Source organism: Clarias gariepinus, chromosome 28, assembly GCF_024256425.1.
Source record: "Clarias gariepinus isolate MV-2021 ecotype Netherlands chromosome 28, CGAR_prim_01v2, whole genome shotgun sequence".
Lineage (NCBI taxonomy): Eukaryota > Metazoa > Chordata > Actinopteri > Siluriformes > Clariidae > Clarias > Clarias gariepinus.
Genome location: NC_071127.1, coordinates 8,141,446 through 8,429,803, shown reverse-complemented (window position 1 = coordinate 8,429,803; position 288,358 = coordinate 8,141,446). Strand labels below are relative to the sequence as shown.

At 38.8% G+C, this 288,358-nt stretch overlaps 9 protein-coding genes across 13 annotated transcripts; 5 read left to right on the top strand and 4 right to left on the bottom strand.

Moving 5' to 3' along the window:
* Positions 1-49,694: 49,694 nt before the first annotated feature.
* LOC128515528 (uncharacterized) lies at positions 49,695-57,141 on the bottom strand. Of its 3 annotated transcripts, none has more exons than XM_053489592.1 (2): positions 56,694-57,141; positions 49,695-51,755 (listed from the first exon to the last, which is right to left on the bottom strand). In XM_053489592.1, exon 2 carries the CDS (start codon positions 51,415-51,417, stop codon positions 50,062-50,064), a length of 1,356 nt encoding a protein of 451 aa, XP_053345567.1. In that variant the 5' UTR covers positions 51,418-51,755; positions 56,694-57,141; the 3' UTR covers positions 49,695-50,061. The 3 variants fall into 3 exon arrangements, with proteins under 3 accessions (XP_053345567.1, XP_053345569.1, XP_053345568.1); XM_053489594.1 differs by lacking the exon at positions 56,694-57,141 and adding an exon at positions 54,123-54,168; XM_053489593.1 differs by lacking the exon at positions 56,694-57,141 and adding an exon at positions 53,181-53,276.
* A 2,707-nt stretch (positions 57,142-59,848) lies between these two features.
* Positions 59,849-66,279, bottom strand: sdhaf3 (succinate dehydrogenase complex assembly factor 3). Its single transcript, XM_053490111.1, has 2 exons — positions 65,957-66,279; positions 59,849-60,482 (listed from the first exon to the last, which is right to left on the bottom strand). The coding sequence occupies exons 1-2, from the start codon at positions 66,131-66,133 to the stop codon at positions 60,288-60,290; spliced, it is 372 nt and encodes a 123-aa protein (XP_053346086.1). The 5' UTR covers positions 66,134-66,279; the 3' UTR covers positions 59,849-60,287.
* Positions 66,280-67,858: 1,579 nt separating this feature from the next.
* col28a1a (collagen, type XXVIII, alpha 1a) lies at positions 67,859-87,870 on the bottom strand. The gene is given in 32 exon segments (XM_053490036.1): positions 67,859-68,597; positions 69,473-69,671; positions 71,445-71,515; positions 71,719-72,273; positions 72,498-72,534; positions 73,468-73,503; positions 73,635-73,715; positions 74,240-74,377; positions 74,464-74,532; positions 74,615-74,683; positions 74,867-74,935; positions 75,027-75,095; positions 75,211-75,279; positions 75,551-75,622; positions 75,778-75,846; positions 76,017-76,088; positions 77,036-77,104; positions 77,218-77,286; positions 77,425-77,493; positions 78,205-78,273; positions 78,982-79,050; positions 81,797-81,865; positions 81,946-82,014; positions 82,097-82,150; positions 84,199-84,243; positions 84,338-84,382; positions 85,609-85,635; positions 85,728-85,772; positions 86,082-86,135; positions 86,378-86,437; positions 87,003-87,571; positions 87,756-87,870. Coding segments are annotated over 32 exon segments (3,345 nt in total). The 3' UTR covers positions 67,859-68,424.
* A 7,404-nt stretch (positions 87,871-95,274) lies between these two features.
* On the bottom strand, positions 95,275-97,416 carry rpa3 (replication protein A3). The gene is made up of 4 exons (XM_053490141.1): positions 97,178-97,416; positions 96,410-96,484; positions 96,071-96,182; positions 95,275-95,516 (listed from the first exon to the last, which is right to left on the bottom strand). Exons 1-4 carry the CDS (start codon positions 97,274-97,276, stop codon positions 95,434-95,436), a joined length of 369 nt encoding a protein of 122 aa, XP_053346116.1. The 5' UTR covers positions 97,277-97,416; the 3' UTR covers positions 95,275-95,433.
* A 1,474-nt stretch (positions 97,417-98,890) lies between these two features.
* umad1 (UBAP1-MVB12-associated (UMA) domain containing 1) lies at positions 98,891-112,280 on the top strand. 2 transcript variants are annotated; one of them, XM_053490396.1, is made up of 5 exons: positions 98,891-99,058; positions 99,198-99,283; positions 99,885-99,945; positions 104,281-104,369; positions 111,474-112,280. In XM_053490396.1, the coding sequence occupies exons 2-5, from the start codon at positions 99,266-99,268 to the stop codon at positions 111,750-111,752; spliced, it is 447 nt and encodes a 148-aa protein (XP_053346371.1). In that variant the 5' UTR covers positions 98,891-99,058; positions 99,198-99,265; the 3' UTR covers positions 111,753-112,280. The 2 variants fall into 2 exon arrangements, with proteins under 2 accessions (XP_053346371.1, XP_053346370.1); XM_053490395.1 differs by lacking the exon at positions 99,885-99,945 and having other exon boundaries at positions 111,474-112,279.
* A 2,040-nt stretch (positions 112,281-114,320) lies between these two features.
* Positions 114,321-157,974, top strand: glcci1a (glucocorticoid induced 1a). Its single transcript, XM_053489977.1, has 9 exons — positions 114,321-114,705; positions 114,917-115,418; positions 133,609-133,748; positions 142,182-142,277; positions 149,621-149,764; positions 150,716-150,865; positions 151,268-151,463; positions 151,575-151,695; positions 152,878-157,974. Exons 2-9 carry the CDS (start codon positions 114,926-114,928, stop codon positions 153,185-153,187), a joined length of 1,650 nt encoding a protein of 549 aa, XP_053345952.1. The 5' UTR covers positions 114,321-114,705; positions 114,917-114,925; the 3' UTR covers positions 153,188-157,974.
* Positions 157,975-164,874: 6,900 nt separating this feature from the next.
* rims3 (regulating synaptic membrane exocytosis 3) lies at positions 164,875-230,216 on the top strand. Its single transcript, XM_053489733.1, has 7 exons — positions 164,875-165,000; positions 179,737-180,016; positions 225,912-226,053; positions 226,493-226,605; positions 227,432-227,533; positions 227,744-227,883; positions 229,864-230,216. The coding sequence occupies exons 2-7, from the start codon at positions 179,776-179,778 to the stop codon at positions 230,074-230,076; spliced, it is 951 nt and encodes a 316-aa protein (XP_053345708.1). The 5' UTR covers positions 164,875-165,000; positions 179,737-179,775; the 3' UTR covers positions 230,077-230,216.
* A 10,661-nt stretch (positions 230,217-240,877) lies between these two features.
* On the top strand, positions 240,878-268,205 carry ptp4a3a (protein tyrosine phosphatase 4A3a). 2 transcript variants are annotated; one of them, XM_053490339.1, is made up of 6 exons: positions 240,878-240,981; positions 257,146-257,630; positions 259,474-259,566; positions 261,621-261,751; positions 265,356-265,430; positions 266,681-268,205. In XM_053490339.1, the coding sequence occupies exons 2-6, from the start codon at positions 257,526-257,528 to the stop codon at positions 266,796-266,798; spliced, it is 522 nt and encodes a 173-aa protein (XP_053346314.1). In that variant the 5' UTR covers positions 240,878-240,981; positions 257,146-257,525; the 3' UTR covers positions 266,799-268,205. The 2 variants fall into 2 exon arrangements, with proteins under 2 accessions (XP_053346314.1, XP_053346315.1); XM_053490340.1 differs by lacking the exon at positions 240,878-240,981 and adding an exon at positions 249,113-249,429.
* Positions 268,206-277,108: 8,903 nt separating this feature from the next.
* Positions 277,109-281,004, top strand: LOC128515609 (C-type lectin domain family 4 member C-like). Its single transcript, XM_053489694.1, has 10 exons — positions 277,109-277,309; positions 277,418-277,486; positions 277,604-277,696; positions 277,887-277,976; positions 278,616-278,675; positions 278,761-278,823; positions 278,902-278,973; positions 279,895-280,055; positions 280,154-280,266; positions 280,375-281,004. The coding sequence occupies exons 1-10, from the start codon at positions 277,249-277,251 to the stop codon at positions 280,535-280,537; spliced, it is 945 nt and encodes a 314-aa protein (XP_053345669.1). The 5' UTR covers positions 277,109-277,248; the 3' UTR covers positions 280,538-281,004.
* Positions 281,005-288,358: the final 7,354 nt, after the last annotated feature.

Sequence of the window (288,358 nt, the reverse complement as noted above, 5' to 3'; positions counted from 1 at the left end):
CCTACATGTGCGGCACTAGATTAGTTCAGTCATAGAAACGCTTTAACAAACACTTACACGGCTCTATTGGGCCATATGATTCTTGTGCTTCTCACCAAATGGTCATGCGTTCAATAAATTGTTGTAATATTTGGAGTGAATTCTCCTGACTTACGCACAGTGTTACTGGGATTAGCTCCAAATCCAAATATAATACTGTTTCTCCATTGCTTTGCAGAGAATAAATAGAACAAAATCAACCCAACCCTGGTTTTCATCAAATTGCTTACATTTCTCATACAATTTGGTTGCCCAAGAAGATTACTGCATATCTGCAACCTCTATCCTAATGGTGAAGTACACCTTGCGATGATGAGATATCTACTGTGGTTGTGTAGATTTTGTCTGGTTGGGTATTCTCAATTGAGAAACCAGCACCAGTCCTTGAGTGATTGTGACCTTCCGTAGAATAAAGCATTGTAGTAACAGTGATCATCAGCCGAGAGATCATTATTAACACATTAAATTTAGGACCCAGCAGTATCGCACTTTCAGCAATCATAATTATCCACAGAAAACATGATCATTAATTGTGTGCTTTCTCCAAGGATTGCATTATTCATTTTGTTGATTTATTGATGTGCTCGCTTCACTAGATTTATACCTGGTCTTGTTTATAAGAGAAGGTTGGTGGGTTATGTACTGTACAGTGCTAGTACATTGCAATTGATCTCTGGTGTATCCTCCTTCTATCAGTGGTCGTTAAGATGCTTTAACAACTTGATTGGAGTCCACCTGTGGCTAATTAAACTCATTGGGCATAAGTAGCAAAGGCGCACACCTATCCAGACATATACCTCTCATTGTAGATGGTGTAAGTCAGAGTGAAAACAAAGCGATGAGATTGGTGGAATTATCTGAAGCCCTTATGAAACATGACCGTGTCAAGACACATTTCTCAGAAGGACACACAAGAAAATTTCCACTGAGTCAGTAGCATGGTAGCTTCCATTATTCTCAAATAGAAGGGATTTTGAACAACCAACAGTCTACCCAGACCTGGCAGCCCAGTCCAGTCCAACTGAGTAATCGGAGATGAAGGCCCGTGGTCAGACAGGTCCCGAGATCCCGAGTTTCCTTGTGGAGATGGGAAAGACCTAGGGAAGGACATTCATCACTGCAGCACTCCACTAATCACGTCTCTCTATGGTAGAGCCGCCAGACAGAAGCCATTCCTCACTAAGGGCATTCCTTACTAAAATTTCAACAAGAAAATTAGATAAAGCGCACTGCCAAGAAAACCCGAATCTATTTCCCGGGAGTCCTGGAGTAGTCCAGCGCGAGCCTGGACCTGAACCCAATAGAGAGCATCTCTGGAGAGACATGAATGATTTTGCCAAGAAGAATGGAAGAAACGTCCAAAAGAGAGTTGTGCCAAGCTTGTAGCATCATTCAAAAGCACACTTGAGGCTGTCATTCTGCCCAGTACTACTGTAAATGATGGGTCTGAATACTTATAAATGGAATAGTTCAGTTTTTTTGTTTTACAAAGTTAACAAAACACTGTGTGTAGAAGGATAAAGCCATTGAATCCACTAAATTTTAACAGTACAACATAATTGGCATCAGAGGCCAAGAGTCCATGAAAAAGAAGTCTGTGTTAAATAAATAATGGAAATAAAGCAAAAAACTGCTATGGTGAAGACGGAGAAAATTTTTTTTACAAAAACCAGGCTAGAAATCTGTTGAAGTAAAGGAGCATTAGTGACCAAACCTGATGGAAGTAAAAAAATAATCCTTAAGAGAAAGTACAAGTTAAGTAGGAAAAGAAGGAAACATACTGTTCTGAGATACCCTAAGTGCACCATTAAAACATTACTTTAAATCACTACAATCTCAGTCCCGCAAAAGCACATTCTGTCTTCTGATTTGTTTCTAAAATCTCTGCACTTTTTTTGGATTCTTTCAACTCTTTTTATTAACATATTTACAGTTATAGCTTTTTTTTTTTTTTAAAGATAAATGAAAGACAATGTAGCTATCGTTCCAATATATTATGTCTCCTTGTAGATAACAAGGATGTAACAAGGTGCAGTGTTTCAGGACACTAGACCTACATTATACATTTCTTTTAAAGAAAAAACTATTGAGGAAACAGAAAGTGGTCTTATATCTTGTGAAATATGGGTGCATTAGTGGTTAAAAGTAGTGGAGGGAAATGTTCTAGTGAAGAGAAAGTGCAGGTTTGGCAGAAAAGGGAAAATAAAATATTTAGGCATAATGGTAACTGTAACTGTGTTGAAGTAGACGAACTGGGTCTCTAACTGAAAAAAAAAAACATGGTGAACATTATTTTACAAACTGGTAGGACAGCAGTTGGGATTAATGTTTCGTTTAAGGTTTTTTTTTTTATATTTTGATAAATTTTAAAATTTAGGTTGTGTTGTCCACATTTTAGTTAATATTATAAATGATCTATATACATTAAAGGTCTTGTTTGTACATTTTTCACGCAAAACTGGCGGAACAGAATTAAATGAAACTTTGCCAGTCCTTCGATATTTGCCTGACGTCAAATCTGCAAATGAAACTAAAATTTTAAGTAAAAGGGACGTTACGAGCAGTCAGATTATAAATTATTTAATTAAATTAAGAATTTAAAAAAGATTTTGCATTAATTAATATTTTTACTTTTGCTGAAATAACAGCGCTCAAGTGGTATAAGTGAAGTTTAACACGCTGGAATCGTTTTAAGACCTTTTTCGATTGCTCATCTGTGATTCACTCTCCGATTACCGAACAGGGAGTGTATTTGGCTGATCTTAATGAAAGATGTACAACTTAGTGTAAACAAGGTGGAAGATACTTGACCTTACTCAAGACATGTACGTGTGCTTCAACCTGAATTTTCATTACATTAAAGCTGATCCGATATTTTTAGCTTTAACCTTTTAACTATTTTTACAAAGTCTTTTTCCCTCAATGACGCGAGTTAGTGGTGTATAAATGTACTGTATATAGTTCTGACAAATATAAATTAAAATGATCCGTGACTGACCCGACCTATGGCAGAAATAAAAGATGAAACTTTTTGTTTTTGTGAACAAAAGTAATTAGTATTATGAAAACCCTTTGAAATCTTGTGAATGATTTATTAGCTTTAATTATGAATGCCTTCCAGCTTCACAATATGAATAATCCAGCACTAAAAAAAAAAATACTGAATAGAAAGATCAGAAATGAACATTTTAACAAGTAGACATTAACCCAGACGTTCCCAGCAATTACCAACACAAAGACAAAAATTCTTTCAAAACTCACTCAGGTCCATGTTTTGCGAGTTTTACAGGCCAATCGGCAACATTTAATTCCCGCGATGGTTACAGAACATGCCTGAAATGCACTCGGACAAAAAGCTAGAATTTCGCCCTCGAATAATCCAGGCTTGTTAAATTGAATAGGGTTAAAGATTTATTCATCCATATGATGCATTGGATCTTTTTCTGGGCCGTCTATGACAAATGCTTTTTGTTGAAGTGACATTACATAACAAATGAGCAAGACTCTAATTCGAGCTCAGAGATGCGCGTTTGAGGGCTAGGACCCTGGATCAAGTGTGCAGTAGTTTGGGTAAGTGACGGCTCAGAGCGGTGAGTTGAACTTCCTCTTCAGTAGCACTGAACCATCACTGCATCTCCTCCCTCTTTACTCCCAGTTGAGACCTCAGATACATTTATTCAAAGTCTAAAGTAAATGTTCATGGCTCACACCCACATCCAGTACCACTTGTGGCTTGTGCCGAAAGGATGTTTAGCAATCATGCACAGAAAATTTGATCTATTTAATGTTGTTTGCAAGAGAGGAAATGCAAGCACACTTTCATTATCTCCAATCCTCTTCTTCTTCTTGTTTTGGTCTGAAACCAGGTCAATCTTGTTCATTAGGCAGCACTTGCTTTAAGACCTTGGGGTAGTCAAATTGCTTCCATCTGATAGCATCTTCCATGTTCCCTGGTTTAATTCTGTTAGTCCCTGGTTTAAAACCTTCAGTTACTCTCTGAGTGGAGCTTCACATGTCCTATCCTTGTCCTATCCTTGTCCATGAAGGTTTCCTCTGGGGTTCTTTAGTTTCCTCCTGACAATACTAGGTAGATTTGCTACCCTTATTTTTCACAAATAAAAATGTGTGTGTGTGTGTGTGTGTGTGTGCGTGTGTGTGTGTGTGATTGGTTACTGAGATGAGTTAACGAATGAATGAATGAATGAATGAATGAATGAATAAATCAATCAATCAATCAATATAAATGAATGAATGTTGTTACTCCTACATTTATCAGCGTAGTTTTTTTCACTAACATTGTGCTGACTATATATGCATACTGATGTTCAAGGACGCAATAATCGTAAACAAATGTTCAAACCAAAAGTCTATTCATAATACCATGGATGGAATCAGATAATAATAAAAAAACTTCAAAAAAAAGTTCAATCTTAAACTGACTAACTGCGTCATTCAACTTTGCAGTGAGTAATGACACGCAGAGAATTTAAAAGTATTTCATGAACAGTATGATGATGAGACTCTTAGCCACTGTGAAACATTCAAATGATGAAAACGTTTTAAAGAAGGTCAGGCTGAGGTGGCACGATTCCCTAGGTCTTTCCAGCATTCACTGAGTGGAACTACTGTACTGATCCTTGACAATCGACAGATACTGTAACTTGTCTTTAGCTTGCAGAAGAGACGCATCTGTCTGTTACAACCATTCACTATCAACACCACTTGCACATTACAGGAACTCGGCTGGGAGTTACATTGCCACATCCTGACCTCGCTCCAAGCCATTTCCACATGTTTGGGACATTAAAAGAGTTCCTGGGAGGCCGGGGTTTTAGACATGAAGCAACTGTCTAAGTTCCACATGAGCCCACATTAGAAAACTTTCTACCTTAATGGTATTCAAGCACTAGTGAAACACTGGGATGAGTGCATTAGTGTAGCAGGGGGTTATATACTGTAGAGACATAATGGTCCCAATCAAATGTCCTAGTTTGACTTGGACAAAGAATGACATTTGAGAAATATTTCAATTGTGTGTATAATCAGACACCATTGCTATCAGTAACCTACTGTAACATCAGTGTAGTCCTGCTTTGCCTTGAATGATCCACATTCGCATTGTCTATATAATAATGTAGGTTTTTAAAATTTATAATGTATAATTTACTTTATTGTAAAAGAAAAGTTTGCTATATATTACTCTATAGTGTTATTAACTGCTAAGGTTTACAAGTAGTTTTATTAAGCTTTAGGTTTCACAGTTACTAGCATCATTTTTAGGTTGCGTACTGTAAATTAAAGAACTTGGAGGATTCACACATAACACAAGCACATAGAAATAAAACTTTACATAGAGTCAGGATTAAACCATTACGGCTTTACATAGAGTCAAGATTAAACCATTACGGCTTTACATAGAGTCAAGATTAAACCATTACGGCTTTACATAGAGTCAAGATTAAACCATTACGGCTTTACATAGAGTCAAGATTAAACCAGTAAGGCTTTACATAAAGTCAAGATTAAACCAGTAAGGCTTTACATAGAGTCAGGATTAAACCAGTAAGGCTTTACAAGGAGTCAAGATTAAACCAGTAAGGCTTTACATGGAGTCAAGATTAAACCAGTAAGGCTTTACATGGAGTCAAGATTAAACCAGTAAGGCTTTACATAGAGTCAGGATTAAACCAGTAAGGCTTTACATAGAGTCAAGATTAAACCAGTAAGGCTTTACATAGAGTCAAGATTAAACCAGTAAGGCTTTATATAGAGTCAAGATTAAACCAGTAAGGCTTTACATGGAGTCAAGATTAAACCAGTAAGGCTTTATATAGAGTCAGGATTAAACCAGTAAGGCTTTACATAGAGTCAGGATTAAACCAGTAAGGCTTTACATAGAGTCAGGATTAAACCAGTAAGGCTTTCCATAGAGTCAGGATTAAACCAGTAAGGCTTTCCATAGAGTCAAGATTAAACCAGTAAGGCTTTACATGGAGTCAAGATTAAACCAGTAAGGCTTTACATAGAGTCAGGATTAAACCAGTAAGGCTTTACATAGAGTCAAGATTAAACCAGTAAGGCTTTATATAGAGTCAGGATTAAACCAGTAAGGCTTTACATAGAGTCAAGATTAAACCAGTAAGGCTTTACATAGAGTCAAGATTAAACCAGTAAGGCTTTATATAGAGTCAAGATTAAACCAGTAAGGCTTTACATGGAGTCAAGATTAAACCAGTAAGGCTTTATATAGAGTCAGGATTAAACCAGTAAGGCTTTACATAGAGTCAGGATTAAACCAGTAAGGCTTTACATAGAGTCAGGATTAAACCAGTAAGGCTTTACATGGAGTCAGGATTAAACCAGTAAGGCTTTACATAGAGTCAGGATTAAACCAGTAAGGCTTTACATAGAGTCAGGATTAAACCAGTAAGGCTTTACATGGAGTCAGGATTAAACCAGTAAGGCTTTCCATGGAGTCAAGATTAAACCAGTAAGGCTTTATATAGAGTCAGGATTAAACCAGTAAGGCTTTATATAGAGTCAGGATTAAACCAGTAAGGCTTTCCATAGAGTTAGGATTAATCCAGTAAGGCTTTCCATAGAGTCAGGATTAAACCAGTAAGGCTTTCCATAGAGTCAGGATTAAACCAGTAAGGCTTTATATAGAGTCAGGATTAAACCAGTAAGGCTTTCCATAGAGTCAGGATTAAACCAGTAAGGCTTTCCATAGAGTCAGGATTAAACCAGTAAGGCTTTATATAGAGTCAGGATTAAACCAGTAAGGCTTTCCATAGAGTCAGGATTAAACCAGTAAGGCTTTCCATAGAGTCAGGATTAAACCAGTAAGGCTTTCCATAGAGTCAGGATTAAACCAGAGACCCTGGGGCTGTGAATACTATATAAAAAAACTATATTAGGTTAAAATGAATCTTTAAATGATGACGCTGGTGATATAACATCTCGCTCGATACGTACACGTACACACACACTCTTTGAGTCTTAAGAAAAGCCCATGATGCCATGATAATGACACCAAGCGTCAGTTCGAAGTGAAAGGCCCTTGGATATGATTTAGCTCTGCTCATTGATCACTCTTCATGTTTACTTTTAATTCTGCGCATTTCATTTAAGTATCAAAATAAAATAAATAAATAAATAAACAAACTAAAAATGCACTCTCTCCTTTTTTTCTTCCTTTCTTCTTGTTGTTATTGATTGCGTGGTGTGTACGGTTTTCTTTTGTAGTTGCGCAATCTTTTCTTTTCTTTAGCTCACAATTCAAGTTTAAACGTTTAATCAATCACCGTTCTACCTGATGATGGAAGCGCCTTTGTGCTACCTCGAAATCATTTCTTTTATTTCATTTCTAAGCCTAGAGCAGCAATATCAAAGCAATTAAACGACTTGTTTGTCTGCGAACCACCAAACAGAGAGTTTTGATTCCGGGTGTCCTTTAGTAGCCTCCAATTCCCTTAAACACTACCTCCACTGGCTTTAATTAGCATTATTCATTTTAGCAACATTGTCAGTGAAGGCTAACACTGACTAATTTAATGAGAACTCTGGCAAAGTCAGCCTCGTGCTGTCAGATAGAGATAATTTGCCAAGGCGTCGGCATGATTGATAACGTTTTACTGGCATGAAACTGTGCCGTGTCGTTCTTTAATGAATTAAGAACGCTATAAGGGGGGGGGGGGGTGCAAATACAGACGCCTTAAAGCAGATGCTATATAGATATTAGTGCCTCACCTACTTATTAATCAGATCAGCGATAACGGTGTCAAGGGAAAACTTTGTAAGATGAAGCTGGCGTGAAGAAACTTTCGGAGCCGCCGTGACTCAGCAGGATGAGCCCCACCCCCTGGCTAACATTGTGAATTGCTGTATATCAGACCAGCGAGCCTAGAGACATCTGGAGCGTTATCATATATGAGTGTTGGATTATCAGTAAGCAAACCAATATAGTAATGAGCACCAGGATTGTTAAACTGTTGAACTGGAGCCAGGTGGGGTTTTTACAGGGTGCTGATTGGTCAGAACGAGTTTATTAAATTTTTCACAACACCAGCTCTGACCTTAGTTCAAACTATTCACTGATACGGTGCAAAAGTATTGACCCACCCACCATTTTTTCATATTAAATTTAATTAAATGATGTCAATTTAATTAACCTCTTGAGTCTCGAGCTTTAATTTTGTATGCATCTTTTATTATTCCTATATATTTGGGATTAAACGGACCTGATAAGTATAAAATCTAAGCAGTGAAACTGAGTTTGACACCATCTTGTGTTTCTACTGATTGTAGATGTTGTGTATGTACTGCACTTTTGCCACCATTAAATGATGCTATGTTTAAAGAGTCTACTAATGAGGACAGCAGGTCTAAGTTAGACAAAAACAAGGATAAGGCGCAGCAAACTTTATCGTATCACCGCGACAGGCTGCAACAAACCCTAAAGATACAATTCAAATGATGGGTTGTTTATAGAACAACTTCAGCAGCGACCTCATTTCCCCTCTCGTCTGTTCCAACCACTCAGCATTCAGCATCACCAGTATACTAATCACCGGCCTGATCATCTGTCATCACCTGTTTCTCACTAGCTCTAAAACTAAAAACGTTCCTCCGAAGCTGCTCAGGTACAGCAACTGGACCAAAATAAGAGACAAAGACGTCCTTCAGGAAGCCTGGAGAACTATTCCTCAAGACTACATTAAAAGTATGGAGGAAATGAGGTCTGACTCAAGACTTTTGCACTGTACTATTATGTATATTAGTGCATTTGTTCAATAGTAGCAGTGTGTGTGATGGTGAGGATTTGACACTGAAGCAGGTCAGAATCTCTAGTTGCATGTAACTCATTGTGAAAGTGGCTGGAACACTCCCTCAAGACACTGATGCTACAACAGGACTGTCGCTGCTAGGAGAGGCGTAACGAAGTATTAAGAAAGAAATGACACATGTGACTAATTTTTGTCCAAAGAGCTTAACTGCTCTCAGGAAATCTGGCTTCATGTTATGGAGTCGTGACAGACGGCTCTTCTCTATTCTAGTTCTTTAACACATATTTACTGTATATCATTTAAGTGCATGCCTATTAATTTGTTTATTATTATTATTATTATTATTATTATTATTGGGAGCCTGAAAGTTACATTTTGAATAGAATTTAAAAACTCATAAGAAATCATACAAATCATCAAGGGAGGCTGCTCTGTGAGTCTCTCTTTTAATGATTGACAAATGACATCTGTCATTAACATCAAAAAATGACAGAACCTTCATTTAGAGGATTTGTTTCGATACAGACTGTGAGCAAACACAAGAATTCGTAAATATTTTCTATGAAATTCTCCATCTGGGTGAACTGAACAGATTCCTAATGCCCAAATCGCAATCTATAAAGGAAGCCTTAATTGGTTTTGCCACCAAGGTTTTGCACTCGGAGAGAAAAGTAATTTTGCAGTCTAAAAGTGCTGCTCGTCCCTGTTTGTTCCAGTGCACATCAGTAAGCGTGACATCTGGAAAGACAGTCACGGAGCCGGACTTAATAATAATGCACCTCTTTAATGCAAACCTGATGATTCATAGGGACTGATCCGATATGATGTCACTGTCGCTCTCCCAAATGGGGACGTGTGATTAAATGAAATCCCTTGCTGCAGGAACATTTTTGCCGTCCTGCACAGAGAACACCATCAATCACTCGGAGCACTGAGACGGTATGAATGAGTTACTTCAGGTGGGAGTGGTGCGTGTTTCGTCTCATGCGTGGAGTCTATTTCCATGAGGGGAGGGACCGTGCGTTCCCCATCACTCCTTGTTACGACTGATTGACTCATAACGTTTACTTAAAGGAAGGGGGAAGTGAAGGGTAAATGTTCAATTATACACTACATGAACAGAGAAATGCTCTGGCTATATATGCGGCTGGATTTTCACAGTCTTAGATGGACATTATTTATTTTAGTACATGTTTGAATTGAGATGTACAGTCATGTGTAAAAGTGTTTTAATGTAAAAACATAATAAAACCATCTGATCATAGCGGGTCTTAGTATTAAACAAACCAAAAACAACCTCAGAAGAACAACTACAACATATATCTTTTTTTTTTTAAACCAGTGCATTTATTTATTTGACAAAAATGAAGCCAAAAAGGTAAAAAAAAATAAAATGGACCGCTATACTGCGTTCACTAATCATCAGAACTTGATTGATTAATCATAAGCAGGCGTGAAGACCTCTATAAAAGCAGAAGGTTGAGCAGTTTGCTGGTCTGGAGCACTCAGGTGTGTGTCAGCACAATGCCAAGAGGGAAAGACATACAATGGACATGGAGAAGCGACTGTTGTTGTTGCACATCAATCTGGAAAGGGTTAAACACTCTTTTCATATATATTAATACTCTATTCACAAATGGAAAACATTCAAGACAGTTGCCAATCTTTCCAGAAGTGGACGTACCAGCACATTCACCACCCAGTGGCAGACAGTTCAATGCTCAGAGAGATACCCAAAACACAGAGCTACATCTCAGACCCTACAGGCCTCACTGAGCATGTTAAATGTTAGTCCATGCCAGCACAATTAGAAGAAGACTGAACAAGTACGGTTTGTTTGGAAGGGAATGCCAGGAGAAACATCTTCTATCCAAGAACAAACAAACATGGAAGCACAACCAAGGTTTGCAAAACTGTATATAAACAAATGAGATAACTTCTGGAACTATGTCCTTTGGACAGATGAGACCGAAGTGAAGTTGTTTGGCCTTAGTGCCCAGTGCCATATTAGGCAAAAAACAAACACAGTATTTCAACAGAAACACTCTTATACCTACTGCCATGTGGTGTCAGGGGTCGCTCAGTGGTTAAAGCATTGGACTACGAGTTGGAAGGTCCTGGGTTCAAATTTCATGACCACCAATTTGTCCCTGTTGGGCCCTTGAGCATGGCCCTTAACGCTCAGTTTTATAATGAGATAAAAATGTAAGTCGCTCTGGATAAGAGTATCTGCCAAATGCCCTTATCCAGCAGTGGTGGAGGGGGGGATGATTTGGTCTTGTTTGGCAGCCACAGCACCTGGACTCCTTTCAGTCATTAAGTCAACCATGAACTCCTCTGTATACCGGAGTGTTTTAGCAAATCTCCATATGAGGGTTAAGAAATTTGGGTCAATTAATCTGAACTTTTAAGTTATTGTTGTTAAAGATAGGTCTACCACCTATTGAATCATTCTTAGTATTGCTCAAGTTTTTTTTTTTTTTTTTTTTGCTTCATTATTGTTAAATACTGTAAATAATGGCATGATGAAAACGTTATATGTTCTTGCTCATCTAAAGTTGTATTTGCCTTTCACACATGACTGTTTATCATGAAACCAGGAGAGATATATTAAATATGGAGAGTTTTTTCTTCCTATGTACCCATGCACAAATATGTTGCACAGTGGAAAAAGTGAATATATTGTTTAGTTTATTGTAGCTTCTTAGAATTTAAAGCATTTAAAAAAAAAAAATGTTCTAAGTGCAATATTGTGCAAGGTTATGACATGACAGGAATCTCTTATTCTCTACATTGAAAGGTTAAATTAGAGCTCCAAATGGTTTTCGGTTTTCAGACATCGACCACTCGGACGGCCTTGGCCTCTGAGAATAAAGCATAAGCTTAACAATCACTAGAGACATGTCAATGCAACAATCGACTAAACATACAGTAGGTTCAAATTTTTTAAAAACATCTTCACAAATATACTGTATTTTTTGTTTTAATGCCCCTAAATGGCTTTTTTTTCAATAATTGGTTCAAATTAAGTCAAAATACTACTTTACTTAAAATATATCAAATTATTTAAAGCCTTACATGATTTTTGAGTTATTGAGGTTTGAATTTAACCCACTCCATCTCAAGTACCCAAACAGGCTTATAAGAACATATAAGAGTAATAAAAATCATAACAGTATCCCGCCTCGTGCCCTACAGTAAGTCTCCTGGGATAGGCTCCAGGACCCCCATGACCCTGTATACAGGATAAAGCCGTATGGACGATGAGTGAGTGAGTGACTAAGTGATTTCCATTGCTATAACTAAATTTATCAAATGAAAAACTCATGCTTATTTTTATGTGCCACAGGAAACCACAGACACAGGAAATCAGTTTATGCAATCTGAAAGCCAAATGGAACAAAATGTGCAAAACGGCCATGGCGAAAACAATCAGTACAAATATCAATTATACATCCACATTAAAGTGTTAATCACATTACATTAGTCTACATTCTTTTCCAATCAATTCTCATAGTTGAAGCGAACAACCAGTTACATAAGTGTCTTAATGGTGCTACTTATGTTTCCTATGAGGATATGATTAAAGTAACATTTTTCAAACATTTTTATTATTAACGTACCAGAAAGACAATATGTCCCATTTCCATAGTGATTATACAGGAAACACATTCACGACCAACACTTGTTATTCAACAACGAGCGTCCATATCAAACTAGAACTTTTTTTCGTGAATGAAGGTGTAAACCTGATTGACATTTACAGAAGATTTCAAGCACAGTACGGTGATGAGTCTCTTAGCCGCAGTAAAATATTCGAATGGCGGAAACGTTTTAAGTCCTGTACAGTTCTGACCACACTCCAAGCCATTTCCAAATGTTTGGACTATTAAAGGAGTTCCTGGGAGGCCAGCGTCTCAGACGTGGAGCACTGGGATAAGTGCATTAGTGTATCAGGGGATTATATTGAGAAATAAAGGGAGTTTTTACTCTCACTCTCAATAGTGTTCTGCACAATCCAAAGTCCCTGTTTGACTAAAATATGATTGTTAGACCATAGCAGCCAAACTAAATTAGTTTGTGATATTCTGCAGAATTTTAAACACTGTAGATGAAATACACACATATACAGGTCTTAAATGTATTAAGGAAAAGCCTAAGATGGAAAACCGTGTGTAATTTCGGGTGAGTGGTCTTGATAAGGTATGGACTGCAGGTGATGCTGCTGAGATTTCCATTGAACATGATGGAGTGCCACTCGGCATTGACCCTCCATGATCCCTTTTTCTGGCTTTGACTTTGATTTAAATTCACACTTAAATACAAAGATTTAATACAAACCACACTGCTCACCTTTGATCAGTATTCTTTTGTTTATGCCGTGTATTCATTCTGCTTCCTGCTATAGATGACTAACGCGCGTTTAAAAATATTATCCTGTAGTTTTTCCTCCATATTTGGTATTAAAATGATATACAGTAATAGTTTTCATTATCAATATACAGTATGCTCTGACAATCTGCAATGCTGTAAAATGATCGGTTTTTCCCACAACATACTGTATAACTTACAAAGTTTATTCATTTATTCATGCGCTCATAAGACAGCATGTTAGTCCAAGTAGCTGAATGTAAAATAGCCCTTATTGCGCTTAAATAAAGAGTTATGGAATGCATAAAAACCTGGAGTCCTGAGACAACAGCACACAATGGCAGCAAGGCAGATGAAGCTGCCTACATAACATATAATTGCAGGGTAATTTTCTATTCAAACAATGGAGCAGTGACAAATCACTAGTTATAAAGTGACTAATATGGGGCTGAGTGGATCGTGTCATACCTAAGCTTTTAAAGAATGCTAATCTTCCTGGAAGATGGAGACAGAAAAAAACACAGACCTGTATAAAGAATATTTCCATTAAAGGCAGTTTTCCGTGCGACTGCGCATAACGCCGAACAAGTTAATCGCCAGTTGAGCTGAAATCAAAGTGGGGTGTTAATCTGGATGTCTCTCAATATGTAGGTAATTGATGGCTTTCTCATAAATCTTAAATTCAGTCAACACTATGTTCATACTGTATATGCACTCAGATTATTTATAGTAGAAAAATGCTAATATATTTTAAAGGGCAAGTCTTAAAGAACACCCAATACAAAATCTTTAAAAAACAAAGCATTCAGTGGTATACTAAAATAAAAAAAATGTATATATTATGTTATTTTGTACTAAATTAATTCATGTGACTCTCATTCTCTGTATTGCCCACTGTATATGGTACAGGGTCGCGGGAGGTCTGGAACCTATCCCATGGGACCCGGGGCACAAGCCCGGGGCACAAATATCCGGTCCTCCGAAGCGTAAAATGAACGCCAAGAAAAAGCTGCATGCAACATTTTTTTGATGCTGTATAAACGCGCAGCCACTCTCATTGACTCCTATGTGTAGAAAGCACTCGCCACATGATCCGCGCTCACCGGACGCTAGGAACGCAAAAAAAACGCTCAAATTTAAGGCCCGTGTGAACAAGGCCTTACTCATTGCCTAAACTGTTTTATCCTGTATTCACTGTGGTGGGGGGCTTAAAGCCTATCTTAGAAGACTTGGGGCACAGGTTGGGGTATACCCTGGACAGGGTGTCAATCCATCACAGGACACACACACGCACACATACAGTACTCACACACTAATTCACACACTATGGGCAACTTGGGATCGCCAATCACCCTAATCTGCAGGTCTTTAGACTGTGGGAGGAACCCCAGTGGGAGGAACCCCAGTGGGAGGAACCCCAGTGGAAACCCACCAAGCACGGGGAGAACATGCAAATTCCATGCACACGGAGACGGGAATCGAACCCGGAGCCTGTTTTGTAAGCACTGGCAAATTAATATAAAATTCAATCTAGTAAAAAAAAAAAAGGTTAATTATACGGGGCACTGACTTTAAGCCAAATATTTAAATACATTTATATGAAGAACTTAAAGCTATTTAGTAATTCTAACAATTTGGTTAGCACGGTCGCCTTACACTTGCATGGGTGGGGGTTCAAATATCACCTCTAATCTGAGTGCATGGAGTTCACATGTTGTACAGGTTGGACCCCGTATGGTGCCCTGAATTTCCTGGGATGCACAAACCTGTACAGGATAAGCAATATATATAAAGAATGTATGAATGATGTGATGATGTGATCAGTTCAGATTTGGTAAACTACTGATTTTTTTTTCAGTGTGAAGTATAATATAGCATAATTCAATTCAATTCAATCTTATTTGTATAGCGCTTTTAACAATTGACATCGTCGAAAAGCAGCTTTACACAATCAAAAGAATTGTTTAAGTTTGTATGAGATGTGAATCAAAATGATATACTGACTGTCCCTGATGAGCAAGCCGAGGACGACGACGACAGTGGCAAGGAAAAACTCCCTGAGATGGTAAGAGGAAGAAACCTTGAGAGGAACCAGACTCAACAGGGAACCCATCCTCATGTGGGTGAAATGGATAGCAGTGATTGATCTCATACAGTGTGAGACTGGAAGTTCAGTATAACAGGAGATGTGTTTAAGTTAAAATGGAGTCCAGTTCATTCTTGGTGGTTCAGGAAGACTGTAGGAAACTCCAGTCTTGAACTATCGAGCGACTGAAGTCACAAGTCCTCAGAGAACAGCTGTCTGCATCAGCCGAGGACAGGACCATCTTTATGGAAAAGTGGAACCGTTTGTAGTCACCACACGCATCCCAGGGAGACCACACGGGGCATCCATGTGGTGAGATCTCCAACCAGAAGCAGGACACCAGGACGAGTCAGACAGGTCCAGAGGGCAGAGGGGGTCTGGATCACTGATAGCTCAGGAGTGACATGTATAGCTCGACAGAGAGACAGGGAGAGGTAACGAGAGAGAGGAGGAGAGAGAGAAGAGCAGAGAGCAGAAGAGAAGGAGAGATGGCAGTTAGGTATGGTCACAGTCAAACAATGTATAATGTGAATGTATATTTAGTGTAGAGTGCATAAATAAAAGGAAGAGTCAGAAGAAAACATAATCTAGGATACTGTACATTATTATTTGGTATGATTATATATATATATATATATATATATATAGTATAAATATTCCAAATATTCTAAATAAATATGTAATATAGTGACTATTGTTGACTCTCTTTAACATCAAAGCAGTAAAAGGTTTACTTTCAAGGACACACCCATTATACTGAGTCAAGGCTTTATATGAATAGGTAAAGTGTCCACTTTCAATTTTGTTCAGTATTTATTATGTAACTCTTTTAATAATAGATATTGCTCCAAAATTACTTCCTACACTCTTACGAACAGACATAAAATAAAAAGAGTCGCACACCACACATACAGAATTCATGTAGGAGAAAAAATTCCTCATGCTCTCAGAACCGCTCTGACACAATCTGAGTTCTGGAATATATTCCCGTGCCATCAGGGAAAAGAAACCCTATAGATGTGATACGCTGCTCATTCAGTACATTCAGTTCGTCAGCTGACTTCATTTTATTGCCACATAACGTTGTTGAGTCTAGACCTGAGCGACTGATCAACCCCAGATCATAAGTCTCCAGAGGCTTGTACAGTGGACACTATGCATGATGGGAACATCACTTCATGTGCTTCTCTTCTCACCCTGACACACCCATCACTCTGGCATAGGGTCAGTCTGGACTCATCAGATCACATGACCTTTTTTCATTCCTAATAATTATGCTACCTACCAAAAATAAGTGTTATTTTCCAGATTGTTTATACTGACAAGTTTGTATACTAGATCCAATGCTGAGTTTTCTTGACCCTGTGTGTGTAGAAATGCCTTTTTTCACTATTAAACATAACAATTTCTACTGTTTTTTAAATCATGCATCCTTACTAAGCATTTAGGTAATATCTATTCATAATAAATATATTTATTTATTTATTATTATTATTATTATTATTTATTTATTTTATATATTTTTAATAACACATTTCTTCCACAAAGTTGAAGGTTAAGCACTATCCTTACAGGTTTTAATAATGTTTTGACACTCCTTAACCTAATTCCAGTACTTTCGAATCTCCTTAATTGGTTTTGACCTTCTTGATGCAGGCCAAATAATTTGGCCCATCTGAAATGGTGCCTTTTTTTGACTAGGGAGTGTATAAATACATTCTGCTTTAAATACTGATTTTTTAAATTTTTTATTTAAGCATAATTTATAAGAATTTTAGACTTAAATAAAGAAAACATACAGTAGAAACACCTCACAAAGCCCTGTCTGTTTTTGTTTTTCACCTTTTGCCACACTGCAGATTAAGGCAAGGGAAATTGGCTAATGCTGAAAAATCCCTCTGAGCCAATTTCACCCCATGCCTTTATTTCCTAAAATAACTTTCTAGGTTATTTATAGAGACAGCATGCTACCCGAAGCTGGAAGCATAATTTTGCTTGCAGACAGACCCCATTACTAAGATAAATTGATTTTTTTTTCGCTTCTTCTGAGAAAATTCTCAAAAGACCACATTGTTTTTGTATCCTGCCCTTCATTAGTGTGTGCATACTAAATAAGCGCTTTTTAACTCTTAATTCAACAGTGCACATGGCAGGTTATTGGTCTGTTTGCTTTAGATAATATTCACTTTGTCATATTGTATGATATAGCTAATATTTACATATCAGCTATATAAATTAAATTAAAAAATATTATTTAAATAAAAAAAGTCTCCAAAAAAATGTTAAATAAAAAAATGTTTTTAAAAAAAGGCTTTAAAAATTATTTTTAACTGTGTCCTAAGGTACATCGAGTGGCACAATTTTTTTTTGTTTTTAATTTCTGAGTCATTTTGTCCACTCGAGGCAATAACAATTTGCCCACTCGCTCTCCACATAAATGGCCTAGAAAGAGCTCAACAATCTCTCGAAACAGAGAATGAAATCAACAAAATTCGCAAGCAAGAAGTATATAATTTTGGAGCGCAAAAAAAAAAAAAAAACCTCAAAAATTTAAAACTAATTGATTTTGTGACCAAATTTTGATTTTGAAAACAATTCTGTATTAGCATGAAAGTTTGTCAGCTGATCACATTGTGTACAGATAATGAGAATGAAAACACATAAAAAAAAATAAATGAATAAAGCAATGCTGTATTCCTTTTGTAAATAAATAAGAATTTGATTAAATAAACACTTGCGCAATCAACAGATCATTGAGCAGGATTGTGGGGAATGTGAGAAAGCATTACCGAATCATGTAAGGAGAAAGTGAATTTGTCTTCTGAGCTACAGTAAACCAAGACACTGATGTGTGTTTGAGTTTGATGTTAAATTGCCATCCCTGACTCACTTCATACTGCACAGCACCGCTTACGTTCTCATTATTAATATGTCTGCTTTAAACATCTTGAGTGGCTTAATAGTCCCAAGAGAACCGCACTTTCTCATTCTTTGACACTAAACATCTGTGAAATTATTAGTTCATGACAAGACCTTATTGCCAGTAGTAAAATATTTACCTTCAAACCACTGTTTGTTCAAATCATGTGCGATCATTACCATTTCTTAAACAGTCAGCGTGATGGCGCCAGTGTTTTTATGGGCCGAACCCAAATGAGCGTTTCGAGAGATAACTGTGTGATAACCTGTGTGTGGGTGTGTTTTAACCTAAAGCCTCTAATTACATTTTATTAAAAAACAAACAAGTATAATACAAAGTCATTATTACTAGATAGGACAAAGCAATAAGTTAAAGTAGTAATTATACAGGATAAACTACCTTTATGGCTTCTCTTCCTACAGTACATTATAAACCTACTATGTGTTTTTGTGCTTGCCGGGTTTCCAATTATTATTATTATTATTATTATTATTATTATTTTTAGTAGATAGTGAAGGTGGTTAAAGAATGCTGAGTTGTACTTCCAGGTTTTCTTCTGTAATTGTAGGAAATATAATTTTGCATAGAGATCATATTCCAACAAGCAATAAAAAAGAACATTGAGATCTTTAGTTAAAAATCTTCCCTTACACACACATTTCATCATGATCCAGAAATAGAAGAAGGCAGGTGGTAGAGTATAACGCACTTAACTACATCCACATGGTACATGGTATTTAAATATCAAGTATGCTTTTCTAACAGGGTCTACAGAGGACTGCGGAATTTTTATATATTATATATAATCCTACAGAGTATAATATTCTGTATATATAGTATATACTGTATGTGGGAGGAAACCAGACAACCTGAAGGAAACCTACTAAGCACGAGGAGGACATGCAACTCCATGCACACAGACCTAATACAGGAATCGAACCCAGGACCTGGAGGTGCAAGGTGATCGTGGTAACCACTGTATATATCTACTAACTTTGTTATAAAAATGTGTAATAATCAGTACAGTCAGCTTTTATTTATAATGATTATTTCCAAAAGGCTAGTAAAATCATTTCTTTTACTATATTCTTACTAAATGTGGAAAAAGGATTGAGCAACCTCTCATTTCTTCATATTAAATTAAAATCAATTCAATTCAATGATGCAGTTTAAATTAAAGAAATACATTAGGAACAAAAGTTTCACACTGCCCAAAGATGCAATTTAAAATGTATTGTCTCTGTAACGATCTCGGCAGCGACCTCATTTCCCCTCTCGTCTGTTCCAAACACTCAGCATTCAGCATCAGCAGTAAAATAAGAGGCTCAATAAGCCTGGAGAACTATTCCTCATGACTGCATTACAAATATGCAGGGTCTGTCTCTGTGGAAGCAAACCATGAATAAATGATGGGTGGCTTGAAAGCTATACCTAAGGTTACACCTTTCTTAAATTCTGTCCCTGCTGCATTTTTGTTTTCCTGTTTTCCTTCCTCTACTGTTTTTTTTTTCTTTTGCTATATACTTATTCGTCTCTTTCATTACAGCGTGTAACTATGCCATCACTATAGGTCAGAAGGCCAGCACAGCTATCAAGGACAGTTACAACACAAACTGAGACTAAGTATTAATAAATATTTCAATTATATTGATTACTGTACTATTGATTAATGCAAAAAAAAAATTTGCCAGATTCCATGCGCAAATCAGTATAATTTATTTTGGATTTTGGTAAATCAATTATTTAATCTATAAAATCGAATTCTCAGGGTGTGTCGTTGTAATTTAATACAGTGGGATTTGGAAATCAATAAGGCATATAATGTCTACAATGGCAAAAAAAACAAAAACTTTACACTATTGTTGCCAAACACACTCACAAAGCCTGAAGTTCATGCTCTGTAGCGTTTTTGTTTGTGCAATCCACTTCAGCAGCCACTTCATCATAAGCACCGAATGGAATGCATTTAAGCATCATTTATGGTAATTATGAAGTTTATAATCATGTTTCAGTGTCAAAGCTCTTCTGGAGCTATAAATGTAATCACATCATGACCCATAACCTGAACGGTGGAAATGCAGAGCTACTCGTTGTAACCTGAGTTTGTCAGTAAACATTCAGTGCGAGCTCAAAGCTATGTTTAAAACAGCAGGACTAAAAAATGGACACTGAAATAGTTTCGACATAATGATTAATACACGAGTATGTAGTTTTTATTATTTAAATTATACTATTATCTATTGAAACTGCCAAAAAAAAAAAAACATTCCTATTTAAATTCAAATAAGCAAATATTTATAATATTTACAGCATTGGGACCAAACAGTTGTGTGGCCATAAAACCACTTATAAGAGCTCAACTGGGGAAAAAACGACTAGGAAATAAAGATTGGGCCCTATTCCATAGCAATGGGTGCATCAGGGTAAAAAGGAGAGCACTGTACTGTACAAGCCTCTGGAGGCAGTGTTATGATCTGGAGTTGCTTCAGTAGCTCAGGTCGAGACTCGGCAACGTTATATGGCAATAAAATGAAGTCAGCTGACGACCTGAATGTACTGAATCACCAGGTTATCACATCTATGGAGTTTTTTTTTTTTTGTGGACAATATATTATAATTACTTTACCATATGTACGGTATGTTTGTGTATACCAGAGTGATTTCTACACTTACAGGAATTTCAGTCATTAATTGTGACCGTCATGCACAGGACTTCCTTTTCCACCTCTTGTGAGATCACTTTCCTGACAATCATTTCTCTCATCACAAAATTTTTTTTTATGCAAACCCACACACATCTGGGAGCTTTCTTTTACCTGCACTTTATCTTCTTGATAGACAAAAATTCAGCTGGGGCTACCGAGGCTAATTAAACATTCAGATTAGAGGCAGAACGATTGAAGTCTCCGCGGAGCTTCGGATGTAATGCCTCCTCCGCTGGCGGACACCTGATGCTCACGGAAAATCCTCGGAATGGAATGACAAGTGCAGCGTTTCAGCTGTCAGCTCGAGATCTGACGCTGTATCGGAACCAAACCTGTGTTTTCCCAAACCTAGAGCTATTTTGGTTCATATACACAAAGACAGGTGTGTAAGTGGATGTAAGTGATGCTTAATTGCAGTCAGAAGCTGACAGTAATAACAGTACAGGCTGTATACATACTTTTAGCTACACATCAGAGCATTGCCTTTTTAATGGTAACTTGATAGTAAATGGCTTTCTGGTAATATGTGACGCATCTCTGTACACCCTTCTGTAGCACAGGATTATCGCATAACAGAGGTTATTACGACGTTATTGCTTATTTCTCTCCATGTAATTGGTATACCTGATGTTTTCATACTATACCATCCTGCGTTTTTTTTTTTTTTTTTTTACTTCTGGCTTCTCTTTTACCCTGGTGATGTATAATAATCTTATATGAAGTTCCATTACCTTCAACATTTGATTGTGGAAATTTCAATATGCACAAAAAATAACAATCAATTATAGCATTGTTCGTCACGGCATCAGGTAAAAATGTGCCAGAGAATCAGTATTTTTGTACTACTTATATCAAAAAGTTATTTTTTGTAACATTTATATATACTTCATGCACTTAAAGTATATTAAATAACTTAAAATGTAGCCAAATATTTTGATAATAACTGTGATCATAATTATAATAATAAAGTGACCATAAATAAATTCAGAAAAAGAAATACCAAATTAAATATTTAATGTGAATTAAATTGTAAAAAATGTGAACGCAAACAAAATGAGAAAATAAAAGGCAGTGGAGACGTGCAGATGCTTGTGGCTATAAATTAATAAATATATATACAGCTCATGACGGAGCTGAGACTTTAAGCAGGCAATTTGAAAAGGCATAATTCCTCATCTGTTTTGCATACCCCAGTCATACAAAAAAACTTAATTTCCAATCCTGAGAATGCATCTGCTCTATAAAGAATGCCATTTTAGCTCTGATGTATGGAATAGGAGGGGGGAAAAGAATCCTTTAGAAACTAGAAATGATGCATCTGTTATAGAAATCACAGGTTTTGCATACAAGGACGAATATAACAAAGAGAAAAATGCTAATTTATTTTCCTAATCTCTGAACTTTCAAGCAAGTTTAAAGCCTTACCATGGCGTTTTTTCCAGATATTTGGATGGCGAGCCAGTTTACCGTACAATGATGTTGAATATTACTCGGTTTAGATGTTTCGTGTGCGTGCCCGGGATTTCATTTTCTCTTCCTTTGTGTTTCACTGCTGATGGTGGACAAAAAAACATAAAAATGACATTTTAAAATGTAACTTTGTTAATGCGGGCGCTGCATAAGTAGGCCTATGCTACTTCTGGTGAGTGTATTGATCGGGCGTTCGATCAATATCATTTCACGTAGCTAACCTTTGAAATGAAGGGGAATCCGTACGGCTATTTATCTTTGTCGCATTACTATTCAGGACATCGATAGGTTAAGATAGCACCAATCACATGCTTGATTGTAACCTCTGTTGGACTGCAGTTTGTTTCTTAATTAAATGGCATCGCTTTGATGTATGCCGGCTATAAATAATGATTTCTTTTTAGCTTTTAAAGTAACAGAGGACGAGAGTAATGGATTGGACAGAAAAGGCTTTTAACACGTCTTCTCCTTGGTCCTAAGCTGAGTTCTAATTTGGACCTGGTTGTATTTGAAAGGTTTTATTTAACAGGGCTGCCATTATGAAGACATGTTTAAAGCTGTCTCATTCTGCTCATGCTAACTAAACTCTTTTTTTTTCCCACTCTCCCTCAGCCTAGTCTTATACACGCTCGAGTCCGAGGCTAGTCACAAAACAATTAGCAACAAATTCCTTTTAATCCAGTTTCGCATTTGAGCTCCCACATAATCTAATTCTCGCTTGCTTTGTGAGTGTTTTTCCTTCCTCCCCTTGCCTAAGCTTGTACATAAACACTGCTAGTGTCTTAGAGAGGGAGTGGGCGCGAATCGCAAAAAAAAAGGAACAGGTGCATTATTTCGATAAGGGATTTCTCTCCTCCTCGTCACGTCACGCTCGACGCGGGTTCGTCCTCTCTCACGCCTGGAACAAACAAAGAAGACGTTTCCTACAAGCCCAACAACCAGGCTTGATAATGTAAATACCATTTGTCACGTCATTGAAGCCACTTAGAAAGCTCGCTGTGCATAACTAACGACATCAGTAAATCCACAAGCATTTTAAAACTGTGCAAATTTATTTGCCTCCACTGAATAAACACCCCAACGATTGGACAGGTCATGCAGATCTGTGGTGCTTCTTCGAGAGGAGTACAGAGTCAGCAGCTTCATTAGCATCGAATACCAATTTGGTTTCAGACATAATAACAGCATTATGAAAGATTATTCACTTCTAGTGCAGACGCAACCTCGGGAAGCTTTTTCCGTCTTGACGTTGTTTACCGTTTTCCACAATCCATCCAAAGCTTTTAAACTGTTAAATCTTTCTGCTCATGATTAAAGATGAATCTTGCTCCTGGTTCAAGAGCGTCTGCGTAGATCTCAGTTTTATCACACTAACATTACCAAGCTATTAAACTGAACAATAATGCAAATGAGCACACGTGTGTCTAGGGCATGCAAATGTCCAATATTTGCATATTTATGGCCACTTCTTAGTATTTTTTTCCTCTCATATGTTCCATAGTTCTCGTAAAGGTTCTCGTTAATGAATATTTTCGTTAGTTATTGAACAACATGGTTTAAAAGTTAAGGAGGTAATCCAATCTTAAAGGGGGGGGTTTGCATCTCTCCAGGTATGCATGCGATGTAAAATACAGATTTGAAGACGCAGGGTTTGTTTAAAGTACAGCTTCATAACAGTTATTATGCTCTAAGCAGTCAGGCATCACATTTTATACAGAGCTGTAACAGGTGTGGAGCCTAAATGGTTCTAAACAACATCTGATGCTTTTTAATTGCAGTCTTTCAGTGGTAATGTAGCTGAAGAGTGCTTAATTGCAGTGCAAGCTAATGAGGCTCATAGAAGAAAATTAGAAAATATAGATCGATCGCAGACTTGGTTTGGTGATAAGACGAGGTTTTCTTGATTGCGAAGACAAAAGGACTGAAAAAACACCCAAGACAATAGAATGTCAAATGTTCAAACTTCAGGCCACAGCACGAGACTTAAAATTACTTGCTGTTTTTCATTTTATTTATTTATTTATTTTATTTTATTCATTTAATTTTTTTTCTATACAAATATATTTTTTTTATTTATCTTTTAAGATGTGCAAAAAAATCTATAAACAATATTGACATGCTCAAATAATGGCCACTAGCTTTCAGCTTTACCTTTAATAAGCTTATCGGATCGATTTAAAATAATTTTTTAATTATTAAAATAACAAAAGAATTTACTCATTACCTTTTCGTCATCGAGAGCACCTACCAAAAAAAAAAAAACCCAGATAAATTTGTATAATTTAATTTAAAAAATGTTATTTCATTTTTAAATACTTAAAAAAAAATTGTTTCATTTTAGATTTTAAATGTATTTAATTATAATTTTTTTTAATATATATAATGTTTGATTACCTTATTATTACTCATTCTCTTTGTGTAATGCTTTATAATGAACAAATAATGTAATATATATAATAATAATGAAAATAATGAAAAAATAAATCCACAGATTGTTCAGGTCAAACAGGGACTTTTGATGGCGCTATGTTATTCTGCATCATTCTTTTAGTTGAAATTCAGTGTTCTTTAAAAACTACAGTATAATTACTTTTTTAAGAGCAAACCAAGGCATATCAAAAGGATTTGTTGCTCAGCCTCTTTTTTTTTAGCTTAAAATGAGCTCTGTAATGCACCAAATGTTCAAGATCACAATCAGAAAATGAAGGATTTGTGCAGAAGTGTGAAGAAAAGCTTAAACCCACATAGAGAACAGTTAATAACACATTTTACTCACTCATCTTCTTTACCACTTTATCGTGTATTCAGGGTCATGGGCACCAGGAGCCTATCCCAGGAGGCTTAGGGCACGAGGCGGGGTACACCCTTAACCGGCCTACCTGCATATCTTTGGACTGTGGGAGGAAACCGGAGTACCCGGAGGAACCCTATTAAGCAGACGGGAATCGAACCCGGACCCTGGAGGTCTAAGGTTAACGTGCTAACCACTACACTACCGTGCCGCCGCTAACACATTTTAATACAAATAAAAAACATTTGTTTTTAAAAATGGCGAGTTAGTGAAATTTAAGGCAAATGTGAAGATTTCCTGTAAAACACAGACACTAAAAGCCAATTTACTCTCAATTCTACCGTCTGCTTTTATCCCAAGTTAGATTCATCCAGCCGCACAAACTATTAATAAAAAAAATATGATGGATAAATTCCCTTTCATTACAGACGCTATTGTATTTTATGAGCGCTTTCCCGGTCAAATTACAATGCAGTACATTAAGCTGGTGCTATTGGTGAATGTGGCTAATTGTGTCCAGGCTGCTTACATGGATCGCTTTTTAAATATATCATATAGACGTAAGAGTTACATTTAGTATACTAAGATTAGATTTTTAAAACATCTGTATTGATTAAAACCAATTATGGACAGAAGATCTCAACTGTGATGATGTCAGAAATACTGTATAAAAATTCCAAAAACAGCTGCTGTTCTGTACATCTATACATCCTTTTTACCCTTTAAACACTGACCTGGTTTTTCAGATCAAATGTATTTGCAATGGTGTCAGTGACACTTTTCCATCACACATGGTTATGATGCTTGGTGTCCGGTTCTGATATTGATGGCTGATGGACAAGAGCATGAGTATTTTTTCAGTTTGCTGTTGATTCAGAAGGACTTTAAGAGCATCTAGAGTCTGTCATCTAATGGCAGCACTAATGATTCAACAAAATCATTGTTCACCTCGTACTTACAAACACTGCTCTAAAACTAATTGCCTTTTTTAAGTAATTATGTTGATTTTCTCACTTTTCTGGCCCACTGGGCCATGACTCACAATGTCCATGCTCAGTCTAGGAACATTTGCAGTGGAAGAGTAAAAGCAGACAGGATACTGTAGATAATGACGGGGTTGCCAGTGTCTTAGATTTTACTTTAAATTAAACTGGTTTAAGAATATGAAAATATTCAGAACTTAGGGCTGGGTGATTAATCGAAAAGTAATCGAAATCGACAATTAGAACCTATAATCGATAAAAAAAAAATTTCCCAGGTCAATTATTTCGATTACTTTCCCTTTAAAAACATCAACGCGTGTGGAGTCACGTGACCCCGCTCCGTTACGTTATTTTGCCAACATGTCGAGCATGGAGAGCTTAAACACTAAGACAACTGAGCAACAAGAGCAGCTTGTACCAAAGAAAAATGCAGTCTCCGTTATTTGGACACATTTTGGCTTCAGTAAGGACGACATCAATCAAAATAAAGTAAGATGTAGACACTGTAGAAAAAGTAGTTTCGACGTCCAAAGGTAACACTACCAGTTTGTTTCAACACTTAAAGCACAATCACGTTTTATTATAAAATAAATAAAATAATCGTTCATTAATCGTAATCGAGTTAAAATGTTCAATTAATCGAGATTTTGATTTTAGGCCAAATCGCCCAGCCCTATCAGAACTGACTGTCACTCATCCTCTATACTACTTATCTAGTGCAGGTTTAAAGGAGGTTTGGAGCCTATCCCAGGGGATACAATGCATACATACATACATTGCAGGGCACAAGCACTCATACTGCTCACACTCTACAGGCAATTCGGAAATACCAATTAGCTTAAGCTGCATGTCTTTGGACTATGGAGAGGAAACCGGCGCACCAGGGAAAACATGCAAACTCCACGAACACTGACATGTAGGTAGGACTCGAACCCTGGATCCTGGAGAATGCATAGCCACAGTGCTAACCACTATGCCGCTCCATTCAGAATTTGGGATAATCTCAGGTTTTTGAAAGTCTATGGTTAATATTGCCTTGAGGGCAAAACAAATTGGCAAATCAATGCCCAACATTAGTATGGTTTCTTGCATTATACAAAGGAGAAGGAAAAAGTATATACTGTATGTAAAGTAAATCTTTGACTTTGACTACCAAACAAACTCATTGTTTTGTTTTTAAAGCTACCATTTTTTCATCTCCATGTTCTCCATATGGTTTGTAACTGGTGAACATAATATAAAAATGTGTTCAACTTCTCAAAAGCATTCAAATATAAAAACATACTATCCTCAAATCAAGTTAAACTGGAATGTCTTTATTCTTCTCTTAAGTTTAATACCTATCCCAGTGTCACACAATGCTGGAGTTCCTTATGATGACTTCAGGATGTCTTACAATGCACTGATTTCTGTCTTGCTTTGGCCTCATTCCATTATTGGTGACCAGGTCTTACATTCTGTTCTGATGGGATACCTTCCAAGCCTCCATCTCCATAAGCCTTGAATTCTTTCTGATTAAGAAAGCCATCATTATCATCCCCTGAGCATCAGGCATTAGTTATTAGCTTATCCCAGCAGCTTGGAATTGCCATGAATGAATGATGAATTCATCTGGTGTGTGTTGCCACCAGGGACTTAGTTTTATGTGTTTCTGGCATGGAAGGCAAACTGCTTTTTCTAGCCCATGCACATTAGTCACCAAGTGGCAGAAATAACCCAGAGTCCCATGAGACTATTTAGGAACGTTAATTCTAGTTTTGCTCCATGCCTGACATTTACACTTCATCTAAGCAGAAACAAAGTACCAAAATAAGAATAAATTGACTTAGCTCAGGACTCTACATGCAAATAACACAAATCAATTTTGTTACTTGTTTGTCAAGGATTTACAGATACCTACGAGTACAGTTTTCTTTATATTTACTATAATGATGATGATGATGATGGCACCGTGGCTTTATTTTTTTTTTTTATTTAGCTCAGTGTTTGGGGGTGCTGACTTCTGGTCTGGTTTTACAGTACATTATAAATAGTGATTTGCATGTTAGCTTGAAAACCCATAGCATGCAGTATAGGGTGATTTCCAAATTGAAGTGTAAAGTGTGGGTGTGTTTTGCTTGTGTCCTGCAATGGGTTGACATCCCATCGTGGTGTAACCTTCCTTGTGCCCTAAGTTGTCCAGAATATGGTCCAGAATACCACTGAGTATTAACCTTAGGAGACACTGATGATGGTTATAAGGCATAAATATTTAAGGTATTATTAATTATAATGATTTTGTAGTCTTTCTCTCCTTACAAACCAGTCTGCTAAAGACAAGCCTCTGAGATCATGAATTCTTTTTAAAATTCTGACGTTTCTTATGAACATTAACCAAAGCTCTTGACCTGTATCTGCATGATTTTATGCAATGCACTGCTTCCAGATAATTGACTGTTGCGTATTGTACAGGTGTTCCTCACGTATCTCCAGAAAAACATGATAGTCATGTTTTAAATGTGGGCCAAACAATGTATTTTTTTTATCTAATCAATTAGAGACTCCTTTTTTTTTTAGCCAAAAATTGTCCCAATAATTTTTTCTACCCAAACGGCCAATATACAGGATTGGTGCTAATTTCTTTTAATGCAATACCTAAAATACAGAAAATGTATGTGCCAAAGAAGCTACTTCTGAAGTTTATGCACCTTGAAAGTGACCAATCTTGCTTCCCTAAAAACTTCAAGTTGCTAACTTTAGCCATTTTAAAGAGATGATTTTATATGTGCTTCAAAAACAGCCATCTTTCAGTGTTATACTGTCTCGTTTCAAACAATAATCATTTAAAATAAGAATTATTTATGTCTTCATGAGTATCAATACTAAAATTGGTGTAAGCTTCTAGAAGCATATGACCTGTAAAAATCTTTGCTTAAATTAAAACATCCTGTACAAAATTAAGGTGTTTTCCCCTGAAAAAATCTGTAGTGTCCGTAACCATGTCCAATTCATGTAGCAATATCTTAACAATTTTGCATTTTAGAATAATAAAATTTTTTTAGGTTTATTCAGGTTTATCTTTTTATGTGAAATCTAAATTGGCCAAGTTTCATCTGAATGACAATTGAGATCACTGAAAGATTCAGAAAAGTTACAGACATTACAGACATAAAAGGACATGAAATTGTATTTGGGTTTCTTTTTATCTGAAAAAAAAATGTGTATGCAAATTAACAAAAAATATAAAGCATGGATTAGGAGATATAAAGAAGATATAAGAAGTAGCATTAAGTATTATGTAATAATGGTGTCATATGATCCTATCTGAAAATTCCCTTTTTCACCCAGGTTAGACACTTTTAACACCAATGCGATGTTTTGGCTGAAAATTATCCCAAGATCAGAAAAGTGACCCAACTCATCAGTTCTTCCCAGAATTCCAAATGTACAAACAGCATGAGGTTCTCTAGAGTACGAGATAGTCTAAAACTTCATGCTGTATACACCCAAGAAATCTTAACACAATTACCGATTCCAGCAAAGTGATTGAATTAGCTTTTGCCAACACAATCATGGTATATGGCCATTTTCAAGATGTGTTGACATTAAGAGATCCATTTAACTTGGTTCTTCATTGGGGAAATATCATTAAGTCTCAGTTACAAGCTGGCACTTTGCCAAAACATATTTTTCCCCCCGAAATTATAGAAGTAAACTGCATTAAATGTTGCACTGACCCAGTCGTCCTTATGACTCACTGACCACAGCTCTTTACGTCGTTCTCAAAACTTTTAGGTACTTCACACAAAGCATGGCTGGAATACTTGATGTGGCTGAGACAAAAACGGAATATGTAATTGCATTTAATGTTAATGCTATGCTGAAGTAAAGAGCTACCTTTGCATTTAGCAGAGGACTCTCTCGCTTCTCCTCTGAAATTTGACATCTTTCCCTTCAATAAACATGATGGCCTTGTCAAACTTCTTGCACTTATGTGTCAGGTTCATACCAAAGAGAACAAAGAGAGCAAGGATGTAAGTGCTGAAAAATTAGAAGAAAAAAAAAGCTTTAAATAGTCTATTTTCTGAAGTTACTTTTATCTTTCTTTATCTTTCCTTTCTCAGATGACTTGATGTGTGAAAAAATAAATATTAAAGTTGCAAATATTCTATATAATAAAACTGGTATTTAAGAGTTCCGATCAATGTTCTGATCAATCAAAACATTTCTTTTATTTATACAGTATGTAAAGTTAAAGAACAGGGTCATAAGAGCCATTACAGATGTTCTACATGTGTTATAAATGTACTTTTAGAGAACTTTAGATTCCCTTGTATCTTTTGCGCACTTTTACGGCCACAAGCTTTAGAATCTTCAAGGTAGCTAATCTGATACAGTGCTTCCATACTTCCACAGCTTCTCGCATTCAAACAAACTTTGGAATGCACTGACAGAATTCTTTAGAACAATTTCATATATTTTTGTCTTTCCAGTAATTGAGAAGTAAATAAGACTTTCTTTTGTGTTTGATGGCAGTGCTTGATCTTGTTTATCGAATTTAAATGTGCCAGACTCTCAAGAATGTGCAGCATCATGGGACAGATCTTTTGTTTTTATTTCAGTAGGACATCAAATTTTCTCCAAATGTAGTCACTGCCAAGTTGTGCAAACTACTTTGAAGCTAAATGTTTTCTTTCTCCATCAGCCCATTGCAATTTATCAAGACACTGTACTCAAAGTTGCCTTCTGTATGATTGGCTGCTCATTATGATGAAAAGTGGAAACCCATCCATCCAGCACTCTGGTATAATTGTGCTAGACTTCTGGCCACACGTGGATTTACTCTGGGATAAGGTCCACTTTAACCCTTGTTAATTACACTAAGTGTCGGTCGCCAGCTCTGCCAGTCGTGGACGTATATGTCTTGGTGAAGGGAAAAAACTGGTTAAATAAGCAAACAAATCATAATAGTGTTTGTGGTATAAAAGCAATATTACACTTATGGATGTGCTGTTGTGCTGAATATCAGTGTTGTTGAAATCATGGCTTCCTTTTTGTAAGATAATGACAGAAAATTGGTTTTGGATTTACTGAAGCATTAACACAGGAATGAAAGAACAAAGACATGCAAGAAACTTGAATAACCAAGATATATAATTTATACTGTATATACAGCCAGAATACCACTAGAAAAAGACTGTATCATACACATACACATACATACTGTAGATGAGTGAAAATAGTAATAAAAAGCATGCTGAGATGAGAAGTGAGACAAAATTGAAACAGGTGCAAAGAACAATAAGGCGTGTCCAGGGAGAAGCAGGATATAAAAACTAAGTGTGCAGATTTAAAAAAGCGCACCAGCTACAGTACTTGTTTGCGACATATGCTTGCCATCACCGCCATTGCTGGGAGGGTTTCCTCAAGGAATGTTGATTATTTTCAGAGCATTTCTTCAACGTGCTGTGCGTCGGTCACACGATGAACAGCTGGGAATCTGACTGGATAATTACAGCTCCTGTCTTTTAGAAAAACAACGAGCTTTAATTTGCATTGTTCTCGTTTTCTATCCTAACTGTAGGAAAGTCCATTCGTCATGTCCTTAATGACTGGGTTTGCCAGCAGAGCACACAAACTCTGTCATAGACACACACACACAGACACACACACACACACAGACACACACACACACTTCACTGGAATGGGTGGTTAAACTCAATTCACTATCAACCTGTAAAAATGAGAAAGATGACTTTGTTTGGATGAAGTGAGGAAGAGCTTAAACATGAATCATTTGTGTAATAACACTCTGGTACTGTGAGACGTCTGACTTATACTGGCAGGAATAGATGGATAGCGACAAAGCCATTTTAAGTTGCGCTCCTTCCCCCTTACTAAACCTCCTCAAACTTCATTTTGGTAAAAGAATCCTTATTTGCTCAAATAATGACCTTTCAACCAATTGTTCACAACATTTCACGTTACACACAAGACTCTACTGCCATTCCCTTCATTTAAAACTTCAATTTACTGAAAGAATCCCTATTTGCTTAAAAGAGAATTTCCAACCCACATTTAACAAAACAAGAATACTCTCTCTCTCTCTCTCTCTCTCTTTCAATTTCTATGTGCATATGTGCCTGTAAGAAACTGGAGCCAGAGGAAGAAAGATATAATGCCATGGGTTTTAAGCAAAGGTCATATCATGGGCAGAGGAAATCATAATCAGAGGTGAAATTCAAGGTTCCGTTTAAGTGGAGCAAATGAGAATAAACAGCATCTCTGCAGCTATTTAAAAATTTAAAGCTAATATGCAAAGGTGCTCATCAAGAATCAGCTGCGCCTTAGAGACAGGAGGAAATTCACTGGTTTAAATATAGCCGGTTCATCCTGGCACCAATGGAAGAGCTTGGAGTCCATTTGGCTAACTTTGTGTTTGTGTAATTACTTACTTCCACCGTTAAAAAAAAATAATAATAATACAATTTTAAGAGTTATTACTTTTTTTTCTTCAAAATTCTGACTTTACTTTCTGCTTTATTTTATTAGAATTTTTACTACTTTGAGTTCTGAGATTAAAGTCCAAATTTTCAGAAAAAAGAAAGAATTCTAGAAAAAAAATGTCAGAACTTAATTTGTTTTTAATAGCAAAATTGTTTTTTGATTGTTTTTTTTATTGCTAAAAATTGTTTGTTAGTCAGTGTTATAGGTTAGTTACTGTTAGTTAGAAAATATTTTTTATTTGTTTTAGACAATTAGTTAGATTTTAAAAAAAAAATCTAAAAATAATTTTTTTTCCTGTCTACATCCAGCCTTGTGGAACAAACGCCTGAACCTTGAAGCTATGTCCACATGTTTGGGCCATTAAAGGAGTTCCTGGGAGGCCAGTGTTTCCAACATGAGGCAGGCAGTCCGATCATGGCTCTGAGGACATTTTCTACCTCAATGGTGTCCGGGCACTATTTAAATACTGGGATAAGGGCATTAGTGTAGCAGTGGATTATTTTGAGAAATCAAAGGAGTTTTTACTCTCATAGCTGTGTTCTACAGTAGTATGACTTAAACACCTGTTTTTATATAGTGCAAAGAAACTCCTCAAATGTTAGTGGATCACACATAATTGCCATTAATAGCCTCATATCAGTGTAGGAATGTTCTAGAGGTGAAGAGAGTATCAGATAGGGTGATGAGTCTGAAGCTGGAAATTGAAGGGATAATGTTCAATGTTGTTAGTGGTTATGCCCCACAGGTAGGATGTGAGTTAAAAGAGAAGGAGAAATTCTGAAGTGAGTTAGATGAAGTGATGCAGAGCATCCCCAGAGGGGAGAGAGTGGTGATTGGTGCAGACTTCATCTGCATGTTGGGGAAGGGAACAGAGGTGATGAAAATGTGATGGGCAGGTTTGGTCTTCAGCACAGGAATGTAGAAGGACAGATGGTGGTGGACTTTGCAAAGAGGATGGAAATGGCAGTGGTAAATACTTTCTTCCAGAAGAGGCAGGAACATAGGGTGACATATAAGAGTGGAGGCAGAAGCACTCGACGAAGCAGGTCGACTACATCTTGTGTCGACGTTGTAACCTGAAAGAGATCAGTGACTGCAAAGTGTTGGTAGGGGAGAGTGTAGCCAGACAACACAGAATGGTGGTGTGCAAAATAGCCCTGGTGGTGAGGAAGGCGAAGAGGACAAAGGCAGAGCAGAGGACAAAGTGGTGGAAGCTGAAAAAGGAAGAATGTTGTGAAGTCTTTAGGGAGGAGTTGAGACAGGCTATGGGTGGTCAGGAGGTGCTTTCAGTTGACTGGACAACTACAGCCAATGTGATCAGGGAGACAGGTAGGAGGGTACTTGGTGTATCATCAGGTAAGGGGAAAGTGGACAAGGAGACTTGGTGGTGGAATGAGGAAGTCCAGGAGTGTATACAGGGAAAGAGGCTAGCTAAGAAGAAGTGGGACACTGAGAGGACTGAAGAGAGTAGACAGGTGTACAGGGAGATGCAGAGTAAGGTGAAGGTAGAGGTGGCAAAGGCCAAACAAAGAGCATATGAGGACTTGTATGCTAGGCTAGACAGTAAGGAGGGAGAGGGGGATCTGTGCAGGTTGGCAAGGCAGAGAGATAGAGATGGGAAGGATGTGCAGCAGGTTAGAGTGATTAAAGATAGAGATGGAAATGTACTGACAGATGCCAGGAGGGTGATGGGAGGATGGAAGGAGTTCTTTAAGGAGTTGATGAATGAGGAAAACGAAAGAGAACAAAGAGTAGAAGAGGTGACTGTTGGGGAACAGGAAGTAGCAAATATTGGTAGAAGTGAGGTGAGAAGGGGGTTGAAGAGGATGAAGAGTGGAAAGGCTGTTGGTCCTGATGACATACCTGTGGAGGTATGGAAGTGCTTAGGAGAGGTGGCAGTAGAGTTTTTGACAAGTTTGTTTAACAAGATCTTGGAGAGTGAGAGGATTCCAGAGGAATGGAGGAGAAGTGTATTGGTGCCAATTTTTAAGAACAAGGGAGATGTGCAAAGCTGTGGCAATTATAGAGGTATAAAGCTAATGAGCCAGACAATGAAGCTTTGGGAAAGAGTAGTGGAAGCTAGGTTAAGGGCAGAGGTGAGCATTTGTGAGCAGCAATATGGTTTTATGCCTAGAAAGAGTACATCAGATGCAGTATTTGCTTTGAGGATGCTGGCGGAGAAGTACAGAGAAGGTAACAGGGAGTTGCATTGTGTCTTTTTAGATTTAGAGAAAGCGTATGACAGGGTGCCAAGAGAGGAGCTGTGGTATTGTATGAGGAAGTCTGGAGTGGCAGAGAAGTATGTTAGAGTGGTGCAGGACATGTATGAGAGCTGTAAGACAGTGGTAAGATGTGCTGTAGGTGTGACAGAAGAGTTTAAGGTGGAGGTGGGTCTGCATCAAGGATCAGCTCTAAGCCCCTTTTTGTTTGCTCTGGTGATGGACAGGATGACAGATGAGGTAAGACAGGAGTCCCCATGGACTATGATGTTTGCAGATGACATTGTGCTCTGTAGCGAGAGCAGGGAACAGGTGGAGGAAAATTTGGAGAGGTGGAGGTATGCTCTGGAAAGCAGAGGAATGAAGGTTAGCCGCAGCAAGACGGAATACATGTGTGTAAATGAGAGTGACCCAGGAGGATCGGTGAGGCTACAGGGAGCAGAGGTAAAGAAGGTGCAGGATTTTAAGTACTTGGGGCCAACGGTCCAGAGCAACGGGGAGTGTGGAAAGGAGGTGAAGAGGCGGGTACAGGCAGGTTGGAATGGGTGGAGAAAAGTGTCAGGTGTGTTGTGCGATAAAAGAGTATCAGCGAGAATGAAAGGAAAGGTGTACAGGACAGTGGTGAGACCAGCGATGCTCTACGGCTTAGAGACAGTGGCGCTGAAGAAAAGACAGGAGGCAGAGTTGGAGGTAGCAGAGCTAAAGATGTTGAGGTTCTCTTTGGGAGTGACAAGGATGGATAGGATTAAGAATGAGTTTATCAGAGGGACAACCCACGTTAGATGTTTTGGAGATAAAGTCAGAGAGGCCAGATTGAGGTGGTTTGGGCATGTTCAGAGGAGAGATTGTGAATATATTGGTAGAAGGATGCTGAGGTTGGAACTGCCAGGCAGGAGGTCTAGAGGAAGACCAAAGAGGAGATTTATGGATGCAGTGAGAGAGGACATGAAGTTAGTTGGTGTGAGAAAAGAGGATGCAGAGGATAGGGTTAGATGGAGGCAGATGATTCGCTGTGGCGACCCCTGAAAGGGAACAGCCGAAAGACAAAGAAGAAGATCAGTGTAGATTTTAACTGATATCTTGTAACATTTGCAGGATTTGTAAGCCATTTGAACATCTCGACTACAGTACATCCTGCTTTTTCAACACTGAAGAAATCCGATTTGATCATTGAAATGCTGGTGATTCCACACACTCCTTCAATCATCGTTCTGAAGAGCAGTGGCCTTCATCTTACCCGCTCACTGTGTCACTCTTGACCTTCCTTAATGGCTACGTAGTGTAAGAAGTGCACTTCATATCACAATAAAGATATGCAGCTCACTGGGACTGACTTGAGCCCTGTTTCAAAATAGTGCCAAAAATAAATAAATAAAATGAAGGAATAATTTAGGAAAGGGCTGATAACAGGGAACACACTACACTACATAAGAGAACACACTACCTAAATATTTAATGTGTTATTTTGATGGAAAGCTGTGATTTTGTATGTCCTTCAGTGATTCAGATAAACTAGAATGAACTGTAATAGCTACTTGGTCATACCATGAAAAGGATAATCCAAGAAGGACGCAGCATACAACCTTGTAGAACAAAATTATAATTTTTCTAAGTAACCACATATTGACATAGTTGCTTTGCCATTGCATATCCTTCCGCAATTGGTGGAGCTAGTAATCAACAATAGCTTTAAATTCTGTGCGGTACTATGCAGCCCAAAGGGTGAGGAGAATAAACCATGGAGTTGGTGGACAGTTCTGCGAAGCATACAGTATGAGTTAGCTTATATTTCCTTTTATTCTACATTAGAATATCAGCCAAGTTCCAGGGTTCTAGGATGAACCTTAAATAATGTACAGTAAGCTAATATTGGAAAGCTAGTGTGCTAAACAGGTTGTGCAATCCGTTGTTCCGCACAAAGTATGGATCAAGAGTGGATCAAGAGTCAGGGATTTGGGATTTAGCCTCGTTTTAGAAGCTAATTGGCTTTGTAGCTCAAAGTTGAAGGAGCTTCCATGACTGGTTTTAAATGTGGGTTTTGGCAGGCAGCTGCTCTCCCCTCCATACTGCTGACCATACCGACCTACTTTCACCAATGCTGCGACCGACAGTTAGTGTAACTAACCAGGGTTAGAACATCTGGGACATGGCTGGCATTTTTAATAAGTCACTTTCATGCATATTTGCACCCCCCCCCCCCCCCCCAGTAAATTTTTCTTTATTTACACATTTACATGGTCACTGGCGGCTGTGTATGACTGTGTATGTGGCGAATAAAATTTTTATTTGATTCAGTATGTCCCAGTGCTGTTATGCTTTATATCATCACTCATGGAATGTCTCTCGTACAAAGATTATTTGGTCATAATCTAAATTTAATGATAAACAGATTTTAAAAAATTATATAACAAAATAAAATGTTTAATTGTAAATATAGTGACATTTTCTGTTGGAGTGAATTGGCTTTGTATTGGCCTGTGCCATTTAATAATTTTTTTAAATAATTTTTATAATAATTATTTATTGATAATATCTTTTCTAAAACAGCACATTCTAAGTGTTTTATCCTTTACATAAATTTTATGTCTTGTACACCAATATGAAAAATTTGTAATAAATGGCTCCTTTATAATAGATGCAGTACATTATATAGTTTAATGTGAATCACTGAATAGTAAGCAGAGAGCACATTTAATTGCTGGTCTGCATCATGTTTTACTGATCAGCTGCTTATAAACCATTCATAAACGATGTCTGGAGTGTTAAAAGGTGGAAAACCATAGAGTATGGGGTCACCACGACTGGGACTCCCAACTACTAAAATGATGATGATTATTCTTAGTAATTCGGTATAATTTAATTCATCCCTCACACCTGAGGCTCAAACGTATGATTAGCAATGATCGGTAAAAATGAACCCTGTCATAGGGGAACAGCGTTTTGCATAAGAGAATTTCATATTATTCATTTTCTCATTCGTCTCATAAGGCTGTGGGTCTTTTTTTTAAAGAAAGGAGGAGCTGATTATACAAGGAAATATTTGTCATGGCTTTAGGAATGATTACTGTGCTAAAGTGAGAGCCAGGTTAATCCCTTTAGATCTCCTAATGGGAGTGGAGCAGGAATGTTCCACTAATGCTAATATAATCTCATTATATTATGTTATATTTTTATCTTATAATTATATCTGAGATTTAACATCTATGTAAATGCATTTATCGCAAAATTTCTTTAGAATAATGACTGTAAACAGTTATTAAGCCTTTTTATTATTTGGCACATTTCATGCATTTATTTAAAAAAGTATTTGACATTTAAACATCTGACTAAAACTAACAGTTAATAATAGTATAATTATCTCATAATAATAAGAAAACACTATGTGGACAAACTTCGTAGGGGGACACCTAATTAATCATTAATATTGATTCATTCTTGCTTCCCTGTTATAATTAACTCCATTCTTCTGGGAAGACCTTCCAATAGATTCTGAAGTGTATCTGTAGGGATTGGGGATCATTCAGCCACAAGACCATTAGTGAGGTCAGACGCTGATGTCGGGTGAGGAGGCCTGCTGTTTAGTGGAGGTGATGTCAGGGACACTTGATTTCTTCTTGGTACACCTCATGGATCTCGCTTTATCAGGCTGAGAAGTTTCGGTTCAGGGTGGTAGTTCCATGGAAAGGAAATAGCAACGCTACATACAGTAGCTTTGTAGCAACAGTTTTGGTACTTGATGATACATACTGTTTTAATATTGCAGTGTATTTTAGTTTTATTTACAGTACACCTGAGATTAAAGATGGTGTGCAATTAGAGGTGCTACACAGGCCTGGGATTTTAAATAGTTTTCTTACTGTTAGCTATATGGTATAATTTTTATTACATTTTATAATCTATGTAATCAAATAATTTCCTAAACTTTTTCAGAAAAAAGTGTGTGTGCACAACTTAAACACAACATACTGTTAATCGGGTTACACATAAAAGTTTAAAAGGAGAAAATTGTTCACCAGCATGGTATTGGTGCTAAAAAGTGTCTCACCTACTGTAGGTGAAAAAGTGAATTTTCAGATTGGATCACATGACACCATTTTTCATAATACTTACCGCTTCTAATCTCCCGATCCACGCTTAATTTTTTTGTTAATATTCACATATACATTTACAGTTAATATACAGTTAATATACACATTTACATTTTTTTCAGATAAAAAGAAACACCTTTGCTATGAATGAAATACAATTTCATGCCCTTTTATGGTTTAGTTATTTTATGGTCCGTTATTTTTTTTAATTATTTAAATCAACGGTCTTAACTGTCATTCAGATGAAACTCGGCCAAATTAGATTTCACATGAAAAGACAAAAAGGGTATTATTTAAAAAATACAAAACTGTTAGGATATTGAAATATGAATTTTACATGGTTACGGACACTACAGAATTTTTTTTTTTTAAACTTTTACCAAAAAACTATTTAAGCAACAATTTTACAGGTCATTTGGTCATATGACAAATTATATTGTCGATACTCATAAAGAAATATGAATAAGTTGCAATGTTACAGATTATTGTGTGAAGTGAGACAGTAAAACGGTAAAAAATTGCCATTTCAGGGCCACGTATAAAATCATCTCTCCAAAACAGCTAAACTTGAAATTTTTCGGGAAGCAAGATTGGTCACTTCCATGTTGCATGAACTTCCGCACACTTCCTGTATTATATGTATAAAATAAACAAAGAAATAAAAATCAGCACCAATAATTAATTATGGCTTATGTCTGTTTCATATTAAAGTTTTCATCTTACCTTAGAATGTTCAAACTAAAATAGTTTTATTTTGAATACTATATAATTCCAGCATTATGAATATGGTTCATTGTTTTGTAATTGAACAATGAACCATATTCAATAAAAATGAACCATATGCAATAACAATGAACCATATTGAACCATAACAATGAACCATATTGAACACCCACCCCACCCCCAACCCCCAAATATATACTTTATAATTGCATTAACATAAAATATGCACACTCAGTCCTGGTTGGGGAAAAACAACTTGATGACCATGTCTTAGGATTAAGATGGGGCCACAGCATTAGTAATCTCATTCCTACACCTTTCCAAGTCATATGCATGCATTACAGTCTGCATTAATAAGTCATAGCCACATTATATTTAGTGAGCAGGGATGTCATAAGCAGGACCTCACAGACATAGCCTGAAATCAGTGCCTGTGCGTCTGTGCTTAAAATGACTCTCAAGAGAAATGTAAATCTTCTGTTAATGATTTTTCAACAAAATGTTTGAAGTCGATTCTGTCATCACACAGGAAATGACACGACCTTCTACTTCAATAATGAAGCCTTTTGTTTCGATCGTACCATACAGATCACATTGCAATCAGTTGACTATATATAATAATAATAATAATTAATTCATTTGTTACCAGCTCTGAATGCATAAAGTGAAATTTAACTCTTAAAAATTCCAAGCAGATGAAAAGATCTTTGTGTTTGCTCTGTACAGCAGCACTAAAAGCACTCAGGCTCAGTTTTCAGAGACTTTGAGGGATTGATTGATGTTTCCCTGTTGTGTAGTTCTGTCAAGTTGTGCCAAAAAATGAATTAACAAAACAAAGCTGATTGTAAAAATTCTCAGTGCAATTAAAGTCATCCAGCTAAACATTCTCAGCTGACCCCAGAGGGAATTCATCTCCTCTCAATGTCGAATGCCGGTCATAACGCACCAGCACAAAACCACCGCACGCCGCTGTGTTCATATCAAACAACTTGAACACATGTTTATCCACTTCAGTACACAGACTTTTTCATTTCTACCATTTCTATAAGTAATTGCACAGTGACAAAGTATTTATATTTCTGCCTTTGTACTGTACACTATCACAGTGGATGAAAGTGTTTGAAATCGAAAGTGTATACGTAATTCCAGCGGTTTACCATAAAATAATGTATTATACCCATTACAGACTTTCTTTTCCATAGCTGCAACTTTTCCCACAATCTTAAATGTGATTGAACTAATTAACATAATCATATCGATTAAAATGCCTGGATTTAAATCCTTTATACCCAGCGACCGCCTGAAGTCTGGAACCCGTGGACATCACCTCATACTGAATTTCCTTCCTTGGATGCCTTGCCAGGTTTTTACTGACGCAGGCGAATGACTCAGTCCTTTAAGAATATTTCATTTCTTTGCCTTGGCTGTACTATGTTGGGACATAATCAGTCTGTACTGCAGGCGATCAGTTTTGTGATCATTCGACTGAGAGAGAAGTAGAACTCTTATGCATCCTTCATCCTCCTACTCTTATTAACAGTCACATCATCAATAAACACCAGTTTTCCCAGTTCCCCTGGCAGCCATACACGCTTATGCTATAACACTACTTTCACCAGGTTTGATGAGCCCTTCATGTCCTTCTCCATATCCTTCTGTTCCATGCATTCTTATACAAGAATTTATTTATTTATTGACTTATTTATGTAGCAAAGGCCATTTCTGTTCTTGACCATTCCCAGTGGCTTTCTACACCCACTGTGTTGTGTTTTACAATAATACACCTTTCTCTACAAGAGTGTTCTTGACTTGATGGATAGATGTTGTGTAGACGTCTTGGTGTGTGGACGGCTTTCAAGGTACCTTTTTTTTTTTTAAGATTGTTCCAAATTGCTGATGTGGCCCCTTCTGAAGTTTCTGCAATCTCTCTGATGTGTCTGTTGTTGTTGTTGTTGTTGTATTGTTTTTTCCCTCCCAGTTAACTGATGGCCTTCTTCACTTGCATTAGCACCTCTTGGACCAGAAATTCACAAAAAACAGCTAGTGAAAGCAAATGCACCACTTAGAATTAAGACTCTCATCTCGGTAAATTTATTATAACGTAATGAGGAAACAAACTGCTTATCAGTCCAATTACTATGTTAAAATAGAGAGATTTGGTTTTAATGCCTGTAATTCCTAAACAGTTAATGCAATGTTTTTGTTAAACCCCTTGAATTAATACCACTTATAATCACTATTATTCAAATAAAGCAGTGGTGAAGAAAAAAGGCGAAAAATACAAAAATTGTTACTTGACAAATGCCTATGGATCTGACCGTATACTATAAGGGGACGCTCTTTTGATTGTGCAGAATAACAGTACACAGCATGAGAATGAAAACTTAAAAGCCTAATTTTTTTATAACATTCCCTGCTGCACTTATCCCAGTGTTTCACTAGTGCTTAGTGAGCACGCCATGATCAGACTGCTTGCTTCATGTCTGAAACGCTGGCCTCCCAGGATCTCCTTTAATGGCCCAAACATGCGGAAATGGCTTGGACCGAGGACCAGGCTATACAGGGGATGTGGCATCGATTTGCAAGAATCAGTCGTTCCACTCACTGATTTCACAGGAACAACTGCAGTGGATTCTGAGCCACGTCATTCACGGACGTACAGGCTTCTGCGCCATTTAAATGTTTTACTGCAGCTAAGAGTCTCATCACTGCACTGTGCTGAACATTCTGTAAATGTCAATCGGTTTTGTTTGTTTGCATGATCACTCACGATAAAATTTCATCACAAATTGACTTGAACACCCCTTGTACTTGAATGAAAATGATAAATTAGTATAATTTAGGCCTACAATAACTTAATAATAAATTGGTAAGATTTCAGTCCTAGGTGATTATTTAGCTATGATGGAAACCCAACCACACAAACAAATATATGATTTATTCGTTTGCTCAAAATGAGACCTGCAGTACTTTTTCATGCTTTCATTTTATTTATTTTTTTTTTTTTTGTGTGTGTGTGGTTGTGTGTGTGTGTGTCTGGTGCACCAGGCTTGAAAAGCTGGAGCCTTTCAGCATTTTGTAATTTTGCCGTAGCGACCTTGTGCTTTTTAAGCAGCACATTTTTCATTCCTTTAGGTATTTCAGCTCAGGGATGGCACATTCACACCATAAACGCCATCAGACTGGCATTAAAAGATGAAGAAAGATGTTTTTGTGCAGACTACCCCAGTCCCCAAGTGGAATGCTGATAAACAGCGTTTAATAAAAAACTCACTCACTGCTGTTCATCTTGGAGCAAACGGTCAACGGGGGCTTGATGAGCACAAATATTAACACTGTTTACCAACGGCGCGGTATGTGCAATATTGAACATGTTCAACATTATCAGTGATGTAGGTGGCAGGATTTGTATTTCAGTGTTCTTTTTCAGTTTTTTTTCTGCTAAAGTCATCAGTCAGCACAATCCGCCAAATCCAACATTACGAACAACTGTAATCACCAACTATACAGCAGTAAACTGGTGACCAAACGTTCCCCCAAGTCCACTGGGACCAAAAACCAGCCTAACCTGTCTGATCCCTCAGAAAAGCCAATGCATCACAAACCGCCAAAAAAGAGACAATGCTCGGCCATGATAGAAAGGCACCCAGTGCATCACAACTTGGAAAAGAGCCCAAGACTACTGAATCAGCCTCTAAACTCTCCAGATCCTAATCCGATCAAGCATCCATGGGATGTGCCGGACAAACAAGTTGGGTCCATAAAGGCCCCACCCTGCAACCCACAGCTCCCAAAGGATCCATGACCAGCATCCTGGGGCCAGACACTACAGCACACCCCAGAAATCCTGCAGAGTAAGACTCCAAGGGGCCTGAGCTGAGCCCGGGCATTGGCTATGGGTTCGATTCCCACTCAATGCCCTGGTTACAGAAACACTCTAGTTATAATGCTAATCCACCACAGAACACATTCTGCAATTAGCCTGGGGGCAGTGATGGCTCATTTTATTAAGTCTCTGAGGTACTGATCAGAAGATTGGGGGGTTCAAGCCCCAGCTCTGCCAGGTTGCAGCTGTTGGGGCCTTAACCCTATCTGTTCCAGGGGTGCTGTATAATGGTAGACCCTGTGCTCTGACCCTGGCCCACTAACAAAAAGCTGGGATATGCAAAAAATTGGGATATGCAAAGCCATCCCAAAACCTACAGTAAGTGGAATTAATCTAATGTAATGGCTAATCTGTGTGCGTCACATTATTTTTCTGTTCATTAGCACGTCTCGAAGCGACAGTACCAATCTTGTCGCTTTCCCATGAGTTTTGGAAAATCTAATGCCATCATCCTATGAGTGGCTTTTGCATAAGTGTCATAGCAGTAATTACAATCTTCAATATATTTTATTATTTATTTTTAATATTATATCTCATATACAGTAATATATTATATGGCGGCACAGTGAGTGAGTTACACCCCAGGCTTTCATTACTGAAGAAATATGGCAACATCATGACTAAGAGCTCTGTAAAAGTTTAAAAAGCAACTCTCACCCTGACAAGGTAATAAACTTCCAAATAAATACTAAAAAACATGATAAATGCTAATTGTTTTAATATGAATATTTAATGTTGACATGCCTAATTAGTCCATTTTTCTATTTCCAAACAACATTAACACACACACACACACACACCGGTATGAAATTTCAACCAGAGCAATTTACGAACATCAATATTCAATAAACTGGAACCTTCATAAACATGCCTACACTTTCAAAGTCGTGATATTTTCATTAAAAACTTATTAGAGCTTTAATTATAAATAGTGATTTGTGCGGATTCTCACGACCTTGAGGGAATAACAACGACAGAACAGCGTGCACGCACAGTCAGGATTGTCAACAACACCAAAGAGATGTTTGCCTGATTTTTTTTTACTTTTAAGGTTGTTGCATAGAATTACAATAATTATAAAATGCTTTTAATAAATGCACCGCTTTTAGCTTCATGGAGCTAACTAAAAAATTATGGCACAGTTCCTGAAATATTTGGAACGAAACACACATACTCAATGTTTTATTTGTTTTTTTCCCTCATATTCATGTGCTTATGTAGATCACCCATAATGTGCAAAGTGCTTTTCAGACGCAAGTCATTTGCATATAGTGACACCCACAAAACTCATAAAAATTTAAGTGCGCTGAAAGCTGAGAACGCAAAATGAGCAGAATGTGAAACGCAGAAGTGGAAATTATACCGACTTACATTTATGACAATAAATATTTAATAATACATATGTTATAGTTAGAGGGGTTTTATTGTCATTCCGGCCACATACATGTATCCAGTAGATTAAAATGGCTTTCTCTGAGGTCTTTGTGTTATGCTCCAGCAATCAGACTTTTCCGAAATTGCACAATTTGCATAAACACTAAATTTCTTTTTCAAAAAAAAAATCATATAAATGGCTTTCAAATAAACCGGTTTCTATCCATCTTTAAAAATTATCATTTAAAAAAATTAAAAAAAATATATGAATCTCTCCTCGTATTCAGATCAAATCACATCATGTATTATAAGAATTTTTTAGTAAAACAAAAAATTACCTTAATATGAAATGTATTTTGATAGTTATAAGTTGATAATTGTTGTATCACCTGAAGCTCACAGCGGAGCTGACTTACGTTTATATTTTCGGACCACTATAAAGCTCCAAAAATAAAAGGCAAAGTTCATAGAAAGCTAAAACTGGCTAAAAATATTGGTTTTTAAATTGTGCAGTAATGTGCTGAAATGTACACACAATCATTTACCAACACCACTTACACATTACAGAAACTCGTCTGGGAGGTATTGCCACATCCACTGTACAGTCCTAACCTCGTTCTAAGCCATTTCTACAGGTTCGGACTATTAAAGGAGTTCCTGGGAGGCCAGCGTTTTAGACGTTAGCAGATAGTCTGATCATGGCTCTGGTGTGCAAAAAAACTAGTGAAACACTGGGATAAGTGCATTAGTGTAGCAGGGGATGATATAGAGAAAGTTTTTAACTCTACTAATTGTGTTCTGCACAATCAAACGTCCCGGTTTGACTTGAAACCCCTGGTACAGTATATAAAGCTCAGTGTGTGTAATGGTTATTTTAGACCATCGATTTCGCTTGTTCTCTTGAAGGGTGTAATTAATTATAGAGCTAGCTCAGATTTAAGCATGAAAAGGCCAAACAAGTTTGCTATTGACAAAACTCTTTAAGATTTCAACACTAAAGAGCTAGATGGTCGAATAAAAATAAGACAAGAGAAAAGATGTTAAACAACACAAACACTTAAAATACCATTAACCACAGTTATCCACGCTGGAATTAAATAAGTTTTAAACCGAAACTCACAATTATCTTTGCATACCCAAGCTGTTCTGTGACTGGTGGTTCAAGAACACTTATGAAGAATAATAATCAATTTATTTGATTAAGTACCGGAATATTTCAAGCTAAAATCTGCTTGCTTCTGCAACTAGATTAAGACTTGGTCGTACATTAATCTCTCCACAAGATAATGATGCCAGCGATGCTTTCAAATCAACACAGAAAATGATTGCGGATCACAAAATCGATATTTTAATGACCATCTCAGTGTCCACATGTGGTCTGAATTGAAGGATGATTCATGTGCATGAGGGCTACAGAAGGATTAAGAGTTAGTGGTCATCTTCAGCATGAGGTTCGGTGGTGATTCGATTAAAATGAAATAAAAGTTTCAAATGTGACACATTTTTATGAGGGGTGCCAATAATTATGGAGTTGTGCACTCGCTCTGAATGATTCCTATTTGGAATGTAAAATGACTTTACGTTTCCTTTCATCCAGAGGGTTACGGTCAGTGTGTGTTGGTGTGATGCTAAGCTTGCTGCGTACTTGTGTTCCTGTGCTGAAGCTTCTGACAGGTGTGCATCATGCTGGAGAGCAGTCGTAGCTAAATTTGTCCTCCAGTGGATCTGCCTTTGTCAGTGAATCTACATCCTGCTGGGGTCAACAGTTCTCTGTCGAGTGCGTGGATGCTGGGAAATGAGCCCGGGATGTCAGGGCTACTTATTAACACGTCAGTCAAAGGAGCAACTTCATTCTTCATGCCGCCTCCTCATATTAGACTCCAGATGAGACAGGCCCGGATCGATCCACGGCTCTTCTCTGTAGGGGTGAGGCCCCCGTGATCATTGGGGTCACCGGTGACGGGGTGATGAGGAAAGCAAATCTCCAAGGAGATTGATGTCACCATGGACAATGGAAAATCAAAAGCATGGAGCTAACTACAGAATACAGGGCATCCTTTCAAAGACTGGAAGAGAGAACATGCTATAAAGTAATCTTCACACACAATGATTGCTGAGTGCTTTTCTTTTTACTCCTGAATAGAGATTTTTTTTTTTTTGTCATCATTTTTAATAATAATTTAATAATGAATAATAACTTTCTTTTAAAAGATTATTACTAAGATCCCAAAAGTTCTGCTTTGAGGAAGAGAAACGGTAGACCGTAATTGTTAAATTAATTTCCTATAGCTTCATCCGGCCCATAATCATCTAAATGAATTTTAAATGGTGCAATATGAGCAGCTGGAATGGAGAAACCACATTAAAGCAGCAGCTCCACTGAGATTCGGCTAAATAATTCACTTTAATTTCTTAAATGCATGGGCGTTCCACCAGATATTCATACCCATCCCGGGTCATTAAAGTGCTTGGCACTTACAGTTCCCTCCAAAAGTATTGGAACAGCAAGGCAGACTGTTTTATTATTGCTATACAGTGGAGAGATTTAGGTCTGAGCTCAAAACATGAATAGAAAATTATAAAACAATTTGAGTGTTTTTGTCCTTCCTATATTCATTATCACCTCTCTGAAGAGTTGTTCCATTATTTATGAACCAATCAGCTGCCTTGAAAGATAGGAAAGAAGGATACAGTAGTGACTCACAATGAATGCATGTGCATAACCATAAATCTGAGGAAACTGAAGGACTGACATAAAAAAAGTACAGGTCAGAACACAGAAAATACAAACTCCTTGCAAAAGTATTTATACCCCTCGAACTTTTTTCACATTTTGTCACGTTATAACCACAAGCATAAATGTATTTAATTGGGATTTTATGTTATAGACCAACACAAACTGGTTCATAATAATAAAGCAGAAGGAAAATGATAAATGGCTCTTAAAATTGTTTACAAATAAATATCTGAAAAGTGTGGCATGCATTTGTATTCAGCCCCCTGAGTCCCCCTGAGTGTATTGCAGTTACAGCTGCAAGTCTTTTGGGGTTGGTCAGGGGGCAAGCTCAGTCAGATTGGATGGAAAGCATCTGTGAACAACAAATTTTCAAGTCTTACCACAGATTCTCAATAGGATTTAGGTCTGGATTTTGAGTGGGTCATTCTTCTTCTTTGCCTTCCCACTGTTCCCTTTCAGATTTCGCCACAGCGAATCATCCACCTCCATCTAACCCTGTCCTCCGCATCCTCTTCTTTCACACAAACTAACTTCATGTCCTCTCCCATAACATCTACAAATCTTTTCCTTTATCTTCATGCAGACCTCCTGCCTGGCATTTCCAACCTCAGCATCCTTCTACCAGGTCATTCTAGCACATGAATATGCTTTGATCTAAACTATTCCACTGTAAATCTGGCTTAATGTTCCTCAGTCTCAAGTCTTCTGCAACAGGTTTTCTTCTAAGATCGCCCTCTAATTGGCTTCATCCATATTCCCATCAACTCTGACCAGCTTCCCTGTCCTTGCTAAAGAAAAGCATCCCTGCAACATGATGCTACCACCATTATGTTTCACAATGGGGATGGTGTGTTCAGGGTGATTTGCAGTGTTAGTTGCATTTAGGCAACTCATCTCATCAATGTTGGTCTCATCTGATCTGATCTGATCTGATCTGATCTGATCTAATCTGTTTGCTGTGTCGCTCATATGGCTTGTCGCAAACTGGACTTTGCTGTGGGTCTCTGCAGCTCCTCCAGAGTTACCATGAGCCTCTTGCCTGTTACTTCAATTAATTCTTTCCTTGCTTGCCCTGTCAGTTAGGCGGAAGTCTTGAAAGGCTTGCAGTTGTGCCATACTCTTTCCATTTTTCGATGATGGATTGAACAGTTCTCTCTAGAAGATGTTCAAAGATTAAAATATTTTTTAAAACCCAACCCTGCTTTAAACTTCTCCACAACTTTATCCCTGACCTCTCTGGTGTGTTCCTTCGGCTTCATGATGCTGCTTGTTCACTAATGTTCTCTAACAAACCTCTGAGGGCTTCAAAGAACAGCTGTATTTATGCGGAGAATAAATTACACACAAGTGGACTCTGGTTACTAATTGGCTGACCTTGAAGGCAATTGATTCAACTGGATCGGAGTAATATTGGGCTGAATACAAATGCACACCACACTTTTTAGATATTTATTTGTAATCTGTTCCTTTCACTTCACAATTTTGCCCCATGTGGTGTTAGTCTACCACATAAAATCCCAATAAAATACATTTGCGTTTGTGGTTGTAATGTGACAAACTGTGGAAAAGTTCAAGGGGTAGGAATACTTCTGCAAGGCACTGTAAAGTCTCTTTAGGTGGAGACCCAAAGATTTGAGGATTAACTTACTATATCAACCATATTCATGTCTTGTGAATGGCAACTGTGCATTATGTGAAGCCATGCATTCTGTAAAAAAACATACAGGCAAACAGATATGCTCTGAAAGGATCAGAGTTCCACCCTTTAGACTTGCTGAATAAGAGCTGGAATAGGTGATTCACACACTTGATGGCCCTCAAACATCCTTGCTACACAAAATTGACACCAAAATACAATTCGTGCTCTCTGAACAATGGCGAGTGAGTCATCTCTTCAAGTCCACAATCCGTCGTTGTAAGGATTTCTTGAATTTTGGTAGACCTCCTTTTGTCTACTCAGTGCTCAGCCTGTATTCTGCTTGTCCCGCCTGGTACCAGGGAACCCCTCAATGATACACACAAGTCAGTGCTCAGTGAGACGTTCAAAGTTTATTGTGGGAGACAGGAGTATATATACGCACACACACAAAGAACCAAAGAAAAGGTGGATGCAGAAGTGTTTACATCCAGTCTAGAATGCTTTTAACAGATAAGGTAAGGAAGAACATAAATTTAGGAGTAGCTCTCAATTTACGAGCGTTTAACAGTTTTACGACCTTTAACATAAACTTCCATAGGATGTGTTTTTTGAAAGCACAGCTTATGTCGTGAGAACAGGACGAAAATCACTCTGTTCTCATGCACACAGAATACAATGAAACATACTAAAAATCAAATATTCCCTACAATTCCCCCCTTTTATTCATAAGAAATATCGTTGAATAAAACTCAGAGCTTTCAAGAAGTCGCTGGCGGATAATAGGTCATCGGACGCGGCGCAGGAACATAACCTGAAACATACTTGTACAAAAGATTTTGCACACAGCGAAAAATACATGGACCTAAAAGACATAACAACAATAAAATAAACAAAACCGGTACGACAAGGGAGAGATAAGGAGCCCATTGACCAAACAAAGTATACCAAACTCCCCAACCTACTTGACCCTTTTCATCATCCTTTAACTGAGAAGCAACCTCGCGCATCTTTTCCAAAGCAGTAGAAATTTTTCCATGTTCATCATCATTAGCTGGAATGTATGTACAACAACTATCACCTATCATAGCACAAACACCCCCCTTCTCTGCGAGGATTAAATCAAGGGCCATTCTATTCTGTACCGTGGTCAGTCGAAGAGCAGTTAATTCCCCTTTAATACCTTCTACAGCAATATTAGTGGCATTAACAAAAGTAGCTAACCTGTAATGTGTTACCTCAATCTGATTCCATAATTGAGTCACACCATATTGAGGAAAAAAAGCATGCCAAAATTTAACTGCCTTAATCTGTAACTGATGATCAGGGGGAGGGAATGGATCACTATCTCGTTTAAGGCGAGCATGATGTTGGGTTCCACGTGGGTTTCGTGTGACCAGTGTAAAAGAGCCTCTAAATTGAGAAGGGGCACAAATTCCAGCCCAGTTAGCAGGGAGGAAAATGTAAACAGCCTTATCACAAACCCAATACCAATCTGAATAGTGATTAATGGTCCCACGGGGGCCAGGGTGGATTACTGAGCAATTACCTTCAGGACAAGAACGATCTGGAGAATAGGGAAAATATGCTTCACTACACATATCTAGATGCATGTTTCCAAGAAATACAGAGCCATTTCCTATAAAGCAATAAGGATATTTAAAATTGGGCAAAGTGAAGACCTGGAAAGCAGTGACGAGAGCTCTTTTCCTCGTGCTGAAGCGGAGGAGGCTAATATCTAAAGCAGTAAGTGAATAGTCACAAGGGTTTGAGAAATTATGATCGTAGTGCATCAGTCTGCACCACCAGTCAGACCCTGTTTGATTCAAAAATAAGCTATGTGTCAGGTTAGAGTTAATATACTGAGTACCATTTCGACAGTAGGAACTAATACAAACTCGTGCAGCTACTAAGAGAGCTGATTCATTACCAGGTAGGGGTCTCAGTGACGTCTGTCCTACAGCGGAAGGGAAATGTTGGCACACATAACAAGACTCATTGGTATATTGCTTAGCGGTCCAATTAGCGAATCTCCAAAAAACATTATCATGTGGATGAGGTTGCACTATGTACAACAATTCCTTGTTCAAGATTAGGAGGACAAAAAGAAACTTCATCCTAAGGCAGGAGAGGTTTCCACTCCTAGTGCTGTTCTACAAACTCTACAGGATGGAGTGTGACCAAAAGAATACACAGAAATATAACAAGTTGAGTGCAAACTCATAAATAACTACTAGTGGTGAACTATTGCCTTTCTTGACGATACAGTGCTCAGAGTGCGGGCACGCCCAATCTGCACTCGTCCCACCTTACGAGGCGCTAAGACACCACCAGAAATGCTACACTAATAGCAGAAGTAAAGTCATTCAGTGGCAACCCCAGGCGATCCCTCTGTGTCACGTCACTCTCTCTATGTCACATCACGGGTTGGACATCACTGCAGCACGTCTTTAGTCTAGGAAACAAAAATCACAGAGACAGAAAGATAATAATACACACATTTATTCATCCTTTGGTCTCACGCCGACAGGACATCTCTTCAGCCTAGTAGCATGGATCCACTGTGGAAAAAGATCAGTTAAGACAGCAGTACGAGTAATTGCGATTATTTCTGCTGGTCCATCATATTTACAATCTCCCAGTTTTCTGGGGGTCAAAGATTTTACCAGAACAATATCTCCCACATTAAAAGGATGTGTGGGTTTTGTTGAGGGTATTGGAGTCACATTAGCAATTTGTTCATAATGTTTAGTTAGAGTATCTATCAGAGCAGCAGAATATTCAGCAATATGTACATCAAGATCAGTTGTTCCTATCGCGGGTTTACCTTTCCTCCATGGCACGGGAAAGGGTCTGCCAAATATAATTTCATGTGGGGACATGTGCACGTCTTTTCTTGGTGTCATTCTCATTTCAGCTAGAACAGCAGGTAACAGATCAACCCAGTTTTTACTTCCCATGGTTTGCATTGCTTTAGTCAATTTTTCTTTCAGTGTCCTATTTGTTCTTTCTACTATACCTGATGAGTGTGGATGATAAGGAATGTGAAAATACCAGGACAGTGAAAGATATTTACACAAATTCTGTGTTACCTGAGATGTAAAAGGTGTTCCTTTATCTGAGTCAATAGCATGAGGCACGCCATAACGAGGTATTATTTCTTTCGCTAAAACTCGGGTCACCACCTTTGCATTCTCATGAGCACACGGGAAAGCTTCCACCCACCTAGAAAACTTGTCTACCAAAACCAGAAGATATTTGAATGTGCCACATGCAGGCATATGCGTAAAATCAATTTGCCACTCTGCAAACGGGGCAGTAGGTAATAGAAGACTTTCGTGTTTACCTAAACCCTTTGTCACATTATTCTGAGCACACACCAAACATCTAGATATTAATGAATCAACTGTTCCAAGCATGTTGGCTATGCAAAAGAGTTTTTTCATATCTTCCTTAACCCCCCTTCGCGCGCGATGTGTAACACCGTGGAACTCGCGCACGAGGAACGGAAGACAATGAGATGGCAGGCACAAACGACCATCAGCACAATACCATAAACCATCAGAAGCAACATAGGCACCTTGAGCTTGCCAAAAAGAGGAATCATTCGGCGTGGCTGAAGCTTGCAAAGACCATAAATCTACATCAGGAATCAAAGAGCTAGCAAGAAAGGATGTATTGATCAAATCAGAACCAGAGTCAGGAAAGAAAATCTGTTTTTGAGCTGCTTTTTTAGCAATACAATCAGCTAGAGAATTACCTCGCACTTCCATAGAGTCCCCAGAAGAATGACCCTTAGTTTTTACAATAGCGAGAGTACTAGGTAGATGACATGCGTCTATCAAATCCTGAACTAGAGAAGAATGAGAAATTGGCTTACCCTCAGCAGAACGAAAACCCCTGGATTGCCAGATGCGGCCAAAGTCATGAGCGATACCAAAAGCGTAACGAGAATCAGTGTATATAGTGACATCTTTTCCCTCAGAAAGAACACACGCACGAGTTAGAGCAAAAAGTTCAGCTGCCTGAGCAGATGAGAAAGGGAGAGAGTAAGCTTCAATGGTTATATCTGGCAATGCACACACAGCATAACCACAAAGAAATTTCCCATCATACGGTTTTGAACAAGAACCATCTACAAACAGAGTGTCACCAGTTGCTAATGGAGTAGAAGACAGATCAGGGCGTATACTAGTGGAGTGAATGATCTCTGAACAGCAGTCATGATCTGTATCTACTAACGTGTCGTCCTGTGCATTGATCAAGCGTGCCAGAGCATATCCAAGGGTGTCAAAAGAAGAGGTGGATTTTATCTCTAAGTTACTTGTAGAACAAAGGATAATCTCATACCCAGACCTTCTCTGAGCCGTCATATGTTGTGTTTGAAGGTTCTGTAGCACTTGTTTAACTTGATGTGGAGAATACAAAATTAAAGGATGAGAGAGAACAATCTTCTCAGCATCTTGTACCATCACCGCACAGGCGGCCACAGCCCTGAGACAGGCAGGCAAACCTTGTGCCACAGCATCTAAAGTTTTAGATAAGAAAGCACATCAGGCACAACAGGTGCTACAGGGATAATTATGTCATTTATTTTCCTTAGATCTTGTGTAAATCTCCACGTACCATCAGGTTTCAAGACTGGGTTAACAGGTGTGTTATAAGAACTTACACATGGTTTAACAACACCCTGCTTGAGCAGTGAGCCTAAAATCTCATCTATTCCTGAAGCCTTGGCCTCGGAGAGTGGATATTGTTTGATGTACACAGGTTGCAAGTGTTTTAATTTAGCTTTATAAGGCACACAGTGAACTAACCCCACCTCATCCTTATGTTCAGCCCACAGACTGCTTGGCACACATTCAAGGGCAGCAGGAAGAGAGCTGTTCTGTGAAGAAAGGAAACAATTATTTACACGCATATTTGTAAGGTGGGAGAAAGAAACTGAATCAGGCACTTCAACAGTGAGTTTCGCTCCAGAAAAAGTCAGGGACATGTGTAGCCTACTCATTAAATCACGACCTAACAGATTAAAAGGACAATCAGGCATGCAAACAAAACGATGAAAAAGATGAATTCCCTTATCTAAAGGACATGTTACAGTTAATTGGGGAGTAAAATAATTCCGTTGAGAAACCCCTTCAATTCCCACAGAGCTGATACTTTTATTCGAGAGCGGCCCCTCGTAATCACGACCCAAAGATGACATTGTGGCTCCCGTATCAACCAAAAAAGAGAATACGGAACCATCTATACATAATTCTATAAAGGGCAACTCATTAACCTGAGGTGACTCGAAAGTACAAAGTAACATTGCGGGGCTGGAACTCTGCGGGCATCCCTATGCATCATATGCTCCTACCTGCATCCCTGAGAAGGGATTGGGTCTATATTGCTGTTGTTGTTGTTGTACTCGCTGTGGTGGCTGCTGGGAAGGATTAGGAGAAAACACCACATTAGCATCATTCAATTGATTATACACATTTTGTCCACTACGTCCCTCATCTCGGGCCTTCGTGTGACATTCACGAGCCCAGTGACCTTCTTTATAACAATAATAACAATAACCAGATCTACGGGGTACACTCTGACCCTGCAGACCTCCTCTACCTCTTCCACGGCCTCTTCGGCCTCCTCTACCTCCCTTTTTTCCACCTCTGTATCCTTCACTTTCCACAAACAAACATGCCACTTGTTTATTTTCTAAAATACCATCTCCTTCTAGTGTTCTCACACGCTCACCTAATTTTTTAATAGTCATTGTAGAACGATCTGACAATTGAAACTTTAAAATTTTCACGATTTCTGGTCGACAATTATTCAAGAAGGTTGTAAGGAAAAGTGGGTTAGGATTTTCTTCAGGGAGGGGCATACCACCCAAAAGGGTCCAGGTCTCTCGAAACCGCTCCAGAAACCTGGATGTAGTCTCACTCTTTTCTTGTCTACAATTAGTTACCTGTGACAGATCTTGACTAGCTTGTTGACGTGCAAGAAGATAAGTAGTTAGCTCATCTTTTAAAAGTTTCATAGCCTCATTAGAATTACCCCAATGAAAGTCATATTCCTTCTTTTTCCGTCTTCCCCCACCCTCTACATCTTCCTGTTTCACCACTACAGTCCATGTGTCTTTTTCAGGGTCTAAGCATTTTACTGTTTTTATCAAATCAGCCTCATCGTACCCATCTCCCAAAACCGATTGCAAAATAAAGCGGTAATCCGCACCCACGAGCTGACAGTGCCTAGAAGCCTTTATCAGCATATCAACAAAATGCAAAGGTTTGTTGGGAGAAGGGAGCATCTTAATAATGTCCTTCAGCGTGCTTACGGATGGTGGAAGGATTTTTGGACCCTTTGGTCCCATAGAGAAAACAAACGCAGTATTTTCTTGTCGAGGTTTGGGGCGAGACCTCTCATCCGGACCTTCATCGTCCGAATTATCATCATCCTCACCATCAGTATCCTCGGGATCATCCGATAGAGGGCTGTCAGAAGTTCGTCCTGACACCTTCTTGGGAGTCTTTCCCTTTCCTGAGGCACACACTTCCGACGAAGGTGAGCACGGTTTTGTGGGTACAGGGGAGACAGGCACAGATGGGCAGCTCACAAAAGGATTAGTGGGATTCAAATTAGGATAGATTTTCTCAACAATTAGTTGGTTAGATGCTGACGTTACTATGTCAACAGGATATGGAGGAGGAATCGGAAAGGTTGAGTGAACAGGCGGCTTGAATTTAGTTTCAGATGTAACCTTTGGAATCTTTTTCTTCTGTATTTTAGTTACTTTTATGTCTAAATATTTATCCCAAATAGCTTTCATTTCTACCCATTTTTGATAACATGAACCCATATAAGGATAATCCCAACCTGGATCACCGATACCCTCATATATCTGAGAGTAAGCAGAGGCTAGATATTCAGGCTTAAAAGTACCTCCTCGTGGATAGGTTAAAAATTGAGATTGTGGTTCAGTCCACCCTGATAAATTATCAAGCCAAGGTGTGGTAAAGTAAGTAAGTCCACACCTATTCATCCAGTCACGCGGAACCTCTTCTGGGTCCGGCTTTGGATAAGTAGTTGTGTTCTTATTACCCATTTTATAAATGTGAATAAACCCGCGACAGAAAAAACCAATATCTTCAACAAACAACACACAATACTTCAACAAAGACAACAACAAAGAGCTCAACAAAGACAATAACAAAGAGCGGGCAACAGAATACAGCTTCCACACTATGCTTCAGTTCAAGGAACCTTTCAGAAGCGAGCGCGCGCTAAACAGGCGTAAAAGCCCCAAGACAATCCTCCCCCGTACTGTATATGGTCCAGATACCAAAAACCAGTGAGCGTGCTTGCTCTATGCTTATAGAGAAAAAAATTTAAAAGCAGCACTCACCTGATTAGAGGTATCCCGGACAGAGCCCCCAAATTGTAAGGATTTCTTGAATTTTGGTAGACCTCCTTTTGTCTACTCAGTGCTCAGCCTGTATTCTGCTTGTCCCGCCTGGTACCAGGGAACCCCTCAATGATACACACAAGTCAGTGCTCAGTGAGACGTTCAAAGTTTATTGTGGGAGACAGGAGTATATATACGCACACACACAAAGAACCAAAGAAAAGGTGGATGCAGAAGTGTTTACATCCAGTCTAGAATGCTTTTAACAGATAAGGTAAGGAAGAACATAAATTTAGGAGTAGCTCTCAATTTACGAGCGTTTAACAGTTTTACGACCTTTAACATAAACTTCCATAGGATGTGTTTTTTGAAAGCACAGCTTATGTCGTGAGAACAGGACGAAAATCACTCTGTTCTCATGCACACAGAATACAATGAAACATACTAAAAATCAAATATTCCCTACAGTCGTCTTATTCCAAATGTCGCTCCGAGTCCCTGCTATTGACACTTGAATAGAAGTCAAGTACCAGGCGAATACAGACAAGGCAAGAAGGATGAGAGTCAGTGCTTTAAAAAAAATTTAAACAGAGCACACCATGGTGATATTTAGTTCTTGCTTTAATTTATCTCAGCTGAGTTCTGCGAGATCGCTCAGAAGCACAAAGCATACTTGATATAAATGTTCTGCTAATATTTGAGATTGTTTTAAACGCTCCCTGAGCTCCAACTGTTCTCTAATTTATTAAAGACACACCAGTTAATATAATAAAAAAAAAACATATTTAACGTACACTAGCTTGCGCATGAAGATTTGATTCAAAGGAACTGGATTTACCTGTAATCATTTCGGTGTCATATTAAATTAGTCAAATCGGGTGTTTAAAGTCAGCCTGGTTTTCTTTAATAAGTCGATGTGTTGCTTTGTAATATATTGTGACAGTGTGAGGAATTGATTTGTCAATTGCATACACTTGAAAGCTAAGATTTCTCTTTTCATTATTATAATTTCCTCTCCTATTGTTAGTTTATTACTTTTCTGGTTCATGTCCATCATTTTTAATTTGAGGGTCTAATGTGCTCTCAGAAACTTTGACCAAGGCACACCTGTTGGTTGTTTGTACAACTTGGAATGGTGTGTACACTTCCGGAAAGTGCGGTTTCACGAAAAACTGTCTCTAGAACAGGGGTGCACAAAGGCAGTCCTGGAGAACTGGTGTCATTACCCTTTTCCCCGTTTTTAGAGCCGTTGCCCAATTTCGAACCAGTTCTTTGTTTTCAGATGGCCAAAGCACTGGAAACAAACGGTTCCATGGCGGCAGCAACCCTTTGCTGGGCTAGAACATCAGGGTTTGGGGGCTGGATTATCACGAGCCACAAAATATTTGTGACTATGATCTTTTAAAATGGATGCTGAATGCTCTGAACCAGCACTAGCACTAGACATGAACTATAAACTTTGATAAAAAAGTGGTACTGTAAGAGACCTTGACCAAGGCATAGCTGTTGGTTGTTGGTGCAAGTTGGGTTGGTGTGAATGCTTCCAGAAACTGCTGATTTATTTATTTATTTATTTTTTACAAATAACAGCATCTAAAGCAGCAATGCTCAAATGCAGTCATGGAACTGGTGTCCTTTACACCTATTTAGTTTCCGGAGCTAATTTGAAACCGGTTTCATGGCAGGACCAACACTTTGCCAGGTTAGAGCAAAGAACCGCTTATATCAGGGGTTGGGAGGCAGTTTTCATGTCCAACTAACTGTTTGTGCTCAAATGCTTTATAGTAATGATAAAGCCAGGAGAACTACTCACAAACTAATGGAAATGGGAAAAAATTGCAAGTTCTTATAAGGTTCGCTATTGAACCGGCTCTAAACCAGCACTAGCACCAGCCATGAACTACCACCTGGTTCACTTTGGTAGGAAAGGGGTACTTGAGCTTGTAATTTACCACCACTTCAACACACCCACAAGATTATCTTGTTTTTGAGCAGAAAAATCACTAACCTGTGCTGGACACTGGCTCTCCAGAACTGGATTTAAACAGCCAAGACACTAGAATGCAAACAAAAAAAAAAAAACTTCTGACAACACCTTATCCAGTTTGACTCAAAAAACATTACATTTTACAAAGCTGCAACGGTCACTTCATATTTATGGAACTTATTTTGCTGCCAATAAAGAGACATCATTTTGTAATTATTCATAGAAATGACAATGAATCCATTCTTGATTTAAGATGAAGCTCTGTGGGTAAAATGTTACCTTCTAAGATCATCTTAAGGGCTAAGATCAAAGGCCTGAGTACCAGGAAGGTCATAATAACTCAAATAATCACTCTTTGCAACCGTGGTAAAAAGAAAAGCATCTCAGAACACCAAAATATTGCAAACTTTAAGGTGGATCAGCTAAAAGAGAATACAGTATGACCACATCTGGCTCAGTCTTATCAACCAAGACGAGAAATCTGAAGCTGATGTGATCAAGACCACTCTCTGCCCTCTGGACTTGTCTGGCTTATCCTGATCTGGTTGGAGATCTTGTTCCCCTTAGCCCTTGGGATGAACCTCATGTGGTCTGCTTGGGATGCGTGTGGTGACAAGGGATGGTTCTACTTTACCATGAAGATGCTCCTGGCTTCGGCTGTTGCAGACAGCTGTTCTCTGAGGACTCGTGACTGCAGTCGCTCGATAATTCAGGACTGGAATTTCCTACAGTCTACCTGAGCATTCAATAACAAACTGGACTCTATATTAACTTAAACACATTATCTGTTATATTGAACTTCCAGCCTCCTACACAGTATGACTGCAGATCAATCCCTGCTATCCGTTCTATCAAATGAGGTTCCTCTCAAGGTTTCTTCCTATTGCCATCTCCCTTAGCTTCCTCATCAGGGACAATCTGATCATTTTAATTCATAAAAATTTTCTAGCATTTCATACCCATTTCCAAAATTTCATTTGATTCTGAATTTAATATAATTAAAGCTACTGTTTAGGTGGTTTTAACGTTGAAATCTTTGCAATTAATTAAGTTTTTACTGTAAAACGTTTAACATGTTTACTCCATGAACTGAACAGGAAAAGCACTGAACCTGTAATCTCCCTATTACATCACTTTACAAAATAGACATACTGATCCAAAGACAAGCTTCTGGCACATTGATTTCTTTATGTAATGTTAGGAGTTTATCTAAAGCACACTGAACTCTTAAGTTCTGTCAGATGCATCAACACAATCGCTTGCTGGCTAACAAGATTTTCTCCTTCAGGAACTTATACAATTGAGTTAAAAGAAGGAGGCAGTATTGATTTGAGCTTTAGATTTGCATGCTTAGAGCACGGTAAGTGCCTCCTGAGAATAGCTTGAACTGTCTGTGATTTTTTTTCCCCCTGCAAGATAATTATACTCATAAAGGAACGATTGCTTGGTTGTGGTTCGCTCTCGATGTGGGAAAAAATAAAAAATAAAATGAACCTGATCTACAAACATGCAGGGCATTCAGAGCAATCACGATAATGTAATAATTAAACATTATTTAATATCCACAGATCAGAATATGAGTCAGTTCTTTCTTTATTCGCAGCCTCTCATTTTGGTGAGCCTTCATCCTGGATGTGGAACTGCTGGTTAGGTTTGGTAGACTCCAGCATCAGCTCGTAGAGCTGCCCGACCTGTTCATCCTGAAAGTCTCTGAGCTGCTTCTCGGACAGGTCAGCACCGAACACCATCTTTTCGCCTCCGGCCACCTCGAGCACCTGCGTCTGTAGGGTGTCCCTGTAGTTCTAGAGCCAGAATAAGATGTGTAGGTCAAATCAAAGGAAGGTAAACAAGGTATGGGGAAGGTATAACATAATGGGGGGGAACATTTCACAGTGCTTTTAAATTCTCAAATTTGATTGGCCAGAAGGTGTCATTGACAGGGACTATGGTAGATGATCCACATAAACAAATATGGTAAAAGAAGGTGTGGTACAATCTTCTTTGAAAAAAAGTTTATTATTTACAAATTTTTTGGAAGTAGTCCCCAGTGTCAGCGCTTTGAGTGTGGACACATTTCTGTCTCTACAGGAGCCAGATTACTGACTAGCGGTGGCAATTCCGAGGTTCAGTCGAGCAAAAAAACGCTTAATACAGACATGACTAGCGGCTCTGACTTTCTTGCACTCGACCAAAAAACTACGTCATGTTCTCTGATTATTTTTTCACATCATTTAGCTTTGCGCTCTGTCACTCTGTATTATGAGTATAAGTGTAAGGCATGCAAACTGCTTGACTCAGACACAGAAGAACAGAGTAGTATTGATTCAATATATAGAAGATCCTGGTATTATTTATTTATTTATTTATTTGCTTGTTCGTTTTAACTTTAAGAACGTTCCTGACCTCCGTGAACCCAGAGCAGAAGGATATCTAGCATGTCTGGAAAAAGTCAAAGCTGTAATGGAGGTCAGATATCAGGTGTGACCCGTCTCCTTTGTACTGCGGACTGAAATTGCTCTCGCGCTGCAGCAATACCGCCTCGTATGATCAGCCATTTCTTTTCACACCGAAGAAAGTTCTTCTCGGCACGCACTGCAGACCGGAAAGACACGCACAGAAAATCAAAGTTTATGATGATGATTCCTCTGGTCCGAGTGTAGAAAAATGCGATTGTGGATTCTTCACCATGGACGAAGGTAGCGTACGATGAGCTCATTCATAAAAAGGAAAACCTTGGAGTCATTCATTCACTCATTCATGAAATGTCGTGGAGATCTGGACACAATTCAATTTCAGGAGCAAGGAGCCATTTGTCTGAGAGGCTTCCTTCCCTGCATAATGTAATTAGACTGAATGTTTGCCAAGCAGCTATATTTTAAAAATCACAAGGATTGTTCAATGGCTGGCTTTTTAGCGGTGTTGACGCACTGAACTCCAAGGTCTAGTGCTGGTAGTGATGTCATCAGTCTGGAGTAAACTGGCTTTCCCAAGGGCAAAGCACTTAAACAGATCTGTAAAAAAAAAAACTCCTATTGAAATAACTGGTGGTACCACCAGCCTGCATAATGGTTATCGATCGGCATTCATTGTGTGTTTATATTTTTCTTTGGACGCCACCACACTGACTGCTTCACCCATGAAAATATGGGGCCGTGTGAAACTTGAGTGGCTTTGAGGGTTCATGATTGATCTTAAATCCGAGAACCGTCACATGATAAGCTCTTTATATTCTTGATTCTGATTGGTCGGAAGGTGTTGATGGATAACTGTTACTCTAAGAGTGAAGGCAATGTATTGATGCGTATTGAGTTACAAATTTTCGCAGATGCGAAGCAACGGTTCTACTTCTGGTTCAATCTCAGATTTAGCTCACGTGTATTGTACAACTATAGACACTGCAGTGTACCACATGCACACCAATATTTACAATTATATATAATATTATTAGTTTGTAAAAGAATACATAAAAAAGTCTGGTATATTGTATGTGTGTGCATGTGGGGAAGAAATGAGTCAGCCTCAATAAAGGTTTCCATGAATCAGTCCCGGAGCACGATGATAGAAAATGCCTGTCCTGTAAAGCTATCCTGATGGTGAATAATTTAAATAAAACAGAGTTCACAGTCCAATACAGGGGAAAACAGCTCTGAGACAAAGTTATGTCTGTGATTCCCCTCCCGATTTAAAGGCGCAGAGGCAACACTTCACTGTGGGACTCATTTCATTTGGTCTGATTATGGTTTTAGTGTGGGGAAAGGCAACAGATTTAGTCACATATACATTACTGCACAGTGAAATTCCTTCCTCGCATATCCCAGCGTAACTGGGGTCAGAGCGCAGCTTCAGCCATGATTTAGCGGCCCTGGAGCAGATTTTTTTAAGAGCCTTGCTCAAGGGCCCAACAGTGGCAACCTGGTGGAGCTGAGGACCGAACTGCCAATCTTCCGATCAGTAACTCAGTAACTTAGCCCTCTGCGCCACCACTGCCCTATTACTGTACATTCGTGTCAAAGGCATAAAAACACTTACTTTGTCAGGCTTAAGAACGAATCAGATTTACGAGCGTGATCCCCGGAAGGGAACTCGTTCATAAGTCAGGGACTACCTGCATTCTATCACTTCCAAAGTAACAGCTAATTTACTGGTAGTTGTATGGCAGGCAGTCAATACAAGTCTATTGATAAAATTCAACCCTAACAATGTAAGCTAGCAGGAAGGAGGCGGGGCTTCCAGAAACCATGGTGCATCACGTGAAAAGGAGTATTGTGTACGCTTAACTGTAGTACTGCATAACACATGGCGTAAATCTCGATAAAGTCGTGATAAATCTTCATTAAGGGGCGAAGGAGTTCAGCATCCTGCCTCGTTTAACTCACTTGATTGTCAACTAATTACTGAAGTCTAAATGGTTTTTGCAAAGGAACAGAAACACAAAGCTGTGGCAGTTTCTTTCATGACCCGGGTCGATCCATGACTCGAATGATTTAAGCCATCGATCAGCTTTCAAATTAAAATTCACTGTTTTCTCTATCATGCATGAAGATGTACAGCTATACGGCCAATTAAATAAAAGTTCATCACTGGCTAAAACTTTCCTCATATTATATTAAATCCATCTCCTGGTGTTTATTGATTATAAATAGGACTTATTTTAAGCCCCAGCCCTACACCTGAGTCTGTTTCTTTCAGTTATCTGAAGCAGTAACTATCTCCCTTTTCCACTTCTTCATTTTCCTTACTCTTCTTTCTCACTCCACTTCTACTATTCTCTCTTTCTCTTTCTCTCTGTCTCTCTCTCTCTCTCTCCCCTTCTTGTTCCCTTTCTCTTTTTATCCCTCTCGAGAGAAAGCTTGTCTAGTGCAATGTGGCCGATTTATTAGGCGGGAAGAACTCCACTGGGCCTTTGGGAGTAATTGGATTAGAGTGAACACTCAGTGCTACTAATCGCATTTGGAGACTCGCTCAGCGTCTGTTTCTGGCTCCACCACCGCCCTTTCCGGCCCTCTTTTTTTTAAACGATCCCCCACCTCTCTTTCAGTGGAGTGCTCTGAAAGGTGAGATGGAGTGCCGAATTGCCCACCTCTTTATGAACGGGGAGGAATGGTCACTCTGGCAATTATCTACAATTACACGTGACACACATTCTGGTCCACTGACCTCGTCTCAGCGCTATGGACTGCATGCCAATGTGTTGGTTTTAAAGTGTACAATTAATGGCTTTAGCTACAGAACTATAGTTTATAGATTATGAGTCACATTGGAGTAGGCCTGTAATGTAGATTAACAACAAAAAAAAAATCTAAGGGCAGTTTTAGGGGCATTAGCTGGTCTACTGACTTCCTGTTTTTCTCAGTAGAGGGAAATACGGTGAGGTTCTTGTCTGTACAAATAATCACTGCAGTCGTTCCTGTGAAGATTGATTGAGTGGAACGCCTGATCCTTGAAAATTAACGGATAATTTGACGCATCTGTCTGTTTGCCCCATGAAAGGAGTTCCTGGGAGGCCAGGGTTTCAGACATGAAGCAGGAAGTCTGATCATGGCTCCGACGTACTGAGAAAACTTTCTACCTTGATGGTATCCGAGCACTAGTGAAACACTGAAATAAGTGCATTAGTGTAGCAGGGGATTATATAGAGAAATGAAGGGAGTTTTTATTCTCATGACCGTGTTCTGTTGTTATTGTAGTTAAAAGTCCCAGTTTGACTTGTGTCGTAAATGTTGAAATGAGAAATTTCCGATATGGAACCTACTTGTAGGAATATAAGGTAAGGTAATTATGTTATAGAGGATGTTCCACACTGTGTCTGAAACTCAAGCTCCCACGAGAAGGAATAGTTTGTTCCGGTGACTAATGTCTCAGACAAACTGACACAAGCAACTAATTGTGTGCCATGTATCGTGAGGGAGTTTCAGGAATGAAATGGCTAAATGAATGGAAATTAGACTATGACTTAAAACACTGCGTGGCCAAAACATGTTGCAAACAAGTTTGAGGAATCTCAAAGTATTGTCTAGCATTATGCAAAGTAATCATTAAAATGATTGGAATTGGGTTAAAAAGTGCCCTAATCATACACTTTCTGTCTCTAAAAAAAAAAAAAAAGAATTAAGACTTATATTCCCCATGAAAAGTCATAAAACTGTCATAAAAGATTTTACATCACACTCTTATCCTTTATTTTCTTCTTAGCATGCAGTAAACTCTTTAATTCTTTAAAAAGAATTGAAAAATGTATGAACACGTGTACATATTTAATTAAATTTTGCATGAATAAATGTAAAATTTGTATGTAAACTTTACAATGCTTATACATTTGACTTCAAATTCGTCTATAACATCTAAAATATTTCATCTATACAGGGTCACAAGGGGGGTCTCTGGAGCCTATATGTGGCTATATAGCAGACGTGGGTATACAGGCGGTGTACACCCTGAATAGGCACACACCACAGCCAATTCGGTAACGCAGTTTAGCCTAATCTGCATGTATTTAGAGACCAGTGGGAGGAAACCAGAGTACCCGGAGGAAACCCACCAAGCACGGAGAGAACATGCGAACTCCATGGACACAGACCCCAAGGTGGGAATCGAACCCCCTGGTTCCTGGAGGTGCAAGGCGTCAGTGACTGATATTACGACTTTGTGTATTGGTACAGTATAGTTCTTAATGTATTATTTGGAAAATTTGTTTACAAACTGTATGACCCGGTATGAGAAGTCTGAGAAATGAAGAACAAAATGACATACAGTATGTTCGAACCTGGACCTAGGTGGGGGATGGGGACAGGGTTAACGACTAAGCCATCGTGCCACTCTAGACATATTTTAATTATTATTATTTAATCACCGGCATTGATCATCCTAATCAGCTCATAATAACCATGTCTTCAGGACAATTTGGTGATTTTTCTCTGCTTTTATACATCTGTACAAGTGTGTGTGTGTGTGTGTGTGTGTGCGAGAGCAGTAAAACTGGTGTTATAGGTCACTGTCTGTATGAAGTTTGTGAGGTATGTGAGTTGACTAATTATCATTAATCACTCCTAGATATGACAATCTATAGGTCGTGTGTCTCGTGCGTTGCGTCTGTCTCGAGCGTTGCGTGCGTCGCGCGCGTCACTCACAGGAGATGCACCGTCACCCTGATCAGGAAAACTCTTAAGTGCTGAATGATTAGAAACAAACACGTAGAACACCGAGACGCCCACATGTCAGCACGTTGTGTGGTGCATGGCGCCACCTTCTGGCTGTACTGATAATGATGTGCCTTTACCTCCCATTCCTTCATGAAGTGCTGGACCTGTTCCGGAGAGGCAGATCTGTGTCGCCTGAACTCCTCCTTCACGTACTGATCCCCGAGCGCCCTCAGATCCAGGGGCATGAACCTGTGCAGGATCAGGATCCTCTTATACAGGGCCCGGACCATGGACACGTGACCTGGACTGGACATCGCAAAGGGACAGAATAATGTCCTCTATTAATGACAGTTATATGAAGCTCTCATTCATTTAAACACCCTGTAAAGGGAAGTAATGAGGTGTTGGGAGTTGAGTCCACAGCGTCCTCGCAAACCCGGAAGTACCGCTCGGTTCTACGTTGGTGTTTTCTCACAGCGCGGTTTCACGTTGTTTACTGCCCCCTGCTGGCCCATACACGAACTTCCACCTGCTATCTCATTAAAGAATCTGAAGAAAAAATGTTTAGTTTTTAGTGAAAAAGAACTAATAATAAATAAATAATAGCAGGTATAATGTGATAGTTAGGAACTATGATTATAAGTAGAGACAGCACCATACTATTTTTCCTTCTAATATTTATATTGATACAGAAATCTTATTAGTCAGCTGATATTAGTACCAATTCAGCATAAATTATAAGCATAAATTTTTTTAAGGAAATAAAGCACTAAAAGAAAAAAAAACTGTAGACAAAACAGCAGCTTTCACCTAAAATAGAAATATTTACAATGTGTAATGAAAGATAGGCGGTGCTATGGCAGTGGTTAGCACTGCCACTAGGATCTCCAGGGTGCGGGTTCGATTCCTGGCCAGATTCGATTCCCGTGTGTCCATGGAGTGCATGGAGTTTGCATGTTCTCCCCGTGCTTGGTGGGTTTAAACGGTCTTACAGATAATGGCTTATTATTGCTTATGCTTATTATGCTTATTGGCATAGATTATGCTTACTAACCCTTACGCCCCCTGTCGCTGATATTAGTATCTAGCCATCTTTTATTATTTTTAATGTTTAACTGAAGTACTAAAAAAATAACACTGTAGATAAAACTGCAGCTTTAATAATAGTTTGCAGATTTAAATAGTTTGAATAAATATATCTATTTTGCCAATAAAAAAATTACAATTACAATTACAATTTATTACAATTACAATTGTAATATAAATTACAGTTTTGCCAAACCATGTCCCATGGAATTCTTTGATTTCTCCCTTTGATATATGATTTCCCATTATTATTTTTTTCTGGTATTAGCATTGGGTATCTAATCAGTTTTAATCCATGGCATACTGACAGTCCTAAAATACTAATTAGTGTAATTAAAATATCAGCAAAAATGCAACACACAATCATTGCTCATAACCTATTTACTGTAAGTAATATCATGTGTAATAATAATATTTTATATTAGTAAAAGTATTATGAAACTGTAACTTTCCGCAGCAAACTTTGTATTGTCTAATCAACCTGTATAAATAGCACAGCTTTGATTAGTTTTTATTTAACCCTGATAGTCTTTCTGACTGCAAGAAATAAAAATAATAAGAAAAAAATAAAACAAGTTTAAGCTATATTAATAGGATTAACTATATACAGTAGTACATGCATTAATGTTTATACCTGGATAATACTGTGCTGTTTGCATGTGTTCACTTTGTGTAGTCGTGTGTTGTAGTTGAGTTCTACTCATATGTAGTCTTGTGTTATTTTATATTGTTCTATACAGCACCATGTTCCTGGGAGAACGCTGTTTCATTTGGTTAAAACAACAATAAAAGTCATCTCACATGACATGATGTAGTTACAGGGGATATGAGGGAGGAAAGGACCAGAACGGGCACTACACTGGGGAGCTCGAAATAAAAGGAAATAAAAAACATAACCTTATTAAATCTTTGAATTGTATTAATTTTTATTTCAGCTGAAAATAATGGTACATTTTACCCGGTGAGACTACGACTGCATCGCTTAAATAAAACACATAAGAAATTATGAGTTATGATTTGCACTTTTGTGTTAGAGCACTGTAAGGTAGCAATGTTAAAATTGAATAATTTAATTATTAAATGTCATATTGATGTTAGAGAGTCTGATTTTCTTCAACCAGATGTACATTTTGAGAGAAAAAAAAAAAAAAAAACGTCTGGTGAGAGAACCCGCACACTATAAATGAATAAAATGTATGATGCTTTTGATAAATAAAAGTAAAGTTATAGTTAAAAGGGAATAAAACTCCACTTAGCGTCGAGCCACAATACACTACCACACTGTTGGTTATTTTCCAATAACAGCACAACCCCTTGTTGTGTTTGATTCCATATGAATAAACATATTTAACACTTTTAATACACACAAACACACACTGTACTGTATTTTTCACATTACCTAAAATAAATGTATGAACAATTTGTTCGGTTGTATTTACACATCTTTCCCTGACAGTTGAACCACATTCTAAGCTTTTTCCAGTTAGTCTTTTAAAAGCGATGAAGATTCTGAGCTGGATCACGTCTTCACACAAGCATCCACGCAGCTCTGGTGCGTATCGAAGCGGTTGCTGTTGCCTTGGCAACCTCCGTACCAGAACTGTGCGCAGGCGTTGGCCAAGGAATCGTAGTACCACTTTATGTCGTAGCTTCGGCACGGCCCAGGGTTGAGACGCTCTGTACAGTCTGGAGCTAAAAACAGACACACAGACAGATTTCAGGCTTCAGCATCAAATGATGATTCTTGTGATATAATTGTGCTTCTCAGGGTTTTCTCTTATCACACTATGGCACATCGTTCGGTTTAGATGATCATGTCATTGTAACATAAAGACGTATAAAAACGTATAATTTTTCCTGTTATTCCAGCTGTGAAAATATGAAAAAAATATACAAATATGCTGTGAAAATATAAATAAAAATATTCAGTTTAGCTTTTTTAATTAATATCTATTGGTGCAGGTGTTTGTTTACATTGAGACAGTAGCGCATTAGTATATTATTTTAAAGTAGATTATTAAATCTAGCACATAACTGTTTATAACTTTGCTTTTACTTAACATTTTGATTTCACTTATGGTGCAGTTTAAACTTCAGACAGATATCGAAGTACTGCAAAAGTTTCATTCAATTCTGTGTAGACAGTTTTGTGTGATGCTGTGACAAAATCTGGCTAGATGGACAGACATACAGACATACAGACTGAAATTTTGTATGAAATTGGGACTGGTTTCGGTTCCTCCAATGTATGAGATGTAAAGATATCATCAAAAGAGCGAGTTCTGACCAACGTACAGACAAAACCTTTGTTTTGTTTATATAGATTATATAAGTACTCAGTGTTGAAGTCTTGATTCTGATTGGTCAGAAGTTTTTATCTCTTTTTTTCACTTAAACACTGCAAAAATGGTTTAGTAATGGTTTCAATCTCACGCATCGATGGGGTTCCACATAATATTAAAGATAAAAATTAAGAACAATAGTTCAAATATTCAACTGGATATTAGTTTGCAAATTGGCTTTTATTATTTCTCTTTTTGTTCCTCCTGTGTACTTATGTACAGTACCTGCTCCAGACTGGAATGGAAGTTGGATCCTTGAAGTAGAGCTGATCTCAGGGTCAAACAGGACATTTGTGGGAGGCAGGGTTCTTGTCGCAATCCCAGCAGGAGTGACAGTCCATGGCTCTTCAGGCATTGGTGTCTTCCTGTCATCAATTTCAACTGTTTCTGGAGAGGGAGTGATAAACCTCATAGAATCTTCAGGCTGGAGAGGCAGAGGGAATATATTAAGAAAATCATTAAAGGGGTCATACAGGCCTACATGCACTTTTTTAAGCTGTTTGGACTGAACCGTGTGTTAGGAGAGTGCGTACACAACCACTCTACGATGATAAAGAGCCGCCCAGTGGTTTTCTTTTCGTTTATTACAGTAACATCCCCCTTCCGAAATCAGGCCAATCACAAATGCCTGTCGATGTGACGCCACACCACAAGAGGCCGCTCCTACACAAGTTGATTGACACTGGTGTTTTAGCAAAGACCCGCCCCGAGTGAGAAGAAGCTGTCGGCCATTGTTTTTTGCCGCTGGAGCAAAATGGCGCCTAAGCGAGTGTTGTGTACAGTTGTTGGGTGTAATAGCGAACACAGCAGTCATCATTCACTACCTAGGGTTAGTGACCTAGGGTACCTACCTAGGGTTAGGTATATGAGCCACTGAGGACGCAGTGGCTGAATTTAGTTTTTAAAGCTAACGTCCCCGCCGATTTACCTAAATGCGTTCATGTTTGCGATAATCATTTTTCACCAGACTGCTTTATAAACGCGGGTCAATATAAAGCTGGTTTTACTAGGAAGCCGCTCCTAAAAATCGGATATGTACTAACGCTTCGTGTTCCTGCTTCATCTTCGCCAGGCTCGGTGAGTGTGATTCCTTTTACTATGACTCTTTGCAGATCGCCTTTTCTAATAATCACGATGAATGCGGAGTGTAAGTTAACTTATACTCTCATAGAACATGGTTATGGCTTCTTCTCTATGTACATCCGTCTCTATATAATCCCTAATGGCCCGTTTATAATAAACAATGCATTAAGGTGATTGTCTAGTTGCAAACTGTGTGGGTAGTTGGAGAACTATATTATGCTTACCTTTGTTACGTTAGATGGTTTATAACGATGTCTGTCAAAGATTAAGAAGTCATGTAAACACACCAGTAAACACATCGCGTCCGTATCTCTCTCAGTAAGCTTCTCCGCTTTTGTTGTTGTTGCTCGCGGCAGCGCAACAGCCCGTTAATTCATGCCCATGCAGTGGTGAGAAAGACAAACGGGTCGATGCATGTCCATTCTTTTAATTTCTGCGTTGTCAGGCGATATTACAAACTTCCGCGTAGGTTCCGTACTTAAATCAAACCAAAAACGACTGAAGAAAACAGGCTCAGGCTCCATATTCCAGCGTTTTCCAGTTTGGACTGCATTACCCACAAAGCACTGCGTTGTGGCAATGCTTTGTGGGTAATGCAGTCCAAAGCATTGCCCGCACTGGACTACATTTCCGTCGCTATACCCTACGTGTCACGCCCCACAGAACGGGGGGGGCGGGCTCAGCAGAGGTCATGAGCATTTAAATTAGCATGTACTGAAACAGGTTGCTGAGAACAGAGCTAGTTTTTACCAGGTAAAATTAGTGTTTTTTTTACACAATCCTTTTGAATTTTTAATTAACGTATAACACAAACTTTTCATTAGGACCCTAAAGATCATATTGACATTTAATGAAAAATGGGATGTGTAGGACCTTTAACAAGTGTGCAAACCTTTATTTGGAACATCTGACATTTTTTATCTTCATATTTCGCATCAAATGAGCCAGACTTGAATTTTTTAACATAGTCATGAGAAATAGTACATGGTTTTATTTGACTCTCATTTTCAGCCCAGTCCATGTTTCTTATTAACATCTGAAATACGCTATTAGATCATCCCTGGACTTGATGAAAATTACTGTGACTCAGTGAATTATAAACAATCCCTCTCACCTGGTCATCGGTTGGGAGCACCGAGCCTTCATCCAGCTCACAGATCCGACTTAGTATATCCATCTCCAAGTCTGTGAAAAGTAGGAATTTTATATATAGTGTGTGTTGTCCTATAACGATTTCCTCCACTTGTTGCTGTATCAATCCTAATAAATAGCTAAATTGTTACAAATAGTAGTTCTTTACTGAACAGTAGGTTGTGATTTCTAATCCCAAGCATGCTTAAGAAAAACAAATGATCTAAAACAAAACTATTAAAGGAAGCACTACATACTGGGCAAGTCCATGAAATCCCGTATAAGGTAGACGTGCTCCTCGTCTGGCTCCGAAGCGATGGAGTTGATCTCTCTCTGAAACTGGCTGTAACCTGAATGACTACGATTCACTACACCAATTACAAACATCTCTATGCCAGCAGCATGTGCTTCTTCCGCGGCGTCCTCCAGCCGCACCGCGTCTCGTCTGTCCGCTTGTCCATCCGTCAGCAGCACAGCCACCTTCCTCACACCCAGCCGTGAGGCCTGGAACAACCGTGTTGCACTGCGGATGGCACTTCCTGTAAAAGTTCCCTCCCCCAGGTAGGTCATCTTACGTACAGCCGCTTTGATGCTGGTGCTGTCGATCAGCTGCTGGAGGCTGACCACCACCACCTCGACATGACTGTACAACACAATCCCAACCCGCGTGGCATCATGGCTCACAGCCACACGGTCTATCAGAGCGTTCACAAAGTCCTTACTGAGGTCAAAGTTCTCGGGGCCGACGCTCTCAGAGCTGTCGATTATGAAGACAAGCTCCAGGGGACTCTCGCTGCACCTTAGACCACAACCTGGAGGAACACGCAAAATATAGAGCACATCTTACTTATATCAGGACACACAACAGACTACAAACCCTTACTTTTCCTTGTCATTATCTTCAGTGGAACAAAGAGTAGTCCTTAAGTTAATTTACTGCAGAAGAGCACCAAACACTAATGCTCTTATTGTTTCAAAAATTTGAAGATTAGATAGTATTAGATATTATTATGATCAAATAGACGTGTTGTATTACCACAGAGTCCCCTGATTATTTTGATCACTTCTTCTCTCTGTCAAGAAAATGAAAGATGTTGGTCTGTGCATTAATTTGCAGCCAAATTGAATATATTCACACACACATATATATGTATACACAGTGGAACCTCAGATCATGAGTAACGCGGTTTGTGAGTTAAGATTTTTAATAAATTTTGACTTGGAATACGAACAAGTCTTGGTTTACAAGTACAGAGTTTTATGTATCACGTATGCGCTTCTTGTTTTGACGCCGAGCGTCAAGTGATCACAACTGAGCCAACGTTTTTTCTCTCTCTTGCGCTGCGGAATTGTGGGTGATCGTCTCTCCTGCAGGGTCTTAGTGCTCGTTTCTTACTGATATAATCAACATCCGTGCATGCGTGTACTGTTTACTATAACACTGTGACCATGTGTGTGTGTGTGTGTGTGTGTGTGTGTGTGTGTGTGTAAACCATATTTTATTTTGTGTTTGTATACATGTGTGTACCGCGCGCGTGTACTCTTTCTTATAACACATGTAATGTCTGTCTGTCTGTGTGTGTGTGTGTGTGTGTGTGTGTGTGTGTGTGTGTGTGTGTGTGAAACTTAAATAACAGAGGGGAAAGTGTTACTGTGCAAGACGAGAAGAAGGGGGGGTCTAAATCCTCCTCTCCTCTTAATTTAGCTTTACACACACACACACACACATACACAGCGCCTCGAGTATAAATGGAAACACTTATCTGTCCGGATTAATTTTTAAAGGTAAAGTGCAGGTTAATTTGTTTATTTTTACTTTATATTTTGTATTAATTATTTTTATGTATTTATTTCTTTGGGCTGCGGAATGAATAATTTTAGTTTCCATTGTTTCTTATGGGGAACTTCACTTTGATTTATGAGTGTTTTAAAACACAAGCCCACTTCCGGAATGAATTATGCTCGTAATCTAAGGTTCCACTGTATATAGAACAAATGGCACTTACTGAGAGGCCAGGATCTCCTTTCTCACCAGGATTTCCCTACAATAAAAAAAATTTTTTTTTAAAGTTTCAAGGCTTATATCTCCGTCTCGCTCTGGCATGTTATTAGCAAATAATTGATGTCTATATTAAAATACATTACAGTATATAGCAATTTTGATGATGCCTACCGCTGCTCCCGTTTGCCCTGGTGCTCCGAAATCTCCACCATCTCCTTTTCTTCCACGCTCACCAGGCAGACCCCTGTCCCCCTGAAACCAAAGCATTTAATAACTATTTGGCTACCAGAACATACTGTATATAGTCTTGTTCTTCTTTTTTTTTCAGACTCAACTTGTGCTGTGACTTACTGTATACCAGGTTATACAGCTTGCAAACAAATACTGTATAATTTCCCAATAGTTAAGACATTAAGACTTACTTACATAGCCCTTTAAGCTCTGAGCATTTTAGCCATTTTTGTATATTCTGTGTATTTAATAAACATATTGTATATAGCACTCATGACTTCTACCATGCTATTCTATCTGACATATCCCAAAAAACCCCAATTCACAGTTTGATGTCTGAAGCTTCCCCATTAACTCACACCGTCAAGGCTTCCATATAAGCACTTTATATATATATATATAACCATCATTGCAACCACCTATGCTGTGTTGTCAGCACAGATATAACTGGGTGGCTTTTCTGTTTCCCCACAGTGTATATACAGTATAAATCATATTCCATTCACCATTAAACTGCCTTGTTACTCTATTACAGTTTCCAGCACCTTCTCTCCTGGAAGACCTTCTCCCATGAGTCCTCTGGGGCCTAGTCGTCCCTGGAAGCCTGGCTCTCCTTTTGGGCCCTGAATGCCCTCGCCAGGTGGACCTGGAGGACCAGGAGGGCCTGGTTGACCAATCGCACCCTAGAAGTAATCCCAAGATAAAGCATGAACAGACAAATCTTTTTTGCTTTCCTGATTTCAGTCCAGTTTCAATCTTAAAAGCTTGCCTTTGGTCCTGGAAGTCCTTCCCCAAATGGCCCAGCTGACCCAGGAACCCCAGGTGTCCCTCTGTCCCCCTAGTAACCAAAAGCGTCCAGCATAACATAGACAAACAACATGAGTGATGAATTTTTATAATAAATTTTACTTGAGCATTACTTTAGGTCCTGGTAATCCTTGTCCTTCTGGTCCCATGTCTCCTGATACCCCAGGCAAACCAGGCAGTCCCTAATTTAAGCAAAAAAAAAAAAAATAAAAAAATAAATAAGTAAATATTGTTGTGCCCATGATGAAATGGATTTTCAGGGTTCCTGAAGAATTCATGCCTCAGAGACTGACAGATTTTTTTTTTTTTTATTAGAATGATCTTTTTTTATAATGCAGTTAATGTTTATGTGTGCATAAACACACCTGAGGCCCAGGGTAACCTTCTCCAGGTGACCCTTGTGGTCCCACCAGCCCAGGTGGTCCTCTGTCGCCCTAAAAAATAATGCAAAAACATTGACGTCTTAAAGTTAAACCTGATAAGACTAAATTGTTCCAATGTGGTTTGTGTTAAACAAATTATCACCTTTGGCCCTACAAGACCAACTCCTGGATCTCCGGCTATGCCCTGAGGACCCACAGGCCCAGGTTCACCCTGATAAGAAATGTAACACACTAAATATCCATTTCCCTCATTTATAAAACATTAAACAAAACTTATAAAGGGTCATTATAATGTAACTTATTACATATTACATGTATTTCTTTACCTTCGGCCCAGAGTATCCAAACCCCGCAGGCCCTGGCATCCCCAACTGCCCAGGACTACCAGGTTCTCCCTAAAATAATAAACCAATTTTCACCCACAGCTGTCAATCACACCACCATCTCTGTCTTAAATTTGTATCCTATTATTTAAGTCATGAATCACACCCTTGTGTAGGATGTTTAAGCCAAATAATGATTGATGGAGTCCTGTGATGTGAATCAATATGAAACAGAGTTATTGTTATCACCATGGATTGTTTTTCAATAACACCACATCCAACAAGTGTGGTACAGTGGCAATTTACCAGTTTGGTATTTATTAAAGAATGACTGAATATTTACCTTTGCTCCAGATGGTCCTGCAGGTCCTAGAGGTCCTGGAAGACCACGGTTACCTCGATCACCTTGATCGCCCTTTAGTAACATCACACTTCATATTTCATCTTTCATATTTCATACCACAGGCCATACTTTATATGCACGAGCTCCAGTGATAGTACGTATACAGTGATACACTATCATTAACTTTACTGTAAAACTGGTTGCCAAAGCATCTGTTAAAGATGTACCTTTTCTCCTGGAATCCCCTTTCCTGGGGCACCTCCAAGACCTTGCAGACCTGGAAAACCCATCTCACCCTACATTCCACATAAACCATGAGCAACAAAATGAAAACCTTACAAATTGAATTCTTAACAAAGTATTTAGTCTGCAGTTGGAATAAAACTTAACAAAAAGCTTCAAATGTTTCACTTTTATCCAAAAATAAACTGGTCTCTTGTTTAACAATTGATTAACCCTTCTTTACCTTAGGTCCTATAGCACCATCTTCTCCTGGGATGCCAGGAATCCCTGGTGCACCATCAGATCCTGGCTCCCCCTGGAATAAGCATAATATTTACAGGCATCTACAAGGTAGCAGGTCTGTTGGATCACAATGAAGATCTTATAGTAAACCAAATTGTGGTAGCTGCCGATTTAGCTCAAGTGATGGCTTGTTAACAATAATGAAAACAACATTTAAAATACAACAATACCACCTGGACTTAACTTGTTAAGAATATCAATGTGATAATTACTGCAGTAGATAACACGGTTCAGCTGCAACAAGTCATTTAACCCTATGTTTTGAGTAACTTCTCATTTCTTAAACAACCATGTCAGAAAGCCAAAACAGCCATATAAGTGAGGCTAATCAACAAGATCCTAAAGTATGGACTGTAAAGGAATGGAAAGAGATTATGTGGTCTAAGGAGTCCAGATTGACCCTGTTCCAGAGTGATGAGTGCATCAGGGTAGGACGAGAAGCAGATAAAGTGATGCACTTCATCACCATCACCACCATCATGTCTAGAGCCTGTACACGCCTCCGGAGGCAGTTTTATGACCTGGGGTTGCTTCAGTTGGTCAAGGCTAGCCTCAGCAACACTGCGTGCCAAAAATAAAGTCAGCTGGCGACCTGAATGTACTGAATGACCAGAGTGGTTCAGGGAGCCTTAGGCAGATAGATTGGCCACCACAGAGTCCAGCCCTTAACGCTATTGAGGATCTTTGGGTTGTGGTGAAAAAGACTTTACTGAGTGGTCTGACTCTACAGTACCAAGATCTTGGAAAGAATTTAACAGAGTCTCTGAACGGAAATAAATGTTCGTTAATAATTTCCAGCTGATATGTTAATATAAGTCTAGTCTTTGTTTGTATTGTATGTTGTCTTCTTGTGTTCTGTCCTCCTTAGAGATTATTCAACAGAAACATTTAATGTACTTTCGTATTAATCTCATTATTATTTTTTCTCATCAACGTCAAAGAGAGGAGAATGAACTTTACCTTTGGTCCAGGTTCTCCGAAGCCTCTTTCTCCTTGACGTCCGTGTTCACCTGGGAAACCCTGATCCCCCTGTAAAGTAATAAACGTTTAAATTATATCCATTAACCATTGGACCAGAATGATACATTTACACATACATACAGTATATAGTCATATTTTGAAGTCATATTTGCAGCACTCACCTTTGGGCCTGCAGTGCCCACACCAGGAGCTCCTCTAGGGCCCGGTGGTCCAACTGGTCCTTGGTTACCCTGTGTTTAAAAGAAAAAGATAATGCTACAAAGAGTTGTAATACTTTATCACTATTGCTACTCATTCGAGCTAAAGAGATATTCGTGCAGCTTAGAGAAGGGGCTGGGTTAAAAAAAATTAAAGAGGGTATAAATTGCCTTTTCTCCCTGAATCCCAGCTCCAGGAAGTCCAGTCAGGCCTGGTGGTCCTGCAGCTCCAGTATTCCCCTACAGGATAACAAGAAGAATATTTACAGTTTAACAGTACAGTAGGTGAGAGAATATGTTTTGCATGATAAGCTATGATAAAGTTTAAAGCCAGATCATAAACACACTGCAAAAAAAAAAGAAAGAAAAAAAAAGGCAATAATTAGCCTAGATTAAGAATGTAATACAGTTGATAAATTAAAACCACCTAAAATTATGTTGGTCCCTCTTATATAGGGAAGTGGTACATGTCAAAATTACACTACATGAATGCTAGGACCCACGGTTTCCCAGGAGAACATTGCTTAGAGCATCACACTGCCTTCTTCACATGGTTGATAGATATGGGCTGTGGCCACACAACAAGCTGTGATGCATTGAATGTTAAGGCAGCTTTTTTTTTTTTACCTGCTTCCACCCCTTTAAGAGGTTGCATCGTAAAAAGTTAATCAATGTTATTCACGTCTTAGTGGTTTTAATGTTATGGCTGATCTTTGTATAATTAACAAATTATGAATTTGTAGGTCAAATGCATCAGGTTTATAAAAGAAAAAAACATTTATATCAACTTAATTTCAGAGTTCAGTTGTTTGCATGTTTATACTGTACATCATTTTTAATAACAAGAAAAGATAAAGAAAAAAAAGGACCAAAAACTTGTGTAAAATTATATGTGGAAATTAAGATGTGTATAATTATATAAAAATATATAATTAAAATATAAAACCTCGCCTTTTCTCCCTTGATTCCTAACCCTGGTGAGCCGATTGCACCTTTTCGTCCCGCCAAACCTCTGTCCCCCTGAAACCAGAGTCAGACAGATGTGTTTAATATTCCTGTACAGCTCACTGATTAGCAATGAAGATTTAGCAGCATTACATAGTAAGATTTAACAACCTTTTTTTAATACAACAGTTAACACTTTATTCGGACTGTGTAATCTGACTGGGCGAGAGGCATTCCAGACATTCCACAAGTGGTGATATAGAGCATAACAGCACTGGGGCGTTTAACTATATGTATCACTCCATGGCACTGCTGTTCTAACAACCGTTAATAACGCTAACTGTCTGTCACCAGCATGGGTATGGTATGTACCCGTATTGGTATGACCAGTATGGTAACCAGTCATGAAAGCACTTTGCACATTATGTCATCTTAAACAATATTTTGTCTCCTAAGTAACTGCTTAAAAGTCGTTTCAAATTGCATCTGAACCGTCCATGCTGTTCAATTTACTGTATGTTGTACTGAATATCAGCACATGATATTCACGCAGTCAAACACATCATATTAATGCATCTCATGTGATATTGTTTAAGTATAAAATATATATGAAAATAAAATCCAAAACGTGATTTCTGGTCAACATTTTGCTCTACATGTGGACTAATTAGAGTACTAATAAATGACTATTACAAGGAATTAAGGTATTTTAAAAGTAAGATATTTGAACCCGAACAAAACATGAGTGTTAAAAGAGATGTGTTAATGTGAAAGTTTACCTACCTGAGGCCCTGGTAAACCCTCTCCTGGAGAACCCGGGTTGCCTCGCAGTCCTGGTGGGCCTGGTGATCCCTTCATAATACAATGAATAATACAATTAATAACACAATGTGATAAAAAGATTTATCTGATTTTTTTAAAGCTAATTGTAAAGAAATTAATTACAGCCTGCTCAGTCAGAATGTCAAATTTCACAACATGTAAAAATTTTACTGCATAAAAGAAACTGAATGGACATGATGTGGATGTAGGGAGATGGTGATGGGTTACAGGGTGAGTAAGGAATAAAATACATGGAGCCTTGTAGTAACAGGAAAATAGAGGTTGTGTGATGCGGCTGGACACAAAGCTAAGCTGGTTTATCCCTTTCCTACAACAGACATTTGCCAATTATGGTAATTTGATTTATTGAAGAGTGGCATGGTTAATGTTCTATTGAGTTATACGAGGTGGTATCAAAAAGTTTTGAGACTAGTTTTTTTCACATGCCATCAGATGGCAGCACAGTCAAACAAAGGCACAAGGAGCACCGGCATTCATAAGTCAGTGTGCCAAAAGACATCGGCCTGTATACTGTACATCTGACCACCTCTGCTTTTTCCTCATGGACAGCAAATTAAAACGTGAAATTATGCATGAAACTGGCTAAACTTGCTACCGAGATGTTTAACTTGATGTTTGTTGAGTCTGGGTTCTCTCAAGGTTTTTTCTTATTGCCAGGGAGTTTTTCCTTGCCACCGTCGCACTCGGTTTGCTCATCAGGGACAATCTCACAATCTCATTACTACCTAAACACATTTTTTTTCTTACTCATACACATTGACATGATTCAGCAAGTGTACAGCGATGCTCCGATGAATCATTCGAGATGTTTTGAGTGGCATGCATGCTTCAAGAGCAGCAGAAGAACATCACTCAAAGAAATGTCAAAACCATTTGCCAACTTGCGCCTAATGATTGTCGGAGAACAATCCACAACACTGCTGCCATGGTTGATGTATCATATGGAACAGCACAGGTGATCCTCATGTGTGATCTGAACATGTGTTGTGTTGCTGCAAAGTTCGTCCCCAGGCTGCTGACCCAGGAGCAGAAGAACATTCCATCAAAGTCTGCCAAGAACTCTGCAATGTAATAAATGACTCCTCCTTCATGTCGAGGATCATTACCGGTGACAAAACTTGGTTGAGACGGAGTAACAGTCTTCACAGTGGAAGAGCCCATCATCTCTACGACTGAAAAAGGTGAGGCAGATCTTCAGCTTGACCAAGTGCGTGCTCATCTTGCTCACCTTTTTCAACATTTGTGGGTTTGGTAATTGAGAATTCTTCCCCAGGAGGCAGATCGTCAAAAAAAATCTCTCTTTCTTTTTCTCTCTTTCTCTTTCTCCTTCTCTCTCTCCCTTCTAGAAGTTCTGCTTCCAAGACCTTTATATAAAACATATTCTGGGTTATTTAACACACTTTTGTTGACTACATTATTCCATATTTTCTGTCATAATTTCAATATCCTCAGTATTAATATACAACGTTTAAAATTTCCTTCGGGATCAATAAAATATATATCTAGTTATCTATCTATCTATTCATCCATCCATCCATCCATCCAGTTTCACAGATTTATCTCTGAAAGTCATGGCACTGTACTTCAATGGACTCCTTCCATTCATCCATTTGTGAATAATGTCCACAGTTATGGATTATCAATTTGAGGTTGCATTTAGGAGAACATACTGTAAATCACTCAAGACCTTTACTAAAATTTAACAAGAATCAGCATGCTGATTTCTGTTGCTCTAGGATATTTGCCATTCTACTGTAAGTGTAGCATGTCTGTACAACATAAGATCACTATTTATTTTTTCTTTTTTATGAGTCTTGCACATGACGAGAACAAAATATATTTTTTATGAAATTGGTCCAGAACTTTTTATGACTAAACGGACATGCACCTGGTTGAGTTTCATTAGCCTGTTTCTATATAACCCATGTTTTAGAAGGGTCGGTTGGTTTTGCTTCATTCTGTTATCTTCTGTTTAGTTCACTGGTGCTGGTGGTTAGCATTAGCGTTAGCCATAGGTCCTAGCCATAGTGCTAGTACTCATTAGCCACAGTACCTAATACTGTATATTCGTGTTAGTATTTTTAGTTTGTTTTATTTATGGAGTTTTATATCCATTTTTATAAACCAAGGTCTGCACTTGCATCCTGCCTCAAATCCTCCATGTGGCCTTCACCACTACCATAGTGGAATGAACCCTGCTTAACTAGCTAACAATTAAAAGTCAGCAAATCATTTTTTTTTTAATTCATACATGCAGGAAATTTGTATTGGTTCTAAATTTGAGCATTTTTGAATGTGATTATAACCTTTTTAAAAGTAGGAATGTTAACACTGATGTTTTTTTAGTGTGTGTTTGTGGATCCTTTGGTTGCTGTGGGTTACAGGGTGGAGTCTCCGTGGATCAGAGTTCTTGTTTATTTCTGCACACGGGTGCTCAATCAGATTGGGATCTGAAGAGTGTGTACGCTGGGTCAGCACCCTTGTGGTCTTTTCCTTCTATGATCCGTACATGGAGGTCTTAAGTGCACTGGGTGTTCTGTGTTTTACATGTGACCAATAATTGGATATATATTATTTATATCATTGATAATCAGTGTTATTCAGTTCACCTGGTGGTGGTGTAAATGTTATGCCTCATTTGATTGTATATATTCCATACAAATGTGTAGTATTATTATATACCTAAGGAATACAATATATTCCATTAAATACAGTATACAAGGTAATAAGTGTAAACACTGATTGTGTAACTTACTGGAGGTCCTGGATCTCCTATCGCAACAGGTCCAGTAGGGCCTGGCCTGCCCTGGTTCCCCTTGTCTCCCTATAAAAAAAAGTGTGGTGTTTCTTCATCATCATTCCACTATATTTAACATTAAAGTGTAGTTTGAATGGTTTGCTAACCTTTGGACCAGGATGTCCAATCCCTGGGTCTCCTGGAGGACCAGATGCTCCTGTAGGTCCTCGCTCACCCTAGTGGAAAAATAGTCATGCTATGTTGTTTTAGATTCAAAAAAGAAAATAATTCAAGCCTATTAGAGGTACAATTACTGACTTTAGGCCCAGCAGAACCAGCTGGACCGTGATCTCCAGGACCACCAACAGGACCCTGAAAAACACATACACAAAAATATGAAGAAAAATTACTGTAATTCTCTAAAACACACTCCTAAACTTTGTGGAAAGCCTTCCCAGGAGCTGTTATACAGTAGCTGCAAAGTGGGCCCCATCATAATATTAAACCCTATGGATTAAGAACGGGGTGTTACTCAAGTTCATATGCATGTGGAGGCAGACGAGCAAATACTTTTGACAATATAGTATATAAACACATAGTTTAAAAATACAACCGTACACACACACACTCATTTATTTCTTGCCACAATTCTTCCAGTAAAATTATTTTCAACAATTCTATTTCAAAACAATATATATATTTTTATTTTATATAAATTTATAGTTGTATATTTATTCCTTGAAAAAAAATTATTTATTCATTTATTTATATACGTATTTATTTGTATTAATGTCATGAGAATATTTAATACATTGGCCAAATATGTAAGTGTGTGTTATAGATTTTTTAAAAATGTTTCAATTAATTTTACAGACTAAGAATTAAATAAAAACACTATATACTCATTTTTTATTTTATTTTATTCAATGGTTTGTCCAAGCAAAATGTGTGTTCTAGACACAAGAGCACATAGAGGAATGAGTGCTGCGTGTATGTGTGTTAATCCCACTGTATAAACTTTGTCTCCTGACTAGGACAAGAACAACAGTGCTATGTTACTGTTGGGATCAGGTCTAATCCCGGGATCACATTCCATAAGTGCAGAAACAGGAAGGCTAATTGTGGTTTAGAGCTTGTGTATGTGTGTGTTTAAGAGAGAGAGAGAGAGAGAGATCTACGGATCGATTTATACTTTCTTTTACTTGTCTTGTACTGATACCTGTCAAAACATCAGATTCTTGTGCGAATGAAAAAAAAAAAAGTAGGAAACTGACTTCAGGCTTTTCTTCTTATTAAGTAGTCAAAATAAATCTCATGACTCACCTGAAGGGTTTATGACCTCAGGGTCATAAATCTTGAGTTATGTATTATCAGATACAGTCCCACTATAAATGCTATAAGGTAATAGTAGGTACTATTTGCTTCCAATCATGAACTTAACAATTTCCTGCAAATGTGACCCTGAAGGGTCCAGGTGCTCCGGTTTCCTCCCACAGTCCGCAGACATGCAGGTTAGGCTAACTGGCATTCCAAAATTGCCCGTAGTGTGTGAATGAGGAATAAATACAATGGTCACCATTGGCCTCCATGGTCCCTAGTTGGCCTCCAGAGGTTCCTAGATGGATGGATGGATGCCACACTGACCTATGAGTCACTTAAGCATAAAAAAAGCATCTAACTTAAGACATGAACCAGTAAGAAAGAAGTGCAGATGATGACAGATGATCAGGCTGGTGATGCTGAATGCTGAGTGGTTGGAACAGACGAGAGGGAAAATGAGGTCGCTGCTGAGGGTGTTACATAAAACAAATTTTTAAATTGTACCTTCAGGCACTTTCCCGCCTGTCGCAGTAAAACATTTGTTCCCGTTATTGTAAATTAATCTACATCATGGAATTTACTTAAATATAAAGAAATGGCAGTGAGCTCAAGAGCTTTGCACAGTACTGTATATACAAGGGTTGGACAATAAAACTAAAACACTGGGTTTTATACCACAATAATTCATTAGTATGGTGTAGGGCCTCCTTTTCGGTCAATACAGCATCAATTCATCTTGCAAAATAGTGGAAAGGTCACTATGTGATGCTCGCTCCGAAAGACACCCCAAAGTGGCCTAATAATAATTAGATCTGGTGACTGTGCAGGCCATGGGAGATGTTCAACTTTACTTTCATGTTCATCAAACCACTCGGTAACCAGTGAGTCACTATTATCCTGATACACGGCACTTCAGGATACAATGTTTGAACCATTGGGTGCACATGGTGCTCCAGCATGGTTGGGTAGTCCTTGGCATGATCGCGCCCATCTAGCACAAGTATTGGGCCTAGGGAATGTCATGATATTGCAGCCCAAACCATCACTGATCCACCCCCATGCTTCACTCTGGGCATTTGATCTGAAAGGTTAATGATCACCTGCTCTCCTGGAGGTCCACGAGGTCCTGGTGGTCCATCTGTACCCTGTAGACAGGAGAAAAAAAAACTGAATATCACAGTTCAGCATCTTACATCATGGGGTAAATGAGAGAGTCAGAGAATTATCTGCAAACCCTACTTGGTTTCCTTTTAGTCCCGTTGCACCACACTCTCCTCTCTCACCCTGGAGTAAAGGGAAAGATAGAGACAGAAGGACAATCATAGGTGTTGACCTCTTCTCTCTATATTTTTTCTCAAGAAGAATAAATACAGTATGTTCTCCTTCATAGAAGGCTATGGACTGGTCCTGAAATGCTAGTGTCATGTCTAGTGTTGGCAGAAAAAAAAAACAATGTTTTGATATGATTGTTTTTTTTTCTGTACCCATACTGGAAAAGGGATTAAAAAAAAAGTTATCTATATATAAAGACTATTCATTTACCAGCCACCTTCAAAGCTGACAGGAAGGTAACACTAACAGAATGCACAATTGGCTTAAAATTTAAGAAAAACCAACAGGGAAAAACTACATAAGGTTTCACTCCAAAAGCAATCTGAGGTTACACAGGGCACATGCTTGTGATAAATTTCTGGAACAGCGTGCAGATGAAGCATTTGGCATTGGCGGCTTGAATTCATGCCTTGTGTCAACACTTCAGGCTGGTGATTGAGGTGTAATGGTGTGCGGAATGGTTTCTTGGCTCACACTGAGCCCCTTAATACCAGATGAGCATCATTTGAATTCCAAAGCCTTTCTGAGTACTGTTGCCGATCATATTATGTATGTTTGCAAGGAGTGTTCAAGTCAAAAAGGGGACTTGATGATGACTTATGGAATGATGAGACTCTTAGCCGCAGTAAAACATTTGAATAGTGCGAAACGTTTTTTAAAGAAAGCGTCCTTAATATACAGTACGTCCCTGAATGACGATCCGGGCCAAAGTGGCTCGGGGTCCACTGCAGTCGTTCCCATTTCTCTCGAAAGCAACTTGCCAAAGAGACACATTTGTCTTTGGGAACTGTACACACAATCATTCTCTAACACCACTTGCACATTACAGGAATTCATCTGGGAGGTATTGCTACATCCCCCATACGGTCCTGACTCTAACCCTGTTTGGGCCATTGAAGGAGTTCCTGGGAGGCCAGCGTTTTTAACATGAAGCAGGCAGTCCGATCATACCTCCGGCATTCTGAAAAAAAACTTTCCACCTCCTAACTTTCCAAGCCCTAGTGAAACACTGGGATAAGTGCATTATTGTAGCAGGGGATTATATAGAGAAATAAAGGGAGTTTTACTTTAACAAGCAAACAATCCCTTTAAAATGTGTTAGATTGTGTGTCTCTGAAAGTAAACATGGAAAATAACTCAAGCCACATTCCATTCAAAAGATGATTAAAATGGCCAACCTTTCCTCCTCTCACTCCTGGTCTTCCCTGTAACAAGAATAACACACAGCGTCATGATTACGCAAAAAAAACAAAAAAAAAAACACGGATAATCATGAATAATGGTGGTAGTGTGGCACCTCACGGCCTTCTAGTCCTGGTCGTCCGTTCAAGCCGGGTTCCCCCTGTAATGGTAACAGATATAAAGGAAAATGATTCGCATAATTTTTTAAAAACAAACAAACAAACAAATAAATAAAACTGAGTCTGGTGCTTTAGGTAGCTAAGGTGGTTTAGCCTCTGGGTTACTGAGTTGTTGGTTGGGGGTCCAATGGTTGACTGGGTTGCTCTTGGGAAAGGCTTTAACCCTAAGCCCATATAATCCCCAGTCCCAATACGGGTGGGTTGTGGCCATTTTGGGACTAAAACCCTGTGCCAATAATTTGTGGATTGAATGATCCAAGATGAGAAAAAAAGTCTAAGATGGAACTTACTCTGAATCCTTTGAGTCCCTGAAGGCCAGGTTGTCCTGGAATCCCAGGTAGACCCTGATCGAGGAAATAAAATATTAGTACACAATCTGGTAAAACACTTTTAGGTATGTTTTGATTTGCATCCAGAACTAGAGTCAGAGCTGCTTTATAAAATAAATCCTTAATAAAAGAATGGAATCTTCCAAAATATATCAGGATAAAACAAGCAACAGCTTTTGTGGAATAAATAAGTAACCAGATAAGATTGACTGAGATTCACACGGCTAGAGGTGAGGATAAAGGGTGTGTTTTTTCACCGGTTTTCCTGGAGGACCCCTCTCTCCTTTATCACACAGACAGGAATTGGGCTGCGGACACTGAAGAAGACACAATCAAATCATCAGACGACATGATCCAGGAGAGCATCCTATCCATTCTATAGGATTGGACTCACCTCTGCGTTGACGACTTTGCTCTGTAAAAAAGAACAAGAAAGATTGTATTGTGGAGAAATAAAAATGCTTAACTCAGCATGACAAGAAACATCATTACACCGAACAAATATTGGAGCATGATGGCTTAGTGGTTAGCACTGTCGCCTTGCACCTCCAGGGTCGGGGGTTCGATTCCCCCCTCTGTGTGCATGGAGTTTGCATGTTCTCCCTTGTGCTTGGTGGGTTTCCTCCGGGTATTTCGGTTTCATCCCACAGTCCAAAGACATGCAGATTAAGCTAATTAGCGATCCCATAGTGCGTGTGTCTAGAGTGTACCCCGCCTAGTGTCCTGAGTCCCCCTGCGACACTGTACTGACACGGGTGATGATAAAGCAATATAGACGATGAGTGAGTGAGTGTAACGGATGGGATGAACCTCTTTCAATAATAAAATTATTTTCCTGCAGTTTTACCGGCTGTGTTCTTGGTTTAAACAAACCAGATTCACTTGTTCACTAACCAACTCTCTGAAGAGTCTCTCGTCCAGCTGAGCATCATCAAGGCTGAAAAGATGTTGCTGTGATGGACCGCTGGCGATGGACCTCAGCCTGGTATCATCCTGCCTGTCTTGTGCCAGGCCAATAACGAACACTCGTATGTTGTTGTTCTTGGCATCTGTAGCAGCAGCGGTGGCACTCGGGCTGCGAGGGTGATCCACTCCATCTGTCATCAACAAGGCGATACGCACGCTGCTGTCCGCCGTCTCCCGAGTAAAGAGCTGCGTGGCGTTCGAGATGGCGTAGGCCAAATATGTGCCGTGACCGATGTGTGGCATAGATGATATCTGGCTTTGGAAGACGTCAACATCTTGCCAGTTACGGAAGTTGTGTTCCACCGAGACGGTGCTGCTGTACTGCAAGGCGGCCAGACGCAGACGTACACGCCAGCCGGGAACGTGTAGCGGAGAGAGCCTGGTGCTGAAACGCTGAACAAAATCACGCTGCTTCTCAAACTTAAGACCCTTAGCGTTCTCTGAGCTGTCTACCAGGAAGGCCACCTCCACTGGACAAACCAGAGCTTGAGGAGAAAGAGAAATTGAGTCACAGAAACTCATTAAGTCTATTTAATCTCATAGTTTTTAACTATAAATTGTCATCATTGCCTGTCCAACATCATGAAGTTCAAATGGACTAATGTACTATTCATAAAAAAATAATGAATTAGTTAATTAATTAATTTAATAAGTAATTAAAAACCTTACCTTTTGCTTCATTTTGAACTACTAGATTGTCTACTTTCTGTCTGCTTCTTCGTCAACCCTGACCTCCCCTGGACAAGATCAGCAGCAGGACACACAGCACCACACCGCACCGCATCCTGCACACACACACACACACACACACTTACAACGTTTACAAGGTGGTATCAAAAAGTTTCACGACTAGTTCTGTAATACACCAACAGATGGCAGTACAGAGCTGCACACAAAGTCACAGGGAGCACCGACCTTCATAAGTCAGTGTGCCAAAAGACATCGTCCTGTGTACATCGTCCTGTGTACATCGTCCTGTGTACATCGTCCTGTGTACATCGTCCTGTGTACATCGTCCTGTGTACGCCATGCGACTGGTGCTATTCTGAACAAAAATCTGCTATTTCATCATGGACAACAAAGAGCAAACGTGAAATTCTGTGTAAAACTGAGCAACCGGTGAGCCTGAGCTGAGCCTCATTACCGGTGATGAAACGGGTACGACCCTGAGGTCGTGGAGGGGCCCATCATTTCGACGTCCGGAAAGGGCGACCAAGTCCATGCTCATCATCTTTATTAACAATGTGCATCAAGAAGGCATCCTCCGGGGCCAGAGCGCCAATAGGCAATTCTACTGCCGGGTTTTAGGGGGTCTGAGGGAGGATCTGTTGCACACGAATCTCAAAACTTTCTGATAATCCCTGGTAGTCACATATTCATGCATTTATTTATTTATTTATTTATTTATCTTTATTACCTGCCTTTTCCTACCAAGCAAGATACACCTTTTGTTTTCTTTTAATTTCCAAATAAAAATTATTCCAATTTAAATTAGTTGCCAGTTTTGTTTTATTTAAATTATCTAAAATAACAAGATTCTAAATTCTTTGAAATACAGTCATTCTAGACCAGTTATTCATAATCATAACCATAAATGTCACGACAGATCAGTTACGTCCAGTTGAATTCTTCAGTAGTTAAGTGATAATCAGATATTAACACACCAGATGTAAAAGTTACATTAACAGTAATTATATTTACAAATATTAACTAAATAAATAAACACACTCTGTTATTATAGGACTTACTGTATAAAACTTCCTACCTGTAGTGTCCAGGATGTTTTCCTCGCAATATAAAGATCCAGTGGTGTGTGTGTGTGTGTGTGTGTGAGTGTGTGTGCAGACAGAGAGAGACAGTGCGTCTCTCACAGTGTGTGTCGTGTTAATTCTCTCTCTATGAGTGTACAGTGTCGACTGTCCTCTGCTGGTCTAGTTCATATCGCATTCACTACTGCACAAAACAACAACCAAAAACAATTGTCCGACAGTTTTAGAGGGAAGAATTGTTTCCTTTAAACGTTCACATTTTTACACTGGTGAGATTTTTCAATGAGCCTTTTTATGATCTATATGGATCACATGGAACAGCAGCAAATGACTGGTTGGAATAAAGAATGAATGAAACATGGTGCGAGTGATGATCATTTTGTAAATGTATAATTATTATTATTATTATTATTATTATTATTTATATTATGTGGAGTCCCAATGACGTATTAGAATGAAAGCTTTTATATAAACTTTGCACCTGTGTCAGTGCAGCTGTTATGGAAAATAAATCAACACCTTCACACACACTGAAATATGATTTCAAATAATAATATCATATCAAATAGTTTTTATCAGTGTTTACCATCAAAGGGTATTGTTTTTTTACACAGTGGTTGCCCAGATTTTCTTTTTATTCCATCAAGAACATCTGGAAGGAAAAAAATACTTTTTAAGAAGTTTTAAGCACATCCATGACACTTTATAGAAAATCACCCGGCGGTGATAAAAGATCTGAATCCTCATAAGCACTGATCTCTTCTCATCTGACAACAACAAAATTGCCGAGTTACCATGGTGGCATCTGTGGTGCAAACTAAACAACACAGGTGTGTGTTAAAACACGGTGCGGGCCGGGCTCCTGACGTTCGCCTGGTGATGGACAGCAGTGTGTTTCTGGCAGGAGCTATAAGACGTGGCCTGGAGCCAAACAGCTGCCATGCTGCAGGTCCGGACATGGTGAAGGTATCGACTGCCATGGGATCATTATCAAATTTGTCAGCGTAAATGACATACTCTTGGTGATTTATATGTTCTTTATAATATAAAGAGCATATAATTATATGATTATATAAAGAATGAATTAATATTTCTGTTACTGCTTGGTTTAGTGTGTAAATAATAATGATATTATTATTATTGTTTTTGTTGTTGTTATGTTTTATTACTCTTTGTTTAATAATAATAATAATAATAATAACAACCCTATTATTATTATTATTATTATTATTAGTATTACTAATAATAATAATAATAATAATAATGGTAATAATAATAATAGTAATAATAATAATAATAATAATAATAATAATAATAGCAACTATTATTAGTAGTAGTATTATTAGTTTTAGTACTATTAGTTTTAGTATTATTATTATTAACAACAACAACAACAATAATCATCATAATCATATCATTATTGCTGTTTTTGTTGTTATTGTTAATTTAAAATAAAAGCACAATTTTTGTTACATAATGTAGCATGTTTCATTGATAAAAAATTTTTAAGGAAGTAAAATGCAGGAAATTAATCACATAAGAGAAAATATTATTATTTGTGATCATAAAAATGGGAGTTTACAAATGAAAACAATCAATATGTATATAAAAGAAAACAATGTAAATCGAAAAGGGAAGAAAAAGAATAAATATAAAAAATTAAATTAAATTAAATTAAAATAATTTTGAAATAATTTTCTATCCTATTATATATTTATATATAAATATATATAAATATATATATATATATATATATATATATAAATAAAAAAAAAAATAAATAAATATATATATATATATATATATATATATATATATATATATATTTCTTGACCTGTGTGGATAAGAAAAACGATGTGTGTTTTCTATTTTTTTTTTTTTGTTGTTGTTGTTGTTTTTTTCCCATGATGATCAATATTAAACGTAAAGTGTATTCATGGAGCAGATCATTACGGACACGGCTATATGAGTAATCACTTAAACATTTATTCCTCTCACTCATAAATACTATTTTTGACAAAGGTTATAAATATTATTCACTACATTTACTGTATTTCTACTTTTTGTTTATGTCCATCTAAATACGAAATGTTTTGGTTAATAGAACAACTTTTCCTCATTTAAAGAAGCGAGACAATAATTTTTAAAGTATTTCCAGTATTTAACTTACATCAATTTCAAACATCTCTTCTTTTTTATTTTGAGGGAGGTTTGATTCGTGCCATGTGGGAGCTCCTCTCCATTTCTCTCTCTCTCTGGCACGTTTAACAAATGAGCAGATTTATGGGGTTTATGAGTTAAGCGAAGCCCCGAGCCCCTGCAGCTCCTCTGTGTAAAACAGCTCCGGGAAATACAACTGCTGAAGCTGCTTTTCACCTTCACTACGCTGAACTGCTGAACTTCTAAAGATTGTGAGTTCAGCTTGCCGGAGGTGAATGCAGTGAATGCACCTAGGGCCATGTATCTGTGGAATTTATAGAGAATCGGAATCTTTATCTGTCACAAAGAGAGAGAGAGAGAGAATAATTAGCTGGAAGAGATGATAAAGAGGGAAAAGATGACAGATGGAGCAGGAGACGGCGGTGTTTGGGTCCTGACCCCGGCCCGTGGTGGAATGAGGCTTGTTCATTCTTCTCTTCAGGCCTGTAAAAAGAGGCATTACGTAAAATATATATATATATTATAAAGGACTTGAATTGGAAATCGTGTTTGTATTTCTGCTAAGTATGAGAGAGCAACAGCTTCCTAAATACTTTTAATTTACACATTTAAGACACAGATGTTAATTATAAACAAAACAATAGGTTTGCATAAGTTTTCACCCCCCCTGTACTTGCTAGAACTGTGTGCATATGAGTTTGCATGTTCTCCCCGGGCTTGGTGGGTTTCCTCCGGGTACTCCGGTTTCCTCCCACAGTCCAAAGACTTGCAGATTAGGATAATTGGCGTTCCAAAACTGGCATGTGGTGTGTAACTGAGCGTGTGAATGTTTACCCAAGTCATAAAATGGACTATACAGAGGTCTCTGAATGGATGAAAGCTATAAGATTCATGAGATATAATCCCAATTAAACCTTTATCTTTGAATGTTACCCTGTTACAGTTAGCAAAGTGTTGCATTTAAAAAAAAGCTTTTTTATACAGACTTTTTACATTTTTATTTTTTACATAATTTAGATCAAATTATCAGGAGCCCACCTACAGCTCAGGCCCAGGACATAAAACATGGCAGACGTCTTGCACACATCAGTAGAATAAATCCTCTAGCGATGATTCTTGAGAGTTTATCCCTCGAGCGAGGTAAGGTTTACAAGTTTCGGTCCTTAAGTGACATTTTAACGAGGTGACATTTTTACTGTTCCTAAGTGTGATATACAGTGGGGCAAAAAAGTATTTAGTCAGCCACCAATTGTGCAAGTTATCCCCCTTAAAAAGATGAGAGAAACCTATAATTTTAAGAATTTATTTGCAAATTATGGTGGAAAATAATCATTTAGTCAATAACAAAATTTCCTCCCAATACTTTATTATATACCCCTTCTTGGCAATGACAGGTTAACCGTTTTCTGTAAATCTTCACAAGGTTTTCACACACTGTTGCTGGTATTTTGGCCCATTCCTCCATGCAGATCTCCTCTAGAGCAGTGATGTTTTGGGGCTGTCGCTGGGCAACACGGACTTTCAACTCCCTCCAAAGATTTTCTATGGGGTTGAGAACTGGAGACTGGCTAGGCCACTCCAGGACCTTAAAATGCTTCTTATGAAGCCACTCCTCCGTTGCTCAGGCTGTGAGTTTGGGATCATTGTCATTCTGAAAGACCCTGCCACGCTTCAGCTTCAATGCCATTGCTGAAAATCTCACGATTCATGGCTCCATTGGTTCTTTCCTTTACACGGATCAGTCGTCCTGGTCCCTTTGCAGAAAAACAGAGCATGATGTTTTCACCCCCATGCTTCACAGTAGGTATGATGTTCTTTGGATGCAACTTAGCATTCTTTCTCCTCCAAACATGACAAGTTGAGTTTTTACCAAAAAGTTATTTTTCGGTTTCATCTAATTATATGACATTCTCCCAATTCTCTTCTGGATCATCCAAATGCTCTCTAGCAAACTTCACACGGGCCTCAACATGTACTGGCACTGTAGGATTTGAGTCCCTGGCGGCGCAGTGCATTACTGATGGTAGCCTTTGTTACTTTGGTCCCAGCTCTCTGCAGGTCATTCACTTTGGGATTTTTGGGGTGTGATCTTGCGTGGAGCTCCAGATCGAGGGAGATTATCAGTGTCCTTGTATTTCTTCCATTTTCTAATAATTGCTCCCACAGTTGATTTCTTCACACCAAGCTGCTTACCTATTGCAGATTCAGTCTTCAGTCCAGCCTGGTGCAGGTCTACAATTTTGTTTCTGGTGTCCTTTGACAGCTCTTTGGTCTTGGCCATAGTGGAGTTTGGAGTGTGACTGTTTGAGGTTGTGGACAGGTGTCTTTTATACTGATAACAGATGCCATTAATACAGGTAACGAGTGGAGGACAGAGGAGCCTCTTAAAGAAGAAGTTCCAGGTCTGTGAGAAACAGAAATCTTGCTTGTTTGTAGGTGACAGAGGAATTCACCAATTAATTCATTAAAAATCCTACAATGTGATTTTCTGGATTTTTTTTTTCTTATTTTTTCTCTCATAGTTGAGGTATACCTATAATGAAGATTACAGGCCTCTCTCATCTTTTTAAGTGGGAGAACCTGCACAATTGGTGGCTGATTAAATACTTTTTTGCCCCACTGTATGTGCTTTAGAGGTGAAGTGTGATGTTGGTTACAGAAGCATCACTCAGTCATACACTCATGTAATCTGGGTCATGTGACATTCTTTAAATGATTTTTGTATATTGCTGTGTCTTACTTTTTTTTTTTTCCCCCCTTAATTCTGATTGGTCAGAAGGTGTTGATTAATTTTCTGAAACATCAGGTCTGATAATAGGTTCCTGCTCCAGGGGAATTTATATTAATGCATTAGTTCTAATGTTCTAATATGTTATGGTTTCTATGGTAACAAATAACATGTATAGTGGATGCGCAAAATTGCTATAAATGCTATGCTATTAAACAGCATTCTTTCATTCTTTTTTTTTTAAACAATATATAATGTACAGAGGTTGATTTTTCCAGTAAGGGGATGGAAGGAGTCTCCAGTATCAATGCTTTGTAACAATCCAAAGTAAAGTTGTGCTTTATGTTTTATGACACATGAAAGTCTTTAGGACAGAGGAGTTTAAGTTCTCCTATTTTTTTAAGTGATATAACACGCTGATCATTTTGTCTTGTTGGTCTCCAAAGTGAGAGAAAACCACGGCATTACTAATAAAAAAAAACAAAAATAAAATTACTATAAATAGACTATAAATAGATAAAACTATAGTGTTTTGTGCCGTAATACATATAATTTGTAATTTCTGGAACAATTGCAAGGTACAGTAAGATTATATCGCTATATTTTCTGTAAAGATTTTTTTTCTTATCTTATTCCATATTTATTCCCTATTGATCTTTTTTTTTTTAAGGTCACGGGCGGTCATTTAAGCCTTTCACTGCATATCGTACTGTGTACTGTATGTGACAAATACATTTGAATTTAAATTTATTTGAAGAGGAATCAAACTGAACATTGTTAGCACTGTTGCCTTGCACCTCTAGGGTCTGGGTTCAATTCCCGCCCCTTAATTGGTGGGTTTCCTCCCACAGTACAAAGTCCTGCAGATTAAGCTAATACAAATAGCCCGTAATCTGATTGATTTTCACCCTGTCCAGGATGTGCCCCGCCTCATGCTTCAAGTCTCCTAGGATAGGCTCCAGCCCTCCCTGAATACAGGATAAAGCCGGATAGGAGAGGCTGGAGGAGGCTGTAACGGTCACTTTACTTTGTATCAGGACTGCATCACATCATCCATCACATAAAACTTCCTGTTTATTTAAGGACTTAATTTAGTCCCTAATTTTGCAAAAAAAAAATAATTTAATAAAAGTAAAACAATAAAATTCCTGAGATACTTGTAAAATATGTTTTTGTTTTGTGTGTGTCGCCATCTACAGGCAGAATTATAGTAGTGTGCTAATGTGTTTTAATACATTTTAAGTATTTTTTATTCAGGGCAATCATTCTGGACTTGATGTACATAAGTAGTCGTGCATTTATCGATAATATTAGGTCAAGCACTGAAGTCATAATCATCACAATCAGCTCGATAAAAAGTGAGTAAGGAATAAAAAAACAATAATTAAAAAAATAGCATAGTTTTGAATCATTGCATACTGTCTATTAATAATTACTTTAAATCTTTCATTAAATTCAGTAAATCTTTACAACAATCTGTATAAATCACTCTACACAAATTACTTCTAAAATCAACAAACCGGAAACTGGCTCCTCGAAAAGACTTTTTATTTCTTTAAGTAACAAAAATCGCCAGCTTTTGGCGATCAGCTGCTTTGGATTATTTACAAGGGAACGATAAGTGGGGACACGATAAACGAGGGGGGAAACACAAAACACAGAAACACACAATGCAGGGTGTTGATCTGCTTTATCGGCTTGACGACACCTCGAACGGGTAATACTGAGGGAAATCGTGAAGGACTTTTAGGGCCTCGTTATACAGCTCCAAATCTGTAAAAAAGGAAGGAAAAAAAAAAAAACAATCACAAGTCTGCATTTCTAGATCTCACAATACAGAATCAAATCGGACTTAAAAATGAGTACATTAATTGCAAAGTTTCCATGATGATACAAATATTAGAGATGGCAATCGCCAGAAACGAACTGCTACAATATCACAATGCCTAGATGAAGATTCGCTTTGCATTGCAATTTTGAATGTTTTATATATATATATCCTAAATTGATATTAGTTTTTTTTGCTTCATTTAATTTTAAATTCAATGGTAAACTCCTGTATTTGAGGTTTTTATGTTTAAACGCTTTGCTTGTATACTAATAATGTATAATAATAATTAATGTATAATGAGGAATGAGCTACATTTAATTACTCTTTCAACATGTTTTTTTTTTTTTTTTAAGGTTTAAAACATTTTTGTGTATTTTGTATCAAGTGATTTCTTTCCGCTGCCACATTTTCGCCCGACTTTACAGCTCCATGAACGAGCGGATGTACAGCTTCTCTGGAGTCGATAAAGATCTACTGCAGTAGGAAACGCGCTCACCAAATGAAATTCCTTTCTCCTCCCGGAAGACGTTGTACGCCGCAGCCATGATGGTCCCTTTATTCGAGACCATTCCGATGACTTCCACTATTCCGCTCAGCTCTTCTTCCAGCTATGAGAAGAGGTCAGGACAGGACAGTCATGTTAAATGATTACTATTAGTCTATAAAAAGCCTGTGAACTATTTAAAATATAGTCTGTACATGTATGCTGCAAAAAAGAGTCAAGTTCCTTCACAGGCATGTTTTTCTCCCCCCCTAAAAGTCAATTGCCTTGAAGCCTGCAGAAATATCTAAAATAGCTTAGCTCTTCATCTAGGGATCTATTTGTCACACGTACTGGATTGTTAAGTTCCACGGATGCGCTCTTTCCCTCTCCGTCTGTCATTGTGAATGATTTGCCACTTGGATGGACCTGTAAAGGGAGAAACAAGTACTTTTTACACTGACCTCGAAAGCTCTTTACATCATTACAGTGGTACCTGGACAAATGAACGCCCACCTTGATTAAAAAAAGTAAATAAATAAAAAATTAGCCGAGGCATGAGAAGCATTTTCGGCGCACGAGCGACCGAGCCAGTGGAATGCTTTTTGCATTTTCTGCAATATCTTGTGCAAGATTTAGTTACGTCATAGCCCCATGGGTCCCATGAATGTTATGAAGGACAGTAGCTAGAAGAAAAGAGAGACTCTTAAGGAATTTCCCCCACTGTGGGACAAATAAAGATGCACCTTGTCTCAACTTCAGTTTGTTTTGTATGCCAAGTTCCATTTTATAGTGAAAAAGAAAAGCAAGCTAGTGTTTAAAAACAAGCTCATAATATGTATTTTAAGGCAGAATAAAGATCTATAAAAAAAACTTAAGTTAAACAAAATAAATTCACTTTGATATTAGAAAGATGAGACTTCAGCAGCTTATAATATGAACAATGTAAACAATAACTACATAACTAGTCCTGTGTGTTTTTTAAAGCATCTTCTTTGAGTTATTAACATGTTTCGATATTAATTATGCTTTATTCTTGTTTTGCCTGGTTAAACACGTGATACATTAACAACATAAATAATATTCAGTCTGTGCGCGCGCGCGGCTCGTGACTTGCTTTACCTTCTGCACGCGCCCAGTGAAACACACGGGTTTGCTGACGTACTGAGAGAGCATCGACACGTTTATCCTGGTTTTCGGAGACTCGAACACACCCGACATTTTTTTTAAATAAGTTTTTTACAGTTTTAAACTTGTGTATGCTGTGAAACTTGTTCTCCGGTGCAGGAGTGAAGAAAGGAATCGCGCGAAAAATGTGTGCTGTGACGTATTTCCCTTTTCACTGCAGCGTCTGCTTCCGTTTTTGTCCGTCCTGTTTTAACTTCCGTAACAAACGAGAGACACGTTTCTGGTTCCACTATGCTGCATTCCATTCCGAAATGGGTTACTTCACAGAGTGCTCCCTACCCCCTGTGTCGTTTGCAGGGAATGTCAGTTAAGGGGAACTTCCCTTGACAAAACTCCACCTGTTCGGAACATCCTGCGTCACCAGCGCTGACGTCACTTTCCCCGTGCGTTACCATGGTAACATAAGCACCTCGGATACCTGCCGCTGCTGCTGCTGCTGTGGAAATTTCAAACGTGTATAACTTGTAAAAAATATTGATTATTATTAATAATTGATTAAAGATGTAAAGAGATTTATTTATTTATTACAGATTACTAGCCTATTTAACACTAATTATTTCTTGATTAAATAAAAATTTTAATTATTGTGTCCTTTAATTATGATGTCATCCTCGATAATAATGATAAACCTAAAACTATTTGTGAAGGGAAATCTTAATGCTTTAGCATACAAAGACATCTTGGACAATGCTATGTTTCCAACTTTGTGGCAACAGTTAACACGGGAAAGGCCCTTTTCTATTTCAAAATGACTGTGTCACAGTGCACAAAGCAAGGACTGTAAAGACAAAGGGGGGAAACTCCATGCTGAAGTACATGTATTTGGAGACAATGTCATTATAGGTTTAGCCAAATGCTTTTGTTCATATCGTGTAGTGATAGATGGATAGAGATTAAAATATTGGGACAACATGCAAACTACACACACAGACATGAGGCAGGAATCAAACCCGACGCTATAGGTGCAAGGCTGGCCTGTGTACTCCGATCCAATAGACGCTCTAGTGTAAATTTAATTTCTAAAACGGTTAGTGAGTGGGTTAGTGCGGGACCCATATAAAGGGTTTAGGACATACAGTGCATAACTGTTATGGTGGCACAGGGGGGGGGGGGGGGGGGGGGGAAGGGGGCTGTGCTATGTAGGATGATTTTATTTAGAAAGCAGCAACTCCCCCCGAAAATACTTTAGATGGGTTTTCACAGACTGGGTCACATATGGAATCCGACTCTCATCATTTCACATAAAGAAACTGAATCAAAGAACTGACCCATTCATAAAAGTCATATAACTTATACACTACCCTAAAAGTCTGATTTCTTTTATTAAATATCCATTATGATATTGAATGAAGTCACATAAAGCAGTGAATAAGTATTTGAGAAATACAGACATTATTTTAATTGATAATGTTTTTATAAAAACATTATTTTTATTTATATACATTGCTTAAACTGTGTGGACATTTACATAAAAAGCTTCCTAAATAGACTGAAAAGAAATCTAATATATTATTAAATTATATAAAACAAAAAGTGTGTATGTAAACCTATAACATATTACTAGCTAACTGCCCCGGAACCATTATCGGGTCCCTTTCAGTTTCTACACGGAAGTCAGGACAAACCACCCCTTGCGCATGCGCAGTGTCATTCAGTCGGACGTCTGTAAACAAAAACTTCAGTTGAGAGCGACAACTCAGTCCGCGCGCTGGTTAATATTAACGAATTATGAACAAACTGCGATTATAATTAAATTAGCTTGACACGGCAACTTATATGTTACTTCTGTTGGTAGGCTTTAACTGGACACTGACGGTAAGTTGACTCAAAGTAGGTTTATAAAAAACTAATAAACGGTTACAGATGACGTCATCGTTTTAAAAAATATATACAGTTTTACAGTTTTATACAGTCATATTTTGTCTAACTTGTTTTTTTTTTCATTATCATACAGCAAAATGTTGAGTTTCTTTGGACTTCGAAAGGACTCCAAAAAGTCTCCACAGTCAGAGAGAGAGACTGATGGGTTTGTCATTGTTGGTGAGTAAAAAAACAAATGAACAAACAAACAGAGAGCAGCAAAAGAACATGTGATTGTCTGAGTGTATGTACTGTGGAGCTGTATGCATCACTAATGGCAATAGAATGACGTCACTGAAATGTAGTGCCTTAAAATCATTAGTACAGGATCTTTGTGTATGAACCCTTGTTCTTTAACTCAAGAATAATCAGCCAAGGTAATTAGGAAAATGTCTCGTTCCTGTGGGTCCAAACCCATTCGGGTATCCGTGGAAACGAGAGAGCAGACAAGTTTGCAAAAAAAAAAAAAGAGGCAACCAAAAAGAAGGATGTTGAGATCAAAATCAAAATTGTCAGACGGAAAAGATAAAACAACCGTGACGACAGAAGTGGGATAATAAACCAAAAGCGAGAAATTTGCTTTCAATACAGAACAACGTAAATGCTATGAGGAAGAGGAAAAAATCTGATTAATAAATCAACACATCGATTAAGCCATTAATTAGTAGACTAAAAATTCGACATAGTAACTTTAACAGCCACTCTCTTTATACTAGGTGAACACCCTATGTGAGAAATGTCATGAAAGTGAGACCGTTGAGCATGTTCTGCTCTTGTGCAGGAAATACAGGCTAGATATGGTGGCACAGCTCCAAGAACTTGGGAGTGTACACACAAGGAAGGTAAGTAGGAGGAAAGAAGGATTTAATGTTGCTTTTTGAGGAAGACTGGACTGAAAAGTTGGCTCTAAAGGACAGGAAAGCTGAGGGAGAGAAAGAGAGAGATCTATGGCGGTGATGCAACCCACTGATGCTGAGTGGTACCGAAAGGGAAACGTGTCAAAAAGAAAGTGTGTATAAAAATATCGAATGAAAAGTCAAGACAAGATCAGGGAAGGACGTGTTGGACGTTTTAAAAAAGGCTGTTAAGAAGCATTTAAGATGAGGGAGAATGAGGCCTGCTGTTGGCGGTAATGTAACCTTATTTACTGGATTCCAACCGCCGATAAACAACAAAGAAGATGGAGGAAAAACAAACAACAAACAAAACAACACCACTTTCAATAATGCCTAATTACCAAATGGCGTCAGAGTTTAAACAAGTGCAGAACAAGACAGAATTGACGTTCATCAGAACAATCTTTTTTCGAATTGATGACAATTCTGTCAGAAAAATTTAAAACAAAATCAGAGTTTGGGTCTGAGGAATCGTTAACAGGACAGAAATAAATAAAAGCTTTATCAGGATGTAAATCTAGTTCTTCTTCTTTGTTGTTTAACAGCAGTTTGAATCCATTACCGCCAGCTCTATAAAGCCGTAACTAAAAGTTTTGAGTATGACACAAATATTAATTTTAGTGTTTTTAGACCTTTTTTTTCAGGTTTACTGAAGTATAATCACAAGTATTTAATAAGTCTGAAAGGCTTTTAATAACAGTTACATTACGTTTATGCAAAAAGTCAATATTTGCAGTGTTGACCCTTCTTTTAAAAGACCTCTTCAGTTTGCCCTGGGGTTCTGTCAATCAACTTCTGGACCACATCCTGACTGATGGCAGTTTATACTCGCATGATCACTGCTTGGTGTTTGTCAGAATTTGTGGGTTTTTGTTTGTTTACCCACCTCTTGAGGATTACCCTGAAGAAAAAACCCTGATGGAAGCACTCCAAGTCATTTGGAAACGAAGGTGGTCAGGAATTAAAACAAATATGACGATGAGGATCATTTTGTCAACAGTAACAATAACAGATAATGGATTTTACTGTGATTAAATTTAACTAAGTTATAAGCTTCTCTACCCCAAGACATCCGCAATATTGTAAAGTTGGAAAGCAACATGGGATTACATTGTGGTCACATTTTGTTGTAGAAACCTTTGCATGAAATACAAGATGTTACACTTGTGTTGTTTCTGCGCTTGCACCCGAACAGCCTGTTTTCATGCAATATGTGACCGACCCAAATTTCCTTCCTCCCTTCCCTCCCCGCGCTTCTGAAATCTTATGTCTTATGAAATACCGTATTGACATTATCACACACACTGTTTGAGAATAAAGAAAACGGATATGGTCACTTTTCTTCTCTAAAACACAAAGCTCTGAATCACGTCTTCAAAAGAAAGGAGTCAGATTTCACCCGATTGTGACGAGTCTGGATAAAGTCTCGGATTCGGACGCGGATCGGGTTGTAGTCTTGGTGATGGCACAGGCTCCTGGGCGACGGTTTCGCCTCCGCCGAGGCGACATACTGACGTGGTGCACAAACAGGTAAAGGGGTGTTCCTAGACTACGGCGCGCCCCGGAGACTAATGTGTTCCCGCAGGACGCCCTCGTGGTGGTGTTTCAGGCGTGTGCGGGAACCGGCTAAACAGATAGCGCTCTGTGTGAGGCAGCACGTATTATCAGAGGAGAACAGAACAAGAGTGTTTTTTTTTTTTCCCAGAACAGATGGATTCTAATCTAAACTAATGGATTTCTATAAAAATTTAAAAAGTATATACAGTATCTAATAACAGAATAGAATAGTAGATAATAGTTTAAAAAAAATACCCTAGTATAGTTGTAGTATTTATATTTTAAAATTGTCCCAGTGCTACCGTCAGCTCTTTACAGCCGGACGTTTCTCATGACATGGGTTCTGCCGCATCGTCCTCCTCTGTGATGATCAAGCTGACAGGCAAGTGATCCACACCAGAACTTTGGGGGGGCGTGTCTTCAGCTGTGCTACAGTACTTACAACCGTATCTGACCTTTCTGTGCATTTCTTCATTTTTAACCACATTCATTTGTGACGTGAATCATTCCTTAGTTACAGGATTATCAGGCGGCGCGTTCTTGTCACATGACTCAATCATGGGTTTCTTTTCATTTATGGTTAAAACCGTAGCTTTAACAAGTTGTGAGGGGCGTTTAAGTCAAACCGGGACTTGTGATGAAATTCATGGTGAATTAAAGCGTGAACGGTGCAAAAGTTTTAAAGAAGGTCGTACAAGGTGGCTTGGATCCGCCATTGCAGTCGTTCCCGTGAACATTCAGCCAGTGGAACACGCCTGATTCTTGTACACACAAACATTGACCAACACCACTTGCACATTACAGGAACTCGGCTGGGCGTTATCGCCACGTCCCCCGTACAGTCCCGACCTCGCTCCAAGCCATTTCCACATGTTCGGACCATTAAAAAAGTTCCTGGGAGGCCGGCGTTTTTAAAACTGAAGCAGGCAGTCCGATCGTGGCTTCGGTGTACTGAGAAAACCTTCTACCTTGATGGTGTCCAAGCACCAGTGAAACACTTTGGACTGTGTTCTGTTATTCTGTGAAACCAAAAGTCCCGGTTTGACTTGAACGCCCCCTCGTACGTATGCAGCATGTCGGATATCATATATGACCTCAAAAGTAAATTTTCCTCGTTAACCTGATCGAGGAAAAAATTTGGAGAAAACTTTATATATATATATATATATATATATATATATATAAATTCGTAAATTCGTGTTTAGTAAAGTGTGTATTTGCTTGTGTGTGTGTGTGTGCATTGTTTGCAGCTGACATTTTCACGAGCAGATGCTCTCTTGACCACAGTGTGCAAGCTAAAGTCACAAACAGCTGTGCTTTTTCTTCTGAGGTTTGATCTGCTTTAGCTCTGTGCTGTCAGACTTCCCGCATCAGATAAACAAATGTAAATATCAGTGTTTATTTTATACAATGAAGTTAGAAAAAAAAGACCTTTATGGTAGTGAAACACAACATAAAACATGACAATTTTAAATAATTCCATGAAGAAACTCTCAAAAACAATTCTTGGTGTATTTAGTGTCATTTGCAGTCTTTAGTTTCATTGTTATGCACGTGACACATTTTAAAAAGCTATCTTGCATCTAGTTAAAAATCCTCAGCTTCAACTTTAAGCAGTGTTAAGTGCTTGTTTCATGCCCATGGGAGACACGTGGGCGTGTGTTTCTTTCCTTTTTTGGGGGGGTTTCCATTTATTTTCTGCAGCTAATGACACCAGGGTCTCGTGAGATTAGCCGCTTGTGACGAGATCAAACTCGGGATAATTTGCGTCTGGTTTCTGAGTCAGTGCGTGTTGAGCCTCTGGAGGTCGGGGTCTGTCTGGGAAAAAATCAGAAGCCCCAAGTCTGTAAAAGTAAAGACTCTCTGTTTATAGCCTCATGTGTTGTTTTTGAAAGGCCCAGAGCTGATTTATCGGGTGCGTTATTTATTGTATTGCGTTATTATTTGAAGTGTTTGTATGTGTACATATCTTTGTGTGTAATTTTTCAACCAGTTCTTCTTGCTGACGGATACGATTTCCAACTTTTGTTAAAGGTCCCGTAATTTCCAATTTCTTTATCAAGTTTACAAAGATCTTAGAGCCCCACCAGTGTGTGTGTGTGTTTCTTCCTCCATCTGCTCAGATAATGCAATTTTTTTATACCTCAGAACTCCTCCTCCGAATGCGCTGGTTCATTGTGAGTGTGAATGAGCCAACACTGAGCCACGCCCCTTCAGAGAGCCCGCAGAGCTGAGCAACAAGATAGTGGGGCGGAGGTTCTTATATGATGGCAGATTAGGGGGGATAAACTAATTGACTTGGTTATACCAAAAGTGGGCAAATATTCTTTTTATTTATTTATTTACGTTTAGTCCCTGACTTACGAACGAGATCCGTTCCAAGAGCACGTCCGTAAGTCGGATTTGTTCTTAAAACCGACAAAGTCAGCCTCTCAGTTCCTAGGGTCACATGACCCTAGCATGCATGTAAAGCATTGGTCTATGATGTCATAGCTTTTCATGTCCAGGAATCTTCATGTCTTGGAGAGTGAAATTAGACACAGAAGGAATAACATCACTTCTCTTGGCTGATTAGCTTCCCTTCGCTGCATTTGAGCCTGTGAGCCCACATATGCAGAAGCGGGCGGATAGCGCTCTCCTCCTTTACTCTGACACAGCATAAGCACCTACTTGATTTGTGTGGGTTTTACATAAAGGACTTTCTCACCGTCTTTTGTTCTCCAGGAGAGACGGCGGAGGAACAAAGGGAAAGACGCCAATCCAGGAGCACAACAACACAATTAGCCACCAATGTCATTGTACAGCCATCTAAGGTGAGCTGTTTGCATTTGTTTAGGTTTGTTCATGAATTATATCCTGATACTAATGTATTTTATTCTACACAAGGGTAAAAACATTAGCTATTAGTCTTAGTACTAGGTTATAAAACAGAAAGTAAAAATTGAGATATTGCAGTTTTCTCAAAAATGTAAAAAAAAAAAAAACTGAGCATTTGATTTGTTGGCGTGAAGGGTTTAAGCTTCATAGACAAACCGGTAAAAGCCCTACGTCTTTCATTCTTCAGCTAACACCTGCTGAAACATGATCTGGCATTGTTTGCGTACTTATGTGCGTGCTTTATGTACACATGGAGGATTTAAAGTCCACTAGCTGGCACATTAGCATTTATATTTAGAGCACTGTGCAAAAGCTGTGTTTTTTGTGCCAGAAACATTCCTATGGATTTTTTATTATTATTATTATTTTTTAGAACTTTGTTATTGAGTCAGTACAAAATAATTTTTAAACTAGACTAAACCTAATTTAAAAGTTACAGTAAAATATTTGTATGCCAGAAAACAAAGCAAATTATCCAAGTGTATACTTTTTAAACAAAAAAGCAAAGGTAAAATAGATGCATGCAAAAAAGATGCGACAGTCCTTAGAAAACTGTGTCTGGTTATGCAGGATGCTTAGTAAAACTTAATAGCTAAGTTCCTTATAAAACTGCACAAACTGTACCCGAGTCTAAAGTCCTCAAAGCGATGTCACAAAAATACTGACTTCTTTTCATTACTTACTGTTTACCGGCTTTAAAGTTGTTTTTTGTTTGTCCTTTTTTTTTAAAGACATCCCTGCTCTTTTTTTAGCATTTATTTGTTGAATGTGCCTAAGACTTTTGCACAGTACTGTATGTTTAGAGATTTTGTGTACAGATACAGTACATTGAACAGTTTTATGTTAAAATAACATTAAAAACTAAAAACATTTTTTTTTCTACACATAAAGAAAGCAAGTATAATCCAAGGTTAGAAAGTAAGTTAGTATTTTTGTTTAGGGTTTTGTATGCTTGCTACATATTTAAAAGCACCAATAATGATACTAAATATTGTAATTTGTTATTATGAACCTACCGAACATACACTAAATGGACAAATGTATTTTGGCCAAACCTACACTAACATTGTATCGATTACATATACAAGTCATCCCCGACTTACAAACAAGTTCCGTTCCAGGAGCATGTTCGTAAGTCAGATTTGTTTTCAAGTCAGACAGAGCGAGTCTTGTATGCCTTTGACACAAATACAATGTAAGGCATACCAATCCACTTGAGTTAATCTCTGTCTTCTTTCCCCCCAAACAATGTAACTGCGCCTAAGGAGGACTTAATCACAATTGTTGTCCCTGCACTTTTAAATTGTGAGGGGAATCCCGGACAACATTTTTTTTTTCTCTGAGCTGTTTTCCACTGTGTTGGACTGTAAACTCTGTTTTGCTGAGGAAAATAGGATTATTCACCATCAGGACAGCTTCACAGAGCAGCCATCTGTATCTGGTGCACTGCAGTGTCTATTTTTTGTACTTCTGTGATTTGTTCGCATCTAAGAATGCTCGTAGAGCCTTGGTTTGTTCATATGTGTGGAAATTCGTAACTTGAATGTTTGCAAGTCGTGGACTACGTGTCCTTCAATATGGAGTTCTAGGTCTCCACATTGGTTTTGGTTTTCCAATCTTCTTGGAAGGCTGTCTACAAGATTTTGGAGTTTCTGTGGGAAAACACCTGAGTTCAATAATTAACAAGTTTGTCCACATAGTGTATTAAACTTTGAGCACCCAATCAAATCCAACCACAGTGGAAACACCAGGAGTCAAAAGCGAGCGAGTGTTATAGAGGAAATAAAATGACTAATTGCTATTTAGATTTGTTGGTTTCACAGTCTAGAGCTTAGAAGCACTTTGTCTACAGCGAAAATGTAGGAATTTTATTATTTTTTTTTTTTGGAAACACCCTGTTTCTATGACGGAGTATTAGGGCCAATATGTGATATACGGGAAGGCGCACAGAATTTCCGAGTTTAAAACTTAGAAGTTTCAAGTTGTAAGTCGTAATTTCCAAGATGAAAACTCAAAAATCTGTGTAGAATTTTTTTTTATCAGGGAAGGAACCCGTATATGCAAGTGTTTAGAAGAAAATACCATACTGACTTGGATGACGACTGCCCTTGTTTATCATGAACAACAATGGACAGATTATTAAGGTCATCACTGGTTACATCAACATGCAATACAAAGGGATTTGTGGTATGTACATGTTATTAAATTAAATTAATCAATCCTCATGGTGTGGACCTGGCAACGTCTACAATACAAAAGGGTATAATTCTCTTTGGCATATGGAATCTTATGACATATCGTTTCAATCGTTTTGTTGAATGCATGGAAGCTTGTACAACAAATAATGACCCCAAGGTTATGACTGATTGCTGTTGGCCTTAATACTCCATCGTAGATAACCTTGCATCTGTCCATGGCACTGTAGTTCCTGATAAACTAAGGCAATCACCTCATCAAAGTCAGTATGGTGTTTTCTTCCAAACAGGCTTAGCTTACAGGAATAAAATAACAATTATTTCCTTGTTGCTAAATCCAAGGTAAAAGTTTGATTAGATCTTCCATTTCAGGCATAATGCAAAACAAGTGATGTCTGCCCAACCTTGTAAAGTGTATATGCGGTTTCCTTCCTTGATAGAAAAAACCCTGCACAGATTTTTGAGTTTTAAAAATGAAATTCTATTTGTTTTTATCTTGAAACTTTCGAGTTTTTATTTTAAATCTTTCGAGTTTTCATCTCAAAACTTTCGACTTACAACTTAAAACTTCTGAGTTTTCAACTCGGAAATTCCCTGCCCCTCTCCCTCCAACTCTTTTTTTTTTTAAATTATTTTTCTTTTATCTCATATTGGCCCTAATACTCTGTCGTATTGTTTCTCTGTGAACCGCAATGCAAAAATTTATTACCCCTAGATTAATTACTTGAGCCCAGTGAAGTTTCTCACTCGCCCCGACTCGGATTACGCTGTCGAAAAGCTGTTAAACTTATTTTACGACATCCCGAACTGAGCTTATATGCAATGATCCACTGTTATAAACCAATAAACTTGGTTTATTCATCAAGATGTTGTGAGTGTAACAAGTGAGTCTTACATCTCAAAGTTCTCATTTTCAGCTGAGCTGCAGCAGAAATAACTACAACAGGTTATGTTTGTTTTTTGTCCTGTGCGAGTTGAACAATTGATTTTGACAATCGTTTTCAAATAATGTTTTAACCGTATACAACCTGCCTTCGAGTGCCACACATGTCTCTTAAACCGATTATTTAAATAGCGACGATCTTGAGAGCTGGTTGTGACGTCTCCCAGCTCAGGTCTGTACACGCACTGGAAAATGAAAGAGAGAAAGGAAAAAGGCAAGGCTGGTTCTGTTGCGTGGGTAGCAGGTCCCCGGTTACAGACCCGAAATCAGTGGGAGGCACATGGCACCGTTTTCTCTCCGCGCCGTTCCCAAGGCCATATGGCTGATGCAAAATAGCCAGTCACATGCTTTGTGATTTTTTCTTTTTCTTTTTCTTTTTTTTTTTACTATATACTGCAGCAGGGTTTTGTCTGTATTGTGCAAATTATAAGGTTTTAATGGTAGCCAAGATGCTGCAGAGCAGATGTGTGTGTGTGTGTGTGTGTGTGTGTGTGTGTGTAAGGGGCAAGCTGAGGCTGAGGAGTGTGTGGTTGCTTGGCAGCATGCACTAACCAGAACAGATTGTTTATGCCACAGAAAGGTTTAAAAAAAAAAAAAGGTAGTAGTAAGATAATCTCACCCAGTCATTCCGAGAGCTGATAAATCCTTTCAGGTGAATTCAGGTTTATTTCAATTCTATAAAACTTTAATTTTATTGCTATTGATAATATTGATATTATTTAATATTACTCTTACTTAAAAAAACTTTAGACTTTTTTGCATTTGTTGAATTCTACATTTATTAAGTTGTTTTTATCTGTCTGATTTATTTGAAAGCATTTTTGCTACATATTAATGTTTATGCGATATACTGTATATGTAGATCGTAATAGTTTATTATATAATCTTTAATCTTCTCACTCCTTCATGTATGCTGCTTATAGCGTATCTGTTAGTATATTATAACAATTAAATGTTATACAAATTAACAATATTTTGGGGGGATTATGCAGTTTTAAGAAATGAATCATTGACAAAACGGTGTGATGTACATAACATAAAATACACCATTTTTTCCCTCTCATACCTCAGCTGTGCAACAATGAAATGTTAATATTATTATTTTATTGTTTAAAATATATTATTAAAGGGCAGGTCATCTTCTCATCGGTTTATAAGTGGAACACCTGCGAAGCACGTTAGTTCCCGTTTCCACTCGGCAGCAATAAACAGTCGTTCCTTCACCAATTTCTCTTTTAGTTCTCTTGTGTTTAATAAACTCGTTACTAGGAAAGCGCAAAGTTCTAAGGGCTTTCACACGGTGCACAACTTAATAAGTCTTACACAGCACTGACACTGGAGACGCCTTCACACAAACGTCTTAAAACCTCTCCATGTCAATGAGTTTCCACTTTCTCAAACAGCAACACATTTTAAAAATCCTGCTATTCATCATCGATTAAATAGAGCTTCCATTATTCTTTCATATACAGTACCGTGCAAAAGTCTTGACACCCCCTCAATACCCCCCCCCCCCCAAGTCTTCTTATTAAATGTTATGAAATATGTAGATTAACTTAAAGAAATGGGAACAATTGTTTTACAGCAAAGCCCCTGAGGATAGAATTTAAAACTTGTTTGTTTTTTTTTACTTGATTTATGTCTCAACCTCAGCAGCGACCTCATTTCCCCTCTCGTCAGTTCCAACCACTCAGCATTCAGCATAACCGGTATACTAGTCACCGGCCTGATCATCTGTCATCATCTGCACCTGTTTCTCACTGGTTCATGCCTTACATTAGATGTTTGTTTAAGCTTGAACGATTCATAGGTCACTGTATAGTTTAACAAACAAAAAGTACTTCAGGAAGCCTGGAGAAACTCTGCCTTAACACTACATTAACAATACAATAACGTCTGACTCTTTGCAAGCAAAAACATGAAGAAATAAGAAGAGTCAAGACTTTTGCACAGTGTACTGAATATGTCTGGAGAGCGAGTGTGTATCTAAGAAAGGTTGGGCCCTTTCGTCTACCAAATCCACCCCACCCTAACCCACATACACAAAACAGAATAATAACAAATTGATCGTTTGAAATAGTTTTCTATGCAAACTTTTTAATTGTACGGTAAGTTTGTAAGTATTTGTATTTATTATGCGACCTGTGGATGTTGGACACTAAGCACTACAGTATGTAGAGGTCACAGGTCTTGGCAAGATGGCCAAGATGGCTTTAGACTTAAATGTACAGGTTATGTCAGCGTTACATGACGATAACTAAAGCGTAGTCGCTACTAATCCATGGGAAACCATCATCGGTCTTTTTGATGACTACTATGATGGTCTACTATGAGTGAGCAAAGCCTGTATAGTATAAGTGTTGCTACAATTCTTAGATAAACGAGATCATTCCTCCTCATCACTTTCACCAGTAACCTTGAAAAGGGGTGATTCTGATGTAACTTATGTTTTTACGAAGTAGCAATCAGGAGTCACCACAGCTAATTTTCACCTTTGTGGATTTTTGACACAGGATTTTAAACTACCCGCCCTTCCTGAACACAACCTATTTTTATTTGGCGTTAACTGGGATTAATGGTGCCCCGCGGCTGGGTGTGGGACGTTGGAAGGGGCGCCAAGATGGCCCGCCCAACCGGCCGGCGCAAAGCCTACCACTAAGCCACCAATGCCGTTGGGTTTTTGATGAAGTACACTTGAGTGTTTTATTTTTTATCACACTTGAGAGAAGTTATCTGAATTTATTTGGGAGTGTCTATAAATAAGTAAGAGGCTCATCCAAACACAAACAAGCATTCCAGATTATACAGGAGTTTTCCCAAACGTGCAGTAATTTATATTTTAAACGCATTTACTATATTAGCTTACTAAAAATATGTGATAGGAACAAACCCTAATAGCTAACATTTTAACTGCGAAAAATTAATGGATGTGCATGTGGATGCTGATCAGTCATTTCAGTAACATTAATCAATGTTATTTTCTCTCGTTAATTCTGCAAAAGAAAAAAAAATGAAATGAAAACGATGAGCACAGTACCTTCTGTTATGTGTTACGGCCATGTTGACGATCCGTCTCGATCAGCCTCCAAGAACTCATCTACTTCCACTTAAGTTAATAAAACACTGGAATGATGAAGGGATGGGGACGTGGATGAGGGAATGTTTAATAAAGTACTGGAACAGAGCCAGTATAACTGGCCACCTGCCCTGGAAAATGTAACAAAAGTGAACAGATCTCCCAGATACAATGTTTTTTTGGGCAGTTTTTAATAGTTTTTTTTTTTGTTGATTTATGTTGGACCAGTGAGTAACATAATGATAGAATTGAGTGACATATGGTACAATAATGTAACATAATGATAGGGATATTATAAACTATTTAATAGTTAAATCAAAGGCGGCTAGGTGGCTTACTGGTTAGCGCTGTCACCTTGCACCGCCAGCATCTGAGTTCGATTCCCGCCTTGGGTCTATGTACATGGAGTGTGCATATTCTCCCTGTGCTTGATGGTTTCCTCCAGGTTGCTCCAGTTTCCTCCCACAGTCAAAAGACATGCAGATTAAGAGCTAATTGGTGTTCCCAAACTTTTGTTTTAATGTTAAATACATTAAATGGGGTCAAATATAAATATAAATTAATGGCACACCATTGTTTATTTGAAGGGAAGTGGAATAAAACATGTTAAGTCATGGTAACAGTAACCAGTTCCTTACCGGGGAAAAAAATACTGTCTCTATATGCTTGTGTCTTAAAGTAAATATTTCCCCGCCGTAGAGTATGAGCAGCCCTGCTTCAGTTTCTAAACCATCTTTCATGAGCATTAAACCGAAATATATTAAATAAACTTGTTACCCTGGAAGTCACTTTCCCAGCTGTAACATTTCCCTGTTTGTTTTCTTAGCTCTACAATCCAGCGCCGCTCCAGACTATGCAAGCCGTCGCATCTCCTCCGATGTCCCCTACCTCGGTACCCTCTGCAGAACCGGAGGTCACAGACGCCGTCCAAGGTCACGCGGAGCTTCTCGGAGACATCCCCTTCACCTTAGCGCCTCACGTCCTCGCCATGCAGGCCGGCATGTCCCGGCTTCCCGACATCAACCTGCCCCGAGACATCAATGAGAACCTGGCCAGCTTCTGCTACGACTTCTCTCTGGAGAACTCGGTGCTGTGCGACATGTGACCTAGAAAAAACCCTCAGATTTTTAAAGAGTCAGGGTTTACATGTCAGGAACACGAGACGGCCAAGCGGTTACTGGTATTACAGAGGTTTCTCAGGACAGAGCGGTATTTTAGTGAATTAAACGAAGTGAGATCACAATCAATACTTGCCTGTTTTTCTGTCATTTAAAGCAACACCGTCACTGTTTTTTCATACACATCATACTGTAGCATGCGTTCGATCCGCTCTCTTGTCTTCACCTCTTTTTCATTTTTCGTCTCACAGACGTTTGCATGTTTTCATCTTATTTAATGCTCTTTTTCACAGATATCTTAATCCTGTGAAATTTATTGTAACAGTTGAAGATGTACAGTATATGGCAAATCCATATTAAGGCATGACATCATGTTTAATGTTAAATTCTGAATTTAAAATGCCATGACATCATGTGGTGTGACTCTAAATTGTAGAGACCCACTGGAGCAGGTTGTGTTAGAATTTTTACAAAAGGCTTGTTTTTTTTTATTATTATTGATCACCTTTTTTGAGGCTTTATACACACACACACACACACATATATATATATATATATATATATATATATATATATATATATATATATATACATTTCTGAACATAATTTCATTGAAACACCTGCTGCTATTTCTATGCTGCACTTCTAGAAAGATCTAGAACATGACAAAGATAATTGTGTAATTGATTACTGGTTTTGGTTTCGTTGGTGTTTTATTATTATTATTATTATTATTATTATTATTTATCTGCACCTTTGCCTTTTTGGTTTAAAAAAGAAAGAAAGATGGACATAAATCCCTGACAAATCCTCCAAACCATTTGCTTCTTTGTTTAGCGACGATGCATAAAGTAATAGCTGTTAGAATCCGAGTCTTGATTGTTGTTTCACCTTTTTAAAAAGAAAAGTTTTTTTTCTCCTAAATGATGAATTTTTCATCTAGCCGAATGTAGTACCTATAGTTTGCTTTTTAAGCTAAAGGTACAAGGCTAATGTAGGTAGCACACCAAATTGGCGTTCATTTTAATGTCCCTAAAGTTTTGTGTTACAATAAAGTAATGTAATGGAAATCAATTCCAGCTTCTTCTTTTTTTGGTGTGTGTTTAAATCTTTAAGTTTCCTCTGAAATACTGAACAAATCAACGATTTAGACATCATACCAAAATTGTAGCTTAACATTACTTGTTGTCTGTATTAGCCTCCGCAAAACAAAAGAAGCAAACATCAGACATTTGAAATATGTGTCATCGATTACATTCAGGTTTAGAGAAAAAAAATTTTTTTGTTTGTTTTTCAATTAAAATGGAAAACGTTGCAAGTTAAAAATGTATTGTGTGCATGTTTCTCTCGGTTTTTTAACCTTTTTTTCTTTTTTAATTTTCAGAGAGTGCCAATGATTCTGTATTTAACACTCTTTGAATAAAGACGTTTTGGTGTTTTGTATGTTGTGGAACCGTCTTACCGGTTGGTCTTCATTGTTTGATTTGTGTGTGTGTGTGTGAGTGGGTGTGTGTGTGTTTCTCCACCTCATTTCTCACTGATACTGATAAAGATGTTCACACGAGCCAAATTTTCTCTGCAGTCAACTGATAAAACTGATAATAATGTTGCGCCACCTAAACATCTTTAAAACAAATATGTGTTCACTGGTCTCTCTTTACACTATGAACACGTCGGGCAATGAAAGACGTTTATAGTACGGTACAGTAAGGTAAAAGATGGCAAATGGTGTAATGTATAGTGTGGTAAAAATAAATACTACAAAGTTTTACTCAATAGTCCAAATCAGTACCAGAAACTGAGACAAACTAACTTTTTGCTCATACAGAAATTTTGAAGAATTTTTTTAATTTGTTATTTCCAAGAAAATTCCGAAAAGCTGTGTGTGTGTGTGTGTTTAGTTGACTTTGTTTAAAACTGTTCACTAGACTGATCTTGAGGATTGATTTTTCCAAATTGAGGTTTGAAAAAGTTGAATTGCACACACGCGAATAAACAAAGTAAAAGTCACTAATCTGTAAATATTTACATCAACAGTTATTCTAGGGAATCAAACTACAGGGATCACAAACGCTTGTGCATTTTTGTACATGTACGCAATGCCATTATTTTTGCACTGCTATGGAACCAAAATGCTTTTCTAACAGTCATCAGGATGACTAATAAATGATGAATATTTTTAAACAAGCGCAATGACATTAATATAATACTATGTTTTAATTAATTAATTGTTTAATTTGATTGATTGATTGATTTTAAATGCCAGTGATCCATCTGAAAAGCAAAAGAGCTGCCTCTTACATTCTTAGATTTGACTCACTGACTGAAAAGTGCAGGAAACCCAAGATGTAACTCTACTGCAATCTCTCACACACACACACACACACACGCACAAAACCTCTACGATTGCTAAATTAAAGTTAAGGAAATGATGTGTAGCTGTGACCTTCATTTGATAATTAAATGCCCCGCCCACTCGCGCTCTCTATATAGCAACGCCCATTCGCTCCTTATATGGCGGCGCCCCGCCCACCGGCTCTCAAGCTCTGTTTGTAGTTGCCGCTATAGTTTCTGTCACTTGCAGCAACTTAAATGCTGGAAGCAAGTCGACCCTGAGAGATTTTTTATTTTATTTTATTTTGTACCTTTAATTTTTGTTTGTTTGTTTCATGTATCTCGCACCAAGAACTTTAGGATCAGTATAATTTTATTACTTTTTTTTTTTTTTGCAACTTTTTTTTTTCATTGGAGCTGGCAGTGAAGAATGAAGAATAAGAAAGAGGAAACTGAGTGAAAACACGCATATGAGGGGGAAATAGCTAACTTAAGCGTACCAAAAATATTTCATTTATATGTATTTGGAAGTTTTGCACTTTTTTTAATATCTCTCAGGTGTCTTTCGTTTTTATACCTTATTATTGCACTTTGAATAGCTCTCAGGTATCTGTGCTTTATATACTGTATATACTGCATTGTTGCACTGTTAACATGGCTCATTCATTTATATACTGTATATACTTATATACTTATATCTTTGCTTTATATACTTTGTTGTTGCACTGTGAATATCTCACAGGTATCTTTAATTAATTAATTACCCAGCAACGCAAGTTGTAAAAAACAAGCTTTTATATATATTGGATCCTTTCAGGATCAAATCATGTCATCTTCATCACCATCATCATGCAGCTCGAGCCATCTTCAGCAGCAGAGGGCTAGGGGCAGCACGGGATCCCCCACCATCTCTTCATCGTCATCATCATCCTCTTCCTCATCCTCATCCTCAGTGGTTAACGGGGCGAGGCGGTTGCTGCAGCCAGTCCGTGCCACAGTGCCGTACCAGCTGCTGCGCGGGAGCCGCCGCTCCTCTCCCTCCTCCTCCTCCTCCTCCTGTTCTTCTTCTTCCTCCTCCTCATCGTGTGCGTCAGCCGGGGGCGACGTCGCAGCACCGAGAGCGCCCGGTGCCGCCGCCGCCGCGAGCCCGACGCGAGTCGTAGTAGGAGCCGGAGTGACGCCGCTCGCGCGCGCGCCTGCACACGGAAGCGGCCACCACGGCTCCGCGGACTCCGCCGCGCTGACCGCGCGCTCCCCGCCGCCCGAGCTCGGCCGAGGCTCACCGGAGCGGCGCGCCGCCGAGTCACCTGCTCTCCGAGGTAACGCTCCTCTCCGCTCCTTTACTTATTTATTTAGTATCACGAGCGGTTCTCCCCCCCCCCCAGTGCGCTATTATTATTATTATTATTATTATTATTATTATTATTGTGTAAATCCGTCATCACGTATTATTTTTTCCCCTCTGGATTGGATTTTCCATTCGGTGTGTGTGTGTGTGTGTGTAAATATATATTTATATGTGTGTGTTTTCTGTTTTTGTTTGCTTTTTCGCATTAGCACCAAAACGCTCGCTCATCCTCTTCCTCATCATCATCATCATCATTATTATTATTATTATTATTATACTCCTTATAATAATCCTCCAGCCGCCGAATGTCTCTCTATCCAATCTCTGTAGAGCTGTAGTGGTGTAGGGCTGGCTAAGCTAGCTTTAGCGTTAGCCATGTAAACATTAGCACCTCTCCTGACTTTGCTGAGTAATTATTAATTAAATACGGAGCGTCCGGTGACGCGCAGCGCGCGCTGCGTCTGCGTGGACCCGAGGCTCGAGACCCGCACGCGGACCCAGGAGCGATCGTTATTAAACGAGAAACGACGCTGCTGTTGCGCCAGGAATGAGAAACAGACAGGGAGAAAAAACAAGGCCTGTTCTGTGCTGCATATTGCATTTCATGCAACCTTTAAAAAAAATTACAAATTAAAAAAAAAAAAAATCATCATCATGGCCTTATTGGTTTGTGCTTGTTTTATTATCGTCATGCTGAAAAACATACATTAAAAAGCATGACATGCATGTATCATCCTGAGCCCGGCCCATTTGCAAGCTGCCTCCTAATGATGCAGTGCTTAGCTGCTCCTGTGAAAGGTGAACTCAAAGTGTGTGACATCATCTTTCATCAAGTCCTAAAATAAACCACCAGATAGGCTGGCTGCGTGCATGTTTATATAACAACATGCATGCTTGTTTTTTTTTTCTTTTTTCTTTTTTTTTTAAGGACCTCTGCACAGTCATGCAAGAAGTAAATACTACGGTTATGATAAAGCGTATGTGTTTGATGTGTCAGATTAATACAGTAAGTCCTCAACATACGAACGAGTTCTGTTTCGAGAGTCATTTCGTACAGTAAGTCCGACAAACGTTGTCTAGGATGTTAACACGCAGTGTAAAACTAACATGTTCCATGATCTTGTCCTTGTTCTTTATGATTGCCGATGGTTCATGTTCGTTCGTTCTCTCAATTATTTTCCGCTTTTGTCTCCATCGTTCTTGCTTGGCGCTTTCAAGCTCATGATCCAGACATCCTGTCAAGTCAAGCTTTTATTCTCATTTCAACCATATACTTTTCAGTACACAGTGAAACGAAACTACATTCCTTCAGGATCAATCTGATACATACAACATAATTTACCAATCTAGATAAAAAAACAACAACAACTGGACGCCTAATTAGCTGACTAGCTAAGACAACAAGTGAACACCATGCATTAACAAAATTGCCTAAGAACTATATAAGACAGTGTATTAACACTATGTTGACTTTGCTTTAGCACTGTCACCTCACACCTCGGCAGTCCAGGTTCGATTCCCGCCTCGGGGTTTGTGTGTGTGTGCGCGTGTGTGCATGGAGTTTGCATGTTCTCAATGCATGTGTTTCCTGCCCTAAGTCTCCTGGAAGAGGCTCCAGGCCCCCCTGCGACCTTGTATACAGGATAAAGTGGTATAGACAATGAACTATGAGTGAATACTTTGTTGACTTTGCTTAAGCGGCTTCAAAAGGGACAACTCGGAACAGATCTTTGAACCACATGATGACATAATTCAGATGGCCCAGTTTGACCAGATCGTGTCTTTTGAATGATAAACAATCTGGCCACTTAGAAAGTCAGAAGATGATTTGGAATTTTTTTTTCTAGGTATGCTTAAGGCAGCATGGTGGCTTGGTGGTTAGCACTGTGGCCTTGCACCTCCAGGGTCGGGGTTTGATTCCCCCCTCAGGGTGTGTGTGCGTGGAGTTTGCATGTTCCACTCGTGCCTGTTGGGTTTCCTCCCACAGTCCAAAGACATGAACAAGAAATTGGTTGTAGTGGGTGAATGACAATCAGGTGTCGAGCTGGCAGTTTGACTCCTTAAGTACCTGCCACAGGAACGATAGATGCAGTATATCTCCACGGTGGGGGTACCCGTTACGCAATGTGCCGGCTGCATGTGGACAGACTAAAATATCCCTAAAAATCCCAAGGATGTGCTTAAAGAAGGATTTATGCCATGTTGGTGCACGTGTCTGGCTTTGAATGGGTCTCCTTTCTATGTGGAACTACACTGGCTGACATTAAGACTGTGTTGTGTTTCTGCATCAGAAGCGACTTTTTTTCCCCTTTATTTCTCCGCCTACTTCATGTTGAAGTATTGTACAGTACCAGTCTAAAGTTTGGAGATTTCAAAACTATGAAATAACACCACATGCAATTAGATAGTTAAGTAACAGCAACAGTCAGTTGGTATTTTAAGACATGAAGGTCAGCTGTGCTGGAAAAGTTCTTGCGAGAACAGTTTCGTGTTAAGTGAATTTGCAAAACCCATCAAGCTCCATGATGAAACTCTCTCATGAAGACCTTCCCAGGAAAGCAAGACCAGAACCCACGTCTGCTCCAGAGGAGAAGCTCATTTAGAGTCACCAGCCTCAGAAACCTCAGATTAGAGCCGTTATGTAGGATTTATAGAGCATACGTAGCAGATACATCTCAATATCAACTGTTCAAAGGAGATTATTGTTTATTTTGGATAAACTCATTTAGTACTGTTTTACAGTGTAGAAAGAAATAAAAATTAGGAAACACCACGCAATTAAAGAGGGTGTCCAAACTTTTTGACTGGTACTGTATATTTCGTGAATTGCATGGTTATAACATAGCAGGGTTTGACTTTTATCCTGATGTAATGAACTTTTTAAAGCCGATATTTATATAAAATACTACGCTGTGCAATTTTTTAAACTGGTACGGGTTTAATTATAGTTTCTCAGACTTTTTCTTCATCCTTGCTTTTCAAATTTGCAAAGAAAATATAAGAAAGATGCTTATATTTATAGTTTTTATATTAATGTGCTAGGTCTAATACATTATTGTTTATACAGTATGGTCGACTCTAATAGCACAATTATTGGAAAATAAAAAGTAACTGCTGATGTAGTAATATATTTTTTTTAATTGGGAGGATTTTCATTGAACAATTTTGGAAGGAGTGTCCAGTATCAGAGCTTTGGGTTTTCTGAGAAGGGTTTCACGTTGACATGACAAGCCTCGTTTTTATTAATGAATATAAATGTTCAGTGAAAAACAGAAGAAAAGAGGTTGCTTAGGTGTAATGTTAATTGGTACAATAATGGGACAAATTTATGGTTAAGTGCTGAGGATTAAGAGAAACTAAACACCTTGTGTAGTGCTGATAACATTCCCTGTCCGTTCTAAAAATAAAAATACAATACTGTGATCAGATCATAACCCGTAATTAAAGTTTAGCTCATTATTGTATTAGAAAGCGGTAATGTCGGTGCGCGTCAGCTGCGATGTGGAGGCGAGGTGTGTCGGGCCTCAGGGCTTCACTGTGCGCTGATTGTTTTCTTCGCGAGCGAACGTGTCGACACGTCAGAGTGTGCGCTGATGGTCAGGGTTGGCCGACTCTGAGACGCTCCCACACAAGCGCCGCAGTCGTCCCAGCGAGGGGCCCGTGTTATGTTCCGTCACGTGGTGTAGCGGGGTGACCTCATCCGAAACGGCAGACACACACTGCATCAGATCGCCTCTCACACAGTCGATACCTTTCACTCTGAGTTCCCGTGGGCACCGGGCCGCGTTTCAGCGGAAAACAGATTAGTCTGGATTTGCTCTGAAAGTATTCGTTTCTCATCACGAGTTTGTGTTTGCCCGACCCGTGCCATTATGCACTTTACTTAAGGGTTGTTTCGTGTGCTTCATGTCTTATTCTTGAGCTTTGGTTAATCTGAAATGCACTCACAAATCTACACATTCAAAAAAGAGGGTAGCACCGTAATGACTCCAATTTCATCCAGCTTTACAGTTAAAAGATAAGTACTAAAGGTGTGAAGTTGTACAGCTGAGGGTGTGTCCGAGGTGGCATGGAATCACATAGTACTAAACCTCGAACCCTTTTCCGTACATCTTGCTAAGACAGAATCATTTTCTTTTCATATATTAAACAGGGCTGATTATGATATTATTGTACACTTGTACAGTGGACACTATGCATGATGGGAGCATCGCTTCATGCGCTTCCCTTCTTACACTGACACGCCCATCACTCTGGGATATGGTCAATCTGGACTCATTAGATCACATGACCTTTGTCCATTGTTCAAGTGGTTTTCTTATGGACACTGAGCTGTTTAGTCCCAATCCTGTGAGTTATCATCACAATGTGTGTGTGTGTGTGTGTGTGTGTGTGTGTGTGTGTGTATGGAAATGCTCCCACTTTCAATATTAAACATAGCTCTGGTTTTTACTTTAGATTTTTTTTTAACATGCAGCTTCACCCAGTGTTCGAGTGATCTCCATCTTCATGATGTTTTTCCGACCACATTTCTTACACAAAGTTGACGGTTCAGCACTTTTCTTGCATATTTTGATAATGTGTTGAGTTCTCAACCCAGTTCCAGTAACCTAAAATCTCCGTAGTTGTTTTCTTTGCTTGATGTAGGCCAGTGATTTGAACATACAGAAATGGTGACTTTTTTGGGCCAGGCAGTGTATAAAAAAACGATAATAACGATAGGGATTAAGTACTAGACACCTAGACCAAACACTTAGGACAATTACAGTAAAGAATAAGCTGAGACTGAAACCTTAAATATTAAACACTAGGCACTGCTAGAAATGTTTTCTGGGGAAGAAAAACAATCCAACACAAGTAAACATGTAACACTGAACACCATAGATTAAACATTAAACACTAAGCACTAAACACCAAGCATTAAAAGAGTAAACATTAAACACTATATCATAAATGCTAAACATTACACAGTAAACACTAAGCGCTAAACACTTAACATTAAACACTGTATATAAACACTAAGCGCTAAACACTTAACATTAAAGTCTATATAAAAACTAAGCACTAAACACTTAACATTAGCGCTTAGTGTTTATATATGGTGTTTAATGTTAAGTGTTTAGCACTTAGTGTTTATATACAGTACAGCATTTAAACACTTAACATTAAACACTATATATATACACCAAGCACTAAATACTTAACATTAAAGTCTATATATAAACACTGAGCGCTAAACACTTAATGGTAAACACTGTATATAAACACTAAGCGCTAAACACTTAAAATTAAACATTGTATATAAACACTAGGCACTAAACACTTAACATTAAACACCAAACAGTATATAAACACTAAGCACTAAACACTTAACATTAAAGACTATATAAACACTAAACACTTAACATTAAAGACTATATAAACACTAAACACTTAACATTAAAGACTATATATAAACCCTAAGCACTAAACGGTACACTAAGCACTAAACGATAAATACTCAACTCATAAACCCTAAACATTACATAGTAAACACCAAGCACTAAGGACTAAACATTAGAAACCAAATACTAAACCCTAAACAGTAAATACAAAACAAAGCATTTTTTATGCTTAACATTAAACACTAAATAATTAACCCCAAGCGCTAACCCATAAACACTAAGTTTTAAACACCATGCACTGAAGTATAAACATTAAACGCTCAAGCACTAAGTGAGTAAACACTAAGCATTTAACGTTAAACATTTATCATCGAATACCGAACATTAAACCCAAAATGTTGCACTAAACAATGCACAGTAAATTCCCTCTAATCTGACATGTACCTGTAGGACCGACATTCACGCCATGTCACGGCTTCTCTCCACGCCGGCCGCTAATGCTACTCGCGCACTTGTACAGTGATTTTCCCAGAGACTTGAGTGAGGTCATTAGACTATAAATCCTACAAAAGCTCTGCTTTGCCTGATCCCTTTAGCTAACCGACTGATCGGTCCATGCGCACTCGTAATATCGTTTTCACATGTGCGGGCCTGCTGGATAATAAGGACAGAATCAATAAGCACCACAACCATGGTGAAGCTAATAGGGTGTAATTGATTAGCCCTGGTGCATTAGCATGCTTGGCTGTTGTGTCGGCTTTTCTAAAATGGATTCAAGATGCTTTTGGGCAGAAATGATTAAATTAGCAAAAAAAAAAAAAAAAAAAAACAGTTGTAAGTTGTACGTCAGGAAGATTTGAAAGCTGGTGTGTTGGAGGAGGAGATAAGAGAGCCGGAAAGACTGAAGAACCAAAGCGCCGCTGCATCGTGTAGGGTTAAATTCTACAGTCACTATCATTAGCTGAATAGCATTGTGGGTAATGTAGAGAATATCACTAATACAACCAAAGAAAGGTGTCTAGGTGTTTATACCAAACAAGTCAACTCATGATTTCATTGCAACATGAAGGCTAAGGTATAAAAATAAAAGCAACGTGTGACAAATAGCAGAACTGGCACATCATAGTGCGACTTGATGCATGAACCTTAATATTAAACACTGAATATTAAAAGTGAAAGTTACTCATTAATATCAATGCCCTTTTAGGTTAGTGTAAGGCTGGGTAATATGATGATGTAATATAGATCTTATACCACAGTACAGTTTGATGAAATATCATCGGTATTGTCATATCCTGTTATACAATTTCTAAATGTTTTTTTTTTTTTTTGAGGGAGAAAATAAGGATATTCTTGCCCACTCCATCAGGGTTTATTTATTTATTTTTTATGTCATGCTGCTATTTTGCTGCTGGACTGTTAAACACTTAAACATTATGTTATACATACTGTATATAGTATATTGCTTATTATAAAAATATTTTCACATATCAAGATACGATATACACTACATGGACAAGACTATTTGGCAAAACTTGCAATGATGTTGTCTCCAGACACATATACTTATACAATATGGAGTTGGTCTCCATTTTGCAGCTATAACAGCTTCCACTCTTCTTAAAAGCCTATCCACAAGATTTTGGAGTGTTCCTGTGGGAATCCATGCCCATTCATCTGTAGAGCATTTATGAGGTAAAACAATAATGATGGACGAAAAGGCCTGGTTTTTTGCAATCTCAGTTCCAGTTCATTCCAAAGGTGCTTGATGGGGTTGAGGTCAGGGCTCTGTGTTAGGGCCAGTCAAGTTCTTCTATCCACACCAAACCCATCAAGCCATCTTTATAGTTTTTGCTTTGTGCACTGGGACAGAGTCATGTTGGAATAGAAAAGGGCCTTTACCAAACTGTTGGAAGTATACTGTAGCATTGTCCAAGATGTCTTGGTATGCTGAAGCATTAAGATTGCCTTTTATCGGGGATCGAAACGCACAAACTATTGGCCAAATACTTTTGTCCATATAGTGTATTTGTTATACACCTCCCTTAGTTTACTGCATTAGTGTGCCATTGCCATTGGTGTTTTCTGTTTCATTCACTTTAAACGATTGTATTTGGATAATTGTATGATTAAAAATATAGACCGGTCTTGCTAATCTGCAGTCATGCCTAGTTCCTGGACGGTCTGTAGTTCTTATGCGCTGCATGTCTTCTGTTTGCACTAATGGGATGTAGCTACGTGCTGATTCACTGGTGCAGCTCGAGCGTAGCGATAGTTCTCTTTATCTGTGCGCTACCGGCACTGGATGAGCGAGGAGACTGCAGCGTGACTCTGTACCGAGCTGTTATCACACCCACTCCAGACAGAGGTTACAGTTAAGATTCTGAGCCAGTGCTCTGGAGATTATGAGTTCAGATCCCAGCACTGCCTCACTACTACCATCATATTAGCTGGATCATTAGGTTGTATCCTGTGTCCAGTGGATAAAAGCTTCTGCTGACTGAAAAAAAAGTGTAAATGTATTATACCATGACATAAGCGTCTATCCAGCTTTACTCACCTCTTATTGCAGAATTTTAACTAGGTTATTCGGGATTTAATCTCTAACCTCAATCTGACAAGTTGTTTCCCATCTGTTATGCGGCGGAGGGATAGAGGGTATTTATGATACTTGTAGTTGTTTTAAATTGAACGTTAAGTTTTAATAAAGATTGATTTAGATTATACAAGTACACAATGAATAATAATTCATAAAAAAGGACAAGTCATACCGTTATTGTCTTGACCTTGCACATCTATCTAATTTTTAAAAATTGTTTCGACCTCCGTTTCATTGCGCTGAGATCACGTGACCTGAGACCTCATTATAATTTTCTTTAAAGTATCAAAGCTAACTTGCCAAAAAAAAAAAAAGCAAGCTATTTATAAAAAAGAAAAATCTTCACTTGTTTGGGTTTCCGATATCTTGTTAGTTCCAACCTGTCACATGACCGGTGCATTTGCATACTCATTCATATTCATTAGTGTCTGCCAAAGATGGGTGTGTACACAGAATCAGAAGAATCAAAAGTAATACATCATTAACCATTTTTTTTTATAAAACTGGTGTTCTTACTTTAAGTACATAATGTGTAATACCTTGTTATGGTTTTGATAATAGTACTAGTATATAAGCTGTAAAATGAAGCCATAAAAAGGTCCATGTAAGAGTTTTATTATGCTGATGGACTCAAAAGGAAAGACAGTTGCGCCCAAGGTGTCTAACAAATAAACTGTCAGCTAAAAGTTCACAACCGTGAGAGGTCTGTTTGTGAAGGCGATATTTGTTTTGTCTATTCGGAAAATAATTTTACTGTAAAATTGCTTATAAGCATCAGAATGAGACTCGTAGAGAAGATTACGCTGTAAAGATGATTAATTTTCTATAACAGAATGTCACCAAGTGTTTTATACCACTTATTTATACCAAAGCAGTTTTTTAGTAATTACAACTTTTTTTTATTGTCATACTTTTTATCCGGTTATACAGTCATTAATTTTTAAACCTTTTTTGGTGTTATTGAACAGCAGTAAAACTTGTAACTTTGTATTTAGCTAATAACTAATAATTTATTAATTTTTGCCTTTTTGCCTCAGTCATTGCCTTTCTCCTCTTTCTTAAGGTGAATAAGATTTAAAAAATAATAATAATTTGTCATGTTCCTGAGAAATTACAAAGATCTTCATCTTCATCATCATATTTAAAATTACACAGGACCCTCTGCCTTGTTTCACCTGCTCACACGAAACGGTCATATTAAAACGATTCACAAGCACACAGTACCCAATATTTTTACTCGATGAAGTATTCACAGTCGACCACACATGGGCTTGGATCTCACAATGCTGGTTAGCATCTACAGCTGCTATATCTGCTGCATCAGGTGTCAGACCCCAGTCAAAGTAACAGTTCAGAAATGTTTTGGGTGTTGGTCTTCAGTCTTTAACTGCGGTAAACTCCAGTATGTTAAGTGATAGTTGAACTAAAACGACGTGTACTGTATGTAAGTTTTACTTATATATTTTTCTTTATGTTAACTTCATATGCACTATGTGGTCACCTGACCATCACACCCATTTGCCGGTTGACCATCCCATTACAGATTTATTCACCTGTTTTAATCAACCCTACTCCTCCAAGCCTATAAAGGCTTTCCACTAGATTTTGTGGCATGACTAAGGATTTGTGTTTACTCAACTACAAGAGCATTAGTGAGGTTGGGTGTAGATGTTGGATGAGGTGGACTGGGGGAGCAGTTGGTCTTCTAGTTCATGCTTAAGGTGACCTGCATAAAGTCTTCTGTAAGTGTCATATGGCTTTACACGTTCGAAATGTCATCACCAGTCCTGGTTTGACTTGAACGCTTCTAGTGTATATAAGGTATACACTTTGCGGTCTTCTGTGACACACTTTCTCCTTACGTGAACCTGCAGCAGAAGTAGACACATGCTCAGAGTAACCTAAAGCTCATAAACCTGTCAGTGCTGAACGTGTGCTGACCCGCGTCAGGCTGTGTGCTGAGATTAGCTGCATTGTGTAGAGGTTATCAGAAGTGTTGACACGGCTTTACAGCGAAGGCTGGGAGCACACTGTTTGTTGCCATGGCTGTTGTTTGCTGCGTGGCCTAATTATCACGCGGCGGCGAGCGCTCGGGCCTTCCGCGAACACTGAGTTGACAGTCATAACAAGCTGTTGGTGTTGGCATGAGGCTGAATGTTGAAATGAATGTGAATTTGGAAGGGTTTTTCATTTCTTTTCTTTTTGGTGAACTTCCACTTTTAGGCTTTGTGTATCTCTTAAGTGACAGTCCTACTTAGCATGTAATAACAGTGTTCACTCCGGCTTTCAGGTTTTAAAATAGCTGCAGAGCTGCATTAGATGCAGCCATTTGATGTCGCTGATTCATTTCACGTACCAAACCGAATCTATTAGATGCTAATGAATTTTTTTCGGGTTTTTTCATCAGGGTAAAAATATAAGTGTATACTTTTTGCATTCAAATGAGTTATTAGAATGTCTCTTTTTCTCTCTTTGTCTCTCTATGTATGGTTAACTATAGTATATACCATAATATACAGTATGCCATGGTATTACCATGGTACTTCGGACATTAGTACCATAAGACTTTATAAAGTGGCACTTCAGTGGGTTCCACATTGCTACTGTGGTGTGTACTCAATAAGTAATATGGTTTTCACTAAAGTACATTAGTACTAACCATAGTACCACTGTGGTACCAGCATTAGACCTTATAGAGTAACAGAGCAGGTACTATGGCACATCAGTGGGTACCAGCAGGTATTATGCAGATGCTGTGTCCCACTGTACGTTGGTGAATACCATGGTACTTATTGGGTACTCACCATAGAACCAATGATGTCCCATAGTACCTGCTCTGGTACTCTATATGGTCTTATGTTGGTACCACAGTACGATTTTGCTCGGCCTGATTGGTGTATGGCCTAGTTCACCTAATGGTGTATACATAAGTGGTGTATGACCTAGTAATCAAGGGAGTTTCAACGTAGACTGTGGTATTTAATTAATGCTACATACATACAATGGGACCATACTATAATAAATATTATAATTAGGGGATATAAACATGTATCACACATTTTTGACAGTATCCTGGTACATATTTCATGTACTATTAAATTTACATTTATGGCATTTGGACCGACTTAGATTTATTTAAATTACACATATGAGCAGGTGAGGGTTAAGGGCCTTGCTCAAGGGCCCAACAGTGGAAACTTGGTGGTGCTGGGGTTTGAACCTATGACCTTACCTTTCCAGTATCCCAAAACCGTAACCATTGGAGCAAAGTATGTTTAATGGTAGACCCATGTACCATATTTTGGTTCCTGTACCATATCAGCACATATGTACCATGTTACTGTCAAAAATACCATGGTACTATACAGTATACCACTGGGTTATCATGGTACTTATACTAAGGTAAAATTTCATATAAGTATCTCGCTTAATGTTAGCTACAAACCTCCTATTCACTGTTTTTAACCTTAGCTAGGTTGAGAGAGAAGCTAGGTACTGGTTCTGGTTGCATACTACCTGTATAAGAATTAGCCAAATGTTAGCTATCAAGCTAATGCTTACAGTAGGATTAATTTTAAGGTTTAACTTGCTGTGTTTAACTGCATACTCTAGTGTGAGGTATCTAGCTTATTAAAGAAAGACAAGCTGACAAATACTGTAGCTATAGCTGGAAGTGTGACATTAGCTGAACTAAATACTTAGCTTGCTAGCTGCATTACTGTGTTATGTTTGGGCAGATTATAGTGTAAAAAAAGGAAGTACTATTAAAATACTGTTGTGTAATGTGGGTGTGGGTGGGTGTGTGTGTAACATGCGAGATTAGGCTACATGTACGGTATATAATCATCACTCTTTAAGTTTATTTGGATTTAGTTGTTAAACCGTATAGCCAGAAACATGGGCAGAGATTCTGCTAGGCAATTGTACAGTGGATCAGGTTAGAAAACCTTGACATATAAGATCATTTCTGACAGTATGTTGAATTCTTGATCTCAGACCTTACTGTCCTTCCTAAATGTTGGGGAAAAAAGTTCCCGTTTTTGCTGCTTTTGCTTTTCACTGTAATGAATTTTGCAGCAGTAGGCCGATGTGCGTAGGTTTCGCACTGTCCTAAACCGGCTCGGCTGGTTCGAGTGCCATAAAGACCGTGCTGCGTTTTTGAGGGCACTAGCTCACATTTGCATGTCAGCTCAATTTTTTGTCATGGTGTGTGAAACACCCTGACACATAACACATAACATCGACCAAGTTGCTACATGTTGTGTAACACTGTTTGCTGCTTTCCTGATCAACTTACACACTGCACTACTACACAATGCAATCTGTCACATTTAAAGTTAATTTTTTTGAGCAACATTCAAAGGATAAATATTTTGGTAAATGCTATGTATGTCCTGCTTCACTGATCAGATTTATTCTATTAACATTATTTAAATTTGTAATAGATAAATAAATAAATAAATTTGGGTATTTGTTGGATTTACATTATAAAAAGTTGCATTCTTGTAATTTCCAATAATGACTAGTTTTTGACATTTTGATTAAGTTTATTAAATTTAATTGTCCCATAAAATACACAAATTGTTAAAAATAACTTAGTAGTATAATAATTATTTTGATAGTGATGAATAATTCATTATTGCTACTAATTTCCACCTCTGTAAATACATGTAAGAAAAAAAATAGTGTTGGTCCCAGGATCCAACCCTGAGAACCACAGTCCTATAGCAAAGTGCATTTGTCTTGCGTTCCCCATCTAACAATCGTTTTTGTTGTCTACGAATAGGCACAACAGTGTTTCTTTTACCTTTAAACTGGTAAAAATCTATGTAGTTTTCGTTTGAGGTGTGAATAACCACGCGATCAAATGCCGAAGGCCATCTAGCACTCCGCTCACCCACGCTCTCTCTTTCTGTTCGCCTGGGTACGGATCTGCTTAAATGTCACCCGCCTCACATTATAACCCTACTACAGTGTGTGCAAGCCTACTTACGACAGAAATGTGAGACAGTGCACTTTCCACCGAGGGATCTTGGCAAGGACGCGTGTCTCCATCTGCTCTCAGTAAACCAGGAGACGAAAAAAAAAAGGAAACGGGGGCCAAGAGCAAAAGCTTAGGTACCAAATGCTGTTCATGTTCATGACCAGTTGGACCGTAACACACGCTTACAGTTCCCCCTCAAACATGATTCATCCAATTCATTTGGATGGTAAAAAAAAAAAGTTCCACAAAATCTAAGTAATGCACTTTTCACTAAGCCACGAGATAACATGCACGCTTGGTACAAACTGTCAGGGCTTAATTCAAGAAATTGGGTTTACTAGAAATCCCCAAATTACATTGGTGTCAATCAAGCCTGACTGGAAGGTGGTGTGTAAAATGTAACATGAGCCACAAGTTTAATTTCAACACTTCTCCTTCAGGCAGTGTTTATTGCTGTATGTCTGGAATGAGCCAGTGTGTGTGTGAGAGAGAGATGATATTTAACTCTCTCTCTTTACACACACACACACACACACACACACACACACACACACTAGTCGCTTATGTTGCTAATTTATTTTTTTATTATTATTATTATTATTATTATTATTATTATTATTATTATTATTGTTGTTGTTGTTGGCTTGCTTTTGTTGCAGTTTCTGCTTTATTTCAAGATTGGAATGAGAAAGTCAATGGTCAAACACTGATGGTGTGGGCATGGCCTAATATTGATCAACAGTTAAAAATGTTCAGACTTCAACCTGTCCTCACTCTAGGCTCAAATTCTTGTTCTTGGCTGACCTGGTCTTCTGAGATGCTTTTCTGCTTACCGTGGTTGTACCATGGTTATTTGAGTTGCTGTAAACTTTCTGTCAGCTAAAACAGTCTTGCTATTCACCTCTGTTTTGTCTCAAGCAAAAATCAGGCTTTGGCATGGTAAGGGTGATGGATGGAAGCTAAGAGTGAGTGTAGAACGAGACAGATCCTCGTGAAATTATTTCAAGCATTTTTCACAAATATCGCGGGCAACAAACGCCAACAGAAATATATTTGGAAAGTGGTAATTTAGGATCTCTGACATGAATACTCCCCTGAAATATCTACACATTTCTGACCTTATGTAAAGCATCTCAATCTAGTCAGTGTTGTGAAAAATAAATATAAAAATATAAAAATAGCAGTATTCATGGGTTGCTAGCTAAATTAGAGTTTCAGACAAAGAACTGATTCATCATAACAGCCAAGATGAAAAAAACGTCCCCGAAAAATAATACCACGAACCACTAAAGTCGCTCAGCGTTGTCATGGCAACACTCTAATTTGCATGCTGTGTCACAGAGTCACAGGTCGACCTTTCAGACTGCAAGTGGCTTTCTATTTTCAGTTTTGGTTGTGCTTTTGCTTTTCAAATGACCGCTGATTTAAACACGCATGTATTGAACACTAATGATGTAATGATGATGAAATGCATATGTTTTCTAGTGAATAAAGGATTAAAATAGATTAATTATGGCTGCATGTCTGTTAGGACTGTTAGATTATACACATTGAATTAAATTTTAGAAGTTCTACTTGCATAGAGAGTAAATGTTATTCATTAATAACTGGTTGGAAACCTCGATGAAATGCTTTTACCTTACTGTCCGGTATATACTGAAAACCTGCCATTGCTTCTCTCTTGCTCTCTAATATCTGAGCATGCACCTCTCAGAAAGAGAGAAGATGGCCTTAAAACTCCCACTGTCCCCTTTAAATCCAGCTGCACTATGATTTTGTGTAATGAGCACTCAGCGATGGGGTTCACACGCCAAAAACATAACAACAATGGGATAATTGCAGTGGGCGTGCGATGCTGAGAAGACAGAACGGCATTGAGTTTAAAACAGCCTGCTGTGTCAAGCCACTGTGAAATCTATGATGTAATACAACCAGCCAACATGGCGAGATGGAGAGGGTCAAAATAAAGGCTTTATTTAGTCTCATGCTATAGCAGCTGGCCAGGCAGCTCTCCAGGAAAAGTCTGTAGAGAAATGATAACTTTTATACAGTTATAGAAATAAGAGGTGACTCTGTGAAGGGTTTCATTTATCACCTTCTTTATTTGGAATAGAGCATAGAGGACACGCCACATTTCTTGGGCCTAACAGGCATAGTGGCTAAACCACCATCGTTGTAACTGGCATTGTACACACAGCCTATTTACTGTTTCCTGGAACTAAAACATGGCTTGCTTATTTTTTTAATGTGACTGATAGGCACAGAGGTCACACCCAATTTTAACATGCCTTACGAGCACTTAGGCTACACCTTCTTTAAAGTGACTGACAGGCACAGAGGCTATGTCTTCTTTAACGTCACTGCCAGGCTCTGGAGCCTACACCTTCTTTAAAGTGCCCGACAGGTATTGAGGCTACACCATCTTTAAAGTGACCGACAGGCATTGAGGCTACACCTTCTTCAAAGTGACCGACAGTTACTGAGGCTACACCATCTTTCAAGTGAATGATAGGCACTGAGGCTACATCTTCTTTAAAGTGACTGACAGGCACTGAGGCTACACCTTCTTTAAAGTAACTGATAGGCACTGAGGCTACACCATCTTTAAAGTGACTGATAGGCACTAAGGCTACACCATCTTTAAAGTGACTGACAGGCACTGAGGCTACACCTTCTTCAAAGTGACCGACAGTCACTGAGGCTACACCATCTTTAAAGTGAATGATAGGCACTGAGGCTACATCTTCTTTAAAGTGACTGACAGGCACTGAGGCTACACCTTCTTTAAAGTAATTGATAGGCACTGAGGCTACACCATCTTTAAAGTAATTGATAGGCACTGAGGCTACACCATCTTTAAAGTGACTGATAGGCACTGAGGCTACACCATCTTTAAAGTGACTGACAGGCACTGAGGCTACACCATCTTTAAAGTGACTGATAGGCACTGAGGCTACACCTTCTTTAAAGTGACTGACAGGCACTGAGGCTACACCATCTTTAAAGTGACTGACAGGCACTGAGGCTACACCATCTTTAAAGTGACTGACAGGCACTGAGGCTACACCATCTTTAAAGTGACTGACAGGCACTGAGGCTACACCTTCTTTAAAGTGACTGATAGGCAATGAGGCTACACCATCTTTAAAGTGACTGATAGGCACTGAGGCTACACCATCTTTAAAGTGACTGATAGGCACTGAGGCTACACTTTCTTTAAAGTGACTGATAGGCACCGAGGCTTCATCTTCTTTAAAGTGACCGACGGGCACTGAGGCTACATCTTCCTTAATTCGACTGACAGGCACTGAGGCTACACCATCTTTAAAGTGACTGATAGGCACTGAGGCTACACCTTCTTTAAAGTGACTGACAGGCACTGAGGCTACACCATCTTTAAAGTGACTGACAAGCACTGAGGCTACACCTTCTTTAAAGTGACTGATAGGCAATGAGGCTACACCATCTTTAAAGTGACTGATAGGCACTGAGGCTACACTTTCTTTAAAGTGACTGATAGGCACTGAGGCTACACCATCTTTAAAGTGACTGATAGGCACAGAGGCTTCATCTTCTTTAAAGTGACCGACGGGCACTGAGGCTACATCTTCCTTAATTCGACTGACAGGCACTGAGGCTACACCATCTTTAAAGTGACCGACAGGCACTGAGGCTTCACCATCTTTAAAGTGACCGACACGCAGTGAGGCTACACCATCTTTTATGCTACTGACTTATATCGGCCACATTAATTTTAATGTGACTGGCAGGTATACAGTAGCATTCAATTCTTTTACATTTTGACCATAGGTTTACAGATGTAGCTGACACAGATGTCATTTCATCTTTAATGCAACTGACAATCACAGAGGCCATACCTTTTTTTACTGTTACTGAGAGAAACATAGGCCATATGTTTTTCTTTTTGTTTGTTTATTTTATTTTTTTCAGTTTTTTTTTCTTCCTGGAACTGACAGGCCGTATACTAGGAATAAAACCAGTTACCATTTTTGCTGTCTGCTTTGTTAACACAGATGCCTGAAGCAGACTGCAGAGAGACAGAATCGTTCCCACTCCTATATTTTTAGCATTGCCGCAGAGTGTGGGGGTGTCAATATTAAATACTGTCATTTTCAAAGGTTGAAAAGATTGTACATTTGTGTTGGCGCGTTTTTGTGAAACATGTTTGGCCTTGTCCCACTTCCTCATCTTGTGCCACTGGATTTAAAAGGAGGGTATTTTTCTTTTTTAATCAGGTGTTAGGCTGCCTTCAGAAGGAGATGTCCTTCTGGTCTTGAAGGTAAATGATAAGCAAGACTGGGTAGACATGCGTCCTCGGCACACTGTGTTAAACCAAGGCAAAAGTAAGGTATTAAATATTAATAACAGGTATTAGTGGTTTAATGGTAGGCATTAATGATTAATTGCCTAACCTTTTATCATTCATTATAATATTCTCATGGTATTGTATTTTAAAATATTATCTCATGTTGCTACATTCTAGTTCAACAGCTCGGATGAAAACAGAACTCGATAGCATCAACTCTCCGTGTCCCATATGTTTCATATACGTCTTTTATGATACTGTTATCTCAGGGTGTGGCAGCATGTACTGTACTGTCGCTCTCCCGACTCAGAGTAGCAGGGTCTCCAGGTGAATCCCGATATAGTTTGGTACTAGATGTGGGTTTGCGGGTTTCCTTTGGGGTTACCGGTTTCAGTCCTTTCAGTCTTGGGCCTTGTGGGCCTAATTTAGAGTTCCCAGGATAGGCTCCAGTTGTGCGATGACCCTGAGCAGGACTAAGTGTTTGCTGAACGCATGATGCATTTAAATTAAGAGTGTTTTACAGTAGGAATGATTTGCAAATCCAACCTTTTTAAGCACGGCTAGTGTCAATAATATGAAATATCCACACTGACCATGGAGAATATTGTTTAATATCACATTTACTATACATACATTGTTATCTGGACTGTGTGCTAGTGCGAACATAAGTACCGCTCGTATCTGTTTGCACCTGTTGGTTTAACAATTAACAGTTCTGTTGTAAATGGGACCCAACTTCAATACAAACCAGCTCATAAAATGTCGAAATTGCTCGACGGCTGTTCTTTTATAACACCTTTCGTTTCTTTCATGTCCTCCCACCTGTCCCGTCCTCTCACCGCTTTCTCTTTTCTTTTCTCTTGACAGTTGAAAGGTCAAAAGGCCAGCAGGTGTGGATCAGACGCACTTCCTCTCTAGGCGCCATCACCGTCCCGTACCTGACCGGCCAGTGGCCTCGTGACCCCTCAGTGCTCTACCCGTCGTGCATGAAAGACAAATCCACACAGGTAGGAACACTACACTAGAAGGTCATTAGCCTTTTGTTGAAGTTAGTAATCAAACAGCATGCGTCAAACATGTGTGTGTCTTGATGAGACGTAACGTTCGAGGATGTTCTGCGCTCAAACTGGTGCTTCAAACGCATTGGAAAGTGGCTGGTGGTGAGAGCATCATACGGTATGCTAGGTTGTAATAAATAAGATCTGAACGATCTAACTAGCAAACATCTTTGTTTATAGAACGTAGAAGCAGAATGTTTCTGGAAATGAAACATTTTCAAAGATTCCATATGACTAAAATTTCAGTCTAATTTCAATTAGCATTGACCACATGTTGAGTCATAGCGAGAATCATTACCGGTGCAAGTCGTGAATTTTAAGCTATTGGAAAGATTTAACTACTGAAATGACAAGAGTGGGCTGTTCACGTGGGATATCTCAGGGTCTAAATAAAAAGTGTTTGACAGAAAGGAAAGAATGATATGTACTTCTTGATAATTGTTTTTGTGCCAATAGTAAAGATTTCGATAAAATAAAAAAAAGTTGGTATTTGAATTTTAAAAGAGGAAGGATAATAAATATTGCAATTATGATTTAAAAGCAAGTAGTTATGATAAAAGAAATGGATAAAGCATCATACAGCCTTGTGAAAAACTAACTAAATAAATAAATAAGTGATTTATCTACACTACCAGTCAAAAAATTGGACTCAGTGCCTTCTAAATCCATCTCCTTTAAACAGTTGATATCGATATTGAGATGTATCTGCTACTCCTGTTCTATAAATCCTCCATAACGGCTCTAATCTAAGATCCTGTTGTTACATTATTTGGTGATTTCCGAGGCTGGTGACTCTAAATGAACTTCTCCTCTGCAGCAGAGGTAGGTTTTGGTCTTGCTTTCCTGACATGAGAGCCAGTTTCATCATGATGCTTGATGGGTTTTGCAAACGCGCTTAACACAATACTGTTACTTGTTGTTACTTATTTCACTAATTCCGTATTGTGTTACTTTATAGTTTTGAGAAAAATCTAGTATTGTTCTAGAATGTCCAAAAAATTTTGGTTTGTGTTTTATCTTCATGTTGTCAAAAGGAAAATAAAATGGAAATGATGTAAAAGTCTTTGGTCAGACTTTTAGCCTGTGTGTGTCAGTTTCTACTGATTCTACGATTCATTGTGGTTTAAAAATCAGCCGCGTTCGTGTGGACCGTACTCTTTAGGCATGTCAACTTTATTTGAACTCCCTTAAATGTGACCCATTATTAAGGCTAATATCAAATCAGTGGCTTCGGCTTTAACCACATAATATCTGATCACGCTGATTTGACCTCTGTGTTTAGCCTTTGATCTAGATGTGTCATTGGAGTGTCTCTATCTGTACATGCGTTACAGAAGTAGAGAGGCAGTCCAGACATCCTACATCCTACAGTGTCGCACTTGATGATGATCTGGGCGTGGTCGTCCCAACCTGACACCCTTCATCTATTGCATTCAAATAGCCGAGTGTTCATGAGAGGACAGTCGGGTTGGGATTTAAATATCAAATTTATGCTTTCGATTCATGTCGGGAATGACACTTTTTTAAATATTTTGACAGCTGCACAGGTAACAGATGTAACATAATACTGTACTGTAGGTCCCGCTATGACTGCTGACATACTGTGTTAGAAACTCCAATGTGGCTTCCCCCCGGAAACGTGCTTCAAGATCACCTGCTGCCAGGTGCGTCCCTGAGATACAAATCAAGGCAATCTAACACCCCCACCTGCCACTTGACGCCTCTGCTTCAGGGTGAGATTTAGCACCTGCTGGAGCCGGGCTGATCCTGCGTACGATGACCTTCCGACCTCCTGGCTGGCGCCTTCCTCTAACAGACAAAGCTCTGATTATGGGACTCAGTGTGTGTGTGTGTTTGTGTGTGTGTGTGTGTGTCTTGCACTTCTTGTTAAAACTACCCTCATTATTCCATGCTCTGCCTTATTTGCATTATATTGCTGTCGTTTAACAGCTTCGATGTCGTTTAGTCCTGCGCCCTTCGTGTTACAGCCCAAATTAGGAACACAATTAGATCAAAAATCTGATCAGTGACCAATCAAATTACCATGATCGCCTCGGCATGATTAGCGAGTAAGTGATAAGTAAGGGTTTGACCTATGTTTAGAGGATTTCATTAGATGACTCATTCCGCACGCGCCGTCAAGGCAAGACGTCACAAACCACATCCTCACGTCTTGATCTGTTGAACCTGATCTGGGTTCTTCTTTCTTTATCGTTTAAGAAAAAAGGCATATGAAAATATTCCTGCTGTTGTTGTTGTTCTAACTCTCCAACCAGTCGTAACATGGTGCATAACTATTCATTAACCTTATGCTAAAAAAAAAATAATGTATCCGGTCGAATTGCAGTTTCATCTATAAGCGTGCTGAAACATCGACTGAACGATTCAGATCGTCAGTGTTCATGTCAGTTCAGCTTTTGGGATTGAAAACATACTGCACCTGCAGATATTAAGATGTGACCCATGCCACTCTGCTCTGCCCATGCTGGCACTTTGGATCTGTTTACACAACACCCACACCCCTCGCCTTCACGGTAATATACCCGTATATCCCCATATTTATATAAATATTTATTATATATGCTATCAATTTCCCTGCAACTACCACACATCCACCCACACATACAGCACAGTCTTTTTACTTTTTTTATCCCAGGGGTCACGACATCGGATCATTCGATCTGGCACAGGTTTGTTTTCTCCTTCCTGCCGTAACCCCCCCACTTTTCTAACCAGGCTTGGGTTAAAGGTGGTAAGGGTTAAGGGTCACACCCAAGGACCGAACAGTGGTGACCTGGAGATGGCAGGGTTCGAACCCCGACCGCTCCGTTCAGTAACCCAGAGCTTTTTGCTTTATTCTAAATGCTGTTTGCTGCAACCTAGAATTTATTTAATACTTATGTATTTGTCCATTTTATTTTGTTTTGTTTTTTTGCAAGTTCTATTTTTAAATCACAGACAGTCATAAAAAACATTTTCATCCACTTCCTACCGCATATGTGCGTCACGGCAATCACATTTAAATTCCATTTGAATTTGGACTTGTGCAAACAGGACAGCATTGTTTTTTTACCCGACAAAATGAACAATCTGTGGGAGAAAACAAAACGCTGATTTTCTCCTGAACGATCAGTCAGTTCAGGTGTCGTCGTCCAATCTGCGCATGTCTCGCCGTGTCTCGCCACGTCTGATTTCAGCACAACACAAGTTTCTGGAACGTGCCTTATATGAAAAAAAAAAAACTCTAAAGCTCAAAATTCTCTCATCTAATTCCTGTATTAAAAGATAAAGGTTTTAAATATTAAATAACACTCATCCCACAATCCAGCCTGAAAAGTAGTATACCGTTGTTGGTTTTTGGTTGTTGTTGGTTTTTTTTAGCCTTTACACCCTTTGATTTAAACCAGGCACTCTCTTTTTATTTATAGTGTTGTTTTAGGGCACCCGGTTCCACTTGATCACCCAGCTCATAAAGCCGGTAGAGGAGTCACTCGCTGTGCGCTCACATGATCTCACATGCATCCTGTTTTCACTGCTGCACACACAAACCAAAGCCACACAGGATCTCTGCTCTCTCTCTCACACACACACACACACACACACACACACACCACACTGACACACTCCTACAAAGCTGCAAATCTACCCAGCATGCAAATCGACCCTGTTTTGCTGCTTTTTCGGTATGAATATTTGTAAGGATGTGCTCTGAGCAAGGTTTAAACAAAGAGCACGAGTCTGAACTTTAAGCATGAGGTCAGACAGAAGCGTTAGCTTGATAAGGGGTGGACGAATCATTAATTTCTTTGATAGCTCACCAGGAAGTGTTTTAGCTGGAAATCGAATTGTCATCAAGATGCACGAAAAAAAGGTGCATTAATACAAACTATAGGATTTAAGAATAAACCCAGACTATAGGCCATAGGTCACCATTTTGGGTATAAACTGGCATTTGGTTTTTGTGATATTTAAATCTAGCCAAGATGCTTATTTTTTTGTTTCAGTTGTATTGTTCTAGCAGTGGCCAAAAGTATTAAGACAACATATGCCATGCATTATGGTTGCACAAAACAGGTGATGTCACCTATCTGGCTAAAAAGTTGTGCAAGTGTCAGTGGTATTCAGCTACTAGGTCCATGACCTGGGTCATCTCCAGACTTAAATCCAATAGGAAAGTGTGGGACAAAGGGGAGGAAGGCAGTAACAGTCAAGAAATCTTCTTCTGTACATGATCTTCAGGATGCAAGCTAACAGGAATGGATTGATCGAGCCTGTCCTTTCTTTTTGACTCCACTCCCAGCCGGACCCAGCAGGTTTTGCAGAACAAATCACTTCATACTAAATATCAATTGTCGTATAGCCAATATAAGCAATGCATGAAATCTAAAAACATTCTTATTATCTTAATTGTCATTATTAAAAAAAAAAAAAAACATCATTAAAACACTGAATTTCACTTCTATCTCAATACGTTTGGCCAGCACTCTACTGTATAATGTCTATAGGCAGTACAATTTTCAGCCGTATATGATTGTTCGTCTCGTCTTAGCAAAATTCTCAGTGCATATGAGTAATGCATATCTCACACCTCTGCACAGATATGCTGATTTTCATATTTCCTGGAAGTGCCTTTGAACTGGGTGAGGTATAGATCACACATGTAGGCTGGAAAATAAATGTACAAGAATAAGGTGTCTCAGATTTACATGTGTTATTCGTTGGCATAAATAAACCTACCTGCTGAAGGTGAAAAGGTTAGTTGTGCTGCATTATGCATTTAATATTAAACTGTATGAAAAAAAATACACACATATATATATATATATATATAGCTTCAAATTTACATTATGCGTTTTTAAGTTTAAATATAAAATTAGTAGCTACCGTAAAGCATGAGAAAGTTCCACTTCTTTTAGCTTCCTATTAACGTACCACTGAGGGAAAATTAGCAATATTGTGGATGTGCTACCACAACTATAAACATAGTGCTACTGTTAGTTATTGATGATTTTTTTTATAACACATTACAAAGTACTTTATTCATCTTATACCACTGCAATTTCCAAACGGTTTTGAGTGAATAAAGAAAAAACTGATCATACGTTTATGACACTTATAGTGACATTAAATGTGGTGGAGAGTCCATGAAACAAACTGGGAAATTAACCAACACCTTTTGACCAATCTAGAATTCCTTGCGTGATTGAGCACAAAATGGTGAAATGACCAGAATGTTCTAGCTTTTACAATTAATATAAGGATAAGATAAAATGTCTAATAAATATGATGTCATTATTCATTTAAGTGCATTCATCTTTTTATTATTTATAGCAAAATAAATCTATAATTTTTTTAAGGTGGGACTAATTATTGTGGACAAAACACACAATTATAACTGAATAAAATACATTTTAAATAAGTTGAAATTAATTAATTTTATTCTACTACTACCACCACCACCAGTAGTACTACTAATGCTACTACCAACATTATTAATGCTGCTGCTACTTCTACTACTTTCGCTATAACTGCTACTTATTTTTACTACTATTACTGCTACTGCTTCAAATAATAATAATAATAATAATAATAATAATAGTAAATACAATGGTCACAATTGGCCTGCATGGTCCATACTTGGACTCCAGAGGTTCCTAGATGGAATAATAATAATAATAATAATAATAATAATAGTAATAATAAATGGAAGGGTGCTTTCTTAGTGCTTTCTAAAATGAATTTAATTTTTTAAAAACTAATTACCTAAACAAAGTTAAGTAAATTAAACAAATTTCCCAAAATGCCAATTACTTGATAAATATACAGTAAATAAAAATAAAAATACACAAAGGTAGTTTCAGGTTAAAAACTCAATGACTTACATATATTAATGTAGCCTAATTAAAATGTGTTTTAAGGTACATGTAAGCTGACAATTTAATAGTAATATAATATTAATAGGTATAAAAGAGATATGGTAAATAAAAGGTCTGCCAAATAATTGGAAACATTTTTAAATAGTTTATTAATGTTTCTTTTTTATGTTTAAACATGCAACTAAACGGAGCAGTAAATCCAGTCTGAGGCAATCCCTTGCACTTAATAGGGACAGAAAAGGAATGAAGCGTGCATATTAGCAGTAAAATTTGGTACATGTGCACCAGCTCTTCTTGGCTTAAGCCTTTTCTTTCTGTTCTGGGTCTGTCTTTAATCCCGGAGCTGTGAGAGCTGTGGTGTGGCTTTACTGTGCTGGGAAACACACACCCGGGCAGGTGGTGAAAGGACTTGGCTGCGGTTCGAGCTCTCTTGGCTCCTTTTTAATAGAAAGTCGACGAGATTGCCTTCAAAGCCGTTCCGAGTTTCCTCGTCTCTAAAGCCGATCTTTCTGTCCATCTATAAAAGGCTTGTCTTTGAAACGTGACTTCCATCTTCTAGATGAATGGAGTCTTCTGAGAGACCTGCTACAGCTGCGAGCGCTCCAAATATGGCTCAGCTTTGGCCTACTGACTTTTTTTTATTTTTTTATTCTTTCTTCAATATATTTTACTGCACCAGCCAGAATCGTAGCGATACACACTGGAAGGCTGGTAAAACACACCTGATAGGTCAGCTGCTGATGATTCAGAAGAAAACAAAAAAAGCTTTGTCCTTTTTCCCCTCCTGCCTAAGGAGGGCAGTGCATACGTCATCCATGAGAGATGGCTGCTTCTTTTTATAGCCGTCTGCTTCGTTGTTATAACTTATTAATCACTCGGGGGCCAAGACGTCGCTATTTCTAATCTGCTATTCCAGCGCATTTCGGCTCCAAGTTTGTAATGTGCATTGGTGAGGTTTTAGATTCACGCTAGCCGCTGTGAGCTGGATGAAATATTAGAAATCACCCATGTGATTTGTGATGGGTTTTCCCTGCAGCCTCTGGGGCATCTTGCTTGCACAGCTGCAGGAGTGCGTCTGTCCAAAACATCCTGTTTCTCTAGAAGTATTTTGCACTTCACTTAACTTTTATTACATTGACACAAAAATTACTCAACTTTCGACCCGATTTGTCTACTTCCCTTCACATATTTGAATGAGGTCTACTTGTACAGTATGCAATCAAAACGTCATGTGATCTCAGTATTACCACATCTGTTTGTGGTGAACGTTGATGAAGGAGCTAAGGAGGAACACAGTTTGTTCAAAACAAGTCCAAGTTGTGTGAAAGTATCAGACGGTAATAAAATTAAAACACCCCATATGGCACAATCGTGGTTCTGTGTTAAAAAGAGGTCCTCCAGTAATATTCAGCAACCCCATAACAAGAGAAGCAACCAAGAAACTAAGAATAATACTCTGTGATGCTCCCACCACCATGCTTCACTGGGGAAACGGTGTTGTCATTGTTAGATTTCTACAATACACACATGAGGGTAATAAAGAGCTAGCTTTAAGTTTAATTCACACTGTAATTATTATTGAATTTTAGAAGAATTCACAAAAAAACTAGATGATTATATTAATTAATCTTTTGTTTATTATTTATGTATTAGCGTTGGTTTAAAGCTGCATTTCGCTTCACACTTTGATGAGTTTGCCTTCCTTTTTTAGCTTACAGAATTTTATAAATATTAAAACTCTAAAAAGCAGTCTTCGGGACTCACGTCTACCAGAGTGCATGTAAACAACGCTCGCATTTGTATCCTTTAGTCGCAAACCGATTTATTCAGTTTTAATTTTTTTCCATTAGTTGCTCTGGAAAACAAACATGTTTAAGTGCAACACTAAATGTTGTTCATTTTTCGGCTGCTCCTGACATGGGCTCCATCCGATCCTCCCACAACATGGCACGGGTTTTACATCAAATGCCATTTTTGACGCGACCCTCCCATTTTATAGGACTCGGGCCCAGGACTGTGTCCAGTGTTTGGCTGGGGTTTGGATATTGGGTGGGAACTGAACCCAGGTTTTTCACATGGCAGGCGAGAAACCTACCCCTGGGCCACCGATGCCCGTATGCAAAACACTGAATGCTGAAGCTATACTGTAAATGCATTGCCATAGTCATACAGTGCTATGAAAAAGTATTTGCCCCCAGTCCTGTTTCCCGAAGTAAAATACGAAATAAATTTTTTCGGACCGGCTTAGTCAGAATCCGGACTTAAATTCGCTGGAGATCTTTAAACAGGCTGTTCATGCTCAGAAACCCTCTAATGTGGCCGAATTAAAACAATTCTGCAAAGAAGAGCGGTCCAAAATTCCTCCACAGAGATGTTAAAGATTCATTGCTCGTTATCACAAGGACTTGATTGCAGTTGTTGCATCCTTTAAGTGCGACGAATTTGCAACAAAAACCAAGTACTTTTTTACAGCATTATGAACTGTGCTGCCTGTGTGCTGTGTCAGACTCCTAGATGCTGGAGTGAAGACTCGCCCGAGAGGAAGCTGAGGAACACCCACCAGCGCTCGGCGTCCTGGGGCTGCGCCGACCAGCTTAAAGAGGTACGGTAACACGAACACATACACACAGACACACACTCGAGGGAAAGAAAAAAAACAAAAAAACAGGCCTGTTTACACACCGCTACTCTGTGGTCACTGTCCCCGCTACTTCTCAGGGAGCTATCTCGGTCACAAAAATGCTGAGTTAGCACTTTATCACAGCGTAATAATCAGACGAGTATGACGGCTGCGTGACAGAGAGAGAGAGAGAGGAGGTCAGATATGAGAGCCCTTTACCCCGCTCCACACAGGCCTGCAGCACTGCTGCGTAGAACTTCCTCTGCGGCTTCTAGGCTTCCTGCTCCGCTAGCGCTCTGTGAGCAGCAGCGTTAGCCACATCGGTGGCAGCTTCATCTGGGCTTCTCCACCCTCGTGTGTGAAGTTAGATAAACCAGTCTGCTCATGCAACAAGCCACTTCCTGCTTGAGTATGGCCATGCAGTTTTCCTCCAAAATCCCCCAATAAATATCACCGGTACGCACTGAAGAGCTAAGCAGTGTGTGTATGTGTGTGTGTCTGTGTGTGCACATGTAATGTGAAATGACTGTGTACATGCGAACATATAAATATCTATCTATCTATGTGTGTGTGTTTGTCTATATTATGGTCCATGTTTGACCATATTGTGTGTTTGTGTTTGTGTGTGCAGTAACACAACATGGATATGTACATATGTTTGTGTGCATGTATGCACACGTGTGACACATAGGAATGTGTACCTATGTGTATGTAGCCCGTGTGTGTGTGTGCGTGTGTGTGTGTGAATGAGTAAAATGCAATTGTCTAGGTGTTTATGCTTATTCAAATGTTTATATATTTACATATTTTTAAATGTGCATGTGCATGGGTGTCTAATTTGTGTGTGTGTGTGTGTGTGTGTGTGTGTGTGTGTGTGTGTGTGTGTGTTGTGTCTGCAGTAACAACATCTATGAAGTACCTATAGTAAGTTTGAGTGCAAACATGTGTGATACAGGAATTTGTGTGCATGAGAGTGTAGCGTGCATGTTTGTGTGTGTGTGTATATGTGTGTGTATATGTGTGTGCATGTGTGTGTTTGTATGTGTGTATGTATGCATGCGTGTGTTTGTATGTGTGTATGTATGCATGCATGTGTTTGTATGTGTACAGTATGTCTGTGTGTATATGTATGTGTATGCGCGTGTGTGTGTACATGTGTGTGTACATGTGTGTGTACATGTGTGTGTATATGTGTGTGTACAGTATGTGTGTGTGTGTGTGTAGTTACTAATTGTAAACATGCATTGTATATTTGAATATTCATATCTGTTGGTACAGTATCTATACAGTGTGTGTGTGTGTGTGTGTGTGTGTGTGTATGCACCTGTCTCCAGTTCATTTGAATATACATATGTTATGCTAGAAGAGCATGTAAAAAAAGTGCATGTGTGTGTGTATGTGTGGTGTGGTGTGTGTGTGTTCACGTGGGAGTGCTACAGTTTCTACATGAGTTGTCATTAAGTCTCACGGTGTTTAATGTTGTAATAAGCCATCTTAAGCCTTTTGAAGTGGCTTGAGCTGAGCTATGTTGGTAGATCTTTTTTCTTTCTTTCTTTCTTTCTTTCTTTTTCACATGTAGGAATGTGCTGGTGATTTGTAGAGTTCGCATATAAATATATGACGGTTATATAAGGTATCGTGACATTTCGGCCGTGGAGGGTGATGCTAATTAGACAGGGGGTGAAGGGTTTATATCTATAAAGATATCAGAAGTATGGCGGTGTAAATGGAACAGAGGTCGTAATTACAGTATCGTTTAGCAGATGCTAAAGTAAGGCTGAGGTGCTAAACGTGATGTGTCCTGCACGCTTCTAAAACGCCACGCATGCAACAAAAAAAAAAAAGATTTTCACAGTGGCCTGTGGTTGACCTGCAAATACAGGCGCAATTTTCACCCAAGCCAAAAAGTTTCTCATGCACACTCATCACCACAGCGCTCTGTTTTTACTTCACTACCATCTCCATCTCCGTGATCACAAACACTCTGTAATCAGAATGATTAGTGCGTTTTGTTTTGTTCATGAAAAAGAAGAAAAAAAAAAAACACTTATCGTACCAACCTTTTTGCGCATGCTAACCTGCTAAGACCAACACTTACAGTAGGCTGCCTTCAGATTAGGCTTTTTTGTGTGTGTGTGTGAATATGCAACTCGAGTGCATTTTGTGCTAATGTGGACATAAAGTGCATCATGCAGCACACACGTCTTACCTGCAAACAAGCTGAAAGCATTTTTAGCTTAAGACGCAAATGTCCTTATATGGGGTATCAGGGTAACGTTTCTGTGTCCGGGTTGCCAGCTTAACTAAGCCTGATTATCATTCATACACTACACTCAATTCGGGAACGCCGATTAGCCTAACCTGCATGTCTTTGGACTGTGGGAGGAAACCGGAAAACCCGACGGAAACCTCTCATATGAGGATATGAAATTTTAGGCTCTATATACTTGTACAATCCTCATATGAGGACCTTTTACGTATGATTCTTTCTTTACCTGTAATTCTCGCATATAATTCCTTCTCGAAACTTCTTCCTGTATGAAGACATCGATTAAGTTTGTTGCTTTCTATCAGGTACTAATAAAGACAATCAGCGATGAGAAAAACCACTCTGTACAACCGTGCTAAGCAGAAAAACATCCCAGAATAAACATGTTGACGGAGATGGGCTAGAAAAGCAGAAGACCACAAGGAGGTTGTTGTTGTTTTTGTTAGTCATCTAGCCGCTACCTTCGAGGGGTTGCCACAGCAGGCCATCTGATCCGCACACAGGTTTTTAGTCAAGTCAAGTTAAGTAGACTTTTATTGTTACTTCAACCATTTACTGTATAGTTTAGTACACAGTGAAACGAAACAACGTCCCTCCTGGACCAATCTGCTACATACAGACAGCATAAATTAACAACGTAAGTTAACAGAAACCAACTAGCTAACTAAGAAACCTAATGAGCCGGGTAGCTGGGACAAGACAGATTAACATCCTGACTAGGGCTGCACGATATATAGAAAAATTATCGTTATCGCGATAATGGTATACGCGATATCTGTATCGCAAAGAGTTGCTATAAATGAAATTTAATTTATGTGTCCAAATTTGACCAATCAGATGGGCCCTTACTATCTTTATACCTGCTTATATCTTTATACTTATATCTTTATACTTAAAAGTATTTTTTTATTTCATTTTTGTTTGATAATATTTATTTTTATTAAAAAAAACAAAGAAAACAGGCAAGCCAAAGGAAATATTTTGTTTAAAAGATGCTCATGTTTTAAGACACTCTTAATGAGGGTATGGTTACACGTAAATAAAAAGTATTGTTTGAAAGTAATTCATATTGTGTTGGCAGGTCTATGGTAACAGCGGACCAGAAATCTGAATATCTGCTGAGTGTTTTAAGTCATTCATAGTGTTTTGAAGTTTAAATATTTGCAACTTTCTTGACATATAGTTTCTTTTTAGCCTGAATTAGATTTAATTATATCAGACGAATATTTATTACCTGTTTATTTTAGTATGATCATTACATATATAAATGATTTTTAAAAACTGGGCAACACTAATAATAAAAAATGCATTTCTCTAAGGAAATATTATATCGCAAGAAATATAAGAAATATCGTTATCGCAATATTCAACAACAATATTGCACATCGCATATTTTCCTAATATCGTGCAGCCCTAATCCTGACACAACCCTCCCATTTTTATCTGTGCTTGGGATCCAGCGGCTGGGGTTTGGGCATCAGGTGGGCATTGAACCCATGCCTTCCACATGGCAGGCGAGAAATCTGAGCCACTAAGCCACCAATACACCCGGAAGACCACAAGGAGGCCCACTCCTTTAAATCAAGAAGAACGTGGACAGACCACAGGAACTAGATTGTAAAAATCCCTGATGACGTTTTTCGTTGGACGTTCTCAGTCTGGTCTCTCTCATGAACAAGCCTGTTCCACCCACCATATTTCTGCTTATATCAGTTCTGTGTGACAACTGCAGCCACACTGTGTGTTTTCAATTACTGTGTGGTTAATCTGAGAGCCCTGGGACTCTGGGATAAAAAAAAAAAAAAAAAAAAAAGTCCAGATTTTTTTTCTCAGCAGCACCGAACAGACGTGAACGCACACAGCCTGCTGTGGGAAACTGTTGCACAAATGCTAAAATGATTTGCAGTGCACACAGTGCCATTGTTGGTTTTGCTTCTGACAAAAAAAAAAAAAAAAAGATATCCTGTTAGCATTGCCTGTTGTTGTGTTACCATAGCGAAGTGACCGAGTGTTAAAACAACAACGTATTTCTGAAATTAGCATGAGGACACCGAACTGGAGGACCTGTCCAGACTTGTCCCGGCCCTGTCCGCACACTATTTCATTATATGTACTTGTTTGTCATTACTGTTCCTGGTGCTGTTCATGTAATAACACTGATATTTAGTATTGTAGACATGGGGGGGCTAAGTGAGGTGAGAGAACACTAAAGGGGGGTCATTTAATAATGTACGGGGCAAAAACACACACACTGCAGTGATGACTTTAATAAATACAGTCTAGGGATCATTTTCTTAAATCTGCAAGAGTTGAGGTGATATCAGATCCCGTACCATACCCCCTCGCCCTGTAACCTTAGACATCAGTGAAAACAGGTTTATAAGGGGGCGTTCAGGTGAAACCGGGATTTTTGACTGTGCAGAAAAGTACAGCACAGTTGTGAAAGTTAAAACTCTTTATATAATCCCCTGCTACACTCAGTCCACCGGAGCCATGATCGGACCGTCTGCTTCACGCCTGAAACGCTGGCCTCCCAGGAACTCCATAAACGTGGAAATGGTTTGGAGCGAAAGTGTAAAAAGTGGCTTCTTTTAAAAGCATGTATAATGCACTACATGTGAATTGGAATAATATATATACACTTTATAGTGCTTGTTGCTTCAATTTAAGAACTTCTTTCTCCACTGAACGAGTGCTTTATAAAAGTCAAGTGCATTTGTTTGCTAAAGCAATTAGACTGTTCGAAGTTACTGTATAACTGTGTCAGTTATTCTGTAACGCAAAACATTTGTTGTGTGCTCCGGATAGATTGAACCATCCGATTGCCCATTTCCAGTTATATATACAGTAGGTGCTAGATACCAGAAACTACGTCACACCTGGATTCTATCCTGCTCTATAACTGAAGAGTGTGTAGGCGTAGTGCTTATAGCATTTCCTTTAGCGTTCCTCAATGCTCCGTGCATTTTTCTGATAGAGTCAGACATTTCTCATTTTGTTTGCATCAACATTATTCATGTCATCCAACAGCTGATCGATTGAAAAAAATATATATCTCTTATCTCTTACTGTATATTTTTTGCTGCTAAACAGGAAGTCGCAGATCGGTGACATTATGTAAAAACGAAATGTGGCAAAAGCACCAGATACCTATCAAGATCAAAAATCGTAGCTCTGACTTCAAGCAAAAAGTAATCAGATCCAGATCTGCTGAAGGTCTTTACATCCAAATGATGCAACCACATCAGAAGAGTCTGTTAAGATAAGGGCATGTTCTTGATCTGTGAACTGTTAGGGCACGTACTGTAGCAGTCAGAGGTAATGCAGATTTAATGTCAGTGCCAGATTAACAGCATAGAAGATAAACATTACTGTTTACACTTGTTTGTCTGGCTGCTCGATCAGATTGCGGCTGCCTTGGGCACTTTGTCCACTGGGTCGATTTTATGGCGATTTATATTTACATTTACATTTAGGCATTTGGCAGACGCTCTTATCCAGAGCGACTTACATTTTTATCTCATTATACATCTGAGCAGTTGAGGGTTAAGGGCCTTGCTCAAGGGCCCAACAGTGGCAACTTGGTGGTTGTGGTGTTTGAACCTGGGATCTTCCGAACTGTAGTCCAATGCCTTATTTGTGCAGCAGAGGCTTTTCTGTGGGATCGGACCAGAGCCGCTGCCCTTTGGTCCTCGTGGGCATGGGCGGGCATTGAGCTCATGCTCCTGTCACCAGTTTACTTGTATATAATTAATGTTATGTGCTGTTATCGTTGTGGCTTATTCTTGTATTTTTCACAAGGTTTAACCACATTTGACCTTTGTACCCTTGTCTCATATTCAGTATGAGACTACTTAGTTACTAATGTTACTTAGTTTGTCACATTTATGTGGATGGCATGTTGTGTGTCCTCAGAAAAGGCATTCCAAGAATTTTTGTGGTTTATGTGCCAAAGTCTTAAGCCACTCCTCATTTCTTCATATTAATTAAATGATATAATGTTGATTAAATGAAAGAAATGGGAACAAAAAGTGCCTAAAGATGGAATTTAAAAATTAATTAATTCTAGTGGCAAAATCATTCTTGAAGCATTACTGTCTAAAAATAAAAATAAAAAATCTAAACAACCTTATAGTTAATTGCTAATACAATTAATTAATAAATATAAGATACATTTGCCCATGTTTAAAAAAATTTCGCATCACGTGAAAGGCAATGTACAGTAATGCTGGTCAAATCTGTACCCAATTATTATGTTCTCATTCAGATGGTCTGGATTTTCTTTTTCGTGAAATAGTCCTATTCGCCTTAATTTATCCTAAGGGTCATCTTACACCTTTGATTCCCTTGTTTACAGTCATTGCTTTAAAACTACTTTTAAATACTTTTAAGATGAATCTTAGCAGTTATGCCGATTTAGGCAACTATGTATAACTTGTATTTAATATCATACAACATATTTTTGGTGAAGGATTATAAGAAACCATGCAGAGTTCCCCAACAATAATGTCCTACAGAACATATGTTTTTATAAATAATGCATAGCTAGGCGTGGGGGTAAACCAGTTCACTAATGCACAACAAGCACGTTCACATTTATATGTGATCGGCTAAGCATTTCAAAATAATATATATATATATATATTGATATGTAAATATATATTGATATAATGAAAAAGTTATGGAACCAAAAACCTGCAGATACTTTGCTTTTATAGATTTGTATATGTTTATACACTTGTAACTTACTTAACAGATTATGGCAGAAACGCGTATGGGTGGTGTGTGCCTGGTTCTAACCGCCTAATTCAGTCTCTTGATTCTCACCAAAGCTAAACCCAAACAAATATCACAGGAACTGATATACTCCGCATAGTGCTTTGATATAAAGTCCTACTGCTGTGCTGCTTGTTTATATTGCTCTGCAGTGCCCCCTAGCAGCAGTTCTGAGAATCAGCAAGTTAAAATGTGATTGTGATAGATTAGTCTCACTGAGTCTTTCTCTCTCTCTCTCTCCCTCTCTCCCTCTCTCTCTCTCTCTCTCTCTGTGTTTCAGATTGCTAAGCTCCGCCTGCAATTCCAGCGCACTAAACAAGGAGGAAGTCGCCATATTAAGGACAGTAGGGAGCTTCTGTCTCCCCTCCACTGCTGCATCTTCACCACCACACACACTACCAGCAGCATGTCCAGCCAAGCCACGGTGAGCGCACACACACATACACACACTCACGCACACATACACACACACGCACGCATGGTTATGACATGACTATATTACACACGCACACATTACCAGAAACTTGTCCAATATCCAGACCAACCACTGTGAACACACACACACACACTCACACTCACGCACACACAGACAAACACACACACACACACACACACACTCACGCACACACGGACAAACACACACAGACACACACATGCACGCTATCAACAGCTTGTCAAGTCACTGTGAACACATACACACACACACACACACAAAACCAGTAGCTTGTCCCATTTCCAGCCAAGCTGCTGTGAGCACACACACACACACACACACACTCAAACGTGCGTACACACACACACTACTGGAAACTTGACCCATATCCACTATGAAAACATACACACACACACACACACACACACACACACACACACACACACACACATAAAGACATATGCACACTATCAACAGCTTGTCCAATGTCCAGCCAAGTCACTGTGAAAATACACACACACACACACAAACTAGAAGCTTGTCCCATGTCCAGCTGAGACGCTGTGAGCGTGCTCGCGCACACACACACACACACGCTCGCACGCATGCAAACACACACGCATATGTTACCAACAGAAAGTCTAATGTTCAGCCAGACACACACACACACACACACACACACACACACACACACAAAAGTGTACAAGTCACTGGAGAAATGGCCGTTATATTGAAAAAATCTACATTTAAAAATTTTATTTGATTTATATTATTTATAATAAACCTGATTTCAGTTTGATTTAGCTTCTTTTGTAGAGGATGAGTTCAAATGATGACTAACTGCTTTTAACACTTTTACAAGCCTATGGCTCGTGTGCTGTTTATTACTCTGGGTCTCTGTTGCATGATGCAGAATTAACAGTCTACCACATGCCCCCTCAGTCTCCCATGTCGAAGCCGGCACAGATGACCCTGCCCAACATCACCGTACCGAAACCGTCCATCTCACGCGTTCCCAGCAGCATGGAGGGCATCAATCACGAGCTGGAGAAAGTCTTTATTAAAGATAACGGAGAGAAGGAAGAGCTGAAGGTAGATATACGATATGATACGATACGATATGATACGATGATCTACAGTGATGGATTAAATATATATTTCAAGCAGACAGTAATTCAGTTTGATGATATTTAGAGGGATTTTTTTTTTTTTGGACACACTACAATATGGTGGTGCACTATCATGTGATGCAATGTAATGGAGGCCACGCCTTATTTATTGAGACTGACTGATACAGAGGTTACACATTCTTTACTGTGATACTGACTGATACAGAGGTTACACCTTCTTCACTGGAACTGACTGGCACGGAGTACAGTACCTCCATACCCATATTTTTTTTTTTATTATCCTGTCAGTCACAGATCCACCTCTTTCTTTTACCCACTTTCATCTTTCGATGTCTTTCCCTCTTTCTTCTTCTGTTTCTGGGAGGCATTGGAGGTACCCGATGGACGTCGTGCCCCATTTCCTCCTCAGCAGCGGAGCAGCAGTACATGTGGTTTGGACTCTCAGAACCCAGCGGTACTTGGCCGCTCCAGCAGCTGTTCCAGCGCGTCACCGTGTCCGGCAGGATCACACGATGGCAGCCCGTATTCCACAGATGAGCTCCTCGATGACCGAGACAAAGGTCAGGGTCACACATACGGTGCACATATAATGACAATAATCTGTTACTAATTTCACTGAATGTTCTCGATTCTGTGCAGAAGTGTAATTTCTGTGATCGCTCTGTCTGCAGACAGCGGCAGCAGCTCCCCTCTTCCCAAATTTGCCTCGTCGCCCAAACCCAACAACAGCTACATGTTCAAGCGGGAGCCTCCTGAGGGCTGCGAGAAGATCAAAGTGTTCGAAGAAACAACGTGAGTGTGGCTTCATTTCGCAAATGTCACAGCCAGAGCAAAAGACAGTCAGAGGACCGGTAGTTAGTAGGTGTAGTGAGTAGATATAAACCAAGTATAAAGTATAAACCAAGAAGAAGAGAACAAGACTCTGATCTATGATGATTACAGTTTAATTGCTGACACTCAGAACTACTGCTAGGGGTCACTAGAGAGCATCATGAAAAAGGAGTGTTCGCCTTGGTGAGCTTTAATGAACAGTACGTAGATGTATATGAGTTATAAACCAGTTTTTGTTAACTTGGCTAATATAACTCACACAGTAGCTACTGTACGGTTGGGGATTCGAATCTTGGTTGGGTTTCCTCCAGATACCAGCTGCTATATTCCAGAAGTTTGTGTTTTAGGCTGATTGGCATTTCCAAATTGACCATAGCATATGAGTGTGTGTGTATGCATCTGTAGGTTGCATCTTGAATTATAACTTAAATTAGACAATTTTAGCGCAGGCTAGATGAAACAAATTATTTAATCAGTATTCTCTAATATTTGTCTATCTATTAATAAAAAAAAAATTGAATCCTTAGGTCATTACAGAAATGTACTGTAGACATATGGACAAATTCTCACATTCATGATAATTTGCACACTCCCCAGACATTTCTATTTAAATTCTATATCAATTTCCGCAACAGTTTCCATATTTTCCATATTTGTACAGCCATATTGTCTATATTTTGTACATCTACGTTTTTTTATATCTTTTTTTATTATATATTATGATATATATATATATAATATTATATTTTGTTCTTCAATTTTTTTCTACAGACAAGTTTTTCTATAGTTTATTCATGTTCTATTCTATAATTCATTTCTTATTAATGATCTTGATTTTAAGGTCACGAGTGGTCTCGTGATAAGCATTTCACCTGCATATCGTTCTGTGAATAACTGTGTATGTGACAAATAAAAATGTAATTTGAAATTTGAATTTAGACTATTCCAGCAACAAGAGCAAGATTGAGCTGTTTGTTTGTTCAATGGCACAAATCCTGTACTTGAGTAAAACTAGAGATTCCCTGCTCAAGTAAAAGCAAAAGTCCTCCATTTACATTTCCACTTGAGAAACAATAATCACAGGGCGTGGCCTGAGACGTGAAGGGAAATTTGCAAATAATTTCAAAATCATCTTTCTTTCAGGTCGAGACAGTCCTCTACAACCCCTCTCTTCTCCTGCCCTGATAAAAACAAGGTGAACTTCAACCCCACTGGCTCAGCTTTCTGCCCTGTCAGAATACCAGGCCCTCTGCTCCAGCACTCGGCCTCCCAAGCTGACGAAGTGGACGAGGAGGGTGGACATCCCAGTGGTGTGACCTCCTCAGCCATGTACGCCCTGCTCCACCCCACTCAGGTCTCCATCAGCACCAGCACAGACGATCCGCCAGAAGCAGCTGGCACGTCTCCGTCCCAACAAGAGGCAACACACACAAACTCAGAACTGTGCAGTTAGCTTCATTTGCCCAGAGCTGGTCTCTGTGGCACTTCGTGCCCTTCATAGATGACTAGGTGCCCCCTTTCCACCTTTTTCTGAACTGAAAACTCCACTGTCTGCATGTCATAGTGACACACAAGGTTCCGAACACAAGAATAACGTTCCAGTTCAATCCGTTCTCACGTTTGCCCCATTTTCTTACGCACTGTTACTGACAGGGACTGAAGCTAAAAGGCTATAGTGTGCAAGTGTGCAAGCTGTATTTGGAGCAGCACCACAGAAGCTGGTGAAAAATTATATATATAATATTAATGTTAAAATAAAGAGCGTGAGGGTTTTATGGACACAAAATATGCAAATGTAAGTTCAATGTTAACCTTAAATGACGAAAGAAAAAAGAGTGAGCTGTCATTTTTTTTTCTTCAGAAGTTCCAAGGAGCCGTTTTTTTTTTTTTTTTTTTTTTTTTTTTAGGGAACTCTAAGAACTAGTTATCTTGAGATAACAACCTATTTCCTTGCACTGAGATCGAGTATCTTTTTTGGGTTAACTTTATGCAATAAGACTAAACATTCAGTTTAGTGTCTCAATGAAACCACTTTCACATAAAAAAGTCAACATAGAAATAAACATTATTGTGGATTTTTTTTTTTTTTTAAGTAGGACATGTCAAGACAATTCTTAACTAATAACTAATTACTTCTCTTGTTCAAGAGTCTTTATTTACCTGATTTTCCAAGTATCTACCAAGTTAGTGAACATACTACCTAAACACTTTGCTAGCTAACTGATGATTAGCTGTGCTTTTTAGCCTTATATGCCCATATGATGTGCAATGATGTAAGCAATGTCCTGCAAGATGATGTAATTTATTATTATTATAATTATTATTAATATGAATAATTTTTCAAGGTTTTATGAAATGTCCAGACCGTCTTGCTGACATTAGCAAAGAACATTAACATTTTTTAAATGTAAACAATGTTCTCAAATATTCAGCTAGCTAGCTCGGATTACCTAGTTATTTACAGTATAGTCATTACAGATACTCATGATTACGTCGTAAAATCCTGTCAGCAATCATCTCAGATTATCTTATACTACCTAGTTTCGCTAGCATTGATTATGACTTAGAATTTCTGTCATAGAATTTCTGTCAGAAATTGTGACATGTTATCTAGCTTGCTTGTGTTAGCATAGACAGTTATGATTATTAACAATAATGACTTGAAATTCTGTCAGAAATCCTTTTGAGCCACATAATATTGGCAGAAAATATTAGAACCATTTTTGATTATGACCTCTAAAATCCTTTCAGATATCCTGTAAGGTTGGGTTACATAAGTTTGCTGGTTAGCATTAGCTATGAAGGTGAGTATGACTGAAAGTTCTTGTTAGGATAGCCAATGTTAGTTAGCCAACTGGTAATGAATGTTAATGCTTATGAGCCAAGATCCTTTCAGATATCCAGTTAGATCATATTAACTAGCTGGTTGGAGTTAGCAATGAAAATGAAATTTCAAATTGGCTCATGTTAGCTAGCTGACTAGCATTAGCATTGAAGCTTTTGTAATGAAAATAACAAAGATTAAGTAATCCGAATCAAAATCCTGTCAGAAATCCTCTCAGGTTAGGTCAGGCCTACGATGAGGATATTTTATGTTTACATTTAGTTTCAAGAAAAATAAGTCGTCATTTCGAGATAATTGGAAGAGAAAGTGATATAATAATCAACAGCCTCTTGGGACTTCTGATTTTATTATTTTTTTCAACTTTATTCTCATCTTATTTATACAGTTTGACATTGAGTTCTGGTCACACTTTTTGAATTAGCTTTTTTTGGTGTGATTCATCTTCTCACTCATGTGGATTTGAACGATTGCACAGCTTCGCTTTCTGTTGAGTGAGTGAGATTTAAGCAAATAACTGCTCGACTTAAGCAGGATACCTTCTTTTTCAGCTACAACACAGTAATGATTGCTTTTAGTGAAGAAGATTAAAAAAACGTTACATTGAAAAGGCTTCAAGTAAGCTTTAACAGGAAGGGTCGGATGCATGTATCTGAAATTGATCATATATGTTTGACGATTACAGTGTCATGTCTGTTTTCTTTTTTTTTTTAAACATTTACAGTATGAATAAGCTCTCTCTATCTATATCTATAAAATATCTATATCAATATAGATATATGAGTATCTATATAAAAAAGATAAAAGCTTGCTTGAGTTGAGAACTGTTTATTGCTTTATGTATGTTGTAGAGAAAAAAATTGTGATCTACTTTTTGGAATTACGTTTACAGTCTGTCTGGGGTTTTGTTACTTTTAAGAAATTAAATAAAAAAAAAAATAGTTTTAAAAAATGTAAAAAAAAAAAAAAAAAAAAAAAGCATAAAAAACGCTATAATATTGCACAGTATTTGTTTATAGCCCAGCTTCAGGTGTGAGTTTAAACTCAGGTAATTTGCACTCTACAGTGTGTCCATTCTCGTGCTGAGCTCCTTATTCATACACACATTCATACACACCTGAACACACACACTCATATATAGTATGCACTTTCCTCCGCAGTCCCTGATGTGAATCAGCTTTTTAGTTCACAAATATTACACGTGACATTCTGTGTCTCTTTCGCATGTACAGTATGTTAAAAGCTGCCGATCCAATTCTAGGGCCAAATCATTCATGATGAGTGACAGAGTGATTTATAAGCAACTAATTTGTAGCAACAGTAAAATAATCATGTTTTTGCGTCGATTCAGGAGGTCATGAGTGCACCGTGGCCGTTGGATCTCCTTCAGAATGACCCTGGTTTTATGAACTACACACCATACAAGTTATAACGCTGAGACGTTTGCCTGCTTGAAGGTGGAAAATTTCACATATTCATGTAGATTGCACTTTTTAAGGAGTTTTGGTAGAACCATCACATTGTCAACAAATCATCAGTACCACAAATAAAATTACTGCTTCCTAACATTAATAATAGTTGTCAGCTGTGGATGCAAAATCAGCTGCCAAGGTTACTTTTTATTGCTGTGACCCAAACGTATAAAGCTACAGTATGGCTGATTGGAAAATAACGAGCTTGTCAAAATTACTAGTTTCCTGCTAGTAACTATGACATTATTGCAAGGGATATGTTTTATGCTTGGAGATACCTGATTGTTCTGATTGGTCGGTCGTTGCTGGTTTTTCTCCTGGGCAACCACAAAGACCGAAGTTGCTTAGCAAAGATACAGTAATAACCTTGGCAAAAAAAAAGTCTGTTCTATAGCTATATCATGAATAAAACAAACCGAGTGATGTATTCACTATAGACAGACTTTAGTGGATGTGTCCTAGAGTCCATATTAACTTGTTCAACAAGTTATACTGTAGGTAATAGAAATAAAAGTGTCCGTCACACCTCAATCATTTTTTTTTTTTTTTTTTTTTTTAGCATCTCATTATATCCTAATTTTGACAGATCTGTTAAACAGAGCTTTAGTATTTGCTAAACTCACAATCACCTGACTGCTAACACCAAGCTATCCGTATTGCATGGACCCCATGACTGTTTCCATGTTGTAGATCTTATTAGTTTAAATGCATGTGTTTTGAAGGGTCATACTGTAAGTGTTCTATTAGTTCAGTTAAGGCATGAACCAGTGAGAAACAGGTGCAGATGATGACGGATGACTGGGTGATTAGTAATAAGTATGCTGGTGATGCTAAATGCTGAATTTTTGGAACAGATGAGAGGGGAAACATGGTTGCTGCTGAGGTTGTATAATTTTTAAATGATATCTTTAGGCACTTTGCAGCCGGTCACGGTAAAACGTTTTATTTACTTTATACTACACCTCATTATCAGACATCAGTAGTTAATTGAATGAATGATACTGTCTAAGAATTTGTGCAATAATAATAATATTAATAATAAATCTTTTGCTGTTTGCAAGGTAAATTAATTGCTTTAAAGCCTTACATTTTAGGAGAATGAATATTCCCTCTCCAGTCCACAGTGTTTGACAATAGCTTGAACAGAGAACATTTATAGCATACTTTAAATTGTTTTTTCCTTATTGATTCATTTTTCATACATGTCACCAACAAGATATATTTAAGACATGAAATATGATATGTAAGACACATAGAAATGTTGTACTGTACATACAGTAAGTGCTTAAGCCTAGATTGGGTGACTTACCTCCCTGGAGGTTTTACTTCCAATGGCGCTAATGTTCAGGTCATCCTTATCAGGAATCAAACACTCCAGGGATGTAGATCAACAGATCTGGCTTTTGGCACCCCATGACCATAAAACACAAATTGATCTATATATTTCCATTATATCATCTGTAACATTTTGTGCTTTGGCACTGCTGGGTACTGTGAGTGTTTCCGTATCAAACCAGCGTTACAGTGCGAACGATAGTCAGAGATTTTGTTCCGGTTAGAACATTGAAGGTGTGTTGCAAGAAGCAACTTTTAGAGGAAATTTAAGAATTGCAAAAAGGGAAAAATCTGCACTTAAACACTCTGATCACAGTCCTGTCTATTGGTGTACGCCGCTTCTTGTCAATATGGTTCAAGTCTCGTAGTTTTGACTTTAGTGTAGCCATGCAGTATCATACAGCTTCAGCTGCTCAGATTGTTACTTACTGAATTTCACCATTGGTTTAACTATTGTCCTGACCGACGGTACAGGAAAAAAAAACATGACTCATACTCCTCAGCCTGAACTTTGGGCTGTTTCCTTTCTTTTTCCCCTGTAAAATAAACTATTGTGTCTTATTTAAATAAAGGTTATTAGTAGAAAGAGTATATTGTCCTCCTGTGACTATACTATAATCAAAATATTTCTGTTGCAATGCATCTGTAATCCTTTCAGTGGAAGATGATGATTAGTAATAGTAGTAATAAGAATTGTGGGCATGCTTTTACTGGAAAACAATCAATGACATGGTGGTTAGAAATGACCAGACCCAAAGCATAGTTACTGTAAAGCTCATCTCAATTTTTTTATGACTTCATATCATGATGTGATTCCTTGTTTTATACTGTAGCATAGTAATTTGTCAATTAAATGTTACACATTTTTTTTTATATATATCCAACAGAAATGGGTGTTGTCACATTGCCACAGATCAGCCATAACATTAACACAATCTAGGTTCCCCTAGTGTCACCAAACCGGCTCTGAATCCACAAGACCTCTGAAGGTGTACTGTAGTACCTGGAAGCAGGCCGTCAGCAGCAGAATCCTTAAGTTTGGTAAGTTGCATGGTGGAGCCGCCATGGATTAGACTTATTTGTCTGATGGATGCTTGGTCAGAATGTGAATCTAGGGTGTTTGAAGGCCAATTGATGTTAAGCATCAAGCAGTGTTTTGATAACTTTTAATCATAGCCAGCATTAATTCTTTTTGCAGATTGTGCTCCCCACAGGGATAGGTGGGTTCCCATGATCCTGTCTGATAATCAGTGTTAGTCAATTAATCTGACATTAATAGTATAACTATAAATCCACACTAGTGGATTAATACAACACACAAGTGTTTCAATTAAAGGTTTGTTGAAGAGCTAGACTTTGCAAGGACAAAAGCAAGCAACATGCTAGTCACCTTGTGTTTATTCTTTACAATTAATGACTCAAAGACCACATTTCCTTTACAAGACCTGACACAAAGACCACACAACTTTTACAAGACCTGACAAAGAACACACTTCCTTTACAAGATCTGACAGAAAAATCAAACTTCCTTTACAATAACTGACACAAAGACCACAATTGCTTTATAAGACCTGCAACAAAGACCACACTCCCTTTACAGTAACTGACAGAAAGACCACACTTCCTTTACAATAACTGACACAAAGACCACACTTCCTTTACAATAACTGACAGAAATACCACACTTCCTTTACAATAACTGACACAAATAACACACTGCCTTAACAATAACTGACACAAAGACCACACTTTCTTTATAAGACCTGACACAAAGACCACACTTCCTTTACAATAACTGACAGAAAGACCACACTTCCTTTACAATAACTGACAGAAAGACCACACTTCCTTTACAATAACTGACACAAAGACCACACTTCCTTTACAATAACTGACAGAAATACCACACTTCCTTTACAATAACTGACACAAATAACACACTGCCTTAACAATAACTGACACAAAGACCACACTTTCTTTATAAGACCTGACACAAAGACCACACTTCCTTTACAATAACTGACAGAAAGACCACACTTCCTTTACAATAACTGACAGAAAGACCACACTTCCTTTACAATAACTGACACAAAGACCACACTTCCTTTACAATAACTGACAGAAATACCACACTTCCTTTACAATAACTGACACAAATAACACACTGCCTTAACAATAACTGACACAAAGACCACACTTTCTTTATAAGACCTGACACAAAGACCACACTTCCTTTATAAAACATGACACAAATGCCACACTTCCTTTACAGTAACTGACACAAAGACCACACTTCTTTTACAATAACTAAAACAAAGACCACACTTCCTTTACAGTAACTGACACAAAGACCACACTTCTTTTACAATAACTAAAACAAAGACCACACTTCTTTTACAATAACTGACAGAAAGACCACACTTCCTTCATAAGACCTGACACAAAAATCAAACTTCCTTTACAATAACTTACACAAAGACGACAATTCTTTTATAAGACCTGACACAAGGACCACACTTCCTTTACAATAACTGACACAAATGCCACACTTCCTTTACAGTAACTGACACAAAGACCACACTTCTTTTACAATAACTAAAACAAAGACCACACTTCCTTTACAGTAACTGACACAAAGACCACACTTCCTTTACAATAACTGACACAAAGACCACACTTCCTTTATAAGACCTGACACAAAGACCACACTTCCTTTAAAAGACCTGACAAAGACCACACTTCTTTTACAATAACTGACACAAAGACCACACTTCCTTTACAATAACTGACACAAGGACCACACTTCCTTTACAATAACTGACACAAGGACCACACTTCCTTTACAATAACTGACACAAAGACCACACTTCCTTTATAAGACCTGACACAAAGACCACACTTCCTTTATAAGACCTGACACAAAGACCACACTTCCTTTACAGTAACTGACACAAAGACCACATTTTCTTTACAGAAGCAGAAGCGACACCACATTTACTAGAAATGACGCAGAGACACATCCGTGCCAGAAAAGCAACCACGTTGGGTGGAGGGCATTAAAAGAAAGAAAATGTGTCACCCTGAAATGCGAACCTTTTTTTTTTTTTTTTTTTTACAAAACTTGTTCTCTTTAGAGCAAAACAATGAGCAGGGCACAGCTTTGTAAGAATTCAGTGCATACTTTGTCAGATGTGAATGCAATTCTGAGGTAGAAAGCATTTAATAGTCACCAGTATGTCAGAATTGTGCCACGCTGGAGTGCAATTATTGTCCTACTCCTGATAGCCTGATAGCATTTTTTTTCAAAAGTTTTAATATGCCTTAAAAAAAAAAACACTTCCAGCACATACAGCAGATGGTCCTATGGGAGACACCACGGAGTCCTTAAGCAGGAACCTATTTTGAAAACCAGCATTTATTAAGTGAATATGTTTGTAAATGAACTTCAGATGATTGAACCACATGTTCTTCCTAACAAGCAGATACAACAGACCAGTTCCTGAATCCTAGAAATCACCCTGATCATAAATGCGAGTAACAAAGCCACACGCACATCATAAACATGCATTGAGCAGGAAGATGACTCAATTATGGCCAGTGTAGCGGATGGAAATGATCGCTGTTTCCTGGCTAATATCATTACCTCTGTCTGGGGGTCTTGGAAAACAGTCCTTCGGATCAATGCAGTGATATCAAATAAATTGCAGTATGAGATACTATGATATATTTCTATGACACATACTGTACATGCATGATTGAACTGTCAGTGCGGACAGATTATGAGTTGATACCTACAGCATTTGATGCCACTTTGACTGCAAGAAGACAAGCCTGCAAGAATTGAATCCAGCCTTAGACACAATTGCACAAGATTATTATTATTATTTTTTTAATCTCAACTTTTTTACTAACTCACGTGTGAGTTAAGCTGTTTGTGTCAGGATTAATAACAAAGTCCCACTTCTGTGGTCCCTTGCACCATGAAAGGCTTAAAGTTGTAAAGTTGTATTGTATCTTTAAAGATTTTCTATATAATACTAGTGCAATTTAGCAGAAAAGATAAAAAACAAGATCTAAATGTAGTGTGCATTCAATACCAGGTAATAATCAACATTAATGTGACTTTGTGCATTTATTTACTACATGTTAAGATGTAATCCGCAGGCACCAGATTCGAGCAACTGTATACTCATACTGTACCTGTGACCAGATCACAGCCCTAATGTTATTCCTTCCTTCCTTCCTTCCTTTATTTAAAATAAGGACTAATACATTTGGGGCATGTCCTTATAGGAAAAATATCAGCATTGTTTTTATTTTTATTATTTTTTTATTCCTGTCTTAACTCAACAATTTGTTAACAATTAAAATTTTGTATTTGTTGGAGAATGACATGTAAGTTTATCCACTAACAGTATAAGTATGTTTTGGAATATCAATGAAATAGGTTGGGTCTTGTTATCACTTACACTATAGCAGCTATAAACATGCCTTTCTTTACACTCTCTTGTTGGAAAACTTACATACAGTTATAGTTAAAGACTGGGGCATTGGTGGCTCAGTGGTAGGTTTCTCGCCTGCCATGGGGACGGCCTGGATTCAATTCCCATCCAATGCCCAAACCCAGCCACTGGATGCTGTGTCGGTCCCAAGCCTGGATAAAATGGGGGAGTTGCACCAGGAAGGGCATCCAGTGTAAAACCAGTGCTTTACACCGGCTCAAATGGTCCGCTGTGGTGACCCCTCAACAGGAGCAGTCGAAAGACCAACAACAAAAACTGATATTTGAGACTGCTTCAATTAAAGCTAAAACATTTCAGTTTTTATATATATTTCTTTGTTTATTAGTGCTTAAAATGCCATATATTATGTATTTATTATAAGGGAGTTTGTGTTTGTGTATAAGTTTTTTTGTAAATTAATGTTTACAATAAACAATACATAGTACAAGATGTGTACAATAGGGTGTAAGAAATTTGCAAAAAAAAGGTCGGCGCTTTTGTACAGCAGATTACATGTAAACATGGTTAATTAAAATAAAAAACCCTTTATCATATGTGCTGCACACTATGATTACTTTTACTACCATGCACACTCACTTTATGTTCATTAACAATTGTACATACTTCTTTCTTCACACATCCTGGGGGACAGGGTCTGGGGACAGACAACAGGGACAGACGGCGTCCCTGGAGCAGATAAGGGCCCAACAATGTCAACCTGGTGGAGCTGGGGCTCAAACCACTGACCTTCCAATCAGTAACTCAGAGCCTTAACTCAACGAGGGCAAACAAGGGCTTAGCACTGTGGCCTTGTACCACCGGGGTCCGGGTTTGATTCCCGCCTCGGGGTCTGTGTGCATGGAGTTTGCATGTTCTCCCCGTGCTTGGTGGTTGTGTGCTTGGTGGTACCCCATTTTCCTCACATGGTGAGGTCCCAAATTGCCCATAGTGTGTGAATGAGTGTGTGTATGTACAGTATGTGTGCCCCGCGATGGTGTGGAACCCTTTCCAGGGTGTTCCCCGTTTCATGCTCTAAGTCCCCTGGGAAAGGCCCCCTCGCGACCCTGTATACAGGATATAGACGATAAGTGAGAGTGAGTGAGTTCTTGGCCAAACAGATTAGGTCTAAAATAAAAATTAAATATCTAAAATATATTTCTTTCTGCACAGTTTAATTAGAATCAATCATTTCTTTGTTGCACTTTCTTTTGATAAAAAAAAGTCATATACTGTACGTGTATGCTGTACTTTATTCAAAATATTTTAGGGTTTATATTTTACAAAAATATAATAATAATAATAATAATAATAATGGCATATCAGATCTGCAGATTAAAATGTTTTTAGACTGTGACGGCTGGTTTTCTGTAGAACATTAAACGCTGATGATCTGGTTCCTGTGATAGATAGATCAGTGTATATGCTGAGGAGAATTAATTGAATTAATCCTAATCCCTGTGTTTTACGGAAGTGGGTCAGGGCTTGTTACCATGGAGACGAAGGAGCTGCGAGAAGGCGTGTCGGGGTGTATGCAGGGGTGAACGGTACAAAAAAAAAATCTTTAAACTGCAGAGTATGTACACAAATAATTTCAGGCAAATTATTTTAAGAAATTTACAAGAACAGTTTTGGAATTATAAATACATTCTATAACTAAAACCTAGAACATTTAGGCATTCGGTAAACCCCCTTATACAGAGCGACTTTGAAGTTTCCATGATTGGCTCATCAGTGGTTACTGTGTTACTAACTACAAGCACTATCAGTCAAACACTGTTTTTTTTTTTATAATAGTAAAGACTTGAGTTTGTGCATACACACGGTTGTGCGTATTTTTCCTCGGTATTCGTCTGGATACGGGCTAGGAGGTGTTAACGCATGCTATAAGGAGTCAGGCAGCATAACGAGGGGGTTATTCCCTGAGCACAGGAACTCTCTCATCAGATTATTATACCTTGGAGGTAATTACGGTAGTTAGTAAGATAGTAACCAGTGTAAGGATCTAAACTTCAAGACACTTTTGGAAGTCGCTCTGGATAACAGCGTTTGGCCAATGCATTAATGTAAATGTACATCATTTTCTCTTATTTTCACAATATGAAATTTCACCATTAGGAAGTCGCCTCGAGAGTGGATAAAGCCAGTATCACTGTAGATTTTATTTAATAAATTAATTAATTTTACATATAAAGTACTATATAGAGAAAATTCTATTGACCCAGACCTTCTTATAATTTGAATTCAGGACCCCTGGTACCCCTCTTGATGTAGACGAATCAGGTAGTGATGGGTTGTTTATAAACAATTTTATTAAAAATACTTTTAATTTCTATTTTTTCCGTCTGTGAGAGGTTAACAGCATCACCTGGGGTTCGAACCAGCGATCCCTGGATGATAGGACGAGCGCTACGATTTTTTCTTTTTGAACGAATCTTTAACATGACTCAAAAGATCAAGTCGTCTTGGAGGGTGAAACAGAATTGAGCGATTCTTTCTCAATGACTCTTCTACTCCGAGTCGTTTGTTTTTTTGTCACGTGACTCCCATAGACACTATGCTGTGCAATAGATTCAAAAGAACGAACGACTCAGACTGGAAGATATAAGAGCTGAGCTACTCATTCTGTTTATTATAATATGTCCTTAGCTGCATTGTAATATTTTCATTACTGGAAGCCAAAGTTTGTGTATGTAGACGTGTTGGGGGTCTGTTTACTGAAAATGTAACATTTAATTTTATTTCTGATCTAAAGAACGAAATGAACTAAATGACTCCAAAAAAAAAGATTTGTTCATTTTGATGAACGAGATTCAAAGAACCGAGTCACTAAAATGATTCAAACTTCCCATCACTAGAATCAGGTAGGTAGAATTTTGTTCCGTTTCGCCCTGCATGTCTCTGATAGCGCTCGAGCCCCCCCCCCCCCCCCTCTCTCTCTCTCTCTCTCTCTAACACTCTGGTTCTGCGGCTGAATCCCGGCGCGTCTCAGCAACACAGCAGCATCTGAACCCCGACACACAGCGAGCAGCAGCTCTGAATGATGACCCTGAGGACCCCGGAGCGGACACACAGCCTCATCTGATCCGGAGCGCGAGCTGCAGCCTGCTTCCCACCGGTGAGCGCGCGCTCTAATGCTTCACGTGCACTAAACTGCTGTTTATGGAGGAATCATCATAACGTGCATCATTTAAGAAAATGTTATGCTGAGTGTCAATTTTATTTTTTAAAAAAATTGTGCATATCATGTTGCAGGCGTGGCTGTGCATGTTGCATGTTGCATGTTGTCCTGTGCATTAAATATAAATATAAATATATAAATGCATTGCACTCTGCAGAAACATAACAAAAATCTCTTTCTGCATTGCTCATCAGTGGTGGTGCAGAATATGCAATGCACAATAGTTTGTCTATTTCTGGTAATGGATATACTTGGCACTGTTGTGTTTTTCCACAGATCCTCTCCGCATGTGATTTCATTTCCCTCTGTTCTCCTGCGCATGCATTTGCATACCGGGATGAATTTCACTCAGTTGCACACAATGATGTGCATATTGCATGCATATGCTCAAGACAAACATGCACTGGAAAAAAACAAACAAACAAACAAACAAACAAAAATCCTACAATCCTGTTTTAAATTGACCTGGTCAAAAATATGCAAGCATTGATTTAACATTGTAGGTTTTTTTTATTTAAAAAACTGTCATGTATTCTAAGAAAACTGCTTTGAGTTGTTGCAAAGCTTTCAGCCTTGACCATTTTGTTTAGTTTATGGTGTATGCGGAATGTCACTGTATTAGTGCAACGGCTTCCTGCTGTAAATTCCAAAAAAATGTGTGTGTTTTAAGATAGATAGCTTCATGAGTAAAAGAAGCGACTCAGCACAAAAACTAAAACAAAACAAAAGGTTTCAGTGACCAGGTTCGATTCTCGCCTCAGGTTCTGTGTGCATGAAGTTTGCATGTTCTCCCAGTATTTGGTGGGTTTCCTCCAGGTACCCCGGTTTCCTCCCACAGTCCAAAGACATGCAGATCAGACCACTAATTGTGGTTTTCAAATTGCCTGTAGTGTGTGAATGAGTGAGTGATTGTGCGGCACCCCGTTCAGGATGTATACAGGACGAAGCGGTAAAGACGACGATGAGTGAGCGAGGCACACTTTTCAATTGGAGTTGATTCAGATGCTTGATTTCTGTTTACTGAGCACTTCATCGATTCTCCTCCATCACTGTTAATAAGTTGCGGATGCTGTAGACGTTTAAATTAGACAGTGTAACGTAATCAGGTGATAAAGGCATGGCGTAAAAATGCTGCTCCACGTTTCCTTTCACGCCCTTCTCTGTTTGAGCCATCTGTTTCCTGAAAGCTTCCAAATGAGCGCTGAATTTAATAAAGACCATTACAGAGGGTACTGTAAAACTATTCCCGCTGCGAAAATCTCATACATTTCACATTTCGTTCGCATTAGGATTAAACTTGAAGCCCTACGACACCAGGTTTTGCCACATGTGCTTGACCGAATGATGTACATACAGTATGCTTGCCATCACATCAATTCACCTCATAACTCTATGTGACGTCATGTGAAAAAAAATCATGCATAAATAAATACTGCGTGTACTGTAAGTCACATGATTAAACTTAAATCACATGCTGTACTGTATGTAAGGAAATGAATGAATAATGTAGGGGGCAGACAGCGTTATGTGTTGCAAGCGTTTATTAATGAAAAAAATTATTCAATTCTTTTTTTACTAGTACAAGGGGTGTTCAAATCAAATCAGCATTTTTGGTTGCATTAATGCTCTTATCCTACTGTAGCTCGTGCTTGGAAATCATCAAGGTAGAAAGTTTTCTGAGTACTTCTGAGACAGGTCTGAACCGCTGGCCTCCCAGGAACTCCATTGATGGATTTTCCAAACATGCGGCAATGGTATAGCCGAGTTCCTGTAATGTTCAAGTGGTGTTGGTGAATGATTGTGTTTACAGTTCACACAGTTTAGGCCGAACCATGTGTCAAAAATGACGATTGATAAGGTTTTTTTAGGCTTTTTTTTTCCTCCTTAAAAAGTATGAATTGTTTTGTTTAAATGTTTTAAATGTAAAATGATGCCAAACAACTTTATTAGCATTTTCTATATTTAATAAGTAAAAATTAATTAGCACTTTGACTTAATGGTTAGCGCTGTCGCCTTGCACCTCCAGGGTCCAGGTTCGATTCCCGTCTCTATGTGCATGGAGTTTGCATGTTCTCCTCGTGCCTGGTGGGTTTCCTCCGGGTATTCTGGTGTATGTATGTGTGCGCTCTGTGATGGATGGGCACCCTGTTCAGGGTGTACCCTGCTTCGTGCACCAAGTCTCCTGGGATAGGCTCCAGGCCTCCCGCAATCCTGTATAATAAAGCGGTATAGACAATGAGTGAGTATAAATGAGTCATTCTGTAATTTGAGTAAAACAAACTACAAAAACAAAAAAATGTTTGTTTTTTTCTCAACATAACAATAAGTGGTTCAAGCTACAGTAGTGAATTCTTTAAGTCTAATGTATCTAACGCAAAGCTTAAATGTTCACGTGATGAATCTGATTTCGTCACGGCTGTGTGAACGCACAAGTCTCGTGTTTTTCAGAGTCACTTTAGTACATAATTCTAGTTCAGATACATATCAGATAAAGCAAAACAGGTGAAAAAAAATGAGGCGTCTGGATTTCTTCATTCTTCTAGACCGTGAAAAACACAGCTGACGAACTGCTTGCCGTCCTCGAGCATGTTTCCTGAAATTAAATCCATTGTTTGAAATGAATGAGTGGCTGCACGAACCCATGACATGTCTAAACCCAGATGGCACGAGCAAAGACGTATCGGTGTGTGCCTGCGTGCCGTTTTAGAGGACAGACGCGTCCGCATTAGAGTCAGATAAAAGTCATTGATAATGATGAATGTGAACCATCATGACGTGAAAATTCAATCTGACTAAGAATGGGAATTGAGCAACATGGCTTGTGATGTGAATGTTTTATTTTTTCCTGACTGATTATGTACACTACTGACTAACTACTGACAGGTAGGTGAGATAGTTGACAATTTCTTTATTTTGACCCTTAATTTCAGCAGGAGGACTCGTCTGGCTGAGCATTTCTCATTTTAAAGAACAGTTTAATATTATGTGTGAACAAATTATTAAAATAATAAAGAATCCGTACACCGTAACAATGTATGTAACATACATACAAGATAGATGAAGGTGAAGTATGCTTGACGCTCCGCGATATATATGCAAAGTTCGCGAAACGTCACCATGGTTTTGAAACGGACGAGAAAGAAACGCCATAAGTACAGCCTGCGCATATACTTCATTCACCAAATACTGATTTCTTAATGTTATTTAGCCCAAATAAGCATTAACACGAGGCGGGGGGCTTTTTCCTCTTTCATGTCACTTGCAATGTTATTTTTCCACACAAGTCACAGTTTTAATGACAGACAGAACACATGATTTATTGTCTGTTTTTTTTATTTTATTTTTTATATTGGTAATATTTTTTGGGATGGTAAAAACAGATTATCTGCATTTACATTATTTTCTACGGAACAATTTGTATCGCAATACGAAATTTACGCCTTGAGAACTCACCTTCTGAACGAATTAAATTTGTACGCCGAGGTTCAGCTGTTCATTTTAATATTTAAACTTCTAAAATGAATTTACAAAATATTCAATAATCTCCTTTGAACAGTTGATATTGAGATGTATCTGCTACTTCTGTTCTGTAAATCCTTCATAGCGGCTCTAATCTGAGGTGCTGTTGTTACATTAATTGATGAATTCTGAGGCTGGTGACTCTTTTTAGAACATCTGACCTTCATGGCTTAAAATAATAACTGTCTGTAGTTGTTGTTGTTGATACTTAAATATTCTAATTCGATATGTTTTTTTATAGCTTTGAAAAAATCCTGCATCGTTTTATACAATACAATGCATACATCCAGACTTGTGTCCAAACTTTTGACTGGTACTGTACAGTAATTATTACCAATGGTCATGGAACGTACACCAAATTATATTATTTTATATTATATTATATTTTGTATTTATTGATTTATTATAACTACTTTAGAATATTGGACTTGGAGACAAAAATAACATGTCGTTTAACAAACATCTGCTCCAGGGGTGCCGTAAAAATGGCTGACCTTGCCAAATTGGGACATGCAAAGAATAAACTGCTCACTGTTCAGTACTGTATATGTGACAAATAAAGCCTGAACTTAAGTATATAAAAAAGTGTGTATAACATACATGTGTATGTGACTCCAAAAGTCAAATCTACAGTACTAATAGCTTGTCAGAATCTGAAGCGTCCGCTGTATTCCTGGTCATTTACAGTCGTCCATTTGCTGTTGCCTTGATGTGAGGTGTTACAGTATGTTTGTGCACCTGTTGCAGCAATTCTATTCGGAAACTAAACTCATTTTATAAAAGGTTGCTTCTATGCTGAGACCCTGTTCTGGCAGTTTTAGACTGGAAATTAGTTTATGATTCAGTTCGCAGCTGTCACACCGCTTTTCCTCTTATGAGATAATGTTGGGTTAAAGGTGGCTGAAGGTTTAATACGGTGACTCATGCCAAGAGCTTTACTTCAGCTGTTCTTTGTTAGACCTTCAGCGTGCGCTAAGTAGTCGTCGGTCATCTTAGCTGGAGCTTGACTTGGCCATTCATCGCCTTTATTATTAATAGCAGGGCTAATAACAGTAATTACAGTAATTACAGTTCTGCTTATGGTCATTTTCATTAAATTTAGTTTTGTGTTTCGAATAGGGATCAAGTGGATGATAGCTATTTAGTGACTTTTATGGGTATAAACATACAGCACAAGTTTTTTAAATATTTAAAATCTGCTTTGTTTAATGATTGTCGAAAATTCTAATTATAATAAAGTAATAAATCTGATTGAAAGGTCGGGCCCCAGCTCTGCCAGGTTGCTGCTGTTGGGCCCTTGAGCAAGGCCCTTAACCCTATCTAGTGTCTATATTGGCTGACCCTGCTAGTTTAGTCACGATAGCTATGAAAACTTCAAAGCTGTGTTCGTAAGTTTGTCTTTCTATTATTTTATGGAAATTCTACTGCAGTTCTAAGAATCTTAAGCTTGATTTATGTGCAGTGGACTGTGGGCGCCATTATTTTGGCTATAATGTAGATTACCACTATTTGGTCTGTTGTGAGCATGTACTATTAAATACTGTACGGAAGTTGTATTTGTATAGCACTTTTAACAATAGTCATACTGTAAAGCAGCTCAACTGAAATCCAGCTGTAGAAATCCAGATGTTAAATATGAAAGTCTGAGAGCCTTAATGGTTCTGGTTCATTTGATTTAATCCTGATTGATAAGTCAAAGCATTTAGAATAATATTAACATTTGAATAAATCTGATCTGTTAACAACTTAATGAAAGCCTTTACAGTATATTAATAGTTTTTCTGCCTTTAACCTTGTCTCGTTTTGCAATGAAGAACAGTCCAGCCGAGCTGTTTTGCCTTGCGGAAGCATGAAACTAGTATTAATAATAATTAAATATTAAAATGTATTTCTTCGGAAAGTAGCCATGTAGTAAATGCAATAACGTTGAATTAGCTAGTCGTTAATTGTTAAAGAGCTAAGCTTGGCAGAACAGATCAGGTTCGGTTTGAACTCTTTCAGTAAGTTAATTAGAGAAGAAAACACAGCTTTTGTTACTGCGCAATCAGAAAGTGTTAACTGCTCTGTCCTGAAAGCTTTCCCATAAAGAGAAATAGAGATGGGAGAAAACATTGATCCAATTATGTTTTGTGTGACCCAACCCAGACTCCAAAATCCATTTTAAAAAACATAATTTTTACGCTTATAATAGAGATGAACTGGCCGATCAGCTTCAGATATAACCGATTCTGTTCCGAGCGCAGAAGCTTCAGAGTGACGCAACAGAAACACGAAGTTACATTATCAAAGATTCCGCACGTTAAAAGCTTCCGATTTTCTGCCATTTTTTCCAAACTCCGTAGGCGAATTAGTCTCAAACGCACTCATTACACACTCTTACATAGTAAGCGCGAATTAGTCGCAAGGGCCAAACATCTGTTTTATTATGATCCTACAGGTGGCGCACTCCGAACTATTTACACATATTCATCCCGCGTGGTCGGAGTGAATTATTTGCTAGGTTTTTAAGAAATAATAATTATGGCGGGTGACGGCGATACAGTACAGTACGTGCTGCTCAGTAACAGTGTAGCTTTTTGTTTAAATAAAGTTTAAAAGTTTAATGTTATACTCTTTTATTTAAAGCAAGTAGTTTGTATTGTTTAATAAATAATTTATTATTACAATTTTAAAAAGGTTTAAAATTGTAACAAAATCAGGGACAAATGTAATATCGATATTTATAAAAAATAATCAAAGCCTTACAAAGCACTGACACTGGCGACTCCTTCCATTAAGTCCTTCCATAAAGTCCATAAATACTATTACTACTACTAATAATAATGATAATGAAAAACTTGGTACTTAGTTTTGAAAGATAACCCACCGGAACATAAACCTTTGTCTCACAGCTGCACTGCTGCCAAAGAAATCATTAATTTGAACCAGAATATTGATTGGCAATAATTCCATTAAGAGTTAAATGCATATGCACGAATGATAAATTGTCACTTATTTATTTATTTATTGTCAAGGTGAATAAAATGTTGAATAACCGCTCCACTCCTTGGCAGAACACACTGCTCAGAATGTGATTTTATTGCCATCGGGATCATTTAGTTAAAGGTTAAACTACGTCTGACCTTTTATTGTGTCTAAATGGAATGAGTCGTCTCTCGCTACTTTCCTCCTGTAACGTTCTCTCTCCGTTTCAGGATAGTAAGCCTGATGAAAAGAGAGCGGATGAGTGTCTATAGATTTATGGAGTAGCCGTGGGAGTGGAGAGGTTGTCACACAAGCTCTTACTTTACAACTGTGTTTGTACATGTGTGTGTGTGTGTGTGTGTGTATGCGTGTACGTACTACTTTGATCTGAAGTCTGAGCTGAAGTGCTTTTAGGCTTGGCGCCATGGACCTCCTTGTTGGGAATAAATCACTCTGGCTCGCTGACTGATAATAATCATAAGCAGGAGTCGGCGCCTCGCTTATGCGCCTTTGAAATGAAAATCAAATGGAAATTTTATCATAGCAACGAGTTCGGTCCGGTCCTGTGTCTACGCGTGTGGTCCTAATTGCTGTAAGGTGCAGTACTGTAAGGGAGAGAGAACCTGAGGAGATGATCAAAGGAGTGTGTGGAGGCCTGATGTACGTACTGTTAGAACTCACACCTCAGACTGATAAACACAGAGAGGTGAAGATGCAGCATTCGCACTTTCCACAAATACAGACCGATTACAGCGACCCGTGTGCACGAGGCACTTAAAGAAAATGAAAGTAGGCAATTTCTATTAACAGTGACTTAAGGAGCAATGTTTACGCTGAAGTGTTAAACCAAGTGTTGAGTCGTTATATTTCCATTAACAGGAGTTAAAACAGCTCGAAAATAACCGACTAATAAAATAATTTTTTTGTCTTCAACACTTTAACAGCCTGGCAAAAAAAATCTATATATATAATCACACAGATTAAAATATTGTTGAACCACTCTCATCTCATCGTCTATACCGCTTTATCCTGTGTACAGGGTGGCAGGGGGACGGGAGCCGATCCCAGGAGACTTAGAGCATGAGGCGTCGTACACCCTGAATGGGCCGCCAATCCATCTTACGGCACACAAACACATACGCTTTTCGGAAACACCAATTAGCCTAATCTGCATGGGTTTGAACTGTGAGAGAAAACCAGAGTACCCGGAGGAAACCCACTAAGCATGGGGCAGGACATGGGGCAGACCCCGAGACGGGAATCGAACCCAGAACCTGGAGGTGCAAGGCGACAGCGCTAACCACATCACGATATTCACTGTATTTTAATCCAGGCTCATCCAGCACTAATATTTTTGGCCAAGATCTTATGAGGGAATCAGACCACAGTGTAAAAAACAGTCCTCTCCAGCACATCCCAAAGATTCCTCACGCTCCCAGTAACAACTCTTTCACAACGCGAAAGGAGAGAAAACCTCCATAGACGTGGTGTTTCAGTACATTCAGGTCGTCAGCTGACTTTATTTTATTGCCACATAACGTTGCTGAGTCTAGACCTGAGCAACTGATCAACCCGAGATCATAACACTGTCTCCAGAGGCTTGTACAGTGGACACTATGCATGATGGGTGCATCGCTTCATGGGCTTGTTTTATCTTGTGTTGCAACTAATATAATTTATTAACTCTGTTAAACCAGTATTATATTCCCTGAACACGCCTTTTTTGATAAAACGTTCTACTTAATTTCTTATTGGTTTTATGTAAATGTGCAAAAAACTTCAAACAAATACGGTTATTTTCTTCTCATTTATCATAACCAAAATAGTGGAAGTAACTCATTTTGTCTAAAAAAATACAGAATATTGTATTCATAAGTGATAATAAAGTAGGAAGATAGTATCAAGAAGGATTTTGCTTCATGTCTCATGACTTCCGGATAGCCAGCATATGGTCCTCAAATGGCTCTTCAGCTGCCCAGATCTGTGTTTGGGTGAAATTCTGCTTCAATTTGAAATCTTTTGGGATACACACATCTGCCAAGTGAATACATTTAAATATATTAATTGAGTACGGGCCAAAAAGACAGACATTCATTCACAATTTTTTCCCGTCATTACTGTACACTTAGAGTAAATTTAAATCAAATCTGTTTGTAATTTTTTTGTTTGTATTTGTTTTTTATTAACTTCACATTCAAAACTAAGACAAATGTACAGAAATATTGTCTGAAATAGCAGAATATTAAAGTTTACCCATGCTCGTCTTATTTCCCTTACTGGAGGAGCCTAAATCCCGGTGAGGTGAACGGGTCATCATTATTCACAGGACAGATTGACCCAGGACATTCATCACCGTCCTGTTAACCCATTTCTTTTACACACACACACACTTCTTAATGTGGACCACCGTTCGCCGCTGGGACTTCTGATTCTGGGCCGAGATAAGATAAGAGTGAAAGAACCTTAATAGAATAACTAAACACCCTTAAATGTAATATTTCCCATGCCTCGTAATGTTAAACTCGGCCTTTAGTTTGACATTAGTTATAATTCTTTTCGATTTAGACTGTGGATTAACGCTTAAATGCAAAACAACGATAAAAAAAAAAAAATTGTATTATATGCCTAAAAGTATTTGCCGAACAGTGAACTTTGTACTTATTAGTCCTAAAGAAGGACGCATGGTCTCTAGAGCTGTCATTTCCAGTAAAGGTGGTGTGGGCTTTTCTTTTGTTAATCCTAATGAAGGAAGCATGACATCTGTATTTTATATCAATGAATGTTTTTGTCTTTGTTTTTTGTCTTATTAAAAAAGGTGTAACTTCTGAATCTGGACTGTTAATGCCAGTTTAAAAAGGAGGATGATCTCTTTGCCTATCAGTCGTACTATAGGAGACATACAGTATTATTAGGACTGATAGGCAGAGAGTACCCTCGATGCCCATCTGTGGTAGTGTAGGAGGTGTGGCCTGTGTGCCCATCAGTCATAATGTACGAGGTGTGGCCTGTGTGCCCATCAGTCATAATGTAGGAGGTGTGGCCTGTGTGCCCATCAGTCATAATGTACGAGGTGTGGCCTGTGTGCCCATCAATCATAATGTAGGGGGTGTGGCCTGTGTGCCCATCAGTCATAATGTAGGAGGTGTGGCCTGTGTGCCCATCAGTCATAATGTACGAGGTGTGGCCTGTGTGCCCATCAGTCATAATGTACGAGGTGTGGCCTGTGTGCCCATCAGTCATAATGTAGGAGGTGTGGCCTGTGTGCCCATCAGTCATAATGTAGGAGGTGTGGCCTGTGTGCCCATCAGTCATAATGAAGGAGGTGTGGCCTGTGTGCCCATTAGTCATAATGTAGGAGGTGTGGCCTCTGTGCCCATCAGTTATAATGTAGTAGGTGTGGCCTCTTTGCCTATTAGTCATAATTTAGGAGGTGTGAGGTGGGATTGATTTTAAATCAATTTTAAACTAGACACAGTTAAGGAAGGTTGGCCTGTTACCTCAGTATTTTGTATTTTTCAAATTTTTTATTTGATTTACAGTATAAACTTGTTTTTATGAAGGAAATATAATTCTTTAATGTAATATGGCATATTTAAATGTTAAGGAAATGAAGTGTGGTCAGGTTTCTCTGTGACTGGTTGGTTCCATCCAACAAACCATAATCACACGCAGAGATAAAGAGTTGTTGTTAGTCGTCGTCTCTGCGTGTGATTATGGTTTGTTTGATGGAACCAACCAGTCACAGAGGAACCAGACCACACTTCAGAGTGCTACTCATAAATGTATTTTGAAACGCAGAAAAGATTGTAATTTGCATAGTAATGCTTTTGTGATTGCTAACATTCTTTGATATTCATCCTGCGTTTAGCTAGCTCGTTAGCGTGCAGAGCTGTATTATTATTATTTTTTTTGTCATTGAGAGACAAACATAAACATAAAAAAAAAAAAAAAATAAGTGGGTAAACAATCCTGGAAAATAATTTGTGATGAGTTCACAAATTATTTAGTGTTAGCATTAATGTTAGCTGTAGCAGGGTGGTTGGCATGGTTTTTATGCCTTTACAGAGTAGTTGATCGAAACAAGTTTATTTTGCTAGCTTTCTTTTAGAATTCGAGCTAATGAGGCTCGGCTAACGTCTGAACAGAAGGACGGCACCAGCAGGCTGGGTTTCGGTTCTGTGTGCCTGTCAGAGTGTGAGTTTTGCTTCCTGAGAACAAGTCCCTCAACACACACACACACACACACACACACACACACACACACACTTACTTAGCTGTTTTTGCATAGGTCATACTGGGGAATTTAATTTACAGTTACAGCAGATTCTACTGGTTAAGCTTGAGGATGTGTGTGCCCGTGTTTTTACTGTCGATGTAATTGCCACGATTAATTGTGCTCTGGATGCCTGTAGATGCCCAGCGCAGGCACATTAAGAGACACACACTGCTGTATCGGATGCGTCTCGGTGCTATCAGCTTGTATGAGTGTTGACAGTGGAGCGTGTACATGTTCCTGTGTGTTAATAGTGGCGTGACAGCGAAGAGCCTGAGTGAGCTGGCAGCATGCAGACCTAAAACACGCACACACACACACAGTGTAGAGAAAAAGATAGCAATAAAGATGGATGGCGCTACAAGTTGTTCCCAGCTGTAACAGCATGTCCGCTAAAGAGAGAAATGGAGACACCTAAACAGAGATATAATGTGAGAGATAAAGAGAAGGAGAGCGGAAAGGATGAAGAGAGATAAAGAGACGGAGAGACATGGTTGGAGTTTACAAGCTCATAAAATAAGCCTAATTTCTCATCTTTGCAAACACATTTAGGGCAATTCGTTACACTTGAATAAAAACTTAAAAGACCCAAGTATTCCTTATTCCAACTCTCCTTGTAGCCACGCTCCATTCTCCTTCTGCGTCTATGTGTAGCTCCGCCTCATCCTCCTTCTCCGTCAGTGTGGAGCTGCTCTGCCCCATTCTCCCCCCGTGTCTGTGCGCAGTTCCCCACCTTCTCTACCCATCTCCTTTTGTATTCCTGTGCAACCCCGCCCCTTTTCTCCCTTTACTGTACATCTCCGCATAGCCCCGGCCCGACCCACTCTGCAACCCCACACAGCCCTGCCCCAATCTCCCTCTGTGTCACCACACAGTACCACCTCCCAGCTCCTGAATATAAGCTAAGGTTTAAAGCCTTCGAGGTATGATCATTTTTTAAAGGTTCAAGGTCTTAAAAATTGTAACAAAAATTATAATTGTAATCAGAAAAATTGCTAAATCAAATCGAGATCATGATACTAATCACGATTAATTAATCGCAAGATTAATCACAAAATTAATCGCAAGATTAATTGCAATACTAATCGAATCAGCGCTGAGGTACCCACTTCCACTTTCTTCTTGCGTCCCCATACAGCCCCGTCCCCACTCTCTTTCTGCGTCCCCATACAGCCCCGCCCCCACTTTCCTTCTGCTTCAGTTTCCTTCCACAGCTGCAGGTATATATCGATTTGTGATGCCCATGCTGAAACATGCTAGCTGCTAGCGCTAATGGACAGGATTAGGTTTAAAAGTCAAGATGTCCCAATGAAAATACTGCAGAACATAGAATGTTATACTCTGTGCCGTGAAGTCTTCTGCCCCGAAGTACATCACTATATCTTCTTAATATGTGCATTTATTTCTTTCTGTGACACATCAGAGCTCCACAGTGTTCCTCAGTAGAAAAAAACAGACTGACTGGGCCTTTTTTCTTTTAGTGTCTCAAACTAAGATTGAAGCCCCGTATTTGCATTTTATATTGATTACACGGTTTTAAGTAAGAAAAAGTGGTTATGACTCCGACCATGTGGGCCTGACTTACAGCTGAACACTTATTCAGTCTAAAAGTACTGAGAGATAGTTTTGATCCATATCGTGCACCCCTAAAACAAAAAAAGTTTCCATGCTACTTCTTAAATAAGTACGGTAATTACAGACCCCGAAGTAACAACCTGGTCCGCAGCCATGGTTGAGCCATTGTGCATTCGTAAAACACCCAACCACAATGGTTCCAACAAGTTGGTGCTGTGACATCAGTAATTAAAAACAAAAAATGAATAAATAAATCGTAGGTTGTTCCCTCCATATAAACACATACTTAAAATTTTGTGTGGATGGGAGACAGAAATGCAGAGAAACATACATATAATAAATATCCACATAATAGCTCATTAATGGAGATTGTTGTTATTAATGAACATTGTTGAATATTGTATTGTCATTTCTAAAAACACTATAGTGATGTTATTGTTTCAAATACAGTAATACCTTGGCATGTGAATTTTATCTCTTCCAGAGGGAAAAATTCATATTGTGAAACCGAGCCGAACAAAACGGTGGCTAAGTTGCGCGTACATCCAGGAGCTGTTTAGAACTTGTTTGCGTCAGTGGAAAGCCAAGCGAAGCGAGTTTATATATAAATTACTTGGTTTGTTGCATTTTGTGCAAGATTTAGTGAAGACATGAGGAATCATAAATTAAGGTTAGGCAAGGTATATTGTCTAATTCTTTTATATATTTACATTTTCTAAATGTTTTGATTGATTTTATATGCAGAAATATGATTATAGAGTTGAAAATTGGTAATATTGGTAATATTTTTGGAGTAGCTGGAACGGATTATCTGCATGTACATTATTTCCTATGGGACAATTTGTATTGGAGTACAAGTTTTCGCCTTAAGACCCCGCCTCTGGGACAAATTAAATTTGTATGCAGAGGTTAACAAACTGTGCCTTTAAAAAAAAGAAAAAACACATCAAAATGGACAGAATGATGAATCCCATATCAACTCAATATACATTGACAATGTCATTTGTCATATCAGCATATTAGCATATAATACCTCAAATTATCTTGAATCTTGTACATTTTCTTATTCATTCATTCATCCGCTTATGTTTTAGTAAAATCTCCTTGTATGTTAAATTACCTCCAGGTGAAATTATGGGGAAATTGACTTCTACAGTCCATTAACTTTTATTAAAATCCCACTTTCAAGCATATTAACTTCAGGTAAAAATAATCAATCTGGTAAAACCTTCTTATAAATCAAAGTGGGTCACTGGGAAGTCTTCCATAGCACCATATTCTCCTATCCTCTTCCAGTGAAATACAAGAGAAAGCTTGTTTACGTGTCCAATAACTTTCATGGAAGCCACAATTTGCGTTACATAAAAGCACAGACTGTAAAGGATATGCTTTTAAGGGGTTATACATAGATGCCTTGAGATCTTGGAACTAAAATGATTTATCTGACATTTTGTGATTTTCAGATAAATATTATTTTCCCGTTTCTTCAAAATGTTTTTATACACAGGTCATATACACTTATCAGCTGTAAGATTACAAGCCCCTTGTGGTGCAGGGACAGCTCTGATCCCTCTGGCTATCACTAAACAAGATCTCTGGGGGGCGTGCTGTGATGCTTGGCACAGGGATGTTGGAATTGAATCCTTTGGGTGCTGAAGGTTGTGGTCTCCATGGATCAGAATATGGGATCGCATCCCAGGGGTGCTTTGCTGGATTGGAAGTTGGGGAGTTTGGAGACTGGGTTGGCAGTCTTAGGCCCTTTGCCCGGTGGGCTCTTGTGTACTGGGTGTTTGGTTGACTTTTTATCGTGGCCTGCATAGGCTTTTTTCAGTCATTTGTACTACATTGGCTTTTCTTTAGGATCAGACTGGACGAGGCATGAGTGACCCTTGGGTGTCCATGACCCTCTCATCAGTTTACTGATATATAATTTATTGATGTTTTGATGTTACGTGCTGCTTGCATTATGACTGATTGGTGATAAGTTTATCTTTTATTTTGAAGTGATCGAACCATAAATGGCCAGTTCAGATTTCTCCAAGGAATCATCTGAGTCACTTGTTTGGATGTGTGGCTTTATTGCACTGTGGAATTCAGAAAAGCTCAGAAAATCACAAGCACACTGAGGTTAAATGACGTAAACACAAGGTAAACAACAGGACAGCTGGGATCTTAACTCACAACCTTCAGATGAGTAATTCTTCGAAGTGGAATTACGTAATAACGTATCTTAAATTCAGGTCTTTCATGCATTTATTATCGAAGTGTGATTATAAAGTCAACGTTTAACCTTGTCTCTTCTCACTCTCTTCTCACTCTCTTCTCACTCTCTTTTCAATCAGCAGCCCAACTCTCCCTGCCTACAGGCCACGTGCCAGCCCATGATGCTCAGCGGTTCAGTAGACGTGCCCAGCCCTGGGGGGATGAGTGTGGCATCGGGCCGCAACGTGATACGCAGCTCAAGCATCAGTGGCACCATGTACAGCCTGGAGAAGAGCCCGAGCAGCACCAGCACTGATACTGGCGGGACTAAAAAACGCCGCTCCAGCCTCGGGGCTAAGATGGTGGCCATCGTAGGGCTTTCTCAGTGGAGCAAGAGCACACAGCAACTCAACCAGCAAGGTAAGGTTGTGTGCTCCAGCTCATCTGATTATTTCAGTTTTCTTTATGCACTGAGTAAAGTTTCACATTGTTTTGATTAGTTCAGATTTATCCATGTTATATTATTCTGTTTGGCAAGCTAATTTTTATTCTCTCTATGGAGTTTAGCTAATGATGTGTGTTCATTAATAAACTTAGTCTCAGTTTTTTTGGTGATTCTCTTTATATCTCACAAGATACTATAAAAAATATCTCATTTTTATTAGGTCTGTCTAACGTTGAGTAGAAATGATGATAGCTCACATCTGGGTTTGTATTTAGATTTCTCGCCGGGTTTATCACACCCTCATCTTCTTCGTCTTTCTTTGGCTCCTGAACTCCACACTGTTTGTTCTGTCACGACTTTCTTTGTTAGCACCCCTCTCACAGCTCTCCAGGTCAGTGTGACAACGCACTCTTTATCTTCCTCTGTCTCATTATCTTCTTCTTCCATTCTCTTCATCTATTTATCACAGCCTCTTGTAACTCTCGCGAAACACCTTTCCATCTCTTCTCCCTCCATTCTTCACCCTCTTCAGTATGGGATTAGAATGAGCTTTTCCTCGAAGCTGTGGGTTTTTGGACGATTCAGTCGGTTCTATTTTGGGATATGATGGAAGAGTGTAACTCTGTAATCCACTGTATACAGTATGACATCCAATTTTAGAGTTGCACTTTAAAATCTTTTATCTATTTAGAGAACAATACACGCATGTGCCAAAAAAAAAAAAAATGCTGAAGCATTATCAACATTTGATTAGGAGGAAAATTAGTTCTCTCATGTCGTGTGTATACTGTATAAGGCTCGTGAGTTAGGTTCTGGGACAGGCCAACCTTCTGTCCAGCCTGAGAGAGTCACACTGAGAGTGTGTGTTGGCTAGCTTGGCAGTGAATCAGTGCTAACCTTGGATTCTCCTTGGTTTAGTCTTACACGGAGAAACCTGTTCGGTGAGCATCTTGTCTGGAGGAAGCTGTTGTTTTGATTTCTGCTTTTTTTTTTTTTTTTTTGCTCTGTGAAGGCAATTTAAGTGCTCTATTATATGTTTGTTATGTGTTGGTTAATTACACAGAGTGGGTAAACCACACTTGGTACAACTGTCACAGAGCCAACAGTGACACGCTCTGAGCCAACAGTGTCAACTGTGAACCAGCACAGAATGAGAGAGAGAGAAAGAGAGAGAGAGAGGGAGAGAGAGGTGGTTGTAGAGAATCTGAGCGAGACTTAATAACCAGTGTGACTTTCAAAAAAATGAAATTAATCTGTATTTTCCAATATATAGCCTAAAACAGTTACACATTTAAAAAAATATGCCAAAAGCTCAATTTTAGCTTATTTTATATATATACTGTGTATATATATATATATATATATATATATATATATACTATATAAAATCTTTATTATGTCCCACATTCCTCCTATTATATTATTGTATCGTCATTTATGTATATAACTTCAGCTTCTGAAGGTTAGTTTGTTGCTTATCCTTGTTTACTACAGATTGTTGTGTTTAACGTAACTTCGTAATCCATACTGCATTATTAATGGAAATTTAATAGAAATAAAAAAATAGGCTAGGTCCTTCTGTCCTTGCCACGGAAAAGCTTAAAAATATAATAAAATGAAATCAATAAAATCAATAAAATATATATTTTTTAAATTGGCAGCAAGGTGGCGTAGTGGTTAATATTGTGGCTTTGCACTTCCAGTTTGATTCCCACCTCAGGGTCTGAGTTTGCATGCTCTCCTCTTGCTTGGTGGAAGGTTCCCCGGGTTCTCCGGTTTCCTCCCACAGTCCAAATTAAACTAACTGGCGTTCACAAATTGCCCGTACTGTGTGTATGTGTGTGTACCCTGCTATTGATTGGCACTCCATCCACAGTGTACTTGCCTCATGCCCTAAGTCTTGTGGGATAGGCTCCAGCCAAACATGACCCTAAATACAAGATAAAGCAGTAAACAGTGAGTGAATGATTAGATAAAAAATATTCCTTTTTTTTATTTTAATACGACATCTGCAAATGTGTAAAACCCAACAAAAAATTATTGCACAAGTACAAACATTTTAGATTAGGAAGTAATTAAAAACAAAAGGCAGTGTTAAACAATCAATCAATCAATCAATCAATCAATCATTTATTTATTTATTTCCAGCATTAGTGCAAACATTACTTTTACATCTCAACATCCAATATTTTAAACTTGCACTCCCAATTTTTCGACACGGTATATAACACAATAGCATTTTTCTATACACAGTAAAGGTCATGGCACAGTATGTTAAATAGGAGTAGTGAAGCAGGTACAGGAATAAGTGAAAGGCTGTGAATTCAAACCCCCTAAATAAGCTGAAAGCAAGTTAATGGGCCTTGTTTTTGTGCTGAGCCCATGTGCAAAGCTCTTAACCCTCTGTGCTTTGAATGGATTTTTACATTTCCCAAAGGAACGAATGTGAAACAGTAAATATGTGCCTCTGCAGCCCACAGCAGGGCATGGCCTCATGGGAGATGGTGAAATAAACACAACAATGTTTTTGTATGTGAATTGTAAGCAGTTTTTCTCTACAAGAAAGTGGTAGCACGTACAGTATCTGCAGCTGGTGTTTCATAATTCAAAACAAATGACTAATAACTCCTTTGTGCTACCTACCAATGGGATATGGATACATAAAGAGCACCCCGGTGGACTTTTAATATAATGGGTACCATTATTTAGAATATTAAATATTTCTTTATGTAATGGATGAATCAAAGGGACCATGGGGGACAATGTATTAAAACTTGGGTAAATGCTCGCCTTGCACTCCTGCATCCTTTTAATATAGAAGAATTCAATTCAATTAAATTTTATTTACTGTATATAGCGCTTTTAACAATGGTCATTGTCTCAAAGCAGCTTCACAAAAATTAAAAGAAAATTTAAAAAGAAAGTTTATGGAAGTGTGTATGTGTGAGCAAAATGTGTCTAGATAATAATGAAATTATTCCTGATGAGCAAGCCAAGGGTAAAGGCGACAGTGGCAAGGAAAAACTCTCTGAGATGACAATAGTTGTAAGTGAGTTGTGATGTGGCTAATAAGATTGGAATCTAAGTTATGACTTACTGCCAGTCAGATGGTTCGTAGTGTCTTGGAGATTTTGTCAGAGAGGACTGCTGCTCCAGCTCTGCTATGGTCCAGGCCATCAGTGTGGTAGAGCCTACGACGCTCCCAGAAAACATTCCAGTTATCAACAAAGGGTAATCTCTGTTGTTGACACCAAGATTGTAACCATTCATTAAAGACAAATAATCTACTGAACCTCTCGAATCCTCGCTAAAATGTGGGAAGCGGTCCAGATACGATGATCCTTGTTGTGGGTGGTGTGCTACGGACCCTCCTTAACCGAGCTCCTGAAGTCCTTCTTTAGGATCTACGTCTGCCTCAGCCTGGTGTCGTTCATGCTAGCATGAAGGACCACAGCACCAATGTTCTCCCTCAGGGCCGCGGACACCTGTGCAGTGACATCAAGAACACGAGCACCAGGTAAACACGAGTGCGCACCTTACATTTAGCCGTGGTAGTCTCAAACGATCAGTCTCCGATGATCAACGCGTCGTGTACCATCTCACAAAAAGGAGCGAAGCGGTTTCAGGTCAAGATCTCAAAGACGGGTCGTGGCGGAGGGGGAGAGATCCTCGCCCGGGGCCTGACGCACGTCTTCCGCTGCTGCTGTATCCAGGCTCTATGGTATCCTGGCGTCGGGTGCCAAATCCACCGAGTGCAGCTCCAATGTATCCTCACCTGCACTCAGAGGCAGACACACAATCGACATAGTGTTTAAAAACGGAGATAATCGGTGTGGAAAAGCGTAAGCAAACTTGTGATAGCCGGGCTAACGGGCTAGTGATGCTAATGGGATATCCGGCTAGAAGCAGTTTGGTGCAAAACAATTAAAACTTAACGATGTAACAGGCGTTTTAAGTGAATATATTATAAAATACTTATCTGTTATATATTCACTCTTCAGAAGAGGACAAAAAAGTTAGAACATTAAGCTAGAAAATTACAGTAGTCAGTCTGGCGGAGCTCGAAAAAAAGCAGCGTCTCTGATGTAATGTTCTAGGACACTTGGGTAGCGCTGTCCTCCAAGTGTGTGTTGGTGCATGAGGGAGCATTTTCGAAAATATGTGGTTGGTGGCATTATTAAGAACGCATTGTTAAAGATATTAAATATATAAATGGACCATAGCGGACATTAAATCGAGCAATATTTAGATATCACATTGGAAAAAAACATTAAAAGGGTTTGTTTGTATGTTTGTTCTGGGAAAGAAGATAATAGATTTATAATACAAGCCAGGACTGTCTCTTGTAGCTATTTCTAAACAACTGCAAATTCCAAGATTATTTAAAGCAATTGTATAAAAGTACATGTTATTTTAAGATATTTTTTTCTAAGCTCTGTCCACTTTGCTAAGACCTGGAGAAGACCCAAATTGTCACCCTGAGATCAGAGAAAATTGGTCAACATGGTCAGGAATAACTCAGGAACCACACAGATGTGCTATAAGCTCAAAGCTGCTGGAACACAAGTGTTAGTGTCTACATTCAAGTGAGTATTATGTTTCTATGGACTTAAAAGCTGCCATCCAAGAAAGAAGCTCCTGCTTCAAAATACACATCTTCAAGCTTAAATAAAGTTTGCAGCTGACCACATGGACAAAGATAAATCCTTCTGGAAGAAAGTTTTGACCAGAGGTATGGTTAGAGGGGTAGAGGTAGGATATTCAATCCTGAGAACACTATATTAACTGTTTCAACTTCATGCTTTGGAGCTGTTTTGCTGCCTGTGGTGCTGGTGCATTGCATAAACTACTGTAGATAGAATAATGTGGGCAAAGGAAAACGACAGAACCTTTTTCAGCAGAACCTTAAATCATTAGAAAGACAATTGGAACTTGAACCCCTATTCAACTCAAACACACATCAGAGCTGGAATTCTGGAATTCATTGAGCTTTTGGACCAAAAAAAAAAAAAAAAGTTAGGTCTGTTTAAAGAAACCAAGAAATTTAGTTAATCTATGGTCGAATTTCGCCAAAAAGAATGATCAAATACTCAACCAGACTTTTGACAGATGCTTCTTGATGGCTTGCTGAGATACATTCAACCAAATTTTACGTGTGCTGTGTGTATAATTTTGACCCTGTGTTGATTTCAGAAAACACATGAATTAAGCCTTTTGTTTTTCTATTTAAGAAAATTGAGATAGAAAACGGCAAGAAAATGTATGTGAACCTTTGGAAATTCATAGTTTTTTGCATTAATCTGTCGTAAAATGTGATCTGGTCTACATTCCAGTCGAGTATTGACAAATATTGTGTCTTAAAATAATAATACAATAATAATAAATAATAAAATAATAAAACAAAAATTCTGATCTTTCATGTCTTTATTTAGAAAAGCCATACCAACCTCATAGTGCTAGTGGAAAAAGTATGTGAATTTTTGTGTTAATGACCTCAAAGAAGCTAATTGGAGCCAGGTCTTTACATATCTGGAGTGCTGTTTAGAGAATAAGTTTGGAAGTGTGGATTAGAGCTTTTTTGACTGAGGAAAACCACTTAAACTATTTAAGTTTGCTCTGCACAAGAAGAATACGCTTATGTGATCCATGCCTCGCCAAAAACAGCTTTTAAAGTATCTCGAATCAAGATTTGTTGATTTACATGCAGCTGGTAAACTTATAAAGTGATTTTAACCAGTGATTTTAAAGTGACTTTAGAAATTCATCAGTACAGCAAATGGAGACATTTTGGGATTGTGGCTACTCTGCCAAAAAAAGTGGGCGCCCATCAAAATGACCCAAAGAGCACAAGAAAGACTCATCAACGAGGTAAAGAGAAAAACCCTGAATGACAGCCAAAGATTTAAAGACGTCATTGAAACTGGCTAACATCTGTGTTCATGAATCTACAGTCTGTAAAACATTGAACAAGTAGGGTGTCCATGGCAGGATACCACAAAGGAAGCCGCTGCTTACTAAAAAGAACATTGCTGCATGCCTGAAGTTTGAGAAAGAGCATGTTGACACTTCACAGTGTATTGGCAAAATGTTTTGTGCACTGATGAAACTAAGATTGAACTATTGGGAAAGAACATGCAGGACTACATCTGACGTAAGAAGGGCACTGCATATCATCATGAAAACATCATCCCAACCATAAAGTATGAGTGGAGTAGTGGTGGAAAGTATGGTGAAGGAAACATCATGATTTGACCCTGCTTTGCTGCCTTAGAGCCTGGCCAGCTTTAAGTCATAGAGGGGAAGATAAATTCCCAGGTGTGTCAAAAAAAAATTTCAAAAAATGTAAGAATGTCTGTACATGGAGTGGCGAAGTCGGAGCCCAGACCTTAACCCAATAGATATGCTACTGTATGGAATGTCTTGAAGAGAGTCATATACATGAGATGTCTAAAAGGTACAGTATGACAGAGCAGAAGCAGTTCTGCCCGGAAGAATGGGCTACAATTCCTCGTGAACGATGGGCAGGTCTGATCCACAGCTATAGGAAGCGCCTGGTTGAGGTTATTACTGCCAAGGTGGGGGTCAAAAAGTTATTAATTTCACTTGAGTTCGCTTACCTTTAATTCTTCAATTTTCTCATGTTGAATAACATGAAAGATCCAATTTTTTTTGTGTTATTATTTTTGCCGCATTATATTTGTCAGTACGCTTGACTTACATAAAGACTTTGATCACAAATTAATGCAGAAAACCATGAAATTCCAAAAGGTTTACATACTGTTTCTTGCTACTGTATAACCATTTATTCTGAGAAAAAGACAAGTTCAAAGAAAACATCACATTGCACAATATTGTTCATAAAGAGTGTAGATAAATTTTCAACCATAACTCCAGAAGACAAATGCAGCAGTTTGACTTGTCTAGACTCTTTCGCCGCCTACCTCTTGGTATCACTTTTTCTGGGGTCTAAATTGGTTTGTCTCAGTGACCTGTGTTTTTGCTCCATGTCCGCTTGAGGCTGGCTGACCTTTTCAGAGTCTCTCAAGCGCTGCCCGAAGCTTAAAGGAGCCTAAGGGATATCTGGCCTATGTGTGATTAACCTGTCTGGGGCATCGGAGCCTTGGCCTGGTTTCTGTATGCCCTCATGCTGCTCCACATTTTACTTTCTCCTGTATCCATTTAGGCTTTTTAAAATAGAATTAGCTAAATTGTATCTTTAGTTTTATGTAAAATTGCTTTCAAATATTAACACATTTTAAATGCAATGGGACCTTTTATATCCTTATATTATTTAGATCACACCTTAGAAGAACAAAGAGTGTCAGTGGGGGGAAAAACTGTGAGCGAATATGAGTATCTTAATGATACGAGAATTCTGGATTTTTTTATTTATTTACTGACTGAACATTTCTTTATAATTAGGGCTTGTTTTTTCTCTTTAATTGAGTGTTTCTTGCCATAATATGGATTTGTACAGTAGTTGTAGTAGCACTAATAGGGCTATTGACTCTGCACCCCCCCCCCTTGGTCTAAAGCACATTTAGAAGGCAAGACATGTGGCAGTTTAAGTCTTGGCAAGGCACCCTTGGGAATTAAAAACAATTCCAGGTAACTACCTTGTGAATCTGATAAATAATGCCGTTAATGTACCAAGCTGTCATCAACACTAAATGTTGCTATTTTGGACATTCTAAAATGTAACAAATATTATGGTTTGTTTAACACTTGTTTGTTTACTAAATAATTCCATACAGTGTTCATTCATGTGTTTTTTCATAGTTCAGACGTCTGCAGTATTAATGTACAATGTTTAATGTAATAAAAGTAAAAAACAAACAAAAAAACTATCAAGTAGATAACATGTTTTGACTGGTAGAGTACTGTATGTATGCTTATTTTGCACATTGCTCCTCTTTTTCCAGGAACATCCTGACATATTTCCTTGAATTTTACTGGAAATGAGTAAGCAGGATTTGTTATTTACAAACTAACACGCTGTCACAGATGTTTTTTTAAGCTAGTCTTCTATAATACAGTAAGTGCTTTAAGAGATACGCAGACATTACTGTTTGGTGGTATATAAGGAAGCACAATACATCTGCATGCCACCCGCTTCTGTCTCCATGGCGACAGCAAGACCGGTCCTGACGAACACGCCTGTCAAAAAGAGCTGTCAATATTCTCATCCCGCTAACGAAGGGTGCCTGCTAAATTTAGAAGCGCTGAGAAAGAGGCGACAAAGGCTGCTCCAAAATGAAACACACACACACACACAAAACACGCACACAGTGATATTCTGCAGGCTCAGTGCTCATGCAGTTATGTGCTGATAAATTTCTTTTTTCACTAGGATAAACAATGTATAAACTTTTATCACCGGCCAACTAACATACTGTACGCCAGATAATTGACTCTAGCTAGCAAATTGTTAGCTTAAGTAAGCTGAAGTATCAATTTTTAAGGTAAATTATGTATGTAATTCTTTACATTAAATCTTGTTTCATGTTCTTAAAAAAACAACAACAACAAGCAAATAGAAATAAAACTGAACTAAAATTAAAGTATAGCTAAAAATGGTTTTCTTAGATGTGTCAAATTAGCTTGTGTTAGCCGGGTGAAAATCCACATTATGAACATTTTCCTAAGAAAGATTCTCAGAATTAGTGTCAGGTTAGCATGCTAGTTTGGTGGCTAGTGTTAGCATTAAATTGTTGACTTTTATGAATATGAGTACAATAATTCTCTTAGAAATCCTGTCAGGTTGGCATGTTAGTTTGGTGGCTAGTGTTAGCATTGAATTGTTGAATTTTTTGTAAAATAATCCCCTCAGAAATCTTGTCAGGTTAGTGTACTTAAGCCTGATGACTAGCATTAGCCATAGGATTGTTAAATTTAGGAATATAACCTAATAATCCTCTCAGTAAACTTGTCAGATTATTGTATTTTAGTGTCTGTCTTGAGATTTTTAACTTTATGACCATGCTTAATTTAAAATCCTTTTAAAATTCAGGCTAGCACATGTTCATGTTAGTATTGTTTTTTCATGTATATACAGTAACCTGAAAATCCTTTTAAAAATCCTGTCAGACTCGCAAAATAAATTTCCCACAAACGTAATACCAGTTGCTATTACTGTACACTTGCACGTAACACGTGTTTTTTTTTTTTTTTTGTATTTGTTACATTTTTGGGGAGAAGCCTGTGGGAAATTAATATTGTGTTTATGGAATTATTACATTAAAATCTGCAGATCTTTTTAGTAATTTAATGTGCTGTTGATACATTATCAGGTTTTACACGTCACTTGTCTCAGCAAGAGCTTGAATGCTGGATGACTGTTGTTGCAATATAGTTGTAACGATGTCCACTGTCAGGGCGACATCAAGACAAGATTTCTCATTTGGTCAGTTCTCACATTACCCGTGTCTACTGACTATATGTAAGATATAGAGTGTGCACTCAAATCTACAACCTGGCTTTGTGTTACTGTCGTTATTGCTTCTGGATATCTGTAATTTCCTTTGGGATCAGTGAAGTATCTCTATATCTATCTGTCGGTCTATCTAGTTTTTGAAACTTGGAATGAAACTTAGAACTTTGATAAAATGATGCTGAGAACATTGAATGAATGAACCAAACACAAATTTACTTGTACTTGTTCGTCTACTTGGGACGTTTTACCACTTCCATGTGATCCCTTAAGTTTCTAACAGGGTTTAAAATTCACAATCCGAAATTGGGATGGACACAGTGTGGGTATCTCATGTCATGCAACTCTTAGAGTTGTAATGTTACCTCTATTTCATTTCCTTTAGCAATATTACCCTGAACTGCATCTTAGCTTCCAAATTACTCTACTGTAATATGGTGTTAGCACAGCATCCAATGCTTTCCAATGTAATATTCTGTTAAATTGTCTTTAGTTTTTTGTGGCTCTTGTTGTTACTGTATGTCTGCGCATTACTACTGTAGCATGTTCTCTAGCGGTCTAATGGTAAGCATGTAGGGATCGAAATTAGTATCCCGTCAGGCCATTGGTTTGTTATTTGTGCTGTTTTAAAGTTTTTTTGGCAACATTGTGCTAAAGGTATCGTCATGTAGATATTGTTGTTCTGATAGAATTACTTTGATAAAATGACAACTATTAAAAAAACAACAACAACATAATACTAACGTCATTCCAACATGCATAACGTTGCCAAATTTACATTACCATAAATACAATATGATGCTGTTGAATTCTAAATAAAATCTTAATTTTTTTTTTTGGATTTTTGTTAATTTACTACAGTAAAAGACAAATAGAACCCTTCTAATTAAATGTTAATGGAAAATACTGAACTTTATTGAGGTAACAATACCTCGGCTTCACATTTGCGTCACACCACCCTTTTGTTGATTATTTTCCTTTTTTTGCTTTTTTTTTCACCATAATTACTGTAAAGATGTTAAAAAATTACCTCTATTCCCTGTTTTTAACCACTTTTGCCTTGATTCGCTTGTGGGAGTCGAGGTGTAAAATTACACAGGCAGACGACACACTGATCGATTTATTGATCCAAAGGTCAAAGCAGGTTTCAAGAAACATTCCACATCACCCTGCAGACAGCCAAGTCCAAACATCTCCGAATACTGCCAAATCATGCTAAACTAATGCAAAATTATACTTTACAGAGACATAACAACATTTGCTGTTTGTGAAGTATACCCAAAAGAAAATAAAATCGGCTCCTACGGAAAAAAAAATCAATGTTTAACATAGTTCTCTAAACGATGCTATGATTTGGCCCTGGGGGTGCCTTAAAGGTTAGAAGCAGAACTCCACAACCAAGCTCGCGCCATTAACCGTTTAAAGGACCCGCAACACAAACAAATTTTTCATTATTTTCTTTTTCTTGTATATATATATATATATATATTAAAAATAAAAAAAAACAAACCCCAGAGAAATATATTTCTATTTTAACATGTAAAAAGAATTGCACTTTGTGGATTTGTAAAAATACAGACATAATTGCACACCAGTTACAAGCTCACTAATGTGACATCAGTCATGTACAACAGAGATAGACATTGCCTGATAAATGCATGTTGATTTTTTAAAAAATTATACTAGTAGGAAAGTAATCTCACTATCAGACCTTTAAAACCTTGCAACGTGCTTCATAGACTTTGATTTGTCTAATCACTGCTGCAGTGTTAACTACAATAGTCATCTTATATTAAGTCTTACATGAGAAGATGAAGAAAAATATAATACGTCATTGCTATAATGAGTTCTCTTGAACCATGTATCTGTATTATTCTCCAGCTTTTCACCTGACTGAGTAATAGTTTAACCCACTATACCACCCCAAATAACTGCTGAGTGTGTACAGTACATATTTTGAAGGGCTGCATCTAGAGTGATGTCATTTCTCATTATATGTGATTAAGTAACAGGTACAGAGGTACTGTACTGTATGTCCGAACTTGACTTTTTTTTTGTCCAGGTTTATTCTAAGCACACAAAAGAAAATGCGAACACTGAATAAAGAAGCAAAGCTGTGACTCATCCTCCCACTGTGCCATTTTTGGTTTGTGATGAGACCTGAGCAGCTAAAAACAGCTCGTATGGGTTCTCTCACAGGGCCATGAAGAATGCTAATACTTTAAACAGTTAAGAAACTTATAAGAGTGTCAGTACCACTTTAGAAGGCAGGAGTCTAAGCAGTGACACACAAACACTCATTAGTTACCGTTGTGTATAAGAAACATTCCATGACAAAGTTTATAAAAGTATTATTCATTGTTTTGTCAGCAAACTGCTATCACACACACACACACACACACACACACACACACACACACACACACACACACACACACACTTACTACAGTACATACACACAGTTTAAATGTTATTTATCTTGAATTGAAACTAAACACATCAGCCATAACGTTACAATGCAAATAATACGCCTAGTATTGTAAAGGTTCTACTTGGGCAAGGCTGGTCTTTACGGGCGTGCTGTGGTGTCTGGCAGTGGATCCTTTGGGTCCTGTGGATTGTGGGCTGGGGCCTTCATGGATTGGACTTGTTTGTCCGGCTCATTCCATGGACTATTGATTAGTTTGGGATCTGGGGAGTTTGAAGGTCAGGCCAGTCACCCTGGGCTTCTTGCCTGTGGTGAGCTGTGGTGCACATTTTCCCTTTTTCCATCAAACTGTTCCGGAGCTAGTTCGGAGCTGGTGGCCAATTTTCAACCAGTTCTTTGTTTTCAGATGGCCAAAGTACCAGACCTCAAATAGAAGAACTGGTTCCATGGTGGCACCAACACTTTACTGGGCTAGAACCAAGAACTGCTTACGTCAGGGGCTGGGGGCAGGATCATGTCGACCAACTAAAAGTTTGCGACTGCCAGCTTTAAAAAATGGACTCAATTTTTAATGAGCTTCTCAAATGCTTTCCTAATGTTGATACACCCAGGAGAACTGCTTACAAAGTCATACTGAAGTTTGACATTGTTGTTGTTGTTGTTGTGCTTGCCGAGAGCTATTTTTTTCTTCCCACCAGCATTGCTGGGAAAGTAGAGACATACACGGACATATACAGTGACATAATGATGTGATTTTCTAACTCATGGATAAACAAAGCCAGTTCTTAGAAGGTTCTCTATTGAACCGGCTCTGAACCAGCACTTCCAACATATGCTGTACATGAACTAGCACCTGGTTCACTTTGGTGGAAAAGGTATAAGTGTGTGTGCCGGTACTTTCGTTCTTTCTTTGTCGATTTTTGTCCCGCATTGGCTTTTCTGCAGTATCTGAGACAAAGCAGCGTAAACCTTATGCTTGCACATGATGAAACAAAATTTTAGAAGTACTTTTTTCGTTTAATCCAAAAAAGTTTATTCTCATACTTACTGTACTGTATTTCTAAAAAAATCTATTAGAGTAGCGAAATATGGTAAATATTATAATTCTAGAAGAATCAAAAGATGTTCTGGTTTTGTATGCGCATAAATGTGCACATATTTATTTACACAAAGCCACAATTGCATAAATGCGTTATGAATAAACATGATAATTAGGGAAATCTGCATGACCCTAGTTCTTTTCAAATACTTTACCCAGAGCCGTTTCACTTTGTTCGTTTTATATCGTATGTTTCAAGTTGTTGATCCGTGAAGATAAAGTCCTCTCTGTCTACATCTTTATAATCGTCTGTTGCTGGAGTGAGTCGTGATGGCATTGTTGTTATTGAGCTGCCATTGAAGTCGATGTCGCGAGCAACGTTTGTTCTGCAAAGCAGCAAAATTCAGGCCAATTATGCTTTTCACATTCAGCTCACTGACTGTCACTGATCTGCCTGTGATGACCCTCTCAAACGTCATGAGGAGCTTTAGCTATGTCAGGAGCATTTACTCCCTTTTCTATCAGTGGTGTGCTTAAAAAGAATATGATTTTAGACTGTTTTGGATGTTTGTCTTAAATTTTTTGCTACTTTCAATCGACCGGAATGTTGTGTTACTCGCTGCTGTCCGCCAATTAGCAAAATGTCCATTTTCTACCTGCATGTTTCCTAAAATGAAACGATTTGAATTTTACACTTAAGTAATGTAACTTGTAGTTGATTGGCTAATCACAAGTCACTAGAGGGTTCCCACATTAAGGCTACTACTACCACTCAGCGGGGAGGGCAGTTACATGTTTCCTCTGCTCGCTCACGCACCATTGGGGGCGGCGTAACACACTCGGAGGACAGTGCTATCCGCTCTTTCTGCTTGCCTGAGCTCACAGAGGCCCCTGATTGGCTGTAGAACCATGATTAATGTGGGTGCACGAAGTATCCCTTCCCTCTGAGAGAGCTCGGCCAATCAGCTGTCTCTAGACCTCCGGCTGCGAGAGGCTACAGCATCACCCGGGAATCGAACCGGCGATCTCTGGATGATAGGGCGAGCGCTTTACCACTACATGGAGTCCTACAAGAAGTAATTTAAGAAAGGAAGAAACATTTAGAGGAAATACATAACGTTTCTTTGTGATAATGACTTATCTTTGTAAATAATCTTTTCTCTTGCTCACACATTGGCTCCACATTGCTGTTGCTGAATCAGGGCCTTGGGGATGTGTCTGTCAATCAGGCAGTCGCTGTGAATAAGACAATATCTATATGAAGAGATATCAGAGTGAAGACGAGTGCGATCTATGATCTAAACCCCACCACGCAGGAGCACACAGCTCTGGGATTTTCGGTGCATTTTTAGAAATAACTTTCAAGGCTGTTGCGCAGCCTCGTATGACACAGAAACGTAGCCGTGACTATCGATTTAACTCTTAATCATGTCCTTGATACAGAATGATGCCTTTTTGTTGAAGGTTTAAAAAAAAATAAAAAAAATAAAAAACTCATAGCGTCCAGCCTTGCAATAAGCTTTTAGCTTGCTGAGCAGATCTGGGAATTCACTTAGGAACGCGGGTACAGCGGCCCACGCCAGAGCTAGCGTGTGCTAAATATAGCCTGGTAAGTGACAAGGAGTGAAAGACGCATGCATTAAAAAGGGGCCGAAGGGAATGAATCACCACAAACCAGCGGCGGCACTTAGATCAGCCACTGTGCCCGGGATCACATTAGAGCAGGCACAACACATTAGGCAAAAAGATCGGTGAGTTGTTTACTAGTTCAATATTACATTTATTCAGTTAGGAGATTCTTTTATTCAAAGAATACAAACACGGAGCTGGTAAAGGAACAGACTAATGCTTACAAGGTCAACAGAATTAGTTTTTTCTCCACCAAGTACCAGACAATTATTGAAAGAATAACGCAATCAGGGCACTCTTATTAGGAAAAGTGCACTCTTTTTTAAACATAGTGTTATGTAGTTCTTAATATACTTATATATATTATCATAATAGGGCATGGTGACTGGTGAGCTTTTTCTTACGCTAGGTACTAGAAAGACATGGATATACAGTATGGCAACTACTGTATGACATGCCATAAAGTCAGCTTGGCTTTTATAAATTGCCTGTAGTGTGTGATTGTGCCCTGTGATGAGTTGGCACCCCTTCCAGAGTTCCCTGGGTAACTTTATCAATTCTGGCCCGAAGAAAATGTATGTATACAGTACCAGTTAAAAGTTTGGGATTATTTTCTAAAACTATGAAAGAACACATATGGCATTGGGTAAGTAAGTACCAACAACAACAACAACAACAAAAGTCAGGAGTTATTTTAAAACATGAAGGTCAGCTGTTTCTACAAGGAACAGTTCCTTCAAGAACAGTATTGTGTCAAGTGCACTTGCAAAACACATCAAGCACCATGATGAAACTGTCTCTCATGAAGACCTTCCCAGGAAAGAAAAGGTTCAAAACGTACCTCTGCTGCAGAGGAGACGTTCATTTAGAGTCACCAGCCTCAGAAATCACAAGTTAATGGAACAACAGCACCTCAGATTAGAGGCTTTACAGAGCAAAAGTAGCAGAAACATCTCATTATCAACCTTTCAAAGGAGATTATTGCGTATTTTTACAGTGTAGAAAGAAATACAAATAAGGAAATACCATGGAATTAGTCAATGTGTCTGAACTTTTAAATGGTAGTATATAATCCGTACAGTATAGTACTGTGCAAAAGTCTTGAGCCAGCCTTCATTTCTTCAGTAAGCTTCCAAAGAGTCAGACTTTCTTGTGTAGCCTTATCAAGCATAAAAAAGCATCTAACTTAGGCATTGTTAGGTTTTAAATGAAGATGTAGTGTGTCCGAGCTAAGTTTTAAGCTAAGAGAAGAAGAGTTTTAGCTTGTTGTGTCCGCTGCACCTTGATACACTTACCGGTCTGGGCCCGATCGACCGGGAGAGACAAACACACACACACACACACACGCAGGCATGATGTCTGAAGATCTCTGTTTATTCTCATCAAATAGAGCACATTTAAACGGTGCTACGTCCCGAACATCAAAAGAACCAGTCATTAACATGTCAGTCATAGAGGGACCCGGAGACAGACAGGTGAGAGGAGATACATTTGCATTCTCCTGATTAAACAAAAGGGTTCTAGCAGACAGGAGCCATTTGGATGTATCCTCGTCTGGATACAGGATATAGAAGGTGTTACCACAGAAGGCATGAGGAAGCACAGTGGGGGTCTGATCCCAGAGCACAGGAATCTTCTTATTAGATTACATTGTCTTACTACATTATAAAACCCTACAGGCATGAACCAGTGAGAAACAGGTGAAGACAGATGATCAGGCCGGTGATTAGTATACTGGTGATGCTGAGTGGTTGGAACAGACGAGAGGGGAAATGAGGTCGCTGCTGAAACAATTACATTTTACATTTGTTCCAATTCATTGAATTTAATCTATATTATTCACTTTGTCTAAAATCTAGCTAAGTGTAACTTTGGACCAATGAACACGAAACACACCCACATCTATCTCGTTCCAACTTGGAATGAGATTATTGAAACCATTACATAGGCTCTTCTTATGAATCTTAACTCATGGTAGCTTATCAGAGTGTACCAGTGTTCCTCTTCTACTGAGTACTAGATATCTGCTCTTCCTTCGCTCTCTGCCGGTCTAATGGTTCGTATGGTTTGTTGGAATAACACCTCTCCAATGTGTATGGCTTTGAACTAATGGGTGTGTGAGAGAAGAGCTCTTAGGTGCCATGTTGTAGGTAATTATGGAGCATGTGAGTGTTGAAGTGTATCTCATACAGCCATTCTAACTGAAGTAATCACTAGTTTTTACTTTATGCACTGCTCACACACACACACACACACACAGTAGTTGATAGATTGCACTTTCCTTACATTGGATCTGCCCGTGCTTTTAATGCGTAGATATAGAATCCATTAATTACAGAAAAGACAAGACTGATCAAAAAAAGGCATATCTTATGTACTGTATAGTATGTATGTAAAAAAATAATAAAAAATGGAGATTTTCTTGCAGAAGCAGATGGTTCAAGAAAAGACTTATTATATAAGATTTATACCTTCGTGACACCTGTGCGGATCGAAAACAAGATTTTGACGTCAGCGCCTGTCCAATGTCTTCGTGCTGTATTCGCTTCTCCAGGTTTGGGGTCCAAAGACCTGATGTACAGTAGATTAATTGGTGAATTAAAATGGCTTGTGTTTGTGAGTCTGTGTGTGTGTGTGTGTGTGTGTGTGTGTGTGTTTGAGCGCTGATAGTCACCCCATTCAGTCTGTACCCTGCTTTATTATGGTTTTAGGCCCCCTGGTGACATAGTATAAGTGGTATAGATAGTGCATGAATGGATGTATTTCATACTGCATTACATCACATTAAAGTTTCAAATACATTTATTTAAATATATAGAGTACACAGATGGTATTAAATGGGTTCAAAACAGAGAATTAAACACCGGGCTCTGACTTCACCCCCCATTAGCAACACTGTTTGTGTGTGTGTGTGTGTGTGTGTGTGTGTGTGTGTGTGTCTTTTGCACAGCATTACACCAGCATGTGTATATGCATGACATTTCATGGTGATAAATGATTCAGTAGTGCCATATCAGTGAGTATTAGAAACAGAACCAGACTGCTTAAACCTAGACACCACCGAGTCGCAGCATACTGTATGTTTTAATATGTTTTGTTGCACAAATTTCCACTATAAAGCCATAGTGCAGGGCTAGGATAATAAAACTGCTTTAAACCTGTAAATAGTGATGCATTCGTACAGGGTGAGGGCTTAGCATCCACATGCTGGAAAGATCTATTGACGATACTAACACAGATACTAAAATTCTAAATGGTGGAGCAAGTAAGGATAAAAAAAAAAAAAAAAAGTCGAAAGAAGGAAACATCACATAACATCAGCAATTTACTTGTATTGACAAACTGGTTAGAGGAAACAGTACTGTATGCATCAGTTTTAGATGGTCGGTGATATCACGTGGGTCGGAGGAATCAAGTGATAGTCTGCGGCCCTCCCGACTGAATAGTGGTAGAAGCTTAATGTGGGACCCACCTAGTGATTGGGAGGAATTGGACACTACTAAATTAGGGAGGAAAATCTGGGAAAAAATCCCCCAAAAATTGTAAAATATTGTCAGCCGGGCTGACCTGCCGGCCCCGCCCTTTTGCACACCTGCCATAAAGGGGTCCGCCTACATCAGCCTTAATGTACACGCCCATCAAAGGCGCAATCTTCCTGTATGTTATGCAGGAGCTTTGTGCTTGTATACAAAACATAAGGCTTGCTTCTCCCTCAGTGATCCGCTGAGGGGTTCGTACAGGCGGATGTGATGTTGGATAAGCGTTAACCGATGCGTCACACTCGAGAGAATTGTGGTATCGGCTGCTCGGAGTGCGCGATGAGTAAGTTATGACAGTCCTCAATATCTGCCCTGATTTATCTCACTATGATTCATTCCTGAGCCCTAGGAGGAAGCGATTCAATGCAAATGCTCCTGTTTAATATTCTTTAAATAACGGTACACTGTGTGCTTGAACTGTACAGTACCTGCATACACACCACTCAGTATACTCTACCTACTGTATATGGACATGTTCTTTCATTACACGTTCGATCCTGCTGAGCTATTAGTATGCGTTTTTTTATTTATTATTATTATTTTTTTATAAAATCGATGATGATAGTCAGATTTTTGGAATTGTGAATTGTGGGCGGGATGAAAAAAAGAAAAAAGGAAGAAAGCTTATCATGTTTCGTCTCTGTAAATCGCTGTTTGAGTCACCACCAGACTCAAATACAGTAAATATGACTTAAAAAGGGACTAAATTTTCTCTTTTTCCCCTCGTTTTCTCCAGTCTCCTGAATCTTGTCTGATTTTCTCTCCTCAGAGTGCCAGAGTCTCTATGTTTGTTTTTGGATCAGTTACTTTTCACAAACCCGTTATATCCTAATTATTGCAACCAAATTCCCTTTTGCGATTTCATTAACAATCTATTTCATGAAAATGTTTCACAGAATATTTCTCTTTTTTCAAAGTCAAACACAGACATGGAGTTACTGTCGTTATACTGTTATTAAAAATCTCTTTGATTAAAAAAAAAAAAAAAAAAAAAGGGTTAAATCTGATTACAAATTTGATGTTCAGATAAGAGTCACTTTCGTATCACTATTACTTTTAGATCGGATATATATCTGATGCATGGTCATGTGACTTATAAGATAAAACCTTTTTTGTCTCTGCACATGCTCTCTGATGTCAGTCCAGTGATGGGGTTTCATATTAATACTACAGTAGCAATAGCTGCTAAACCTGCTAAAGCGAGACACATGGCTTTCTTCCTTCTTCTGGACCTCATCAAACACAGCTGACTAACTGCTTGCTGTCTTTCAGAGCACAATCCCAAGCGTATTTTTGCATCCATTGTTTGATCACACAAACATGACCTCTTTTAACCCAGACCTCGTAAAAAAAAAAAAAGAAAAAAAGACGTAATTTAATTAAATAATAATTAAATCTGTATCATCTTGCATTTTATAAACAGAAGTAATTTATTACATGGAAAATGTTTATGGTTGTTATTCCAAACTTGTATGGCATGTATTTTGTCCATGGGTTTTAATGAGGACTGAGTTCGCCTTTTTCTCGTCACAGTATTTCTTGAACGTGGGTTATTTTTAGCTCAAACAGGACATGGCGGCTAATGCTGCCATGTACAGAGTGTTTTTTACTGATGTTGTGTCTCACCGCTGGGTTGATGTGTCTTAGCTGTACTGAGTGCACGTGAAATGCTTCTCTGACCGCTGTGTTTGTGCGTTGGCCGAGTCTCAGTGCAGCTGAGCTCTGCTGTAGAGCTGGCAAGTCAAAAAGCTCAGGACTTTTAGAGGCACTTTAGAGGAGTCTGTTTTGGTGTGGTGGTTTAATTAGGGCTGGAATAGAAAGATCTGGAATGTCAAGATAATACTTTTCAGTATATTGCTGTATCTGCGCTATAATATGTTATCATAGCACCCGTTTTTTGATTTTATGTCATTATGTTATTGTTTGTCTTGCACATTGTCATAGCACCCGTTTTTTGATTTTATGTCATTATGTTATCATTCGTCTTACACATTGTCATAACTGCCTGATTTTATTTATTTGATGTCATTATGTTATTGTTTGTCTTGCACACTGTCATAGCACTCTGTTTTTTATATGAGGTCTTTGATATTATTCGTCTTGCACAGTCATAGCACCGCATTTTAAAAAATTTTTAGATTATATTATTATTTATCCTGCACATTGTCATAGCACCCTGTTTTTTTTTTTTTTGATGTCATTATGTTACTACTGATCTTGCACAGTCATAGCATCGCTTTTTTGTCATTATGTTATCGTCCGTCTTTCACATTGCCATAGCACCGCGTTTTTTGATTTGATGTCATTATGTTATCATTTGCCCTCCACATTGTCATAGCAACCCATTTTTTTAAGTTGATGTCATTATGTCATCGTTTGTTTGATTTTTTATTTGATGTTATTTGACTTGATGTTATTATGTCATCATTTGTTGTGCACATCTTGTGTACAGTATGAGTATGTAATCCTTTATGGTCAAATGTTTCTATAAGAGTAGCTCTGGTAGGAGTTCCAGATACAATACAAAGCACAGGTTTTTTTTTATAAAATAATAGTGTTTTTTATTAGAGATGACTTTGATGAGATTGATTGGCCCATGACCAGAATCATCTGGTTTACTGGTGAGCTAGATCACCTGTAACCCATGATCAGCCTCGGATATAACTGATTATGTGTTGGTCGCACACACGCCCCCAAGTAATGCAACAGGAAGATGTGTACGCTATCAGTAAAAGCTATGTAAAGCTATGTTACTGTATAAAGCCATCAGGAGCCAGCAAAATACATAGACTTAAAAGAGAGGGTACTAACTTTTGAACATGATTGTGTATACTGTATATAAAGGCAATGTTAGTGAAAAGTACACAGGATTGCTATCTGATTGTAATCAGAAACACACACACACACACACACACACACACACACACACACAAAACTCAATTTCTCTCCAACACAAGCTGCTCTAAAGCTCCCACAGGGTGCCATATGTGAGAGGTGCTGAGACACACAGAAGCCAAAACAAGGCTACATATCATTTCACCAACAAATCTGTCTCCTTTCATCCACCGTCTGCTTTTCCCTCATTATTTCTTCCTTATTTCACTAGGTCTAATATGAGCCTCTTGGTCAGACACTCATACTGATCTAGTGCTATGATTCACAAAGTATATAAAGAGATTTATGAGCGTGACTAGCCTAGTCACTTAGCCACATAGATTCAATAGATACTGTAGTTACATTAGCTTGGATATACAGTACTGTATGCTAATGCCGTGGAAGTGTGTGGGGGGTAGAAGATTTTTTAGCCACTGTTTTGTTTCATGTTTTTGTTTAGTTAAGTTTTCTGTGGTGTTTGGAATTTATCTCATGCTAAAAAAAAAATTTTCTGAGTGACTAGTAGGCTAGGTTATTAGCTTAGATAGTCCAGCTAGCACAATAATGTATTAAGGTTTAGCTTTCATGCTTGAAATGTTAAGCAAAAGCATTTTCATCTTCAGTGTATTGAAAATACTGTATACTGAGCCCCTAAAGGGACATGGGTAAAAAAAAAAAAAAAAACATTGGAGAAAGAAAAAAAAAAAAAGTTTGCGCTACCTCGCGAAACTTGACCCTTCAGTCAAGTTTACTGAGGAAGAATTTTTTTTTAAATTTAAACTCAACATATCGAGCGTGAGCGCTAAACCTTGACGCATTATTGTGCTAGCAGAATATCAACCTCAATTTTATTTTTTTTCTTTTAGGTGATTTTTTTTTCCCTCTTCAATGTTTTTTTTTCAGGAGTAGTAGGGGCTCAGTAGATTTCCAATACACTAAGGATGAAAGCGTTTTTTTTTTTTATATATTTTAAGCACGAGAGCTAACCCTTGGTACATTATTGTGCTAGCTGGATATTAACCCAGTTATTAGCTGACTATTCATTTAGAAAAACAATTTTAGCACAAGATAAATTCCAAATAGCACAGTAAACCTAATTAAACAAAAGCATGAAACAACACTAGTGCCTACAAGAACTTCTACTCATACACACTTCCATAGCGTTAGCATATATTCAAGCTAATGTAACCATCACATAGTCAAACCGCATAGCTGAGATACGGGTATAACAGCAGGAATAACAGAGTGGGATGGGTTATCGGGGCGGGGCTTGTAGGACGACTTTTACACACACATACACTAATGGATTGGAAATGACTACTGTCTGGCGGATTACATAAAATGTCTGAATATCGGATTACATTTTTGAAAAAATAAATAAATAACTGAGTACTTAAATAGCATGTTTGATTACTCATTACATTAAAAAAGTTATCCAAGTACTCTTACGCGTTACTTTATAACGCATTACACCCAACACTGGTGGAGATATAGTAAAAATATAACTACAAAAAAAAACGACTAAAATTTACGCGGGAGCTGCTGCAACAGGATGCCACACGGGCGGCACCATCTACAGTAGACTTATCTAATGCAGATAAAATCTACTGCCAAATGAAAATAAAAGAAGAAAAAGCTAATTAAAACCAAGATACTCGGCTTAGGGTTACACATGCGCTGTTAAACTGGCATGTCAAGTCTTACTTTCACCTCGGCCTAAAATATGAAGACATTCAGTTTGAAACTGGGATCTCACCCTCCCGGGTCTGTTCACTGTTCGTGATATCTCACAAAATGTTTGTGAGATCTCGCGACTAAAAAGGCATTTTTCCCCCGCTATTTCTTTAGGGGCTCCGTAGAAATCAACATAAATCACTGAACACCCTGGAAGAAGCACTCCAGAATTGTAAAAAGCTAAGCATTATCCACTACATCACTACATGTGTTAAAGGTCTTCTTAGTTAATCTTTGCTAACATGGTTACTGGGTAACAGAGGCTCTAATTTACCGTAATTAAAAATGCTTAATTAAAAATGAGAGCGTGATTTGAATCCTTTTAGATTTAGTCTAGTTCACACTTTTCTACTTAAAGGAAAACTGAGGATCTATTTTTAATGAGTAATTGCACTTTTACTTGATTACAGAATCTAGTCCTCTTTGCCCAGCCTTCTCAGCCATTACTGCCATCTCTGCTGCCCTGAAGGCTTCCCTAATGCCAGCTGACATTTAGTCCCAACCTCACAACAAGAGGCTATCCACCATGCGGACGCTTTGCTTTAAAGATTTACCAAAACAACGGTCTAAATGCTAACCTGTTAGGTCTCAACATCCTTCAAAAGCAATTCTGCTCAGGCCGAAAGGTCAAAGTGGCATTAAAGCCTTTCATCTTAGGAAAGCATCCTTGTGCACCAAAAACTTTTGTAGGCTTTCTTCTGTGTTAATAGACATCACGAATGAATGAATGCCTGTTGTCTTATTGTGCTCAATAGTTCTTGATCGTTCTTGTACAAAAGAACTTGATGACTAATTTACTGTAGCTAGCTAATTACACCAAGCTTACATGTTAGTATTATGCTTCCTGTCAGCTATGCCATCTTAACCCCAGCGATGTTTGGCTACAGCGCAAAGCATATTTGTTTATGTCGTTCTCTCGGGAGATACAATGGTGGCTTGTCCCTCTGAGCCAGAAAGCACAACAATATTTACAGTATATTCACAGATGACCAAATCACTTAGGCCTACTTGAGCATAAATACAAAACTCAGTCTTTTAATAGCAACCACACACAGCGCCCTAGACTAGGAGATTATACAACCAAGATGCCCAAAAATGCGATTTTTACTCCATATTACAAAAGAAAACCTGTCTGTAGAATCACTAATAATTACAATATATAAACAACAAAAATAAGATGGGTCAAAAATGTGTAATTCGCACTCCAGTTGTATTAAATTTTCCGTCGGCCGCACTCAGTCTTAGTCCCTTAGTCTTATTAGTCTTTTTCGTTCAAGACTACTTGAACGTGTTACATCAGTTCATTTGTAACTGTGGTGCGAGCGAAAACCGATGCCTCACTTGTGATTGGCGCAAAAGAAGAGCAGGTGCATTGATTCGTTTTTTTTTTATTGATTCGTACCTTTGGTCAGTGGATCAATGTACCTGGTGCGAAAAAAAGAGACGAGCATAAACAGAAGCGGTTAAATACCTGCAAACAAAATTTGGTCCAATACCCCAAAGAAGGTAAAGTTTCTTTAGTTTAAAGAGAATCATTACTTATGACGAGACACGGATTCATCACTACGAGCCTGATAGTAAACGAAATGGAAACATCCTCAATCGGCGACTGAGAGAAAGTTCAAAAGTCAACCATTAGCTGGAAAATTCATCAGTGTTTACAGTTTTCTGGGATTCTCAAGGGTCAGTATTGGAACATTATCAAGAAACAATCAACAGTGCTCGTTACAATGAGATGCGCATTAAAGAGTTAAGCCTTACCGTAGAGGACTGCTATCCAAGGGCGTCGAGATCTTGTACAGTATGATGATGCACACTGTCGACATCCTTCAAAAACTTTGTTATGAGGTGTTAAAGCATCCTCTCTATAGTCCTGGGGTGGTGGTGGCTCAGTGTGTTAAATCTCTAAGTTAATGATCGGTGGTTTAAGGTTGGTGGTTCAATCCCCAGCTCTACCAGGTTTGAGCAAGGTCCTTAACCCTGTCTGCTCCAGGGGTACCGTTCAATAGCTGACCCTGCTCTCTAAAGGTTGAACTTTAAGAAGAAAAAAAGTTTCTGACCATGCTTTTCTGTAAATATAATCAACTTTGGCATGATCCCTCTACCTCTGCTCAATCACCCCTGGCTAGGAATTGATTATTTTCCTATAACAGGGCGAGGTGTTTTATTCCTTACTTAACACATTATACTTGTACTTGATGTCACCTTCCCTCAGACAGGAAAAATGTGTCAAGAGCAGCTGTGAAGTGCCTCAGTCCAGCACAATAACGCATTTCAGTTTTTGTAGATGCCACCATTCCCCATAATTACTCCAGAGCAATTAACAGTAACAGACACACCAAAGAGCTGCAAACAGGGTGGATCAATAATAAATAATAGGAAGAAAGAAAGAAAGCTCTCGTACATGAACTCCTCTTATGTTCAGGCTCTAATTGAGTTTTCTTTTTAGTGAAAAAAAAAACCCTACCCCTCTCTTACAATGCAAATATGCAAACATGATTATAATGACTAAATATTCGTATTTCTGTACGACACTAATAAATGTAAATAATACATACATAATTAAGTGTTTTATATATTTTTAACTTTAGACTAAAACAGGAAAAAAACAATCTTTTTAAAACTTTAACATGAAATTAAATTGTGTATTATTTAGCTTTATTTAGACCTGTTTTTTTTTTTTTTTTACTGTGTATTGGATCTCTAACTATGTAGCTATTATATTATGCTGGCTTTGGCGAACACATTGAGTGTGTGCACATAAAAGAGCTCGGACTCAGTGTGTGCTCTCTATATGGCTGTAGGATCTCAGCTTTAATGCCATGCCACCTCTGGTTTGTTATCTTTGAAGATGAAAGGTTTGACGGTATAAATCATGGCACTGCAGTACTAATATTTAGACCCAGTAGCAAGCACACACACACACACACACACACAGACACACACACAAACACACACACACACACACACTACACACTCATGTATGTGCACACACACAAATTAAGACCTTATTGGAAGACTAGATATGTAATCCAGCCTGCTTGTGTTTTTGGCTAAAATATCATTCTATGGTTTCCATAAGACAATGCGTGGTTACTGTTGCTATGCAGGGAGCAATGTTGCTGCTGTGCCTTGAGCCAATAAGGAGAGCTGAGAGAATATTGGCACTAAAATGCTCATCTATATTACACTGAACAGGCAGCAGAGTGGAGTGGAGTGGGAACATGCAGTATTCACTCACACTCCTGCTGTTTCACCTCTAACTAGTCACAGTGTGTGGGGGGCGTGGCCTATCTGTCTGTCAGTCTCAGTGAAGGAGGTGTGGCCTGTCTGTCTGTCAATCACATTAAAGGAAGTGTGGCCTGTCTATTTTTTAATCCCAGTGAAGGAGGTGTGGCCTGTCTGTCTGTCAATTCTAGTGAAGGAGGTGTGGCCTGTTTGTCTGTCAATCTAGGTGAAGGAGGTGTGGCCTATCTATCCGTCAATCCAGGTGAAGGAGGTGTGGCCTGTCTATCTGTCAATCCAGGTGAAGGAGGTGTGGGTTGTCTATCTATCAGTCTCAGTGAAGGAGGTGAGGCCTGTGGGTCTGTCAGTCACAGGGAAGTAGGTGTGGCCTGACTATGTGTCAATCCAGGTGAAGGAGGTGCGGCCGGTCTGTCTGTCAGTCTCAATTGAAGAGGTGTGGATTGTCTATCTGTCAATCCTAGTGAAGGAGGTGTGGCCTGTCTATGTTTCAGTCCTAGTGAAGATGGTGTGGCCTGTCTATCTGTCAATTCTAGAGAAGGAGGTGTGGCCTGACTCATTCAGTTGTTGATTATTATTATTATTAAGATTATTACATATTACTCTTATACACACACACACACAGACACACACTTTTTCACTCTGTTCATTAGTGTAATGAGTTGATTTGGTAATCCTATAATTAATTAAACTCTAACTGCACAATTTTGGATCAAATCAGAGTGTATGTGTGAAGGGTTCCCTTTCAGTCGATTCACTCGGTACAACACATATAGTATGGGATATCACGCCCTCTCGTGTCCTGGCTGAAGCCACCTTTATTCACGCCGTAAAGGCAGGCAAACCTGTGGTGACGTAGGTGTAGCCCCGCCTACACCTATAAACCATCGTCGCCACGGTTGACCCTCAGTTCTTACGCTCTTCACCTCGCTGTGAACACCTTTTCCGTAGAGTTTTCTAGGTGCTGCTAGTAAACTCTACGTTTTACGTTGAAAGACTGCGCTTAAAATCAGCTTAACTGCTCTTGTTGGCGTTAGCGACAACAGCCTCATTTTGGTGAGTCGTCTACCCGCGGGGCGCTGACTTTTAAGTTTTCTGACAGTCAGAACATTAGCAACATCTCAGTTAGTTGGCTTCTGTTTAGCTGTGCTAACAGCGCTAGCTAAGATGAGCATGCAAGCTAATGTAGCTAAGAAGAGGTCCGCTGTTCGCCCCTGTCCTCAGGAGTGCGGCTTCTCCTTGCACGAGAAGGACCAGCACGAAGCGTGCCCCATCTGTCTGGGGATTCTCCATGCTAGGAGAGCTCTAGCTGAGCCAGAGTCATGTGAGCTTTGTCGCCAGCTCCGGCGTTCAACGCTGGAAAGACGGGTCACGTTCGTGGAAAGGACCCTGGGGAGAAATACAGTCGCTCAGCAGGACCCCCTCCTTTCCGAATCAGCAGTCCCAGCTTCGCCTGTGTCTGCTGACGAGGAATTTCCGTCAGAAGTCCCCGCACCTAGCTGGGCGGACCAGATGGAGTATCTCGAGGGTTCGGAGGACCGTGGGCTCTCCTACAGCGCTGGCCAGCAGCCAGGCACCGAGCAGCATGCTTTCGAGGACGATGACGTGCTCGACATCGGCCTAGAGATACATGGCTTGTCGGAGGACGAGCATGAAATTGTGCCGCCTGTTCAGAGCTCCGCTGCTACTGCGTTAACCGCTCGGGACGACACTTCATTTTTTGCTCTCTACCGCCGAGCGGCTGAGAAGCTGGAGGTGGAGTGGCCCTCCCCGCAGCCGGCTCAAAAACCGTCAAGGTTCGCGGGATTTTTTCTTCCTCCTGAACCGACAACAGTTAAGAACTGCTTGCCCATGTTTCCCGACTTTGTCGGCGAATTAACGTCGTCATGGAGCAAGCCGCTGTCGACCCGTGTATCAGTGCCCGGTTACGGACAATATTTGGAATTAGACGGAGCTGAGAAGGCAGGACTAGTTAGCCCACCGCCAATGGAGCCATCTTTGGCTGCTTATTTGGCACCCTCGCACAATCATGGAGTGTCTGGACCTACTCTCCTTCCGTCTAAACATTGTAGATTCTCCTCTGCCCAGCTGGAGAAGATTTATCGCGCTCAAGCGGGCACTGCTCGTGCGCTCAATTCCGCTACGCTGCTTCAAACATATCAGGCAATGTGTTTGGCAGAGCTCGGCTCACTGGTGCCTCAGGAGAGCCCGTTCTGTGCGCTGCTTAACGAGGTCAGGACAGCGACAGACTACATTTTGCGCATGTCTCGTTGTGCGGCTCTTTCCCTCGGAAGAGGGATGGCGAGCGCAGTAGTAGCACAGAGGCATTTATGGCTCACGCTCTCTGACATTCCTGATAGAGACAGGGCTGTCTACTTGGACGAACCGCTGTCTGCTGAGGGTTTGTTCGGCCAGTCACTCGATGCCATTCAGGCAAAGTTTGACTTCAGAAGGAAACAGGCCGAAGCGTTGCGAGACATTATTCCGCGACGAGAGGTGAAGCCCAAACAGGCTCGAAGTATGACCACTCCGCGACCACCTCATAAGAGACCACCGCCGGCAGCTAGCTCGAGCTCTCGACCGGTGAAACAACAGCCTCCCAGGCAAAACCCACGGCAGTCGGCCTGGGGTATGGGCCCCCCACCAGGCGTCCGAAAGGATTCAGCGACTAGGAGGAAGAATCCTCACTCCTCCTAGCTCAGATTTTAAAGAGAGAGGAGCTCTGGCAGCAGGGAGACACTGCTTCTCCTCTCTCAATGCCGCCCAAGAGGCCGCTACGTTATGTTCAGGAAATCAGTCCCAAACGGCGCTGCACTTCCCTAACACAGTCTCCCAAGCACAATCCCCCCCCCTCACACACAAGTGTTTATGTTCGAGTTATGAACCCCAGTTGGGGCGTGTTAAAAAGTTCTCAGGGACTTACAGCAAGTACCCTCGATGTTTGCAGTGTGATTGCCCCAAAAATGGTGCATTTTGTAAATCATGTGAATGTTACATTATTAAAACCAATAAAGAATTTTCCTGTTTACAATGTTGCAAAACAAAAAAGCCCAGTGCCATCGATGAGGCTGCACTCTGGCGAAACGCCAGGGGGCAGCAGACCCCTTTCAGAAACCAATGCGGGCCGGTTGGCGTCCCACGTTCTCGAGTGGCGCGCATGCGCAGTCTCGACATGGGTGCAAAACACAGTCGCTATGGGATACCGACTGCAGTTTCGCGTAAAGCCACCGCGCTTCTCTTCCATAATCAACACCGAGGTGTCGGACGACGCCGCAGCGGTGCTTCGGGAAGAGATAAATTCTCTTCTGAGCAAAAGGGCGATTCAAGTGGTGCCTCCTTCGGAAGCGAACTCAGGTTGGTACAGCCGGTATTTTGTCGTTCCGAAGAGGGGGGGAGGACTGCGTCCTATTTTGGATCTGAGAATATTGAACACGTTTCTAAGAACGTACAAGTTCAAAATGCTTACTCTGAGGCAACTGCTAAATGCAATAGGCCCGGGAGATTGGTTCACTACGATCGATCTCACAGATGCTTATTTTCATATAGCGATCTTTCCGCGCCACAGAAAGTTTCTGAGGTTTGCATTCGAGGGCGTGGCCTACGAGTACCTAGTGCTGCCGTTCGGCCTGTCACTAGCTCCCCGAACGTTCACGAAGTGCGCCGAGGCGGCGCTGTCTCCTCTTCGGGAGAAAGGCATTCGCATATTAGCCTATTTAGACGACTGGGCACTGATAGCGAGCTCAAGCGAGCAGGCAGAGAAACAGACAGCACTAGTTCTGTCTCACATTCAGACTTTAGGGTTCTCAGTAAATATGCAGAAAAGCTCACTGATTCCGAGTCAACAGTGTTCATTCCTGGGTCTGGAGATATGCTCCGTTACCAGCCGAGCACGTCTCTCAGAGCACAGAATAGCCGCGTTTCAGCGCTGCCTTGCTCTGTTTCAGTTGCAACACAAACTTCGTTTCCGAGTGTTTTTACAACTAATGGGAATGATGGCGTCTATGATCACTGTGGTGCCTCTCGGGCTGTTGAACATGCGTGCGTTTCAGCGCTGGGTGCGCTCTCACCGCCTATGTGCGGCGCGCCACCTCAACAGGAGGCTGACGGTGACACCGTCATGCATGTCAGCCCTTCTGCCCTGGAGGGAACCCAGGCTATTACGTCAGGGCTCTCCGATAGGCAGGGTATCGTTTCGCAAAGTGGTGTCAACAGATGCCTCCCTCAGCGGCTGGGGCGCTCTGTGCGACGGCTCCGCGATCAGGGGGGCGTGGTCACAGAAACAACGCAGGCTTCACATCAACTATTTGGAGCTGTTAGCAGTGTTCTTAGCCCTGAGTCATTTTCGTCTGGCTTTAACAGGCCATCATGTTCTAATCAGGACAGACAATACAACAGTGGTGTCGTATATAAACAGACAAGGGGGGACTCGTTCACTTCCCCTGCTGAAACTCTCTCATTCTCTATTGCTATGGTCCAGTGTTCATCTTCTGTCACTCAGGGCCACTCACATTCCAGGGCACCTGAATTTGGGGGCGGACCTTCTATCCAGAGGGGGCCCGCTTGTGAGGGAATGGAGATTACACCCATGGGTGGTAGCTCAGATCTGGGAGCGCTTCGGCAGGGCAGCAGTGGATCTTTTTGCATCCAAAGAAAATGCTCACTGCCCACTATTCTTCTCCATAACGGATCGCAATGCCCCACTGGGGATCGATGCGCTGGCACACTCATGGCCCCCAGCTCTATTGTATGCTTTCCCTCCGGTAGAACTGATTCTGCCTGTCACAGAGAGGGTACGTCAGCAGGGCCTGTCACTAATCCTGGTGGCACCTCATTGGCCGGCGAAGTTGTGGTACGCAGAGATAGTCAGCCTGCTAGCAGCAGAACCATGGAAACTTCCTCTCCTCAGGGACCTTCTGTCTCAGGCAGGGGGAGAGGTAGTGCACCCGCGTCCCGAGCTGTGGAACTTGCACGCTTACCTGTTGAAAGGTCCAATTTGTTAGCAAAAGGGCTTCCCCCGAATGTGATTGAGACAATCCAAAGTGCTCGGGCCTCGTCTACTAGAGGTTTATATGCTTACAAGTGGCGAGCATTTGAGCAATGGTGTCAAGAACATAATGTTCTTCCATTTCAGTGCTCCATGGTGGAGATTTTGTCTTTTCTACAAGAACTATTAGAGAAAGGCCTTTCCTTTTCTACTATTAAAGTGTACTTGGCGGCTATATCAGCCTGTCATGTTGGTTTTGACGGAGTGTCACCAGGGGCTCATCCGCTGGCAGTACGGTTTTTAAAGGGAGTGCGACGTCTGCGACCCACTACGAGGTCCAGTGTTCCGTCCTGGGATTTATTGTTAGTGCTTGAGGCCCTCTGTGGTCCTCCTTTTGAGCCAGTTGAGTCTATAGATATAAAAATTCTTTCATATAAGACGGCACTTCTTCTTGCTTTAGCATCTGCTAAACGAGTGGGCGATCTCCACGCTTTATCCGTGCATCCATCCTGTACGCAGTTTGCTGCTAATGGGTTAAAGGTTACTCTACGGCCGAACGCGGCCTATGTACCGAAGGTCGTCTCCACTGATTATAGCTCTATGGTCTTTGACCTTTATAGCTTTTTTCCTCCTCCTTTGCTTCTGATGAGCAGAGAAAATTGCATAATTTGTGCCCCGTACGTGCACTACGAGTGTACATGGACCGTACAGTAGATATGCGCTTATGTGATCAACTGTTTATCTGCTTTGCCAGTCCAGTAAAGGGTAAAGCGCTGTCTAAACAGCGGCTTTCCCATTGGATTGTGGAGGCTATTACACTAGCTTATAGTAGCAAGAGTGTCCCATTGCCTCTGGGTGTGAAAGCACATTCAACGAGAGCTATGGCAACATCATGGGCTCTGTTCAAAGGAATGTCTGTGGGCGAGATTTGCGCGGCAGCCAGTTGGTCCTCACCACACACTTTTGTCCGGTTCTACCGACTTGATATAACGGCCCCCTCGGTGGCTCATTGTGTCCTCTCTGCGGGGTCCTTAATGCAGTAGAGTAGCTGTCAGGGTTCTTGTGACTAACTTTGATAGATACTCGGCGGGGCGTGAATATATGTCCCATACTATATGTGTTGTACCGAGTGAATCGACTGAAAGGGAACGAATGGTTATGACTATAACCTCTGTTCCCTGAAGGAGAGGAACGAGGTACAACACATTGCTGCCCCGCCTCATAGTTACGCTCGGCGAAGAGCGGCTATCGAACTGAGGGTCAACCGTGGCGACGATGGTTTATAGGTGTAGGCGGGGCTACACCTACGTCACCACAGGTTTGCCTGCCTTTACGGCGTGAATAAAGGTGGCTTCAGCCAGGACACGAGAGGGCGTGATATCCCATACTATATGTGTTGTACCTCGTTCCTCTCCTTCAGGGAACAGAGGTTATAGTCATAACCATTCGTTACTGTGTCGAACATAGCGACATGCTGGAAGAGAGAGGGAGAGAGAAAATGGATCTTTAACCTCTCTAATGAGACTTTCTTTTGCTTTTCACACACGCACACGTGCGTTGTACTCACACGCTTACAAACACAAAATAAAATATGTTTTCCGCTCACATACGTGGTTACAGTGTTATAGTAAACAGTACACGCGTGCACGGATGTTGATTATACAGTACCAGTAAGAGACGCGCACTAAGACCCAGCAGGGGAGTCGATTACCCACAATTTCGTTGGCTCGGTTGTGATCATGTGACAATCTGCGTCAAAACAAAAGCGCATGCGTAATACATGATACTCGGTACTCGTAAACCAAGACTTGTTCGTTTTCCAAGTCAAATTTTATAAAAAATCTTTGCTCGTCTTGAGGAACACTTGCAAACCGTGTTACTTACAATCCACTCGAGGTTCCACTGCAATACGAATCTAATTAATTCAATTGATTTCCAACTGCAATTAGAGAATTTTAATTGTGATAAATTTCGTTTCATTTATTTTTTTTATTTCTCCCTCGGCTCATTCGCTCTCTTCTTCTCTTGTTCTTCTCTCTCCTGAGCTCTATTTTCTCATTTATAGCTCTCTCTCTCTCCCCGTCTTCTCCCTCTCCGTCTAATGCTTTATTTTGAGCAGAACAGAACAAATCTCTTGGAGCCTTATATAACCAGGCAGACAAAAATACTGCACCTCTAACACACCAAGATCTTTACATTACTTCAGGACATATACAGACACAGGCAGTACGGCTTTTATAACACGTGTATACTTCAAAGGCTGTTTGATTCGATTTAATACATGGAGCGTAGCGTTGTGATTTTATAAAACATCACATGCTTTTAAGTAGGATGTTTTTCATGGAGGTAATTGTATTTTGCATAATTTCTTTATGCTATTCATTTTGGAGCAGCTCGATTAGATTAATATAATGTTACTAATATAAAGGGAAAATTATATTTTACGATGACGTTTGATGAATTAACGAAAAATATGACAGGAAGTGTAGGAAATACATAAATTGGGGATGACGCTGTTATGGGAGGATGAGCAACGTGGTGCAACCCGAGGTTATGCGGACATATGGGATATTTATTTATTCATTTATTCATTTATTCATTCATTTATTCATTCATTTATTTATATTCCGAAAAATATAATTTTTCTGTATCAAAATTCATAGTGTTTACCGACACACATTCAGAGTGTGTTGCGTTTCTTTTTTTGCAGCCTCGGACAGACCTGCAGCATACACACACACACACACACACACACACACACACACACACAGGAAGGGCTTTAATTAATACTCTGTAAATGCCAGAGAGGTTCACTCCACACTACAACTACTCTGTATCTCTGCTTTCTGCTCTGAAATAATGGTGTTATGTGGTATTATTATTATTAAAACACACACACACACACAAATGTATATATATATATATATATATATATATATATATATATATATATATATAACTACAATCAATATCCCACATCATGCTTTGACTCGAGGTGTTCCTGTGAAACAGAGCGCTTGTCAGGACTGATACTGCAGCACACCCATGCACCAGTTCCCTCCGCTATTGGACTCTTTTATTTAAAATGGAATAAATCTCGGAAGAACGCTCGTTAAATTTGTTGTCAATTCGACAAGACTATAAGGATGAATTTGTTTTTAATAAAAGCTGAGAGTTTAAGAAAAAAAATGTCCTTATATTGTGCTACATACAGTACAGTACAACAGCAAATTCCTTGATAACAATTATCTGAAAACAGTCAAGAGGATTAAGGAGACACAATTACTGTCTGTTGCATTATTCATAGATACTGTATGTAAGAACCCACAGTAGTGTTCATTAGCTATAGTCCAGTTGCTGAAACACAGTACTGGTACTGTGGTTATTTTTTTCATGTCATACGTATAATACAGAAAGTGTGTGTGCCAAAAAGCATTTTTATTTTATTTCCCATTTCCGTTTCCCTGATGCACATAAGTCACTTTAAATATAACACAAAAATTCTTTTTTTTCTATTATTTTTTCCTTATATTTTCCTTATATTCTTTGTATTTTACAGATATTTTATTCTTTTTTAGTTAAATTTACTTCTGTTTTCTTTTTTCATGTTTATTTCCTAATAATAGTCTTTTATTGTAAGGTCACCTGAAGCATTTCACTGCATATCATACTGTGTATGACTGTGTATGTTAATTTGAATTTAAAGCTTCGTCTGAAGTTTATGCAACATGGAAGTGACCGATCGCACTTCCTGAAAAATTTTAGTCGTTCTGGAAAGTTGATTTTATATGTGCACCAAAAATAGCCATTTTTCACGGTTATAATGTCTCGCTTCAGTCAATATTAATTAAATTATTCCTTTTTATGTGAAATCTAAATCGACCAAGTTTTTTATGTTTGCTAGTAAAATGTGCACCACACATTTTGGAGCATGACCGGGGGGAGTTCAGGTACGGAAGCGTTAGCGAGCTCGGGTGCTGCTATTAGAATGTCGAAGGAGGCTCCAGTTCCAGTTCATCCCGAAGGTGTTGAAAGGGGGGGTTGAGTTCAGTAAGTGTTTTATTAATAGTGAATTTGTTTGTCGATTGTTATTAATTGCACAGGGAGAACATGCACACAGACCCAAGTGCACAATCCATGACGCCACCGTGTGTCGCCCCATAATACTTTTTTTTTAACTTTCTATTGCAGAACTTTTAGTTAGTGGACTGGAATGATGAAAATATTGGAAATTCTTATGGTCAGGTGTGGTATGTTGAAAATTTTAATTACCAGTGAGCTCTAATTAAATGTGAATGCAAAGCCTTTGCAAAGTGTCTGGAGAATCACAGATCACATGGAGAATCGCTCACCTTCTCTCTCTCTCTTACATACACAAGCAAACAAGTTGAAAAGATGCATAAAGAAATACAAGAAGAAATCGGAAAAGCAGACTAGAATGTAAAGAAAAGCAAGAAGGAGGGAGAGACGGTGGATGATGATGAGGACACTGAAGATGATGATGAGGGAGGGTTGGAGGAAATGCCTGGCCGTTGGGAATTGTGGTGCAATGCAGAGAGCATTGTCATGGAAACGGGTGTGGGGATGGGGAGAGAGAGAGAGAGGAGGATTACAGGGTGAAGGAGAGAATCAGTGTGGGTGGACAGAAGGTGGAGCCCTCGTCTGGGGATGGCGGTTTATAAACACTGTCCATTCTGTAAAAAGGCAATAATCAATGGCGAAGTTACTGTTACTAAACTGCACATCCGGACATTTTTATTTCTCTTATACAGCAGCAGTTTGCTAGCACTGACATTTTTGGTTTGGTACAGAGTGACAGGTTAATTGTGCTGTTTTACAGTATAAAATAAACCACCAATCAAGCACTGTGGTACTAATGCTACTTCCTTGTAAGCCTGGAACGCTTTTCAGGAGTTTTGAATCAGTTCTGCTACCAGGTGAGGAAAACATTTTCACATTGACCGCTTACGAGAACTCCAGTTAGGTCTCAGTACAGTGGAACCTTGGATTACGAGCATAATTTGTCTTGAGGAACACTCGCAAACCGCGTTACTCACAATCCGAGGTTTCACTGTATATCGCCCGTTGGCATGGATCGAATCAAATATCATACATGGATCATCATCAGTGCTTCCAGCCTTTGATTATTTTGTTTGTATTTTTATTGATATATTATAAAATAATAATAATAAATTTTTTTATTATTATTTATTATATAATATAAAATTATTCTTTTATTTTGTTTTATTGCTGTAAAGCACCTTGGTTCGACTTAGGTTGCTGTAAGGTGCTCTACAAATAAATGTTGATTGACTGATACTGCCACCTGCTGGATGGGAGAGTGAACATTTGCGAGTGCACCTGAGTACAAAGAACAAAGACAATGTGACCGCTGCGCAGTGAGGATGCAGTTGTACAGTACCTGGGCACAGTACAAATCAAACGTGCCTAATGTAAAAAAAAAAAACGCAAGGAGTGTCCTACATTTTTATAACCGGTTACATGTTATTTAACCACCGTAGTAATAAATAAATAACTCACATCAAGCAGAACAATTCCTTAGTGGATTTTTCGTCTAATGAAATGCAAATCAGATGGTCCCGATTCTGAGGTTTGTTTATTGTGCATCATGTCCAAGCGATACACTTGAACATTCCAAGTGTACGTATGTACAGTATCTGTGTGTTCCTTATTTGATAGGAATATAAGAACACTGGAATGTCTCGACTACAGTATCTGTTGTTGTTCTGCAAAAAATACTTTGGTTAAACCAATGTTTTGAATCGTACTGTTTTATTATAACAATGATATCATTAACCATGCTACTAAACAGTTATAGCTATAAAAAATGAATAGCGGTCCCAATGTTGACATAAATCCGTAAGAATATTTCATTTTTTCTATCACGATTCGCATGAACGATTGGTTTATCTCTCACAATTCGATGAAGCTGCATTTCATAAAGAGCGGCTTCACCTCTCTGTTCCTGATTCCTTCCACCTCCCGGCTCAATAACCAGAATTCGATGTGGCTAGGGCGTTCTGACTGATAATCTGTGTCTAACGGTCCATTAGGGACAAGTAAGAAGAGAACCGCTTTACAGATTAGTCAGTCTGTCTGTGATGTAAAACAGCGATCACGATCGGCTGCAAAGCTTCTTGAGTGCACTTGGTAAGTGAGCGTGGCTTCCTGTGTTGATTAAGTTCGACTACAGGAGTCGGGTTTCTTCAATTAATTAAGAGCAGGTATGAAATAAAAGATCCCAGTCATCAGTACAGGGTAGTTTTAAAGTGCATGGGTACCTTTTTATAAATCTAAATCCCCAGGTTCGGGTCTGCTGGTCTGAAGTGTGATGAGGACTGGTGGTGTGAGGTGTATCTAGAGGGTCTGCTGCGATTCTTCTCAACAAAGAGTTCTGATGATAGACACAGTACTAAGCATAGGGGGGGCAATAATTTAGCCACCTCTAGCCATCTTTATATAGATAGATAGATAGATAGATAGATAGATAGATAGATAGATAGATATGCGTGTGAGTGTGTATGTTGTTTCTCCAGCGCTCCCTCACAGTGGAGATATTCCTGACTACAGGATTATAAATAGACACTGCGCACTTCTCTGTGCGTTCGGGGTCTCTGTGTTCCTCTTCTCCTCCTCTCCTCATCTTCCTCCTTCCCTCCCTCCCTCCTTCGCTGCCTCACTAACTCTCAGCACCTCTGATGTGGAGGGCTGGGTGGAATGTGTTCAGACCTTCTCCTGCTAAAATAAATGTTTCACATCAGGCTGAGGCTGAAACACACACACATGCACACACACATCAGACATGCTCTTTTATGTTAGTGCAGTGTAGATGAAGAGAGTATGAAACGTTAAAATTCTATTTGGGTAAAAAACAACTCGGTTTCGAAACATCTTCCGAGCCGCAAAAATTCATCACCTGGTGTCACTTATGGGTACTGCGGAAAATTAATGAGTAGGTCATCTTCTAGAAAAATGTAAAGTAGAAACTCACTCACTTAATGTAGTGGTATAGAAAAGGGGCTGTGGCCTCTTTATTAATATTAGTAATTATGGACTTATTTTTTGTGTCTGTTAGTCTTAGTGAAGGACGTTCAATTCAATTCAATTATATTTGTATAGCGCTTTTAACAATTGTCATTGTCCCAAAGCAGCTTTACACAATCAAAAGAATTATTTAAGTTTGTATGAAATGTGAATGTGTATGAATCAAAATGGTCAGTTTGTCCCTGGTGAGCAAGCCGAGGGCGACAGTGGCAAGGAAAAACTCCCTGAGATGGTAATAGGAAAAACCTTGAGAGGAACCAGATTCAACAGGGAACCCATCCTCATCTGGGTGAAACAGAAAGCAGGAATTGATCTGCATTTATACTGTGTGTTAGTTGGCAGGCAGTTCAGCATAACAGTTGATGTTAATTGATGTTAATATGGAGTCCAGGTAGTTATTGAAGACCCAGGTAGACTTGTAAGAAGTTCCAGTCATGAACTATCGAACTGTCAAGTCCCCAGAGAAACAGTTGCCAACACCAGTCAAGGCCAGAACCATTTTCTAGGTAGAGAGAATCATTCCCAGACACCAGACGCATCCCAGAGAGACACACGGGGCATCCATGTGACGAGATCTTCAGCCAGAAGCGGGGCACCAGGATGGGTCAGACAGGTCCGGAGGGCAGAGGGAGTCTGGATCACTGGCAGCTCAGGAACAACATGTGTAGCTCGACAGAGAGAGAGAAAGAGAGAGAGGGGGAGACAGGAGGAGAGAAGGAACGGGAGAGAGAACAGAAGAGGAGAGATAACAGTTAGGTATGGTCACAGTCACACAATGTATAATGTGAATGTATATTAACTGTAGAGTGCAAGCAGAGACTCCGGCAGGACTAACTATGACAGCATAACTAAAAGGGAGAGCCAGAAGGAAACACAGACATGAGGGGGAACTGAGATGTAAAGCAAACAATCACCTCACCGTCAGCAAACCTGAGTGATCCATGAGAGAGTGGTGTGGCCTCTGTTACTTTTAGTAAAGGAGGTGTGGCCACTTTGTTAGTTTTAGTGACATTTAGTGACATTTTAGTCAACATTTTAAGGGCGTTTAACATGTTAGAACATGGCTTATAAATTAAACTGGAGAGTAATTATACTAATGGAGATAATTATACTAATAGAGAATAATAATACTAATGGAGAATAATAATACTAATAGAGAATAATAATACTAATGGAGAATAATAATACTAATCCTAGTACTTTATAGTGCTAAAAACAGCACAAAGTTTCTATGATGAGCATAGTAATGATGAGCAATCGTCTTTAACAGCCATCTTTCTGTTACAGACTTAATGTGGGTCACTTTGACCCGAGAGATGCTGTTCTATTATGACTTAGAGTTTTAAAGTCAAAAGCCGTGCACAGTTCACCCAGGAGCAAATCAACCCGAAATATCTAGCATTGACTTCGATGTGTTTTGTTGGGGCTGATGCTGTATTTTTAGCTCTGGATAATCTAAAATGCCTGTTCCCTGTGCTATCTGTCTCAGGGATGAGGCTGTTGCCACAGATACCAGACAGAAAGATGGCCATGACTTGGCTTTCATTTCACACACACACAGACATACACACACAAACATGTATTTGCTTAGTATTCCAGAGCCACCAGTGATTTCAGTTTATCATTACTGTGACCGAAAACATAGTAATGAGGTAGAATTGCTGAATTCTATGTTTTATTAATGGGTGATTATTATGAAGTATATAATGAAGGAGGTGCGGCCAGTTTGTCGTAATGAAAGCGATATGGCAGCTTTATTGGTCATAATGGAGGCCGTTTGTCTAATGGTCCTATCAGGCTGACTTATCTGTTAAAGGGTCAGATGCAGCACAAGGCGTTTTAACACCCAATAATATTCCTTCATTTCTTCCTTTTCACTTCTTTTACATATTTCTCTCTCCCCATGTACACTTCCTTCCCATCCCTCTACAGCCCTACAGCTGTTATTCCCACCTCTATCTCCCTTCCACCTCGCCATTTCCACCTCTATCTCTCTGTCCATGTCTCGCACTAACTGAGCCGCATCGTTTAATATTTCATTTAAGCGACTCGCAACGTTTACTCAGGAGAAATAGACTGAGGAGGAAGATGTAGCAAGGGGTGGACTTAAAGGCATGATAGGATAGACACATGAGAGCGATATAAGGTGTGAGAGAAATATTCTAAGGACATAGTTTGTATGTTTGCGGAAACAAAAATACATTTTACACTGCATTCTTGCCTAAAGAAATGAAATTTTGCAAGAAATTCGCCCTGGCATGCAAAGTATACGATCAACTGAACCCAGCGTAACTGAATGCATACATTGTGTGTGCATATAAATTGCACGCGTGCATAAGTTTGAAAAGCCATTTCGCAAAAATCATGAAGGGTAGCAAGAAGAAAACGGAGCCGTTTTCAGTTTCTTAAAGCAGCCGGTGCCAAGAGCACCATAGATTAAGGTTAAGTGAGGTTTAATGTCTATTTATTTCATATCTTAATTAATTTATGTCTTTTATAGATGTTTAGACTTTTTTATATTTCATTTTAATATGATTATAGGGTTGGAAATTGGTAATATTGGTAATATTTTTGGGTGGCTGGAACGGATTATCCATATTTACATTATTTCCTATGGGGAAAACCGAATCACAATACGAATTTTTGCTTTAAGAACGGATTAAATCTGTATCCCAAGGTACCAGTGTAATTATTTAATGATTTGTAATGACTTTTTTTTTCCAAACAGCTTTCAAAGAAATCTTGCAATTTATTTATTTTTTGTCTAAGATACTGTAAGTACCTCTGTGACAGTGGACACAGAGGCAAGAGTTCTCCAGGGCAGGACAACCTTTGAAGCTAGTTAGAGGAGACATTTTATTGCCTTTGCAACATCTTACTTTATCCACCGAGAGCAAGTTCTTTTGCTGTGGAAAAGTGCTAAAAAAAAAGTTCTAACATTTCTTTCTTTCAAACACTCTGAATCAATATCTAGAAGCCACTGTATGAGTACACACTTCACTTGACTCGCTCTAAACACTCCTGTGTACTGCAGCAGTCACCTTGTGTTTATACCACCGTAAGCTCCTTGTTGATCCATACACGCACTCACACACACACTGAACGAGGACTACTGAGACTTTCTTTGTTGAAACACCTAATCCAGTACCAAGAGTAATCCTACAGTTAATACTCTGTATTCGTGATTGCTTATTAGGGGTGCGTGTCTTTTATTTCGAGAACATACTGTGATAATAATAGATGTTTAACCAGTCAGTGTAGAAAGTGAGCAGAGAGAAATCAAATACGATGTATACGATTTAAAGCCATTTAGATTCGGTGCAATCGTCCAGAATACAGTATGATTTAGTAATCAAAATAGTTCTTGATTAAAATAGCTTTTACCCCCTAACACTGACAGTAGTATAGGCCACACCTTTATCGAGACAATTTAAGGGCATAAGCCACCTATCCTTTCCTGAGACTGACAGTATAGGCCACACCTACTTTACCAAGACTGACAGTAACATACAGTAGGCCACACCTACTTCACTTAGACTGACAGTAACATAGGCCACACCTACTTTACTAAGACTGACAGTAACATAGGCCACACCTACTTCACTAAGACTGACAGTAACATAGGCCATTTGATTTCGTATTTGATTTCTCTCCGCTCACTTTCTACACTGAATGGTTAAACATCTATTATTATCACAGTATGTTCTTGAAATAAAAGACACGCACTTTACTAAAATCGACAGTGACTGAGGCCACACCTACTTCACTAAGACTGACAGTAAGATAGGCCACACCTATTACACTGACAGTAACATAGGCCACACCTACTTTACTAAGATTGACAGTAAGATAGGCCACACCTACTTCACTTAGACTGACAGTAACATAGGCCACACCTACTTCACTTAGACTGACAGTAACATAGGCCACACCTACTTTACTAAGACTGACAGTAACATAGGCCACACCTACTTTACTAAGACTGACAGTGACATAGGCCACACCTACTTCACTAAGATTGACAGTAAGATAGGCCACACCTATTACACTGACAGTAACATAGGCCACACCTACTTCACTTAGACTGACAGTAACATAGGCCACACCTACTTTACTAAGACTGACAGTGACATAGGCCACACCTACTTCACCAAGACCGACAGTAACATAGGCCACACCTACTTCACTTAGACTGACAGTAACATAGGCCACACCTACTTTACTAAGACTGACAGTGACATAGGCCACACCTACTTCACTAAGACTGACAGTAAGATAGGTCACACCTATTACACTGACAGTAACATAGGCCACACCTACTTTACTAAGATTGACAATAAAATAGGCCACACCTACTTAACAAAGACTGATAGTAACATAGGCCACGCCCACTTCACCAAGACTGACAGTAACATAGGCCACACCCACTTCCCTAAGACTGACAGTAAGATAGGCCACACCTACTTTACTAAGATAGACAGTAAGACGAGCCACACCTACTTTACTAAGACTGACAGTAAGATGAGCCACACCTACTTTACTAAGACTGACAGTAAGATGAGCCACACCTACTTCACTAAGACTGACGGTAAGATGAGCCACACCTACTTCACTAAGACTGACAGTAACATAGGCCACACCTCCTTTACTAAGATTAACAGTAAAATAGGCCACACCTCCAAGATTGATAGTGAGAGATTAATAGTAAGATAGGCCACACCTTCGTCAATCTGACTGATAGCACCATAGGCCACACCTCCTTTCCTAAGACTGACTGTGAAGAAGGTGTGGCCTATGCTTCTAACACTATCACAGACCACATCTTCTTCAAAACTAAGCCACACCTTCTTTGAGAAATACAGTAGCATAGGCCACACCTCCTTCACTGATCTTGATGATAAAATAGGCCACACCTACTTCACTAGCATTGACATTAATATAGGCCACACCTCCTTCACATTGCCTGGGAAATAAAACAGTGAAACCTCCTTCACCTGCGATGAAAGCAACATAGGCCACATCGTTCACTTTAATTAAAAAGTGCGTAGTACACACACCCCTTTCCCTGGAACTGAGATTATAAATCCGTACGTTTGTATCAGGAATGCTGCATTTTTACGTTTTATTTTATTACTCACCTATATTTAGGAATAAGTGGCAGATTTAGTGCCTGCGTGAATCACTCTGATTTCTGCTTGTGTATTTTTAGTAGCAGACACGTTTGAAGCCACGGATCTGTGCTTCGTGTGACTCACGGCTCTACGACACTGAGAGAGTGTGTGTGTCAGAAATGTCTCTCAGTCTCGCGGTGAACTCATTACCACACACTTACTGCAGCGTGCCTCGGTTTGTGTTGACGGTTTCTCTCGAGCTTTAATTAAATGTGGATCATCATGAAAAAGTTTCTAGATGATAACTGCCCAAACAAGTAGTTTGATATTTAGCAAGTAATGGTGCATGTTAATTAGTTTTGAAATATGTTTAAAATGGAGAATATTAAATGATGTACTGCATGGAAGCAGCAGTGCATCTGTTAAGTACTAGATGTACTAAACTTGGCGTGGAATTTAATTGCACGCTCATAAGCGCGTATTAAAAATGTACAGCGCCATCTGTTAAAATCGATTTTTTAATGATATAAATTTCAAATTAGCATGTCTTCTGTTCTTGCGGGCCGATTGCAATGAAACACAAAGCCTATATGTTACTTCAAGCTCGGCTAAATAATACAACTGTGAAAACCCCATAATAAAAACTTTTTACGTGATGCGTGCACAAACAAACAGAAAGAAAAATAAAATAATTTTTGCAACGTACGGACACGCCACCCATACAGTTTTATTAGCCTATATTTGTATAATTCATACATTGTTTTTCATTTTGATTGGTCACGATCAAATTATCCAAAAGTAAAGACAGCTGCTTTTGTAATTGAGGGGACTAGATCAAGGACTAATTCTGGAATTCATTTTAATAAATGTATCTAAAATGTGTCTAATTTGTGTGTTAATGGATCAATAATTCTAGCAGCGCATACCCTGTGTGGTTATTATTTCATGCATTTATTTATTTTATTCATTATGTACTCTGCTATTTTTATTTTTATTATTATTATTTAGATTTTTATGAATTATTATTCTCAATGCACCACTATAACTTTAGCTTTTCGAGAATATGAGTAGCCAGAAACAAGGAGTATTTCCAGAGGACTTTTATTGCTAAAATGACAAGCCTTGTTATTTTCTCTCTCTGAGCCTAGAGGTTAACAATTTATTGCTGCTTCTAGAGGACACGTCGCAGGTCTTTCTTGGATTTCTGTGCAGCTGTAAAGCTTTGTAACTAACGATGATCAAAATGCCGTCAGTTCATTACTGCTGCCGTTGTAGTGTGTAAATGTGATTTCTTTAAGACTGTAGTTTTTACTAAAAACGATGCAGGTCATAATTAGTAATATTTTGTTCAAGTAGTCCAATCTGTTTTTATTTATGAGGACAGATGGTACCTATTCCTATTTAAGTTAAACCGGTGATGTCATTTTTAGTAAACGAAGGGATAAAAGCCATTGACTTTGATTTACAGAAAACTTCAAGGACAGTACGGTGATGAGACTCTTAGCCGCGATAAAACATTTGAATGGTGCAAACTTTTTCAAGAAGGCTGTATATCAGTGTCGAGCCCCCTGAAGTCGTTCCCTTGAACATTCATCCAGTGGAACGCCTGATCCTTGAAGAACTATGGATAATTTACCGCTAACTTGAGGAAGAGACGCGTCTGTCTGACTTCAATGGCTCCAAGCCATTTCCACATGTTGGGGCCATTAAAGGAGTTCTTGGCAGTCCAGCGCTTTAGACTTAAAGCAGGCATACTGGGAAAACTTAATGGTATCCAAGCACTATAGAAACGCTGGCTTAAGTACAGTAGTGTAGCTGAGGATTACTGTATAGTAACAAGTCCCGCTTTGACTTGAACGCCCCTCAGACATAACCTCATGTAGGAAAAAAAAATCCAATACATCATAACGTTGGCTTTTCATTAGCAGCATACTCTCAAAGGACACCCAATCACAATATTTACACCATCCTTTTGTAGTTTTGTGGTCTATCTCCCATCATCCATTTGGTCCATGCCTCCACTTCTCCTCGAGTGGCGCAGCACAGTACGTCAGTCGGCCACCCAGAACAGATGGGCCGAGCGGCGTTAGTCCCTCGGTGCCGTTGTCAGTTAGGAATGCGGCCTTTATGCCCGGCTCTCACAGCGCAGATGAACGTTTAATTGTGCCAAGAGAGATCCTAATGGAAAGTGCAACCCACTCTCAGTGTCAGGATGTCTGCTAAAACAAATATGACTCACTCTGCTGTTACTTGTGTTTGTTCATATTTTTATATCTATTTCCCAATAAGACCACTTAGTCCTTTGTCATGCGTCCGTTTTGAGGCCTTTTCCATTTTTGGTTTCGGATGCCTGCTGCTCAGTTCTGTATATACTGAAGACTCGGAGGGAGAGAAAAGCCGAGCCGAGCTCAACGTACCTGCTGAATAATTCACATTTCTCTCCGTCTGGTCTAGGGGTATAAACTGGATGGGGTTCTGTCCTTTCTGTTACAACAAGTCCCGGCTCGTAGGGTCGTGTTTAGCGTTCGAGACTCGAGTCCAAAAGTTATGTCAACATTTACATGAGGGGAGGTATGATGTGTATCCAGAGTTAGGCTCTGAGAGTTAGTTCTGATGTGGTAATCAGTGCACCTTTTTTACGGTTCAGAGGTTTTCACTGCGTAGTAACACTTTCCTTTCTAGCTGAAAAAAAATATTGCTTACCATCAAGCCTACAGTATATTGCAGAAATAAATGGGATGCTTTCAACAAAAAAAGAGTTGGTTTTTTTTTTCAACAATTTGTATTTCTGCAGATGGAGGAACCAAGAAGCTACGTAGCACGATCAGGAGGAGTACGGAGACGGGTATCGCCGTGGAGATGAGGAACCGTGTGACACGGCAGGGCAGCAAGGAGTCAACTGACGGTAGCACCAACAGTAACAGCTCAGAAGGAACGTAAGTGAAATCTTTATTTCTTCATATTTTGCTTCCAAAGATCCACATAGTCTTAAGAAATAGTTCTCCAACGTTACTGAAGGCCTTTTTTTTCGTTTTTTTGATTGTTAAGTGACATATAAAGCCTTATTAAGCGTAAAAAAGTATAAAACAGGTGCAGATGATGACAGATGATCAGGCCGGTGATTATAAGTATACTGCTGATGCTGAATAATGCTGAGTGGTTGGAACAGACGAGAGGGGAAATAAGGTCGCTGCTGAGGTTGTTACATAAACAAGCAATTTTTAAATCGTATCTTTAGACCCTTTGCAGCCTTAATCTACATCATTTAATTTAATATAAAGAAACGTGTTCCACAGCTCATATTCACAATCTGCATCACGTCACTGTATTTTACCCTGTTGAGTTTACAGCATAAAATGTTTCACGTCCAAATAGGTTCATCTTCCCGACTACCCGGCTGGGCCCAGAGAGCCAGTTCAGCGATTTCCTGGATGGCCTTGGCCCCGCCCAGATTGTCGGACGTCAGACGTTAGCCACGCCTCCAATGGGTGAGTCGCAAAACATACTTTAATAAACCTGATACGATGATAATCACATTTTTAATCAGTCAGGGCCAGGGGTTGGAAGCTGAGAGGATTTTTAAGAGCAAACCCTTAGGGAATAGGTTTAAATGTATGTATTTATTTATTAGAATTAATATACTTTTTATATAGGTATCTAGTCATCATCTGTACCGCTTTTGTTCTTTTTGATCTTGTATATGGGGTCGCAGAACCTATCCCAGAAGACTTACTGTAGGGAATGGGCAGGGTACATTCTGGATGGGGTGCCAATCCATTACAGGACACACACACACACACACACACACACACACTATAGTTATAATTGGGAACACCAATTAGGCTAATCTTGGGGAAAATCCACCAAGCACGAAGAGAACATGCAAATTCATGCACACAGACCGCAGGTGGGAATCGAACCCGGACCCTGCAGGTGCAAGGCAACAGGGCTAACCATCCATCCCCCGTGCTCATTTAGATCTTTTGTTTTGGTTGTCAAATTTTAGTCTACACTGTCCTGTGTCTCCATCTGCTGTTCAGTAAGGGAAAGTGCAGAGAACCAAACAAGCTGACAAGCAGAAATTAAACATTTTATTATTTTAATATTAAAATTAATTTCCGAATTAAATATCTCCTGCAGGTTTCTTTTACATTATTAATAAATGCTTTTTGTAAATAAATCACGTGCAGCCTAAACCTTAAAACTAAAACTCACTGTTCAACACAAACAATCCAAAGAATCTATTAATTAACTTAAGAAACTTATCTGCATTTTTTTAAACTAAACTTTTTTGGTACTGTTGAATCGTTGTAGGTGATGTCCATATCGGAGTGATGGACCGGGGTGGTCAAATCGAGGTGGAAATCACCCAAGCCAGAGGTTTAACCCCTAAACCTGGTTCAAAGAACATTCCAGGTAAAAATATAATGTCCTCCGGTCACCTCATGTTCACTTTAATTTATCAGAAAGAGATTTTAATTTCAAGAACATTTTTTCATCAGAGTATTCCTGGGTATTGAATTTATAATCTTCTTCTCACCAGCACATAATCTTAAACTCTAGGTCTAAAATCATACGGCATACAGCCCCCCATTTAAGACCTAATTTTAAGTTTTGTGTCTGCAGCGACGTACGCGAAGGTCTATGTCCTGGAGAATGGAGCATGTCTCTCCAAGAAGAAAACCAAAGTGGTAAAGAAAACTCTGGACCCGACCTACCAGCAAACACTGCTGTTCGATGAAAGCCCTCAGGGCAAAGTGCTACAGGTAGGAATATATAATATAAGCCACAAGCAAGTGGCAGTCTGTGTATACTGAGTGCTGCAGAATCACTTCTAGGAATCACGCTGGAATCCAATTCCGTAGTTAATTTAGCACTGAAAAGATTCCTAGATCAAAGTAGGATAAAATAAAAAGTTACTTTTACTTTGAGCGAGGAGTAGGACTGATCCTAGGAAAGCATGGCGTCACTGAGAGCCAAACATTATAGTGGATGTTGTAGTTTTGACAGGTTTTTGTAGTTTTAAACCGGGAAAAAGCATAATGGTGAAATCAGCGGCGGGTGTGTGAATAAAACAAGTGAGCCTATGCTAGCTAGTGTGTGAAATAAGGATTACACTCTTAAAAGTCCTGTCAGGTTACCTAAGAATTTTGACCATGGTACTGTAGGTACAGGTGTTTTTGTACATGTACACCACCACACTATGGTACAGTATGTCAATATGTGTGTTTTAGTATGAAGCATGTACCAGAGTATTGCGATATTACCATAATTGTAATATTTATATAATATATTATATTATCATTTATCCCATTATGGTAAAGTTAATAAACAATACTCAGGTGAATTCTATGGTACGTATTGGGGGCCGCAGTGGCTGGCAGAGTTCAGCAGGTATCACATATTGTACCGCTTGTACTAGTATGTACTACAGGGAGTCCTGGCCAAAATGGCAGCACATTAAGTTTCACGTAAAAAAAAAAAAAAATTTAATAAAATATATACTATAAAACCCAAAACAGATACACATCCACAAAACTATGCAAAACATGTACATATTTCCTTCACATGAAACTCCAAGAGATTTCAAAGAATATTTAGAGAGGGAAGAACTTCTAATGACAAAGTCTTCTGCATTTCATTCCATAATCTACAGTAGGCGCGTAAAAAGAGAAAGACATTTTTCCAAACTCGGTAAATACTCTAGGTACATTTTAAAGTAATTAAGAAGATGATCTTGTTCTGTAATTACGAGTAAAATATGATAAAAGATTAGAAATGTAACAAGGCAATTTACCCAATAATGTTTTGGCAATAAATAACAATAAATGCAACGATCTTCTCTTATACAGAGAAGGCCAACCAACCAATGAATACACAATACAATGATGAGTGTGTGTAGAGGCGCTTGTCACAAATCGTATTGCAGTGTGATAAAAAAAATTGCAGTGGAATATACAAAATATACAAAAAAAACTTTTTAAATATATATAGATTTGCTTGCATTTGATAAATAAATCTAATAAATCTAAAGGTTAGCCCATGTCACTCAGTTTATACCTATGACCTAATATTGAGAGGGGGTTCAAAAATCGATTCAGTAATAAATCAGGATACTTTTGTCTGCCCAAATCGTTTTTTTTTTGGCTGTTCAGCCTCAGATTGAACCGATTCTGTACCAAGCGCAGGATTTTCCATGTAGCGCAACAGAAACCCATTTTTATGGCGTTACATTATCAAACATCATGCACAATAAAAGCCTCTGATCTGCCATTTTCTTCAAACTATGAGCGAATCCTCCTCAAACCCACTCAATGCACACATTTTTATTATAATTTTTTAGTTTTGAGACATTTGAGGAGGTCAAGCGTCACTGTTTCTTTATAATCCTACAGGTGGCGCACTCTGAACTATTTACACATCTTTAATCCTGTATGGTGGGAGTGAATCATTTACTAAGTTTGTTGAGAAATAATAATGGTTGAGGACAGAGACATGTGCTGCTGAGTTAAATGTTAAACTCTTGTGTTTAAATTTAGTTTGCACTGTTTAAGTATTAAAACTAATGTTGTAAGGAACGGGCTACATCCAATTACACATTAAAGGCTCGAAAATTGTAACAAAATTGGATTAATATTAAGTTGGGTTATGTAATAAAATTGTGATACTTCACAGTCAAAGTGCTCCAGAGGCTGATGGAGGTTAAACCCCAGCACTAACTAACTGTTTGCCCCGCTCTCCACTAGGTGATCGTGTGGGGAGATTACGGCCGCATGGACACCAAGTGCTTCATGGGAATGGCCCAGATCCTCCTGGACGAGCTGGATTTGTCCTCCATGATCGGCGGCTGGTACAAGCTGTTCCCCACTTCCTCTCTCGCCGAGCCCAGCATCGGCCAGCTGACCCGGCGCCTCTCGCAGTCCTCCCTCGAGAGCGCCACCAGCCCCTCCTGCACCTAGAAACATCCTCCCTTCATGTCTCCCCTCTGTGTCTTTATGGTCCCCTACTCTTTTTTTTTTTTGTGCAGCTCGGTCTTAAATGCAACTCTCTGACACAGTGAGTGGAAACGGATAGATAGCTGTATCGTCCAGCACACACACACACACACACACAAAGTTCATTCCGTCTGTCTCCTCCTGTTTTTGTTGTAATGTACACGTATTAAAACACACACACACACACACACACACCTTTTTTTGTGTAGGCTGGAAAGCTGCTAATCCAGAAGCATATACACACACACATATACATTTTCCATAAGTTTTCCAGAAGATGTAGCATTTATACATGCGTAACCCATATGGAGCATGCTTATGATCATCACGCTTACCCTGGCTCAAAAAGAAAGAAAAAAAATAATGTTTTATTTCTGTTTTCCTAAAACTCTCTATGCCAAACCTGCTCAAATGTTTATTTTTTAAAACCAAAGCAATTCTTCTTATATGTAGTGTTTGTAGACGAATGGATATGTAGCAGAGTCAATGACTTACAGTAGGTGAGATGCAAAAAAAAAAAAAAAACGGTAAAAAAAAAAAAATTAGAGATTAGTCTAACGTACACACGGTCAGGTCCAGAATGGTTTCACCCTTGATAAAGATAAAGCTCTCAAAGATGACATTCTCAAACCTCATCGAAATACATTTCATTGTCACTCCTCAGACAGACACTTTTCCTTTTTACACGGATATGACGTCCATCGACGAGCACACCAGCACTGAGCCGTTCCCTTTAATCACCCAGAGTTTTTCCAGAAATGTCTGCATCACATTTCTCTCTTCGATCCGATCGAGAGTCGCCGTATCATTAATATGAATTGCCTTGAGCACAGTTTACAATCTCGTGTGATGGCCTTCCCCAGAGCCTGCAATGCTGCCCTTAAGATGATCAAAAAGGATTCGCCCTTAGAAGACACACACTGTCCCTTTGATCTCAGAAGCACAAATACTGCCCGGAAGATTCGCCAAGTAGCCTCTTTCTTACATGCAATGGTTATAATAAAGCATCAAGGATCCATGCATGATATATTTATGAAAATCATATCGGGGTGGACAAATCACATGCCTAGGACGAGCAGACGGCATGTCTTTAATATTTATTTTATTATTATTATTTTTTTATTTATGGTGGTTGAGCAGGTGGAATAAATAAAAGGGGTGTTCAAATCAAACCGGGACTTGCGATTAAGTTGAGGAATGAAGGTATGAAACTCATTGACATTTACAGAAGCCTTGGGTTAGGGTTAGAGACGCATTTGACATTTGATTGATTGATTGATTGGTGCAAATGGTTAAAGAAGGCGGTACATCCATAATTGGCAATCCTACTCCATAAAAAAATTCGGCTGATTCTTGGAAATAAACAGATAATTTATTTAAAAAGATAACTTGCTTTAGAGACACACTTGTCTGTGGGAACTTTACACACAATCATTCAGCATCACCTCTTACACATTACAGGAACTCGGCTGGGAGTTATAGCGAAATCCCCCGAACAGTGCTGACCTCCTCCGAAGCCATTTTCACATGTTTAGACCATTAAAGGAGTTCCTGGGAGGCCAGCGTGACGTAAGCAGTAGTGATAAGTGCATTAGTGTAGGGGGGGATTATATAGAGAAATAAACACTTATAATTGGGTTATTTTATTCTGCACAATCAAAAGTCCCAGTTTGACTTGAAAGCCATTAGTGGTTATATAGTGGGATTCTAAAGGAAATAAAAGTAGACAGTTCAAAACTGTTGTATGACTGTTATATATATAAAACAGTACAACAATTGCTCTTTATTTTTTTACTTTTATTTTACGAGAGGTTTTCATTATCCAATACAGCTTGTTATATAACATTATATAAAATTGATATAGCGTTCAAGCATTTCTATTTAACCTGAGCATGATTGGTGATTATGAATGTTATGATTTGTCCATCTCCGAATATGTTTACGCGTATTCCAATCTGGTTTTTAAATCAAACATTAGTTAATTTTTTTAAGTTCAGTTCAGAATCTTTTACTCTAATATATATTAAAAATTTATTAAAAATAAATTGAAATTTAAAATAATAATACCGTCTGTGGTAATGATGGTCTCCTAAACAAGTTTAGTTTGCTTCACACTGACTATTATTTCCGTTCCGCTTATCTCGTTTCTGATGCCGAAACGTGCCTCGGTTGTAACAGGGAGTTTATTTTTATTGTCAGAACACCGTAGCACTTTCTCAAAGTCCCAGTGCCGTTTAGGGTTCGACTGCTGACAATAAGGGCTTTTTTTTTTTTTTTTATCTGGTAGCACTTTGTCCTGATGGCAAAAAAAAAAAAAAAAAACTGACCACATCTTAAAATATTTTTACCACCCCAGATCATGTACCATTTCTGATTTCGGTGAAAGATATCGTTTAAATCGAAAATGTTTAAGCATGTGGATCGTCATTATCCATGCCGTATGGTATCCTTTATGTTTATCAAGGGTGTTTGTAATTCAGGATTTTGGGGTGAATGTCAAGACGCACACTCTCACACACACACACACACACACACACACACACACACACACACACACACATATACACACACATACACTCTTCTTAAGGGCAGGGCTCAAATTCACCAGTCAGGTTATATAAATATTTAAATGCACATAACTCCTGTTACATATGGTAGCATAAATGTATGAACTTAGACAGAAAACATTATATATATATATATATATATATATATATATATATATATATATATATGTATATATATACAGTATATATATATATATACAGTATATATATATATATATATATATATATATATATATATGAGAATATATTTGTGTTAATGTATTTATTATCTGCATGTTTACTCACAAACAAATACAGAGTGGTGTTTCAAGCTTGCCTTTAAATGCATATAGACTATAATATAAACTGTATTTATTTTTGCCAATGCTGTCGTTTTTGTTTTTTTTTTTTTTTTTTTTTTTTTTTTTTTTTGGTGAATGTCGGATCTGTACTGAAGGGTATCTACTGTACATGACGAGGCTCTGTTCAGTTCCTCCGGATATAAAGCGAAGCAGCGTTTGACTGAACAACCAAACCAGCAGCTCAATTTGTAATAAAGAAGAACAAAAACATGTCACGAACAGGAAGTCTTCTAAACAAACACGGTGGACTTTCTGAGAGGTGTTTTTTTGTGTGTGGATGATGGAGCATTTCCTCTTGACCAGCAGACGACTAAAAGCCTTGTCATGGAGGACGTGGGTGGAACCGAATATCAGTGTCGATGTTGGTATCACTGGCCTGGCGATCAAAAGCTCAAGGATGATGGATTTTCTCAATGTTGCTATTCGAGCTTTTTTAAACGCTCAGGTTGTAGCTCGAGACCATCTTCTCCACTCGGCCCGAGGCTCCACTGAGACTTCTCAAGATCTGTCTTGTTTTTTTTGTTTTTTTTTTAGCTACATAATATATCTGGATGAAATACTAAGCGTGTTAAGTTCTCAAATCTTTCCACATCTGATTTTTTTTAATTATTATTTTTTAATTAATTAACACAGTGCAAAACATCATCTCACATATCATATCATATCATGCTCCTTCTTCATGTATTAATGTTAAAGGAACCCTTTTTAAGATTGAGATAATTTGCCTAAACCCTTCTCAAACATTTTGACTTTTTCAGTCTGTGCATATGGCTTCTTAAAATCGTGTCATCTCCATGTTATGGATTACACAGTAAAGTGCATGTTATTATATGTTTACATAACCATATTGGATTGGTATTTATACAGGGTGACCCAGACGTCTGAACCTACAGGCATTTTCTTTCCCATATTTTATCTCAAAGGCTTAACAATAAAAGATGGAATAGAATCAGTCCTAACAACAACCAGTGTGTTTTATTGGGGATCATCAGAATCAGCTCAGAACTATTGCTGTAGTAAATAAAACAGGAAATCATATTTGCTTCAGTTTTGATATATTATGGAATGTTTAAATGTCCTGTATTTAGTGTTTTTATATATGTGTTGCCAAGTCAGAAGCAGTCGTGTTCATTATTTGCTTTAATGTATGCTATTATCATTATTATTATTATTATTATTATTATTATTATTTGCCTATGGATCCAGATTTGTGGGCCACCTGGTATAAGTGTGCTCTTTTTTTCATCATTTGTAATTTTTCCACCTTGACATGTCTACATTTCTAAAATATTGTTTAACATTTTCAGATTACAGATCACATTAGCATTTAACATACTGCAACTTTACAAAAAATAGGATTTGGGACAATAAAGTTTAGGTTGTTTTCACACTTGAGAAATTTTGCAAATTCGAGGCGTTTGAAAGATCTGATTCTTAGACCCTCTTCCTCTTAAAAACTGGGTTATAAAACCTTCCTTTCATATGGATTAGCTGTAAATGTGACCCATCAGGTCAGGTATTAAGTCACACAGGTTAGATGAAATGTTTCGATTAGTCAGTTTCAATTGATGAGTTGATACATACTTTATCTTTCTGATCCGTCATCCTTCCACATTGAGAAAGTTTTAATCCTACACATTGTTTTAAGGCACTTAAATGAACACTATCCAAACCGTGTCCTCCCTAAAACAACAGGGGAATCCTGGTGTCACGTTGAAGCTGACGATTCCTCATTTCCTATTACATCACAAAATTCTCATTTAAATATTCTAGAAATAGGAATTTTTCCAAGGCCCTGCTTGTAAACTAATTTGTACTGGCCATATCTCAGCAACCAATCATGATACACTAATACACTTTGTATCAGCATGGAGCTTATTGAACCAGAAATCTGAAAATATGCTGAACTTCAGTCATCTAAAAGGCAACTTAGTACCTAATTTCATTTGTGTCACAATTAGTTCAACTTCGTAATGTGTCTATGTGCACTAAAATGAGTAAATAAAAAAAAGTAAGCTCATTTTCTTACATGAGGGTCAGGGGTCGCTTAGTGGTTAAGGCACTGAACTACAGTCTGAATGGTCCTCAGTTTGAACCCAAGTCACCCCTGTTGGGCCCTTCAGCAAGGTCCTTAACCCTCAACTGATCAGATATATAATGAGATAAAAAACTAAAGTCGCTCTGGATAAGGGCCTTTGCCAAATACTAAAATGTCATTTGCAGTTCTTCCTGAATGATTGCCAACTTAGATGCACAAAAGTGGTGTGTGTAAAGGTTATAGAGGAATTCTGTGTGAACACTAAGATCCCAGGACCACAGTCACATATTCAAACCAAGTGTGAAAACACCCTTAGACCAAGGGCAAGTGGGTTATCAGTTTCTTTAAATCCCTGTTGTTGTATATGAAAAAGATTTATTTTCATCCCAAAACATTCTAAACCTTGCAATTTCACTTACTTTTTTATTTACTTCAAGGGCAGAAAGATTTCTATAAAAAGCTTTCAAAAAAGTTTTTTTTTAGTTTTTGGTCATTTTATTTATGATGTCATTTTATTTAGAAAGAAATATGCTTGTTAAAAAAAGAGTTGAGGGTTTCTGTTTTTGTGCTTTGCTTTTACACATCATGCATCACCGTTGACGTTTATGTTACTAAAACTCGAAGAATTCTAATCGAGATCTGGAGTATAAATGTCTTGCACTGCTTCAGTGAGAGGTGTACTGTATGTATTTCATGCTTTTATTTTATTTTTTTATCTAAATGTTCCTCTAGACTGTACTGAAAACAATTTTTTCACTCTTTAACAGCTGAATAATTTGTCCTCCTAACAGACTAATAGATATTGCTATTTTTTCATGTGATTTTTATGTATACTTGGCACTTTGATTGTACATGTCTTTACTCTGTAAATGAACAAATGACACATTTTATTGGCCTTGCAGAACTGTAGAATGATGAGCGGAAAAACAGACGCTGAATGCATGAATACGTGTATGCTAGTAGTTTTTTTTTTTTCAGGTGGATTTGGATTAAGTTTAATTACTGATGGACGTTTGAGCTTGACTTGGTCGTTTCTGAGCTTTAAAGGTGGTGCAGTGGGTTGTGTTACTGTTTCGCAGGTCCACGGTTCCTGGTTTGGGTTCCCTGGTTTCCTTCTACAAACATGCCATAAGGTAGACTGGGTAAGCTTAATGTGAATGATTGTGTGTATGGTGCCCTGCCATGGACTGGGATTCCATCCAGGGTGTATTCCCACCATACAACCAATGTCCCTGGGACAGGCTTTAGACCTGAGACGTTGACCATTGTATCAATTTGTTTATGTTAATAACATCTGGAAAACCTGTCGGATGCTTTAGGTAATGATGTACACTGTATAAGTCCAGTCTTACAGGCAGGTAAAAGAAATTTTAAGAAAGTTGTTGGTAAATTTTGACCATTTGATATATAAAGTCATACATGTGCTGCGTTTTTTGTAGTTTGTCTCTGACTTTCTGCTCAGATTTTAAAAGAAAAAAAAAAGTAGAACTTTAAATTTTAAACAATCGTAAGTTTTAGTATTGTGGTGCTGAGGTGACGCCAGTAGGGGTGCCCACATCTGGAGGATGATCTCAGCACACTTGGAAAGATAGCTAAAGTTATTAAACTTACAAAAGTTGTTTTTAGTTTTTTATCTTATGAGCTCAAAAGTCTTATGAGTTTCTTTTTTTCTTTTCTCATGAGTCTCGCTTGTTGCACGTTTTGCATGAGATCGGGTTGTATCATCGTTTCAACGTTGTAGTTTTTCTACCCCGTTTTATCTTGGTTTGATCATTCACCATTTCCTACTGTAGCTATAGTAGATCTCCCTAGATGGGAAAAAATCTAACACTCGATTCCGCTAAGACACTCGATCCAAGCCGACCATCTCTTTTTAAACTGCTGCTCATGCTGAGCCACAGAGCATCCTGAAAAAACTGAAAAAAAAAAACTGAAAGAAAAGTGCTGTCTGCCCTCTTACGCATACCATCCTTGATTGGCTAGTTCCACTTTGATTGATGTATGTCATACCCATCACCTAGAGAATCAGGCTGGTTTTGTCATCTTGGACGTACAATCACAGACAGCTAAGGTTTATTTCAGGATTTAGACAAGTTTGAAATTATGAAGTTTAAAAATTTTGAAATTTATGAGATTACCGATTGTAGCTTTAAATACCATATCGTCACAGTCCAACAAAATCACCTTTTTTAAATAAAATATTTGTGAATTTAAAAGGCCAAGTTGGAGAAGCTACTTAAGTTGAATTCTAAACTATAGAAAAGTTCTTAATATTATTTATTGTAGCAAGAAATATTTATCCAGAAAACATTTTAAAAAAATATATGACATACCCTCGGCAACGGGGTGTGGCATGACTTTGATGTACTGTACTGTGTTGCTGACTATTTAGTAGCTAGTTGGTTCCTTCGTGGCATGAATGTTGTTGTGTACTACATAAACCCATTCGATCAACTTAAACCTATAGAAGCTGTAAAGTTATAGAAATACGGCCTGTAGCCATACCCTATAGATACAGTAAGTTTACGCTGTAATTCATTACACACTCTTGTTAGCAATGCATTGTGGGTAACAGGTCCATTACATAACCAGGATAAACACTAAAAAAAAGAAAGAAACGTCCCAGGATGGTGAACTTGGGTGCACGGTTTCCCTTTCTGACATGTTTAGAACACGTGATTAAATATTCCAAACATAGCACTAGATGATGCTTTGTCTGATTGCTGAATCCTGATGATTTTTGCAGCTTAAAAGCTCAAAATTGTGATCAGATGAGAAGTTTATACCAAATAGCAGGCCTTTTTCAATTCGTGGTCACTTTAAAAAAAAAAAAAAGACAAATGTGCAGAGAGCTATCGTGAGATGTAGTTTTATTTTTTTAAAAATAAAAATCCGTAAGGAGTTTTTAGAGATCGTTTCGCTGGAGGCTGGGAGGATTTCGAATCCAAATTCTGCCTTTGAAATGTTTCATGAGGGCTTTGTAAAGTTGTTTACTTTGTTTTCAAGGTGTGTCGTTGGTGCGCCAGGATCCTGTTAGAGGCTTGAGTATTTTTTTCTGTGATGTGCCTGTTTGTTAACGAAGAATGATGAATGTATTATTGATTATTGATGTTTGAATTGACGATCACTGGGATGTCATGAGAGTGAACTGTAAGTCTTATTTGCTTGCAAAAAAACGGGGGGGTTAGTGCAATTTTTTTCAGCTTTTATATCGAAGTTGATGAACCATTTTATTTCATTTTGGGGTGTTTTAACCACAGATTTAATTATATTTTTTGCTTGTAATCTTTACCCGAGGACCGTGTGCCACGGTATTGTGATTAGCGCCCTAACATCTTTCGGTTTCCACTTACGGCAGATTATACACCATATTTGTGTATTAACAACATAACAATAGGTACTTTACAATTTTGTAGCATTCGCTTGACTTCCGTTCAGTTTGCAATAACCTCTTAAAGCTGGTCAGATTTCCTTCAGTTTTGTTTTTAACCAAGATTTTAAAAAAAGCAGACTCACAATAATTTTTTCTATCAATTTATTTGCAATATATTACAAAGGACACTGGGCAATTCAAATAGGATATAAAATGGCTTATGCATCTTATGTAGTGCAATATCTGTTCATTAGATTATCAGCTCCCTGCTTGTTTGAAAGTTGCACCATCTACATATTGTAGTGCACTACCGAACATCTAGGGAACATGCATCATGGCTTAGCCCCTGGTTTTTAGCTGAGGCTCAATACGTCTGCAGTGAAATGAAGTACACGACATACACTGTAGAAAATGCTGTATTATTTTAGTAGACTGTTGATTAAGGTTATTATCGGCAAAGTTATTTTTTTACAGTAGCAAAACTGTAACAATATCAATATTGTCTGCTTCTAGATGTAACAATACTGTTCTCCTAATTATCAGTTATCACTTCAGCATTGTTAAAAAGAGGAAAACGGACATTGAGATTCTTTTTTTTTCTCACATTGTTGTGCTGATTGTAAATGTACCAGAAGTGAGGCAGAGTACCGCCAGAAATGTAGCTTTTCCCTCAGACCCAACCATGTTCTGTAATAAAGCTTTTACCGATATTCTGCAGGAAGTAAAAGTGAGCAGTCTTGAACCGGAGCTGGAAGAGGACAGTGAGAGTAGTTTAAGTGCATACACTCGCCACTAATCTGTCTTTCTGGAGGGAGGGACAGGCTGTGCAGGAGCGCGCTACTGAAATGGAAACAGTGCAGGAAACAGGAGCTGTAATTTTCTACTTGTGCTTTGTAAACGTTTTCTATGTGCAGTATTTGATAATGTAAAACTGGTATTTTTGTGGTTTGTACGCTAAGGAAACGATTATTTAAGGTGCACGTAGTTTTTTAAGAAAATGTGAAAGGATTAAAAAAAAAACACAAAAAAGACAAAGTTTGAAACCTGAAGCCTGTATCTGCATGCTCATTGAGTGCTGGAGGATGGAAGTCAATAAAGTTTTATTGGAATCATTCTGTGGCCTTTGCATTTTATTATTTTATTTTTATTTTTTCAGTTTGATAATGTACAGTATATGCTGTTCATAAAGCTGGAAATATAGTCAGAGCTGCTGAATCAAAACCCACTCACAATATTTAGTATAGTATACATTACATTATGGTATAGTAAAGTATAGTGTAGTATAATGGAAAATAATGAGGTTTTAATATAAATGACCAAACATCTACACATGGTATGAGTACAAATATATCTTGAAAATCTGTTTCCTCCATTCTATCCCATCTTATTTGATTGATGTGATTTTGTCATGTCTCCACATGCTACTTTATTAACTTCAGTGAATGCAATAAGTGGTTAAATGACACAAAATTTAAATACTTTTCATATGTTCTTGTTGTCCTCAAAGTGTTATTTAATAAAGCAAGTAATTTTTTCATAATAATAATAAACATTTTGTGTGTTCCTGAAATTAATGTCCACACTGTCATTTTGAGAAATCTGCCTCTTTAAGAAACTGCCTGATGTAATCAGTGACATCATAGTATGCAGCATCATCATAGACTTTGATGTCCTACTCTGGGCATGTCAGGTGTTCCTCACTGACTGTAACAGAAGGAAGCGGATGTGACAGGCACAATTAATGGGAGACAAAGCATTGGAGCAGCCAGTTAAATTCAAATTTTATTTGTCACATACACAGTTATACACAGTACGATATGCAGTGAAATGCTTATAGGACAGGCCGTGACCCTAAAATATAAAAGCTTATAGATAAGAAATAAATATGAATAAAAAGAAATATAATAGAAAATAAATTTAACTAGAATAAAAAAAAATATTCTGTACAAAATAAGGACATTCTTTACAGTTTTGCAAAATATAGAAAATATAGAGAAAAAAATAGAAAAGAAAAAAAATAGGTAGTGGTAGCATGTAACCTCTGCTGGTATAATTTAGTATATTGAAGTTGACTGAGTGATCAACCATAACATTAAAGCTACTGACAGGTGAAGTGAATAAGATTTATTATATAGTTACAGTGGCAGTGGGCGTTATATATTACACAGTAAGTTTTATATGCGGACTTTCAGATATATTTTTTTTCCTGTAAAACATTTTAAAAAACTATTTATCATTATTCCTCCACTTCACAATTATGTGCCACTTTGTGTTGGTCTATCATATGCTTATACCTGTATGCACAGACTGGATGAGCGCGCGCACACACACACGCGCGCGCGCGCACACACACTCTGACTGAGTGCACCAATCCATGCGCGCAGGCGGCGCCGGTGACGCGCGCGCTCTCTCCCTCTGACGTCACGAGGCGGCCAGAAGGGTCGTGAGTAAAATGAATGTGTGAGTTGTTTCACATGGACGCAGGAAGGGCTCTGCTCACGATCTGGACAAAACGACGGAATATCGCGTGCAGGGCAGCAGCGGTAAGCGGTAAGTCCGGGCCGATGCACGCGTTGCGCTTCTCTAACGCGGGGTTATTATGGTTGTTTTTTATTTATATGTAATTGTGGTTGTTGTATCCATACCCGGCTTTACTCCCCATCACATATCGCATCGAGCACTCACAAAGACTCCGCCATGTGGAATAACAGTCTCACACCTAATCTCGAGGAAATAATAATAATAATAATAATAATAGTAATAGTAATAATAATAATTATTATAATTATTATAAGAATGATGATGATGATACATGTTTGATATGCATTACACAAACTGAATCAGCAATAGCATTTATTATGCATATATTGGGTTGAGCTCTAAAATCAAATGTTTCCTATCTTCTATCTGTTTCTGAACGGGTTTCCTCCATGTCCTCCAGTTTCCTCCCCCAAAAAAAACATTGCCTGTGGGTGGATGTGTTACATTTAGCTGTATCAAATTAGTAACCTAGTAACCAGTGTAAGGATGTTTCCAATGACGGAAACTTCAAAGCAGTTTTCCTAGTCGCTTTTGGATAAGCGTCTGCCAAATGCCTTGATGTAAATGTAGTTGTGTGTGTGTGTGTGTGTGTGTGTCCTCCATCCAAGGTGTCCTCCTTATATCGTGTTCCCAGGATAGGCTTTGAATCCCATACACCTATTAAAGGAACATAAAATAAATAATAAATCCATTTAATGGCTTAGTGATGGGTTTCTCGTCTGCCATGTGGAAAACCCAGGTTCGATTTTCACCCAATGATCAAACCTCAGCCACTGGTTGCAGTGCCCAGATAAAATGTGAGGGTTGCGTCGGGAAGGGCATCCGTAAAACGTAAAACCTGTGCCAGCGGATCGGATTGTCTGCTATGGGAACCCCTTGACTGGGAGCAGCTAAAAGACCAACAACAACAGTTTACTTATACAAGCATTAGGGTTAAAGGATAGGGGTAAGGGTCTTGCGGTATACATCGGGCGACTTATACTCCTGGATACCTGTTGTTTCTGTCGTATTTAGTTACTGTACAGGGTCGGGTTGCCAGCTTGGGTTGACGCCCTTTGAATCTGAGCATATGCTCAAGGGTCCAACAGTGGCAGTGTGGTGGCATCAGGGCTCCAACCAGGGACCTACTGATCAGCAGTCCAACAGCTTAACCACCAAGCTACTGCTGCCCATATATATAAGAATTAGGCAGATTAATCACAACATATCCGCTCACTGGCACTATAAAGACTTTAATCTTTGTTTTGCCCTTTGAAGAAGGAAAAAAAACTCTATTACAACATGTTTACTTATTAAAGCATGTTTCAAACAGAATCTCTTCAGGAAGCTAAATAGTTTTCACAGAACCAATCAGAAGCCTGGTAGTTACTCGGTACATATCACTGTATTCCCTTTGAATCTAGTGCACTTATAAAGAAAGTGAGTCAGTATTTGGGATTTGGCCAGAAGCGAAAAAAAAACAAAACGTTAACTGGCCACATCTGTGAGTTTTAATTGTCTAGGGCTGTCTTTATTCCTTTAGGACTGAGTCACTGACTGGCTACTAATTAGCACCCCTATGTAGGGTGCAGAGTACTTTTACTCTTCTTTCATGTAGTGCATGCACAGCACAGTATACAGTATATAGCTGCAACAGCCAAATTTCCATATGTTGCTTTTAATAATAAATTAAAGTACATACACTCTAGGAAAAAAAGATTAAAATCTCAGCCATAAGGGTTTTTAGTTTGTTTGTTAAATTTTCTATATAGAACAGTACGGCAGTGTTCACTGTCCCGCTCCATGTAGAGCCATTTATAAATCTAGGAACCTTTTATTAGTATAAGGCGTATTGTATTTTATATCCATGATGTGTAGTACAGGGTGGGGGAAATATAGGGGTAGATTGCTATAATTTCATATACTATCTAGTGCACTTCTACATTGAATACGTATCTGAGCCCTGAAATTGCTTTTATATTGAAGTTGCAGTGTAGCAATGTGTTAAAGTGTATAGAGGCTATACAGGATTGTAGTGAGTGGATCCTTACTATAAATGTACCCATGTACAAACTATTGAAGGTAGTAATCAGTTACGGTCAGGTGCACAAAATATGTGAAAATGCTGTTGTGAGACTCTACAGATTTGCAAAATGCAAAACATTAGGACATAAAGTAGAGGAAAGGAATAAATAGGATGAAAATGATTGTGCAAATATAATTGTATGTACACCGATCAGCCATAACTTAGAAACCACCCAGGTTTCAGACTTGTTTGTCTGGTGCATCGCATGGGTGCTCAATCAGATACTGGAAAGCATCTGGAGAGTTTGAAGGCTAGATCAACAACCTCAAACCTTTTGCCTACTGGGCCCCATGCACTTGATGTTCTCATACATTTCTGTCATGGCCAGTGTTGAAGTTTTTCGATGATTTATGCTGCATTGGCAAGATGAAGAAAGATGGCAGAGGAAGGAAACCTTGAGAGGAACCAGGCTCAACAGGGGTCGCATCCTTATTTGGGTGATATCAGATAGCAGGGATAGAGCCCCAGTCATACTGTGTGCTAGAAGTTCAGTACAACAGGAGAGGTGTTTTAGTTAATATGAAGTCCAATATTGCTGGTGGTAGCTTCCAAAAATGTTTGTGGGATCTACAGTTCTGAACTGTTGAGCGACTGCAGTCGCAAGCCATCAGAGAACAGCTGTCTGAATCAGCCTAGGCCAGGACGGTCTTCGTTGGTCAAATGGAACCGTCCCCAGATGCATCCCGAGCAGACCACACAGGGCCATACTTAGTAGAGAACCGGAGGCCTCCATGAGACGAGATCTCCAACCAGAAGAAGGACACTAGGGTGCGTAAAACAGGTCTGGAGGGAAGAGTACTGGTGTATAATTGATAATCAATGGTGTTCAACTCACCTTGCGGCTGCGTTAGTGGCTGAGCTGTGTATGACTGTATCTAGGTCGGTTAAATGCATATCCTTACTGATAACACTGGAATATGTCCAGCCATAGTATGTGAACAAATGGTTTGCTGAGTGAAATCTTTTCCAGTGATGCAGTAAGGAGTGTTTAATACCCACAGCACAACATTTTAAAGTGGTATATGTGAACTAAGCATTTGGATCATGACTTACTTCGCATGCACATACCAAATGCTTTGGGTTGGCAATCATGTGGGAGGTTTGTTTAGTACAGCAAAGGATTTGCTCTCACTAGGAGCTCGTGGCCCACCATCATTTAAAAGTCCTTCGAGCAGCAATCCCATGTGTGGTAAAAAAAAAATAAAAAAAAAAGAACAGTGGGTTCTCAGGACTGAGAATTTGACAGAGCTGTCCCCAAGAGGCTCCCAAAGCCTCAAATAAATACTTGCACATGACCCCGTGTCCCCATGCCACAAGGAGCCATTTGTGCTCTCCCAGTGACGTCCAGCAAGTCTTGAGATGTCAATCGACGGTTCTAATTGCGGTCAGTGCTTGGCGATGGGGCTCCCTCCAATAAATAAATAGTCATTTTAAAAAAGATTCCTTGACTACTTCTGGTAATTATGTTGTACCAGGGAGAGTGTTGTGCCCTGTATTGCCCTGTATTTTTAGTCTTCTGTATGTAGCACTCAATGAGAACTAAAGCTTTAACTTTACAAAAACAGAAGGCTTTAAAACCAGAAAGAAGAGGAACTACATTGCTAGCAACTATAATCAAGAAGATGCTGATGTGGATACTGTACATAGAGGAAACGGGACAGGTGAGCACAATTCTATGATTCAATTCAGGATGTTAGTCATGACGTATAACTGAATATTTTTTTAACAAGGAACCTTCAAGTCTTTGGTGCAATAATTAAAAAATAAAACTTGAACAGGTTCAACCGTCCTGCCTGAGTATTAAACTACCTAATGACCAAGTTTTATGCCTATAGTACCTATTGTTTGTTTTTTTACAAACGATTTTATGGGAAAGGAACTAAATAAACCCTGCAGAAAACTTTGAGCTTGGGACTTTGATTATGCAGAACACATGGCTTGTTGGAGCCATGATCAGACTGCCTGTTTCAGGTCTGAAATGCTGGCCTCCCAGGAACTTTTTTAAAGGTCCAATCATGTGGAAGTCGCTTAGAGTGAGGTCAAGACTGTATGGGGGATGTTACAACAACTCCACGATGAGATCCTGGAATGTGGTGTTAGTTAATAAGTGTGTGTACACAGTTCCTACAGATGTGTTTCTTCTGCAAGTTGGCGGCATCGATTTTATTTTCAAGAATCAGGAGTTCCACTCACTGAACGTTCACGGGAATGACTACACTGGGCTCCGAGCAGCCTCGACCAGGATCGGCATTTATGGATTTTTAAAATGTTTGCACCGTTCAATGTTTTACTGAGCCTGATCACTTTACTCTACTGTTCAGTTTTACACCTTCATTTCATCCGTTTGAAAAGCTTTTTATTTTCGCTGGTTTTGGTAGTGGTTAGGAAAAAGAGACGCTGGTGAGCTACAGTATAACGTTAATGAGAACAGAAACTAGCTTGTTGTTCCACAACATTAAATATAACTCTAAGTGGATGGAAAGTTGAGTTTGTAAAAATTTGAGTTAGTTACTTTGTACTGTATAGTTTTGATGTACTGTATATTTTTAGTTGGGAAAATTACAGTTAGGGGTGCGGTTAGCTCTAGTAGCTTTACTTATACTCGAATCTATCTTTATTCATATAAAATTCTTCCGCGCTCTCTTTTTAGAAAAGAGATTCGGTTGTTTTTATGCATTTGCCTGTAAATGGGTTCATCTTCAGCTGTTTAGTTGTAGCTGGACTCTAATGATGCAAATCTGCCCTAGCCTGAAGAAAGGATTTGGGCTTTCCGTCCGCTTCTCTCGTGTGTGATTCTTATCGTCCTTTTGCGAAACGAGTGTAAATAAACAGCGAGCCGTTGGCAGCTTTGAAGCTCGGGCCAAGATCGATGGCCATCACAAAGCGCCTGACCCCGAGCAGTCACGAAATCAGCCGCAGATAAACAGCCATTAGCCACACACTTTGTGGAAGGCTGCGGGTTTTGTAGCAGTTTACTGTAAAATACGATTCATCGTTCTGGAAAACGCCCTTACAGCGCGATGTTGAAACAGTCCGTAATTTTTGTTCTTGTCAGAGCAACGTTCTTGTCAGCTTAATTGTAACTCATTTCTAGTAACTGTAGTATGTACAGCATATTTACCAATTTGATTTCTAATTGTGCTTGAGTCATTTCTGACGCATAATGCTAATGTCTTGTAATGCTTAAATACTCTTCTAGGGCTTGAATCATCAACATGCCATTAAATATACATCAATAAGACATCAATAAGAGAACATTTCATTGTCTTCATCCAAAACATGGAAAAAATGCAACACGTATGTCACTTTCACACCACCATAGCTTTGATGTCATGTGTACCATGTGATGTCATCCATCCATCTAGGAACCTCTGTAGATCAAATAGGGACAGTGGAGGCCAATGGTGACCCATTTTTACCATCAGGGTAGGACTTATGGTCACCATTCCCACGCTCATACACACACTTCGGGCAATTTGGGAACGCCAGTTAGCCTAATGTGCATATCTTTGGACTGTGGGTTGAGTACCAGGAGAAAACCCACCAAGCATGGGGAGAACATGCGAACTCCATGCACGCAGGTACAGTGTGTACACTGATGTAAATAAATGATATATAATAGCATTTTAAAAGTAAAATTTTTCTAAGACAAAAAGTGCATGACTGTTTCCTGAACTTCTATGGGTTTTTTTTTTTTTTTTTTTCAATTTGAGCATCAACTGCAGACATTCCACCCTGCAAAAACTCATTTTGTAAAGTTCCTCCTCACCATCAGGAACCAGAACCCTTTGTGTTCTGAATGGTTGCCCGAGTGCTTACTAAGGGCAGGTTGTGCTTGGCATTTAAAGATGCACCCCTTTGCTTTTGTTATCTTTTTTGTGAGCCTTTCTTTCTTTTTGTTGTTGTTGAAAAGAAGTGTAAAATACCTGAGCAGACTTCTCTGTGATTGTTCTCACCAATTCTTTTGTGTTCCCTAAAAGATAATAAAGCATATGGAATACAACTGGCGATGGCGATAGCTCACTGGTTAAGGTGTGGACTACTGATGGGAAGGTTCCAGGTTCAAACCCCATGTCCACCAAGCTGTCCCTGTTGGGCCCTTAAGCAAGGCCCTTAACCCTCAACTACTTAGATGTATAATGAAATAAAAATGTAAGCTGCTCTAGATAGGGGTGTCCGTCAAATGTTGTATATGTATACTGGACTAATGGAGAGAATGCAAAGCCCTTGCCTGCTAAGAAAAGTGCTTCCCTTAGCACAAATGAGAGATGAATCACAATGCAAGTGTGCTCTTTCTCTCTTGCTCTCTCTCTCTCTCAAAAAAACAAACAATTTCCCGGATATCATGTATGATTGCGGATGTCTTAGAGTTGCTATAAATAGGCGGGAGTCTCCCGGAACTTGGGAGAGAGGTGGAAGGTCTGCAACTGTAAGCTTAAGGTTAAAAAAGGGTCTGACATTTGGGGACGTTTAAGGTTGCGGATCAATCCTTTTAAAGAAGCCTGTTTAGTTCTTTTAGTCATTTAACATTGGCGTGACGTGTTCTAATAAAAGCCGTGGTGCCTACTGAGTAAAGGAAGCTAACCTGCGTGAACTGGGCTGTGAAAAATGAAAATATTGAAAATAATCAACTTCAGGGTGGGAACAGGAACTCGCACCAGTCCACATCGCATTACATTATTTCCCGTAACAGCGTGTCCCAAAAATCACAAACACATGCCATGCACATTTCATACTTACTGACACAGTGGTTATGTTTAAAAGTCAGGCCTGGAATTTAAGTGAAAGGGAGCAGTCTCCGCGACATCTCGAGAAGGAAAGATAATATATGCCAAGTTCATGCTTGGAACTGTCTGACCTTTTCCGGCTCTTCGGAGACGAGACCTTTCCGCCCGTTGCCTTAGAGAAGGAATGAGGGGTTTTGGAGGGAAAAGCCTGTCTGTGGTTCGCGTTTCCACTTTGTGGGAGGTTGGAAGGGAAATCCTGAATCGCAGGGGGATTTTTTGCATGGGGCATGCAAGCATTTCCCTCCAGTGAGAGTTTTGAGATTTCGCGCTGCCCGGGGTCAATTAAATATGACTCGGTTTGACCTCCATCTGAGTTCCTGAGGAGAAGAATGAGGAACGCTTCCTCCGTGTTGTAGATCTCTAATTGAAGACAGACGCGGCTAAAGGGAAAAAAGCGATTATAGGACGAGACAGGAGTTGTAAGGTGAGACCTCATTTGGGAAAATGTTTTAAAAGAGGAAAAACTGCAAACATGGTTTTTTTTTTTTTTTTTTTCCCCTTCACAAGCCTGAAGGTCCAGCTGTGAGTCTCAGACAGGAAACCCTATGACATCAGAAAAACATCAGCTTGTCTTTTGAGAAGTTCCAGCTGCAAAAGCAGGGAATGTACCATGCGACAAAAAAAACAATGAGAATGCAGTCTTTTTTTTTTTTTTACTTCTAGTATCACAACGCAATACAGTTCTTTATCATTTTCTAATATACAGTAGTATGCTGTTGTTTCTATGGAAACCATTAGCCTTGACTAGATTTGGAATATCAATACTTATTATAAAACTATTAATGAAGGGATTTTAAAAAAAACTGCGAATGTGTGTATCCTGCGATGGATTGGCACCCCGTCCAGGTTGTACCCCGCCTCGTCTCCTAGGGGTAGGCTCCAGCCCCCCCGCCATGACCCTGTATACCGCATAAAGCGCTATAGATGATGAATGCTGTTGTATAGGAAAAATCGAAAACTTTAGACATGCTGTTATTGGAAATGAACCAACACTGAGCGTGATTTCCTATAACGTTATACCACAAAGTCTTTTATTCCTTACTTTGTGTATACTTTATGAAAGTGTGATGAAACATACTCATATATTATATCTCTATAAGCTCTTACACTTGTATATAATAGCTTTAATCCTTGATTCTAATTTATTGATACCACTCTTTAAAATTTGGTAAAAGATTAGCATGCGTATATGTGTGTGTGTGTGTGTGTGTGTGTGTGTGTGTATAAATGCTTGTGAGACAGGATAAAGGATTTCCTGTGTTGTGTTCCCCATCACTGCTCTGCCTAATTTGGACATTCCTGGACTTTCTGAAATCTGCAAGAGTTGTTGCTTTACAGTTCGATCCCGCTCTCGCGGTTCACAGAGAGGACAAACCGTTCAGCACGGGCAGAGTGTAACGACAACGCCATTGATGTTCGCGTCGTCTGTCAGAGAGGGACGCACCTGTTCCGCTGACATCCTGTGTTGAACTTTACAGCTGAGCAATCTTGCAGTGAAACACAAAAACAGAAAGATATTAACATCAGCTGGTCCCGGGCTCGGGGCTGTCTCAGCGCTGTCTCTGCGCTGCGCCGCGGCCGAAGGCTCCACTCAGGGTGGATAAGGTAGGCGTCAGGCACTTAATGACAGCTTGGAAATTGTACATAGAGCTCATAATTAGTTGTTTAGGGATTGGTAGATTTTTTACTTTGAGGAGGCTGGATTGTGCCTGAAGGTCTTGTTTCTGTATCTCAGAGCTTTTAGAGCAGTTTTGTCGAATGCATGGGCACCGATCTGTACGTATATATTTGTAGCGTTTATGACGTTCGACTCCGCGCTAAGCTGATAAAACTTGACATTTTTGAAAATGTATTTATGTTGTTACGTTTTGGAATAAGATCATCTCCAACAATTTAAGTGAAAGTATGTTTTTACGTATAGAGCTTTTTTTCGATATGTTGTATATACAGTCAGTCCCCTACATACGAACATTCGACTTACGGACTTTTGAAGATACAAACAAGCGTTCCCGCATGATCGGTCGCGGCGTGCATACAGTTTGCATCCCAGGATGTCTGAAAGCAAGCGCCGATAAAGCCGGTACTGCTTGGAAGATCAAAGCAATAACAATAGAGATGAAAGTGAAAATAATTGAGAGAATAAAGCGAGGTCTAAAGAAGACAGCCGTGTTGGCACCTATGGAAGTTAACTGCTCCTGAAAGCAGAAGCAATACCGAGAACCCTACAACCACAACGATCTCTTTCACTAAAGGCGAAATCATCCCATGAGTGAATTCCTAATCATCTGTCTCGCGTGCCAACAGTAAAGAAGAAGGGCTGCGGTTTCACTGGTTGGTGAAACGGACTTATTGTTTTCTGACTACTGCTTGGTGCTTACTGTTGTTTGTGGGGGGAAATATTAGCTTACTTTTCCATCGAGATATGGCGTGATTTTGTAGTAAATACAGTAATACTGGCATCCCTGCATGTACATAGATGAAAGACATAAGATAAAATGCTGCTGATATTTATGTGCCATTACTGTATGTGCAGCAGAGCTCATTAGAACGGTATTTTTTTTATTATGCATTATGGAAATACATTTACAGAAGGCTCAAAGCACGGTACGGTGATGAGACTCTTGGCAGAGGTGGCTTGGAGCCCATTGCAGTCGTTCCCGTGGACAGTCAACAAGTGAAACACCTGATCCTTGCAAAAACGATTTGCTGTAGAAATTCATCTGCCGGAAGTTATTGCCACATCCCCCATACAGTCCTGACCTTATTTCAAGCCATTTCCGTTATAGGAGTTCCTGGGAGGCCAGGGTTTCAGACATGAAGCAGGCAGTCTGCTCATGGCTCCGGTTTACTGAAAAAACTTTCTACCTTAATGGTATCCAAGCACTAGTGAAAGTCTGGGATAAGTGCATTAGTGTAGCAGGAGTAGTGGAAAGAGTCTCCAGTGTCAGCACTTTGTAACTGGCCGACTGGAAAGTCATAAGAATGAAATCGTTTTCTGGTAGCAATGCTAAGAATTTTTAATTAATGGTATTTTAAATATTGTTCATTATTGTTAGCCACTTACTGAAACCGCTGGTTGATGTTGCACCCTTTTTCAAGCTGCATATACAGTGTGTGTGTGTGTGTGTGTGTGTGTGTGTTTCTGAGTGCTTCCTGTTTTGCTGATGCGGTTCCTCCTCAGCTGTGACTCTTGTGTTAGCGAAGCCGAGTGATCGCTGAGGAATTTTGCTGCAGGGGCCACGGCCATGTGACACACACACACACACTCTCACACCTCATGTGGCCTTTTCCTTCAACTGGGCTGGGTCACTCTACTGGATGTTACACCCTGGTGTTTTCACTTGAGCATTTCAGCCTTCTAGTAATAAGTTAAATTGATTTTCCACACTGGTTATGTGTTCATTTTTTATTTGTGTATACAGACTCGCAGGAGTATATATATGTATATATATATGTAGGTATATATAGGTATACATGTATCCCTATATACAGAATCGCGGGGTGCTTGGAGCCTATCCCAGGAGACTTACCTATTGGGCTACACCCTGGCGGGGGTACACTCTTGATAGGGTGCTAATCCATATGTATACTGTATGTTATGCCAATCCATATGTTGGTGGAAGGTCAACCATGTACTGTAGTTCTAACAGTTTGTACCTGTTACCTTGTTTACCAGTTTGACTCGAATTCTACCTTACTCTTAAGTGAGTCACTTTAAATAAAGCAGTCATCAAAAGATGATTAGGAAAGTGCAGTGGTGGCTCAAGCAGCATTCCCTCTGTTAGGAACTTGGGCAAAGGCCTTAACCCTCTGGCTACATACTGTAAATACCCAGCCAATAGAGATGCCAGGGCAAGCTCAGTTTCTGTGCCAGTCCTGGAGAAACCATTGGATTGCTGCATAAAACCTGTGCCAATAACTTGCAGATCTGATGTCGTGACCCTAAGAAAAAAAAACAATACTTAAGTTGTATACACTATCATCAGTTCAATCGTAAGTTGAAATAAAATAGTATCATATTATAATGATTTTGATCAAGATTTTACCTTTTATCGCATTTAACATTCATTACTTTTCACCGTGTTATAAATGCGTTCCATGGGGATTTGGTATACATAAAATGTTATTATTATTATTATTATAAAATAAAAAGCAAAATGCTTATTCAAGGTTATAAATCTGGTCCCCTGGACATACCATTAATAAAAAAAATGCACATAACCTTTTAAAGGACAATTTGAAGATGTGTATCAAGTGAAAGTACACTTTACTTCCTTGCATTTCCCTCGTGACTGACTTTCGTCTCGCCCAGACTATTTTTAAAACATAAATTACACACTAGTTTAAGCGTTTTATTGTTTTATTGGAATCGTGCATCAAGTTTCGGATGAACCGGTTCTTCTGAGAACGTTTACAGTTTGTGCTTTCTTTATTAAAAAGAGATTTGTTTTGAGACAAAAACAAACTCGTACTTTTATTTTTATAATTTGACTAACAAAAATTGGAAATGAAATGCGAGGCGAAATTGGAGAGGTCCCAACATCACCCTTGTGCTTACCAGAGGTCATTTACAAATTTGTCACATATGCATTACTGTGCGGTGAAATGCTTTCCGTTATATACCTAAGATTAGAAAAATGGGGTCAGGGCACAGGGTCAGCCATGATATCGATTGAGGGCCTTGTTCAAGGGCCCAACAGTGACAGCATGGTGGAGCTTGGGCTTGAACCACCAACCTTTTGTTCAGTAACCCACCGCCTTGAACATGTCTAATACTGATATAATGCACATCTAAATCTCACTAAATGTTTTTTTGTCTTTGAGTGTGCAAACATTTGGACTCTCCCCACATAAGTAAGCCTACTTCACATGCATACGAGTAACCTGGGAAATTTCACATGGAGCTCAATTCCATCGCAGCCGTGAAAACTGACACGTACACAGACGTCACATGCGTGCTGTTAGTAATTTCATGCCTTTGAAATTCCAGCGGGGCCCTTAATTACGCCAGAGCGCAGGAAGGATTACAGGGGGAGCCGCAACAGATTCACACCCCGCAGGGGCAAAAACAAAAACCATGCAGGTGCTACAAAGCGTTAAGCGCTCAGGTTGATGATTTTCCTTTAACGGCACATCCTGTAATAATTTATTTCAAATACCACAACAATTATTTTCTTTAAAGAAGATACTTTTATCACTGACTCAATACACATACAGAGCTCTGACACTGGAGACTCCTTCCAACAATGCTTAAATGTTTCGTCATGAAAAACACATTTTTAAATCTGTTTAAGCCTGTCTAAATGGTTACTATAGAAACTATTAAAACACCATGTTAATGTAAACCTGTGATTTGTCTTGCAGCTGGAGATATAACGACACCGCCTCTGCTATAGAAAAGCAATCAGAGTTCAGAATTCAACATAAAATACAATAGCGTACTTGAGGCTGACTTTTATTATGTGTATTTATTTGACCATAATAAGAGCCTTGAAGGTTAATTATGGATTTTGCATTGCATCAAATGCTGGTTAGTCTAGCGCAAGACAGACAGACTTGAAAACAAACTCTGGATCTCAGAAAGGCAGCTGCCTAACCTATTTTTAAATCCCAGGTGGCCTAGATGGAGTGTCAAGTCCGCAAAACTCATTATAGGAAAGTGTGTGTTTGTGTGTGTGTGTGTGTGTGTGTGTGTGTGTGTATAATTACCGTAATCATTTAGAGCTCACAGTGCTTGTTGACAGCCACCTCTGTGGTCATTGCGAAATATCACGTTATAGTATAAGAGCTCTTGTTCAGGTTAAACTTGTTTTATGGCTATGTCCAGACACTGCTAAAGGAAAATGTTTTTGCTGAAGATGAAGCAGAAGCGCAGTATAAATAAAGAAAGTGGTGGTGCTGTCACTGGCTTAAATCACTGCAGTCTGATGTCCTTGGAGCTGGAGGCGGATACAAGTGCAGACGAGGTTTAATCGGTGCAATAATAATAATAATAAGAAGAAGAAGAAGAAGGATGAATAAAACAACACTAGGAACACGAACAAGAACAGGATGCACTAGGTACATGTCATGAGAAAATGACAAGCACAAGAGTGCAACAAGAGAGAGAGAGAGAGAGAGAGAATTTAAAAGTACTATATGGACAAAAGTATTTGTCCAAACCTGTTAATTATTGAATTTAGGTGTTTCAATCAATCCCCAGTAAAGGGCAATTTTAATGCTTCATCGTTATACCAAGATATCTTGGACAGTCCTATGCTTCCAACAGTTTGGAAAAGACCCTTTTCTTTTCCAACATGACTGTCTCCCAGTGCACAAACCAAGGACTATAACGATGGTTTGATAAGTTTGTTGTGGAAGAACTTGACTGGCCCTAACACAGAGCCCTGACCTCTACCCCATCGAGCACCTTTGGGATGAACTGGAAAGAGATTACCTTAGAGTGCCTGACCATATTCTGAGCTCTACAGAATGAATGGACATGTATCCACATCTCCAATGTCATTGCAGGTTTGGTCAAATACTTTTGTCCATAGAGTGTACAGGGATTGATGGCTAACATTGTCCGGAGACACTGTCTGTGGACATTTCGGATCTGAATACATGTTACACTTACAATTTATTGCGCTTCCATGTGGACTCGCTGTGCTGCTGCTGAATTCACCGCTTGGAGATACGGTCTGCACTGCTTGCCAGCAGAGATGTTAGATAATCCTTGGGTGAACTAGCAGCTGGTGGGATTGTTCTGGACAAGAATGTACAAACTGTGTGTTTAAAAAAAAAAAAAAAAAAAAGTACGTATGCACGTAGACAGAGCAGGAGCGTCTACTGGTAGTGGGTTTCAGGATCGAGAACTGCTACGTGCCGAAGGGGTCGACTTTTTGGCACAGATTAGAGACTCATTGGGTGAAAATAGCAACTCGACCTACAGTATTGGCAGGTCAGGAATGACATAGCTTCGTGCTAACATGCTGCTAACAGAGATCAGCGAAGGAGCGCATGCTACCTTACGTGTGAGGAGGTATTTTTCACTTTTCAGGAGGCTTGTTACTCATCGTCGCTTCATTGCCAGGGTTTTGTACGGTGTTCTGCTCTTTATCGGTCATGTGTTTGTACTCTGGTTTATTTTTAAGCATCAGTCTCTGATAGTCTCCGAGGCCCATGGAAGCTCTTAAGGTCATCAGTGCAAATATTTACTTGTTAGTTTGCTCTTATGGGAAAAGGTTGGGTAATTGTTCTGTAGAAGAGGACATGTAGTGCCTATCACTTAAAAATTCTGATTTGACAACGTTGCCCCAAAAAAGGAGGGAAAAAAAAAACACATAGTTACAATATATACCTGGAGCTTGGATTGCTTTCCTGAAGTCGTGTTTTACCAGAGACGATGTACCCAATTAACCTCGTCCTGGTCTCAGGTTGCTGCAGATGCTATTTGATGTTTACTTTTGTTTTCCAGGCAACCACAGTGCACTACTGCGCGTCCTTCGAAGAAATAACATCACCTCAGGACGTTTCTCGCTTAGCTTCGCGCTTAATATCGATAATCGAAGCTAATAAGATTTATTAGAAAAGGGAAGGATTCAAACATACTGTTGAAACGTACCGCAACAAAATTTGTGCCGTGTTGACAAAAAAAAAAAAAAAAAAAAAAATTTAAGATTAGCTCGGTCACTTTGCAGTGAAAGACTTATAGCCTTTCAAGCCTTCGAGCTTCCTTTTAAACTTTCCTCAAAGGACCTCATTAGGAGTTTTGCCTTCCGTCTCAAGATAGAAGGTTGTATTCCCAAACTGGAGTCCCCGGCGTTTCACTGATTTCAAACTAAAGCTTTGTTTTTTTATGTAATATTTTTTTTTCGACTGCTCTGAGGAACGCAAGTGTCTCATTAGTCGTCTATATTCCTCTCGTTTTATGATGGGCACAAAGACTCTCCGCCACACTGAATACAAACAAATATAGGAAATGTTCTAAAAGAGAGGAAATGAAGATAAATGTGGTATTTTTTTTTTTTAAGTTTCGGAGTATTCGGTAGCTACTGTATGATCTGCATCTGAATAAAACTTGCTGGCAGAACGGATGCAAAAAAATTCATATAAATATGCCAAAAAAAGTGACAGTTTTCATCATTTTCTTATAGAAGGTTTGGCAGAAAGCTTTTCCATTGAATTTTTTTTTTTTACAGTTTAGATCGTACGCCAACTACAAACTCTGTATTTTCTGCCTCCTCCTTCGTATTTTATATATACTGTATTTTAAGGAAATTTTATGCTTGTCTCGTGTAACATTGTATTTTTATTTCTTCATTGTCCCATATTCTTGCCTCTTTAATTAACTTTATTTTATTTTATTTTTGTACTTTAGTTCTGTTTTGAATAAGTATTTGCCAAGGTATTTTACAATGTATACACTGATCAGCCATAACATTATGCACCCACCTAATATTGAGAAGGTCCCCCAGTTGCAACCAAAACAGTGATGCACTATGTTTTGACACCTTTTTATCAGAACCAACAATCACCTTTTCCCCAGTTTAATCTATAGTGGCGCTTCTATTGGTTCAGGCTACATGGCCCAGCATTTACTCCCCATATCTTTGGTTGACTTTTGGTATGTTCTGACCAATGCAGACCAGGAACATCCCACAAGAGCTGCAGTTTTGGAGACGTCTAGCCATCACTCATTGGTCCTTCTCAAAGTAGCTACATTACAATTTAATATCTCGTTACAAATGTGGCAGAAAGTGGGTGGGATATACTGTATTAGTCATCAAGTGAACCTTTTTTTCCTGAAGTTGATGTGTTAGAAGCAGAAAAAAATGGGCAAGCGTAAGGATTTGAGTGACTTTGATCTGACAAGGGCCAGATTGTGATGTCTAGACGACTAGATCGGAGCAACATCAAAACTGCAGCTCTTGTGGGATGTTCCAGTTCTGCAGTGGTCAGGACAAACCAAAAGTGGTCCAAGGAAGGAAGGAAAACTGGTGAACTGGCGACAGGGTCATTGGTGGCCAAGGCTCACCGATGCACATGGGGAGTGAAGGCTGCCTCGTGTAGTCCAATCCAATACGAGCGTTGATTGTTGATTAAATTGATGAAAAGATTAATGCTGGTTGTGATAGAAATGTGTCAGAACACACGGTGCATCATTGTTTTGGTGGCAAAAGTGCGGATCTACTCTACTGGTTATAATATTACATCCAGTTTGATGCGTTCAGTTTAATCTTAACGTCAAATACAACTTAAATTAAATCCAATGACTAATTTCTGTCCTTGCTGTTTCATATTTTGACATCGACATTAAAATCTCTCTCTCTCTCTCTGCAGTTCCAATGGTGCCTTGCTTTGATGCTGTTCTTGCAGAGGCCTTGCTCTTCCTGCTGCACTCAGCATCAGCACATTAGACCCGTCAGACGATGATCTGTGCTGAACCCGATGACCTCCAGTGATCTTTGAACACGACTCCTCACACACCTCTTAGCCGATGGGGTGATTTCAAACTTCCTGCCAAAAGAAAGCCGGCATAAGGGCTTCGTTGTAGCAAAGAATTGATTCCCAGATGTACTGATCGGGTCGTGTTTTATTATAATTGGAAACATAAAAAAAAAAAAAAAAAGAAACTAAAATATAGACAACAAGTAAGACAGAAGCTGGACGATCCAAGCGCTTATTCAAGTGTTGTGTCAAGTTCGTGAAGACGAAGCGGCATGGCGCGGATGAACAGACCGGCACCGGTGGAGGTGTGCTACAAGAACATGAGGTTCCTCATCACGCACAATCCCACCAACTCCACCCTCAACAGCTTCAAAGAGGTAACATGCTTTACTTCGTTCTTCGCTCTTGTCTTTATCGCTTTGTCTGATTTTTTGAGAAGAAACTGTATCTAACAGGGTTCACTTTATATACTACATATTATTTATTCCCTAGCGAGAAGTAAGCAGAGTCACATGACCCTATTTATTTAAACAGTGTGTCCAGAACTGGAGAGGGCTCTATATCGTGTGTATAGTTTTGGGTCTCTCGTGTATGGGAAATATTCACGTAGGTCACGTTGCATACAGCATACTGTGCATACACACACTCACGTTTTTTTAACTGCACATTGACTCGGATGCTTTATAAGAAAACCCATTAAGCCACTGTTGCTACGGAGACATGGAGACAAGCCTTGTGTAAAATGTGATGCATTGTGTGTTGGCTGATGATGAGCATGTACAGAGGTAGAAACAGATATACACACACACACATTCTGTACAAACTTCTAAGGGTTTTCTGTGTCACTTTTACTATTTTTGACTGTCTGCCTGACTTTCTTTGTTTAGTTCCAGTACTGTGCAAAAGTTCTAGGCAGGTGTGGAAACAAATAAAGCTTTCAAAAATAGAAGTGGTAATAGTGGTCAAATCTGTATTTGGTGTGGCCACCCTTTGCCCTCAAAACAGCATAAATTCTTCTAGGTATGTTTGCACACAGTCGGCAGGCAGGTTGTTCCAAACACCTTGGGGAATTACCCACAGATCTCCTGTGGATGTAGACTACCTCAAAGCATTTTGCTGATGTTGAGATCAGGGCTCTCTGGGGGTCCAAATCATCCCTTCCAGGACCCAGTCAGACACCTCCCTGATGATGCTGCGTGACGGACAAGTATCTGCATATGTTTATTAGCATTGAGGACAGCACTAATCCTTGAAAACCAAAATCTCCAACTCCATTAGCACCAAACTTGCAATGTCCATGCCTTCACTCATTATTGTAACCGCTTTCCAGCCCCTGAGCAAACAACCTGCCTTCTGCCACAGCTAGATTTTACAGATTTTGACTCATCTGTCCAGAGCAACTGCTGTCACTATTCTGCACCTCGGCTCCTATAGTTTTGTGCATAGTTGTGTCGTTTAACCTTATATGGAGGTAGGGCTTTTGTGCCACAGTCATTCTATGGGAGACTACTCCTGACCAGACTTCTCCAGACTGTAGATGGGTATACCTGGGTCTCGCTGGTTTCCGCCAGTGATGATGCTATTGGACTTCATCTGATATTGAAGTACCCATGATGCATTATTAGGTTTCCTTGGCTGATGACTGCATCAATATTGCTTGAAACGGCTTGAACCACCAGTCTGCTTTGGAATCTTGGCTTGGGAGAGACCTGGAAGAGATGTTGCTGATGCAGTATCTTGTTGCTGTGCCCAGTCCTGCCATGGTGTGTGACCTGTGACACGCAATTGTCTCCCACAGCCTCACCTTAGTAGCAGAGTTTGGCTGTTCCTCACCGAGTTCTGGAGACCCCTTTAAGAGGAGCACCCAAAAGACCAACAACAATATCTCAACCTACGTTTGAGGGTCATTAGCACCTGCTTGGTTATTCATACATATTTATTTGAAAGCATTCTTAGCTTACAGCATTTCTTTACACCTTGCTTAAACTTTTGCTCACTACATTTTGAGTGTGTGTACTGTATATAACAGGGCTTTTTATTAGCAGTCGGCTTGCAGGAAGTGTTCTGAGTGAAATGCCTGGTTCATTTGTGTTTAATTCTGACACTGTGCAGATACACATTATCTACAGTATACACCATATAAACTCTCGCTTACAATGAAAAAAAAAATCACTCCATCTGCTTTATTTACATGAATCTATACTGATGTGTGTGTCTCAGGACTTAAAGAAGTATGGTGCTACAACAGTGGTTCGTGTCTGTGAGGTGACCTACGACAAGACCCCCCTGGAGAAGGACGGCATCACCGTGGTGGTGAGTGTGTTTTACGCTCATGCACACAACAATCAATGCTTAGGTCAGATATTTAATAGTGCCGTCGATTAAAATCGATTAAAACGTTTAATCTAGTTAATCGCAGTCATAATCTTTGATTAATCACGATTAATCGCAATTTTTAAATACTTTCATTATAAACGAAAGAAAGAAATGCATGACAAGCTGGTTAGAGGACACAGTTTATGCAGGTTTATAAGATCCTAAACTTTTACAAATCTCAGATCCATAGATCTGAAAATCAGCAACCTAGAGCCTTAGCCTTACATTAAAATGTAGTAAATTCCAAACCTACATCTTGACATTTTGCCGTTTAGGACGCCTGATGTTTCCTCGGTCATCTTGTTTTCCATAATGCCATTATCTCACAGCTTTGTAATTGCGCTGCAGTTAGGAAAAGCCATTAGTGTCAGTCTTGGTCAGATGATTATTTCGTGTAAAAAAAAAAAAAAAAAAAAAAAGGTAACGCATTAAAATTTCCAGATTAATCACATGCATTAGCATGTTAATACCGACAGCCCTGATGTTAATTTTGTGTTACTCATTGTGTGACCTTTCACCTCCTCATCCACGTCCGATCACGCACGCACTCGCGCAGACACGGAGCTGTCCGCCTCACAGCTTCGACACGTGTTTCTGATTACCGCCGTCAACGTTTTTCCCTTTTGCCATGGCAACGGCCTCCACTTCGGCTCTTTCTGCCTTTTTTTTTTTCCCTCGTTCGCTTTAGTTCTTTTCTCAGACTTCATGAGGAAAAAAAGGCGAGCGTGAATGAGAGCTGTTGCATAACGCTGCTGTTTGGCCCTGACTCAGTCAGAAAGCACCGAGCCGAAGTGTACTGTATAATGCGTACGTCCTAGATACGTGCCTGAAAAATCGATCGGCTCTGGGGCGCGTTTAAAGATTCAGTAAATGAAATCAGTCTCAATATTTAGGATGCAACTGCAGAGATTTATAGTAAATCAGCATGTAATGGGGGTGTGTATTCATCTGTCCTGATGAAGATGAAGAAGGCGTTGACTCAATTAAAATCTGTATGAATGAAGGGGGCGTGTGCACCTGTAGTATAAGATGTGAAAATAAAAAATAAATTAGAAGGGATGAAAACTTCCCTTTGTTGAGTGGTTTGTGTTGATTCAGAAGAGATGGGGGGGGGGGGGGGCGCAAATACTTATGCAAGACAGTGTATATTATAGCTGAATAATATTTTTTAGAGTTTATAAGTACAGTTTACAGGTTGCATGGTTACAGATTTATTACAGTTGGTGTGTGTGTGTGTGTGTGTGTGGTAGAAAGTGATAGAGCTAAGGGATGATTGATTGCGAACCAACTGGGTAAAACCCTGTAATGTGTGTTTACTGCTGTTGTACTCAACGCTGCTGTGAGCTTACACTCAAGAGACCGAAACCTTTTGGAACATCGGGTACCGACCTGCGAAGGCCCTCAAGGGGACAGTCAGTGGTGTTCTAGGTGTGTGTGTGTGTGTGTGTGTGTGTAAATCCTGTGAAGAGTGTGTCAGCTTCGAAGCTGAATACCTGCCTGATTTTAATAAGCTTGAGCGCGCTATTCATTCATGTGAGCTCTTGAATCCCTGATTATGTGCTTATGTGTATATGATTAAGGGTGTGCGTGACAAATAATCTGCTGCCTAATTATACAAGTATGACATGATTGTTTACCCAACAATAAAAGACATCAGTGCAATGCCATCTCACACACACACAGACACGAGGTACCACAAAGGTTGTGTTTCTCTTCAGTCTCTCTTTTTAAGGTGGCGTCATGTCCTTACGATGATGGTGATGGTGGGCATAGAGGTTGGGTGTGTGCCCTATGTGGCCATGCGTGTTTATTTGCATAACTCATTGCCCATGGCAGCTGCACCATGTCGAGTTTCCCAGCATCGTGTGTTTTGCTGTGTGAAGTAGGGGGGGCGGGATTTTATCACGTCTGATTAGTGGACATTTTTAGAATGTTTTCTCAAATGGCGAGTGCTGACTATGATGTTGTCGTCGTGTGTTTTTCTGATGCAGGACTGGCCATTCGATGATGGAGCTCCTCCTCCCTCCAAGGTGGTCGAGGACTGGCTGAGCCTCCTTAGGAGACGCTTCATGGAGGAACCTGGCTGCTGCGTGGCGGTGCACTGTGTCGCAGGACTCGGCAGGTCAGTCCGCATCCAGCTCGTATGCTATACGATGTAAAAATGTGGTTTTGGTTGTGATTGTCAGGAGGTTTTAATAGATTTTCTATAACAGCAGGTTGGATATTATGAGGGGCGGTTATAAAATTCCGGAAGATATTTGACAGATTATGCCTCTGGGAATAAGTATGTTCACAAACATTTCTTCTTGTTTAAAAAAAAAAAAAAACACGGTTCCGCACCATGGACCAGGCTAGAGGGTCAAAACCAAAACGAATCATCATGGAATGCTTACAAAGAGGGTTATGAAACTTGCAGGCGACTTAGGGAACAAAATTCTACCTCATCACCTGGAGTCCATCACCTGGAGTCCATCACCTGGAGTCCATCACCTGGAGTCCATCACCTGGAGTCCATCACCTGGAGTCCATCACCTGGAGTCCATCACCTGGAGTCCATGACGACAAGGTGATCACTGAGGTGGAACTTTTCCTCAAGATCCAAGGCTTCTTTAAAGACGGTCTCCACCAGCTCATCCCTTGTTTGGAGAAGTGTATTGCCTTAGGTTGACGATACGTAGAGAAGGACTGTTCGCCCAAATCACAGATGTATGTTAATGTTCTCATGCTAACACGTTCTTACATGTTTCTAATGTAACAACCTCATTCTCAGGGACTGGTAGGATGGATGTGTCGCATGATCTGAGCCTAATAATAAACAGATTATAAATGGAGTCTCTAGTGTCGGTACTTAACGGTGCTTTTTGTGCTGCCTGTCTGTCTGTGAAGCATAGTTGACACATCGAGCTGATTGTCCCTCGTCCTCATGCTTTTCATTTATTAGCAACTCTAAACAAATTCTAAATCATTCATGGGTTCACCAGAACTCTAATTTGGGAAGCTCTTTTTTCTGAAAAAAGGACCATATTTTGGATATAAACAAAAGGGGACAGTCAAATCTAATTCTAAACCATAGGCAGTGGTGGCTCAAACGGTTAAGGAAGTGATACTGATCGGAAGGTTAGGGGTTCGAGTCCCAGCACTGCCGAATTGCCACTTTTACATTTACATTTGGGCATTTGGCCGACGCTCTTATCCAGAGCGACTTACATTTTTTTTTTATCTCATTACGCATCTGAGTAGTTGAGAGTTAAGGGCCTTGCTCTAGGGCCCAACAGTGGCAACTTGGTGGTTGTGGGGTTTGAACCTGGGATCTTCTTGGGACTTTTGAGCTTTCAAACCCTGTCTGTTCAAGGCGGGGGGCTGGGGGACTGGGATGGGGTGTATGTATCCTGGCTGAAACTGCACTCTGACCCCAGATTCCTTACTTGCATATGTGACCATGACATTTGAATCTTAATCTTACTTCATGAAAATTTGGCCAAACTTGCGGTAGACCATTTTCAGACAGCACTGGAATGCACTAAGTTTTTTGTTTTTTTTTACTTTCTTATGAGTTGTATTTATTTTATTCATTTATTATTTTTTTATTTGCGGCTCTGATTAGACCTAACTTGTTTTGCAACATTAAATGTTACTATAAAAGGACACAAATATCATACTGCATCAGCTATCATTCTTTTATTCACTATAATTAATTGAATTGTTGGCGAATCGCTCCTCAGGAAGTGCTGTTGTAGAAAACCAGTTATCTTTAGCGTAGTTAATAATATCTCTGCTTTATGGTGATCTTAATCACACTGTTACACTGTTGATTAGTTTCCCAGAACAACATGATTCCAGGTGTCTTATTTCTTACTTGTGGCTTAACACCGTCCTTCTGATATGTACTTTAGTCAGAACTTACATTATTTGACATCCTGGTACATTAGTGATGAACATCGGAAGTTTCTTCAAGAAACAAAGCTAATTGTAATTTTTATTTTTTTTAATAGTACTGAATTCCTTTACTGACTCAAAGCAAGACTTAAGGACTTCTAAAGCTCCTGCACACTTCTGTAATATACCCTGCCAAAACACACACACAGACACACACACGGTGTCTACTTAAGTTATAATTAAAGTTAATTTAAAGTTTATTTACACCGAGATTCAATTGCATAGTGTTATATGAAAGCGTGTAGTACACAAACGGTAGAATTGTATTTTTTCTCGAGCTTTAAGTTTACACACGCGCATTGTCTGGTGCCCCCTAATCACCAGCCTCTGTTTTGTTTTTTTGTTTTTTTTACTCTGCCTCAACTCTCAATCTGGAAAAGAATGTGAACTTCGTGCACTCCAGAACATAAACCACTTTTCTCCCATGAGCCTGATTTTCTCCAGCGATCGACCAAAGCGAGGGTTGACGAATCTCCTTGGCCTCGTCCAATTCCTCCTGCGTAGGCGATGCGATGCGATGCGATGCGATGGCCATCCGAAGGCCTGAGCCTGGACGGAGAGCCCGGGCCAAAGTCAACAGGACTTGTGGCACATTTGGTCAGCTGTGACGCTGCTGCAGTATTATTAGAGATGAAGAAAAAGAAGAAACGGGAAAACTTTATTTTTAAAACAGTGTTTACTGTCTATCTGCAAAGTCTGTCTATTTTTTTGCAGAACCTTCGGCATGAGGTTAAAATCCTCAGCGGGGGGTCGAGGAGGATTTTACCGGATCTGACTCAGACATGTGCACGGAATGACACAAGCCCATATGTTGTTTGCCAAATGCTGATTTCTTAAAAATGTGCCTAAAAATAAAAATAAAACATAATGCATTACAAAAAAGTCTCATACGATTAAAATACGTCTTTAGTATTTTGTGCAGAACACAAACATGCGACTGCCAAGCATGCTTTAAAGGTAGCAGTAGCAGTTTGTGCTCCGAAACTGGAACGTTCGCGCGAGTTCCTCCGTAGATAAGGCATATTTATGCTTTACCAGAAGACGTCCAAAACAATGTGTTATAAAAACGGCAGCGGAGCGAGGGAAGCAGAGGGCCTCTCCATGCCGTTTCACGTCTTCGGAGCGGTAAAACCCCCGTCTCTGACGCACGTCTTCCCTCTCCACAGGGAATTGACCTCGATTTTTGAAAGAGAGCCAGTGTTTTCTTGGCCCAGCTTCATTTTCATCTAATTCCAATGCCAAACACTCTGTACAGCACTTGGACATTTCTCTCTCTCTCTCTCTTTCTCTCTCTCTCTCTTTCTCTCTCTGAAAAAGAGAGAAAAAGAAAAAAAAAATAGGCAGACCACATGTGTATACAAAGCGTATACTTTACACAGTGAGGTTTGAGTAATGCGGGAAAATTACTTATAGCAAATCTTCCCAGAAGCCTTTGCATTTCTTAAAAAGTATTTCGTTCCTTAAAGTGAAGTGAAGTAGTTCCTAGAAAACGATTACGTCTGAGTATTTAAGATGCACCGCGTTGATGCTTTTTTCGAAAGGGGTGGATTTAGTTTAGTGCTTCGGTGCATTTACGTTTTTTTCTCTTTGCATTTCTTACACACATCAGTAACATGATTCTCTTTGTTAGAGATAACGTGGATATGAGTGAGTGTGGGAGGTGCTTTCTCTCTCAACTCTCACTTATTCCTCACACACACACTTTAACAGAGCCATCTGTTTGTGCGCGGGCTGTGTGTGTGTCCCGATTTGAATAAGAGTGTGTTTTTTTTTTTTTTTTTTTTTTGCAGGGCTCCGGTTCTGGTGGCTTTGGCTCTCATTGAGTGTGGGATGAAGTATGAAGACGCGATCCAGTTCATCAGACAGTACGTGCTGCTTAGTTCCAGTGTGTTCCAGTACTGCTTTTAATACACACTGCGCTATAGAAATCTCTGTTCTGATTGGTCAAAGGATGTTGATTAGTTTTCTCTGACATTGATGCAAATTCACACATTTATGTTAATGCTGTGCTTATAATGTATTAAATATATATATATATATATATATATATATATAGGGCCGTTCAAGTCCCACCAGTAGTTAAGTCAAAATGAAGTTTTGAGACTTCATTTTGAGAGAGAAGACTTCAAGCATAGTACGGTGATGAGTCACTTAGCCTCAGTAAAACATTCGAACGGTGCAAAGGATTTAAAGAAGGCCAGACGTCTGAGTGACGGTGGATTGGATCCCTTTGCACGCGTTCCCATGAACATCCAGTGGGTGGAATGCTTAATCGTTGAAAAACGACGGATAACTTGTCGCCAGCTTGAGGGAGAGACACATCTGTCTGTAGGGACTGTACACACATTCACCAGCACCACTTGCATATTACAGGAGCTCGTCTGGGAGTTGTTGCCACATCCCCTGCACAGTCCTCACCTCGCTCTAAGACATTTCCACATATTTGGGGCATTAAAGAAGTTCCTGGGAGGCCAGTGTTTCCGAGGTGAAGCAAGCAGTGCGATCTTAATCTACAGTATTTTGATGGTATCTGAGCACTAGTGAGACACTGGGATAAGTGCGTTAGTGTTGCAGTTGATTCTATAGAGAAATAAAGTTTTTATGCTGTTATGCATAAATAAAAAGTCCCGGTTTGATTTGAACATCCTTTGTATTTGTACTGTATATAGGCAGCTCATTTACATAGTCAAGACATAGGCTAATTGTTAAAATGATAATCATAATAATAATTAAAAAAAACAGTCTGTTGGCGGAATTATTACAGCTGCTGTAGCATAAGTGATGGAAGGATTGAACAAAATTACGTACAACTCTAAATGGATCAAAAAATCACACCATCCTTTGATCAATCAGTCGCTCAATCAATATTTTTTTTTTACATATATTATATTATAGTATATCATATTATATTATATTATTTTGTTTATAAACACCAAAGATGCAAATCATTAATTAAATTCCACAGCTGAATATTAATCCATCATACTGTACTGTATATACATAATTAGCCGTGACGAAGTTGCTCACATGAACATCTGCTGTTTTTGTTATATTTGCGTATATAGTTAAACCTGCTTCTGTTGACTAACACGGTTTACTAATCATGCTTTGACAGGAAGCGGCGTGGCGCCATCAACAGCAAACAGCTGACCTATCTGGAGAAGTACAGACCCAAACAGAGACTGCGCTACAAACACTCGCACATCTTCAAAAACAAGTGCTGCATCATGTGACCTGAACCGAACCCCATTTCAAAACCGAACTTCTCAGACCCGGGGTGTTAGCCGCTGAACTGCCGCTTAAACCGAACGCCGCCCCACCACCACCTGTCTGGTCTGATCGAATCTCTGTTGGTGCCTAAACCTCATCGCGATCCAACACTGCCACGCCTCTCTCCGAGAGGTCAAAGTAAGTTCACCACGGGGTCTGGTGCAAGGTGCGCCGAAGGAGGAGGAGGTGACCTTTGACTGATTGATTGACCAGCCGATATGACGCCAAGGGGGAATGAATCATGGGATACTTTTTTTTTTTTTTTGTCTTCTCACTTTTTTCATCATCTGTGAAGTCTCAGGTTCTTTCATTTATTTAGCCATACCGTGTGTCTGCTCAAGTTGACCCGGATACCGCCGCGTGCGATTTTGATGTTGGCGAGTAAGCTCGGCGTAGAAGTGGACTGGGAGGGTGTACAGCGGGCTTCTTTGCGTTATCACGACAGCTTTGCAGCTTCTGTGAGAAAGATGAGGAACAAATAAAGGCTTTTATGAACTCTGCGTTAGAAGCGCGTGTGTGTGAGAGAGATCTTTTTATTATTATTATTATTATTATTATTTTGATCATTTTCTTTTTGTTCATTCTAAATCTTCATCATTATTTCCCCCCCAATAAATCAAACCCAATTGAATGGGAAGTAGTACGATCATTCATCTGGATAAAGATTTGCACGTTGCCATGCCAACATACATACTGATTTCGATGCTGTTATGTTGTACTAAATATCGTCACTTGTTAATCGAATTGGTGCACCAGATCTTATTGTTGTGAGGGACATCTTAAAAGCTTATATGTATGGGTCTGAGGGGAGCGCTCCACCCTAGCGATGATGCCATAATGAATCATGGGACTTTTTCATTCGTTCTTGTTGGCAAGTCACCAATTGGTGTGTCCCCAGATTTGGGGGAGGATCAAGAACACTTCCCCCTTCAGTTATTTATTTATTTTTTTATTGTTCTTGGTATGTGTTCTTAATTATTGGACTGTAACTTGGGTGTTAAAAGATGACCTCAGCCATGGATACAAGACGAAGCACGCATATTGAGAAACACTCTTTGTTTTTCAAGTTTTCTTATCTGACTGTCAGTTCCTGCAGCATTTTTATTGGTGCTGGTGCACATCTCAACTTCGTGTGACACATGGACCCAAGCGTGTATATTCTCCTTCAAGTGCCGAGATTAATCATTTCAGATGTGTTTCAATGTAAAAGATCTTTAAGACGTTTCTAAATCTAAGGTCTTCACACGACTCATGAACTGCTTCAAGTCGCCTTTCTCTCTCTCTCTCTCTCTCTCTCTTTTTGCTTTCGAACACATACCTCCTGCTGTACAGAGATGCTTATGATAATAATAAAGAATGATTATGAATCATACAGTCTTACGTGGTGTAATATGAGATGATCGCATCACCGTGTGTGAGTAAAGACATGACTCATGCACACGCTGGACTTGCCAGCTCATCACTTCAAACCCCTACAGCATCGGGGACGTGAGTGTGTGAAAGTGCTGCCATCTGCCTGGCAAAACACAAAAACGCACACGCGCAAATACACGCTCACGCAGTAGAGCACAGAAGTCCAAACCTGCTGCATAGACTGCATTTATTATCAGTAGTAGTAGTATTAATATTTATTATGATTATTATTAGTATTATTATTTACTGAAATTAGAGTAGATTTTAGTAAAAATTTATTTCTTTTCCATTACCTGTTAAATTAACTGTTAAACCATCAGTACAAACCTTGAAGTGCAAACCAATCTCTTAAATCTTCTAAAATAATTCAAAAGTCACACATGTTGCTTATGAAACTGTATTCACCACCTTCATATTAGTAATGCTGTTTCTAATAAAACCACATTTTGCTCCAGTAATAAGTTATTGATTTCGAGACGTTCCTAGCTTTGCAAATTGTTTAGAAGATATTTTCACCCTTTTGAGAATGACGCAAATATTAATTTTAAACAGTTTAATCTGTTCTTGCATGGTTCAGGGAAGTTAATTGCCGAGGATATTTTTGTACTGTTCTTTATTCATGGCTGTGTTCTTAGGCAAAATTGTCCCAAAGAAAAGGGGTTCTTTTTTTTTTTGGTGAGCGCTACTGTGTGAGGCCAACAGAAATGGCCCTGAGACCATTCAGGTGTGGTCTCGCTTTTCAGCCAAGGGAGTGGGCTTACTCACAATTTTACCCACATAGGAACACAGCCATGAATAAAGAACGTTACAAAAACATCCTCTGAGAGCAACTTCTACCAACCATCCAAGAACAGTTTTGGTGATGATCAATACCTGTCTCGGAGAACAAATTTTTGGTCCATGCAGGAAACTCGCCAGACCTTAATCCCATTGAGAACTTGTGGTCAATCCTCAAGAGGAGGGTGGACAAACAAAAACCCACGAATTCTAAAAAAAACTCCAAGCATTGATTTTGCAAGAATGGGTAAGGGTGCGGCCCAGAAGTTGATTGACGGCATGAAAGGGTAAATTGCAGAAACTTGGCATAAACCTAATTCAATAAAAGCCTTTGACACATATGAAATGCTTGTAATTATACTTCAGTAGTAACATCTGAAAAAAAGATGACTCAGCAGATAATATTTGTGAAAATTAATATTTGTGTATATTCTCAAACCTTTGGCCACAATTGTACTGTAAAACATTAAAAATTGGAAGCCTCATTTAGTCATTAATTCTTTTATTCATTCACTTAGTTAGGCAGACTGAAGAAGGTTCTTTTGTGGAAATGAATACCTTAACTATTAACTTTCAACAATTTTAAATGAATAAATTGAAACTCACAAAGACAAACTGATAAAGTACTGTAGTATGTTTTTTTTTTTTTTACAAAATAGTTGGAAAAATAATTCCACCAACCAAGTCTTACATGCAGTTGTATCCTATTCATCAAGGAACATGACTTTAGTACGTCCATCAACTCTCTTCTTGGTTCCCCAGCAATAAACCATACATGGCAAAAAAAACAAAACTGATAATGTCTTTGATTGTTCCAAAACTAAGGTTACAGAATATAATTAGGAATTACATACTGATAATGAGGGTTTCACCCGGGCACTCCGGTTTCCTCCCACAGTCCAAAGATATGCAGGTTAGGCTAATTGGCATTCCCAAATTGGCCGCGACCCTGAATACAGGATAAAGCGTTAAAGAAAATGAGTGAATGAGTGATACTAATAATAAAGAAACTGTTGTTATAAAATGAACTAAATTATTAATGGAATAAAGTCAAATTCTCTTACATAGTTACTTTGTAATAACCTCTTGTGTTCCACTCCGTTCATTTCCCCTCTGAGTTTGAACTGTCCCCAGAGCATGATGCTACCACCATCGTATTTCACTCTAGATATGATGTTGGTTTAGGTATGGCCTGTTTAGGTTCGCAGCACACATATCACTTTAAAACTTAGTAAATCTAAAAATATAGTCTCAAATCTTTGTTTCATCACATTTCACAGGGTTACTTTCGTTCCTTTTTATCTTGTGCAAAAGGGTTTCTAGCCAGTTTCCACTGTGATAAATGTTCTTCTTTATAGACATGGCACTAATGAACTGTATGTGTTTCTGTCAAACTCGAGTGTGTTCATCCTACACCACTGAAGAATAAGAATTGTTTTTTCAATATGTTTCTCATCAGCTGACATACCACCGTGCCCAGGCCCCAGCACCATGAGTGCTGACAAAACACAGATAAAAGATATGAAATAAAAGTTTTAAAACTTGAGATTTCTTTATTACCACACGAATATTGATATTGCAAATCAGATTTGGTACAGCTTAAATAAACAATAATAAACAATATACTGTACGAAATAAGTAAGAAGTAAGAGTCCATTAAAGGCATAAGGGGAAAGAACATACAGAAGCATACAGTGTTAATTTATGTTTTTTTTTTTTTTAATATGCACATGAGGAGGGTTCTGAGGACATTTTTGGAATGTGGGCTCATCCTCTGCTCTGGGGAACAAGGCTTTGTGGGATAACCTTTACACTGGGATTAAGGTCGGACTTTTACTTCTTATAAAAGAACAATGAAGTACCTGGTGACTGGTCAGGTCCTCGTCCTGCTTGGTGCTTTAACCTCGGTCTGCGTTCTAGGAATTCTGTGTATCACTCAACTTTGACAACATTACAGAATTAAATAAAACGTTTTAAAATTTCATTTTGTTGTTCGAGGCTTACTTTTTAAATTTTAATTAGTTGTATTTTAATTAATTTACAGTAGCATGACTTGAGGTTTATACCTTTTATGGAAAAATCCTATTTGTAGGCTGCTTCTATCAGGCAAAGTGTGATGTATAAATTGTATGAATTATACAGTGTGCCTGGTTAATATATATATATATATATATATATATATATATATATATATATATATATATGTCACCTAACACACATTAGTTTTTCAATTTTTTTTTATATACTGTATATATTATTTATTCATCCTTCTTATTTTATATACCTATTCTTTTTATATGTGATTATTTTTCCTTCTTTTATTTTATGCTTATTTTTTTTTTATTTGTAGTGGCATTCACTCGGGGACAGCAAAGGAAGAATTTTATTGCATATGGGAACGTTTCATTACTGTGCATAATGACACTAAAACTAAAAACGTCACTGTTTTTCCTCTTGCTGCTGTTTTTTCTTCTTTTTTTTTCAAAGATCAAAAGGAAATGTTCACTAATGCCACATTACATATAAACTATGCAAATGTTACAGCCATGGTCAGGGAGCAAGTGCACACAATCACTGGTAAGAGGGATTGCAAAGTTTCTTGTGTGCTTTGACAGGCTTACAGTGCATTCCCGGAAATTTGAAAGATTCTGTAATTATTATCATAAACTTCCTTCCCCTGATTATGTATTATGTACAATCATATCTTAAAACCCATAATGCCGTGGAATTATGTAACTAATTAATTGATTTTTTTTTTAACATTAACAACTTTAAAAAAAAGATAAGAAAAGGCTTTAGTAGGTGTAGTAGTTAGCACTGTCTCCTTGCACCTCCAGGGACCAGGTTCGTTTCCGATCTCTGTGTGCATTGAGTTTGCATGTTCTCCCCGTGCTTGGTGGGTTTCCTCCAGGTACTCCGGTTTCCTCCCACAGTCCAAAGATGTGCAGGTTAGGCTAATAAGCGATACCAGTAGCCCGTAGTGTGTAAATGAGTGTTTGTGTGTGTGCCCTGCGATGGATTGGTCAAATTATTGTCCTTCATCAAGCAATAAAAACAACTCAGTTAGCTGAAACTGCTAAAATTGAGTTAAGAACTGTAAAATACATTGGAAAGAATAGTGGTGAACCATAATCATTAAGGAAGAAATGGAAGTGATGGGAGATCACTTAAACGCTTAGTGAGATCAAATTATAAGAAAAAAAACAAACAAAAGAACTCATGGCTATGTTTAATAATGAAAATAAGAGCATAAGCGCAATAAGACCAAGAAAGTGCTGTAAACAGGTGTATAGCCTTATGAAAACCATTTATTACTGAGACTAATCAGACAAAATGCTTTCATTTGCTAGGGAGCATAAAGAATGCGTTGTGGAGCACTGGAAAAAGGGTCATGTGATTTGATGCGTTCAGATTTACCCTGTTCCAGAGTGATGAGTGCATCAGTGTAAAAAGAGAGGTAGATAAGATGATGCACACATCATGCCTAGTGTCAACCGTACAAGCCTGATCTGGGGTTGCTTTCATTGGTTAGGTCTAGGCTCAGCAATGTTATGTGCCCAAAACATGAGGTTAGCTGCACTGAATGACTAAATCTTTTCATCAATGGATTTCCTCTATCCCTGATGGCACGGCAATATTCCAAAATGATGATGCCAGGATTCGTCAGGCACAAATTGTGAAATAGTGGTTCATGCAATATGAGACCTCGCTTTTATACTGTACATGGACTGGCAACCACAGAGTCCAAACCTTAAACCTTAACCCCTTTAAAATCTTTAGAATGTGCTGGAGAAGACTTTATGCAGCGGTCAGACTCCCCCATCATCAATACAGAATCTTGTTGAGAAATTTAAAATAAATGTTGCAACATTGCATAAGCTCATCAAAACAATACCATAATCAAAGCAAAGGGTGGTCCGGTGAAATATTAGACTGAGTGACATGTATATTTCCATTAACTTGCTTAGTAGCAAAAGACCATTTTATCTTATTTTTAATAATAACAAAGCAAAACGTTTATACAGTAAGCAAGAGTAGGCATCTGATAAACAAATCATTTTATTTATTAATTTTCAATTTTATACATGTATCCAATGTTCTGACTTGTAATGACCAGTCTTATAGTAAAATTCTTTCCTGGTTTGTATTAATATAAGGGGCATTCAAGTTGAAATAAAAACGCTTGATTGTGCAGAAAAACAGAACACAATTAAAACTTCCCCCTTTTTTCTCTATATAATCCCACCTCATCCAGAATTGTCATTCACAGGCGTACAGCCTTCTTTAAAACGTTTGCATTATTCAAATGTTTTCCTGTAGCTAAGAGTCTCATTATTGTAATGTGCTTGAAGTCTTTTGTGAATCTTAATTGGTTTTAAGCCTTCATTCATGAGTATTTTCTTTATAAGTTATTTTTTTGACTTGAAAGCTGCTTGTACTTCATAACTTGCAGTACATTTCCTTTATTCTTGTGTTAAACAGTAACGATTACATCTAGGTCAAGTTCAAGAGTCTTACAAGTCCATGCTAAAGCAACTTGACTTACTGAAAGATAAATACGTTCCTGAAGTCTATGACTGCATTGAATATATTGTTAATACCTAACAATGAAAGTTCTCTTTTTTGAGCTCTGACATAGTTGGATAAGATATACCTTTATTCGTGCCACAGTGGGGAGATTTCTATGTTACAGCACCAAAGAAAAATGAGCAAATATAAAGTATAGAAATATACAAGCATATCCATCCATCCATCCATCCATCTAGAAACCTCTGCAGTCCAACCAGGAACTGTGGAGGCCAATGGTGATTTATTCCTATTCCCATATTTTTTTCAGATTTTGTACAACCGTGGTAGGACCTCTGATCAACATTCACATGCACATTCACATACATGTATATTGTACATTCACACACAGGCAATGGGCAATTTGGAAATGCCAATTAGCTTAATGTATTCAGTTCAATTCAATTTTATTTGTATAGCACTTTTAACAATTGTCACTGTTGCAAAGCAGTGAAAAATTATGGAAATTTGTATGAAATGTGAATGTGTATGAATCAAAACGATCAGATTGTCCCTGATAAGCGAGCCGAGGGCGATGGTGCCAAGGAATTTCTATTGAGAAGAATAGAAAGAAGCATTAAAAGGAACCAGACTTAACAGGGAACCCAACCTCATTTCGGTGATAACTACTCTGCATGTCTTCTTTGCAGATTACTACAGTATATACTGTGTATACTATACAAGTGAACTATATTGATTAGATTGGTTCAGGCCTAGAAAATTAAACTGTGTTGTCCTTTCTTTAACACTGTGATATCTCGTAGCAAATAATTTTCAGTTTACTTGTATGTGATCCTTTTAGAACCACTGTATAACTCGATAAACAAATAATAGAACTATTAAAAAAAACTGACATGATTTTATAAAAACTATTTAATTTAAATTCTGCTAAAAGTCCTTAAAATTCTGCATATATGCATTAATGCATAATGCATGTGGCTTGTAAATTCGTTATAAAATATTGTAGCGTTTTACCGCCAGAAAGGATGTTGGAGAGACGAGTGAGCTTAACTGCTGCCCAATGCAATGGCTGGGAGTACTTTATTTAATACATACTATAGCATGTATAGCATGAGCAGCACATTCACACGAGAACCATATCCAATTTAGCCTTGGCATAAACCCGGAGCACATTCAACAGGTCACACACACCTCCACACACAAACGGGGCCGAAGCCACTACCCCAAACACCCTTCCCCAACAGGGTGAACACATAGAAACCCCTGCAAGGCATGCTGGTCGTCAGCCGCCGCCCCGCCCACATCACAATATCATAATCATGTTCAGTGTTAAATATATTGTTTGTACGAGTACTAGATAGAAAGTGTTTTGCTCTTTTCAATATTAGAGGAAGAGAGAGTGTGTAGTGTGTTGAAAGAGAAGTATCCGCGAATTCATGAGCTTCTTATTGCACAAAGTCGTAAGATGTTATATATCAACCATGAGTATATATTTGTTTTTGTGTATGTTGTTGTTCCAGTTACTTTTTATTTATTTTGATATTGTGCATCCTGCCGTGTTTACACATTTCAATGCTAGCTTAGAATCTCGCTTAAAAATTTATATGTCTATATATATATATATATATATAGGCTACATTAAAATGCCAAATAGTTTTAGAATGATGATTGACGTTTTTGTGCACATGAAAACACAATGGATAAACTCCATCGACACCTTGGAATGATGCACTATGCTAACTTTGTGGCCCATTTGATTTCTTGAGAAAAAAAATCCCAGTACTAAGTGGTATCAAAAAGTTTTGAGACTAGTTTTGTAACTAGCCAACAGATGGCAGCACAAGGATGTCTTCATAAGTCAGTGCACCAAAAGACATCGGAATCAGGAGTTGCAATCATGTTGTAATCATGGACAAAAAGTTAGAGTAAACCTAAAATTTATCGGGAAATTGGTCAAATCTGCTATAGAGATGTTTGACATAAATCGGCAAGTTTACAGCGATGCGGCAATGAGTTGTTCGAGATATTTTGTGGCATGCGCACTTCAAAAGCAGATCATCACTGAAGGATGACAAGAGATCAGAAAGACCTTCAACAAGTTCAAGCCCTGAAAATGTCAAAATCAATTACTAACTTGCATGATGATCTTTGGAGAACATTTACAACATTCCTGTCGTTGACGGCGTGTCCTATTGAACAGTCCAGGCACTCCTCAAATGTCATTTAAACATGCGTTAAATTTTTTCCCCCAAGCAGCAATAATGGATTATGGGTGGCAACAGACAAAAGAAATGTTGAATTAAATGGAGGCAATTACCATAAAAATACCTAGAAAACATAAGAACCTGCAGATTTATGTTTTTCTTTAGTCCCCTGGAATTGAATACCTTTTAGCACAAATGGCTCCAGAACTTGCTTTTATTTAAAAATAAATAAATAATAAAAAAAGCAGACACATTGGTAAATTGATACATTTTACATTCTCTTAGTAATTACTGTATTTCCACATTGCTATAGTGTGTGAATAAGTTTGTGGATGTGTGACCTATTAAGGATTGGCACCCCAAACCCTAAGGGTTGTACCCCACTTTGTGCCCTTTCACTTTGGGCTCCAAGCCCCCAGTGACCCTGTACACAGGATAAAGTGGTATGGAAGATGAGGGAGTAAGCAAAACTTTAGTAATAATAAGCAAATTTCTATCATTGTAAATTGAACCTTTGGATGCAATTATCAAAAGGTAAAATATAAAATTTTAAAGAAAAGATTTTCACTAATGATAATGTAAAAGCAATCTCAGGAATTAATGCAAAAACAAACAAAATCTATCTATCTATCTATCTATCTATCTATGTGTGTCATTACATTATAACATTATGGCTGCGTTCCATTCCGAAGTGTACTTCACAGGATACTGTGTGAAGGCAATGTCGGTTAAGGGAACTTCCTTCGACAAAATCCCACTATTTGGAACACCCCTCAACGTCACTAGCACAGACGTCACTTCCTCCATGCGTTACTATGGTAACTTAAGCACCTCGGATACCTGTCGCTGCAGCTGTGGAAATTTCACACAGCGGACATTAAATATTTAATATATATTGAAACAAATACTGATACAATATATAAAACGTATAATAATAAAATGTATATAACTTGTAAATTAGTTATTGTATTAATTTACAAGATTTTAAAAAAATCGCTTTTCCAGCGAGTCTAAAAAAAAAAAAAAAATCTATTTTCTTTTCACGCTTCTGCGAGGCGCAGTGACTGATGGGAAATTTTCCATTCTCACTTCAGGCGAAGTGAAGACCCAGTGTTTACTCGTTCCCTTCACTCGTTCCCTTTGAACTGAGCAGTTCAAAATTAAATAGGCTGTTAGTAATTAGATACAGCTGAGAATCCTTGCACGTTAACTGCAGGTTTGCCCCGCCCCTCTTCGCACGCGCCTGGCACCTGGCCACGCCCACACTTCCACAGGAATACTCGCATACATTGTATGCCACTAGTCACATTCAAATGTTGCTTTGATCATTTTAAAACTTTAATGATGTCAGTTTAATCCTGAAACCGGGCAGTTTTCCCAATAACAAATGTTTTGTTTAATTAGTGAGTTGCAGTCTTTTCTCACTACTTACTTGCTTACTGCTCCAAACAGAGGGTAAGTCTCCAATAAAAAGTACTAGTAAGGTTAGAAAATGGAAAACACTTGTGAGCACTCCAGGAGGAACAATCATGGAAACGAGCATTCTCAGAAAGGTGAAGAGTTAATATGTTTAGATATGTACAGTATTAACATTTGTATTATAGAAAAGTTGCTAAAATTGCACGAACAAGAATTGTGAATAAGAAGTTTTCACTCATCAGGACTACGAAATGAGGATGATGTTAATGTGACTACACAGCAGCAGTGTCAAACACCTGAAACATGCACAGGTAGACTATGTGTTTGCTTTGTTTCATCTTTATACTGGTTATGCCACTTCAGCTTAGCTACATTAAATATGCTTAATGAACAGATTACTTACAGTATAAACTGTGTTTATCGTTTAGCCTTATCTCCATTTGATTACAAGATCATCATATGTGCTCTCTGTCTCCTAATGCTTGGTGCTTTAATATCACTCGGTGCTTTGGGCATTTTGTGTAAGTATGACTTATCCTGTTCTCATTCGACAAATCACAATAATATCTCTAATAAAAAAATGTAAGTGAGAAGAAAGCCCTGTGCCAACCATTTAGACTAACAACATACAATACAATAGGTTGTCTGAGCACTTTCAGTAATTGGGCCAATAAAAATCTTTATGCATGATGTGGTGTTTTTATTCAACAGATCACAATAAAGTTGCTTCTACTGAGAATTTAAGTGAGAAGCATAAGAATGCTACTGACCCACTAATGATGCTAGACTATCAAGTAAAGGGTAAGAAGGTTGCATCCATTAGAACCTCTGGCCAAATGCACCGATTGCTCATGTCATAATTTACACGACATACTTATTTATTTACCTATTTAATAATTTAATATTAATTATTATTGAACAATAATTAATCAGTGGCAGCCATTGGAACCCATTAAAAATATTTCCTGAAGTAATTTTGGTGTACACCTATTGACTGGACAATTATGATTAAATATTACTCTTTTCTTTTTACACTGGCTTCTAGCTCCACAATAAATTAACAAATTTTTAATGAAGAACTATATATCCTCCTCTTCTGTCCACTACTAGAGAAACTTTAAACTGAGCCAATGGGCTCCCTTATTTTTTTTTATCATTAAATAACTATGTGTAGGGTGTCACCTAGTGGTTATAGAAGGAAAGACAGTTTAATACATTTCAGCAGGAAATTCAGAGTGAAATATGATATGTATTTTTGCGTTTGTATAGTGGATAATTTTTAAATTTTAATTGTGGGTAATTAGTTAAAATCAGATTTGATTTCAGGTGAGTCATAAAAAGCCTAATTGTTTTTTTTTTTACTTTCTTTACATAATTTGCACAAAGAAAGGTATGGGGGAAATTAAATTCTAAAATATGAAACTTTTCCCTTGTTATCAGAAATGGAGAGTACATATGAAATGCATAACGTAAATCATCAGGAGGTCATCTCTTGCAATGGTAAGACTAGCCTTTTTCTATTTTTTTTTTTTAACTTTGATCATTAATGTCATATTGCATCAAAAAAAAATCTATTTTGCATTAGAGACAGAAAGGCTGTATAAAGAACTAATGGTGAAGCATCATAGGCTCATCTTTGCCTACAGTGGTATGTTTGGCTATTTTTTTTAGTCACTCTTATTATCAAAAACATTTCTGTATCAGAAACACATTTCTTCTGTTTAAGAGACAAAACATCTTTATGAGATGCTGAGAGCCAAGTATGAGCAAGTTCATGAACAGATCACTGTGTGTAATGGTAAGGCATTTCCCTTCTAGTACCACCTCTACTCAGTCACCTTAAACGTAAATAATGGCCACAATAGAAAGCCAGAGGAAAACCAATGCGCCACAGCCCACTACATATGGTGCCCAGCAGGTAAAGAGCCCAAGAGACTGCCAATTTGGGACCTAGGATCTGCCAGACAATCAAGTCTGATTTATAGATGACCCTCAGCACCCAGAGGATCTGCTGTCCCAATGTCCTAGTGCCAGAAACCACAACAAATTCCCCAAAGGTCTTGTGGAGCAGTTACTGGGTTACTGATCGGAAGGTCGGGGGTTCGAGCCCCAGAATCGCCAAGTTGCCACTGTTGAGCCCTTGAGCAAGGCCCTTAACCCTATCTGCTCCAGGCTGACCCTGCGCTCTGACCCCAGTTTTCTAATTGGGATATGCGATGAAGACATTTCACTCTGCTGTAAAAGTACATGTGACAAATAATTGAACATTCTTCATTCTTCTCTGGAGTCATACCCTGATATCCCAGAGCTGCCCCGGTGGCACATGGGGAACCTGAACAATTCTGAGCATAGACTGATCAAGCATAACATTTGTGGATCGGACTTGTTTGTGTGGTGCATCCCATGGTTGCTCAATCTGTATGCATTTACTGTGTATATATAATATTTATGGGCTTGTGATGGTGTGCGCATACATTTTTTGGAAGAAAGATTTATTTTTCTGCCTCGATACACCACCACAGTGAGTTTAAAATTAAATAATTAAGATGTGAATTGAACTGAAGACTTTAGCTCAAATTCAAGGTGATTGACACATTAACCAATCAGTAATTTTAGCCACTTTCTTTCTCTCTCCCTCTCTCTCACACACACACATATATTCCCAAAAGTCTCCTCTCGTAATTGTGATTTATTTATTTTTATTAAATCTTCTTAAAAGATCCAACACAGCAAAACTGTACACTTTGTGGAGAAGGATGGAAGTCTCTTGGGTTAAAGTGTTACTACTTCTCCACTGAGGAACTGAACTGGGCACAGAGTAGACATTACTGTATGGCGGAAGGAGGACATCTGGTGATTATAACCAGACAAACTGAACAGGTGAGTGTAGTGAGGCTTCTCATTCCAGAGTTTTTCCAGATAAAATTGAATTGCTGTTGTCTATTTTTTTGAGTTGATAAAATGCATTTCTGCATAAGGATTTTCTGTCTTCTCAAATTGAAAAAACACACTGGATTGGCTTAAATGACTTGGAAACTGAGGGAAAGTGGAAGTGGGTGAACAATCAGCCGTTAAACAAGACGGGTGTAACGTAAGGACACAATATCAACAATATTACATACCAATTTTACATATACTGTTTAATAAATTATATATATATATATATATATATATAATTATTTTAATATTATTTATGAAGGTTCTGGTATAGTGCACCGGAAGGACCATATGAGCCTGATAACTGGAAAGTGCAGGACCCTTCTGGGGAGAACTGTGCTGCTCTGGGTGATGAAAATGGTAACATACACAAGTGGTTTGATGCTTCTTGTCGTAAGATAAAAAAATACATATGTGAAAGGTAAAAAGACTTTTCTTCTCATATGGTTTTGATCCTGAAAAGAATAATGTAAGAGAGAATTTTTGGTTGTTAAGTTATTTGATATTGTTAAACTTTTATTGTAAAAAAAAAATACATTTACTTGTAATATGTGCTGTATATGTCACACTTTAAATTTGAATACAAAGCAAAATATATATATTTTTTACTAAAACCATTTTTTACTATATCTTTATCTTTATCTTTACTTACTATATCTTAATAAGCTATATTTTTTCTCCTGCTCCTTATGAGGTTTTCTGGAAGAATGAACACCTTTCTTTCAAAAGGTCTCCGTCAGTAAGAAGACCCTCAGAGCAGGACAGAGCAAAATGTTTTTCATTTTATCACTTACTTGTATATATTTATAAATTAGCACCAGTACAGTACAGTAGGTTGTCTAAATCAAAATAGAATGTTTAGTTTGAATACCCCTAAAGAAAATGTAAGAAAGTAATAAAATGTACATGGCTTAAAAATTTAATATGTGTGCTATGTTGTAGAGATTTGGAGAAACCAAAATCAGTTTGTTAAAAGATGCTATATAAATGCTCTCTCTTCTCTTAAAACCCAGAGCATTTAGGGATTTTTTTTATTGCATATATTTTATTATTATTATTATTATTATTATTATTATTATTATTACCATTAATTTTATTTTTTTTTAAAAACACATATGAGGCTCAGGATTGTAATAAACATATATCGGGCTCAGTATAGAGTGACGTATTGCTTAGGCAATGATAATCTAAATTTTATTTCATTTTAACTAACTATACAAACGTTTCATTGCAATCCACATGCTGTATTTCTTTTTTCTTCTCTTTTAACAGAAGTTCTGTCCCATTAACTCCATTTACTACACCGTCACTTTTAAAAATTTCAATTATAAAAATAAAAACCAAAAAATTCCATATCTTTGAATTTGTAAATAGCAATTATATATTAACAGTTATCATTCAAATTTCTTCATAGCAAAAAACATATTTGGCACAGTTTCGCCAGTATTTTACTGATAATTATTTTAAGTGTTATTGCTAATACCCATATTTTGTTAAATAAGGAAAAACAGGAAACAAATAGAACTTAAGATGGAAAAATATTGTAAATTAAGTTTTCTGAAAGAACAGAAAATAGAGGGGTACTGTACACTGGCAGATTTTAAGAGGCTCTTCATAGAGGAACAAAAAAAGATCCCAACATCTACAATCTTGCGTAAAAGTTTGCACCCCCCCCCCCCCCCCCCCCCCCTTAATTAATATGTGGTGCTTGCAAAGCGAAACACTACTATTACTATCTCACAGGCTTATTTTTTTAATTATTAATTGAATAAACACTTAATACTCTTCCCTCAGAAATCCATTTATTATTCTTCCGCCTAAAACTTTGGACCATTTCTCGCCCCGCAGTTTTGAGAAAACCCTCACGTATGTTAAATTGTTTTGTGTGGCTTGATCGGGAATGGTGTGCTATGACTTTTGGTAGGGGGTCGTCACGCCCTGCTCCCAAAATCCCCAAAAATCCGCCCCAAAAAGTGCCATAGACTGCATATTGAGCCCAGCCTCTGCTATGCCATCAGTGCTATGACTATGATGCAACGGAAGGCTCCACCACGCACTTGATAGTATCCACACTCATTAGAAGTGATGCGTGGCAGTCGCATAGGCATGCTTAAAATTTCTTCAGAAATTTTCGCTCTCTAGTTAGTGGTGCTTGCGAAGTGAAGCACTACTATTACTATTTCATAGGCTTATTTTTTTTCTCCTTATTTTTTCTTCCTCTCTACAAATGTTTGGCGCGTAACTAGTCCTGCATTGTTTGTCATAGACCCATGAATGAGGTGTCAAATTGTGCGGCTTATTCGGGAATGGGGTGCTATGACTTTTCCAGAAAGTCCCATAGACTTAACATTGAGACCAACATCAACTGTGACATCATAGCTATGACTATGATGCCACGGCAAGCACCACTCACATTTTTTTCAGGAAATGTGCCTCTCTAGTTAATAATAATTATTTTTATGAATTAATAATTTTTTGATTTTTTTGGTGTAAAAACATTACAAAAAATATCTGATCCTAAGGGGTCTTGGTATTAGACAAATACAACCTAAAGTTGGGTTGCCAGGAGAAAGCTGAGGAGGAAGCTCCTCTGTCTAAGAACATTGAAGCATCACTTACGTAGGTTTGCAAAACTGCATCTGAACTAACCACATGCCTTCTGGAACAGTAACCCATGGCCAGGTAACACCAAAGGGTAAAACACCTCAACATCTAGTCAAAGTCCAGACCTCAACTCATAAGCGAATGCCCCAAAACCTCAGTGTTGTTAAGAAGAATGGGCCAAAATGTCCACATAGCAATGCGAAAGGCTGATAAAATCACTCAGAAAAGGATCATCTATTTCTGTTAAAGTTGGATCTCTGAGCTATTGAATCATAGGTGGCATTTATTATTGCCCACATGATTAAAAAAAAAAAAAAAAAATTGGCCTCTTTTTTGTTAAATAATTATGAAAAAGGTTATGCTTTGTTATTCATCTGAAGTTTTATTTGCCTAAACCTGCTATGATCAGATTATTTTTATTATGTGTTTTACATAAAAACACAGAATTAATATAGGGGGTTTTAAATTTTGCACATGACTTTAGATCACCAAAACATATTGCTATAATCTTGGTTAAGTGTGCTTCACTCAGAACTCTAAATACATGCACTTACAGTATAACAAATCCAGCAATCACAGAGCGGTGCTACCGCACTAGAGCTGTGTATTAATAGTGGGGTAACTGCACCATTTCCTGGTATCACAGTTCGCTTTAAGACTGTAAAGCACTGTGTAAAAAATGAACAAAACAGGAAATGCCCAAAAGGTAGATATCTGAAATTTTTATACTTAATTTTTTTTATGGTTTAGTTGTTTTATGTGATCAGGCATTTTATGTGATGAGAATTTATTCAGTCATTAGGACCAAGAACTGAAGATAATCATTATGTAAATACGCAGAACTGGCATCCACTGCACCAACCATACCCAGGTATGTCTTGTTTTAATAACAAAAAATTATGATAATTAGAATTGTATTAATTTATAGCAACATATGTTGCCATGAGAAATCTTAATTCCTGGTATTGCTTTATTATCGCTGCTATAAATAGTCATTCTGTCCTTTAAAAAAAAATAAATAAAAAAAAAATTGGTAAATAAAAAAGACAAAACACAGCTTGTCATGTTACTGAGAAATTTGGATAACAAATTGCAGAAAAAAATCCACCACATTAACAATTTAGCACTCTCTTTTTGTGAGATTTTAAGATAACAAACACAGTGCCATGCCAAAGTATTCCTACCCCCTGAACTCACGTTACAGCTACAAATGTGTATATATGTATTTTATTAGGAATTTATGTTATAGACCAACACAAAGTGACACATAATTGTTAAGCGAAAGAAATTGATAAATGGGTTTCAAAAATGTTTACGTAGAATTAATATGCATAAATTAACTAAACCTTTTTTTCTCAGATATTTCTGACCATGGTGAGCTCAATGGCAACAAGAAGATCTTGGGTTCCCTGTTGAGTCTGGTTCCTCTCAAGGTTTCTTCCTATTGCCATCTCAGGGAGTTTTTTCTTGCCACTGTCGCCGTCACCCTTGGCTTGCTCATCAGAGAAATTTCATTCATTCATCTCATTATTATCTAGACACATTTTTCTCACACATACACAATTTATTATTATTATTATTATTATTATTTTTTTTTTATTATTATTATTGTTTTTTAAATTTCTTTCATCTTTGTGAAGCTGCTTTGAGACTATGACCATTGTTAAAAGTGCTATATAAATAAAATTGAATTGAATTGAAGATCTTCATATCTACTCTTGTTTTCCTCTTAATGCTTGGTGCTTTATCAGCACTATGTGCTTTGGGGATCTTATGTGAGTGTTAATTATATTATAATCATATAGACATAATAAAGTGTCTAAAGGATTTCTATAGGATAAACAAATCCACTATATTTAAATCCTGTGATAATTCAACTGCAAGTTACAGAGCCAGTGTTAAGCTGCGAGTTACATAACCAGTGGTAAATTTCCTTTAAATTTTTTTTTTTTTTTTTGGAGATAGGTGTTCCTTCCATCTCTTAAAGTTAATAATATACCTGTAACAACTGCAGCTATGTTGATGAGAAAATGGGATATAGCAAAACAGTTAGTTACAGATATATAGAGCACACTGGAGACTTTTGACATGCTTTTATTACAGTGTACATTTCTATACATAAAGAATTATAACATTTAGTTTGTATTATTCTCAATATGCAGTAAGCCTGAGAATTCATGTTCATCACAATAAAGTCCTGTCATGTAAAAAATTAAGTGAGCAGTATGCCAATGTTACAGCAACATTGATGATGCAAGAAAACCAAACCAAAGGTAAGTGTTTTCTAGAGCTTTTCTTTAACTTCAGTGGCTGTATACAGAGAAAAAATTATTTGATCCCCTGTAGATTTTTTAAGTTTTCCCACTTAGGGGAAAAAAGAGGGGTCTATAATTTTTGCCAGAGGCATATTGTAAAGGATAGACAAAGTACTGTATATTGACCAAAAATCCAGAAAAAGCCCATGATACAATCGTTATTAATTGATTTGCATTTTAATGAGGAAAATAAGTATTTGATCTCCAAGCAAAACATGACTTTCACCACTGTACCACGTTCCTCCTGCACTGCTCGGTTAGTCACACCATCTTTCAGTGATCGAGGAAGACATGCAGCTAGGTTCTAGAATAAACTTCCTCTAGATGTCCCTGCAGCTGCGTATCTGGCAATATTTAAACGACGACTTCATTCTGTTTTTTTTATTGTGCACTTTTGTAACTTCTCTACCCAGGAGAATAGGGTAAAAATTGTGCAAATTGTAGCCTCTTTTTCCTATTTGTAGTGGAGATGAGTGGCACCCGGTGGGGTCTTCTGCTGTTGTAGCCCATCCGCCTCAAGGTTGTGCGTGTTGTGGCTTCACAAATGCTTTGCTGCATACCTCGGTTATAACGAGTGGTTATTTCAGTCAAAGTTGCTCTTCTATCAGCTTGAATTAGTCGGCCCATTCTCCTCTGACCTTTAGCATCAACAAGGCATTTTCGCCCACAGGACTGCCGCATACTGGATGTTTTTCCCTATTCTTTGTAAACCATAGAAATGGTTGTGCGTGAAAATCCCAGTAACAGAGCAAATTGTAAAATGCTCAGACCGGCCCGTCTGGCACCAACAACCATACCACGTTCAAAATTGATTAAATCACCTTTCTTTCCCATTCTGACATTCAGTTTGGAGTTCAGGAGATTGTCTTGACCAGGACCACACCCCTAAATGCATTGAAGCAACTGCCATGTGATTGGTTAATTAGATAATTGCATTAATGACAACCACCTAGTAATGCATTACAATAGTCCAGTCTGGAGGTCATGAATGCATGAACTAGCTTTTCTGCATCAGATACGGATAAGATGCTTCTAAGCTTGGCAATATTTCCAAGGTGGAAAAAGGCTGTTTTTGTGATATTGGAAATATGATTTTCAAAGGACAAGTTACTGTCTAATATTACGCCCAGGTCTTTCACTGTTGAGCTGGTAGTAACAGTACATCCTTCTAAACACAGGCTGAATTCTGGGAGCTGTTGTGTACTGGTTTTTGGGCTAATAAGTAATATCTCTGTCTTATCTAAATTTAGTAAAAGAAAGTTAATGGTCATCCAATCTTTTATATCCTGGACACACTCAGTTAATCTAGGTAACTTGGGTATTTCATCTGATTTTGTTAAGATGTATAACTGGGAATCATCAGCATAACAATGGAAACTAATCCCATGTCTTCTAATGATGTTACGAAAGGGAAGCATTTATATTGAGAACAGCAGAGGTCCTAAAACTGACCCTTGTGGGACCCCATATTTCACTGGCATTACACCAGACAGTTCTCCGTTTAGATCTACAAAATGGTATGAATCAGACAGGTATGATCTAAACCATTTTCATGCCTGTCCCTTAATACCTATGTGATTTCATAAGCGATCTATGAGAATATTGTGTACTTACTATACATATTACTATAGCGTCTAAGTAAGACTAGTAATGAGATGCAGCCTTGGTCCAAAGCTAAAACAAGCCATTTGCAATCTTAACTTAACTAGTGCAGTTTCTGTACTATGATGGGGCCTGAAACCTGACTGAAATTCTTCGAGGATATTGTTTTCCTGCAAGAATATGCATGTTTGAGCTGATACTGCCTTTTCTAATATTTTTGATATTGTAGCGCTTTACCTAAATATAATGAAGAATTAATAATATTTCGAAGTGGCTCTTTAACTGTATGCATTACTTCTTTTAAAAATCAGGTTGGGATTGGATCTAACAAGCATGTTGTTCTCTTCAGCATGCTTGTTCTCTTCAGCTCTCTGAAGGTCTTCCTGTCCTATACCTGTAAAGCACTGATAATCTAAATGTGACGCTTTAGACTTGACTGGATCATGAGATGTTATTAGAGGTCCGTTATTTTCTTCCTGATACTGTACTATTGATTTTTTTTATTGACGAAGTCCATAAACTCTTCACTTCTAAAATGTGATGGGATAATCTCGGCAGGCATCATAGGTTTTGTTAGGCGAGCCACTGTACTAAATAGAACCTGGGATTGTTTTGGTTTCTTGCTATCAGTCGGCTCAGATGCTTGGTCCAGCAGTTCTTTAGAGCCTGTCTATAGCTGCACATATTATCTTTATACACAATTCAAAAAACTTTTATTTGTTCTCCACTTTCACTAGAGGTCACGGGTTGATCTCTTTAGGGCACGAGTATGACTATTGTACCATGGTGCAAGTGTTTTATCTGTGAAATTTTTTTAATCTGATGGGAGCAACAGTGTCTATTGTACCAGTAAAAATAGTGCCCATGCTGTTAGTCACTTCTAGATCATCTGCATTTAGGCATCTAATAGGAAATTTGGACAGATCCGGCAGATTACTTGTAAATCTGTCTATAGTAGTCGGATTCATATTTCTAACAAATCGATAACGTGGGGAGACACACGTGGTCCAGATACGTTGATCCTTGTCGAGATCTCAAAGACGGGTGGCGACGGAGGGGGAGAGGTCCTCGTCTTCCGCTGCTGTATCCAAACTCCATGGTCGCCGGGGTGAGGGAAACCTGGGCGGGTCGCGTCCTTGGTGCGTTGGACCTGGGCAGAGAAACATGCAGGGTTTTTGTGTCATGCGGTGTCATGCAGAGAATTTACCTGGGACAGGTGAGTGTCGGTCCATGAAGATTCCACCGTGGTTTTCTGCTGCTGTAGCTGGGCCAGCTTCACCTGTAGGTCGCAGCCTCCACCTCCAAATACACCGAGTGCAGCTCCAATGTATCCTCACCTGCACATAGACACACAATCAACATAGTGCTTAAAAACGGAGATAATCGGTGTGAAAAAGCGTAGGCAAACTTGTGGTAGCCGGGCTAATGGGCTAGCGATGCGAATGGGATAGGCGGCTGGAAGCGGTGTGCTGCAAAACAATTAAAACATAATGATATAACATGCGTTTCAAGTAAATATATATTATAAAATATTTATCTGTTATATGTTCACTCTTCATGAGGGGACGAAAATTTAGAACATTAAGCTGGAAAATTGGTCAGTCTGGCGGAGCTCGGAAAAAAGCAGCGTCTCTGTCTCAGCGTGTGAGTGTGAAAAGTCAAACTATTGAGTCTTGTCTTGTGTACTGTATATCTTTTAATTCCTATTTTTTGTGTAAAAAAACA

Excerpts from the sequence above, each read along its gene's own strand:
- LOC128515528 (XM_053489592.1), bottom strand. The coding sequence starts at position 51,417 with ATGAAGTTTCTTTTTGTCCTCCTAATCTTGAACAAGGAATTGTTGTAC.
- sdhaf3 (XM_053490111.1), bottom strand. The coding sequence starts at position 66,133 with ATGTCCAGTCCAGGTCACGTGTCCATGGTCCGGGCCCTGTATAAGAGG. Across the intron at positions 60,483-65,956 it reads ACTTCATGAAGGAATGGGAG|AACTACAGGGACACCCTACA; the intron begins GTAAAGGCACAT and ends TTCTGGCTCTAG.
- rpa3 (XM_053490141.1), bottom strand. The coding sequence starts at position 97,276 with ATGTCGGGTGTGTTCGAGTCTCCGAAAACCAGGATAAACGTGTCGATG. Across the intron at positions 96,183-96,409 it reads CCGTGGAACTTAACAATCCA|CTGGAAGAAGAGCTGAGCGG; the intron begins GTACGTGTGACA and ends CTCTTCTCATAG. Across the intron at positions 95,517-96,070 it reads GGAGAAAGGAATTTCATTTG|ATTTGGAGCTGTATAACGAG; the intron begins GTGAGCGCGTTT and ends CCTTTTTTACAG.
- umad1 (XM_053490395.1), top strand. The coding sequence starts at position 99,202 with ATGTTGAGTTTCTTTGGACTTCGAAAGGACTCCAAAAAGTCTCCACAG. Across the intron at positions 99,284-104,280 it reads TGATGGGTTTGTCATTGTTG|GAGAGACGGCGGAGGAACAA; the intron begins GTGAGTAAAAAA and ends TTTGTTCTCCAG. Across the intron at positions 104,370-111,473 it reads TCATTGTACAGCCATCTAAG|CTCTACAATCCAGCGCCGCT; the intron begins GTGAGCTGTTTG and ends TTGTTTTCTTAG.
- glcci1a (XM_053489977.1), top strand. The coding sequence starts at position 114,926 with ATGTCATCTTCATCACCATCATCATGCAGCTCGAGCCATCTTCAGCAG. Across the intron at positions 142,278-149,620 it reads GCGCCGACCAGCTTAAAGAG|ATTGCTAAGCTCCGCCTGCA; the intron begins GTACGGTAACAC and ends TCTGTGTTTCAG. Across the intron at positions 151,464-151,574 it reads CCTCGATGACCGAGACAAAG|ACAGCGGCAGCAGCTCCCCT; the intron begins GTCAGGGTCACA and ends CTCTGTCTGCAG.
- rims3 (XM_053489733.1), top strand. The coding sequence starts at position 179,776 with ATGATGCTCAGCGGTTCAGTAGACGTGCCCAGCCCTGGGGGGATGAGT. Across the intron at positions 180,017-225,911 it reads ACAGCAACTCAACCAGCAAG|ATGGAGGAACCAAGAAGCTA; the intron begins GTAAGGTTGTGT and ends GTATTTCTGCAG. Across the intron at positions 227,534-227,743 it reads TGGTTCAAAGAACATTCCAG|CGACGTACGCGAAGGTCTAT; the intron begins GTAAAAATATAA and ends TTGTGTCTGCAG.
- ptp4a3a (XM_053490339.1), top strand. The coding sequence starts at position 257,526 with ATGGCGCGGATGAACAGACCGGCACCGGTGGAGGTGTGCTACAAGAAC. Across the intron at positions 257,631-259,473 it reads CCCTCAACAGCTTCAAAGAG|GACTTAAAGAAGTATGGTGC; the intron begins GTAACATGCTTT and ends TGTGTGTCTCAG. Across the intron at positions 259,567-261,620 it reads AGGACGGCATCACCGTGGTG|GACTGGCCATTCGATGATGG; the intron begins GTGAGTGTGTTT and ends TTTCTGATGCAG.
- LOC128515609 (XM_053489694.1), top strand. The coding sequence starts at position 277,249 with ATGGAAAACACTTGTGAGCACTCCAGGAGGAACAATCATGGAAACGAG. Across the intron at positions 277,310-277,417 it reads AAACGAGCATTCTCAGAAAG|GACTACGAAATGAGGATGAT; the intron begins GTGAAGAGTTAA and ends TTCACTCATCAG. Across the intron at positions 280,267-280,374 it reads TTAAACAAGACGGGTGTAAC|GTTCTGGTATAGTGCACCGG; the intron begins GTAAGGACACAA and ends TTATTTATGAAG.